The 207,354-nt window shown below is 40.8% G+C and overlaps 5 protein-coding genes and 2 long non-coding RNA genes across 24 annotated transcripts; 4 read left to right on the top strand and 3 right to left on the bottom strand.

Moving 5' to 3' along the window:
• The first annotated feature begins 3,516 nt into the window (after positions 1-3,516).
• NDUFAF1 (NADH:ubiquinone oxidoreductase complex assembly factor 1) lies at positions 3,517-15,627 on the top strand. Of its 2 annotated transcripts, none has more exons than XM_037502256.2 (5): positions 3,517-3,779; positions 6,828-7,478; positions 10,959-11,144; positions 13,306-13,380; positions 14,169-15,627. In XM_037502256.2, the coding sequence occupies exons 2-5, from the start codon at positions 6,903-6,905 to the stop codon at positions 14,316-14,318; spliced, it is 987 nt and encodes a 328-aa protein (XP_037358153.1). In that variant the 5' UTR covers positions 3,517-3,779; positions 6,828-6,902; the 3' UTR covers positions 14,319-15,627. The 2 variants fall into 2 exon arrangements, with proteins under 2 accessions (XP_037358153.1, XP_037358154.1); XM_037502257.2 differs by having other exon boundaries at positions 3,517-3,787.
• Positions 15,198-48,123, bottom strand: NUSAP1 (nucleolar and spindle associated protein 1). Of its 4 annotated transcripts, none has more exons than XM_037502252.2 (11): positions 47,730-48,123; positions 39,233-39,301; positions 34,774-34,917; positions 33,885-34,041; positions 31,043-31,144; positions 28,832-28,941; positions 24,475-24,662; positions 23,049-23,206; positions 21,022-21,138; positions 17,964-18,072; positions 15,198-17,103 (listed from the first exon to the last, which is right to left on the bottom strand). In XM_037502252.2, exons 1-11 carry the CDS (start codon positions 47,820-47,822, stop codon positions 17,010-17,012), a joined length of 1,341 nt encoding a protein of 446 aa, XP_037358149.1. In that variant the 5' UTR covers positions 47,823-48,123; the 3' UTR covers positions 15,198-17,009. The 4 variants fall into 4 exon arrangements, with proteins under 4 accessions (XP_037358149.1, XP_037358151.1, XP_037358147.1 ...); XM_037502254.2 differs by having other exon boundaries at positions 24,475-24,659; XM_037502250.2 differs by having other exon boundaries at positions 15,199-17,103; positions 33,885-34,044; positions 47,730-48,121.
• OIP5 (Opa interacting protein 5) lies at positions 48,098-61,290 on the top strand. The gene is made up of 5 exons (XM_037502255.2): positions 48,098-48,449; positions 49,242-49,308; positions 54,802-54,924; positions 55,513-55,594; positions 58,484-61,290. Exons 1-5 carry the CDS (start codon positions 48,128-48,130, stop codon positions 58,577-58,579), a joined length of 690 nt encoding a protein of 229 aa, XP_037358152.1. The 5' UTR covers positions 48,098-48,127; the 3' UTR covers positions 58,580-61,290.
• A 1,090-nt stretch (positions 61,291-62,380) lies between these two features.
• Positions 62,381-76,939, bottom strand: LOC119238509 (uncharacterized). The gene is made up of 3 exons (XR_005123593.2): positions 76,802-76,939; positions 74,354-74,435; positions 62,381-70,141 (listed from the first exon to the last, which is right to left on the bottom strand). It is a non-coding gene; the product is annotated as an uncharacterized LOC119238509 (long non-coding RNA).
• LOC129146755 (uncharacterized) lies at positions 76,920-88,778 on the top strand. The gene is made up of 3 exons (XR_008553923.1): positions 76,920-77,026; positions 85,390-85,534; positions 88,012-88,778. It is a non-coding gene; the product is annotated as an uncharacterized LOC129146755 (long non-coding RNA).
• On the bottom strand, positions 85,917-122,111 carry CHP1 (calcineurin like EF-hand protein 1). Its single transcript, XM_037502249.2, has 7 exons — positions 121,890-122,111; positions 112,478-112,550; positions 102,664-102,744; positions 96,662-96,789; positions 89,625-89,686; positions 88,052-88,174; positions 85,917-87,914 (listed from the first exon to the last, which is right to left on the bottom strand). Exons 1-7 carry the CDS (start codon positions 121,954-121,956, stop codon positions 87,861-87,863), a joined length of 588 nt encoding a protein of 195 aa, XP_037358146.1. The 5' UTR covers positions 121,957-122,111; the 3' UTR covers positions 85,917-87,860.
• A 156-nt stretch (positions 122,112-122,267) lies between these two features.
• EXD1 (exonuclease 3'-5' domain containing 1) lies at positions 122,268-166,517 on the top strand. Of its 14 annotated transcripts, none has more exons than XM_037502238.2 (14): positions 122,268-122,427; positions 123,249-123,308; positions 125,775-125,959; positions 129,503-129,571; positions 131,885-131,939; positions 132,254-132,381; positions 136,291-136,349; positions 140,615-140,701; positions 143,861-143,965; positions 144,048-144,128; positions 148,279-148,422; positions 149,042-149,257; positions 153,046-153,666; positions 165,693-165,772. In XM_037502238.2, the coding sequence occupies exons 3-14, from the start codon at positions 125,827-125,829 to the stop codon at positions 165,738-165,740; spliced, it is 1,746 nt and encodes a 581-aa protein (XP_037358135.2). In that variant the 5' UTR covers positions 122,268-122,427; positions 123,249-123,308; positions 125,775-125,826; the 3' UTR covers positions 165,741-165,772. The 14 variants fall into 14 exon arrangements, with proteins under 14 accessions (XP_037358135.2, XP_037358138.2, XP_054556671.1 ...); XM_037502240.2 differs by lacking the exon at positions 122,268-122,427 and adding an exon at positions 122,643-122,659; XM_037502245.2 differs by lacking the exon at positions 122,268-122,427 and having other exon boundaries at positions 122,666-123,308; positions 153,046-153,438; positions 153,568-153,666.
• The last annotated feature ends 40,837 nt before the right edge of the window (positions 166,518-207,354 follow it).

Raw genomic sequence — 207,354 nt, 5'->3', positions numbered from 1 at the left:
AGCCTCGCAGCCCAGCGCTCAACCGCTGCGCCGCCCGGGGTGGGGGTGCCCCAAGCTGGTCCTTCTTCAAGATAAGGAACGCAAGTGGAGAGAAGGTTTGGAAAGCTGGTGTATGAAGGAAATAAATTCGTCTTTATACCTGTTGCATATGAGGTCAGCTGATAAAAAGGGCAGCTCCAGATTTCTTTGTGAGGTTTGGAATTATAGGGTAAAGGGCATAAGCAATAATAGTTTGAAACTCTTCTCAAAATTCCTTTGGGGTCCACCACTAGTTCTTTTTTTTTTTTTTTACACCACTAGTTCTTAATACTGGTAGTGAACTTGGGAGTTAGACTCCAGTATTCACTGGGGATTACTGGGCCCAGGCAGGCTGGTGAGTTCTTCCTCCTATTCCCTTCTTCATTACTGTCTACATTTATTCTTCCAGCAAATTTACATACATGTCACAGATGTGCATGCCTTAGAATAGTAATAAAAGAAAATATCATACACAGAGAAATCCCTATAGGAACTAAGCACATTCCTACATGACCAGTTTGCCAGTTTGCTGCTAGCTTGAAAAGTTGTTGAGGATTAAGGTAGAGAAAACAACTAAATAAGGCCCAGTTATCTCTTTACTCCAAAAGAATTTTCCTAAGATATGATCCCTAGACATCGCTCTCTCATCATATTCTTGGGACTGAGACCATGGCAAAGAAGACCCAAAATGACCAGGCCATCTCCCCCATTTCTAGCCACAGTGAAGCCTTCTGTGAGGACCTTCTTTAAATGTGTTAATAAAAGAAAGCCATAATATAGTTACTCTTAACTGCAATCAAATGTATATTCTTTATTTGAGTAAAATCTTTCGATTTTGATCTTTATGCAAGGGGTCTTCTAATGATTCATAGACTGGAGTTAGTCCATATTGAGATTGTCTAAATTCAATGAATAAACTTCCTGTATTATAAAATTCCTCTTTTTAAAACAAACTTTATTGAAGAAACATAGGTTTATAACATTATGTAGGTTTCAGGTATATGAACTTATAAATCGACATCTGTGTAAATTACAGTATGTTTACCACCAGAGGTCTAGTTTCCATTCTTCACCCTTTTACCTCACTTCCCCCTTCTGGTAACCAGTATTTTGTTCTTATAGTCTAAGAGTTTGTTTTTATTTGTTTTTTAGTTTTCTTTCTTTATCTTCCACATAGGAAGTGTAATCATACAGTGCTTTTCATACTTTTTTTTACTTACCATAAAACCCTTTAGGTCCATCCTTCCATGGAAATGGCAGGCTGGATTTCATCTTTATTTTTTTTCTTTTTAATAACTGAGTAGTATTCCATTGTGTGTATATACATCATATTATCAATCATCAATTGATATGCCCTTAGGTTTCTACTCTTGGCTATTGTGAATAATGCTGTGATGAACAGGGGTACATATATCTCTTCAAATTGGTTAAAATTCTTCTTGAATTGGCTTCCCAGAGAGTCCAACCTGTGAATATTTCCTGTAAGTAAAATGAGGATAATGATAGTATCTGCCTGAGCTGTGAAAAGTTTTAAATGAATTAACACAGGTGAAAAAAAATACTTGGAATACTTTCTAACAAAGAGTAAATACTCTGTAAATGTCAACTATAATTGTTAAACCTTGTGGAGGAGGGTTACAGTAGAGTAGGAAGAGGATGGAGGGAGTATAGAAAAATAAAGAGAAAAGCTTGAAGAAAAATACCCATTCATTTTATCAAACAAACTTGTTGACATGTGCATGTATTTATTCCACACATTTATTAAGCACCTACTATGTGCTTGAGCTCAGCCACTGAGCTAGATGCTGAACAAAATGTAGTAACCAAAACAAAATTCCTGCTCTTAAGAGCTTACATTCATACAAATAAAAGGCACACTTTCAAAATGCTGTGAGGACCCTTTTTATGCAGCCCACAACAGAGAACTGAAGAGATATTTTTAACATCTATTGTTTGAGAAAATGCAAAATGACAAAAACTACTATGGCTTCACTAATGATTTTATTTTATTTTATTTTATTTTTTAAAGATTATTTATTTATTTATACAAGCACTGGGCACAGTCAGAAGCGTGGGAGGATGAGAGAATTCACCAGAGCCAGAGTGGGGAGCAGAGCAGGCAGAGGGACCGAAGTACACTGCTGAGGGGAGCAGCGGGCGGCAGAAGAGGTCTGCGCGCCATGTGGGACCCTCCCTCTGGTGGCCGGGGAGCAGCCGGGGATCGAACCGGCGCTGCAGAGGCTGCGGGCAGCTTCACAACCCAGCGCTCAACCGCTGCGCCACCGGAGAGGCCCCCACTAATGATTTTAAATGAATTTGTGTTCTGTTCCTTTCAACTATATCTAAAAATATACTTGAACATAGTAATGCATATATGTATGTGAACTTTGAGAAAAGGACTGGGGAAATTATTACTGTGTATATTTGCAGTGTTATTATAGGATTCTTTTGGTGTCCAGGTCATCTCAATTAAGAGTTTAAGGTCTGGGGACCTCCCCGGTGGCGCAGCGGTTGAGCGCTGGTTTGCGAAGCTGCCCGCAGCCTCTGCAGCGCCGGTTCAATCCCCGGCTGCTCCCCGGCCACTGGAGGAGGGTCCCGCATAGCGCGCAGACCTCTCCTGCCGCCCGCTGCTCCCCTCAGCAGTGTACTTCGTCACTCTGCCTGTTCTGCTCCCCGCTCTGGCTCTGGTGAATTCTCTCACCCTCCCGCGCTTCTGACTGTACCCAGTGCTTGTATAAATAATAAATAAATAAATCTTAAAAAAAAATAAAAAAATAGTTTAAGGTCTGGGCCTCCCCGGTGAAGCTGTCCGCAGCCTCTGCAGCGCGGGTTCCATCCCGGCCGGCCAGGGAAAAACCCACATGGTGCGGCAGACCTCTCCTGTCATGCCCAATGCTCCCCTCAGCAGTGTATTTCAGTCAATCCCCTTGTTCTATTCCCCACTCTGTCTCTGGTGAATCCTCTCACCCTCCCGCCCCTCTGTATCCCAGCTCTTGTATAAATAAAGAAAAAGAAAAGGAAATCTTAAAGAAAAAAAGTGCTTATTTATTTATTTATTTATTTATTTATTTTTATATTCCCCATACAATTGCAACCCCCCCATTCTGACCCCAATCCCTCCCCTCCCGCCCCCCTCCCCCCAAAAAGTGTCTCTGGTTCATAGTTTTTTGTTGATTTTGATTTTCACTTTCTTACAGTTATTCATTTCCCTGGTCCCTTATTTAAGTTTTCTAGATTAAGAAAAAAAGTGCTTTAACAGAGATGTGCACAAGATAAAACAGAAGCCCAGCAGGGCGACTGACCCCATTGGGCGGGATCGGGGCAGGTGGGCTGGTCCGTTTGCAGTTCGGGCGCAAGGTGGGTCGCCAAAGATTCGGCGGGGCAATTCTAACAGAATTAGCCCTCTAAGCTCATGGGTAGCCCCTCGAGGGGCTGCGGGTAGGCGGAAACTAGGGGACACAGGGCCTGGGGGCGCAGGGGCGTTACCGCTATCCGGAACCTGCTGGGGAAGCTAGTGGACCAAGAGCCGCAGGTGGCTGTTCCCCGCGATCTAGGCTGCTCTTCCCGAGGCCTCACTCCGGCCGGAACTACAGTGCCATACCTTGCCCGGAATCGGACGGGAAAAGCAGATGGACCTGCAAAGGGAAAGTGGAGCACTCGGTGGGGGAAACTGGGGGACCGAGGCGGAAGTCACTTTCGGGTACCCGCAGTGCTGCCGGCGTCGGTGGGTCTGGGACTTGGAGGGGTCACAGCCGGAGCAGGTGAGCAGGTGAGGGTTGAAGCGGGCGCCCCAAGGCAGTAGGGCCCGGGTTACTTCCTCGACTAGGATAAGGAGCCAGCGAAACACCCCGGGCTTTGGAATTAATTTTATCACTTACTAGTTCTATGACCTCGGGTAATTGAATCTTGCAACTCTGGTTTTTTCTTCTCTGTAATTGGAATGATAATAGTGCCTCTCTTAGTGAGGCGTCAAGGAAAATACACTCAGCGGTTGCTGGCATTTGGTAAATCCTAGATACACGGTCTTTGCGGAGCTCGCTTGTAGCGGCGTTTTTACGTTGCTGTCAGAACTCACCGTCAGCTTCCATCTGGTGTCATCCAGTTAGTGGGTTTGACTTTGATTATTGGGAAAACTATAAAACAAAATTTTTTCATCATTACTTCACCCTTTATTTTTTAATTTTTCTTACATTGTTGTACATTTTTGTACGGTATTTGATTTCTCCCCTTAGGTGTAGTCACCATAAATATCCCATCACTACACCACCTGTCAGCCATCACCGTGGTCACCTGTGCTCTTTCCACCCCTGTTTTGATCCCTTTTCCTTCCTCTCCCCTGCTTTAAGCCTCAGATCTATAGTTACCTATAGGTTTCGTGGGTGCTTTTTTTTTTTTTAACCCTTTGTTCGGTTTCCCTATATTGCTCCTATAAGTGATATCATCCTATATTTTTCTTTTTCCTTGTGACTTATTTCACTGAGTATAACCCCTCTACCTCTATCCATGTTGCTGTGAATGGCAGGAGTTTGTTGCGGTTTTTTTTGAGTTTATCTTTTTTTGATTGCGGAGTATTATTCCATTGTGTATATATACGTTTTCTTGATCTGGTCATCTGTTTTTGGGCATTTAGGTGTTTCCATAATCTAATACATAGTGCTGCAATAAATGGGATTACAAGTATCTTTTTGAGTTAATGTTTTTGTGTCTTTTGGCTGGATTCCTATGAATGGAATTGCTTGATCATATGGTTGATCCATTTTTAGTAATATCAGGGTCCTTTACACAGCTTTCCATAGTGGACCAGTTTGCATTCCCACCAGCAATGTAAGAAGGTTCCTTTTTCTCCACATCCTCACCAGCATTCATTGTTGTCAGCTTTTTCTCCCCCTTACATTATTTATTTATTTTATACATACATATTTTATATCATTCTTCCTTTTTATACAATGCATGCTCTCTCCTCTCAGGTGTAGTCCCTGTAAAATTTCCACCACCAATTTACCCATGCACCATCACCGTAGTCCCTAGTGTTCTTCCCTCTCCTGTTTTGCTCTCTCACTTCCCCTCCCCAGCAGTGTCTCTGATTAATAGTTGCCTATTAATTTTGTTTAATTTATTTTTTTCTTGATTTCTTATTTGGTTCCCTTACATTCCTCCTATAAGTGAAGCCATCTGATATTTTTCTTTTTCTTTCTGGCCTATTTCACTGAGCATAATCCCTTCCAGCTTCATCCATGTTGCTGCGAATAGCATTAGTTTATCTTTTTTTAAAGATTTATTTATTTATGCATACAAGAACTGGGGTATAGGCCAGAGGTGCAGGGTGGGGGTGGGTGAGAGGATTCACCAGAGACACAGTGGGGAGCAGAACAAGTGGATTCACTGAAATTCACTACTAAGGGGAGCAGCAGGAGAGGTTAGCTGAGCCATGTTTGGGTTAGCTCCCTGGCTGGGACTCAAACTCAGGTCGCTGTCACCATGATAGCACTGAGACCTAACCCCTAGGCCTAACCCCTAGGCCACCAGGGAGGCCCCTAAAAGAGGGAGTTTAGGTCAGGGTTCTGATTCTAACTTCCACATTGACTAGTGTTATGCACTCATGCAAGTCAGTTCACCTGTTGGTATATGTTTCCTAGAGAAAGAAATATCTGTCTTAAAGAATTCTTATGTGGATTAAATGAGATAATATATCTGGGTGATTTGAAAAACATAAGAATGGTGTTTAACTGTGATGGTATTAGTGCTATTATTTAGGTTTAGTCTTTAAAGATTTCCAATAGTGACTGATACGACTCACCTGGTTACTTAAAGTGTGGGCCTTGGGCTAGGCCATGAAGAATATTGGGCATCTTCTCAGACTTCCTGGATCACAGAACTCTGTGATAGCTGTGATTGCATTTGACCTTCAGAAGAATCTCTTAAGGTAGGTAGGGAGGTGTTCACCCAGCCATATCCCAAAGGAGATGGAGGCCTCAAAAGATTGTTGGTTTACCTGGAAGTAAGGGTTTAGCTATATGAAAAAAGTAGTATTCTCAAGGCTCCCAACCTAGTAAGTGGGCAGAGCCAGATATCAAGTCCAAGTTTTCTGACTCCACAGACAGTATTCAGTGGAGACCCTCTTTTTATAAGGTGCTAGAATGTTGTTGGTTGGTTTAGTCCCTAAAGTGAATTAAAATATTTTATTTAGGAGCCAGTTGTGTCTTGAAATACCCAATATAAAATTTGCTTTAAAATTGACACAACAGTCCCTGTTGTGGAGGGAGGGGTCTCCCTGGTGGCACAGGGGTTAAAGACACAGCACTGTCTCCAGCCACTGCAACACCATTTTCATCCTCAGCCAGAGAGCTACCCACATGGCACAGCAGACCTCTCCTATCTCACCCACTGCTCCCCTCAGGAGTGTTTTTCAGTAGATCTGCCTCTTCTGCTCCCCACTCTGTCTCTGGTGAATCTTCTCCCCTGCCCCCACCTCCTGCCTATACTCCAGTCCTTGTGTGCATAAATAAAATCTAAAAAAAAAATAAAATTGACACAACCTTTTGAGGTAGCTTTTAACACATACATGGTCATGAATTCCCCGAAGGGGGTCTGTGTTTCTGTTTTTCTTGGCGTTTTTTCACAAGGTAGTGGGATGCATTATGAACAGTGTGAACAGTGCTCTGATCCTAATAGGCCCTGTAATGTTTATGTTTTATGTGGTTAACATTTATGGGATTAGAAGTTAAGTTCATGAATTTTACAATATATGACCCATGTTGAATGGTGATTATTGCTACCTTGGTAACTCTTCAATGCCTCTTCCGTTATAGGTGGAGTTGGGCTATTTACTGGAGTTTCTGTCCATGGTTACCAGGGAGAAATTTACATTTTGACTTTTTCTTACCATGGCTTTGGTTCACAAATTGCTAACTGGCACATATAGTCTCGGAAAATGCCCGAAGCCAAGCATTGCCTTGTGCCCACTGTTGGGTAGTCGCTTTGCAAACTATTGTTCCAGTAGTCTTCCGAAAACAGTGGCTGTTCCTGATAAAGCCTCCTCTCAGAGGAAGACTGAAGGGGACTTGCAAGGCCATCACCAGAGAGAAGTTGGCTTGGATATATCTTCTCCTGAGGAGAAACCTGAAGTTAGTTTTGATAAAGCAATTAAAGATGAAATAAAGGACCATTTTAGGCGTTTGAAGGATGAGATTGTGAATCATTGGATAGGGCCCGAAGGCCGCCCCCTGCATGAGGTCTTGATGGAGCAAGCCCGAGTTGTCTGGCAGTTCCGTGGAAAAGAAGATTTGGATAAGTGGATAGTGACTTCTGATAAGACAATTGGAGGCAAAAGTGAGGTGTTCCTGAAAATGGGCAAGAATAACCACAGCGCAGTGCTGTATGGAACTCTGAGCTCCGATGCACCTCAGGATGGGGAGAGTGGACGCAGTGGATACTGTGCAATGATATCCCGGATTCCAAGGGTAGGTGAGGCACGGGAGCCTCAGTTTTCTAGTGAACTGGAGTAAACTTCCCTGGGGTCTGACCTATTGCAGACATCTTTTGTTTCTGTAGATGAAAACACCAGCATCTCATCTGTGTATGGGATTAAATTACTGGGCATAAATGCAAAGCAGGAACACAAGGGAAAGGTGGCTCCTGAGGAATGGTTATTTGTTTCTGGGCATTGCTTTCGCCAGGATAGGGCATTCTTATGTTCAAGGAGCCTTGAGAGGTTAGACATTTGAAAGATGATCTGGGGAGACTGGTATCTCCTTTAATACCAATTGTTAGACCCTGTATTGGCCAGGGTTATTTAGGGTCAGTTTGTGGCTTTTTTTTTTTTTTTTTTTTTAAGATTTACTTATTTATGCATTTAAAGGACTGGGGTGTAGGCCAGAGGTGTGGGGGTGAGAGGATTCACTAGAGACAGAGTGGGGAACAGAACAAGCAGACTGACTGAAATACACTGCTGAGGGGAGCAGCGGGCGAGACGAGAGGTCTGCTGCGCCATGTGGGTTGCTCCCTGGCCAGCTGGGGATCAAACTCGTGCTGCAGAGGCTGTGGACAGCTTCATGGTGTGGTGCTTAACCCCTTCCACTACCAGGGAGGCCCTGTTTTTTACATTTTAAAAGGATACATTTACTAGGAAAAAGAGAAAGAAAAATAGGCATTTGTATAGTCACAGGTGGTCAGGGGAGCTGCAGCTCCTCTGATGGTTACCATCCTAACGGCACTATGGTACATTTTCCATAACTAGAAAAGCCAACACTGCCACGTTACTCTTAAATACATCCCAGACTCTATTTGGATTTTGCTAGTTTTCCCACTGATAGCCTTTTTCTGTTTCAGGATCCTTTCCAGCACTCCACGATACAGGCGGTTGTGATGTCTCTAGTCTCTCCTCTTGTCTATGACAGCTCCTTATTCTCTCCTAATCTTCCTGAGGATTTGTGAAATACAGGGCAGGTATTTTTGTAGAATATCCCTCAATTTAGGATTTTCTGATGTTTTTCCTCCTGGGGAGACTGGGGCTCTGGGGTTTAGGAAGAATACCACAGAGTTGAAGTCCCTTCTCATCACATGGTGTCAGGGGCACATAGTACGACAGGACTTACCGCTGTCGGTGTTTTCCTTCATCTACTGGTCAAGGAACATTTGCCGGTTTAATCCACTGCTGAGTTACTTTTCTCCCTCCATTCCGTATTCTGTTCTTTGGAGCAAATCACTAAGTGCACCCTACATTCAATGCATGGTGTAGGGTGTGGGGTTAAATTCTATCTCCTGGAAGGGGTAATATTTACATGAATTATTTGGAGTTCTTCAGTAAACAAGATTTGTTTCTTCTCCCACATTTATTAATTAGTAATTTGGTATGGACGTGTGCTTTCGGTTTCAATCCAATACTATGTCATTTATTTTGTTGCTCAGATGTTTCAGCTTTTGCCCTTGGGAACTCCTTTAGCTTGGCTCCTGTCCCTTTGACGTGCCCCCTCTTGTTTTGGGAGTGCATTTGGCACACCACCTTGCTCTCAGCTCATCTCGTGTTTCTTCTGTTTCAATCCTAGAATCAGTCATTTCTTAAAGGAAGCTTGGTCGCTTTTGCTTGGAGAATGGTATTAGAAATCCAGATCTGGGTACTGAGTGTTTTGTTACTGGGTGGACACTACTTGTAGGCTCCCTCAGTGGAAACACGTGTGCATGCCAGCCCATGAGCACACATCTATAATTATTTCTATTATCTATATTAACCTAAATAGGACTTCATACTAATGTTCTCTCAGCACTGTGTTGTTCATCTAGCTTTTTCCTTGTGGATTGTCTGCAACTTCATTCAGTAATGTTGAGAAACCTGTGTTATGCCATTCACCATCCATTTACATAGTCAGTGTACATGTAAAGCAGCTTCATTATTTTTAACCCATGAGAAACAGCTTTACCAACTAGAGTATGGTGTTTATGAATAATTTCTTCTATCTTTAGCCTTTGAGCTGACTGTCAGAGTACTGTTTTCCAAAGTTCCTTATGTCAGCTCCTTTGTCTCACTATCAGCCTCTGACTTTTTGTGAATTTGCTTCAGGCTCCCATGCCTGGCCCTAGCCACAGCCCCTGGACCTTCGCTTAGATGTATTGTACTTTTAAAGAGAAAGGCAAATGTTAGGAGTAGTATCAGTAACCAGCTAGTAATTAAAAAGAAAGGTATGTGTTCTTTCTCAGGCAACAAACTACACACAAGAGTTTTTTTCAGGGGTCTCCCCAGTGGCGCAGTGGGTTGAGCACATTGCTGTGAAGCTGTCCACAGCCTCTGCATTGTGGGTTCAATTCCTAGCCGGCCTGGGAGATACCCAAATGGCACAGCAGACCTCTCCTGTCTCGCCCACTGCTCCTCTCAGCAGTGTTTTCAGTCTGTCCCCGCGCTGTCTCTGGTGAATCCTCTCACCCTCCCACGCCTCTGGCCTGTACCCCAACTATTATATAAATAAAAAAATATTTAAAAAAAAAGAGTTTTTTTTCAGACCCTGAAAATCCACAGAATAGATTTGGTCACTTGACAGCAGGAAATAATTCTATGGCTTGATATCTACTATGGAGAAATTGAAAATGCTTTGTAACATTTATTAAGTGTGCCCTACCAATCTTTGTGCAAATTACTTTTGTACACATTACTTAATGCACAAATTGTGCATTATCTGCATTATCTCTCTTATTCCTCACAGTAATCTTGTATGATTTTTCCAGTTTTACAAATAAGGAAACAGGCTTGGGGAGATCTAGTAACTTGTTCAAAATTACACAGCTAATACATAATAGTTTATACCTGAGCACTGGCATCCTTGAAATCAGATTACCTCTGAGATTATACATAAACACTTTTAGAAGTTAACAGTGAATTCCACTTCGAAAGAGATAGTAGAGATAGTTGTTAACAATTTTAAACAGCACAGGGTCTGCCACTTATTAGTTGAGGGCTCTGTTCCTTCATCTATAAAATGGAGTACAGTGATAGGACCTGTCTCATGAGGCTGTTGTGAAGATTAAATTATGCAAGCAGTCAATGGATGGTAGTTGTTATAAAATACCAGTTTTAAAACTTGAGCTCTCTTATAGTTTTCTGGCTATGGGAAGGCAACTGTCATAAAATGGCCTTCTCAGAAGCCACTGATTCACAGGACCAGGGCAGGAAAATACCTCCAGTAACTCACTTCCATTCAGTGACACAGGTGAGTACCCACGCCCTGTAAACACTGCACCGGATCAATCATATCTTGAACATTGTGATACTATGTCAGTATTTTGTACAAAAATAAGAATCGCCAGATTTATCTGCCTCCTTATGGTGGTAGAAAGCCAAAAGAGGCAGAAAAATGGCAAGTGGAACCTTTTGATGCCTCTGACTTGGTGATGACTCCAGTTTGCCAGGAGTGGAAAGTGAAATGAAATAAACTTTGCTTTTCCTACCTTAGGGCTCTTTTGAAAGGAAGAAGTATTATGACTGGTCCCAGTTCAACACTCTGTATCTCCGTGTCCGTGGTGATGGTCGACCTTGGATGGTGAATATCAGGGAGGACACGAATATAATGCAGAGGACAAATCAAATGTACAGTTACTTCATGTTCACCCGTGGGGGGCCCTATTGGCAGGAGGTCAAGGTAACAAAACAATTCTTTCCTGTTTACAAAAATGAGGTCTTATGAAATCATGGTTACATTGTAGTTTTCTTTTTTTTTTATTAATCTCCCTTGGAAAGTGCAGGAAGAGAAAGGAGAAAGAGGGCCTAGAAGCAAGATTTATACAACTGACTTTATTTCACTGATATGTTAACTTACCACAAAAAAATTTTTTTTTAAGGTTTACTTATGCATACAAGAGCTGGGGTACAGGCTAGAGGTATGTGGGTGTGGGGGGTGTGAGAGGATACACCAGAGACAGAATGGGGAACAGAACAGGCAGATTGACTGAAGTACACTGCTGAGGGGACCAGCAGGCGAGTCAGGAGAGGTCTGCTGCACCATGTGGGAAGCTCCATGGCTGGCTGGGGGATAGAATCCATGCTGCAGAGGCTGCGGACAGCTTCATAGGTTGCGTCTTAACTCCTTGCACCACCGGGAAGGCCCACCACAAAATATTTTTGAGAAAGCTATGGCCAGGTCCATGCTAAGGCATGGATACATCTCTGCTTTGTGTCCAAGTAGATGTTTCTCTTTAAGTTTGTGCCATATCACCACTTCAGGGGACTCTCTTAAGCTAGTGTTCCTAACTTAGTAGAAAGACTCCCTTAAGAATAATGCTTCATACCTTACAATCATCAAAAAAAATTTTTTTGAAAAACATTTGGTAATAGAAAGCCATCTTATTCTGTAAATAAGAAGCTTTGAGAAGGTAAAGAATGTCAACTTGGAGGAAAGTAGAAATTCAGGGGGTGAGGGCAAAACTCAAGTGCCATTTCCACTCTTCTGCCTGATGATTTTAATCCATAAACTCAAAAGAAAGTCCCCATGATGCTCGTACTTAAACCTAAAGGTCATCCTGGATTCCTTTCTCCCTCACCCCATGTCCAGTCAGTCAATTAGTGATTCCTACCACCCTACTTCCAAATACCCAGAATCCAACTATTTCTGGCCCTCCCTTCTCCACTCCACCCTTGTCCAGGCCTTTGGATTACTGCAACAGCTTTATTGATTGACCTTTTGCCCCCATTCCACACTCCACACAGTAGCCAGTGACGTTAAACATAGTTCACATTATATCAGCCACTTGCTTAACACCTTCCAGTCATTTCCTCTTAGAATAAATTCCAAACTCCTGAATGCAGTTTCCTCCTATATCAGAGCCCTGTTATCTTCAGTCTCCCTCCTTCCCTTTTTCCTCCACTCTGGCCCTTTGCTGTGTCAAATTCAACAAGTTTATTTCTATCTCACAACTTTTGTACTTAGCGTTATACCTGCTGGTATGCTCTTCGCACATGTCTTCATCTGTGTCCTCTAACACTAACCTCTCAGCACAGAGAGGCCTTTTTTGATCCCTCTACCTGAAGCCGCACCCTCTAGCCTATAACACGATTCAGTTAAATTTTTTCCATGGAACTTATTCAGTAAAGTTATTTTGTTCATGTTTATTGTCACTCTTTACCCTGCTCCCTGGAACATTTTGTTCATATATAGTTCATAGCTATTTGTCCTACACCTGGAAGTGTGCTTTAGTATCTGATAAGCACTCCATACACCAATATATAGAACCCCAAAGTTACTACATATGCAACTGATTTGGGACCTTACTTCTGCAGTCTCTTCATAGCATTACTGAGGTTAGTGCTTGAATTTGGGGAATGTATGTGGTCACTAAGAGGTGGAAATCTTTAGAGGTCATCTGAAATACTGCCTAGCACAATTGCCCTCTAAGAGAGCTGTACCAATTTGCATTCCTACTAACAAGTATTTATTTTACCCCATCTGTTTTTCTATGGCGTTGTTTAATCTTTTTGTTATTTGTAAAAGTTTTGTGTTTAAGATACTAGTTTTTTGCCCACACATTTCCCCCCCTAATTTATCCTGTCTTTTGCCATAAGAAAGTTGTAATTGTACTCTACTAGATCAATTTTCCTTTGAGATTTCTGGCTTATATTTTTTTAGTTTTTCCTCTAGTACTTATGTTTAAAACAATGTCTATATTTAATCCAAATGGCTAGCTTCTTGTCATAACTGCATATATTACTTGGAGAATTTAAACTATTACCCTTTTATTATTGTCATTCTACAGAGATGCCTCAGTTGTTTACATTTCAGGTATGAAGTAAATGCTTTCTTCTTTCAGATTCCTTTCTCCAAATTTTTCTTCTCTAATCAAGGAAGAATCCGGGATGCCCAGTACCAGCTTCTGCTTGACAAGGTGACATTTTCTTGTACTTTCACTCAGAACTGTATTATCTTTAGTGAAACAACGCCTGTGAGGATGAGTTCAGTCCATTCTTACAGGCTGGCAAGTAGAAAATGTAAATTCCTACTTAAGGCCACTCGTCTTATGCCCAGATATTGACTCTGTCCTGTTGTCTGAACCAAACCCCATCCTGGAGGAATCTCAGTGTAGTAATCTTTTCATCAGCAGGTTTATATTTTATTTTAGCTTTAAAATTAGAGCCAGTATTAGAATTAAGGAAAGCTTCAAGTAAACTCCACTAGACATTCTTACTAATCTTAAAAAGGGAGAGGACTGTGGAAAGAAAAGCAGCCCTGTACTTCTTAAAATTTTTTACACCATATGAGAACTATGGTACACTTACTTAGGGCTGATAATATAAAGACCCAGCTATAGAATCACCTCATAAAATTTTAAAACTTGGTCCTCCCTGGTGGCACAGCAGGTTGAGCGCTGTACTATGAAGCTGTCTGCAGCCTTTGCAGCGTGGGTTCAATTCCTGGCCAGCCAGAAATATACCACAAGGTGCAGCGGACCTCTCCTGCCTCACCCAAACTGCTCCCTTCAGCAGTGTCTTCAGTCCGACTGCCTGCTTTGCTCCCCACTCTGTCTTTGGTGAATTCTCTCACCCTCCCACACCTCTGGCCTGTATCCCAGTTCTTGTATAAATAAATAAATCTTTAAAAAAATTTTTTTAAACTCTAGGAAGAACAGTACATCAGAGTATGAGATTTTAATTAATTTCTCTGTTTTAAATGTAGATCTCATCAATTGGATTCACCCTGGCAGATAAAGTAGATGGTCCATTCTTCCTGGAAATAGATTTTATTGGTGTGTTTACTGATCCAGCCCACACAGAAGAATTTGCCTATGAAAATTCTCCAGAGCTTAACCCAAGACTTTTTAAGTAGAATCATGTAGTAGTTCTGTACTACACTAAGGGTAATAGCAGCTACGACAACACACACAAAATAAAGTTGCTTTTATGACATTTGATCAGTGCCTGGTATGTATTCCTAAGTGCTGCCGCTAAGAAAGGCCATTTAGAGGGAAATACAGGTTCCAAGCTATACCTTAACCTGCACAATGCAAGTACTGATAGAGCCGTCCTGTGTAAGTAAATGTTTTTGGTTAGGATGGTTCCTCTCAGGAACATTTCTTGCATGAGTAGGCTTCAAAAGCAAGGGTCTCAGGTGACCATTGATGACCTTCTACTACTGTATTCTTTCTAGTGTTCATTTTCTAAAACATATTTGAGGAAAGGAGACTGCTGAAGAATAGTAAGATGTTGTCAAAGTCATTGGAAAAAGATACTTACCGTCTTAGTCCGCTCAGGCTGCTACTACAAGTTACAGTAGATGAGGTGGGTTAAACATTTCTGGAGACTGGGAAATCAAAGATCAAGGTGCCTGTACAACTGGTGCTTGTGAGGCTCCACTTCTTGACTTGTAGACAGCTTACTTTTTGCTGTCTCCTTGTGTGGCCAAGAGAGAACAACTAGTCTGTCTTCTTAATTAACCCATTGTAAGTGTTTCATCCTTATGACCTACTTATCTTCCCAAGTCTCCACCTCTCAAAGTGATTGTACTTGGAATTATAAATTTAGGGGGGGACTCACCTGTTTTAAGAGCTGGTTCCTAAGATGCAAAATCCTTACTTTATAGTGACCTAATGGAACCACTGGAAATTAAATCAGATATTAGACCCCAAAACTTCCCCAGACATTGTAAGTATTAAAGTGATTGCATATACCAAAAATAAAACTAATTAACAGCTTAAATTAATTATTGTCCTTTTAAAAAGAGAGGAAGAGGCAGGAAACTTTATGATTGCCAGCATACCCTAAGAGAAAACCACGCTAATAAGAGAATGCACAAAGGCTCGTAACTTTTCCATCATCCATGGCATAAAACCTATCTTACATAGTTCCATGTTTATACCTTTAATAGCTTTATTAAGGTATCATTTACAAAAGAAAGTTCACTTGTTTTAAGTATACAGTATTTTTTAAAGTATATTTACAGGATTAGACAATTGTAAATTATAAGAAGGTAATTTTAGAAAATTTCCATCAGTCTGAAAAGAAACCTTAGTGCCCTTTTGAAATACTCTTCATCCCTACTCTCAATACCAGGTAACTAGTAATCTTTCTTTATATATTATCTTGTATGGATATTTCATATAAATAAAGTGATATTTTGTGTCTGGCTTCTTCTAATTAGCACCATGTCTTTGGGGTTCATCCAGGTTGCAGCATATTTAATAGTGCATCACTCCTTTGCATTACAGAATATTCAATTTTAAAAATCCATTTATCCATTTATCTATTGATGGGAAACTGGTTTTTCTCTACCTTTTGACTATTATGAATAATGTTGCTGTAAATAGCTGCACACAAGTTTTTGTTTGAACATCTGTTTTCATTCCTCTTTGTTATATGCCAAAGAGTAGAATTGCTGGGTCACCTGGTAGGTGTACATTTAACTTTTTAGAGACTACCAAATTATTTTCCAAAGCAATTACATCATTTTTCATTCCTCACACCAGTGTATTTGATGATTAGTCAAAGGTTTCTTGATTGATCTGACCCCTAACTCTTCACAGGAAAATTTGAATTTATTAAACCAGGGGACCAGGAGGAGCATGCCATATATGAATAACTAAGTAATATAATAAAACTTAACAGGTGCTGTGGAAATACAAAAAAAGGACACAGTCATTTCTTCTTGGGGTAGGAGTGGGTAATCAGAAAAGTCTGCACAAAGGATTATATGTAAACTCCTGTTAATCTTGGAAGCCATTATGCTTACAAAGAATGAATCTACCACCATGAGAAAATTTTTATTTATGAAAATCTTAAGCAGGACAAAACTCAGAGGCACCACGTAGATGCAAGAAACATGGATATGATGTGAATTTGACAAAGCACAATAATGCCTAAAGCAGCACACCTCAGATTCAATATGGCTCTGTATATTTCTTAAGTAAGCAAGACTAAAATGAGCTATAGGGTTTTTGTTTTAAAAAATATATCAAGCAACATATGGTGACTACATGGAGCGATCTGAACAAAGGTACTTATAAGCCTAAACAAAACACTTCACCACGGGTAAAAAATTGATGCCCTAACTAGCCAGATGGCCCAGTTTCACTAAGACTACTTTATTCTCTAGAGAATGAGGAGGCGGTTTTTCTACCCCTGCTTATCCTATTCTTGTTATCATTCATTTTCCGTAAGGCTGTGGCATAACTAGCTACTGTCAAGTAAATGCTTTTGCCTAGAAGAGAACTGCAGTTTTGCTAATGTTAGAGCCAGCAGAGGGAACCTGACATAAAAACCCTAGGTCAATAACCCTAGCGGGTGGGTCTCATTAGAAAACTAAGTTGTGTTATGTAAAAACCATTTTGAAGAAGAATTTGTGAACTTCAAGGTATTAGTTGTTTTTTTTTTTTAAAGGTATAGTATATAAAGAGCCTCTGACATGACATATATTTCAAACAAAGAACAGAAAAAGGTCTTTTCACTAAAGTGGGAGGACAGTATAAAAATATTTACAAAAGAAAGAATTCAGAAAAAGGAATATTTATAGGATGTCAAAAAATTAATCTTTAGCCATAATGATCCCCCTCCGAGCTCCCAAAATCTTTGCTTTCTTCTCCTTTCGTTCTTGCTCATGTTTCTTCCGTTGCTCCTCCCTAAGAGGAACAGGTACACATTAAGCTCCTGTGAAACTCCATAACAGATGACTTTAAAGCAACCAGTATTGGAATAATATCCAAACTTAAAATGACATGCAGCACATGTGAGTAAAACAGACGGTTACAGGGCCTGTCCCCAGTGGCCTGTGCCATGGCAGCCACACCTGTGAGTTGCTGTGTTAAAGGACTACAATGAGTACTTTCCTTTTAATGTTACTACAGCATTCTAAAATCAAGCAGGCAATGAAAACCAGAAGGCACCTTGGTGACCAAGTCCAACTCCTGTAATTTTGAATATTTTTTAAAAGAGAAAGCTGCATTTCTGGAAGTATAAGTCAAATGTTAAGTTCAAAATCACAGAGTGCTGTGAGCCCAAGGTGACCTCTGACTTCACTTTGTTTTCACACATAAGCATACCTCTAAGGTTCATCCTGGGGTCTTCCCCTGTGCAGAGCTCGACCCTAGTAAGCTGGATTTCCCTGGGAGTGAGTACTTTACAGGGACCTGCATAACGGTGTCCTGCCCACCTGGATTGGTGGGTGTCGGAGGGGCACCCATGTACATTGTTTGAGCAGAGCGGTCATGCAAGAGCATGCTGAGTCTAGGTCATCTCCTGAATCACTTGTAGAGCTTTAGAAACAATGCAGATGCCTGAGCCCTACCTCAAACCTTCTGAATTAGAATCCATCATGGTGGGACCTACTTACATGTACTTTTAGAAAGCTCTGTAAGCAATTTCACTTCCAGCCTCTTCTTAAAATACCACTCTTACTGAGATTCTATTGCTCAGAGGTCTGCTTTTTTGTGTACAGTCTTTCAAAATTAAAAACTATAGAATTGGATAATCATATACTCACCTGGTAGTGAGACGAGGTTGTTTGTAAGTTTTCTTATGGAAGCTAACTCTGTTTACATGTTCATTCAGAGAATTGTTTTCTTTAGATTGTCCCCATGGTTTCAGCTTTCCTAGTATAGGACAGAAAGACAGATTTAAGAAGACTTTTATATTTATATTCCTAATTTTACTTTATCTGTAGCTGTCACCAACATTTATAGTTTGTTTTTATAGACATTTGCCAGTTTTCTGCTTTTTATTTTCAATTTTATATTCCATAGACTTAAACTGCATTTTTGCTCTAAAAAAAGTGTGCTCTATTTTTTAATCCTTATAATGTCACAGAAAAACAACTTAGAACTAAAAAACCCTTAATATTAAAATCCATTTAAAAAGCATATTTTAAAAAGCCATTATCGGGGCCTCCCTGGTGGCACAAAGGATCAAGCACTATGAAGCTATCCATAGCCACTGCAGCACAAGTTTGATCCCTAGCCAGGGAGCTACTCACATGGTACAGCAGACCTCTCCTGTGTTGTCCGCTGCTCCCCTCAGCAATGTATTTCAGTCAATCTGCCTGTCCTACTCCCCACTCTGTCTCTGGTGAATCCTCACACCTCTGGCCTGCACCCCAGTTCTTGTATGCATAAATAAATAAATCTTTAAAAAAAGGCCATTATCCTACAGTTATATAGGTATTATGATTAATATTAAAGTAGTATTTCATTTGTGCAACTTATTACTGTTGCCTATTAAGTGTGTTTGGAATGGAATGAGTTGAAATATTTTCCAATGTTTATATACATATTTTTAAAAATTTTTTTAAAAAGTTTTTATGTAGAAGAACTAGAGTGTAGGCCAGAGGTGCAGGGCATGAAAAGATTCACCAGCGACAGAGTGGGGAGCAGAACAGGCGTATCTACTAAAATACACTGATAATGGGAGCAGAGGGTAAGACAGGAGAGATTTGCTGCATCATATGAGAGTTAGCTCCTTAGCTGGGAACTGAACTCAGGCCACAGCAGTGATAGTGCTGAGACTTAACACCTATGTCATCAGGGAGGCCCAGAATATTTATATAGTGCTGATACGTTCAATAACTGCTAAAGTGATATTTTCCCTTCCATAAATTAACTAAGGGATTGTTTAAGTTATAAAAATGAGAAGCACAAATGAAGCTCTAATCCAGGTTTCTAATGTCAAAGTTAGTAGTGGTCAGTCAATCCTATAACAAATACTCTGAGCACCTCATCTGTGCCAAGGAGTGCTTTAGGTGCCGGGACACAGCAGTGGACCAGTAAAAAATCCCTGCTCGGGCCTCCCTGGTGGTGCAAGGGGTTAAGATGCAACCTATGAATCTGTCCGCAGCCACTGCAGCACAAGTTTGATCCCCGGCCAGGGAGCAACCCACATGGCGCAGCAGACCTCTCCTGTCTCGCCTGCTGTTCCCCTCAGCAGTGTGTTTCAGTCAGTCTGCCTGTTCTGCTCCCCGCTCTGTCTCTGGTGGGTCCTCTCACCCCCCACACCTCTGACCTGCACCCCAGATCTTGTATGAATAAATAAATCTTAAAAAAAAAAATCCCTGCTTACTTGGGCTTACATTTCAGTTGCAAAGGTAGGTAATGATGCAATAACATCTGGTGGTGCTACATGCTATGAAGAAAGTAAAACAGGGTAAGGAATAAAGAGTGATTGTGGGAAGCAGGAAAGGGAGGGAAGGCCTCTGAAGTGGTGACAGTTGAATGAACATATCGTTAAAATGGGGATGCAAGCTGTGCAAAGGTCTGCGGGAACCAAGGGATAGCAAACTCAGAGACCTGGATGTGGGAATGAACTTAGAATGTTGGAGGGGCTGAAATAGTAGTGTGGTTGGCATAATCAGGGGAAGGAGGAGGTGATGAAATGATGTAACTCTGATTTGTTTTCAAGGCTATAGTGAAGCCAAGAAGCTATTCCAGAAGCCCATGTAAGAGATGATAACCTAGAAGAAAGCAGTCACTAAAGGGGTAAAAAAATTAAAGGTTATTTCAAAGGGAGACTTCAGAATAGCTGAGAAAGTAAGGCACCACAGACAACTCCTATGTTTCTGCCCTGCCAACTCAGCAAAGAGGGATACCATTGCCAAAGATGGGAAAACTTGGGGAGAAAAAATGAGAGACATGGAAGAGAAATTGTTTTTTAAGCTATAGTTTAGCAGACTCTTCGAAATAAGACATTTTTACTATGGCTATGTTTTATTAAGATTAATAATAAAGGTAAACATCATTAAGTAAGTGTGATTCTTGTAGGAGGATTTTTACTTTGAATTCCAGAAAGATACATTACATAACTGTTAATACTTTTAGTGGATGTAAGGATACTTTAACATATGCCCAAGAGTTACATTTGGCCAATAAATGAACCAGTGTTGGGGCCTCCCAGGTGGCACAGTGGTTGAGCGCCGGGCTGCAAAGCTGCCCGCAGCCTCTACAACACCGATTTGATCCCCATCCACTGGCGAGGGTCCCACATGGAGTGCAGACCTCTCCTGCTGCGCCTGCTGCTCCCCTCAGCAGTGCATTTCATCAGTCTGTCTGTTCTGCTCCCCGCTCTGCTTCTGGTGAATTCTCTCACCCTCCCACGCTTCTGACTGTACCCAGTGCTTGTATAAATAAATAAAAATAAAATCTTTAAAAATAAATAAATAAATAAAATGAACCAGTGTTTCCCAGCCTCGGCTCTGTTGAAAGCTCCAAAGAATATAATTCATTTACGCAAAAAAGGTTGCACATGGTAACTTTCAGGTTTCTTCATTTTGGCTGAAGTTTTAAAAATTCTTTGCGCTAACAGTGATTAGAAGTTAAGTCTTTGATTAATAAAAATATAAGTGAGTCAAGTATTTATTATTTGTTTAATGGACAGTCTTTGAAATCATGGGTTCTGGCCTTTTAAGTAATGTGGATATAGGGCTGGGCAGGAATTCTAGGTGTGGCTTCAAGGATGGCTTCCATTGAGTCACTGGAATATTTTGCAACCTCAAATGCAGAATTGTTTAATTTCAACTCTTTTGTATGCCTGGTATCTCAAAACATCCCATGTACCTTTATGTGGCTCATAGTTGAGAGGACGAGACAGACTTGCTTTAAGGTCAAACACTGGTTTCCTGTGGGACACTGGTGTCTGCACTGCCTCTGATGTCCATTTGAATGGGGTAGTAACTAAAAAGAAACAAAAAAAACAAAATCCAAGGCCTTAATTAGGAAGAAAAAGGACCTATTATAATTTTTTAAATGAAAATATCACTTTCAATTTTAAAAATATAATCTATATGAACAGTCTGAAATAGGTTTGAGGTTAAAAAGGAGAAAGGGGGAGTAAAAAAATAACTGAGGAAAGTTAACTGCTGAGGTTTGTTACCCCTATTAGCAGTTCCCCAAGTATTTAAAATATGACATTTCCTAGGATCAGCTGGGAGTTTAGAACCCTGTTGAAAGAATTAACTGGATAGTTTTTCAGGCTATTTCCCTGATCTTAGGTACCCCTTTAGAAATACAAGCAGATGTATTTAAATCCTATAAGGAACCTAATCACATATAGATGAAAAGACTCATGGTGCTGATGGTTATTAAGAAAGCCTATCATTTAGGAATGTGAATTCTGCACCACATACCAGGTAAGCCAAGTTTTGCTGCAGTTGGATCTCATGTATCTGGCACATTTTATAATCCTTCCCCTCACAGATTGCATCCAGGCCACCATCAAGTTTTAACACTTGCCTCTATATGTTGAGGCGCAACCAGGATCTAGAATCACCTCATTAAAACAGAAAACACAAAACCCTGTACATATACTAGTCCCACTGTGTTGATATCAAGTGTTGGCAGGGAGAAGACTGAGGCTGATATACACTGCTGATGAGTATAAATTGCTCTAATTCAACCAGTGTAGGAAATGTCTGCATACTCTTCTATGCAGCAGTCTTACCTGGAGGTCTAGAGAAACTCTTGCACATATATTGGAGTCAAGAATGGTCACAGCTACACTATATATAAACCAAAGTCATCGATACCTACAAGTCCATGAACAGGAAAATAGGCAAAATGCTAAAAGACAGTGGCCTTTCCTAAAATATATGATTGTATTTTTTCCATACCACTGGAAAATACAGTAAAGGATGAATTTGAAACATTAAGGTGAGTGAATGAAGAAGTCACAGGGGAAAAAAACATATGATTTCTCTTTTGTGAAATTCTATTTTATTTTGATGATGGGGGGGTGGGGTGGGGGGGGGACCTATTCCTTTCCAAAGAGATACCCCGCTAAATACCTTAAAGGAGACAGCTAAGAACATGATAAATATTTTGTATCCGTCTCATATATGTAACTGTAAGTATTTGTGGATCTTTTCTCATTATAAGGTAAATGGCTACTGCTCTGCAAAATGATATAGTCAAATCTTATGCCAGACCACTATCCATTTTTTTAGCACTGCCTCCTGTCTAAGCCCTTTGATTCCCATACACAGGATGACTTGGAATGATGCTTCTAGCCTCAGGAAATCTGGCAATCCTTTCTCTGTAATGTAGGCTTTTAAACGGACATATTTCACAGGACTCTCAGGAGAATCCTGACATACTTCTAATATAGGCCTCAACCTATCACATTCAAGCTTTCCCACTGCTGTTGCAGTACTCTTGAAAATCACTTGGTCATTGTAAGCAAGGATTAAGTTCACAGCATGTAGAAGAGTTTCTACGTGGCTTAATGGCCTTATGCAATCTATTAATCAAAGTGGTGGCATTTAGTCCATGAACTCTGGGGTCCTATTAGTTTGAGTCTTGCAAGGATGTGGGGAATAATTTTCTCCCTGACCCCTAAGAGAGGCTGAGTGCTCTTCGGGGAGGTCACATCTGAGGACTCCCCTCCAGGAAGGGATGGAACACTCAGGCAGATATCAGTGTTTTCCTTTTGTGTCTGGCATGTCCCTCACGTGTAGAAAATGAGAAACGTGCTATGGTGACACTTTCAGTTTTGCTTTTATGGCTATGGAGAGGCTTTAAGGAAAAAAATAATACACGTTATATGGGTTAAAGATGAATCCTTAAAGGATTTTTTGCTTTTCTTTTACCAGCAGCAGAATCCCCTCTTGTGGACTTTAACTTCTGTGTCCCGAGCACAGCCTGGCCTCTTGGAGTACTCCCAGATACGGTCACATGTGGAGACTTTCTGGCTGGAGTCTTGATCAGTGAACGCTTATGTTCATTATCTTTAGTCGTGGCTGAAAACCTAAGCAGGACAGTCAAGTGTAACATACCAAGCTTATAAACAAAACCACTTGCCCCATCACTAAGCAGTGAAAGGGCCTCAATAAATACTTGTTACGCAAAACTCTTCTGCCTAACTAACAGACATGTTCTTTAAAATGCTGATTGATACCAACGCAAATCATCTAACAACTTCCATTATTTGTAAACTATTGTTTTGTATCCTCTGCTCTTCCTGCCTTGGCCAATGACCAAGCCCCCCTTCTTTTTCTTCTTTTTGGTGATGACAAGTCAGAAGGAACAGGAAAGTGTTACACCAAATGAATGACGGGAACAGATCTTACAGGTTCCGAGAAGACTGGTACAAGTGGTACCAAAGCCCATTATCTACCCCTAGCAAACTGCCATAAATGTATTTTATTGACATGCTGATGCCCATTTTTAAAAATGATTAATATATATTTTACATCACTGTTCACTTTCGTACAGTGCATGCTTTCTCCTCTCAGGTGTCGTCCCCGTAAAATTCCCACCTCCAGTTCACCCGTCACCATCTCCCCAGTCCCTTGTGCTCTTCCCTCCCCTGTTTTTGATCCCTCTCCCTCCCCATCCCCTACAGAATGTCTCTGATTTATTATTTTTTAACATTTTAACATCTCTGAAACTGGAATGGTTTTATAATCAGCAACATGTCATAGTTAATTGGCAGTGATTTTTCTTAGTGGTTCATAAAATACTGGTGAGTCTTCAATTGATGGTATTTTAGATTCAATAAATATCTAGTAATGACAGATATACAGAAGGCTGTTGGTGGTGGGCAAATAGAAGGGAACTTCTGGACTTCTAACTAAAGATTTGATGGTGATCCCGAATCGGTATCCTAGAATTATTACCAAAGACTACAACAGTTAAGGAAATTAGATGTGTTAGGAGAGGGGCTGTGAAGTCCAGGTTGCTCTGGACACTACATTGAAGCAGGGACTAGCCCCTTAACTGTGGTGCTCTTCAACAGCATTAAATACAATCTGTTGCACTATTCATTGGGCTACAATACGGATACTCAGTAAGTGAACACTTTTCAGTTTACTGCAGTTTGAGATTTAGCTTCAACCTTCTATTTCAGTCAATGGAAAAATTTCTCTTTACACATCTTTGCAGGCATACACTGAACTAATAAAATGAAAATATTCACATTATTTTCTATCTTATTAATGAAAATATGAGCTTAGAGAAGTTAGATAAAACAAGAAAACCAAACAGAAATTTAAAGTAAAAAGAATACTTTGTTACCTGACGTTCAGTTTAGTTGCTGAGAGAGCAGAGCACTTGATGGAGCTCTTCACACACAAGGTGCTCCTACCCACAGAGCTGCTCGGCCCACCTTGTGAGCGCCGCTGGCTGATGGGAGTACAAGCCACAGAGAGTCTCCCTCTTAGAGAAACAGGAGTCACTGCCATTCCCTTAGGGACAGGCTGCTTCTTAAGAAAGAGAAACAACTGGTCCAACCACTATGGAGAGCTGTGTGGAGATTTCTGGACCTACTAAACATAGAGCTTCCATATGATCCAGCAATTCCACTCCTAGGTATTTACCCAAAGGACACAGAAACATCAATTCCAAAGAGCACCTGCACTCCTATGTTTATAGCAGCACTGTTTACAATAGCTAAGCTTTGGAAACAACCCAAATGCCCAAAAATAGATGACTGGATCAAGAAGATGTGGTACATATATACCATGGAATATTACTCAGCATTCAAAAAAGATAAACACATGCAATTTGCAGCAACATGGATGGCACTGGAAGGGATCATGCTCAGCGAAATAAGCCAAAAAGAAAAAGAAAAATACCGGATGGTCTCACTCATAGCAGGAGTCTAGAAAACTTAAATAAGGGACCAGGAAAATGAATATAAGAAAGTGAAAATCAAAATCAACAAAAAACTATGAACCAGAGACACTTTTTGGGGGGTGGGGGCGGGAGGGGAAGGATTGGGGTCAGAATGGGGCGTTTGCAATTGTATGGGGGAATATAAAAAAAAAATTTAATATTTAAAAAAAAAAAAAAAAAAAAAAAAAAAAAAAGAGAAACATGCTGTGTTCAAGCCTGGCCTCATTCAGCGCTATCTCCTTGACAAAGTGCTGAAGGGCATGCCCTTCTTTCCTGCCCACTGTTTTCCCCACCTGTGTTCCTTCTGTTCTCATGCTATCCCACCTGTTCTCATGCTATCCCACTACCTCATGCTATCCCACCTGCCTGGCTGGCTGGCTGGGCTGTTACTGCACTGTGTTGCATGGTGATTATGATTTAGGAATAACTTTTGATTGTGCTGAGTAATGAGTTATAAGTACTGCCGCTCACCCAAGTTTATCCTTTCTGTGGCCAGAGAGGAAGAGTAAATAGATTCTCCTGGAAAAACGTACATTTAAGAACATGGTATGCAGTTTAAGTACAAACACAAGGAATAAGATTCCATAATCAGCATGTGGAATCTATAGATAATTTTACTGCTACCCTCTCCCATTTAGAATGCCAAGAGTAGCAGTCTAAAGTTAAAACAAAGAAAACCAAAGAAAAGAAAGTGGGGAGGGAAATAAGGAAGGTCATATTCCAGAATTTGTGGGAAGAGTTCCACTGAGGTTTTTTCCAGTATATATTGTCAAGGCTCAAAGAGAAACTGAATGTTTTACTATCATTGCAAACAGAATAAATGTAACTTCATAATTGACAACAGAGAAGAGTACTGAAATTGAGACTATAAAGCCAAAAGAGATTAAAATTCTGACTATATCCTATAAAGTACAAACAGAGAATTATATCAATTTCTCATTTCAACATACAATCAGAAGAGACTCAACTGTTTGTTGTGAGACAAATTTAAAACCAAAATTTGAGGGCCTCCCTCGTGGCGCAGCGGTTCAGTGCTGGGTTGCGAAGCTGCCCACAGCCTCTGCAGTGCCATTTTGATCCCCAGCTGCTCCCAGGCCACTGGAGGAGGGTCCTACATGGCGCATGGACCTCTCCTGCTGCCCGCTGCTCCCCTCAGCAGTGTACTTCGGTCCTTCTGCCTGCTCTGCTCCCCGCTCTGGCTCTGGTGAATTCTCTCACCCTCCCTGCGCTTCTGACTATACCCAGTGCTTATATATAAAATAAATAAATAAATAAATAAATCTTAAAAAATAAATAAATAAAACCAAAATTTGAGTAAATACTCCTTTAACGTAAGTTGAATACACAGGTTTGATGTATTAAATATACTATTTAATCACACCTTTTATGCCTTCTTCCATCTTTCCCCTAAAATTCCCACTTTCTATACTGTCTCCTTAAAGTTTACTTGATGCCAGGACCATCAGCTCTATATTTCTGCATAACTTCTGATGCATAAATAATTCTATTTGTAATAAGTATCGATTTTTCTGACTTTTAAGAAAAGGTTTATTTATTTATGCATACAAGAACTGGGGTGTAGGCCAGAGGTGTGTGGGGGGGCGCAGTGAGAAGATTCACCAGAGACAGAGTGGGGAGCAGAACAGGCAGATTGAGTGAAATACACTGCTGAGGAGAGCTGTGGGCACGACAAGAGAGGTCTGCTGCACCATGTAGGTTGGCTCCCTGCCCGGGGAATCGAACTCATGTTGCACTGGCTGGGGTAGCTTGATAGCACTGTCTTTAACCCCTGTGCTACAGGGAGACCCCTTTCTGACTTTTTTAGGGTAAAATATTATAATGCCATTGGCTGCAGTAATGCTATTATTTTATTAGCAATGTATCTAAATCAACTTCTCCCTTTCTTTTAGCATTTAAAATTCCTTTCTAACAAAGCCAAGAACTCAATTATATAATACACAAAGATAAAAATGCGTGTTAAGGATTTAAAATAGGGAGAAAGAATAAAAGCAGTACAAATAAATATTAGCACATATTTTTATGATCTGGAGACAGACAAGGCCTTTCTAAGGACGACAAAAAACTCAAAAGCCTTAAAGGCTCTAAAGTTTGAATAGGTTTAACTAAAAACTTAACTAAAAATAAAACAAAAAAATCCTTCCAAAAAGTAAAAGATATCATTAATAGAACTTAAAGTATGGAAAAGTATTTGTAACATATATAATACCATTGATAAATGGCTCATAAATAAGAAAATGGATACAAGTTAAAACAAATTCACAGAAAAACAGCCAATTATAACATCTGAACAATAATGTAACATGTATGTATGTATGTTACATTATATGTTACATGCTTTATAATGCTAATTATAATTGGGATTTCATTTTTTGCCTATACTATCAAAGATTGAAAAATTAGTTAATTCCCATTGTTGGCAAAGTAAATAGGCAGATTTCTGATCTCTGTAGAGGTCCATTTGGCAACTAGATCAAACTGGTCTCCTGTGTCTTATCTTGAAAGTCAAGGAGACACTAATCGTGGCCAGAATGATTCTCTCTAGATCGCTGGTCATTTATTATCGTCAATCACTATTCAAATAAATAATACCAAAATATGTCACTGTCAAGAAAACTTCCCATCAGCTATGGTAATGTCACTGTAATTCTTTTTATTCTCCAGTCTCTAGATCATATCAAAAAACCATACTGACAAGCCAACTTCTTAAACAATAATGGGGGTGGTATGGGATTTTAGAAATAAACTCACTGAGATGGGTCTATAACTAAAATCAAGATTAAGCTACTCATGTATTCAATTTATCTTTAAGGTTATATAAAGTTGAGGCAGTTGTTTTGCTCTTAACTTTTACTTGGAAAATTAACGCATCCAAATTAAATTGTACAGAAAGCTTGAATTCCAGTAGAGAGTACCTAAGATGATGACATCAGCTTCCTAGTCTGCAGTTATCAATGCACTATTCCGCTAACCCAACTCAGGGCTGAGTTCATCATCATCTCTTGCTCCAAGGAGCTTGAAGTCAAGCAGGACATGAACTAAAGGCCCCCCAGGGAGTTCAGTTAACTCAGGAAGCCTTTAATTTATTCACCTCTAGACAGTCTTTTTCTCCTAAATTTAGGAGAGATAGGGAAAGGAGGTGGCTTTGATCATCATTAAAAGTCCATTAAAAGTCCATCCTTAAAAGTGATAGACAAGGGGCCTCCCTGGTGGCGCAAGGGTTAAAGACAGCGCTATCAAGCAATCGCCAGCCATTGCAACATAAGTTCAATTCCACAGCCATGGAGGTGACCCACATAGCGCAGCAGACCTCTCCTGTCTCACCTGCTTCTCCCCTTAGCAGTGCATTTTAGTAGCTGTCTCTTCTGCTCCCCACTCTGTCTCTGGTGAATCCTCCCCCACCCCGCCCTGCACCTCTGGCTTACACCCCAGTTGTTATATGCATAAATAAATCTTTTTTTAAAAAGGCAATAGGCAAGACATCTGAGTGTGGGAAACAGGAACATTTGCCTCTCTGGAAGTCAACCTTCATAATGAGGAAGATTTGTTTTTTTATCTGGAGGGTTTTGAAAATTCTCATGGTGGGGGAAAGCAATTGTAAGCAAATAAGCATACATTAAATCCAAAATCATTCTCCTGAAGAGTAACAGAAAGCTGGCTATATTAACCATGGTGCTTACATGATACCCACATTGAAACCAAAGTTTAATCCCATTCAAAACATAAATGTACAACATACCTTCAGTTCATTAAATGAATTGTGTTCTTCAAAATGTTTCTTTTTTCTTTCAATGTATTGATCAATGGATTCCATTTCCTTAAAACGAGCCTCATGAAGCTTCTTAAAGTCTAGAATGTTCCGCGAAATGTGAAAATGCCAAAATCCATTAATTTACACTTCCTTAATTTTTTTGTTAACCTTCTCACCTCTAAATTCCTAGTACTCAACTATAGCATCACCTTTGCTAAAATTTTAATTCAAAACACACAATTATTTTTATTTTTTTAAAAAGATTTATTTTTATTTATTTATGCACACAAGAGCTAGTATGTAGGTCAGAGGTGGGGAGGTTAGCGGTGTGTGAGAGGATTCCCCAGAGACAGAGTGGGGAGCAGATCTACTGAAATATACTGCTGATGGGAGCAGTAAGCAAGACAGGAGAGGTCTGCTGTACCATGTGGGTAGCTCCCTGGCTGGGGACTGAACTCAGCTGCAGTGGCTGCCTATAGCTTCATAGTGCTGACTTAACCCCTTGTGCCACCAGGGAGGCCCCTCAAAACACTAAATTTTTAGACATGTGGGGGCATAGCATATTCATCTTATTAACTACTAGACTTACATCATATCACCATTGCCCATTTCATTGCTACTGATACCTTGGTTCCATCCACAGGATAAGAGTAATAGATTAATCCTCCCCTTTATTAATTAAATGGCCTTAACTATTCTCAAATTCAGTACCTTATAATGATTAGAAAAGACTATACCAAGGATGGGCCAACTTTTTCTATAAAGGAATAGACAGAAAATATTTTAGGTTTCGCAGCCACATATAGGATGATCTCTGTCTCTATTTTTGTCTTTTTTTTTCTATTTTTGTCTTTTTTATATAACTTTCAAACTGTGGAAACCATTTTTAGTCTCTTCCTCCGTATTATTCCAATCAAGCATATAAATATTAATTGAATTTCTAATATATGGTGAACAGTAGTCTAAAGTACTATAAATATGCAACACTTGATCAGCAATCTATGTGTGGAGTGACATTCCAGCAATGCAAGATAGACAATTACATGAAAGGGCCTCCCTGGTTGCGCAGGGGGTTGAGCACAGAGCTGTGAGGCTGTCCGCTGCCTTTGCAGCCCGAGTTCAATCCCTGCCTGGCTATGGAGCAACCCACATGGCACAGCAGACCTCTCCTGTCTCACCCACTGCTCCCCTGAGCAGTGTACCTCGGTACATCTGCCTGTTCTGCTCCCCACTCTCTCTAGTGAATCTTCTCACCGCCCCCCCATGACTCTGGCCAGTACCCCACTTCTAACCAAAAAAAAAAAAAAAAAATGAAGTCCCTTAGACTTGTTAGAAAACAAATTACTAAAGAAATTAAATACCAGATTTACCCAAAGGACACAGAAACATCAATTTCAAAGAACACCTGCACCCCTATGTTTATAGCAGCACTATTTACAATAGCTAAGCTTTGGAAACAGCGCAAATGCCCAAAAATAGATGATTGGATCAAGAAGATGTGGTACATATATACCATGGAATACTACTCAGCATTCAAAAAAGATAAACACATGCAATTTGCAGCAACATGGATGGCGCTGGAAGGGATCATGCTCAGCGAAATAAGCCAGAAAGAAAAATACCGGATGGTCTCACTCATAGCAGGAATCTAGAAAACTTAAATAAGGGACCAGGAAAATGAGTAACTATAAGAAAGTGAAAATCAAAATCAAGAAAAAACTATGAACCAGAGACACTTTTTGGGGGGTGGGTGGCAGGAGGGGAGGGATTGGGGTCAGAATTGGGGGGTTGCAATTGTTTGGGGAATATAAAAATAAAATTTATTATTTAAAAAAAAAAAAAAAAAAGAAAGAAATTAAATACCAGGAGGACATGTGCCCGGTGCTTTACAGATTTTCATCTCAGATCTTTACTCAATACTTGCTACATGCTAGTTGCTATGCTAGGTAATGTAAAGTGGATAAATAGCTTTAACTAATGTAGATAGCAATCTGATGAAACAGGTGGTATAATTATTTCCACTTTATATTGAGGAAGTAGATTTATTGAGGATAAGTTGCCCAAGTCTCACAGCTGGATATGAGAGAGAACAGGATGCAAGCCAGTGCCAGCAATGAGCCTTCAGCTGCCACAGCACAGAGCCTCAAACATCAGCCTCAAGGCGCCAACCATTCTTTTATATATGTGTACAAAACTTACTTGGGGTAGTACTTGCAGTTCTTTTATTTTTTCCAGGTTTGGAAAACCCATTGGTGTGGAGAGACTTCTTTCCTTTTGAAGGTATCTTTGTGTCTTTTTTACCTGAATCCAAAGACACAGAACAAACGAGAGATTTCAAAAAAATTATTTCCATTTAAGAAATGTCTGTAAATTACCCCAGATTATTTTCATGTGATGGTCTCTGCCAGGATGCTGGGAAAAATGGTACATAAGGTGCACAGAGAATTAGTTCTAGCATCTCTACAATTTTAGCTCACAGTTTTCAAGTAGGCAGAAACATGCTTTCTGTATGGAAGTTATATAAATATGCCACGAAAAAACAAAACAAAACATCTTTTTCCAGAATTTTTACTATAAAAATGTTATTGTTATAAATAGAACAATGAATGCACACAATTTCACCAGCCTAACAAATACCATTAGTATTTTAGCACATTTCCTCAGGTCCTCTGCTTCTGTACTTGTTTTGATATGTTCTTAAATCCTATTGAAATCATGGTGGATGAAAGGTTTGCTATTTCCTCTCATTTATCACCAACATTTTCCACATTGAGATGTTTGTCATCTTGAGGAAATCTAATATGCAAGTGAGTTTACAAGAAATATTACTTGTAAAGTCACTTAAGTTCCCCTAGTGCATTCATAAACAGAGTAAAGAATCATTCAGTAGAGTAAGAGGACTTCAGGGGCTTCTGCTTGGACTTTGGCCCCAAACCAACAAAAAAAGTTCCATGAAAAACAGGTTATAAACACAATCATAGTAAGTCCTCACAAGATACTAATTAATCACAGATGGAAAAATAGTAACTTTATAGAGGAGCAATCTAGTGGGGACACCACCATAACCAGTCAAAGGAAGTCAACAATCCTGGCATTGAACAAATCAACACTTGTGCCTGTTGGGGTACTGAGTGAGGAGGTACAGCATCACTCTGGGGGAGTCCGGGCAATGTGCATGATACGAATCTAACTATCAGCACACATTAGACAAAGCAAGTCAAAACTGGTCTGTACTAAAAAATTATCTACATCTTGAAAGATAGGAATACTGAGAAAGTTGCAGATTAAAATTCTTGACTAAAGATGTGACAATGAAATGCAAATGATAAGCCAAGATTGTCCTTTGTTTTAAAGAACATAATTGGATCAGTTGATATACAAGGCCTATATTCCATACATACTATATTCTTAAAATACCCTAAAAAATCATTTAGAACACCAAAGAATTTTTGTTTACATGTTATATTAATATGTAACTTATCAGTTATTAAAACTAAGAAATTTAAAAAATTTTGATTCATTGCAAATAATATATCCATTATATAGTAACATAAATAATGTATGAAAAAGGCTAAAATTTCTGAAAGAAAAGTAGTAAGTTTGTTTTTTTCTTTATAAACAATTTCCTTAATGTCTGACTTAACAGAAAGCAGCTGAATTCTGGATTCTCTTATCTGTTCCTGCAAACAATATGCTACTTCGATTGAACTACATATGGAAAGCAATCTTGCACCACAACATATGTGGTTGAGAGGTAAGAGTACTTTAATAGGCTTTTCAAATAATTATGGATATTCCTCAACACTCTACCAAAAGCTGACAAGTGATAGTTTCTTCAAGGTCAGTTGCAACGTGGAACACGAAGTCTGTTACTGAACTTCTTGCACTCTTAGAGTTATAAGAGAAAATTCTTGTTTTTAAGAAACACACACTAAAGTATTTAGGGGTAAAGAGCACATATCTGCAACTTACTCTCAAACAGTTCAAGAAAAAGAAAGTCTACAACCTGTGTATGAAGGGGGAGAGAGGAAGGAAGGATAAAACAAAATGTGGTAAAATGTTAACATTTGGGAAATCTAAGTAAAAGGCACATAGGAACTTTTGGTATTCTTCTTGCAACTTTTCTGAGTCTGAAATCACAACAAAATGTTACAAAAATTCTTCTTGCCAGAAGCAACATGATCATATTTTTTTCCTTCAAACAGCCTGTGTTTCAATGCAAACCTGATTTATGGGGTCCACCCTCATTTTCTGTGCCACAGAAACCAGGTCCTTAGAGCTAAGTCTTCTTGGTGTAATGATTGGTGGGATAGCAGACACCTGAATTTTACTCCCACTTCAGACTCTGTCACATTTCTTTTTTTTTTTTTTTTAAACTTCCATTCACCTTAGCAAATTTATTTTTATTTATTCATTTATTTACTTATTTATTTATACAAGCACTGGGTACAGTCAGAAGCGCGGGAGGGTGAGAGAATTCACCAGAGCCAGAGCGGGGAGCAGAGCAGGCAGAAGGACCGAAGTACACTGCTGAGGGGAGCAGCGGGCGGCAGGAGAGGTCTGCGCGCCATGCGGGACCCTCCTCCGGTGGCCAGGGAGCAGCCGGGGATCGAACAGGCGCTGCAGAGGCTGCGGGCAGCTTCGCAACCCAGCGCTCAACCGCTGCGCCACCAGGGGAGGCCCATCTGTCACATTTCTTTACATCTTGCTCTAAATCATGATTTTAAAATATTATGAGGCATCTTCTTCTATCTTAGTCCTCTCAGGCCCCTGCTCTAGCCTCAAGATTTTCAGGGGTGAAAGTAACATTGAATCATTTATGAGGAATGTAGAAATTTTTTTGTCTTACTGACACAAACTTTTACTTGAGGTTTAGAGAAGTTTTTGGAGATTCGAGACTAAAAACAGCATACATTTGTCAAAATAAAAATGGCCAAACAGCTGGGAAGGCTGAATTTGCCACACACTTTTAACTGTGAAATGAACACATACCTGGCTACCCTTAGCAATTTTAGATTTTTTTTTAAGTTCCTCCACATACCAATTATTCCACTTTTTCCTGAGGAAACTGCATATTCATCTCCCTGGCTGTTGTCTGATGGAGAAGGAACTTTTGTTGCAGTTGTGAGATCCTGGTTTTCTTGCTTTTCTTGACTCTCGAAGTCACTGGGATCATTTATTTTTATCTCTGAATGAAGCTGCTATGAATTTTAAAAAAGAAATGATGTAAAAGATAAATAAGAAGCACTGCCTTCTGAAGACAGATACCAAACAGGCAAAGGGGCTAAATGAAGAACAGTAGGAGACTATGCTTTTTGAGTGGCAGATTGGTCTTTTGCCTCAGTAAGTGTCACAAGAACGTGAATTTGGGGATAAAAGACACTAGAAACCTGTTATCCTGAAAGGCATAAGTGAAAAAATTAGCTGTTAGGGGTGAGAAACTAACACAGAGGGACCTAGGTAGTTTAATGATTAAGGGACTATATGAAGCTAAAAAAAACAAAAATTAGGCCTGTATTTTCTAAAAGTTACATTTAAATGAAAGGCTAGGAGAACAAAGTGAGAGCCCTCTCAAAGTGAATGAGGGAAACCCTTGGCTAACCATAGACTCTACCCTATAAGATCGAGTACACAGTGATCACCAGGTCTAAGGCCAGTAAGGAAAGTGAAAAGACAATTCTATTTGATGTTGGTTTCCCACACTTAATGAACATTCGTATTTATTCAAATTTTAATTTGTGCTTAACACTGAATAAGTGCTCCCCAAGCACTAGCACCTGAGGTGTGACAACCAGGACAGACACAGGCCTGTGTGAGCTCTTTCGTGGAGCTTACAGCAGTGTTTACAACTGTTAGAAATCCCAAGGGAATTAGAGAGCCAGCTTTGGCATAGGCGGTGGCTTATTTTCAGTTGGTACACTTCATTTCACCTGGGAGGCAGGGTTCCCGGGGATGGTTCTCCGCCTTCTCCTTGTTTTGGTGACATGGCTAGCCAGTTCCCTCTCAGCTCGCTCCTGGCTGCTGATGTGTACGTCATTGTCATCAGAAGAGAATGCAGAGGTTTGGCTTTCATCCTGAAAAGAGACATGTTAATCTGCCACATCCTCTATAGAATTAGAATGTAATTGGGAAGAATGAGAATTTAAGTTGAATAAAAAACAGTACATGTAGAAATGATAATTGTAAACTCTCTAGCAATAATTATAGGCAAGGACAAGAACTATAGAGTATTTAAAAGGAAACAATCACATTTAACAACCCACGCTAAAAACAATAGGTGAGGAAAACATTCAAAATTATCCTAGCGTGAGTAAATAAGCAAATTATTAAAAGTGAATTAACTTACTGAATATACACTACGCACCAGGCAATATGGTATAACTAAAAATAATGACAGCTCAGCTTACAACTTTCCTGGGCTAAGTATTTACATGAATTGTCTCATTTATTCCTTGAAGTCTATGAGACAGTTACTAGCTATCCCCTGTTCATAAATGGGGACATTGGGGCTGAGAGACTCCACAGTAACTTGCCAAAGGCCAAAATAAAGGAGGAAGATAAGCACGGTGCTCACACTGTCATAATGAAAAGTGAAGCGCTACATCATTAAAACAGTGTGGCACAGGTCCCGGAACATCCTCAGCCCACCTGCTTACGCACGAAATCACTGGTGGATAAGGCTGCACCTCATTGGGGCGCCGGACTCTGCTGTCAACATGTGACACCAAGGAAACAAATGCACTGTTTTTTATATTTCAGGTGAGTGACCCCGACACTTGATCATTCTCTCACCAAAATGAATTGAATTAAAGATTAAAGTGCAAAAGATGAAACTATAAAAGCACTAGCCAAGACAACAGGTGAATGAATATATTATCATCAATGTGAGGAAAACCTCTTGTGCATATTATCTTACCTAGAGACTATAAAGGTCAAGCTTGATTTGTTTTGGGGTTTAAAGATTTTTATACCTAAATTCTAATTTTTGGAATGAATATGTACATATGGTTAAAAAAAAAAATCAAGCACTAAAAAGATTATAATGAAAATCAACTGGTTCTCTGCTCTCGCCTTTCTACTTCTTTTTTTTTTTTTCCCGCCTTCCTACTTCTAAGGAGCAATTTCAAATGGTTATTTATAAATCACTTGTGATTTGCTTATAGAATCTTCATTTATATTTTCAATAGCTGTTTTGAGTGCCTACCATGGGATAAAATTGAACTCATCTGCCCCACTCTTATCTCCTATCTTCTTCCTACTAGAATTATACCACTTTTGTCATTCTATTACTTATACCTATAAATTTTGTTCCATGACTATGGACTATATCCTATAAATTGCAGGTCTCAGTAACCTTATGCTTCCCTTCTCCTCTTGCCCTCCTTTTACCCCTCATCTTCTGTCATTTATGCTCTTTAAGTACTAAAGTTGAGAACCTTTAATGCCAGTTTTGTAATTTTAATTGAATCACCTGTGACTTGTCTGTGTAATTTGAGTCTAAGAATTGATAAACAGTCATTGTAATGTCCCCCCCACCCCCATTTTTAAAAGTGTATTTTCTGTATCACTCATCACCTCAAGGGTCATCTTTTTTTTTTCTTATCTTAAGGCTGAACTGAAATGTCTGGCAATTATTGACTGTCTATTCATATTTCAAAGCAAAGCAAGAAAGCTCATTAGGAGCTTGAATGTGTGGGAGGGCTTGTGTTCTGGTAGGATGAGATCTGCCAGGTCTTTAGGTGGGGAGGAAGCTATTACGCTGGGGAGCGCTTCAATATCAGAAGGCAGAGAGGCCTTTATTTGATAACCATTTAATTTCTTTATAGGGAATCCTTCCAATATTTTAGACAGTAGTAGATAGGTACTTTAAACATGGAAGTAAGGGTAGATGGCTTTGTATCCTGATTTTTCAATCATTTCACTAAGGTACTTGGATCCTACCCTCTGAGCATTGATTCAATTGGCCTGTGATTTAGTAAAACCTATATGTCAGTATTTAAAAAAATATATATATACCCTGAATGATTCTCTCATACTTCCTGGGCTGAGCACCACAATATAAAATAATCATACTGGGAGTAAAATAAGGAAACTGAGATAATAGAAGGCTTTAAACAGAGATGAAATATCACAGAAGCAGAGTAGGTCCTACTGCTGTAAGGTCCAAGATATGCCCAAGTTGGTAGAAAGCTGGCAAAGTGTGGAAATAAAAGACAATGGAGTTAAAGCACAGGGAAGTGAGGAGAGTAAATTAAAGAATTTTTGCATTCATCCAAAATAATGTTCAGACACAAAGTGATGAGCAGGACCATGAGAGAACACTGGAGAGCAACAAGTAGAGCAACAGGTGTGAGGCGAGCAAAGGTGAGCATTAATTCAAAAGAGAAAGAATATCCACATGAGAGTAGAAAGCGCTATCTGGGTTCCTCTTCTCAATCTCCTGGATAGTCACAGGGGAGAAAGTGAAAAGAGAAAAGCTATTTCCACTGTAGAAGCGGTACCCTTGGGTTATACATATTGCTGGAATATAAAGAGACATTTAAAGTAATTATTTACTCCTCCCATTGGCGCCATAATCGTACACAGCAGGAGAGGTCTATAAGTGGATGAGAAGCCTTTTAGCATGACATTCAGACAGGTTTTATTTTAACCTCACACACCTTAGCCATGGTATATTAGTTTGGGAAGCGAAGGGTGATCAGGGAGGATGTGTTCATTCCTGAGTGCACCACGATGGAACAATAATAGTCTAGTCTATATCTAAGCCTGAAGAGGCTAGCCTAGTTCCGATAAGGGAGACCCCAGCACATAGCCTGACTTACTTATAAAGCTGCTCTAGCTCATAATTAAAGCTGGCCTATAGTGGGAGAATAAGGCTTCTAGAAGGTACAATGTCACCTTCGCTCTTACTCAGCTATGATCCACATCTGTGCACTCCCAGGTGATGATTTTGGCATCTGGAAGCTTATACATCTGTCAATCCCTAGGAGCCAGAATCTTTGCCATGTTATTTGAACTGTGCAGACTCTTTCTGAAGCCTTTGATAAATAAACCGTTAGTCTGTCAGATCTTTCCATCAATCTAAGCTTATTATTTGCAGAGTCACCACTTAGGGGTTCTATATCTGAGTTTCAGCTCTCACGAAATTTTTCAAAATGGAATGGTCCCTGAGATATTGAATTTAAAGTCAGATAGATCATTTTTTAATTTAGTCTATCAATTACTACCCAAAATAAAATATTTTTTTAAAGATTTATTTATTTGTTTGTTTATTTATACAAGCACGGGGTACAGTCAGAAGTGCAGGAGGGTGAGCGAATTCACCAGAGCCAGAGCAGGGAGCAGAGCAGGCAGAAGGACCAAAGTACACTGCTGAGGGGAGCAGCGGGCGGCAGGAGAGGTCTATGCGCCATGTGGGACCCTCGCCCAGTGGCCGGCGATCGAACTGGCACTGCAGAGGCTGCCGGGCAGCTTCGCAACCCAGCGCTCAACCGCTGCGCCACTGGGGAGGCCCAAAATAAAATCTTGATTTCACGTAGCACTGCCATCAGGAATCCCTAACCATTTGGAAAAAAAAAATTCTTTTTTGTTGTCTATTATAAAGTTAAATAAAATGTAGAATCAAAAGGAATTCTAAATATGGGAAATTTTTTAATCTGTATAACCTAGAATAAAGGGAGTTACACAGACAATCAGAACAGAGAGAAGGAAGTTAGTTTTAGTTTGTGTTTATATTTACCTTCATTTCCAGATATATAATGGGTGTTTTCCAAGGTCCAGTTCCTTAGGGTTTTTCAACATTTTCTCTATTTCAAGGTAAGAATCTGGTCCCAATGAAGCATTCATTGAACTACTTAAGTGTCAGGCTATAGGGAAGGGGTCTAAAGCAACCATGACAAGCCCTCCCACCAGGAGCAGTTTACAGGCTAACTCAAATAGTTCCACAGTCCTTACTTCATTTGATTCTCAGGACATGCAGTTCAGCAGAGAAAATCATATATCCATTTTAAAGAAAAGGACAATAAGAATCAAGGAGTTTGAATTTTATAAGGTCACCCAAATACAAAATGACAGAGTTGCTAATATCCGCAGTTTTTCTGACTTCAAATCAGGTCCCCTTCCTACTCATACCATGCCATGTCATGTAATATTTGGCCACAACCAATTGACCTTTGCATATGCATAAGAACATCTTATTAATAGATTATTTGCTCTAAGGCAGTTTCACATTTAATACAAATAATTATGAAAGGATTTACCACTTCCAATAATGATCTCTTCTCTTTGCTAATAAATAACATGTCTTAAGTCATCACTAATCACATTTATTATAAGTGATGTAAATAAGGTTGTATTGCTATTTGGTAAGTGATGAAAAACATCATTTACCTGATTCTCATTTTCTTCTCTTGCTTCAGGTGTAAGGTGAGCTTTCAAGGTTTTTAACAACTTGTCGGCCTGTAGAGAAGTTAAAGACCTTATCAGTAGAAGCAAAAGCCAAATAAACAAGAGAGAAACACTGAACATCTTCTGTTACAATATTCACCAAGTGTCCTCTGAACAGGATCTGTGAATAGAACTAAGGCACGACAGAATTGGTTCCTGGCCCCACAGGTTTCATAGCAGAGAGGGGACGTCAGCTAAGGTAAGCAATGATCAACACACAATGGGTAAAGTGCCAACATGAGGCTGTGCAGGTTTTGTGAGAGAACACCAGTGGCTTGGCCAGCCAAGCCTGGGCTGCTAGCGTAGACTTCAGCAGGCACCTGGGCACACCAGTTCCAACATAAAGATGTGATATCTCTAGCTGCCGAGGTATGAAGGACAAATAGCAGAGAGTGGGACATAGGCAAAGGGGTACTGAAATAAAGGAAGGCAAAAATGACGGTAGAGTTTGAAGAACTCAACTTTAATGTGGCTGGAGTGTATTGGAGTGGATGGTGAGAGAGAATGTTGGAAAAATGAGCAGAGACCTGATCCTGTCAGGTCTTAAAAGCCTCTTAAGAGTATGAACTTTGCACTCAGAGCAAAAGGCAGTCTTTGAAGAGTTTGCAGCAGGACAGGGGGTGATCTGTTTTGCATTATTCAGAATGGTCACTCTGGGGCCTCCCGGTGGTGCAAGGGGTTAAGCACAGCACTGTGAAACTATCCGAAGCCTCTGTAGCATGAGTTCGATCCTGGGCCTGCCAAGTAGCTACCCACATGGCGCAGCAGACCTCTCCTGTCTCGCCTGCTGCTCCCTTCAGCAGTGTATTTTAGTCATTTTGCCTGTCTGTTCCCCACTCTGTCTCTGGTGAATCCTCTCACCCCCCTGCACCTCTGGCCTATACCCTAGTTCCTTGTATGCATAAATAAATAAATATCTTAAAAAAAAAAAAAAGAAGTCACTCTGGCTATACAGTATGCAGGATGCATTTGATGGGGCTAAGATGGAAGACAAGGAAACAGCTTGAAGGTGATCATAGGAAACAGATGGCTGTGGCCTGGGTTAGAGTAGTGCTCGGCAATATGAATGGAGTCAAAACCTTAATATCAGCATGAATGTGAGGGTTGAAGACTAGGGAAACTTGGTTAATCTCAAAGTTTTCTGGCTTGAGTAGCCTATGGAGTGTGTGTGTGGGGGGGCCCTTAAAAGGGGAACGGCAAAGGCAAGATGGTCTTAGAGAAGAGGGCAGTTACAGATCCTTGAGAGATGGGAATGCCTACTTTCGTTTTTGACCCCAGAAACCTTCTCTTCCAGTTGTTTTCTGAAAGAGGAATACTAATCTCATCAGCAGGGCTCTAAAAGCACATGAGTGGCGGTTTTCTCTTCTTCCTCTCCCACCCAGTCATGCCGCTGAGAACCACAGATTCCTTCTCAAGGCAGGGGGGTTGAAGGGGGGACAGCACCCTTAGCCACTGGGTGCAGCTCTTCTTGTCTCACACCATTTATTATTGTTCAGGGGTCTGGCACAGATTGGCAGAGATTGTTCTTTGGTTTAGGCTTTAGGAGACAAGAGAGGCTGTGGTTATTCAGGGGTGAAGCACATGCTCCAGTTGTTTATCAGCATATTGTGCATCAAGCTATCAGGCATCTAACCAGCTATTGTGGTAATAAAGTGGTACCTTACTGTTCACTTGCTACTGTTCATGGGAACCCCTCTGGGAGTCTTTTCTGTGGAGGGACTGATTGGAAGGGCAGAATTCAGGCATTCTTGGTAATTCTGACTCTGACATCTTTTACCCCCCAACTACTTTATTGAAATATGATCAACATAGGGCCTCCCCGGTGGCGCAGCGGTTGAACGCTGGGTTGCGAAGCTGCCCGCAGCTTCTGCAGCGCCTGTTTGATCCCCGGCTGCTCCCTGGCCACTGGAGGAGGGTCCCACATGGCGCGCAGACCTCTCCTGCTGCCCGCTGCTCCCCTCAGCAGTGTGCTTCGGTCCTTCTGCCTGCTCTGCTCCCCGCTCTGTCTCTGGTGAATCCTCACCTCCCCCGCTGCACCTCTGGCCTACACCCCAGTTCTTCTACACAAAAACAAAAATAAATGTAAATACCTGTGAATACATCATCAATGCCATAAACATACCCATCATCTCTACAGGGGGCTTCCTACTGCCCCCTGGTGGCAAGAGTACTTAAACTATTTTTCCAAGCAACATTTTAAGTACAAAACACAATATTGGTAATCACAGGTTACATGTTGTATAGATTTCTAACTCTTAAAAATACCATGAAAATTTCACTGAACAGGCCCAATCCCTGGTGGCTCAGGGGTTGAGCGCTGGGCTGCGAAGCTGCCCGCAGCCTCTGCAGCGCCGGTTCAATCCCCGCCGGCGAGGGTCCCACATGGCGCACAGACCTCTCCTGCCATGCCCGCTGCTCCCCTCAGCAGTGTATTTTGTTGTTCTGTCTGTTCTGTTCCCCGCTCTGGCTCTGGTGAATTCTCTCACCCTCTCCCGCTTCTGACTGTACCCAGTGCTCGTATAAATAAATAAATAAATCTTTAAAAAAATAAAAATAAAAACCATAAAAAAAAGAAAAAGAAAATTTCACTCAAACACACGGCAATGATGAAATGAGATACCTGTGGCAGAGCCAAATGAAGATGTCTAGTAGGTCGAGTGAGCCCGAGCAATGCCCAAGAGAGCTGACCCACAAGTACAGATGTTAGTCTCAGCACCTTCATGCATTTCTAACAAGCATGTAATGTGTTGGGCATTGTTCCAGGCACTGGAGAGAGAGTTGGGAACAAGAGACAGGTCTTTGCCCTCCGGAGACTAGGGATGGACTAGTGGGGAAATAGTCTATCACCGAATTAGCTAAAAGAAATGACCCGACATCAGGCACAATGAAGCAAAAACAAAACTGGGGGCTGGGGCTTGGGAAGGAGCGGGTGAAGAGGTGAGAGAAGAGCATTCCAGACAGGGGGAAAGCAAGTCCAGAGGCCCTGAGAGGACTTAGTGAATTGAAGGACAGTAACAAGTCAGTGTTGTTTGTTTCACCACTGAGCATGGTGAACACCTAGGGTGAGTGGAGGGCAGGGAGATCAGCGGTGACCAGAAGCTTGATCAAATAGGCCATGGAAGGAATATGGATATTTTCCTCCTAACTTTTTACGATAAAAAATGTCAAGTCTAGGGCCTCCCTGGTGGTGCAAGGGGTTAGGCACAGCACTATGAAGCAGTCTACAGCCTCTGTAGCACGAGTTCGATCCCCGGCTGGCCAGGGAGCTACCCACATGGTGCAGCAGACCTCTCCTGACTTGCCCACTGCTCCCCTCAGCAGTGTACTTTGGTCAGTCTGCCTGTCCTGTTCCCCACTTTGTCTCCGGTGAGTCCTCTCACCCCCGCACCTTTGGCCTGTACCCCAGTTCTTGTATGCATAAGTAAATAAATCCCCCCCAAAAAATGTATCTTTAGGGCCTCCTTTGTGCCCTAAATAGATAGAAATTGTGACTGGAACTGTGGAAAAATAAAATTTCTTCCCTTTAAAAAAAAAAAAAAAAGAAAAAAAGAAAAAAAAGCCAAGTCTATAGTAAAGGAGAAACAGTTTAATAAGCACTCTTATATTCTCTACTTAGATTGAATAATCATTAATACTGTCTCATATTTGCTCTATTAATATACATTTCTTGCATAACTACTTGAAAATAAGTTCCAGGCATCATGATGATACTTGACCACTAAATACAACAGCCACATCTCCAGAAATGCAAGGGGGGAATATTTTCCTACATAACCTCAAATGCATTATCATATGTAGGAAAGGTAGTTCCCCAATATCCTATATGGAGATCATACTCAAATTTCCTTGTTTCCAATTTTAGCTGTCGTTCTTTTTCTTCTAAAAAAAAAAAAAAAATCCTTCCAAACAAGGATCAAATCAAATTTTCTCATGTTATATCTAGAGGAGTTTGGATTATATTTAAGGTTTTTATTTTAGTCCTGGAGGGCCTAAGCAGAAAAGTGATATATTCTAAGTTTCAAATACCACTAACTACCAAGAAAAGACTATTGTGAGACCAAGAGCAAAGCAGGAAGACAGGTAGACACCCCGAGGCAATGGCTGAAAGCTGAGGGGCTGTGTCTAGGTTTACAGCATTGGCAAATGGTGTCAGGTCAGATTTCATCTGTATTTGGGAGGAAGAGGTGACAAGGATGGATGGGCATGGGCTATGAAAGCTGAGGGGCTGTGTCTAGGTTTACAGCATTGGCAAATGGTGTCAGGTCAGATTTCATCTGTATTTGGGAGGAAGAGGTGACAAGGATGGATGGGCATGGGCTATGAAAGCAGGAATCGAGGGTGGTCTAAAGTAGGTCTGAACCACTGAGAATGGGAAGAGATCTTAATTGTTTTGAACTGAATGTACTGTTGAAGATGCATTTAAATGCATGAGTCAGCAGCTCAGGGGGAAGGTCCCACTGCAGATATGCATTTAATGTGATGGGAGTAGATAAGATCAGCAAGGGAAAAAGCATTGTTAGAGAAAAGAAGGTGCAGGAGAATATTCTGAGACACTCACTTTGAGAGATTTGGCCAAAGAAAAACCAGCAAAGGAGACTAGAAGGAATTACTAACAAAGGGAAGAGAAAATGAAATACCAAAGAAGTCAAAGGAAGTGGTATATACAGAAGGGAGTGTTCAGTCATGCCAAATGCTGCTGTCAGGCAGGTGAGGATAGAGATGGGCCACAGTTTTGTTAAGATGCAGAACCGTATCCATGGGAAAGAATAGAGAAATCGGCATGAGATGAAGGGCATAGGTGAGAAGGTTGATTATTTTTTAAAAGATTTATTTATTTATGCATTCAACAACTGGGGTACAGGCCAGAGGCGTGAGGGATGAGAGGATTCACCAGAGACAGAGTGGGGAGCAGAACAGGTGGGTTGACTGAAATACACTGCTGAGGGGCGAGACAGCAGCGGGCGAGACAGGAGAGGTCTGCTACGCCATCTAGGTAGCTCCCTGGCTGGGGATTAAACTCGTGCTGCATTGGCTACGGAGAGCTTCATAGGTTGCATCTTAATCCCTTGCGCCACCAGGGAGGCCCAGGTTTGGTTTATTTTTTTAAAGATGGGTAATAATAACACTTGACTGCATGCATCAGGACCATAAGTCAACAGAGTAGGAGAAAGTGATTCGAGAGAAGCTAATTGCAGGAGTGAAAGCCCTAGAGGAGGGAACAGGATCCCTTGTACAAATGGTATGGTTGCCCTTAGGCACAGGTTTTACTATAACAGGCAGAGTACTCAGTGACAGGTGCAGCCTGGCTGGAGAGTTGTTGGTGGGAAGATGAGGTAATTCTCAGAAGGGAGATAATTTGAAGTGAGACGATATGAAATAATTGCCTTCAAAAATGGGAAAGTAAATGAGTACCAAGCAAGTGTAGAGGAACCAAATGCTCATTTTAAGATTTATGGTCAGAAATTTAAATTAAGTTAGGTTTGTTCGGCCAGGGTTAGCTGGTTAAGTTTAGGTATGAATTTAAGCACATAGCTAGAGTCAATCAGGTTTGGAGATTTGCCAGCTGAGAGAAGGATGTTGTAAAAAGTGGAAATAGTCTCAGTATGTGTGAATTAAGCCTGCAAAAAAAGTGTGAGGGCATAAGTGAGAAAGGACTTGTGTTCATAACATATTATTAATTGTCTCCTTCATTTTGTCATTTACTTTTAGGAGTAGTGTCTCAAAAGAATGAGCTAATCTTCTAATGATGTTTTGAATATTATCCTATTAAGGAATTTATTTAAACCTTACATGGTTACATTTTTATTTTATTTTTTTAAGATTTATTTATTTATTTATACAAGCACTGGGTACAGTCAGAAGTGCGGGAGGGTGAGAGGATTCACCAGAGCCAGAGCGGGGAGCAGAACAGGCAGAAGGACCGAAGTACACTGCTGAGGGGAGCAGCAGGTGTGGCAGGAGAGGTCTGCGCGCCATGTGGGACCCTTGCCCGGTGGCCGGGGATCGAACTGGTGCTACAGAGGCTGCGGGCAGCTTCACAGCCCAGCGCTTAACGGCTGCGCCACCAGAGGAGGCCCTTGGTTACATTTTTAAAAATAGATCAAATCTTGATCATTTCTCTCTTTTTTTTTTTTTAAGTTTTTTTTTTTTTTTTAAATACAAGAGCTGGGGTACAGGCCAGAGATACAGGGGGATGAGAGGATTCACCAGAGACAGAGTGGGAAACAGAACAGGCAGACTGACAAAATACACTGCTGAGGGGACCAGCAGGAGAGACATGAGAGGTCTGCCTAGCCATGTGGGCTTGGGCTGCTCCCTGGCCAGCCGGGGATCAAACTGGTGCTGCAGAGGCTGCGGACTGCCTCATAGTGAGGTGCTCTACCCCTTGCGCCACCAGGGAGGCCCAAATCTTGATAATTTCTTAGAGCAATTTACTTCATTTTTATTTTTTTGATATGTACTTGTAATTTCAAAAGACAATTATCACAATAAGCTATTGAGCTATATCAACTGTAAATAATTTAAGCCATATTAATTATGGAAAATTTGAAATGCATACAAAAGTAGAGAGAAAAATGTAATAAACTCCCATATATCTATCATCCAGTTTCAACAATGATTAACACTTCATCGTTCTTCCTTCATCCAGTTCTCCTCTTTTCCTGCCGTATTTTACAGCAAATAGCAGACATCGTAATATTTCACCTGTAGGTACTTAGCATGTATTAGTGAGAGACAGGGAGTTAAGGGGAAAAAGCATCATCACAGTACCATTATTATACCCAACAAAATCAATACCCACTATACCTACTCCACGTTTAATTTTCTCTATCATCTCAAAAATGTCTTTTTATGGTTGGTTATAATAGAGATTCAACAAACAGTACTTCTCAACAAATATTATCCACTATAAGCCCATTATCGTGTGCTAGAAGATAATGAGGTTTGCACTGACAAGAAATGCAATACTACTCCACCTCTATGAATGAAGGTGATTAATTGGTTATCCCAGCTCAGGTGCCTCAACAGATAATGATAAGTGGGACTTTCAGAAAAAGATATATTTGTAACTTGCAATAGCTCTTCAGAGATTCAGGTGGTTGTGGGGCTTTAATGTTAGCCAGAGCCCTAACTCTGGGGGAAGCCTCTGCAGTAATAAACCTCTTGCCAAACAAACTATGGAGACCTTCTGGTGCATTAATCTAGTACTTCCAGGGAATGTTTGTAAATAATAGTTTTGAATATTTAGTATCTCCTAAATGTACTGTCTTTAGTGCTTTAAGCACTTACAAAGTGGACGGAATTTTAAAAAAGGCTTTGCTTGTGAAGTATTAAGGCAGTAGTAAATATTACATTTCAGAAATATCTCTAAAGACAATCCTTTTCTTTTTTTAATCTAAAAACACTCCTTTATCATTCAGTTGATTCCCCAACAGGTACCTTGACATCAATTATTTTGTTTAAACCATTTAAAACCATTTGTGGGGGCCTCCCTGGTGGCCCAAGGGGTTAAGCACTGCACTATAAAGAAATCCTCGGCCTCTGCAGCACCAGTTCCATCCCCAGCTGGCCAGGGAGCAACCCACATGGTGAGGCAGACCTCTCCTGTCTCACCCACTGCTCCCCTCAGCGGGGTACTTCAGTAGATCCGCCTGTTCTGTTCCCTGCTCTGTCTCTGGTGAATCCTCCCACCCGCCCCCCCATCTCTGGCCTGTACCCCAGCTCTTGTATACATAAATAAATCTTTAAAAAAAAATATTTAAAAATAAAATAAAACCAATTGTGATGGCCGATTTAAGCATAAAACCGTGTCAGCACCACAGATTGCAGAACAAATCTCAAGATACACTTTAGTATTATGTGGCAAGCTTCCACTGGAATCTATCACAGAACCCCAAATTGAATCCCCACATTTCGCCCCATCTTTTTGCAGCCTCAGAATAAAGGCTACATTCTGAAACATAAACCTGCCACCCACCACAGTGGCAGTGCTCACCAATGAACGATCCTACTGAGAGCAGGGCTGAGTCATAAAAAAATCCTCTCTTGGCGTGGTGCCCTAGAAGCCATCCTTTTCTCCAGGTCCCCAATAAACCTTCAAGATTTCGACTCTATTACAGTGTACATAGGTTACTATTAGGAGTTTTCCAGAAGCCAAGGCAATTATTTCCTGGAATGTTAACACTGAACGGGCGCCAGACATTCCCTCAGCCGGCGGGGCCGGCGTTTCCTGACTTCCAAAAACACGAATCCAAAGAAACCTTTTTGGAGCTGAGACCTAGGAGTTCCCCCAGAAAAGCCAACCTCCACTTAAGGCAAAACAACACCCCCTTCCATGCTGCAGGAAGCGGGACCCTCGCGTCCCCGCGGGACCCCCGGCCCGGGGCTCCCCGCCGCGCTCACCCACGCGCCCGCCCGCGGCCTGCGCGACGCGCCTTACCCTGAGGTTAGCCCGGAGCCCGAGGCTTTTAGCCAGGTTCTGCAGGTCACTGTACTTGAAGGAGTCCAGTTCCTTCAGGGAGGGGACGGGCATGGCGTCCTGCTGTCCAGGCGGCCGCGCCGAGGACAAACCCCCAACCTCCGCAGCACCGTTCAAAACTGGCGCTACCAGAATCGTTGACCAAACCGAGTTTTATAGACAGTTTGAATCGCGACTGCTACTCCCCATTGGGTAAAAAATGGCTCGAAGGCGGGGTTTTGCCCTGTGTTGACCAATAAGAAGACGGATCCCCTCAAGCGTCAAAAGCACGTTCTTCCCAGCCCTGACCAATGAGGATCCAGGAGCCGTGTTTGGGGCGGGGCCTGGGGCATTTGGAAACAAGCGCGGGCTACGGCAAGATGGCGGCCAGGTCCCTGCGGCCTCGCACGCTCTCTGCAAAGCTGGCGCGGGGTGACCTTTGTGATGGCGCTCAGCCGGCGACTGACGAACCTTCTCTTACGACGTCTATGGAGTGGGACACTCAGGTGGTGAACGGGTCCTCGCCGCTCGGCCCTGCAGCGTTGGGGGCGGCGGAGCCAGCGTCCAGACCGCGCTTGCCTTCGTGGCTGCAGCCCGAGAGGTGCGCGGTGTTCCAGTGCTCCCGGTGCCGCGCCGTGGTGGCCGACTCGGTGCACCTTGCCTGGGACCTGTCGCGGGCCCTCGGGGCTGTGATCTTCTCCAGTGAGTGTGGTTTTCTCCGCGAGGGTAGCTGAGAGCCTGCTGGGGACGGAAACGGGGTGGAGGTTTGGAAGGGAACGAACCCCTGTGGTAGAGCTGTGGACTTTTCTTGAATTTTTTGTCTGTAAGTGTTATAGGACAGGGAGAGGGGCAGCCCAAACCCCACAAACCTGCCTATTCTACATGGGTTCTGCCATCCGCCGCATCAACACAAAACATAGGAGACTTTAATGGGAAGGAACTTTAATAAAACTAGGAAACAATACAGGTAAGGCAAAGAGTCTAGTTTCTAAATGAAGCATCCAGAGTTACCCGTCCCCTCGTGGGTAAAAGTCCATCCAAATGGGATTGGCCCAGAACAAGGCCCCAAAGCCTGCCACAAGTCTAAAGCATCTTCCAGTGGGGACCCACAGAAAAGGGTCACAAACAACCGGACAAGCCCGGAAGGAAAAGAGCAAAATCAACATCAAGATAAAAGCTGCCATTGTCACCTCCTCACGGGTCTCACCCACATCTGTGTCACCCAGTCCACGACCAAAAGACAAGCGCAGTTTCTTCACGTGTCTCTAGGCTCCACGCGCCTCCTCCAGGTCTCCTTCTGGCTTCATCCTCCTTCCTTCCTCAGTCTCCTGCAGTTTCTCCTCTTCCTGCTCAGCTCCACCCTCCCTTGGGTGGGGCAGGGAACCTCCCCCTTTCCTGGGGACCACCCTGTTGCATAAGGAGCCTCTGGAGAGGGTGGGTTTTCCCTTTCAAGGCCTCACAGGTACTTATTCTGACCCATGTTTGTCTTCCTAGGGGTCACAAGTAATGTGGTTTTGGAAGCTCCCTTTCTAGTTGGCATTGAAGGCTTGCTCAAAGGCAGGTACGTAATGAGAAGTCCCTGAGAATGTCCTGTTATCACTAGTTCCTGACTTGTGAGACTTAGGAGCGTGGAACCAACATGCAAGAGGAGAAATTGTTACAGGGCAGCCCCGATATAAAACGGGTTGCCTGGCTGTGGGTCTTCACCCGCGCGCTTAAAAGGGACTTATTAATACTCCTCTGCTGGCACCACAAAAGGTTAATAAAAGGTTTACTTACAAGGGAAGGGGAAATGAGGAAATGCACAACTCAGGGAGAAAATAGGGAGATAAAGTCTTAAATGCATCCTACCCTTTCCAGCGACCTGGAAACCCTGAGCACACTGAGCGCGAGCCAGGAGCCGTGAAGCCAAAAAGCTCCCTCCACCCCCCCCCAAATCCCCCAAGGCCCACATGTCTGGCTTTATACCAAACCTGGCTGCTTAACTCCACCCTCAGGTCCCAGCAACCTTCCCTTTGGTGGTGATGGGATTTGTCTCTCCCAGTGTCCTGATGGCTTTGGTCTGGAGTGGGGGTGGGGTCCACAAAGCCTGTATGGGATTAGCTCAGGACATCCTTTCCTCCTAACAAAATCAGTGTGTTCCTATCTCGTGTGAGAAAAAAGGGTGCATTCCATCCAGACGATGTGTTTGAAGGATGCTCCTTTAACCTTATGTTTAACTCAATGTGTTAATAAAATGGGAAATTGTTGTTTGTGTGTAGGTTTTAAGGTATTTCTGAGAGCCCTGTATCCCTAGTGGCTTGTGCAAGTGAGGCTAAGAAAAATATGTCTTTAGAAGAAGGAGAAAATTACCTTTTGGTTTATAGGGATATAAATCAATATATCCCTATAAACCAAAAGTTTATAAAAGTTATAGTAAGTAGGAATCACTTTGAGATAAGTAGGACTGTTCAATTTCTGTTTAACCTGGAATGTGTAATAAACTATGGCAGGACTAATTCAGCTGTGACTCAGGAAACTGGGGAAAACCACAAGTTGAGTGTTACATGCTTGAAAACTGTTTGATAACTTTGCATCTTGCCTGTACTCATTTACAGGTGACAACAAAGTACTAAATGAATTCAATGTTACAAGGCTCCTCAATTTGACTGTTGACATTAACAGCAAGACAATTCATTCTGACCCCAGTTTGGTTCAATTTTTAGGTTAAATAAAGTATAGGAATTTTTAGTTACTCGGTAATCAGGAACAGTTCTGCAGCTCCTCTTTCTCACCTGAAAGGCATTCATTCCCTACCCTTGCAGTACGTCCTCTTCCCAACCCAAGGGAGCACAGAAGAAAGGGTGGTGGCAGCTTGGAATTGCATTTGGGGCCAAAGGCAGAAGCTCTCTAAATAATCTTCTTAGAGGGGGGCCCGCACGGTGGCACATGGGTGAAAAACAGCCCTATCAAGTTATCGCCAGCCACTGCAGCACCAGTTCGATCCCCAGCTGGCCAGGGATCTACCCACCTGGCTCAGCAGACCTCTCTTGCCTCGGCCGTTGCCAGCTGCTCCTCTCAGCAGTGTGTTTCAGTGGATCTACCTGTTCTGCTCCCCACTCTCTGGTGAATCCTCTCACCCCCCCCCCCCCCCCCCCGTCTCCACACCTCTGGCTTACACCCCAGTTCTTATATGCATAAATGAATAAATCTTTTTTTTTTTTTTTTTTTAGGAGAACTCTATTTATTTATTTATTTATTTATTTACTTACTTACTTCTTACTTACTTACTTACACAAGCACTGGGTACAGTCAGAAGTGCGGGAGGGCGAGAGAATTCACCAGAGCCAGAGCAGGGAGCAGAGCAGGCAGAAGGACCGAAGTACACTGCTGAGGGGAGCAGCGGGCGGCAGGAGAGGCCCGCATGCCATGTGGGCCCCTCCTCCGGTGTCCGGGGAGCAGCCGGGGATTGAACCGGCGCTGCAGAGGCCGCGGGCAGCCTCGCAACCCAGCGCTCAACTGCTGGGCCACCAGGGAGGCCCAATGAATAAATCTTTTTTAAAAAAAATCTTAGAGAGGAGGACAATGCTTCTAGACCTGTGTTGTTGACAAGCCACTTGTAGCTCTTCAACTATGCATGTTGTGAGTGTAAAATGTACACATGATTTTAAAGACTTAGTACAAAAAAATTAATTTCAAAATATTGACTACATGTTAAAATGAAATTTTTGTTATATTGGATAGTTTAAAATATATTAAAACTAATTTTACTGTTTTTATATATTTTTAAACAAGACAAATAGAAAGTTTAAAAGTAAGTTGCTCATATGTTCCTATTGCTCAGTACAGATTTTGATGATTTATAAATGCTGGAGGGAAGTTCTATATGTTTGTGTATTTTTGGAATAAAGAGAGCCTTGGGACTTGTGCAGAGGATTATGAAATGGCACAGCTCAAGATACTCTGATATTCGGGTGTTTTTTTTTTTTTAAGACTTATTTATGCATACAAGAACTGGGGTACAGGCCAGAGGTGCAGGGGGTGAGAGGATTCACCAGAGAGTGGGGAACAGAACAGCAAACTGACTGACATACACTGCTGAGGGGAGCAGCAGGCGAGTCAGGAGAGGTGGTTGTGCCATGTGGGTAGCTCCCTGGATGGCCTGGGATCGAACTCGTGCTGCAGATAGCTTCATAGTGCTGTGCTTAACCCCTTGTGCCATCAGGGAGTCCCTGATAATCTTTTTTTAAGAGCAAGTATGTTCGGTACTTAGACAGGGTTAGAGAATGGATTAACAGGATAATTACTGATGTAGCTCATAAAGGGGTGCACATTTTTGAGTGAGGAGATTTTGGGTTTTACAATTAGAATTTTACCTCCTTTTATAAAACGTGAATAAAACTGATATCTACCTACCATATTCAATTCTAAGATTCACTTTTTCCCCCACATTTAAATATCCTAAAATTAGGATGAGTTAGAGTTCTGATATTTTAGATTAGAGTTAAGATATATTCAACTTCTTGCACCTACATTCTATTCTATTACTGGTGGAAATTGTTACAGTTGTAACAAAAAGCATTCAAAAAGCATTATTACCACTTATTGATAGAGATAGCTTTGTTACTTAGAACTTTTACTGTGCAGGAACAGAATATTTACTTGAATGGAATTTTGCTTATATGTAATATCATGTAAATTACATTCTCTTGAAATTGTTATGGCATATTTCAAGCGCAAGAGGAGAGAAGAATATCACAAGCCCCTGTACGTCTTTCACTCAACTAGGACAGTTGTTGACTTAGGGAAATCTTTTTTTTCATCTACAAATATACCCACTTTCCTCCTCCCCCCATATTATTTTGAAATAAATACTTGAAATCATATAATTTAATCTGTATTTAGTGAATCTTTATCAGATAGGAACTTTTAAAGACACAACTCAATTCCAAGGAAAGTATATTATTGGGAAACTATTGATACATTTTGGGATAAGCTAAGCTAGGTATTCAGTAGTATTCACAGATTGACTCTTTTAAATGTTTTATTATGGAAAAAGTTAAATATTCCCCAAAGTAGAACACTAATAACCTCCAATTACCCTTCACTCAGTTTCAACAATTACCAATATTGTGACAATTTAGTTTCGTCTAAGCTCTTCACCACTTTCTCCTATCTCTCACCTCTCCCCGCTCCCCCATGATTATAAGGTAAATTCAGGAAAATAAATGATCTAACCATTTATTGTTTTTGTATCCTGATGCCTTCTAGATTCATAGAATATTATCAGTGAAGGATCTTATCATCTACTTGATCTCATTTTACAGATAAAAAAACTAAGAAGAAGCTATATTTGTTGGTATTTTGGAAGTATTTTCCTTCCCCCAAATCCAGCAATGTCTATGGTTCGATGTGATAATGGAAGACCCAGCAACTTACATGATTCTAACCTCTACTGGTAGAGCAAGACAACCCATAACAGTTTAGCAAGGATAGTTAGGGAGTTTCTGTCTAATGCACTGTTTCTTAACAAAAATAAGGGGCCATATACCACACAAATGGTCAAAGTACAGGATTTTAATTTTTTTTTTAATTCATAACCTATGGTTTGAAAGCTACAGAGGCAATACTCTGCCTCTTGAATTTCACTATTAGAATTCTTTTTTTTTTTTTTTAATAGAGGCATGTTTTTATTTATTTAGTTTGTTTGTTTGTTTGTTTATACATGCACTGGGTACAGTCAGAAGCGCGGGAGGGTGAGAGAATTCACCAGAGCCAGAGCGGGGAGCAGAACAGGCAGAAGGACCGAAGTACACTGCTGAGGGGAGCAGCGGGCGGCAGGAGAGGTCTGCGCGCCATGTGGGACCCTCCTCCGGTGGTGGCCGGGGAGCAGCCGGGTATCGAACCGGCACTGCAGAGGCCGCGGGTAGCTTCGCAACCCAATGCTCAACCGCTGCGCCACCGGGGAGGCCCTCACTATTAGAATTCTTTAGAATTTTCCTTGTGTACTAATATTCAATGAAATACTTATATTGCATAAACATAATTTTGGAATTGCTTTTCATTTTGCTCTGTGTTGTATATTAGTTTCTATGAGACTTTTATCTATAGGTACTGTGCTTTGACTGATATAATTAATTCCTATGTAGGAATTAGTTCAAATCATTACAATTTTATTTCATGGCTTGCTTTATGTTTATCATATTTCAAAAGTACAGAACTACTGGTATGGTATAGGACTTCATTACCAATAAATTTAGTATATTTTTTTGCTTGATCTTTTGTACAATCCATAGACATGAGTGTTTTTCACTTGTGTGATTTTTTGACTCTACTAATAGAACTTTACTGCATAATGTTATTTTTACTAAACTACTTATCAAATTGCTTTAAAATGCTTTCAATACATACATGATGAAATAGAGTTGATTTTTCTTAAAATATTTTCTTGTAATATTTGGATATGCCTTACTATATACCAGCAGATATGGTCATTTACTCACATGGTATAATGAGAACTAAAATCAACATTTTTTGATTCCTAATCTTATAATCTTTCGGAGGATAAAGGGAAAGAAAATAGATGGCTTGCTAGGATACTAGGATTCCTCTTTTCTTCTTTGCATTTTTTATGGGTACTTTAAGTCAGTTGTGTTGATATATCTGCAAATCATACCCTGATTTGAGTTTCTAGTAATAAATTGTTTAGTAAACCCCTGTCAATTTGATTATACGTCTTCAGCTGGACATTGATTTATTTAATGGTAGCTAATTTATATGGTGTAATGTAGGTTTAAATGTTAATCTGATTAGCTAACTTTTTTCTGCTTTTCAGATGTTTAAATTGCTTTTCTCTATTGAATTGACAGTTGTACATCTGTGATTGTTTTTGTGGGTATATCCATTAGTATATCTAATCTAAGCTGTAATTATATTAACATCTGAGTCAACTTTTCTTTAAATGTGACATTTTTTCAGGGCGATTCTTAGTATTTTAGGAATATTTTCAGATACTGGTTATTTTATGTTTGTTATTTGATTTTCTTTCTTACCAGTGTTCTGTTTTCCCTCCCAGCACTTACAACCTTTTATTCTGTAGTTCCTGTGGGATTCCTATTGGTTTCCATCTGTATTCTACCCATGCTACTTTGGCTGCTTTGAGAGGTCACTTCTGCCTTTCCAGTGACAAAATGGTGTGGTGAGTAGACTTAGATATTCTTTACCAAATTAATTTTAAAATATTTTTCAGAAAAGGCAGAATGTACCAAAGATGTAAAGCCAGGCGCAGTCTCTTACAAAAAATATGGCAGGGAACCTAAATATACTCTCATAATCTGACCACTTTAGATGTTTTTATTTTTATTTTATTTTTTTAAAGATTTTTTTATTTATGCATACAAGAAGTGGGGTGTAGATCAGAGGTACAGGTGGTGAGAGGATTCACCAGAGAGAAGGGAGAGCAGAACAGGCGAATCTACTAAAATACACTGCTGAGGGGAGCAGCGAGCAAGACAGGAGAGGTCTGTTGCACCATGTGGGTTGCTCCCTGGCCATCTGGGGATTGAACTCATGCTGCAGTGGCTGGTGATAGATTCACAGTGCTGTGTCTTTAACCCCTCCGCCACCAGGGAGGCCCCACTATAGATGTTTTATAATCACACCATGAAACAATTGAGAATATATTGTTTTACTGTGGAAACTTCTAGAAGGTAAACTGTTGCAAAATATTGTTGTAGTAGACCCTTTTGGGTATTGTGTTAATATTTTCTCTGTATTTTCTATCTAGCTATCTCTTAAAAACAAAAGCCATAGTAAATGCATCTGAGATGGATATTTACAACGAATCTCTACCAGGAAAGATTGCAGAGGTAAAACTTCATGATGATTGTATGTTTCCTTTAACATAGACTACTCTAGATAATTTATGCCAGTGCACAAGGGGACAAAGAAATGATACCAATAATTCTGTATACTTATTAGGTATTCCATATTAAATTTGTAACAAAAATATTCAAACCATTTTAAAAATTTTTTTTTTTTTTTAATTCAAACCATTTTGTGAGGTCTAGTTCAGGAGGAGGCAGAAAGCTATTAGCACCTGTGTTCCTATCCTCTCCTCAGTGCTGGGAATGGACAACATCATCTTTCAGAGTGCTATTATATTTGCATATACCTTAAGCTTAGATGTCTCAGAAGAAAGAGTAATAAATAAGAATTTTATTTTATTTATATATACATACAAGAACTGGGATACAGGCCAGAGGTGTTGAGGGGTGATAGGATTCACCAGAGACAGAGTGGGGAACAGAACAGGCAGATCTACTGAAATACACTGCTGAGGGGAGCAGCGGGCGAGACAGGAGAGGTCTGCTGTACTATATGGGTAGCTCCTTGGTCGGGGTCAAACTTGTGCTGCAGTGGCTGTGGATAGCTTCATAGGTTGCATCTTAACTCCTTGCGCCATCAGGGAAGCCTCTAGAAGAATTCTTCTTTTTTACATGGGTTTTATTAGTGGTTGATTATTTGAACTGAAGAAGGCAATTTTCTTTTAGTAGTCTGCAGACTAACAAATTTGGAAATTTGGTTATAACTTTACCTTAACAAGAACAACCTTATAAGTTACTGTTGCTTTTCTTTTTATTAGTTTTTTTAAATTAGTTTTAATAGTTTATTCCTTGCTAACTAGACATTTAGTAAGCAATGACATTTATTTTTCAAAGTTTAAGTAGCTGTTAGGACAAATGAACATTGAGGTAGTTGTTGTGGGGTAACTAAGCTCAGGAAACCATGTCCTAACCAGAAGTTGGTCAATTTTTCAGGTAAAGGACTAGATGACAAATACTTTGTTTTGTGGCCTGTATATTTTTGACTGCTCAAGTGTGCTATTGCAAAGTCAGCCTTAAACAGCATGTAAACAAATGGTTGCAGCTATTTTGCAATAAAAATTGGCAGGGCCTCCCCTGGTGGTGCAGGCAGTTGAGTGCAGCGCTGTGAAGCTGTCCACAGTCTCTGCAGCACCGGTTCGATCCCTGCTGGCCTCGGAGCAACCCACATGGCGAGCAGACTCTCCTGTCTTGCTCGCTGCTCCCCTCAGCAGTGTATTTTGTCAGTCTGCCTGTTCTGTTCCCCGCTTTGTCTCTGGTGAATCCTCTCACCCTCCTGCGCATCTGGTCTGTACCCCAGTTCTTGTGTAAATGAATAAATAAATCTTTAAAAAAAAAATCGGCAGCAGGCTATTCTGTGGTCCTTAGTTTGTCAGCATTTACTTTAAGCAACTAAGTGGATGAGGGGGGTCAGTAAGTATTGTGACTAAAAATATTGGCATGGACAACTCTCCTGCCCACCTGTCTCAATGCAGATATCACTTTTTAAAGGCTACCTCTGTCAAAAATGTACCTCACTGCCTGCATGTATCTGTGCAGGTGTCTCTCTTTCCTATTTCCTTTTCCTCAATAAACAAACAAACAAACAAAAGAGACAGAGAGAGAAAGAATTGGCATGAGTGGAAACTTCTAGAATGATAGCCAGAGGAGTTCTGTGGCTTTTCCTGCCCATCAAAACAGCCATAGCTGAAGAAAATTCTAAGGAAAACTACTGTCTTATATCTGCGTAGATTTTCCTTAAGGTATAAAGCAAATTAAGATGTATTTGTTGGGCCTCCCCAGTGGCACAGTGGTTGAGCGCTGGGTTGCGAAGCTGCCCGGGGCTTCTGCAGCGCCGGTTCAATCCCCGGCTGCTCCCCGGCTGCTCCCCGGCCACCGGAGGAGGGTCCCAAATGGCGCGCAGACCTCTCCTGCTGCCCGCTGCTCCCCTCAGCAGTATACTTCGGTCCTTCTGCCTGCTCTGCTCCCTGGAAAAGTCCAGAACCTATATCTTTGCCCACCAACCCTGATTGTGAAGTAGTGGTGTCATTCTGAGAGACGTCATCCTTACACCCTGACTTGGGAACAGTGGTGTAAAACTTTTGGCCAGGTTAAGAGACAAGTTGTAAAACTAGAGCATGATGCTCTTCCACGGGGCCTTACTTTATATGAAACTGTGGGAATGGTTATGTCTAAGGCTACTGATCCAAACAATGGGGATTTTAGTGGTAAGCAATTAAGAAACAGGTAGTTCTGTGAGAACAATAACCTAAACTATAATCTAGTTAGAAACTTACCAGAAGAATCAGGAAAATAGCTTTAAAAAAAAAAAAGAAAGGAAAAGCCCTCCTAGAATCACAACAAAGAGTATGTACCTTACATCTCCCCAGCAGAAGGGTTGGAATTTGATTGGATTAGACTGTGAAACACTGTACTTTAAAAAAAAGGATTTATTTATGCATTCAAGAACTGGGGTACAGGCCAGAGTTGCAAGGGATGAGAGGATTCACCAGAGACAGAGTGGGGAGCAGAACAGTCAGAGCTATTGAAATACACTGCTGAGGGGAGCAGCGGGCAAGACAGGAGAGGTCTGCTGTGCCATGTGGGTCAGCATCCTGGCTGGGGATGGAACTTGTGCTGCAGTGACTGCCAATAGGCTCACAGTGCTGAGTCTTAATCCCTTGTGCTACCAGGGAGGCCCTAGATCTGAGGACGTTATTGTGCTCTAGGTTTGTTTAAATTTCCCTCAGAAATTGAACAAGTATATTTATGAAATGTTTTGAGACATTGCCAGCTCCCAATCACCCATTTAAATTTGAAGTGGTTTCTAGAACCAACAAATTGACAGTTAAGATTCTCAGTGGACTAAGAATATCTACAAATTTCTCTTCCTAGCTAAAAGAGAAGATAATGTTAACACACACTCGCCTAAATTCACTGATGAAGATTCTGAAGGAAGTGACTCCTGACCAGTCTAAGCCACAAAACTGATGCACAACCAAAGCTTGAGTATGAGGGCTAGGCCATGTTGCTCTCTTCAGCAACAGGTGCTGTTTGGTCAGACCTCAAGATCACCTTCAAAAATGGGAAAGACATTGTATTTTGTTTATCTTTAGGCTGATCTTTCAAACTATCTGTGAAGCTGTTTCTACGAGATAAGACACTAAGCACCCTTCTGTCTTGGTTTCATAGCTACTTACCTTAAGAACTTCAGCTAATTTAGCAATTTCATAATTCTGAAAGCATCATTGATTGCAAATTTAGGGATTAAGAGTCAAAGTCCCAGTGGTGCTCTGATCAAAAGATGCATTCGTCTGAAAATGAAGTATTTAATACTGACTACCATTACTCCTATATGGAGTATTTGTGAATACTGAGAAAATATGGGAAAATACATATTCTACAGATAATATTCAATAAGTTGACTGGATAATATACAATTTATCTTTCTCTTTTTAGTTGTAAACTGAATGTTAGGGGAATGATGAAAAGAATTATAAAACACCAAACATTCAGCAAAATGCTTTTCTCTTAGTTTTATGTAGCACTTTGGCTCAGTAACAACATATTATTAATAAATATAAGGTATTATACTAGATGCTAGGGATAGAAATTAAGCAATACAGCCACTCTGTCCTTACAGAGCTCATAGAGATGGACATTCAAGTAACCAAATAAAGACATGATTGTAGTAAGGGTTTTGAAGAAAAAGAATGTAGTTATAAGCACATGTAGCAGTTAATGGACTTGGCCTGGAGGTCAGGCAAGGTCTTTCTAAGAAAGTGAAATTTCAGCAGCGGTCTGAGAGATGAGTAGGAGGTAATGGGGGGAACATGTACAGAGATCCTTTGAGACCCTTAAAAGGTGGCCTGTCAGTTCCAAAGGGACCAGAAACCAGAGGGTTCAAATACCTAACTGGCCTCCTGAAAGGTGTTTTAATCCCAAGAATGGTGGGAAGATTTTGAAGAATTTTAAGGGGGCCTGACAGGATCAAATTTTTATTTTTAGACCTCATTATAGTTGTCCTTTAAATGGGTAGTAGAGGCTTTAGCACTATCCTTGATTGTAGCAATAAAAAGATGACTTAAGCCACACAAAAGTGTATAGAGAAGTTAATTTGGTTGAGGTGCAGCTAGCATGTATTTTTATCAGATTCTTTCCACTTAATACTGCTTATAGGATAATTTCCTTTAAGCACGTTTTAAACTGGAGAAAATTCTAATTTGTTTTACTTGTTCTGTAAGCAAGGGTGAAGTCTTCTGGCAACAGAGTGCCAGAAAAACTATCTTCTACTCCTAAAGAATGGGACGTAATGTTAATCTTGCCTTGAGTCATCCTTGGTTTTTTATTATGTGTAGGTATGCCTTCCTCAATATATTCCCTTTAAATTAAACCACTTTTCTAATGTAACTATTTTTCTCAGTCATTGGATTTGCCATTTTGGTTAAGACTTTCAATAGAAAATTAAACACAAAGTAATTTTTTTTTTTTTTTAATACAAGTTATATGCTCACTCTAGAAAAAAATAGAGGTGTGACAAAATAAAGGGTAAAAGCTCACTTCTCTTCCCATTTTTGAGAGGCATGACAGGGAGTGAGCAGGCTTTCTGGCCAAATGATGTGATTTCAAATTGTGGCCTGGATAATTCCTAGTCATGAACCTGGTTTACTTAAAACTTTACTGAAAATAGGGATTAAAAGCCAATAGGATTAAATGAGAGCTGTGCTTAGCACACAGTGTAAGTGCTTACTAAATAAAATTATTTGTGGATGTGGATATGTATAGACATGAAGTAATACCGCTATTTTTCACATTCTGCAACTTTTTTGTAAAATAAATGTACACAACTGCAAGCCAACCTTTAAATTATTTAACACCTGCATATAGCTCAATTATGTAAATAGATCATAGTTTAGCCATTCTTAAAAGAGAGCCTCCTCTGACGTATTTCCCTCAGTTATACTTTCAATGACCTTCTGTGCATCTGTAAAGGCAAAACGGAAACTCACAACCTAATACATAGCACTCTTTCTTCACTGCATGTCCTGTCGCCCCTTCCTCGGTCCTCAGCTGCCTGGCTCTCCTGCCGCCAGCCACCACTGCCTGCAGCCGGTTTGCAGAGCGGACGTGCTGACCACGGTCCTGACAGCCGCCGGGGCCTGTGCACTAAGTGGGGACACTGTCAGTGCAGAGGAGGTGTACCCCGGCTCGCAGCTCACACAGGGCAGGTGAAAACATTATAAATACTCCCTGACGATGGAACAAAAACATAGGAGAGCCTTTAGCAAAGAGGGCATGCTTGCTAGTGGCCAGTACGCTGGTGACTTTGTAAAAAAGTTAAAAGGAAAAAAAAAAAAGAAATGGAAATTGTATATTTAATGAATGAACATGAACAATTTACCGCTGGGAGGAGGTGACTTTCTGTTGGGTGAATCGGCAAGTGACTCACTGATGTTGCTCTTCATCGTGTGCAGTTTTCTTTCCGTCCAGCCTTGTCCCCTTTACTTTGGCGCTGACACCAGCTGTGTGTCCAGTTTGAGTAGTGTGAAATAGAATCAGCAGCTCACACTTAGTTTTCATCGTTCCCCGGATCTTGTGTTGTTGCTGTAGCTGCAGTGTACACCGACTCTTTCTGTATATTGCCTTTTTGCTGGAAAATGTTGTAAGTTGAATAAAATTTTCTATAAAAATTAAAAAAAAAGAGGTCCTTTGCATAGCTGCACTGGTTTTCTATAGAAATGATTCTTCAAATGGGACAGAGTCAAAGGGCATGTGCACTTAGTTTTATATTATGCTTTCTGTATATGTTTAACAAGTTTAGGTGGTATAAAATCTTCTTTGAAAGACTAACATCACTGATAGACTGGCTGAGATTAATAGATTCTAAGGACACTTTACAATAATTTGATACCATTTAGCACTGGATACAGGTTTTTTTCAAAACTCCATGTGGCTATAAAAACAATAGAATTGGGGCCTCCCTGGTGGCGCAGCGGTTGAGCGCTGAGTTGCCAAGCTGCCCGCAGCCTCTGCAGCGCCGGTTGGATCCCCGGCCACTGGAGGAGGGTCCCGCATGGCGCGCAGACCTCTCCTGACGCCCGCTGCTCCCCTCAGCAGTGTACCTCTCAGTCTGCCTGCTCTGCTCCCCGCTCAGGCTCTGGTGAATTCTCTCACCCTCCCACACTTCTGAATGTACCCAGTGCTTGTATAAAATAAATAAATCTTTAAAACTAACAATAGAATTGAATACTGAAGGTACACACATTATAAACTTTTGAGGTCCTCCATGAACAGCAGAAACCATGTTTTTGTGACCTCAGCATCTAGCCCAGTATCAGTAAACATTTGTTAAATGAAGTATTATAAACCAAAGGAACTATTACTACTCATGACAAAACCGGTTTTTGTTTCTATCCATCTGACAACAGCCAATTCGAAAGAATTTTGTTAACATCTACTTTCTCAAACTTGAAAAAGCTCCTTTTCTTTCCCCTGAATCAAGAAGGATGTCTTTAGTGTTAGAACCTCTTTGGTTAGGTCAACATTTAAATATTCCCTGCAATATTTGTATCATTGTTGTATTTTGCTCACTAGAGCTTTATCAGAAACTACACATTTGTTCCTAGGCCTAGCATAATGTTGACCCCAAAAAAAGAACTGAAGAATGGACTGTTTAAATGGGATGCCTCTCTCTCCAGTGGCTGCCTGTTTTCCAGGACAGTACATACCAGCAACTGCCACAACTGTTTCAAGAAACCTGGGGGCTGTTTTTTTTACCCCCAACCTCTGGGGTCAACGTAATTCAGGACATAGCCCTTTTCCCAGTTCCACAATTTACTACATTAGAAATTGCCCATTCTGCATAACAAACAACACACAGTGACATTTCAGTGCATCCTCAGCCCATGCTGCTTTATTGCCAAAATACACACACATACACACACACAGGTGCAGAGTTTCCATCTCATAAAGTTGTTCCCTTTTACAACAAAGAATAAAACTTCTAAAATTCCAAGATGCATAGATTAAAGAGCAAGCTGCCTTTTATACTTTAAACATTCAGTGAAAAATTTTTTAACATTATCAGTGGTGCAGTGGAGGATACCGAACAGCAAGAACAGTGAGGGACTCCTGTACTTACAGGAGAGTAAGTAAAACTAAGTGAACATTAATATTTTCTTCATTACAAGTGGTGGGTTGCTTTAGGGTGAGCACAAAAACCACTATTATTTTTAAAGGCTGATGAGAATATATTCCAGGGATACCCTTACTGTGGGAGAAAAATGGCCATCTTCAAGCCACGCATGACTTTTTGAAAGCTGTTAGTAACTTTTATCTAAGTGCGGATGCGTTCCTGAAGAAATGTTTGCTTTTCCAATATTAGTATTTTTCTATGCCTTAGTAGAATGATAGAGAAGAGCGTTTATGACTCTCCTTAAATCTTACTGGTGTCATTGGCTGACAGATAAAATACGTGGCAAAGAGAAAATCTGCAAATGGGATGCATCTCACTTTCTGTATTTGAGTGGGTGCCAAACTCTGCAGTGAAGTCTGTTTCACTTCCCAAACCCCCAGAAAGTTTCTATTCCACTTGACCATTTCCAAAGGTGTTGGGGGTAAAATCCCACAACAAAGAAAATGAGATTAATTGGGGGGAAAAAGACTTATCAGTCATAGAATAAAAACTCTGGAAACATTTACATGAAATCAGTTTAATCCTGAATTTTCTTCTATGTAGATGTCATTCAGACAATGAATTCCATTTGTACATTATTTGTCAGGACTATTTACTGGTGTTAATTCAATCAAGAATCTTCTAAAAAAAATTTTTTTTAAGCTACCCCAACAAACTGATATTTTAATCAAATAAAAAAACAAAAGGCAAGGTTTTTCTTTTTCCCCTAAAATGGGAAAACCTGTTACTGTTTAGGGGGTAGCAATAGCTTTTGGTAACAAGTTACACAGTCTAACCAAAATATCAATAATAAACTGTTGCTAAAAGAGACCACAAATATAACCTTTAATGTAATAGTATAATTAAAAATAAAACCAAATCACTGATGTGTCTATTTTCAAGACTATTTCCACAAAATGGACCAGTCTCCTTTGTTGCAGGGATCAATCATGACTGCTAGATAACAGGCCCATCCACAACAGTTGCCTAACTATCTGAAAATCCTGGTGAACATTTGAAATATGCGTATCACCTCAATTTACTTCCAAGATAACCGTTTTAAGAGATCTAAACTTAGGCCGCATGAAACATCACATAAACCCCTTATGATTTTACATACCCACAATGGTATTCCCTACTTTCCCACCATTTTTGAAACTCTGCACCTTTCTGATTTTTAGAGCCATAGCAGCTTATTTATTAATTCAACATGCTTAGTTTGTGCCTTTTGTTTTTATTTTATTTTATTTTATTTTTTTTTGTGGGACCCTCGCCAGTGGCTGGGGAATTGAACTGGCACTGCAGAGGCTGCAGGCAGCCTTGCAACCGCCACCAGGGGAGGCCCGCCTTTTGTTTTTAAACATGCTTGGGGACTAATGGAAACAGGCAAGAGATTAGAGGGTGAGCATTATAATGCTCTAATCCTGATAATTTGAATGTCTTTTGGTTGCCCCTGTTTATCTTTAAGCTCCCATTTTCAATGGAAGATCATCTTTAATTACAAAAAAATTCAAACAATAAATTCAAGCTATTGGTATAAGTCTCTATTGCTTCATTATTAATAAATGCATATGTATAATTACTAGTAACCACATTACACTGGACATTTTCAATCATGCATTAGGATATTAGTAAGATCAGAGTTATAGGCCTGCCGCTATTGCTTGTATTTTGAACCAGACCCAGTTTTAATAAACATGCAGATTAAATCTCTAGATTCAGAGGAGTTAAAGGAAATAATGATACATGCAAAATTTCAACCAAAAATGTGTGTTAAGCGATTGCAGGCAAGTGTTCCACATCTATCACAATGCTGCATCAGAATAGAGGTACAAAAATCACACGCAAAAAAGGTTAAGATTTAGGACCACTATTGAGTGACAAAAGGCTTAATTGCAAATCCCGGTCCTTTGGATAGAGGATGATGTAAAAACTCTGGGAAAAGAAAGAACTGAGAGATGTACAGTCTTTTGGAGCATTTAAGTTTTCCTGGCCATTTACTGACAGCTATAGCATAGAACAACATAGGTGGTTTAGGGGTGGTGAAGACACTCTTAGGCAGAATTTCTGATTCATATTAATGAGCATTAACTGCACAGCTCCCTTGGGAGGAGTTTATGAACAGCAGAACTAATACAATGTAAACTCAAAGTCAATGCCCTGAAATGTATCATAGCCCTCTGCTTTTGAAAACTGTTGGCCAAGGGATCCTTCCAAATATGGTATAATCTATAGCCAAGCAATGTTCTGAATAAACTAGAAGCAATTTGCTTGCATCAGCAGCACCATGAGAATGTAAACTCCTGGAGGCCAAGGGTCTCTTCATATTTTGCATATCACAGGTACACAAAGAGTAAACATGAGACCACAACACTGAGGAGTAATTAATCGCACACTTTGAGACAACAAACACTTGTAGCACATTTTAGCATTTAGAACTATGAACGTGGCTGTTAAAGTCAATCTTTCATTGTTCCAAGTAACCAAACTTTTGAATCACCGTAAGTGGCGGTGTCCTCCTGATTGTGCAGATGTTGAATATTGCTTGGTTATTCCAATGTCTCCAATACCAACCTCTGGCACAGGACATTTAGAAGAGCTATATAATCAATTATTACAGCCTTTCTATCATTTGGAGTTGCCATATCAGAAAAATTGAAGAAGCACCATCTCCTTAGATCCACTCATCTTCCAATCCCCCCACCTCTCCACCCCCGGCTGGGAAAGCAAGGGATCATAGACCTAATAATCTTTTTTTTAGAGATCTTCAAGGTGCTAAATGGCCAAGATTAGCATGAGGTAAAAGGGAATAAGAAGTCATCCTCATTCCACTATTATATCCTGATGTGAGCTGTGTGATTCTACAGATCAAATTTCTCATTAAAGTAAGCACTCACAGGCCACAGACCTTGGCGCATCTGTTAGACAAGATTAGAAAGAAATGAACAAAACCAACAGACTACATTTGGATATTATCTCTTTCAATCCTTTGCTTTACATCTTTAAATCATAATTCCCCTAACCGAACCAGTCACAGGCTTGAGAAAAAGCCAGCTATTTAAGTTCTGGGAAAAATCCTAATTATACACACACAACTAACTTCTCCCTTTGAAAAAAATGCACTCAGGAAATTAATGAAGATGAGACAACAAAACAAAAATTATATTGTTCTATAAATGCCTGTTGCTAAAAGAAACATAAGCAAAACCCCCATACCATGGCTTCAGTGGGCTTACATCAGTAGGAGTACATGTTGAAGCACTAGAAAAGTTTAGTTCAAAGGCTCTAACCCTCTGCTTTAGGAAACAAGGGCTTTATCCTTTTACTTACCAAAAGTTGGAATTTCTCACACAATGATATTCCCATATACATTCATAGCTTTAAAAGTATCTTTTATATGCTCTTTACCCAGAACATCTTTTTCCTTTTGTGAGACTGTGTTGATCACAGAGCCCCACAAACTCAAGTAGTAATACTCTACTGTACAACCTTGCTAATGCAGTTTATTACACATACAAAATTGTTATTGCTACTAAAATTCTACCTCTTGAAAAGTATTGGTTCATTTTATGGCTTTTTTTTTTTTTTTTTTGCAAAAGAAAATATCCTTTTCTATATACTGTGCTATTTTGTATTCATTACCTTTTCAGAGGTATTTTTAAAAATGTTCAAATGCTTTTCAGAAATGGATTCTTCCAGGCACTAAACTACTTGAGCTAAGAGTACAACTACTTTAAATAGACTGTGAGAACCTAAACCTGGGTCCCTGGAGATCTGCTGTCCAAGAGTCTGTTTGTTTAAACTTGCCTCTGCACATACATATTAAAATAGTTTTGCATTTCCTGTCATGCTAACTGTAGAATCGTCAATAAATCCTGAACTCTGGTACTGAGATCTAAAAATCACCTCAGAAAACTGCCATTTCCAGTTTCTCAAGGCAGCTTTTAGAGGTAGGAGTTTCTTTTCTATATAAAGCTATCTTATACTTTCAGAACAAAACAACTTTTATTTCTACAAGGAAAATAGAAAAAAGTGAAAGCTGTCTGAGGTGGCTTACTATACCCAAGCAAAAGAACTAGTTATTACATGGCAACCTAGGTAGATGCCATCAGCTGTGTTTCCAATCTCATTAACAAGGTCTGGAATCCCATCAATATACAATTCTGCATATTTGTAAGGAAGAGCCCATGACAAGCTAACCTAGGACACTAAACTACTGAGCAGTGTTCTTCCATGAACATGTAGCATGCTGCGGTAGGAAACCTAAATGATCTACAGATTAAGAAAGACTGACTTAAGCAATTAACATAGCATCTCAGTAAGACATGCAAAACATAATTTCTTGATGCAAAAGTGGAAAATAATAAGCCTAGAGGACATACAATGTGAGTAACGTAAGAACAATCTTACCTAAAACTAAGAGCAAAGCAGAATCATACGGGGTCTTGTTTTGAGATTTCACAAGACAAAGCCAACTGGTATTCAGCGACCTCATGGAAAGATTACATATCCTCAAAACAGTATTTTACATTGTGACCCCACATTTCTATTCATAAATGAGTCTTTTTGGCCTTAATCTTCCCCCAGGGAGAATATAATGGATTTAGATATTTATGAAAAAAAGGTCTAGATTTTCCACTCTTTTTACACCACTGATTATTATCAATAATTCATCCTGAAGTTTAAATTTTTACTAGGTTCATGCACTAATCCCTAACATGGCACTACAATATGCTACCAAGCACTAATGCTTACAAAACTATACACATCTCAAAATGGAAGACATTGGTGATTTTGTTGTTCTTAAACAACTTGTAACATTTGTCCACAAGTATTAAAATATACATATATATATATTTCTATTGCACATACCCCGTTTTTGTTTAACTTTTTAAAAGAAAAACTGCCAGCTGACATGGATGAGCAAAAATAATGGAAGCAGACACAGCTACAGATTGAGGCATAGTCCTGGCCAAAGTGATAGCTTTTGTAATCTAGGGGAACAAAATCGACCCCAGGAAAGTATGTAGATATAGTAAGCAAACATTGGGCAAATACAATTGGAATATACCCATGTTGTTTAATGTCCTCTGGTGATAGCCATGGAAAATGCAATAATAATTTGAAAGAGAGCAGTAAACAGCAGTTCTCCTAGAAGTGAAATGAAAAATTTAGAGCAACTAGAGAAATATAGAGAAAAATATAGAGCAGTCTCATACATATTCAGTTAAGAGGGTGAGACCTGGTTTCACTGGTGCTGACGGTATAGGTACCCTATTCCCCTGCCAAGTGATCCTACCCAAAGAGTTGCCAAAAGAACATGGGGAAACTAGGTAACTTGAGAAATACAAATTCAGGCATGATATATTTTCAACACACCAATGGGAACTCATGTATATAGGCTCCATTGTCTTGAACAACTCCAAAATACTGAAAACATCAGGAAGTGGATGGGAAGTCACTTAGAGAAAAGCTTAAATTATCTTTATCCAAAGTTCCTTTCACTGAGCTTTACCATTCAATAACTGCCCTCAAAGGAAACTATATTTTATCTACATTCAGTAATTATTTTACTAAAAAGCTTTCTTATGCCAATTCAAGTCAGCCAATTTGACTAATCATTTAAGAGTGATCAACTTTTCCTTTGGTTGTATACTTGTCAAATATTGGTAAATATGACCTAAATTTTCAGCATAAAAGCATGCATGGTCTTGGGCAAACATTCCCTAAATCACAGAGATGATCAAAGACTTTTCTAAATTTCAGCTAAGAAATTTAAATTCCTTTTCTACTCACAAAGACATAAAGATTTCATTCTTCCTATGTAAAGACCTGACGCTTTATACACTGGACCTCTGTTGATGTGGAAGCAAGGGTAGTTTTACACTAGCCTGTTCATATGGAGTAAGTTTTAAGGTAAGGCAGTTCATGTTCCTTACTTGAACTTCTTTTGTTTGTTTAAAGTTTTAAAGACTCTGAATTTCTTCTCAGTCTATAATGACCCAATCACAAGTTTGGGCAACACTGCAGCTGGGCAATGTTGGGCACAACATTGGGCAACATTGCAACATTGAATGAAAAAGCTCAGTTCCAACTGGGGAAAGTTACCTAATTCCACCCTTTCAACCTAACATTACACCTATTGCCTTAAAAATAAATCAAACATTCAAAAACCCATCTTGGGTCAAAGAAAAAAAGTTACTGATGATTTTACAAAAACTGGAGCTATAGAATATAAAATGCCATAAGTCAGATGGAAATTCAGTAGGCATTTTTGCTTTTTCTTAGAAGAAAGGCATTAACTCATTTTCCCACACTCCTCCAATGTCCCAAGTTGAAGACAGGCCACATCATAGGATTCATCACATCTTCTTAACAGGAAAACCAATATGCCACTTTTCTTCTAGTCTCAGCAAGTGGAAAACCAAGTCTCAAGTTCTATGTAGGACTCCACAAAAAAGAATGAAGTAATTTGAAATATAGTAGTCTCGCATCCTGCGGAGTTGAGTGGGGTTCCATCACTGGGTTCAAATCTGTTTTGTTTTCTTTTACCAACCTCTCACTAAATCCCCACATGTATTCATAGGGTTAGCATATGTACAATGTAGTCCTCTCTTAAAAGAAAGAAAAAAAAAAAATTTAAAAAGTAACAAATGTCCAAAGACTTCCGAGAAAGAAATCAAGAACAGCTTCCTTCTCCAAGAGAAATTCTCTCCTCATCCAAAAATGTGGATTTCTACCTGTAAAAACTTATATTTATAGTTACTGTGATTCACTCACATATGAAATTATCTTGTCTTTATGCTTCTTTATCACATCAAAGGTTTTATTGCAGAATTGGAAGTTGTTCTTATACATTAAATCTATGTCACAGGATGAACCGTGTTTACATATAAATGTAATTTTTAGTATCGCTTTCATTTTAAATTAGAACACATTAGGAATTTGCTGTGCTTATCATGATAGTGGCTGAAACTGGAAGACATTAAAGCAAAACAAAACCCTGATGTCATCCATACTTGCTGCTTATTTAGTCTTCTTGTTTGGAACAAAATGTAAAAAGTTCACAAATACCATCATCTCAGCACCTGCTTCAAATTTAACATCAGCCTGCAGCTTGCAAAACAATTTCTTTCCAGTTTAACAAGAAGCAGAAGACTTGTCAGTTGTTTCTTTTTTCCTGAAGAAGTTGGCAGAATCACTGTATCCTAGGGGGTTTCTGTGTTGCATCTGAGCATTGCAACAAAAAGAAAAGCAGCATTTTCCATTCCAAATCATGGAGGTAAAATGTAGAGAAGAGAGATCCACATTTTAAGAACAGAGAAAGTGGCCAGATAAAAGAAGCAGGACCACCACTCCTGAAGACAACATAGAAATACCTGGAAATACAAAATAAAAACAAGAAGATTAAGACAAGTATTTGTCTTCATAAGCTTACTTTAAAAGATAATAATTAAAAACACAGAGAAAATATTTTTGAAAATATTTTGTGTTTTATATATAGTCTAAAAGCAAATGTCCAAGGCCCTCCCTGGTGGCACAGGGCTTAAGTCTCAGTGTTCTCACTGCTACAGCCTGAGTTCAATCCCCAGCCATAGAGATAACCCACATATGACACAGCAGACCTCTCCTGTCTCATCCACTGCTTCCCTTAGCAATGTATTTCAGCAGATCCACCTGCTCTGCTCCTTACTCTGTCTCTGCTGAATCGTCTCACTTCCTGTACAGCTGGCCTACAAACCAGTTCTCCTATGCAAAAAAAAAAAAAAAAAAAAAGAATTAAAAAGAACAGAAAATGTCCAATTAGAACAACAAATTTAGTATTGTTGTCAGAAAAGCAGAAAGGGTAAAGGAAAAAAAAGCATGATACAAAAAAGTTAAATTTACACAAATTTCTTTTTTTAAAGATTTATTTGTTTATTTATTTATACAAAAAGAAAAACAGCATTTTCCATTCCAAATCATGGAGGTAAAATGTAGAGAAGAGAGATCCACATTTTAAGAACAGGGAAAGTGGGTACAGTCAGAAGCGCGGCAGAGTGAGAGAATTCACCAGAGCCAGAGCGGGGAGCAGAGCAGGCAGACTGAGAAGTACACTGCTGAGGGGTGCAGCGGGCGGCAGGAGAGATCTGCGCGCCATGTGGGACCCTCCTCCGGTGGCCGAGGAGCAGCCAGGGATTGAACCGGCGCAGCAGAGGATGCGGGCAGCTTCACAACCCAACACTCAACCGCTGCGCCACCGGGGAAGCCCAACACAAAATTTTTATTACATAGAGAATTACACATCAATTTCCTCTTATGTACACAAATTAATGTACTTCAAATATTTACAGCCATGAAATGATTCTATAAACCAAGTATTTAAAAATAGTATTGTGTACTCTAAATTCCATGTCTAAACACACAATACTGCAAATCATATATATCATCTTACTCTGAATTACCTTCAATTACTTATGACCAAAAGTAACCATAAAAAATTTAAAAAAAAATAACATGTACCCATGATCACCAAATACCAGCATGTAAAAATATGAGCAGTTCATTACTACTGAACAGAACACCTGTTAAAATGCAAATATTTGCAAGAGTATATCAGATGCAGGGCTTCCTCGGTGACGCAGCAGTTGAGAGCTGGGTTGCGAAGCTGCCTGTAGCCTCTGCAGCGCCGGTTCGATCCCTGGCTGCTGGGCGAGGGTCCCACATGGCGCACAGACCTCTCCTGCCGCCCTCTGCTCCCCTCAGCAGTGTACTTTCAGTCTCCCTGCTCTGCTCTCAACTCTGACTGGTGAATTCTCTCATCCTGCCACGCTTCTGACTGTACCCAGTGCTTGTATAAATAAACAAACAAATAAATAAATAAATAAATCTTTAAAAAAAAAAAAAGTCTATCAGATGCAAAAGGGCACATATCTAATTCCACTTACATGAGGTACCAAATTCATAAGACAGAAAGTAGAAGAAAGGTGATTAGGGGCCGAGAAAGAGTGGGTAAGAGTTACTGATAGTAGGTACCAAGTTTCTGTTCTGGTAATGGGTACACAGCAATGTAAATATACTTAATGCAACTATACTTTAAAATGATTAAAATCTTTTTTTTAAAGATTTATTTATTTATGCATAAAGAGCTGGGGTACAGGCCAGATATGTGGGAGGTGAGAGGACCCATCAGAGACAGATTGGGGAACAGAACAGACAGACTGACCAAAATACACTGCTGAGGGGAGCAGCGGGCGAGACAGAAGAGGTCTGCCTTGTCATGTGGGCTGCTTCCTGGCTGGCGACTGAACTTCTGCTGCAGTGGCTGTCGGACAGCTTCATAGGTTGCATCTTAACCCATTGTGCTACCAAGGAGGCCCCAAAATAATATTTCAACCTTAAACTGAATCTGAATAATCTTTTCTGGATTGAACATAAAGACAGTTCTGATTTAAAATATAGAGAAGGCAAATATAAATTAATTTAGAATCAAATCAGGAGGGAGAGAACTGAAGAATGAGCATTAGTTGTAAAAGCAGCAGTTGGAAATAAGAGGAAAAAATACATTAAGTCCACAGATGGCCTTTAGAACCCTGTGGGCCGTTTTATTATATAAACTCACTCCGGCTAATTGAAAGCTTGTACCAACCACTAAACTGTTCTGCAATTCAATTCTACTGGCAAGATAATTGGCAGTAATGTTGAGAGGGACAGATATAAGCTAGCTCTTTCCAGAAGTAAATATGCTGAAAGAATTCTACATAAACCAAACAAGCACCAAAGCAACTTTGAGAGGAGAACCTTTTCTTTCTTTCTTTTTTTAAAAGATTTTTTATTTTTTTTATTTATACAAGAACTGGGGTACAGGCCAGAGGTGCAGGGGGTGAGAAGATTTACCAGAGACAGAGTGGGGAGCAGAACAGACAGACTGAATGAAATACACTGCTGAGGGGAGCAGCAGGTGAGTCAGGAGAGGTCTGCTGCGCCATGTGGGTCACCTCCCTGGCCAGGGATCAAACTTGTGCCTCAGTGGCTAATGGGCAGCTTCATAGGTTGTGTCTTAACCCCTTGCGCCACCAGGGAGGCCCCGAGGAGCACCTTTTCTTAAAATAATCTATCCAGGTTCTTTAAAAAAAAAAAAAAAAAAAAAAAAGAGTTGATTGGTTGATTGATTGATTTATACATGTAAGAAATGGGGTGTAGGGGCCTCCCTGGTGGTGCAGGGGTTAAAGACACAGTGCTGTCAAGCTATCAGCAGCCACTGCAGCACCAGTTCAATCCCAGCGGGAGCTGACCCACATGGCAGACCTCTCCGCTCTCTCGCCCTGCTCCCCTCAGCAGTATATTTCAGCCAATCTGCCTGTTCTGTTCCCTACTTTGTCTCTGGTGAATCCTCTTACTCTCCGCACCTCTGGCCTACGCCCCAGTTCTTGTATGCATAAATAAATCTTCAAAAAAGAAAAAAAAAAAAAACCTGAAACTGTACCCATTAAACAATAATTTGACTTCCCCCCCAACAGGCCCTGGCAACCAACATTATACTTTCTGTCTCTCTGATTTTGACTACTACCTTATCTAAGCGGCAGGCAAGAGTTTAATCCTTAAAGCAGTTGCACACTGAATGATTTCCACATAATACAATCAAAATATACGATTAAATTGGTGTTAAGGGACTGAACTGTGTCCTCTCCTTGTCTTAACCCCTGGTACCTCAAAATGTAACCTTATCTGAAAATACGATCATTGCAAATGTAATTGGCTAAGATGAAACCATACTGGATTTGAGTGGCCCCTAATCTAATCTGACCGGTGTCCTCATAAAAGGGAGAAATTAGAACAGAGACACACAAGAAGAATGTCACGTGATGACCATAGGTATGATGCCATAAACCAAGGAACTACCAATATTTAGCAGAAAGGCTGATCCTTCCCATAGTGTCCTCAGAGGGAGCACGGCCCTGACAACACCTTGATTTGGGTTGTCTCATCTCCAAAACTATTAGACAATAAATTTCAGTTGTTCTAAGTCACCCAGTTTGGACACTTTCTGGCAGTTCTAGGAATCCCATACAGCAACCTACCTATTTTGAAAATTATTGTAAATTACTAAAGCAGGTATCACCGTCTTGTTCTTTAAGAACAGAACCCACTTTACATTTTTATTAAATTCAGAAGATACCAACACTTGACACTAACCAGACTCATACATAGGGATATTAAGGGTTTACTGAAAAATGTTAGAAATTAAGGATGAAAATATCAAAATATCAATATTTATCTATAAATGTAAATGCATATATTCTAAAACTCACTGGGTAAAATTTATATTTTAAAATTTATATTTTAAATTTATATTTTATCCAGTTGATCGTCAACCTCATTAAACTTGTGTCTTTTTTCTTTCTCCAATAAAAAGCACTGGTTTGGGCAAATATTTTTTTTTACTTAAATGTTGCTTTTGTTGAAAATAAAAATGATTAGCTTAAATATCAACAATTTAGTCACTTCTGATGTTCATATCTATTAAAGCTAATGGTTTATTATTCCACTTCTATGTAGCTATTTTCAAGCTGCTTAAACAGTATTTGGAAGGATTAGTCACTATTACTCACTTGTCAAATCCTGAGTTCAGAATTTTTGTTTTCTTTTTGAGATGAATATAAAAGCACCTAAACCTCAAGGAAAATATTCACCCTGTGAGAAGGAAAAATAAAAAAGCATGTTACAGTAAGGATACAGCCCTCACTAGTGCTCAAAGCATTCTTGTGCAAACTCATTCAAACACACCAAGCTATTTAAAAAAAAAAAAATCACTATCACAAACTATTCAGAAAAAATGATAGAAAGATGTTACACTCTCTCTACACTGGCACTGGTTTTATAAAGATGTCAGAATCCTTTAAGTCTTTATGGAACACTGTCCACTTTGAGAATCTTGAGGAAGCTATCTTCTCCCCACAAAAGATTTTTGCTTTAGTGTAGATAACCACTCCCCTCTGTAAAGTAGGGAGAAAGGAAAGTTCTCTTCCTTTTTTCTCCCCCATTATCTTCTTTCTTCTACATGAAATGAAAAAACTGACAAAAGCAACAGAAAGATCTGATTTAGAAGTTCTTTCCTGGTATTTTCAGCGCTGCTAAATCCAGGGCAGGCAAAGTGGGTATCACAACATTCACTTACAAGGTGTCACTGGAACTGGACCTAACTAATGTGACAGTGTAGAGTATATGGTTTTCAGGCTTTTCTGCCCTCCTGCCATTAGGATTGCCTTGTCTGATGGGGCACCTGCATTTGTTACACTGTTAAAAGTTGTGTTGTTTACTTGTGTGGCCACGGCTCAGTACTGAGATAGTCACCAGGAGAAGCAGAAGCGAGAGAGGCAGGAGGGAGAAGGGGAGAAAGAAGGCCAGAGAAGCCCCCGGTTTGGAGGCCTCCTGTGCCCTGTTGAGTACCTGGTTCATGCACTACATGTAAAAGCTCAACAAAAACCTGAGAAAGCCACCGTGGGCTCCAGGACTCCTTTACCCTGGTCTACTCAGACATAGAAAACCTGCTCTGTGGCCTTCCCGCCTCTACAGACAGTTTTAAACAAACTTCATCAATTCAGAAACCTAGTAAGAGGTACCTTTCCCACAGAATTAAAATGAATGCGTGAACGAGGGGTTACAACAATCCTAACTGCAAAGACAGTATCCAGGAAAGTTAGACAAGACCCCAATACAAACGCCTGACAATATTATACTCTGCAACCCCACCATGTTACACAATTACATTCTAATATTGTTTCTCAAAACTATTTCCCATTCGTTATAGAAATAAGCAACCAGGGCCTCCCCGGTGGCGCAGCAGTTGAGCGCTGGGTTGCGAAGCTGCTCGCAGCCTCTGCAGTGCCAGTTCGATCCCCGGCTGCTCCCGGGCCACCGGAGGAGGGTCCCACATGGCGCGCAGACCTCTCCTGCCGCCCGCTGCTCCCCTCAGCAGTGTGCTTCGTCAGTCTGCCTGTTCTGCTCCCCGCTCTGGCTCTGGTGAATTCTCTCACCCTCCCGCACTTCTGACTGTACCCAGTGCTTGTATAAATAAATAAATAAATCTTTAAAAAAAAAAAAAAAAAGAAATAAGCAACCAAAAGTTGTACACTGACTCTTAGTTCTGAAAAACAACGGTGGAATCTACTGAGACCTAGTCTCGGCCGAAATGAATGCGCCACTGGGGCAATTATCAGGACGCACAAGGACAAAGCTGCTAACTCAGATCTTTAACCCTTTGCACTCCGAACCATTTTACGATATTTTGATTTAATTTCTTGTACCATTTCAAGATAAAACTTCGGGGAAACATGCATGTCTCAAAAAGTTGCGTTGAAATAACCTCAATTCCCCGTAATCACTAATAAATTGCAATGTCCCCTGAGAGGGGACATCCGAGTGATATGCTAGAATTCCGATGTCCCCTGAGAGGGGACAGCGGAGTGCAAAGGGTTAAAGTTTGAAAGGTGGGAGTGAGAACGAAAGGTAAGTAAAGGCAACAAGAGAACGTGCACAATACACATACTTCAACTCAAATGCCTGCAGAGAACTGGGTACACCAAATCTCAAGGTCAACGGGCCAAGGACACAAAACACTCAAGCTGCAGCAGGCTTGAACTGATACCAGAAACTCAGGCAAAACCGTTGGCACGAAGCCGGGAGGAGAGGAATTTAAGTCCATAAACGAAGATATTGTGCCCAAAACAAGCCGAGGACTGACGCCACTGCTCCAGGTATGTGTGTGCACGCGCGCGCGCACACACCCCCCCCCACTCCACCCCACCCCCCGTCCGTTTGCTTGCAAACACCCGCAAGCAAGCAGAAAGCACAACGGCCGCCTGAGGCAGGGCACTGCCAAGGCTGTGGTGACCAAGCGGGTTCGACACACCCCGGAAGATGGTGTGGCCGCCCTGGGGCAGGGCAGGAAGCCGAGCCCAGCCGAGCTGCTGGGTAGGGTCCTTGCACTCCCGCCTGCGGCCCGGGTTGGACTGCACCACCTCCTGCTCACCCCCCAGGCACAGGCTTTCTCCCCTTACCTTGTTCCGACCTACAGAGGCAACCAACCGTCCAGGGGCCTATTTGCCCCCGGCCCAGAGGCCGGCCCAGCCCCGCGCGCCTCACTCCGCCATCTTGTGCTTTCCCCAGTCTGCCAACCCTGCGGCCGCTGCTCCCACAAGCCCCGCCCCGCCGCTCTTGCTGAGCACTGATTGGACAGCCGCTTGCGCAAGCGCACTCGCCTTCCGTTGTACGTTGGTGGAAATGTAGGTCAATCAAGGGGCTAAGCCCGCTTTTTGATCCCTATTTTGTCGCATTGGGTCCTAGGGTTGAGGTAATGGGGAAAACTGCTTGTGTCATTTATTTGTTAGGAGTGTATAATTATTTCTGGTGGAGGCTTAGGGTAGAGAGTTGGGGAAGGAGGCATCACAAGACCAGAAACTGGAATTGGGGTAGAAGTGATCAGTATCATTAACCAGCTATATGAGTGAAAAATCCCTAAGCCCCAAGGGGAGATATGAGAATTGGTTAATACAAAGGACTGCTATAGAAAATATCTGTAGGCACAGACCACAGGTGGGGATATGGAGATTGAGGGTCATTACGGAGAATCACCAGTCCTTACAAATTAACCCAATCACAAGCTAGAAGTGGTTCATTTAATAGATAACAATTTCATAAAGGAATGAACACCTCCTCCAAAAAGGATCACTATATCAGAAAAACTCCTTCTGCCCACTTGTGTCTGTGTGTCTTCTTTTTTTCTAATGAACCTGCCTTTTCAGATATAACTGTTATAGGACAGGGAGAGGGGCAGCCCAAGCCCCGCAAACCTGCCCATTCTAAATGGGTTCTGCCATCCGCCGCATCAACACAAAACATATGAGACTTTAATGGGAAGGATCTTTAATAAAACTAGGAAACAATACAGGTAAGGCAGAGTCTAGTTTCTAAATGAAGCACCCAAAGTTACCCGTCCCCTCGTGGGTAAAAGTCCATCCATATGGGATTGGCCCAGAGCAAGGCCCCAAAGCCTGCCACAAGTCTAAAGCATCTTCCAGTGGGGACCCACAGAAAAGGGTCACAAACAACCAGACAAGCCCGGAAGGAAAAGAGCAAAATCAACATCAAGATAAAAGCTGCCATGGTCACCTCCCCACGGGTCTCACCCACATCTGTGTCACCCAGTCCACGACCAAAAGACAAGCGCAGTTTCTTTACGTGTCTCTAGGCTCCATGCGCCTCCTCCAGGTCTCCTGGCTCCATCCTGCTTCTTCCTTCCTCAGTCTCTTCCTCAGCTTCTCCTCTTCCTGCTCAGCTCCACCCTCCCTTGGGTGGGGCAGGGAACCTCCCCCTTTCCTGGGGACCACCCTGTTACATAACCAAACGTCTTTGTCTCCTTGGCAAACTCGCCTGTCACTGAAAGGGAAACTCTGCTGAAACTTTTCTCAGAAGTAAAACCAAGGACCCCACTCACCAAACCCCAATTTCTCATCAGAACCCCATCAATTTCCACTAGAAACTGTCACATCCTAGCAAAATGATCCAGGTTAGGCTGCATGACTGCATGACTATTTAAAGTCAGCGTTAGATTGAACTATACTAATAATTTCATCTCAGATCCCAGGTCTTCTCATCTGGGTTTAAATCCTTGGCAATTTAATCACTTCAGTTTCTCTTTTTTTTTTTCCTTCCTGACCCATTTCAACTTAAAGGACCCAAATGTTGGATTGCTGTTTACAACTCTGGTCAATACATGAAAGCAGGATCGTCACTTTTCTTTATGGGCCCTTCTGACAGTTTTGTTGTTTCCTACATCCATCTGCAGGGCTCTGAGAGCCTCTATTCAGCATGGAGGGTAACTGGGGTTCCTCTTGTGGGGTGTGACAAAAGACCAGGAGTAGACTATTAGGGAAACTCAGTGTTTCCTAACACCATAAGGCTGTCATCTGGTCCACTCCCTAGGAGTACTGAATCTTATAGTTGCATGTCTCGGAGCTCCAGTTTCATTAGTCTTCGATGAGGTAGAGGAATTTTATTTTTACAGAAGCTCCTGATAAAGGAGCATCTACAGGAAAACCTATAGTTCATATCATACCTAACATTGAGACTTCATATTTGGCCTTTAAGATTGGAGAGGGACAATGACGCAGGCTCCCACCATTTGTATTCAACATCTGGAGGGTGTTGAGTATCTCTGGAGGGTGTTGAGTATCTGGAGGAAGTGATGGGTAATAATCTGGAGGTTGTTGGCAGTGCCAAAAGGCAGGCAAAAGGCATCTAGATTGGAAGAAATAAAACTGCCTTATTTGAAGATGACATAATCCTTTGTAGAAAATTGTAAGGATATGCACACACAAAAAGCAAAAATTGAACTACTAGAACTTAAATGTTTAGTAGGGCTTCAGATACAAAAATCAACTATTTCTGGGTACTAATATAAAAAATTAAGTCAATAATGCCATTCATTCAAGAATGAAATACTTAGGAAAAAATTTAATGAAAGAAGTATAAGATTTATATACTGAAAACTACAAAACATGTTTATTAAAATGAAGGAAGATCTAAATGAATGGAGACTTTACACACTGTCTTCAGAAACTGCGCCCATGAAATCAACTTTTTGCCAAAAATATATCAGGGGTGGCAGAATTTTGCTTCCCTACAGACCCACTTTGGAATTTCTCAGTAAGTTGTACAATTCAGAAGGTGAAGTGTGGGGTCAATATAATTCTTTTATTATGAGGGTTTCCAATTGCCTTAGTTGTGATACCTGGAGACTATTGTTGCCCTCACTGGATTATTTTGGCAACCTTGTCAAATATAATTGACCATAAATATGAGTTTATTTTTGGACTCACAATTCTAGTTCATTGCTTTATAGTCTATTATTATCAGTATCAGTGTCTTCACTACTGTAGCTTTTGAAATTGGGATGTGTAATTCCTCCACTTTTGTTCCTTTTTCAAGACTGCTGACATTGATCTTTTAGGCTTTTGGCATGTTTATTGAACTGCCATCTTCAAACACAACCCAATTTTCTCCATTTAAACAGTATGACTCCTATGGGAGGCTCAGTTAAATGCTTTTCTGAAATCAACAATGCTTTACCTTTCTCATTGATCTGACATATTTATTTATTTATTTTAAGATTTATTTATTTATTTATACAAGCACTGGGTACAGTCAAAAGCGCAGGAGGGTGAGAGAATTTACCAGAGCCAGAGCGGGGAGCAGAACAGGCAGAAGGACCAAAGTACACTGCTGAGGGGAGCAGCGGGCGGCAGGAGAGGTCTGCTCGCCATGTGGGACCCTTGCTGTTGACCGGGGATGGAACCGGCGCTGCAGAGGCTGCGGGCAGCTTTGCAGCCCAGCGCTCAACCGCTGCGCCACCAGGGGAGGCCCTGACATACTAATTTAATAAGCCTGTGTAATAAGTAAAAGGAGAGGAGAGGAGTCTGGAAGGCTTAATTCTCTGCCACATACAACAGTACCTTAGTGATCGTCAAATTCTTTTCTGACTCACAAATCATTTAGAGACCCATTTTAAAATTCTGCTTAGAAAAAAAGGTCAAACTGATGAGTGAACTGTGGGTCCCTATGAGCTGGCTACTTAGCTGGCCACTCATGGGCAACTGTGACCTATTCGCTATCTGCAAATCAGATCAGAACATTCCTTGACTACCTATGGAGTATAGCCCAGGTCATGAGGCTACCTATGGCGTAGAGGCCGTATCAGGGACACCGAGGCCGCTGTTGACCTGATTATGTGACTATCTCCATGGTGTTCTTGGGATAACTGCCTGTGATAACATACTTTGCTGACGCAAATGTCTCGATGTATGGTCACGATGTTCCCTTCGCCGTCCCTCGTAAAACTTTGTCCTCCATTCCTATCTCACCCTCCAGACCTTATTCCTTATGCCATTGTCGCACGATCAGCTTTTATTAGCCTGTATGATTTCAATAAATGGCACAAGAACTTCTGCTCTAGTAGCAGAGTCTTGCCTTGCAAACCTGCTCCATGACTGCTGTGTCCCTCATCACGTTCCCGTCGCAAAGCGGCAACAAAGTTCCTGTCATAACAATGGGCCATTTCTGTAATCTGCCCTTTTCCTTTTTGCAAATCTTGCTAGTTTGTCTCTTTTTGTTCTCTAACCATGTCCCAATATCTATGATATTTCTGTGATTACAGTTACTAAAATTGTTTAATTTCACAGCACAACTGAGGAGTTCACAGAATGCAGTTATCTGTTCAAATAGTTTGTATGCTATACCTGGTGTGTCATTCTGGCACTACATCTATCAGGAAGAGGCAGCACAAAATGCATTTATAGATTAGCACATGCACTCATTCTGCTAAAATTCAAAGTTTTCATTCAGAAATTGAGTTGGTTCTGAGAAAATATTTCATAAAATAAAGTTTTCATGGCCATTTTCCCCAACTGACATCCTGCAAAAGATATTTTAATAGGAGGCAGAAATTTTCTATTCCACTGTTGGTAGAGAAAAGACAATCCCTAAACTCAAGAAATTCGTTGTTGTGGAGAATACTTTTCTCCATAGCCCATAAAATTGTTTGCACATAAAATCCTCTAAAGTTATGTCACTACCATTTCTTTTTCCAAAGCAATAAGGAAAAAGATGTGACATCTGTATAAAACTACAAAGGAAATCACCGAGTTCAACCAGGACACAGGTATTGAGTCACACAGATCCAAGTGCAGGCTGCATTATGCAATAACATTGTTATTATTTTCTCTTATTAAAGTTGTTTTACCTATGTGTACTTCCATTGTACTGAAGCCTAAACTTTTTTTTAAAGATTTATTTATTTATTTATACAAGAGCTGGGGTACAGGCCAAAGGCGCAGGAGGGTAAGAGGATTCACTAGAGACAGAGCAGGGAGCAGAATAGAGAGACGGACCAAAAGCACCTCTGGGAGGAGTCAGAGAATAGTGAAGAGGATCATTCCTTTTAGAATGGAGTAAATAACTGACCTGATATGTTTATTTGAGTTATAAGCCAATCAAGGACTTGGTTTTGAGATGCCAAAACTCTGAGTTGAGTTGCCAAAACTCAGTCATTGCTGAGGGGAGCAGCTGGTGAGATAGGAGAGGTCTGCCGTGCCATGTCGGTATCTCCATGGCCAGCTGGGAATCGAACCCATGCTGCAGAGGCTACGGGACAGCTTCATAGCGCTGCAGTCAACCAGCTGCGCCACCAGGGATGGAGCCTAAACTTTTTAACAGCAGCAATTTTTCTTGATGGCTTTAGGTGTTTACTATAAACCCACATTGTGATGGCTTCAGAGGTAATGACCTGCTTAAGATTATTTAGTCTACTCTGGTTTGTCTAGTGGGTTATTTATTTTTCTTAAAATGGTCTCCTCATTTGTCATTGCCCTATGGGTTGTCAGCATAAGCTTTGCAGTGTCCCCATTAATAGAACTACTTCCAATTGGTTATGGGTTGAATGACCAAATCATCCAACTGGTTAGGATTGTTTCTAAAGAAATAATATGTGTATGGTGTTCTACAAATAAGAGATTTTCCTGTGAATAAAACATTGAAACTCTGGCTAATGATGCTTGATATCTATTGTAGGCCCACATTTCTTCTTTGATTAATTTTTCTTTTCTTCAGACACATTCAGGTATTGAATATAAAAATTCACCCATCTGGTTTAGTTCTCAATGGGACTACAAATGGTGGTAGGAAGTGTCAGGACCATGTCTCCAAATAAAGAGACTTGCTAATTTTAAGGAAAGATCAGAATCCAGTGTTTAGAAGGCTAAAGAATATATAGAAGGTAACTAAGAGTTTTGGCAACTCAACTCAGTTTTGGCATCTCAAAACCAAGTCCTTGATTGGCTTATAACTCAAATAAACATATCAGGTCAGTTATTTACTCCATTCTAAAAGGAATGAGGCTCTTCACTATTCTCTGAATCCTCCCAGAGCTGTTAAGGAATAGCCTCAGTACTTCACAAATTTACCAGGTAAATCTTCCATCACTGCTTGGTATAGAGAAAAAGAAAAAGAAAATCTCTAAATTGGAGTTTCCACTAAACTAGATGTTTAAAAGCTCTTGTTAGCAAATATCAGCCATTTTTAGTTAGAATGGCTTGACTCAAAGCTCAAAGTAATGTGAATTTGGAAAATTTCAGTTCACTGATGATGACTTCCTTCTAAGTAACTATTCTCTCAATATATGGGGAGCAGGGAAAATATCTGATTTGTAGCATAAGAAATCCAGTTTGTAAAGATAGTCCTCTCAGGGGTGTGTCTGCAGTAAATGCTTGCTCTACATTCCAATCAACTCAGGTATACAAGTCACCTTTAAATACAAAGACTGGGCCTCCCCTGCTGGCCCAGGCGGTTGAACGCCATGCTGTGAAGCTGTACGCAGACTCTGCAGTGAGGTTTGATCCCGGCCTGCAGGCAAGGGTCCCACATGGCATGGCAGACCTCTCCTGTCGCAGCGGCTGCTCCCCTCAGCAGTGTATTTTGTCAGTCTGCCCGTTCTGTTCCCCGCTCTGTCTCTGGTAAATCCTCTTGCCCTCCAGAACATCTAGCATGTACCCCAGTTCTTGCATAAATAAATAAATCTTTTAAAAAAATTTAAAATAAAAAAATAAATACAAAGCCTGACATGACTCTAAAATCAATTTGAAAAAAATCAATGGCCATTAAGAATACTCTAAAAAGAACACTCAGGGTAAAGAAGAATAATTTGATTGCAGATATAAGTATATGATCAAACTTGGACCTTGCAATCCCACTTCTGTAAACAAAGAGTTATATGTTGAAAGGTATTCATTGTGTCATTATTTTCAAATGGATAAAACAGGAAACAGTAAGGCAAAGCTTTTCTACTTGCTAGATGGGGTGCTGCCTGATTCATGATTTACTAAAGCCAATTAGATCTCTAAATTTATTTGGATGAATTTTTTTTTAACACCATTGAAAAGCAAAATAATGTAGAATGATTATTAATTAGATCCTAAGGAGGTAATAGTGGATGAGACCCAAAACATAACAGGGAGGGTGAGTCTTGAACAGGAGGAGCTCATTATCACACAGTGAGAACAAAGGGGAAAGGATGGATTAGAACGCTGGTAAGTTTTAGCACAGAGCAACAGAAAGTTACAAGAATGCCCAGTATATTGCTCTCATCCTCTTTCTCTCTTTTCTCAGTATGAAAATCAAACTTCTTTGCTGAGAATTGAGATTAACTCACAGCATAGTGGGTTCAAATAAAAAGTAATAAAAAAAAATAGGATGAGCAAGAAGAGAGAACTGATTAGGAAAACAGGAAAGAAAAAAATTGGAAATAAGCAAACAGGGTAATGCATAAATACTACATCAAGTTGGTAAACTATTATGTAACCATTATTGTAAACTAGGAATGACAAATACAAGGAAATAAAATTTTTGAAAGTTGACATAATCTCATGATTCATTTATGTTCAAATATATAATGCATGGATAGATGAAAAAAGAGCAAGGGTAGTAAAACTGGCAAACTGTATTTAAATGCAACATTTCTATAATTTTACAGTATTCTTATTTTCTTCAGAGACTGGTAAACCTATGAGCATGGCATAGATTCCACCAAAATAACTGCATGGCCACTACACTGATCTTATACTTTCTCCAAATCCTAACATTAGACTCCAGATAAAGCAAAGCTGAAACACCATGCAGGTTATTTTGAATGGACTTTTGAGACAAGAGAAATGTGAAGAGGGTAAATGTTAAAATTTTTAAGACTGATCCATAGAATATGAAACCATCAACAAAAGATCCCTCATGTTCCAAAACATTCACAGCAGCACTATTTACAATAGCTAGGGCATGGATGCAGCCTAAATGTCCATCGACAGACTTACTGAATCAGTAAGATGTGGTATGTACACCACATGGAGTAGAGAGCCATAAGAAAGGATGAAAGGCAGCTATTTTCAACAAAGTGGAGGGGATTTGAGAGAATAATGTGCAGCAAAGTCAGTCAGAATGATAAACCAAATACTGGACACATTTACATAGCAGACAATTTGATAATATAAAAGAATTTTCACAATCTAGTGGACATTAACAAATATCCTGAGGGCTCAGACATTAAGGAGCGGGGAGGGACAGGGACAAGGGGATACAAGAAATGGTGTAGGGGTAGGGGATAGATTTATAAGACTGATTTCATTGATTACTGCTTTGAGTCCTGTGTTGTGCCAATAAACCTTAAAATAAGAACTACTTGTACCCTATATAGACTTAACACTCACTAAAGGTAGAAGATATGAGCTGACCACAGATGTGTATCCACAGCATACAGCAAGCGAAAGGGAGTGAGGGGGTCAAACAGGGAGAGAAGAACACAAGGGACTATGGTGATGGGTCCACAGGTGATAGGGTTATGAGAGAACTGTGGGGCCTATACCTGAGGAGAGAAACCAATTACTATACAAAAATGAACAATGATGTAAGAATATTAAAAATGAGAAGATATGGAAAGGTATGTAATAATAGCTGGGTACAATGTGTCACTGAGGTTGTATATTCATGAGGATGTGGACAACTTAATAGGTGAGAGATTCCCCATTGGTAGGCCTTTTCTATATTACAGGAAATCAGGAATCATGGAGAGAAATGGAATCCTACCTGGAGTCAAGTGGCTAAGGCTGACAGTGCTGGCCCCGAGATGAATGCCTCCACCTCCTGTGTCCAGGCAGCAGCACAGAAGACCCATTTGATAGCACAGACATATATCTGTAAGGGAGACACTGTGATTTCAAACATGATGAAGGGGGTTGAGTTACTAAAACTTTTTTTTTTTAAATCTTTTTTTTTAAGACTATTTTTTTTTTAAGATTTATTTTTATTTATTTATATAAGCACTGGGTACAGTCAGAAGCGCGGGAGGGTGAGAGAATTCACCAGAGCCAGAGCAGGGAGCAGAGCAGGCAGACTGAGGTACACTGCTGAGGGGAGCAGCGGGCGGCAGGAGAGGTCTGCGCGCCATGTGGGACCCTCCTCTGGTGGCCATGGAGCAGCCGGGATTGAACCAGCGCTGCAGAGGCTGCGGGCAGCTTCGCAATCCAGTGCTCAACTGCTGCGCCACTGGGGAGGCCCTGAGTTACTAAAACTCTTATAAAACACATGGACAAAGTCAAGCAAGTTATTTATTTTAACCACAAGTATTTATTGATGGGTCAAAGAATACAATTTTAATGGAACAATAAGGCACAACTGTGGATTAAAACAGTTTGCTACACAGCCAAAAGGAGGAAAAAGCCATAATCTTAGGACCTTTAAATACGCAAGTCAAGGAGCCTCTGAAGTATCTTTCTAACAGATCAGTGTCAGACCATTCTTCTTTTTTATACAATTCTTATAATACATCACTTTATCACAAAGTCAGAACGATACTTCATCAAGAATTCCTCAGCCATGTGGACTTCCATCATCCAGCCTGGCTACTCCTCTATTTCCTACTCTTCCCAAGCTTGGAATTTTTCTTTCCCCCAGCAACTCCCTTCCTAAAGTATTATGTATACACATCTTGGACAGTCTTCCAAAGCAAGGAAACAAGCAAGCAAGCAATGAGTCAGAGAAAGCCATCCAGGGGCAGATATAAGGACGAACAGACTCATAAAAATAGACATTAGGATGGAAACAGCCTGATTCGAAGAGCCTGTATAAGCTGACTTAGGCAGAGAAGTTGCTATGGCTCATACTAAGGCCTATGATATCACCTCAGGTTGTGCCACCGGTGCCAGTTTCCCTGTTTCTAAGGGATCAGCAGTAGTCTAGGAGTGGAGTTGGTAAGTCAATGTAAGCAGGCTGCTAATGATATGATACATTCAATGCTTTGGACCTCTGTGAAGAGCTGACTATAGCTTCCAGCATTAACGTTTGCCGAGTGTGAAATCCATAGAGAATTTTGTGCAAACTTCAAGACACTGAGGACAATCTTTAAATCTCCTGGACTGGGATAAGTTAGGCACTTCCGTAACACTAATGTGTTTCCACTACTTGGAAATGTGAAGTGAAAAAACATTCCAGGGCACATAACACTGAGGCATAAATCATGCTGCAGAGGTGGGAACACACGAGGCTTTCACGGTGCCCAGCTACCTTGTTCAAAAAGCCATGAGCAAGTCCCCAAACATCCTGTCACAGCAGCCATTCTGGTGGTGACAGTGTCCCAGAACTAACCAAACCTGCAGGCATATGGCTATTTTCTGAAGAATCAACACTGCACTAAGAAGATCCATCATGTAGGTACATATGTTTAGAATCAGAGGCCAGAGGTAGAGTGACCTGGGCAAGCCACCTGAAGACTAGGCTCTACACCTCTCGTCAAGGTCACCACCTTTACCAAACATCTCTAACCAACAGTCCTTTGATTACCAAGCAGAGTGCAGGGGACCAAGAGATGGTCACATTCTTCTGAGAAAAGTCTTGGTTACCGAAAAGCTCCTAGAGATGCAATCTCTCACAGACCCATTCAAGAGGAAAGGTAGATGAAAACTGCCAGACCACCAAGCTATCCTGTCAAGTCAGGAATACACTTAACAAGCATAAGTGGGGTGCCAAGTAAACAGAAGGAATTGAAGCTTAATAAAAATCAGGGAGAATGAAAAACAATGTGATTGCAACATTGGATGACAGAGAAGTAGAAGCAGAAATCAAGGGACACATTAAAAAGGAGGAAGGAGCATGCTGAAGCCAAGCTGGAGGGAAGGCAGCCTGGCTACAGTCTACACCCAGTGAAAGCTTTGCTGGCTGATTCTTGGCATGATTCCCTCGCTCATTTTCTCAGCCTACACGGACATGTGGCATTCAGCAGCAGCACGGGGGAGATAACTGACGAGTGATAGCAGACAGAAGTAGACCGGATGTACCATTCTGTAATGCCCTGTTTATACACCAAAGGCAGGTTTGTGGTGACGAACATATTTGGGGTTGTCATGCAACAGCAATAGTACTTTGGGAGAAGGGGACTGATGGGATGGAGGTGGGGCTGGTGGATGGGAGGACTCTCAAGTTCCAGTTCTTAAATACTAGAAAGCAAGGAAGTTTGGTCTCAGTCCTTCAGTGAAGAAATCGGATGCTCATTTTCTGTTCTACGTCCACCTTCTCCAAAACCTGGGGAAAAAACCCAATTATAGTTATAAAGGTCACAATAGGAGATACTGTCCTAAATACTAATCTGAATGTTCATTTCTCCCTTCCTCCCATATAGCACAATTAAATTTTTTCAAACCAAGAGGTGACAGACTGACCTTAACAAATTCTGTGAAAGATATGGCGCTATCTCCATCCTGATCGGCCTCCTGGATGGTCCTATCTGCAATGCTGCCCAGCTGTTCATCAGAGATATTCACTCCAACCATCATGCGTAGCACCTGCAGGACCAAGAGCCAGGGCTTAGGGGTATTTCCCTTCAATGAAAGATAAAGCCACCCCACCCTCTTTCCCTTGGATATCCTCACACATAACAGGCAGCAAACTGAGACCCTTATCTTCTAATCTAAGTCATCCCACATGACGATGTGAACAGAACTCTCTGGCAAGCAAGAACTTTCTGGATAGGAAGGCACAGTATCACTTGGAAGAGTTCTTTCCTTTTTGCACTTCTCCATTCTTCCTGACCAGGAGGTAGCTTTGATGCCCAATGGCACAGCAGCCATCCTGAGACCAGGAAGTGAAAGTCTTATGTGCTATGGAATAAAGAAGCCTGGTTCCTAGACATCATGTGGGCACTGTACTAACCTCGACAATCTATCCCTAGATTTCTTGTTGCTCGAGAAAAACTAGTTCATTATTAGTTTAATGCAGTTTGGTAGGGGTTTTCTGAAATCCCAGTTGCCTAAGATGGAACATTAACCTAACTATTCCTAAAGTGTAATGAAGAAATAAAGGTTGTTGGAAGGTTAAATACTAAAGCTCCCTTTCCAGAGAAATAATAAACACATTGAAAGAAGGCTGTGAGAACTACAATAAAGAGAATTTAACCCCATTTCACCACGTGTCTCAAATATAACAAAGAAACCACTTGCTCTAATTCTACTAACATCTTTAGGGTGTGAATATACTTTGAGAATTGTTTCCTCAAGCAAAATAAGCAATTCTACACCATGAGACTAAGCCATTATGAAATGGGGGGGACAGGGTGCTTTTGTGATACCTCCTTTCACTTAAGTTTTTTTTTTAAAGATTTATTTATTTACGCATACAAGAACTGGGGTATAGGCCAGAGGTGTGGGGGGTGAAGGGATTCACCAGACACAGAGTGGGGAAGAGAACAGGCAGACTAACTGAAATACACTGCTGAGGGGAGCAGCGGGGGAGACAGGAGAGGTCTGCTGTGCTAGGTGGGTAGCTCCCTGGCTGGCTGGGGATTGAGCTGATGCTGCAGAGGCTACAGATAGCTTCACAGTGCTGTGCTTAACCCCTTGCGCCACCAGGGAGGCCCCCCATCACTATAGTCAGCTCCCTTTGTCTTCAAAGTTAAGAACTAAGCTTTTCCACAGGAGTAAAAGCTCTCTAGCTCAGCTGTTCACAGACTTCCTTTCCCTGATTCATTTACATGCTTCCCCAATTTTGTGAAATAAATTTGTAAAAACTAAATTACAGGATTTTATGAAAAGAAAAAAAGATGAAATGATTTGCATCTACACATCAACACTAGTAACATAAAAAAAAAACAAACCACAATTTCCCCAGGTGATTTGTTCTACCTTATATATACAAGAAGACTATAGACACAGCAGGTATTAAATAAATGCTTCCTGAAGAAAAAAACAACTCCTGTCCACAAAGGTTATCTACATACATGGGAACTCTCCAACGTACCTGTAACAGCTCATCACGGGAGATCTTGTCATCTTTATCCAAATCATATAGTCGAAAAGCAACTATTAAGGAAAAACAAGAAGTTAATGAAAATTCAATAGTGCAAAGTAAAATGTTTAGCCTCGGGCCTCCCCAATGGTGCAGCGGGTTGAGCACAGTGCTGTAAAGCTGTCCGCAGCCCCTGCAGCACCAATTCAATTCCCGGCCAGCCAGAGAGATTCCCATATGGTGCAGCAGACCTCTCCTGTCTCGCCCGCTGCTCCCATCAGCAGTGTCTTGCGGTCCTTCTGCCTGTTCTGCTCCCCACTCTGAATCTGGTGAATTCTCTCACCCTCCCATGCCTCTGGCCTGAACCCCAGTGCTTGTATAGATGAATAAATCTTTTTTTTTTTTTATAGAGGCATGTTTTTATTTATTTGTTTGTTTGTTTGTTTTGTTTATACATGCACTGGGTACAGTCAGAAGCGCAGGAGGGTGAGAGAATTCACCAGAGCCAGAGCAGGCAGAAGGACTGAAGTACACTGCTGAGGGGAGCAGCGGGCGGCAGGAGAGGTCTGCACACCATGTGGGACCCTCCTCTGATGGCAGGGGTGCAGCCAGGGATCAAACCGGCGCCGCAGAGGCCACAGGCAGCTTCGCAACCCAGCGCTCAACCACTGCGCCACCGGGGAGGCCTTGGATGAATAAATCTTTAAAAAAAAATTTAGCCTCTTCTCAAGGAATTAAATACATAAAGGACATTGGACAGAATAGTGTTTTTTTTTTTTTTTGAAAGAGTAATTGCCATTACTTACCATTATAAAACATTATAACATTTCAGAAATTGAAATGTATCTCAAAATTGATGACTTCTTAGCTTTAATGAAATGTGACACCTCTCTGGACAAATCAGAAAATTTTACTAAAAAAGAAAGCTAAATATCCTTATTCTTGCCCAAACCTTTTAAATGATTCTGTAAGTTAGGTCCTCTCAGCCCACCCATCAATCCTATCATGCACATTCACCAAACTACTGACTCTGCAAAGTATTGTTCTAGGAAAATGGCCACTTTGGCAAATTCAAGCTAAATTTCTAATAAAATTAACAAGAACTGGATGGTCTCCTGGCCTTAACAAGTCTTTTTCTCTCTTTGATAACATCTAAGTTTTTTACACACTAGGGTATATAAGAGAATTCAGAAGAGCAACGTCTGTGTCATGTTGCTGATGGGTTACTAAGTGGTTAGTGTGATAACACTGGATGATTTTATAGGCACTGAGGGAATAACTGCCTTGTAATTATATCTGAGTTTAGCGTGGTTTTGAAACTTTGAATCATTCAGCTATGCCACTAAGGTTTTGCATCTTCTGTTCCTTTGACTCCCATCCTGGCACCTCCAGTTCAATGGCCATAAATAAATCTAATGCTCATGACTCCCGATGTGCATCTCTGGTTGGTGTGATCTCTCCTAAGCCCCTCATGTTGATGTCAGAGCAATCGGGGACAGTGGAAAGGTGCAGGCTCTGCCGACTTCTAGCTCCATGAACATGAGCAAAGTCCTTACCCTCTCAGTGTCTCAGGTGCCCGAGAGTTGGAAAGTGAAAATAACAGAATATCCCTCACTCACAGTCACAGGGCAAAGAGGACTGACTAACTTATCCCAAGGAAGAAACTTCAAACAGTGCCTGGCACACAGTAGGAACTCAGTGTCAGCTACCTGCCATCACCTCGCTACCTACTCGTACCACTTACCACTCTTTCCTTTCCAGACAATACTTCTTTGTTTTCTGAAAACACCAAGTACTCAAATCTGCCCAAGGGCCTATGCACCAGTTATTCCCTCTGCCTAGAGTTCTCTTCTATTCTTTATCTGGTAGGTTTCCTCTCAGCTCAAATTTCAACTCCTCAGAGAGGCTTTCACTAACCACTCAAAAGTAGTGACATCCTCTATCACTTTCTCATCACAATTCGTTTTCTTCACAGAATTTGCCATGACCATAAGTTTATTTATTTGCCATGACCATAAATCTTATTTATCTTGCTCCAAATAGTTGGCGAACCTTAGTATGTCACTAACTTTGTGAGAACAAAGACCTTATCTGATTTATGCATCATTGTATCCTGGACCTGAAATAGTGTCTGGCATATAGTATTTTCTCAAACATTTCTTTATCTTTCAATCATTGCTTCTTCTTTTTTTAAAAATGGGGTAATATATACAAAACACAAAATTTAGCATTTTAACTCTTTTTTTAAAGACTTATTTATTTATGCATACAAGAGCTGGGGTACAGGCCAGAGGTGTGGGGGGAGGGTGAGAAGATTCACCAGAGACAGAGAAGGGAACAGAACAGGCAGATCGATGGGGAACAGTGGGTGAGTCAGGAAAGGTCCACTGAGCCACGTGGGTTGCTCCCTGGCCGGGAATCAAACTCATGCTGCAGATGCAGCGGACAGCTTCACAGGCTGCGTCCTAACCCGCTGCGCCACCAGGAAGGCCCCTTTAATTCTTCAAAGTGCACAGTTAAGAACTTTTACATTGCTATGGAACCTATACCTTTGACCACACTATCAATCCTGAAGCTTGCCTCACCTGACCTGCATTTTGAGAGAATACATTTCCTTACGTTTGAAGCCAGCCATGTGAGCTGAAGGTACCCTAACTGATATATCAAGTAACCACCAAAGCCACTAACAGTATTTAGAAAATTTTCCATTGGTTCCATTTGAATTGATGCAGAGAACATAGCACTTTGTAAAAGGAAATGAATTACAAAGAAAGGACTCTGCAGCTGTGTTACAAAATATCTGGATCAAGTGTAGCTCTCTTGCCCACCTGTGACTGACTATGCAGGTGCCTCTCTTTTTCTCCTTTACCTAATAAACCTGTCCTTTTAAAATGTAAAACAAAAAACAAAAAAATCTGGATCAAATCATAGGAATACAGAGTTTAAAGAGGTAAATATTTTTTCTTATTATTAACTACTTGCTGATTGAAAGATCTATAATATTGGGGGGTAATCCCCTAAGGGATTCGATTCACCTTACCAAAGACTTTTTCTTTTTTTTCTTTATTTCTGTGGCAAAATACACATAAAATTTAACGTCTTAATATTTTTAAGTGTTCAGTTCAGTAGTGTAAGTAAACCCATTGTTGTGAAACAGATCTCCAGAACCTTTTCATGTTGCAAATCTGAAACTCTTTACCCATTAAAAATCTCCCTATCCCCCCAGAAACAATAAATGGGCATAAAGTCAGGAAGAAAGATAGTCTATGGTTTAGAGATTTATCTCCAGATGTATGTAACTCTGTCATGTAGAAAAGAATTTATTCAATGAAGATCATGGAGATATTTCAGCTCAACAGAAGAATGAATTCTTAAAAAAAGATCCTCACATATGGATACAGCTGGCTTAGAAAAGTAATTGCCTATTCAAGGAAAAAATAAAAAGGGCATCTCATAGAACACTGATTCTTAACACAGGGTCCACAGTAGAAAGAAGAAAGAAAAAATAGTGTAGGGTCTCCCTGGTGACCTAGGGGTTAAGTCTCAGCACTATCGGCCCTATGGCCTGAATTCTATCCCCTGCCAGGGAGCTAACCCACATTGCGCAGCAGACCTCTCCTGATTGCCCGCTGCTCCCCTTAGCAGTATATTTTAGTCAATCAGCCTGTTCTGCTCCCTAATGTATCTCTGGTGAACCCCCCATACCTCTGGCCTATACCGCAGTTCTTGTATGTACACATACAAAAAAAAAACACACCAAAAATTTGAAGGAAAAAAAAAAAAAAGCTTATCTTTTCCTTCCAATCTCTATAGAAATTTGACATTTCTTTCATTTATGAATGTTGGCAACAAACCACAGCAGTGATACCTGTACTTACCTATGCTGTACTCAACAGAAATCAAACTTTTTTATTTCATATTATAGTTGCTGATAATATCTCAACTGATCATTTGTGATCATGATGAGTTCAAAATTATAAAAGTTCTTTGACTTGATATTATAGCCCATTATTTAACATATGATAAAGAAGTATTTATATTACTATTTTAGAGTTGTTCAAATATCTTTTGATTGTATTCAATATAATTGGTTTCTTTTATACTCCTATGTACTTTATTTTATGAATTCAAAGACATTTCGATGTGAATGGATAGATTCACCTGACAATTGCCAAGGGAGTCCATGATTTGAAAAAAATAGAATTCATGTAGAGGAAATTCAGGTAACAGATTTCTGTTAGTTCTGATGACTGAAGTCGCTTGTTATCCTGGACCAGAAAAGCAGCTTCATAAAGCATAGACTGTCTCTGTCATCTCTTTAACCAACTCACTGGATTTCTGGATGTCTCTCCCAGCTCTGCAAATCATTCCAATTGATATGCTGCCCACTGTATACTTGGAGCTAACGGGCTACTCCTAAGCATCCACTCGACCGGTTGAGTTAGACGCTTACCTAAGAGTTAGGTGTGTCAATTGTCCTAGCTATTCATCCTGTGCTATTTGTAATTTTAATAAAACTATGTAATTTAATAAAAAAATGAAACCTATATGTAAAGAAAATATTGTTGTTTCTATGAAAATCAGACTGACTGCTTTTGAAAGACTCAAAATTCAGTCATTGAAAAAAAAACCTCTTGCTAAAGTAAGCATGGCAGGATAATTCTAAAAGATAGAGGGGGGGGAATAAAATACCTAGAAAGATTCTATTCTCACAATGTGTTGAGTATCTTTTTAAAAGAAACTACAATAGAAACCTTAGACTGTCTATTATCGCTGTAAAAAAAGATAAAATTTTAGATAAAAAAAAAAAATTATGGATTAAAAAAAAGTCATACAGGGCCTCCCTGGTGGTGCAAGGGGTTAAGCACTGCACTATGAAGCTATCCGCAGCCTCTGCAGCACGAGTTTGATCCCCAGCAGGCCAGGGAGCAACCCACATGGTGTAGCAAACCTCTCCTGACTCAACCATTGTTCCCCTCAGCAGTGTACTTTGGTCAATCTTCCTGTTCTATTCCCCACTCTGTCTCTGGTGAATCATCTCACCCCCCGCATCTCTGGCCTGTACACCAGCTCTTGTATGAACAAATAAATAAATCTTTAAAAAAAAAAAATAAAAAGAGCAATATTCAGTACTTTAGTTCAAAAATCTTCCCTATCCTACATAATAATACATGTTTCAGTGCTTCCCAAACTTCTTACCTTAAACACCAAGAGAGGAGTAAATTCATACTCCTATAGCAGGGAGATCTCGGGAGGTGGCCCAAAGGCCACAAACAAAAAATTCATTTCAATTTCATGAAACATTCTTTGAAATATACGTAACTTTAGCATTATATTCTATATATTATCCGCATTTGTTTCAACATCAAAAAGACCTTTTTTCCCCAGTTTTGTTAACTTTATTTTTATTTTTTTTAAGATTTATTTATTTATGCATACAAGAACTGGGGTATAAGGGAGAGGTTTAGGGGGTGGTGGGAGGATTCACCAGAGAGTGGGGAGCAGAAAAGGCAGATCTACTGAAATACACTGCTGAGAGGAGCAGCAAGCGAGGCAGGAGAGGTCTGCTGCGGCATGTGGGTTGACCCCTGGCTGGCTGGGGCTCGAACTCATGCTGCAGTGGCTGGCGATAGCATGATAGTGCGGTCTTTAAACCCTGAGCCACGAAGGAGGCTCTGTTTTGTTTACGAGGCAGTAACAGTCTCAAAAATCTTTCTCATTTTTTAAATGTAATTTTTTTTTTTTTTTTTGGCGTAGATGAACTGGGATGCTTAGAGTGGGGGTGGGAGTAGGTGGGAGGGAATTCAACAGAGATAGAGTGGGGAGAGAACAGGTGTATTTACTGAAATACACTGCTAAGGGGAGCAGCAGGGGAGACAGGAGTGGTCTGCTGTGCCATATGTGGGTTAGCTCCCTGGCCAGGGATTGAACTCAGGCTATAGCAGTGATAGCACTGAGACTTAACCACTAGGCCCCTGGGGAGGCCCTTCATCAACTGTTTGATCCCTTTTGGATCCCTCAAACTTTGGTCTTTGAGCTTTGATGGAGATTTACTCCATCAATAACAGGATTTTCCTGCTGTAGTGCATAATGAAATTCTATAGAAAACTGAACGCGACCCATACCTCAATGAAAGTCTGTCTCTCTGTCAAAAGGAATACAGTACTTTCTTACAAGGCCAATTTATGCAAAGTGTTCTCTCTGCTCACTGAAATTCCAGAGACTTATTCTGACAAAATGTGTAGGGGGCCTCCCCAGTGGCGCAGCGGTTGATCACTGGGTTGCGAAGCTGCCCGCAGCCTCTGTGGCACAGGTTCGATCCCTGGCTGCTGGTGTGAGGGTGCTACATGGCGCGCAGGCCTCTCCTGCTGCCCGCTGTTCCCCTCAGCAGTGTATTTCGTCAGTCTGCCTCTTCTGTTCCCTGCCCTGGCTCTGGTGAATCCTCTCACCCTCCCGCTCTTCTGACTGTACCCAGTGAGTGTATAAATAAATAAATAAATAATAAATCTTTAAAAAAAAAAAAAAAGTCATGTGTAGGCCTACACTTGTTCCCAGTATCAGTGTCCCTCACTGGCAAAGCCACCCACAATTTCAATTTTCATTTCAACTTGTGTTGAACAAAGTGTTGTAAGAGATTTGCCAATATCATACATGAACCAACAAGGGCAGAGGGAAAGCTAACAAGTATGCAAGTAAAGGAGGCCAGAGGCATGGGGACAATAGTCTCTATAGCTCTGGATAACATCTTAGCAGCTAAAACAATGATAAACACCAGTAGAAGCACTTGACATATATGAACTTATATCTCAAACCCTGCTGTGGACCCCCTTAATATCCCACTTTACAGAAGAAGAAATTGAGGCCCAAAGATTTTTAGCTTACTTATCCAAAGTCACATGGCCAAAAATGGTGGCAGTGAACTCCAAACCCAGCCTGGTTTGTTCTAGAGTCTGAACTCTTAGCCATTATGTTCTTATAATTGTTTGTCCAATACATTGAGTAAATAAATGATTTGTAAAAAATGAAAAGTAAGTAGTTCGAGTCCTTACAGTGAAGTTTGTTGCTTCGGCTGTTGAGTGGTTCTGGTCCATTCACATCTTTGGTCTTTTCGTTATCCTCAATAGGTCGGAAATGAGCCAAAGTTCTCATGAATCCACGGAAATTTACCTGGTCCTCTCTGATTGGGAAATACAACAGAACACCATGTCAGCCAAGATGACGGTTTCTTGTGAAGTCAACATTACACTGGCAATAGCTTCAGCTACAGTGGCCTGAAAGTCCATTTAATGTCTCTTTCCATATGTGTGGTTCTCTATAGCTAATAAAATATCTTCATTTAAGCCTCACCCCACCCTCATGAGGTATTATTATTCCCACTTTATCAATGAATAACCAGACTTGGAGAAGTAACAGGATACTCAGTATTAAAATTATCTACCAATTTTACTTAAATCTCTTTTCCAAAGAGGATTTCCAGTAGAACCAGGGCTCCATAATTAGGTAAGTCAGAATTTGAACTCACTGCTTTAAGACTCTGCAGTGAGGAGCAAGCTAGTAATTTCAACCCAATGACCTCACCCAATGTGTACCTAGTGATATCTTCAAGTTAAGGCAAATTAGGTAAAAGCTGCCCCCCCCCTTTTTTAAAAGATTTATTTATTTATTTATACAAGCACTGGGTACAGTCAGAAGCGAGGGAGGGTGAGAGAAATCACCAGAGTCAGATCAGGGAACAGAACAGGCAGACTGATGAAATACACTGCTGAGGGGAGCAGCAGGAGCAGCAGGAGAGGTCTATTGCGCCATGTGGGACCCTCGCCGGCAGCCAGGGATTGAACTGGCGCTGCAGAGGCTGCGGGCAGCTTTGCATCCCAGTGCTCAACCACTGCGCCACCAGGGGAGGCCCTTTTTTTTTTTAAAGATTTATTTTTATTTATACAAGAACAAGGGTACTGGCCAGATGCGTGGGAGGGCAAGAGGATTCACCAGAGGCACAGCGGGGAACAGAACAGGCAGATTGACGAAACACGCAGCTGAGGGGAGCAGCAGGCGAGACAGGAGAGCTGCTTTTAAAATAAAGTTTACTTAGAGATAAATGCTATAAATACATTTTTTTCTTTGGATAGAAATATAAAGAAAAATACCACTCCTGGTTCTATCGATCAACTACAACCAAGGTTAATATATTTTCTATGTAATGTTTCTGTGCTTTGAAGATAACTTGAATACACTGCATATCTAATTTTTTATCTTGCCTTAAAAAAACCTTTTTTTTTTTGTGGGACCCTTGCCGGTGGCTGGGGATCAAACTGGCGCTGCAGAGGCTGTGGACAGCCTTGCAACCCAGCGCTCAACCGCTGCACCACCAGGGGAGGCCCCTAAAAAAAAAAAAAACTTTTTAAGTATGTCTCCAATCAACATAAACACTGAGATATTTTAAATATCTGAGTATTAATAGTGTGCCTATATTATGGCTACATCTTTTATCCTCTTATAACTGGATACTTTGTTTTAGCCTCACTTTTCATGATCATATTTTATTTTATTTTTTTTTAAGATTTATTTATTTATGCATACAAGAGCTGGGGTACAGGACAGAGAAGCAGGGGTGAAAGGACCCACCAGAGACAGAGTGGGAAATAGAACAGGCAGACCGACCAAAACACACTGCTGAAGGGAGCAGCGGGAGAGACAGGAGAGGTCTGCTGTGCCTTGTGGGTTGCTCCCTGGCCAGCCAGGGATCAAACTCGTGCTGCAGAGGCTGTGAACTGCTTCATAGTGCGGTGCTTTAACCCTTTGCGCCACCAGGGAGGCCCTATTTTATTTTTTTAAATTTATTTTTATTGGAGCCTCCCTGGTGGTGCAATGGGTTAAGTGTCAGCACTATGAAGCTATGGGCAGCCACTGCAACATGAGTTTGATCCCTGGCCAGGGAGCTAACCCTCAAGGTGCAGTAAACCTCTCCTGCCTCGCCTGCTGCTCCCCTCAGCAGTGTATTTCAGTAGGTCTGCCTGCTTTGCTCCCCACTCTGTCTCTAGTGAATCCTCTCATACCCCGCACCTCTGGCCTACATTCCAGATCTTATATGCATAAATAAATAAATAAATAAATAAAATATTTAAAAATACACTGTGGAGGGGAGCAGCAGGTGAGACAGGAGATGTCTGCTGTGCCTATGAGTTAGCTCCCTAGCTGGGGATCCAACTCATGCTGCAGTGGCTGCCAATAGCTTCATAGTATTGAGAATTTAACCCCTGTACCACCAGGGAGTCTCATTATAATGTTTTAAAGGAGCTCTTTATGTTTAAACTTAAATTAAAGAAAATCTGTTTATTATTTCACAGGCTAATCAGTAACCCTGTAAGAAAAAATTTTCAAAATTTAAATGAAGAATGTTCTTTAACATTAAAAAGGAATGTCCCACGTGACATGGAAACAAGAGGTTACCTGGTTCTTGTAGCTACGGAAAAATTAATCCCAGTCTGTGTGTGCCCCAGTAGATAGATATGGCATATTGGGTGCCAGGTAAATACACAGACTAGAGACTTTGTAAAGGCAGAGTTCAAAAGTTGCTCATAAGCCCACTGTACTCAAAAGAATAACCTTTAGTTCTTCAAGGAAGCTATACTCTGATAGATGAGTCTGGGCAAAAATGTGAGTAAGATCTAGAAGTCAAGTAATGTAGAATGAAATTTGAGTCACATGCCAGAACAAATAGTTTAATGAGTACATACATAAATGACTGAATAAAAGGGAACTAAATATCAATGTTCCACTTTCAAATCTCATTCCTTGAAAAATAATCCCACCTGAGAAGAAACAAAAACCTAGAAGTCAAATATCTCTATCTGATTAGAGCATGAAGCAGAGGTGCGTCTTGCAAAGAGCTAAGCTCCACAGCCCAAGTGAAGGTTTGGCTTCCTCAGGTATACCTGCCCATTGTCCTCAGCAACAAACCAGTGGGTAGGATGATACTGTAGTCACAACAAAGGTGATCTGGTCTTATAAGACAGCTTTCCAGGGCCTCCCTGGTGGCGCAGCGGTTGAGCGCTGGGTTGCGAAGCTGCCCGCAGCCTCTGCAGGGCCGGTTCGATCCCCGGCTGCTCCCTGGCCACTGGAGGAGGGTCCCACATGGCGCGCAGACCTCTCCTGCCGCCCGCTGCTCCCCTCAGCAGTGTACTTCCGTCCTTCTGCCTGCTCTGCTCCCCGCTCTGGCTCTGGTGAATTCTCTCACCCTCCCGCGCTTCTGACTGTACCCAGTGCTTGTATGTATGTATGTATAAATCAATCAATCAATCAATCAATCAATAAATAAATCTTTAAAAAAAAAAAAAAAAAGACAGCTTTCCACAGCTGCCCCTTCAAGTAATCAATGGTGAATATGGAATTCTGAAAAAAAGTTGGCAAAATGACTCTCCTTGGTTTACATTTCATTGCAAAAGGTTTGGATATGCCACATAGCTGTGAAAGTTTTCTCTGGATAGAGTTCAACGCTCTGCAGGGGCTAAAAGAGGAAGTGGGGAAAAAAAACACGGAAGAATTCAGCACAAAAACTACACTTGAAATAAATAGGGCAGTTGATGGGGATAAAAGGGTAAATGAGGAAAGGTAGATTACTCATGGTTAACATGAATCTGAAGAGAGCAGATTTCAATCTGATTCCTCCTATCTTCAGTTAAATTGCTTGTCTTGGGCCTCCCCCGTGGCGCAGCAGTTCAGCACTGGGTTGCAAAGCTGCCCGCAGCCTCTGCAGGGCCGGTTCGATCCCCGGCTGCTCCCTGGCCACTGGAGGAGGGTCCCACATGGCGCGCAGACCTCTCCTGCCGCCCGCTGCTCCCCTCAGCAGTGTACTTCGGTCCTTCTGCCTGCTCTGCTCCCCGCTCTGGCTCTGGTGAATTCTCTCACCCTCCCGCGCTTCTGACTGTACCCAGTGCTTGTATAAATAAATAAATAAATCTTTAAAAAAATGAAAAAAATAAACTGCTTGTCTTTCCCCTCTGCCACTCAAATTACTGAGGGCTCAATTTCTCACCTTTGTAAATTCCTTTACTCTCAATTCAGAATTCTAAAATTTCCTCTCCAGATATTTTATATGATAATGTCCTCACTGACACTTGATCTCATTTTTAAGATCTGGGAACCATACTTTTTATTTATTTATTTTAAAGATTCATTTATTTTTATACAAGAGCTGGGGTACAGGCCAGAGGTGCGGAGGGTGAGAGAATTTACCAGAGACAGAGCAGGGAGCAGGAGAGGCAGATGACAGAAATATACTGCCAAGGGGAGCAGTGGGCACGATAGCATAGGTCTGCCATGCTGGCAACCATACTTTTCAAAGCATACTTAGCTTCTTAAAAATTATTTGGATTGAGCCTCCCTGGTGGCACAAGGGGTTAAACACAGCACTGTGAAGCTATCCACAGCCTCTGTAAGCATGAGTTCGATCCTTGGCCAGGGAGCTAACCCACATGGGTTATCCACAGACCTCTCCTGTCCCGCCCACTGCTCCCCTCAGCAGTGTATTTTAGTCAGTCTGCCTGTTCTGTTCCACACTCTGTCTCTGGTGAATCCTCTCAGCCCCTGCACCTCTGGTCTGTACCCCAGTTCTTGTATGTATAAACAAATAAATCTTAAAAAAAAAAAATTCTTTGGGTTATAGAGCTAAGTCACAAGGAACCAGGAAGAGATGGTTAAAGAGATTATTTAAACAAGATTACTTTTATTCAGGAAAAGGTACCTTACCAAATCAACAAATATTTACTCAGTGCTGTGAAGGCAGTGTATTAGGTAGTGAAGCTTATTAAAAGTTCAGTTTTATATTAGACAAATTCAAATCTATTTGAAGAAATGTATGTTGTGGAGTGAACTGTATCTTTAGTCAATGGCATACTAGGAAAATATAGGCTATAAAAATGTTCCTGATTAAGGAGGCTAAAGAGGCAGGATAACCCACCTAGACTGGGTTCTGTTTTGGACCAGGTTGGGGGTGGGGGGGGGGGTGTGGGTCAGTGCCAGCAAGGAGATTATTGGATGAAATATTAAAATTGAATAATGAATAATTTATTACAATAAAGAAAATAATGCAGTAAGTTCTGGAGATGTAACTTCTGTGACAGCATGGTGACTATAGCTAGCAATACTGAACTGTATATTCAACCGAGAGTAGATTTTAACAGTTCTAACTACATGATTGACTCTGAGTGTCTTGGTGGTGGGTGTGATGTAATGACATGTATCTGAGGAGATGTGATCCTATGCCTCTGGATCACCCCACAGTCTTGTAAACCAATGTTATCTGAAGAAAAATGAAAGTTGTCACCACGCTCACACAAAATGTTATCTACGTGAAGTGATGGATTTGCTAATTAACCTTATCATGGTAATCACGATAAAATCATAAAAAAAATTTAAAAAATCACTATGCTGCACGCCTTAAACTTACACGATTTTGTCACCCATTTTTCAATAAACTGGAATATTTATATTATTACAGTTTTTGACATAGGCTGTAAGCGTAAATTACACACTGGATTTCAAAGACTTGTTATGAAAAACAGTATATACTGCCAAAGTTAATTTGACTTGTTTATTTTTACTTTTTAAATGTCTACCAGGAAATTTCTAATTGTGAATGTGTCTTAAATTATATTTCTATTGGGTAGGACAAAGAGGTGGCACAAGCAAATGAGGCAAAATACTAATAATATGATGACAAATCCATGTCAGTAAAAGATTTAAAAAGTGTCCTTTGTACAATTTTTAATTTTTGTAATTTCATTGTAAATTTGAAATTATTGTCAAAAGATTTTTAAAAGTTTAGATTTGCATTGAGGATAAACAAAATTAAAGATAGAATATTGAAGATGAGTTCATAATCCTATTTGAAACTTAAAATAGAGGGTGAGGGGGAGAACAGAAGAGATATTCTAGATGTAACTAAGTTAGAGATGCCCAATATAATTAGTGGGATTGTGGTTTGAGATGACCTAATCAATATCAAGATTCCACATCAGCCTCAGAAGGATGCCAAACAACTGTAACAACTCACCCCTCTGGAAAGAAGGCATTGATGATCCGGTCCCCCAACGGGTTGATAGCTAGTTCTGGAATCCGCTGGAAATCTTCCCGGCTGCCGAGAAGTAGAGACCATTGGCGATTAGCGTGAACTTCTTCAGTCATGCAAGGGTATAAGCCCGCAAGAATAATTCTTCCTGGAATTTACTACTATGGCAAATCATACCAAGCAACTACAAAGAATAGCATTTTAATAGCTGCCAAGTGTTTCTTGCACCAACTTGGGTTTGACTATGTCACATTCCAGTGAATTCAGCACACAGTTTACGTCAATAAACTAACTGACAAGCAAATACTAAGCTGTCCCTGTAAATGATTCCTTGAACATTACCATTTTGTATTTAGTTATTAAGTTTGGTAAGTGAACAGCAACTGCCAAATACCTAATTCCACAAAGCTTGAATATGAAAGCAAAATTTCAGAGGGGCCTTCATACCCTTGGCAGAAGGATATACAGCATCTATGAAATACAGGGAATTCTTAGGTAATACTTATGTCCAAAAAAGAATAAAATGTGACAACTAACTGATTTTCACATTTCCTTGCTCTAACTTTGACTTGTTTTCCATTGTCTTTTATAGACTAGAGCTAGAGTATTTAACCCTTAGTCATGTAAGAGCAGTCATTCTCTCATAACTTGGAGATTATGTTGAAGTGAATAATGTTCCATTCACTGTATATACACATCATGTGCCAATCTAACTGTTTATATACATTATCTCATTTCTTCATGCCAACATTTTATCTACACCCTTTCAGAGCTGAGGAAATTGAGTCAGTGAGATAAAGTAACATGCCCAGTGCTACAAAGTAAGTAAGTGCAGAACTACCATTGAAATCCAACTCTTATGGATTTTACATGTTCTTTTCTAAAAAACCCATTCTTTCCATATTAAACTTTTTGAAAGATGCTCTCCATAAATAGTACTCAGTAAGTAAACTTCTTTGGTTGATATTCTGTGCCAAGAACATATATATCTATAACATACATCTGTCTGTAATCTTCAAAATATCAATGTCATGAAGGACAAAGGAGGGCAAAGGGGTGTTACAGATCAAGCAAGAGGAACTAATGAGACATATAAGTGAACTCAATTAATGATCCTAGAACAGAAAAAAATTCCTATGATGGAAATTATTGAGCCAATAGATAAAAATGGAATATGAGTCATCTAGAACATGGAATATTATATATATATTACTGTATCAAAATGGTAGATTTCTTGATTTTGAAATGAGAATGTCCTTGTTATAGGAAATACACACTGAAGTATGTGGCAAAATGTTAACTAGTGAATCTGGATTATCAGGAATATGAAAGTTCTACATATTCTTGTAACTTTCCTGTAAGTGTGAAAAAATTTCCAGATAAAAAGTAAAAAAATATTTTTAAAGAAACATTAACTTGAAAAGATCTGATTCCAGCCTTTAAGAAGTTTTATTAACTGAAGAGAAAAAACTTATTTCTCTACCTCATCCCATCTATCATACTAAATTTTCTATTTTATTCAGAAGCCTTCAATACTCTGTGCCCTTAATTTAACACTTACATTAATTCAATAAATTCCCCTCAACCACATCCAGTGTTGACACAGATAGAAATTAATCTAGGAAAATGAGCACAAAGTTCTAGAATAATAATTCTGGATTCTAATCTTCCTTGATCTCTTAGTGTGATGATTTTTATATCAATGAATGAAACAGAGAGGTCATTCATAAATTAACTGACTTGGTTAATATATGATTATTAAACTTTTAAAGGAAATTACTGACATACTGATTATTTAATTCAACAAACATGTACTAAACCCTTATTATATATTTTGTTCTATGATACAAAGTCCACATTATCAACAAAACATAGCTTCCCTTGTTTGACAGAGCTTAAGAAACAATAGCTACTCCCTTTCAAATGAAGATTAAAACTGATTTGAATTGCATGGCCACATACCTCAGTTTAATGTCTAACAAGCTTAAGTAATTTTAGTTGAGAAAAGGCACAGTTTAAACACCAGTTGAGGGCATGACCTAACCTTAACTCCTTTAGTCTTTTTTTTTTTTTTTTTTTTTTAAAGATTTATTTATTTATTTATACTAGCACTGGGTACAGTCAGAAGAGTGGGAGGGTGAGAGAATTCACCAGAGCCAGAGCGGGGAACAGAACAGGCAGACTGACGAAATAAACTGCTGAGGGGAGCAGCAGGCGGCAGGAGAGGTCTGTGTGCCATGTGGGACCCTCGCCCGGTGGCTGGGGATCAAACCGGCGTTGCAGAGGCTGCCAGTGCTCAACCGCTGCGCCACCGAGGAGGCCCCAACTCCTTTAGTCTTGATCCTCCAATAAAGGATCAAGACTTAGATTTCCAATGTCAACAGGGGCCTACCTCCTGTCCTTTGTAAACTTGTAAACTATTCTTTTTTTTTTTTTTGAACTTTTTTTTTTTTTTTTATTTGTTTGTTTGTTCGTTCGTTTTGTTTATACATGCACTGGGTACAGTCAGAAGCGAGGGAGGGTGAGAGAATTCACCAGAGCCAGAGCGGGGAGCAGAGCAGGCAGAAAGACCGAAGTACACTGCTGAGGGGAGCAGCGGGCGGCAGGAGAGGTCTGCGCGCCATGTGGGACCCTCCTTCGGTGGCCGGGGAGCAGCCGGGGATTGAACCGGCGCCGCAGAGGTCGCCGGCAGCTTTGCAACCCAGCGCTCAACCGCTGCGCCACCGGGGAGGCCCAATGTAAACTCTATTCTTAAAGTATAAAATAGTTGATGAATTGTTAAAACAGTTAACAGTTTATTAATTGTTCCATCATAGAATGGAGATAATCTGAGCAATATGTCTTGAACTTAGCTGCTCAAATTTGTACTCCAACACAAAACTAACAGACAAAAATAAATATTTCAAGTGGCATGCATACCACGAGTGTAAGACTTGTTAGAAATGTAGACTTGTGGGTACTCATAAAAAAAAAAAAAAAAAAAAAAACACCAACATTATATTCTACCTACTAGTATACGTAGAGAAATATTACTCAAATTGGAAGCTGATTTTTATTTTTTGTTTTTTTTTAAGAAAAGACATTATTACTGGGAGAAGGCAAGTCTGAGAATGGAATCATGTATAATGGCATTCTTCGTGGCAAAGAAAATTCCAATGAAGACTGGTTTTCCAGTTATTCATGGGCAGAGGGATACTCTGAAGAAAATCCAGTTTGAAAGACTTAGTAACCAGAAGTTACTACCATTTTTAGGAGCAGAGCCTGTATTAACCAAGGGATTCTCATCTATCAAATGGATCCTCATTTGTAAATCTTTTAGTAATCTTTATTCTTCAGGAATTCTTTTTTAATTCCACAAAGTTGTAAAAACCTAAAATGTGTAGGTCTCTTTTCTTATGCAGAGATACAGCTTCACAGTTAACTGCTTGATTTTCAAGGATAGAGGGTCCATGATCAGATGACATACACAATGAGGACATCAAAATCTGTTACTAGAACACACCCATAGGAACACATATCCCATTATGAAAACAATTCTCCATATTTAAGATTCATAATAGAGAAATTATTTATACTTAAAATATAGTTATATTAACATGGAAATAACAATTTCCATTATCTAAGGCATGCAGTTAATATTTTTTTTCTATTTTAAAGATCTGTCCATTTACACAAGAACTGGGTACAGGCCAGAGGCACCGGAGGGCGAGAGAACCCACCAGAGAGAGAGGGGAGCAGAACAGGCAGACAGACCAAAGACACTGCTGAGGGGAGCAGCGGGTGAGGCAGGAGAGGTCCGCCATGCCATGTGGGCCTCTCCCTGGCCAGCCGGGAATTGAACTGGCGCTGCAGAGGCCATGGACAGCCCCACAGAGCAGCACCCAACCCGCCATGCCACCAGGGAAGCCCTGTAGTTAATATTTTTAATGTAATTGGTAAGACAATTTTGATATTGTTGTCTTTTTTTTTAAAAAAAGATTTATTTATTTATTTATACAAGCACTGGGTACAGTCAGAAGCGCAGGAGGGTGAGAGAATTCACCAGAGCCAGAGCAGGGAACAGAACATGCAGACTGACGAAATACACTGCTGAGGGGAGCAGCGGGCGCAGCAGGAGAGGTCTGTCGCACCATGTGGGACCCTCCCCAGCGGCCGGGGATCGAACTGGTGCTACAGAGGCTGCGGGCAGCTTCACAGCCCAGCGCTCAACCACTGTGCCACCAGGAAGGTCCGATATTGTTGTTTTGATGATAGGGTTTTTTTTCCATATAAAGTCTTTGTCAGCTGTTTTAGTGTTCCAGGACCAGACTGGGTTATTTGGTAGGTTGTACCTGACTTTTGATTGAGGATGGTGAACACATACACATTTACCTTCTCTCAGTCTCTAAGACCGCCTGAAATGTCAGCAAAAGTGCACCCATGGGACTTCATCTATGATATAAACAACCATGGTGGGAGTATACTAGTAGATAAGGGATTTGACAAATCCTGGAAATCTGAAGGTAGATGCACATGTGCTACAGTAGAGCTGAGAGCCAATTTGCCCTGCAAAATCTCAGCAAAGCAGCACATACACAGCTGCTTGGTAAGGGCAACAATAGTCAGTGAGATTGATTAAATAAGTCCCCCCCCCCCAAGATTTATTTATTTATTTATTTATACATTTATACAAGCACTGGGTACAGTCAGAAGCGCGGGAGGGCAAGAGAATTCAACAGAGCCAGAGGGGGGAACAGAACAGGAAGACTGACAAAGTACACTGCTGAGGGGAGCAGCGGGCGGCAGGAGAGGTCTGCACGCCATGTGGGACCCTCCTCCGGTGGCTGGGGAGCAGCCGGGGATGGAACCGGCACTACAGAGGCTGCGGTCAGCTTCACAACCCAGGACTCAACCACTGCACCACGGGGGAGGCCTGATTAAATAAGTTTTTTAAAGAACAGTCCAGCTGACTGCTGCTACTGTAATCCACCACAAAAATATGAAACCATGTGTCCACAGGATTAAAAAAGAGAATCGTTACAGAAAGAAACTGAAAGATCTTCATGGCCAGGTCTTAGTTAAAAGACCTAAAGTTAAGTGTGGGAGGCAGGTCCCCCTGGAACACAGTCCTTCTGTCTGGGGGAGGGGATTGTAAATTTGTCCTCTTGCCTCTCACTATATACACTTAAAGTAAGGTCTATCAACTTACTGCCTTGCTTACTCTATAGAGGGCTTGAAGTCAGGGTTTCCACAAAGGGAGAGAGAAAATATAACCACAAATCCATGCCAGCTTTCAATTGCATCCCAACTAGTCTTTTTCTAAATATAAAGGGATAACCAAGACTTAAAGTGTTACAATGCAGGGAGAAGGGCACACCACCAGTTAAAAAAGAACAGGATCAAGGGCCTCCCCGGTGGCTCAGCGGTTGAGCGCTGGGTTGCGAAGCTGCCCACAGCCTCTGCAGCGCTGGTTCAATCCCCAGCCACCGGGTGAGGGTCCCACATGGCATGCAGACCTCTCCTGCCACCCGCTGCTCCCCTCAGCAGTGTATTTTGTCAGTCTGCCTGCTCTGCTCTCCGCTCTGACTCTGGTGAATTCTCTCACCCTCCTACGCTTCTGACTGTATCCAGTGCTTGTATAAATAAATAAATAAATCTAAAAAAAAAAAAAAAAAGAGCAGGATCAAGATGAACAGAGATAATAATGCAGGGAACAAAAGAAATTTCTGAAAGATTCTAATAAGTAACTCAATGGACATTTGCTAATTACCAACAGCAAGCATTTGTAATTTCTGCATTAATAAGACAAAAATAACTTACAATGATACAACAGAGGTCAGAGAACAAGAAAGGTTCTTGGAAATTAAAAATGATTATGGACTAAAGAAACACATCAAAAGAACTGAAAAATAAATTCAAAGATACCTTTCAGAAAGCAAAGGAGACAATCAAATGACCAGGAAATATAAAATTAAATTTGAGTACAGTGCCCTAATAGCCAGGCAGCCAACAGAAATGTCATGAAGATCAGTAAAGAAAAGAGAAGGAGTAGGGCCTCCCTGGTGACGCAAGGCATTAAGACACAACCTATGAAGCTATCTGCAGCCACTGCAGCATGAGTTTGATCCCCAGCCAGGGAACAACCCACATGGTGCAGCGGACCTCTCCTGACTCACCCGCTGCTCCCCTCAGCAGTGTATTTCAGTCAATCTGCCTGTTCTGCTCCCCATTCTGTCTCTGGTGAATCCTCTCACTCCCCACAACTCTGACCTGTACCCCAGTTCTTATATGCATAAATAAATAAATCTTCAAAAAAGAGAGAAAGAAGAAGGAAATAACCAAAGAAATAACAGAAGAAAACTTCCCAGCTAAAGACTGAAATGGTTTACCCAATTCTGGGCAATGAATAAATAAAAATAGCCCACAAAGGGCCTCCCCAGTGGCGCAGTGGTTGAGTGCTGAGTTGCCAAGCTGCCCGCAGCCTCTGCAGCGCAGATTCAATCCCTGGCTGCTCCCCGGCCACTGGAGGAGGGTCCCACAAGGCGCACAGACCTCTCCTGCTGCTTGCTGCTCCCCTCAGCAGTGTACTTCCGTCCTTCTGCCTGCTCTGCTCCCCGCTCTGGCCCTGGTGAATTCTCTCACCCTCCCGCGCTTCTAACTGTACCCAGTGCTTGTATATATAAATAAATCTTAAAAAAAAAAAAAAAAGCCCACAAAAAGGTACATCTTTGTGAAATCTCAGATCAAGTAGATATCTGAAGTTTTCAAAGAAGTAAACAAAGAGTATCTATTAAGAAATGAGAACTAGATTGGCATCATGGTTCTCATCAGAGAAACTCCATTCTGAAAAGACTGATATTACTGTAAGCAAAGCAAGTCTTTGTCCAGGATATTGAAATCATCTGTTCCCTGGATAAAGTCAAACAAGAAAAAAAGCCACAAAAGTACTTAGTGTTTAATTAGATAAAATACAATTGTTGGGGGAAAGGATGCCCTAAATGAACTTCACAAATGCAGGTTTTATGGACTTCACCCCTACTCCAGACCAGAGATCTCCAAGACACCAAGAACTACAAATCCCATAATGTCATCATCAACAAAGGAGGACTGCTGGGAACTGAGGGTAGAGTTAAGCAGCCATGTTTAGTATATAACCAGACATATGGGCCTTGGGGGTGGGGGGGTCTCTTGGCTTTTCGCTGGCTCTCAGTGTGCTACTGGGATTCCAGCTCAGCAGAACTGGTAGGAAACATTCACCAATTTATCTCCCTCTCTTTCTCCCTGAGTTATTCATTTCTTCATTTCTCCTTCTTTTGTAAAGAAACCCTTTATTAACCCTTTTTGTGTGTGCCTACAGTTGAGTCTCATTATAAGTCCCTTTTAAGCACAAAGGTGAGGACCCACAGTCAGGCAACCCATATCATATTGGGGTTGCCCTGTAACAGTTTGGCGCACAATGTGGTTCCCTGTAACAAAACCATTCAAGACAAATCTAAAATGTACCATGGTCGAAGTAACATTTTTTTAAAAACACACCATTCAGAACGAATCTAAAATGTACCATGGTCGAAGTAACATTTTTTTAAAAACACGTCATCATTTTTAAAGTGATATGTAACAACACAGTCAACTAGTAATTCCCAGTAGTAACTGCAGAGTTTAACTGGTCTGCACTGTCCCCTGTAGCCAACTTAACTTGCATGACTTCAAATCCAGGAATAATTTTCATTCTGGCATTATTTGAGAAAAAGTATTATCTAGCAAAGACAATGCTCAAAATGAGGCTATTTTTAAGGTAAACTTTTAGAGAAACAACAAACATACAGAGAAGAGCAAAAATCACAAGTAATGTGCATGAATCATCACCACGATTTTAACCAGCACCCAGATAAAGAAAATGGTTATTCTTCAATAGCAAAATTCAGAGTCTCTTCAAGAGGTTCTGGGACAGCTGAATACCCACATGCAAAAAATTAAAGTTAGATTCTTACTTCAGACTATATATAAAAGGAAACTAAAAATGTATCAAAGCTTAAACATAAACTGTAAAACTCTTAGAAGAAAACACAGGCATAAATCTTCATGACCTTGAATTCTTAGATATGACTTAAAAGCTCAATACACTAAAAAAATAAGGTAAACTGGACTTCACCAAATTTAAAAATTTTGTGCTTCAAAGAACATTATAAAGAGAGTGAAAGGATAACCCACAGAAAAGGAAGGAGTATTTGCAAAATCATACATCTGGTAAGAGTCTAGTATCAAGGATACTCTCAAGAACAAAAAGACAAACATTCCAATTTAAAAATAGACAAACCTAAAGTGAATACAATGTTATATGTTAATTATCATCTCAATTTAAAAATAAAATTTTAAAAAATAGACAAAGATCTTAAATAGACATTTCTGAAAGAGATATATAAATATTCAACCTGCTCAAAAAAGATGCTCAACATAATTAGCAATAAGAGAAACACAAATCAAAACCACAACGAGATACCGCGCACACTAAGACAGCAAGGATCAAAAGACAGGTAAGTGTTGGTGAGGATGGAGAATAAAATGAACTATTGTATAGTGTTGGTGGGAATGTAAAAAGGTACAACTCCTGTAGAAGTTTGGTGGTTCCTCAATAAATTAAGATTACCATAGGACCCATAATTCTACTCCAAGAGAGAATTACAACATAAGTCCAAATGGTAATTGTGGCACAATGTTGTGAATATATTTAATGCCACTTAATTAAAATGGTAAACTCTGTATATGTATTTTGTCTCAACAAAAAGCACCGAGTTGCACCAGGGAGGTATTCCACAGTCATTGCCTATCTAATGTGCAGCGTGGTTTTGGTTAATCCCAGCCTCCAGGGGTGGCGGATTTTGTCCTGAACAAACACGGTTCCTTGGATTTAGCAGCATTCTCTAGCTCTTCCACTTGAGGATTATGTACATAGAGTAAGCAATTATATTTCTTCCCTCTGTATGCTACATCATACATATGGCTAGAAACCTCTCAAGGAAGTACTCGGTTGCTTTCTGCCAGTCACCAGAAAGGCTGCTTCATACTATGCCAATCAATCAAAGTTGAAGAACAAAAGTAACAAAAGGCTGCTACTTAAGACTTAGGTTGGGAGGTGGTGGTAAGGAGATAATTCATTTGACTATGATAAGACAATCACAAATATAATACAATAAAGCATTATAATATTCTGAAATCACGTACTTATTCTAGACCAGTTTCTCAACTTTGACACTATTAAGTTCTTGGAGAGAACAATTCTTTGTTGGTGGGAAGGGCTGTTTTGTGTGCTGTAGGCTGGTTAGCAGCCCACCTCCGGCCTTCACGTCAGTCGCATTCCCCAGTTGTGACAATCAAAAATGTCTTCAGACAGGACAAAATAACCCTTTGTAGAGAATCACTGTTTTATACTAAAATATTGAACATCTTACCTAACATTAACTTATGTAAATTGATGATGGACTGGGCTGGGAAATGAAAGATGACCCATCGGCTATGGGTCAACTTCATAAAAGCAATATGTTTAGAAAAGGGATGTAGGAAATTCTCAAAAGTATGTTCCCAGCACCAGAACAATGGCCTTTTACTCAAACTAAGGGAAGCTGGATTAAAAGAGCAAGCACCTCATGGCAAATGTAAGGCCATTCTTCTACTTATTTAGTTCCCTTGTGTATCAAGAGAGCTCAAAGACCAGCGGAAAAATTGGTCCCTGCTCTCCACACGCTGGATTACTATCATGTCTGCCCTCGGGATAAAGGCAGCTATTCAGACATTGCCAGGAAATAAAGAAAGGACTGCCTACCTGAGAGTCCCGTTCTCTCCTTTGTCCAGGCTGGTGAACCGGCTGTAGAGGCGGGTGATCTGACTGTGGGAAACTGAAGAACACAAAATGAGCCCCAGTTGGAGAAGTACTCCACTCAAACTGAACCCGAATGTAGCCCTTTAGAAGCCAGTTTAGCATCAGACTTCAAAGTGCATAAAATGGGGTGATGTCTCAACTTTGACTCATCTCTAGAGTGTGAAAACAGAAAGGTTAAAAGTTAAAGAATGAAAGGAGTCAGAAAATAAACTAAATGAGAGTTATAAAAATGGACTCTCAGGAGTGAAGTCTAGGTTTAATTAATTGTCTAGAGGTTAAGATTTAACAAAACAAAGCAGAATTTAGTTTAAGATGAAATTGTGAAACTTTCACCTTTCAGTGCTGACTCAGAGGTTATGAAAATGCATTCTTTGATTAAAATCACATACATATTATTCGGGTTAATGTTTTAGGCTGGCTCTAGTGGATAGGTACTAAATTAAAGGTGGGACACATCAAATATTCTATTTTCAAAAACTGGTTTGTCCTGTCCCAAGCAGTAGCAGCTTTGCCATTTCTCTCATGACTGACCACACAGTCAGACAAAAGATGACCACTGCCTCTGTGAATAAGGGCTACTGAGTTTTACTGAGGAACAGGCTGCAAGAAGGCAAACTGGACAGTTCGTAACACGGTCAAGTTATCACCAGATGACATCTACAAGAAAGCTGTTTTGCTTCTCATTTTGAATTAACCTAGGTACAAGTTGACAATTAAAATGAGGTAATAACTTTGAAAATACAAAAAGGAACTTGTGAGAAGTAGCCCAGTCTCCTCATCAAAAAGAGGCAGGAGGGGGAAAAATGAGTTATCAAAGGAGAAAAGACAACAGCTAAAAAGGGTGCAGCAAGTATGGACTTCGTCCTAGGCTGTACCTTGAAGGATTTAAAGGGGTGGCCCAAAGCGTTCTGATAGTTGCCCTCCCCCCAAAGTTTATGAAACAAAAATCTGCTTGTAATCTTAGGAACAGTGGGATAAAGTAAACAGGGGCACAGCGGAGAAGCTGGAAGCCAGTGGCCCTGAACTGGGGTGAGCACTGAGGTGCGAGGTGTGGCTGGGAGTCTTCAGCATCAGTGTGGAAAGCAGCTCTGCTCTGCACCTGTGCTTCAAGGTGGGCAGAAGCTCCAAGGCTCTCATTCTGAGGATGAAGACTCACTCTCAGCCAGGCCAGAGCCAGCAGTGGTCCAGACACTGAGGAAGAAGCTGTGGACCTTTCTGGCAGTCAGGAGGGTGAGAACAGCATGATGTAAAGAGTGCAGCCTTGTGAGGATCAGGCTGGCAGAGTCCAATCCCATTCACAGCACTGCGGCTTCCCAGAAAGGGTGAGTGAATCGGGATTGTAGAGTGAACTGAGAGGCCAAGGGAAAGTTTCTGCACACGGCAAGTCCTGCAGGTCAGCTACTATCATCATCACCCTTAAACTGTAAGCCTGAAGGTACAGTATTCCTGCTGCCCTAATTGGCTCTGTTAGCCACAATCAGCATTTCTTCAGGAACCTGACCTGTTTACCCTGGCTCAAAGGCTGGGCCTCAAAGGCTGCTGGAGAACTACAGTTATCTTTAGGTTAACAAAAATAAATCAGTTAAAGACTGACTAAGTTTCCCAAAAGATGTTTTGAAAAAACAAAATTTGTTCATAATCTCAATAGCATTTTCATTTCTTCATATACCATCTGTTATCAGTCATTTGTACACTTCATACAGTTGTAATATCTTCCTTTTGTTAATTCATAATTTCTCTGTATTTCTTTGGCATCCATTTAAAAACTGCATATTTAGTTTACTGGATCAGTTTTTAGTACTTAGATATTATATACTTCAGATTACTTTCCTCAACAAGAAATGTATTCAATTTTTATTTTCTAATACTTTTTTTTAATTTGAGAAAATAATCTATGTACAGGTTGAAAATGCAGCTAGACAAGAGTACCCAACGAAAACTCTACCAATTTCCAGTGTCTCCCTTGCCAAAGGCAAACTATTACAGTTTCTTGTAAATATTTGTAAAAATTCCCTGGGTCTATATATAAGTACATATATCAACTTAAACAATTTTTTAAAGATTTATTTATTTATTTATGCATACAAGAACTGGGGTATAGGCTAGAGGTACAGGGGGGTGAGAGGATTCACCAGAAACAGAGAGGGGAGCAGAACAGGTGGATCTACTGAAATTTACTGCTAAGGGGAGCAGCGGGCGAGACAGGAGAGGTCTGCTGCGACATATGTGGGTTAGCTCTCTGGCCGGGGATGGAACTTGGCTGTCGTGATAGCACTGAGACTTAATCCCTAGGCCACCAAGGAGGCCCCAACAATTTAAACAATTTTAGAATTGCTATCATCCAGTCTAACTCCTTTGAAAAATGAGCCATCAGATATCTTTGTAGTCTATATCATCATCTGAAAACACTGGGCACAGAAACCTCTTATAGCATGATTTTTGAAGTCCTGCAAAAAAGTACAGGTATGTCATTTCACCAATTACTTCAGGAAATAATGACCAGTTTATGGCTGCCTACATGCACGATTTGCCAACATATCAAAAAATAACAAACAAACATGTAAATAGTCAAACTGAAGCGAAAATACATTGTTGAGCCAAAGAATATAATAAAAATTCCAGCAGATCTTCCAGCCCAGATGCACTGCTCCAACGCAGGCATAATCAACAAGTTTGCTTACTTAATGCTCCTTCCCTTTCAAGATTCATGGCCAGGGCCTCAGCACTCTTATCTACAAGGTCAGCAGTCGGCCAAGCTGGTCTGTCTCTCCAAGGCCATCCCTGAATGCTTGCATCTGTCCCCCCTTGCCTTGCCCCCCTTGTCTGGGGACTTTGCCGCAAATGGTTGTGCCTGCTGAAAAATGAAGCTATCAATGTAACAGATATGGAGACAGCTATATATAAAAGGAACCCTTGGTCTTTAAACTGGTGCTCAGACCTTACGGGACTACCCAGGTCTGGGACCTCATGCATGAGTAATAAAGCTTCTCCTGACCTCACCATTCCTGAAGTACCGCTTGTTCTTCCCCTGCCTGGGTAAAAGGCTAGAAATCATTTCTACAACAAAACAACCATAAAACTACCATTTTCCAGGGCTAACTGGACTATATGGAAACCAGTGGAGAAATGCACAACCAAACACCAACTTTAAAAACACAACTCAATATGGTCATATCTCAATCCACCTTCTAAATTTCAAAACTAATATTGTAATGATACTGTTACCAAGTCTTTGTTTTTAAAAATCTTTAAAAAAAAAAAAAAAAACCCTTCAATTTAGATGCTAAACTTACAATCACAAATTCTAAAGCATACAGTTCAAAGCAAGTTCAAGGAGCAGAAAGTTACCAGAAGCTCTGTTCCAGCAAACAGTTTCCACCAGGTTCTAAACTAGCAGGACAGGTTCCCCAAACCTGCGCCATTCTTGGTAGCCCAAAGGAAGTCTCAGGAGTTAACAATTGCTCTCAGAAAAGGCCATGCACATGGACATGTCTTGAATGAATCTATATTTTCCTCCAATGACAGGCAAATAATTATTTTATATTACCGCAATATTACTTAAAAGGCCCTGTTAATCTTAACTACAAACATACCTATCATTACTACGTCATTCTCAGAGTTGGAAGGCATTTCAGAGCAGTGTCAAGCCCCAAGGAGGAATTACAGAGGGATGAATAAAAACCAAAAGGCAGTAAGAAAAAATTTATTTTGCCCTTGCCCTTAGCCTAAATCTTAATAGTAAATAATAGATTGATAATCTGGTAAAATATACAAGTGTAACCAAAGGTAACTCTAAATAAAAGATAAAGCCTGCACCTCCTGAAACACTCTACAACCCCAAAACTTCCCCTGCTTCTCCTAACCAAATGACTTCAAGAGTTTGCCTCTTTTAGTGAAACTATAGACTAAGAGACTTAAAAGACATTAAAAAAAAAATTACCTCCTTATAATTAGGGAAATTTTAATATGGACCAAATAGAAGATAATGTTATAGAATTATTGTTACCTTCTTAGCATGGTAACAGCGTTGTGGTTATGTAAGAGAAACCCCTGTTCACAGGATTCATGCACCGGTATTGAGGGGTGAAGAGTTTTGCCATCTGCAACTTTCAAATAGTTCATAAAAAAAAAATATGAACAGAGCAAATATAGCAAAAAATAGCTGTTGAATTTAAGGTGGAGGGTTATGGATGTTCATTACACTATTTTAACTTTTCTATATATTTGAAAATTTTCATCATAAAAAGTTAGGAGAGGGCCTCCCTGATGTCACAGGGGTTAAAGACAGCGCTATCAGGCTATTGCCAGTCACAGCAGTTTAAGTTCCATGAGTTCGAGCCCCCGCTGGCCAGGGAGTAACCCACATGGCACAGCAGACCTCTCCTGTCTTGCCCTCTGCTCCCCTCAGCAGTGTATTTAAGTAGATCTGCCTGTTTTGCTTCCCACTCTCTCTGGTGAATCCTTTCACCTACCCCCACCTTTGGCTTACACCCCAGTTCTTGTATGCATAAATAAATAAATCTTTAAAAGAAAAAGTTGGGAGGGAAAAGAGCTTTCTGAATCATTTAATACAAACCAGTTAAAAGTGCTCATTATCTGTGCATTTCCATTTCACTAGAAGCCAGAAGGCAAGTAGTTTCAGGACCTTCAGGCACTATGGCATGCCAGGTAGGTAAGGACCATGAAGGGGATCCAACATTTTGAGGCAGTAGCAGCCTGAAGTTGAATTTCCATTTACATGCTGTCCACAAAAAAAAAAAAAAAAAAAAAACCAAACACTAAAACCCCACACTAGTTCTAATATCACTACACTCTTTCAAACAAACAAAATCTTACCAGCCTGTAAGACTTACTTTGCAAACCTGTTCAACACCCTCTCCATACCACATGACACACACCAGAAGCTAAAGACTAAAAACAAATAAATCTGCATTCACTATTACTCAAATGGCATGAATCATTTCTCACAGATTAAGTGCTTCTTATTAAAAAAAAAAAAAAAAGTTTTAGGGCCTCCCTGGTGGTGCAAGGGGTTAAGTCTCAGCACTATCAAGCTATCACCAGCCACTGCAGTGTAAGTTCTATCCTGGGCTAGGGAGCTGACACACATGGCACAGCAGACCTCTCCTGTCTGGCCCGCTGCTCCCCTCAGCAGTACATTTCAGTAGATCCGCCTGTTCTGCTCCCCACTCTGTCTCTGGTGAATCTTCTCCCCTCCTACACCTCTGGCCTATACCCCGGGTTGTGTATGCATATATAAATAAAAATAAATCTTTAAAATAAAAACCATATATAAATAAAAGCAAACCTTTAAAATAAAATAAAAATAAAAGGTTTTAAAGAATTCAACTTAATGCTATGCTAAGTCAACTAAGAGCAGAGATTACAGAAACTTCCAAGACACATAGGACCTTTCCCCTACAGACATTTACTCAAATGAGCTTTAACTTATGGACATGCTTAAATGTGAAAAGCAGTAGTACAAAGACAATACAGCAAATGTTTTCTGCCCCTTCAAAGGGTTTTTAGACAATGTTCTTTAAACTATTAGAGGAAACATCAGTAGTTCTACTCTTTTAAAAGTTTTATCTCCTCAGTACTGGAAAAACAACGTCTGTACTCAATTTCTAATCCAATGCCACTGAAAATAGTAAGAGCATAAAATGCTGTCACCTGCCCAGTTATATATAGTGGGACAGTTTTATAACTTAACACATGCAAATGTATTTTCCCAATAAGATGACTGTTATCCATGGTTCACAATAATAATAGCTAACACACATCTGGCACTGATTATATACTACTCATTATTGTAAGTAGTTTACATAATTTTTCTCATTTAGTGCTTCATAAGAATCCTATAAAGTACTATTATTCCCATCTGCAGATGATAAAAATGGAGGCTTACAGATAATTTTTACCTAGAAATACTTTTTCCAAACCCTTAGAGATGACATTTCAAGTAACAGCTAAGTTAATCACATATGAACTCCAATAGATTTAGACTTACAAATGATATATAATCATTAAAGGGTCTGGGAGAGCTCTCCTAGAGCAGAGAACTAAGGGTGCCTGTCTGATGAGTATAGTAACAACACCCGAAAGGGTGTGATCCTATACTGCTGACTCACACAGTGTTGTAAACCAATGGTACCTCAATAAAAAATAAAATAGAAAAAAATTGTATACATTAGCATATAAAAAGACAATGAATATTAGAAAAATGAATGAGTTGCTGACTCTGGAGTCAATAAAACATCAACTGCAAAAAAAAAAAATAATAATACAATCACTAAGTCCAATGCAAAGCTTTCATATTGAATATAAAGTTAGTTTTCCTCAATTATGCTACATTTTTTCACGGGTGAAGGAAACAGTTAAAGTAATACTTTTTCTTAGTGTTTCTGTAGATAGCTCCCCAAACTTTTTTTTTAAGATTTATTTATTTATGTATACCAGAGCTGGGGTGCAGGCTGGAGGAGGGGGGGGGCAACGATGAGAGGATTCACCAGAGACAGAGTGGGGAGCAGAACAAGCAGATCTACTGAAATACACTGCTGAGGGGAGCAGTGTGCAAGACAGAAGAGGTCTGCTGTGCCATGTGGGTTACCTCCCTGGTCGGGATGGAATTCCTGATACAGTGGCTGCAGATAGATTCATAGTGAAGCGACTTAACCCCTTACTCCACCAGGAGCAAAAACTCTTAATAAATGAATACTTTAAAAAAAAACTCCTTTAAAAATAACATAACTCTGCTGAGGGGCACTAACTGTATAAACTGATGGCTCAACTCTCTGAGGATGGTAGAATGACTCTGTAGCAGGCTGTGGGGAAATAGCTCATAGAAGCCAATCAAAATGCCCTCCTTTTTCTCCATTCAAATTGGTCCATGCATGCACCAAAGCCCAATTCCTGGCCTCCACAAGGCTGGACCACAAGGATTCTGTCTTGAAGTCTTAGGGCAGATGCCACACAATTTTAGCTATCTTATATCATGCTGTTAATCCTAACTCTTGTAGGTTTATCTCCATGATCAGGCTGTGGGTGTACTGTCACCATCTGCTCTGAGTATCTAGCAAACTTCTGGATATAGACGCCGTAAAAATTCAATTAAGTTTTTGTTTCATTAGATTTTCTAGCTCAGTATATACACTTGCACTGGCTGGGGTTGAGGATCTCCCTTAGGCTTATAGTAACTTTTCAGCAACTAGGAAAACAGTTCCTCCAGGAGTACTTAGTTCTGCTTGCCACAAGTCACACAATAATATAACCCAGAATCCTATGGCAACCCAAGCCTTTTACATTGGTCAAAGGAAATACACCAGAATAGGATTACAGCTCCCTTTGTCATGAGGCAAAAATGAGCATTTCCCCATCTTCACTATGGTGTATACTTCCTCATTGAGATATTTTTATTTTAATCATGAATATATATGTGGCCATGGCATCAAAATGTAATTAAAACCTTGCTGAGGGCCTCCCTGGTGGTGGAAGGGGCTAAGTCTCAGCACTATAAAGCTACCTGCAGCGACTCAGCATGAGTTCCATCCCTGGCAAGGGAGTTGACCCACATGGCACAGCAGACCTCTCATCTTGCCCAACACTCCCCTCAGCAGTGTATTTCAGTAGATCTGCCTGTTCTGCTCCCCACTCTGTCTCTGGTGAATCCTCTCATACACACTCTCTTCATCTCCCCAGGGCTAGACTAAGCGCTCTTACACGCATAAATAAATACATAAATACATAAAATAAATCTAAAAAAAAGCTTGCTGAATCCAAACTGCCTATATTTCTACTCTCAGGAGTCAGGAAAAAAAATCACAAAACGACCAGAAGGTCAAGTTGCCAAACAAGTACTGCATACTATAAACAGCTAACTACTTTCTGTTATTCACGCAAAATCAGGAAAAGGACTATATTAATAGATAGTAAACTCATCATCATTAAAAGTCTTTATGAAGAGGTTTAATCACCGTAAGTTAGGGATGCTAAAAGCAGTAAACCAATCTGACAAGAGGTGGGACCAGATTAATGTCCCTTCTAACTTGAAGATTCTAAAAGTTGACATTGTCATAAGTGCAGGACAGTCATTTGATTTAACTCAGGCCACCACTGCCTGAATCACTCTTAGTTCCCCTAGCACCTTTCAATATTACCTGCATATGGGCCACTATTCTGATACCTGCTAGGTATCACAAAGAGACAGAGCTCAAATGCTGACATAACTCATTTAAAACACAAGAGGCACAATGGATTAATAAGGAGAGAAAATATCATATGCATTATCAAGGGTTAGACAGTGTATAATGGCATTTCGCAGAACCTCTACATTCCTAAAGCCATGTTGCCCATTTTGTTCAGGGGCATGAGGCTGAACCATAAAAAAAAAATTCGTTTCTAGGGTCTCCCTGGTGGCACAAGGGGTTAAGTCTCACCACTGTGAAGCTATCAGCAGCCACTGCAGCATGAGTTCCATCCCTGGCCAGGGAGCTAACCCACATGGTCCAGGGGACATCTCCTGCCTTGCTATCTGCTCCCCTCAGCAGTGTCCTTCAGTCAATCGCCAGTTCTGCTCCCCATTCAGTCTCTGGTGAACACTCTTAGCCCTCCTCCCCAACTCTGGCCTACACCCCAACTCTTGTATGCATAAATTTTAAAAAAATCTTAAAAAAAATTCTCTCCTAGCACAAATCCACACTGAGATTTTTGGAACTCATCTAATTTCTACAGAAGCTGCATAAAGTACACCAGAATAGCATAAATCAGTGTATCTGCTATTAGAGTAAGAATCCTCCATGTAAGCAAAAATCGTGGCCTGAGTCTCCGTGGTTTTTCTCCACAGGTTCCGGATGAAAAAGTCTCAGACCTCAAGGGTCCTGATTCTTGAAAGGCCTCCCATCACCAAGCCATGCCTTCCAAAGTCTACTACAAGACTTGTGGTAAAAGCCACAAGCTCTTGCTGCAGTTGTGGTCGTGATTTCCCACAGTTGTCAGTGGCTTTAAGTCCTTAAACGTCACAGGAACGGATGTTTTCTGTAGCAGCCATCCAGAGCCCCTGACTTTGTGGTTAGTGTGAGGAAGGGAAATAAAGGCACTCCCGAGAGGGGGGAAGACCAGAGAGCCGAGTCCCTGCCTGAGGGGTGGTCACGACTCCCCCCTTTGAGGGAAGGAAGCCCCACACGGAATAGCCCTCCAGTCCCTCACCTCTAAGCTCCAGCACAGGGACTGCCCAGGATGCGCACAGGACCCCCCAAAACCTCTGGGCGCCCCAGCTCCAGACCTCAGCGACAGCCTGGCTCGCTGCGGAGGCCACCGGCGGCGCCCGGCCGCGCTCCCACCCCCTACCCCAACTCACAGCCAGTCTCCTTCTTTATCTCCTCGAGCTCTTCGTCCCTCAACAACGTGGAGGCCCGAGACCCCATCGCCGAGCCGGGAGCGCCTCCGGGAGCAGCAGCGCCAAAATCGACCGCGGCGGCGGGAGGGAGGGAGGAAGGGAGGGGAGAGAGGACCAGGGGTCAAGAAGGGAGAGGGCACTGTTTCCACTGCGGACCGGAGAGCGAACCCGGGGGCGGAGCGCGGGGGTGGGCGGCCCCACGATTAGCCAATCAGGAGCTAGGAAACGCCCTACGTGGAACCTAACGTCGCCGCTGCTAACTCCAGCCCCCGAATGAATCAGCCCCGGGCTGGCACGGTCTTGCGAAAGACAGGCCCCGCCCCCGGAACCGTGATGCCACCGGACTTAAAGGGGCGATGTCCTCGACCCTCCGGGGCCAGCGAGCGCAATTAAAAGGGCAACGCCGTCGACACGCTGTTTACCACCAAAAAACGCGCGGCCGGCAACATGGCCGACCCTTTCCTCACAGACCTTTGACCCTGGGCCTCCCACCCACCAGGTGAACGGGTGGTAGAGAGAAACACAAATAAGTGGGGGAACCCTTGGGTGTGTCCCCTGGGAGCTGCCTGCCGGGAACGGCGCCGCCTCTTTGCTGGTCGAACTCGCTCCTCCGGGCCGCAGCGGGCGCTCGGGAGCCGGCGCGCCGCTCGGGAAGCCCCGGGGCTCGCGGCCTCGCCTCAGCCCGGCCGGCGGCGGCGCGGCGAGTCGGGGGCTCCGCGCGCTTTTCTCTGGTTTGCTTTGGGGATTTTGATAACCGCCACCGCGGGCTGGGGGCGCCCCAGAGTTCTTAGTTCAAAGAGCGAAGCCCGGAAAACGCACCTTTTTTCACCTTTTGGCTAAAATTGGAACAGGATTCCCCAAACTTCCTTTGGTGGAAAAAAAAAAAAAAACCCAGCCCCAACGGCCGAGGAGTGTGAATTCCTGGCGTAGGACCCGCGGTTTATTCAAAGTTTATTTTGTCTTAAAAATGAGGAATTTGCACTTTGTTTTGCGGCCTGCTTTTCACTCGTTGGAAATGTTTAACGCCACCTGTTAGATTGTTCCACCCCGGCAGCCAGGGCTCCTCCTGTGGCTTCACCTGCCCCGACATGCCCTCCCTGCCGGCCGAGGGTTACTTTGAACGGAACTGCTTTCCGAGGTGGAAGAACCAAAGTCTGGCCCCTATAACTAAGCGCGATGGAAGCCGCCCGAGTCCATTTAATTTTTAGCTTTTACCTAAGGTTCTGACCGCTAAGCCTGAGGCCCAGGCGCTAGTCTCCCTTAGTGGTGTTTGTGATTGACCTGCCCTTGTTTGACCTAGTGATGTGCTTTCCTATGCAGAGCGTGAAATTCTGGATATGCCGGTCTAGAAGCCTCAGGAGCTGCTTTTATCTTGTGAATGTGGGTATGATAGAAAAACCTTGAGGTCAGCGATATGAGTATCCCTTTTTGGGGAAGAAAAAAAAAGATTTTATTTTATTTATGCAAGAGCTGCAGTGTGGGCCAGAGGCAGGGAGTGAGAGGATTTAAGAGACAGAGTGGGGAGCAGAACAGGAGGATTTTCTGAAATACACTGCTGAGGGGAGTAGCAGGTGAGACCGGAGAGGTCTGATGTGCATGTGGGTTAGCTCCCAGGCTGGGAATCAAACTTGTGCTGCAGATAGCTTCATAATGCGGAGACTTAACCCCTTGCACCACCAGGGAGGCCCTGAGTGTCCCTTTTTTGAGTTTGCCTTGAAGCTCTTTTCTAGATCTGACTTTGCTCTTTCCTTCCTAATCTTGAATCTTACCTTTTGATCTGTCCTCAATCTAAGCTTTCTTTGCTTTGTGTTCAATTTTTTTTCTGATTCATTTTAACATTTCCAAAATGTCTTTATTGTACAACATTTCACAAACTTGTATTGCTTATGTATCTTATTGAACTATAATTTTTTGCCTCTGTAAAGGACTGGTTTTTCCAGTTTTGTCCTCTTTTGTTTTTGTAAAGTTTTTGCCTGTTGGATTAACTTGAACAAAAAATGATTTTCTCGGGCACTCTATTGACTTGCTTTATGTTCTCTCTGGATGCACAACACTTGGTCTGGCACTGGGCCACACACCTTTTTTTGCTAGGTGCCTGGTTTAAGTTAAGCTGGTTCCGTTATCTTCTAGCTGTGTGATTTTGAGCAGGTGTCTTAAATCTTTAAGCCTCATTTCCTACAATGTAAACTAGATAATGGTAGTTGTGAGCAAGAGATAATAACAGATCTTAAAATACCAAAATAAATGCATTTTTTTCCTGTGTAAAAATGCTATTTAACTGCTAACCTTTTTCCTTTTATATTAAGCCTGTTACTTCATCGATGTTTTATAGATAAATTACAAAATTCATTGGTTGACTATTCCTAATATGGCACAAGCAAGCAACTTTTAAATTTAAACCACTATAGAGGAACATTTATCTGGGGTTATAAATACAAGGATATTGAAATACAGGGTTGGGGCCTCCCCGGTGGCGCAGCGCTTGAGCGCTGGCTTGCGAAGCTGCCCGCAGCCTCTGCAGCGCTGGTTCGATCCCTGGCTGCTCCCCGGCCACCACCGGAGGAGGGTCCCACATGGCACGCAGTCCTCTCCTGCCGCCCGCTGCTCCCCTCAGCAGTGTACTTCGGTCCTTCTGCCTGCTCTGCTCCCTGCTCTGACTCTGGTGAGTTCTCTCACCCTCCCGAGCTTCTGACTGTGCCCAGTGCGTGTATAAATAAATAAATAAATCTTAAAAAAAAAAAAAAAAAACAGGGTTGTTCTAAAGAGTGCTTTTTAAAAAAGGAGTCCTCTTTTAAATTACATGACTACCCTAAAGAATATGAGCATCTACTATAAATGGTAGTTATCATTATTGGGTTGTTTTTTCCTTACTTTGTACATTTTTGCATTATCATTTTTTTAATAATGTGCATATGTCCTTGCAAAAAACAGTTGAATTTCCCAAAAATAGTATATAGCATGTTGCAGCTTGATTTGTCAGGCTGCGCCTCCCTGCTTGGCCCATTCCTTTAGGTGTGCTCAGGACAAGTTGGAATGTTCATTGCAATGACATGGCAGCTGCCCTGGTAATGCTATAACTCTAAGTCACTTAGACTTTGGTTGGTAGCAGTGTCAAATTCTGGAGATATTAACTCATCTAGAAGAGGCTAAATCCAAAAGAGGTTAGATCCCAGACATTTCTGAGTAAATCGTTTGTGGCAGCATGTGTTGGCAAGTATTTTGATGATATTAAAATTTTTAATTGGCTTATTTAGTTTTTATATTGATGTTAAAAAGTTCTAAAGATGTGCCATTAAAAAGTCTCTGCATGTTCTGCTTGTTCCATTTAACTAAGGAAAGTTTTTTTAAAAGATTTATTTCTATTTTTTTAATCTATGTATTTATGCATATAAGAACTGGAGCACAGGCCAGAGGAGCGGGGGTGAGAGTATTCACCAGAGACAGAGTGGGGATCGGAACAGGCATATCCACTGATACACACTGCTGAGGGGAGCAATGGCCATGAGCTGCCCCTTGTGGGTTAGCTCCCTGGCCAGGGATCGAACCCAGTCCATGGTTATGATAGTGCTGTGACTCAACCCCTAGGCCACCAGAGAAGCCTCTAGCTAGGGAAAGTTTATAGACAAATAAGCCAAGCCTACCTTGCCTGGAGTCAATTTTTAGTTTACCATGTATAAGAGTTGGTGTTTGCAGTAATCCTTTTCTCATTATCATTCTAAAAAGATGAATAAAATTTAACTACTCTCATACTTTATTTTTGTTGTTCCTACCAGGTATGGGGAAAGGGAAAATAACCTTATTCTCCAAAATGTATTTTTAAAATCATAGATCTCTTTTCTTTTCAAGTGTTTGGATACTTAAGAAGACTATTTGAAGACTGCTTTTGGAATCAAGTAGAATGGATCCCAGCAGTGACTACCATTTCCTCAACCAGATTTTGTGGAGAAGGGTGAAACTCACATTGGTTTGTGGCATCTTTGAGGGGGTGCTCCAGCATGTGGACCCTAACAAGATTGTTGTCCTAAAAAAAGGTCTTATTCTATTGATTCATTCATTCTTACTCCATTCATTTTGAGAAATGAATAACTGAGTAGGGTGATGGCTCTGGACTCCATTAGCAACAAGAGGGAGGCTTTTTTCCTATTTTAGGAAATGGGTGGGAGGAAGTTTTAGAATGCTGTTTTCCCAGGCAGAGCAACATAGCTGTATATGCTGGCTTGTCCCACTCTATACTTTTATTGACATGATCACAGAGATTTTCAGTATATAAAGTTTTTTTAATTGAGTACTCCTAATTTCTCTCTGTAACACCTTGAAATTAAAAGTAACCATTCCATTAGATAGAATTGCTTTTGGCTTTAACGGACAAATTCACATAGACAGTAAGGGGTTAATTTTTCATTTGCTTAGAGGTAGGCTCCTGTGGAACTGTGATGGCTAAATGATGGCAGGAGGGATGGGGCCCTGTACTTCTGCTCTTCTACCTCAGTGATCATGTTATCTTCAAGCCTCTACACATTTCAACTTCAATTCCTATTCATTCTGAAGGACACATTAGGAAGAGCCAAATGGAATTGCTGCGTAGGGCAAGGTATGGGAGGAAGCACAGAGTTTTCCATGCCCTTTCTGGGTATGCTACCTTCCTAGCTCCTTCATGTGTTTGCAAAGCTGCATGCTCCAATCTGTAGGTTTTTTTTCAGCTAGAATACTGACTCACTTGGATAGTTGTTTTCCTGGCATAATGACATTCAAGTTCACAATTGTGAACTTTGAGATTTGAAGTTAGTGTGATTGCATGCCATATTATAAGTTGAAATAGACTTTTTGGGCTAAAAGGGACTATACAGGCATTTGTGATACTATTCATTCAGTAATCATTTGCTAGTACTTTTATGTCCTAGACCTGGCACTATAGGTACTAGGGATAAAAGTAAGGATTACATTATGCCTGTCTTCAAAAAACTGAAACTAGTAAGAAGACAGATAAATAAGTAGAAAGATACTTCTCTGATTGAGGGAAGCACAAAATGGAAACACAGAGCTTCAACTAATTTAGATCTGGGAGTTTTAGGCCAGTGGGGATGGCCTCCCAGAGGAGAAACTGATGGTAGGACTACATCTGCATGAGTGGGAATGAACTGGATGGAAAAAGAGGGGAGGATTGTTTTAAGCCAGTGATTCTCAAGCTTTGTGCATGAGACTCACCTGGAAGACTTGTTATAATACAGATTGCCCGGCTCCACTCCTAGAATTTCTGATTGTTAAGATCTGGGATGGAACCCCAAGAATTTGCATTTATAAAAGTTTCCAGATGATGCTGATGCTGGGTCCTGGAACCACACCTTAAGAACCATTGTCTCACAGACAATGCAGAAGTAGTGGCATGTATAACAATAGAAAGTTGGTACTTTCAGAATGTGGAAGTAAATTTCAACGTGAAAATGTTGTAAGAGTTAAAGCTGGAGAAGCAGGCATGAGATAGACCAGAAGATGTCATATGTCAGCATTTGGACACAGCTGAAAACTGAGGAACAAAATTTGAAGTGAGAGGCAATGTGAGTTTTCAGGTTCATTCCCTGAAGCCAGTTAGAAACCATGCTCAGCAGCTAGAAACAGTTTCACCATCAGTAATTTAATAAATTAGGAGTTTGTTCTTTTATAAAAGAAGGCAGGCATTCCAGGACTACTGTTGACTCTAAAATAGCACGGAGCCAGGATTCTTCAACTTTTTGCTCAGCTTTAGATCCCAAGGTTATTTCATAGCTGGTGGAGTTACTGACATGAGGAAGAGGAAAGATTAAAGCCCTAGAAGTCCAATAGATTACCACTATCTGCAGGGGAGACTGGGCACATTGCTGGCCTCAAAAATGGTATTGAATAGACAACAGTCATTAAATGCCCCATACTGGTTGAACAGAGCATTCAGTCCAGAAAAAACATTTTGGTGTATTTTTCTCTAGTCTTTAATTACATAGATTTTTATATAGTTGGCATATTAAATTGGGTCTATCATAGTTACTTTTTTTAGTTAACACTGTAACAAACATTTCTCCTTATTTAAAAATTCAATTTAATGGCTAAACATCTTAAAGCAAAAAGCTTAAAAATATTTGTTTTATAATTATAAAATACAATTCTGTATTTTAAATATTTTATAATTATATTTTTAGGAATAGTTCCTGGAGGATAAATTACTGGATTAACTTAAGGATATTTTAACTGTTTTGATGCATATTTACAAATACCTTTTTGAAAGGGTCTTGCCTTTTTAATTTGATACTAGTAATATATGAGTGAATTACAGTAAATCTAATATTGATTTTTTTTAATGTTGATGTATATCTTCCCTTAATTTTTGATAGTTTTGTAGGCAAAAGGTGATTTCATTTTGGCATGTTTAAAAAATATTCCTGAAGAGGTTGAACATATTTCTTTATACTTGTTTTTTAATTTTATGTACTAGGTGAACAGGGCAGGGAATGACATCACTGTGACAGCAGTATGAAGAAGTGAATAACTTAGGGAGAGATTAGAGACATGGAAAAGAGATAGGGAACTTCAGACAATCAGGGGACACAACAAAGGGGAAAAGATAGGAGTCAGAGTTAAGGTTCAGCAAATAATGCAGAAGAGAAGACAGAAATGCTTAGGAGTTAGAATAAGTAATCTGGTAAACAATTAGATAAAATACAATGGGAGATGACTTCTACATTTATAACTCTGAGAAGATTAGGTGGTAGAAGCAACTAAGGAGACTGGAAGGAGCAGATCAAGGAGGCAATGATTGCAAGAATGTGATTTAAAATCACTGAGGCCTGAGTTTGAATCCTGACTCTCTTTTACCAGAGGTGTGATGCTGGGGAAGTTATTCAACCTTTCTGAAGTGTCAGATTCCTCCATAATGAAGATAATGAAATGCCAATCTATTATTTATTGGACAGTGGAAAGTAGGCAAATACTTAAGATGGTGACTAGCTTGAAGTGAGTGCTCAGTATGGTAGCTCTGGATAGTCAGAAAGGAAATAAATATGAAGAATGTCCTGTAAGCCAAAGAAGAAAGGAAAGTGGTATTGTCAAAATATGCATTGGAACTTGGTAAAATTACACTTTAAACCTTTTTTTTTTTTTAATTTGACAAACAGTTGGTGATCTTTGATTTCAGTGCAATAGTAAGGGTAGAATTCCATTATTTTGGATTGCTGAGAGATGTAGAAATACAAAACTGCTGTGAGCATTTCCATCTAGAAAAATGACAGCGTGTTGTAGACATGACATCTAAATTTCTCCTAATTCCCTTACCTACTCACAGAAGACCCTTATATTTGGGTCAGGGGTTAAAGTGTTATCCCAGATAATTTATAAATTCAAGCATGTAGTTGACAGGGTGTAGGCTCTAGAAGTAGTGAATTGCCTTAAATGTTTTTACTAGTTTCAAGGCTACATAGCTTTGTAATTTATTACTGACTCTCCATTCCTTAGGAAAAAATAATTTGGGGTACTTTTGACAGATAGTTTCTTATGCTTTTAGGGAATATTATTTTTTTGTTAACTGGATAAACTGTTTTCTGTAACAGTGAAGAACGTGGAGACTGGCCGAAGTATCCCTGGAGTGAAGATGTTTTTTGGGCATGAGATTGTGAATGGTAATAGCTTCATATTCCCCAAATGCTGCTGTTGGGATTTGTAGTAGCAGTCAAAGACTGTCTCATTCTGGTTTTTAAAATAAAACAAGATGTTGTCTTGCCTTCAAAGTTGCATTTATCAACCCTTAAAGTTGATACTTGAGAATTGATCCTTGTCTTACTGTTTCAAAGGGTATTCTAATATCAAAACAGTCTCAGATAATTTTAATCATTTTGGTTTTAATGATGTGAGCACTGCCAATGCTCATTACTACACATAGCCAGCAGGCAGGGTTAAGAATCTGAACAGAAAGGAGTTGTTTAGCTCAGCAAATGAGTTTGACATATTCATAGTACATTCACAGTTCCTTATCTGAAACCTTGGGACCAAATGTTTCAGAATCCAGAATTGTTCTGGACTTTTAGAAAACCTAACACAGGATAGATACTGTGCATGTTATTTAACTCCTTAAGCAGAACTGGGCAGCACTCTGTAATAAAATACATTCCTGCAGAAACAGGTGGAATATCATAGGACTATAAATAGTATATCATTCAGGTTTTGCTGCCAAAAGGATTACAAAATTGTTTTGGTTTGTTTTGGTTTTCAGAGCTTTTGGGCTTTGAAGTTCTTTTCTTTTCTTTTTTTGCCAGCAAAAGCCATTTAGCAAGAATAGGTCCAATTGTTTGCTTAAGTGTAGATAAAGAAGTTTATCTGGTCAGTGTGCTTCAAACAAGTCAAATGGGATAAGAAAAAGGGGTCAGGAGCAATAATGTGTTCTTTTAAGAACTCAAGAGAGAAAGCCTTTCAAGGAGGAGTTAGTGTGGTGAAAAGGACAAATGATGTAAGTAAATATAAAAAAGATGAGTGTGGTGTTGAGGGAGGTGGACAAATAGGAGACCTGAGACCTTATATAGAGCGGTACATATTTTACTGTTGGGGCAGATATGAGGAAAGGAAAGGACTCCTGTAAATGATAGATTAATGTTTAAAAAATTGCTTTGTGAGAGAATTTTAATTTAGGAAGAGATGAAGTCACCAAATTAATGACTGCAAATCCATAATTACTGAAAGGTAGACAAATCCTGCCAGCTGCCTAATTCCTTTCTCCCTGAGTATGCTCCTGTAAACACTTTGTGTCCCTTGGACACCTTTCTGTAATGGCAGAGGTGATGGTAGTAGTGGTGTTCTTAATTGTGTTTTAACTATTAACTATTGCAACCCAGCAGAGCTCTGGACTGGAATAAAACTAGGCTGTGCATAGGTTTGTAAAGAGAAGTGAAGAAATTACTACTGCCATTTCCCTAACTCAAAAAATGTCTGGCCACCGACTGATCAACTTTGTTATCTGCACACCTTGACTTACCTCCTCCTCAATTCTTTCCCAGGATTTGGCCTTTGTTCATCATTTTTAAAAACTCAAAAGCTGGCCTTTGCCATCTTCTTTGCCCTATGACCCAATCAGGTATGGTAGGGTCTCCCTAAAAAGCACCTTGAAGAAGAATTATCACAGTGAAGGATAATAATTGACCTCTAGTGTTCTTAGTGATTTTGTTTTCTCTACTCCAGACTCAGCAATTTAAATAATGCAGGAAAAAGAGACACTTGAAGCAAAGTGGCCCCTGAAATGCTTTTCCCCTGCAAAGTCCCTAAGTGTATTTCATTCAGTCTAAAGTGCTATATTCCTTTTCCACCCTAAGCAAGTGAAAGACATTATCAAAGTGTCATGTGTATTTGTAAATCATATCTAATTTTGAAGCTGTTTAAAATGTGCATCCTAAAATCAATGATATATAGTATTTTCCTATATTCCCTACACTGTTAGGTTAAAGATAAATGGCTTTAGAATCTCTGTACAATGTTTTCCTTTTATTTCTTTTGTCATTTCCAATCTAGCTTTTATTACCTTGCATGACATTGACCTATTAGTGCGCCAGCTTGTGAGTATGGAAGGGACCTATCTGTCAACAATTTAAGAGAAAACCTATAAACAGTATATTGAAGGAAAGTGAATTAGGATGAGAATGAATAAGAAAGAAATGTTATATCTAGAACCAATCTGAGTCACCACAAAAATTCCCTGGAATAAAAAGTGTAGAGGGATGATGCAGCGAGATTCCTAATCCTGCTGAATGACCAAGGAAGCTTTGCAGGAACTGATGCATCTTCAAGACTTTGAGTAGTCTTCTCTGTTCTGTTTACTGTTGATTGATTAAGCCCTCTGTGGACTGACATTTCATTTCTAATTACTGTTTGTGGTACATAGTCAGTGGAGGGAGGGGGATATGGGAGCAGTTGATCTTTCAGATGGAAGCCATCCTGTTATTTTGCAGTGGAACTACTGGATGAAGTGGAACAAGGTTCAGTGAGAGAAAAGACATCTGTTAGGTATGATGATCTGTTAGGTATATTACTTTTCTTAATTATGATGTTACTCAAATATATACATCAAGGTAGAAAACCTTAAAACTTACTCACTAGCTGCATAATTTCTTAAAAAGTCTGAGGTGATATTAATGTGAAAAAAACAGATGAATGTTTTCTTCCATCTTTAGGTGGCATCATCAGGTCAGTGTAACCAGTGGTTGTATGGGTCCTCTAATAGAGGTCCAGAATCCTTACCATTTGTGACAAAATTTGTTTATAGCATTAGCAACAAAGACCAAGTTCACCTGAGTTGTTTTTTCTTTTTGTAAGCATAGTCCAAATACAGAAAGAACCAGGGTGGATAAAATGAAAGATGCAGAACTAAATGTATGTGAACTTTCTTCATCTGCCCCTGAGGCACCTATCACCTCTCTACTGAATGACCTCAAGTACAGCCCATCAGGTAAGTACCAGGAACTCTAAATCTTCTAGACTTTCTTTCTTTCTCTCTTTCTCTCCTTCTCTCCTTCTCTCCTTCCTTCCTTCCTTCCTTCCTTTCTTCCTTCCTTCCTTCCTTCCTTCCTTCCTTCCTTCCTTCCTTCCTTCCTTCCTTCCTTCCTTCCTCCCTTCCTCCCTTCCTCCCTTCCTCCCTTCCTCCCTCCCTCCCTCTCTGGTGGCCGGGGATGGAACCGGCGCTGCAGAGGCTGTGGGCAGCCTCACAACCCAGCGCTCAACTGCTGCGCCACCAGGGGAGGCCCTGACATTCTTTATTGTGGTTCCAGACTCTTTACCATTGACATGACCCAGAGTCAAGGTTCTGTAGGCAGTGTACAGCAGTGCCATTGCTTCAAGGCTCTGAATTAAGATAAAATACCACAATTCATTTTTTAATTTCATTTATTTAATATTTAAGTGCATAATATTTGCCTGACATTTTGGACCCATCGTGTAGTATTCCTGAGCTCACTGCAGAGGAAACATCCTAAATGAGTTAAATGAGCATAATGTATAGTATACTAGTGCTGAATCCTAAGAGGGGGAAAAACAAGAAAGAGAGGTATGTAAAGAGGGTTGTATTACAATTCTAGAATGTCCAGGACAAGCCTCACTAACGTATGGTGATATTTGAGTAAAAGCCAGATGGAAGAGGGGCATCCTGCTGCATGGATATCTGGATGCAAAAGCCATGGTATAGGAACATGCAGAGTCTGGAATGAACAGTAAGGAGATGACTGTAACTGGAGCAAGGAAAGGTAGTAGTGGGGTGGGTAGACCTTGGAGGACTCTGTAGATCATTGAAGTGGTTTTGGCTTTACTCTGAAGTGAGAAGAAAAGCCACTGGAAGATTTTTTTGATTTTACCATTTCCCTGGTGACAGAGGGAAGATGTTGAAGATCTTTTCATGCACTAATCTACCATTTGATTGTTTTCGGTAAAATCTATGTTCATATCTTTTGCTCATTTTGTTATTGCTTTATTATTCAGTTTTTTTTAAAGATTTATTTATTGATGCATGTAAGAGCTGGGGTGCAGTCCAGAGGTACAGGAGGTGAGAGCATTCACCAGAGACAGAGTGGGGAGCAGAACAGGTGGTTCTACTGAAATACACTGCTGAGGGGAGCAGTGGGCGAGCCAGGAGAGGTCTGCTGCATCATGTGGGGTCATCTTACTGGCAGGGATTGAATTCCTGCTACAGTGGCCTGTGGAAAGCTTCATAGTACTGAGACTTAACCCCTTGAGCCACCAGGGAGGCCCCTATTATTTAGTTTTTGTTTTCTTTTCTTTTTTTTTTTTTTTTAGAGAGAGGCATGTTTTTATTTATTTATTTATTTGTTTGTTTGTTTTGTTTATATATGCACTGGGTACAGTCAGAAGCACGGGAGGGTGAGAGAATTCACCAGAGCCAGAGCGGGGAGCAGAGCAGGCAGAAGGACCGAAGTACTGCTGAGGGGAGCAGCGGGCGGCAGGAGAGGTCTGCGCGCCATGTGGGACCCTCCTCCGGTGGCCGGGGAGCAGCCAGGGATCAAACCCGCGCTGCAGAGGCTGCGGGCAGCTTCACAACCCAGCGCTCAACCGCTGCGCCACCGGGGAGGCCCACTATTATTTAGTTTTGAGAGTTTTTTATGTATTCTGGATACAAGTCTTTTCTCAGAGATAGGCTTTGCAGATATTTTTTCCAAATGGTCCATCTTTGCTATCTCCCATTGTTAATTTTGAGAATTATAGTTTTTTTTTAAAGATTTATTTATTTATGCATACAAGAGCTGGGGTATAGGCCAGAGATGTGGGGGGTGAGAGGATTCACCAGAGACAGAGTGGGGAACAGGGCAGGCAGACTGACTGAAAACACTGCTGAGGGGAGCAGCGGGCAAGAAGGAGAGGTCTGCCTCGCTATGTGGGTTGCTCCCTGGCCAGCCAGGGATCGAACTTGTGCTGCAGAGGTTGCAGATTGGTTCATAGAGTGGTGCTTAACCCCTTGTGCCACCAGGGAGGCCCCCAAGAATTATAGTTTTTATTTTTTTCTTAAGTGAATTGTGCTTTTGATATTATATCTAAGAATTTTCTTTCTTTTTGTTTTTTTAAAGATTTATTTATTTATTTATGTATACAAGAACTGGGGTACAGGCCAGAGAATTTTCTTTCTAACTCAAGTGCCAAAGAGTTCCTCTCATGTTTCTTCTAGACATTTTATGGTTTTAGGCTTTACATTTTCTTTAATGATCCATTTTTAGTTAATATTTGTATATAATATGAGATATGGACCAAGGATTTTATTTTTTAAATGTATGTGGATATCCAATTCTGCTAGGACCATTTGTTTAAAAGTGTTTTCTCAACCTTTGCATCTTTGTCAAAAATCATGTGTAGGTTTGTTTTTGCACACCCTAATTCTATTACATTTTTTATCTTTCCATCCATAATAATAGCCTTTTTTTGTTAATTGTTAATGATAAATCTTAAAATGGGGTAGTGTGTGTTCTTACGCTTTCTGAAACAAAACAGCTTTTTCAAATTTGTTTTGGCTATTTTGTATTCCTTACATTTCCCTGTGAATTTTAGAATCATTTGTTAATTTCTATCAAACAGACAAAACAAACCCTGCTGGAATTTTTATTGGAACTGTGTTAAATCAACAGATCAGTTTAGGGAATATTGGTACCTTAAAAATATTGAGTATCCCAATCCATTAACTCAGTATATCTCTCCATTTATTTAGATCTTCTCCACAGTGTTTTGTAGTTCTCTGTATATAAGTTATACATGTATTTTGCCATATTTATTTCTAAGTATTTCATATTTTTAAACTATAAGCATACCTCAGAAATAAGTTATTCAGAGAGCCCGCCAGAATAAAGCAATTATCACCATAAAGCAAGTAACACAGATGTTATGGTTTCCCAGTGCATATGAAAGTTATGTTTACACTATACTGTAGTCTGTTAACTGTAAAATAGCATGTTCAAAAAACAATGTACATACCTTAATTAAATGTAGCACAGATACAATTGGAAAAATAGCATCAACAGACTTGCCTGACACAGGATTGCCACACATCTTCAATTTGTGTAAAAAAAAAAAAAAAAGCACAATAAAAGCCCAATAAGTATACCTTGCCTTATAAATGGTGTTTTTTAAAACTTCTTTTTCCATTGAAGATAGTTTTGAGCAAAAGAGATTTTTTTTTTACTTCTGTTTTTAATAAGATCATTCTTACTAAAAGTAGGACAATCATAAAAGCATAAATATCAGTTAGGCAGCTATTGAAATAATTAATATTAGTCAATATGATGGCTTGGACCCTAGTGGTGGTAGTATCATTGGTAAGAAGTGGTGAAATTCTGGATGTAGGGAGAGACCAATATAACATACTGGCAAATTAGACATCAGTGTGAGAGAAAGAGGTGAATCAAGGTGACTTCAGGGGTTTGGGACTGAGTAGGCCAAGAATAGAGTTGCTATTAAATGGGAAAGACTGGGTGAGAAGGGTTTTGGGGAGGTGATTAAGAGTTTAGTTTTAGTCAACCTAAGTTTGAATATAAGCCTAGGGATGAGCAGAAAGATCTGATATGTAGATATAAATTCATGAGTTAGCCTGTAGTTTATATTTAAAGCCTTGAGAATAGATGAGATTAGTCCACTAAGAGAGTGAGTGTGGGCAGAAGAAAGAAAGAGGTATATGGACAGTGACCTGTGCCACTCCAACCATTCCAAAGTTGTAGGGCTGGAGATGCAAAGGACAATATGGTATGTTATATCTCTAATTTTTTTTAATTACATAATTGAAAAAATAATTGGACTCAGAGAATTCTGACATTGGCCTATATCTAGGAGTAATTTATATTAAATATATAATGCCATTATTCTCTTATAGAAGAAGAAGAGGTGACATACACAGTTATTGATCAGTTCCAGCAGAAGTTTGGTGCTGCAGTAAGTATTGTTCTCATTGGTGCCAAGTATTGTTTGTATACTAGTATCATATCTGCTTCATGAATTTCTTTAATTATAAGATCTTTTCCCTAATAATTCCTCTTCCTTAATAATTCAACAAAATGGGGCCTCTCCGGTGGCGCAGCGGTTGAGCGCTGGGCTGCGAGGCTGCCCGCAGCCTCTGCAGCACCGGTTCGATCCCCGGCTGCCAAACGAGGGTCCCACATGGCGCACAGACCTCTCCTGCCGCCCGCTGCTCCCCTCAGCAGTGTACTTCGTCACTCTGCCTGTTCTGCTCCCCACTCTGGCTCTGGTGAATTCTCTCACCCTCCCACGCTTCTGACTGTACCCAGTGCTTGTATAAATAAATAAATAAATAAATCTTTAAAAAAAAATTCAAAAAAAAAATTCAACAAAATGTGTGCATGTCTGATATATTACAGGCATTATTCTGGGACCTGATATAGATCAGGGTAAAACAATAATCAAACCAAAGTTCCAACTCTTCGGTAGCTTACATTTGAATGCAAGAAAATAGACAAAATTTGTATGTCAACTGGTGAAAAGTGCAATGAAGAAAAATAAAGTGTGATATGGGGAATAGAATGACAGGGAGTTCTTATTTTCTATAGACTGGATAGAGAAAACTTACCTGCTCCCCTTTCCAATGCCAAAGAGAAGGCATTGGAACAGCATCTGAATGAAGTAAGGGATCTAGCTGTGTGAATATCCAGGTGTAGAACTTAAAGAAGTTGTAATCAGTGAATGCAAACCCTTGAGGCTAAAAGACACTTGACTTGTGTGAGGAAGAACAGCAGGGGCATTTCTGTGGCAGGACCACAGGGAAGGAGAGTGGTGGGACATGAACAGGGGCAGTGGGTAGACTGTGTAGGGCCTTTTAGACAAGAATTTTTAGTTTGACTTGAGTGAGACGGAAAGCCAATGGCAGTTTTAAAGTAGAGTCATAAATTTTCTGACTTATATTTTATTTTTTTAAAGACTTATTTATTTATGCATACGAGAGCTGGGGTACAGGCCATAGACGTGGGGGAGGTGTGTGTGTGTGTGTGTGTGTGTGTGTGTGTGTGTGTGTGTGTGTGTGTGTGTGGATTCACCAGAGACAGAGTAGAGAACAGAAAAGGCAGATGTACTGAAACTCATTGCGGAAGGGAGCAATGGGAGAGACAGGAGAGGTCTGCTGCACCATATGAGTCACCTCCTTGGCCAGGGATCGAACTCGTGCCACAGTGGCTGTGGATTGCTTCACAGTGCTGCGTCTTAATGCCTTGTGCCACCAGAGAGGCGCCGTCTGACTTATATTTTAAAATGACCATTCTGAATGCTCTATTTAAGCACTTTCTCTGTAATTATTTTTAAATTTTATTTATTTTAATATTTTTTTTTAAGATTTATTTATTGTTTATACAAGCACTGGGTACAGTCAGAAGCGTGGGAGGGTGAGAGAATTCACCAGAGCCAGAGCGGGGAGCAGAGCAGGCAGAAGGACCGAGGTACACTGCTGAGGGGAGCAGCGGGTGGCAGGAGAGGTCTGCGCGCCATGTGGGACCCTCCTCCGTGGCCTGGGAGCAGCCGGGGATCGAACTGGCGCCGCAGAGGCTGCGGGCAGCTTTTACAACCCAGCGCTCAACCGCTGCGCCACCGGGGAGGCCCATATTTTAATATTTTTTTTAAGATTTATTTATTCATGCATACAAGAGCTGGGTAAAGGACAGACATGCGGGGGGTGAGAGGACCCACCAGAGACAGAGTGGGGAACAGAACAGGTGGACTGACCGAAATACATTGCTGAGGGGAGCATCGGGTGAGTCAGGAGAGGTCTGCTGCACCATATGGGTTTCTCCCTGGCCAGCTGGGGATCCAACTCATGCTTCAGAGGCTGAGGATTGCTTCATAGTGTGGTGCTTACCCCCTTGCACCACCAGGGAGGCCCTGTAATTATTCATTTGAGAAGTAACAATGTATTATTCAGTCTTTGGTCCAGCCTGCAAATGTACTGCAGGGGAATAGTTCACGTTATTATTGATGAATAATATTTCATTTGCCATTTCAACATTTAATGGATACTTCGGTTGCTTCTACTTTTTATCTATGATAAGTAATACTGTTATGAACATTCATACACAAATTTTTGTAGGTATATAAGTTTTCACGTCTAGGAGTGGAATTGATGGGTCATATAATAACTCTGGGTTTGACTTTTTGAGGATTGCCGTATGCAGCCACAACATTGTACATGTCTACCAGTAGTTTTGAGGGTCCCTATTTCTCTACATCCTTACCAACACTTATTATCTGGCAGTTTGATTATAGCCATCGTGGTGGTGTGAAGTGGTATCTCATTGTAGTTTTGATTTGCCTTTTTGTGATAGCTAATAATGTTGAGAATCTTTGATGTATTTATTGGCCATTTGTATATCTGGAGAAATGTCCATTCAGATCCTTTATTCATTTTTTTTTTTAAAGATTTGTTTATTTTTGGGCCTCCCCGGTGGCGCAGCGGTTGAGTGCTGGGTTGCAAAGCTGCCTGCAGCCTCTGCAGCACAGGTTCGATCTCTGGCTGCTCCCCGGCCACCGGAGGAGGGTCCCACATGGCGCGCAGACTTCTCCTGCCGCCCGCTGCTCCCCTCAGCAGTGTACTTCAGTCCTTCTACCTGCTCTGCTCCCCGCTATGGCTCTGGTGAATTCTCTCACCCTCCCGCGCTTCTGACTGTACCCAGTGCTTGTATAAATAAATAAATCTTTTTTTTTAAAGATTTATTTATTTTTATACAAGAACGGGGGTACAGGCCAGAGGTGCGGGAGGGTGAGAGCATTCACCAGAGACAGAGCAGGGCACAGAACAGGCAGATGGACCAAAATACACTGCTGAGGGGACCAGAGGAGAAGACAGGAGAGGTCTGCCATGCCATGTGGGTATCTCCCTGGTCAGCTGGGAATTGAACCCGCGCTGTAGAGGCTGCGGACAGCTTCATAGTGCTGTGCTCAACCCACTGCACCACCGGCCCCTCCTTTATTAATTTTTAAACTGAGTTGTAAGAATTCTTTACATATCAATAGATTCTTTATATGGTCATGACAGCTACAACAAAAAGGAGTTAAGAACTTTTGCTCTGAAAATTTGAATAGGTCGTTAGGAATTCTTACTAATAAGGAAACACAACTTTTGTTCCTAGTACTGTACTCTTCTATTTTTTTTTAAAGATTTATTTGTTTATGCATATAAGAACTGGGGTACAGGCCAGAGGTGGGGGTGGGGTGAGAGGCTTCACCAAAGACAGAGTGGGGAACAGAATAGGCAGACTGAAATACAAGGCTGAGGGGAGCAGTGGGCAAGACAGGAGAGGTCTACTGCACCATGTGGGTCAGCTCCCTGGTCATCCAGGGATCAAACTCGTGCTACAGAAGCTGCAGATAGCTTCATAGTGCTGTACTTAACCCCCTGCACCAACAGGGAGGCCCCTGTAGCCTTCTTGTTAATTGAGGATGGAACTGAAATTTAGTCCCCTTTTTTAATCATTGGTGGAAGATACTCAGAATATAGAAAACTTTGTGCTCTTTAAAGGATGATATTGTGCTGATAAAGTTGCCATAACCTTCTGTTTTTATGTAATTTACCTAGCTGTGAAATGGGGTAAGCCTTGTATCTAGTTGGTATTTTCATGGATTATGGATTCAGGATCTAAGAATCATATAATGCTTTGAGATAGGATACAATTATAAATAATCAAATGATCAACAGGTATCTCAAGGATACCACTATTTCAGTTTGGAGTGACTTAATGCATCAAAGGATTGAAGGGATTGTTGAGTCCTTGTCTCTGCCATCTTGAGGAGTAGATACTGTGAGACTCAACCACTGTGTGAATTCCTTTCAGGTACTATCAATTGTCCTGTGTTAGGGTGCTGTTCTTTGCATGAGAAATCTGGTCAGAAAGACCAGAAATCCTTCACTGCAGCATTAGTGATAAGTTTGCAGTGTTTATTAGCATTTGGGATATGAATGATTTATTTTCCAGGTGTGAGATAATTTTGTGAAAACTGAGAATTAGAAGTATTAAGTGTGATTCGTGTATGTGAAACAGATTCATGTGTTTCAGATTAGTCAAATTTGGTTTAAGAATTAGTCAAATTAAGTTTAAGAAAATATGATCCATTTTATTGCAAGCCTTTTTACTTGTGTCCTTCATGTCTTAGTTGCAGCATTCATTCCCTAGAGATTTTTACTTTCTTCTTTTTCTCACTAGATGCTTCATATCAAAAAGCAGAGTGTCCTGAGTGTGGCAGCAGAAGGAGTTAATGTGTGTCGTCATGGGAAACTATGTTGGCTCCAGGTAAAGGATTTTTTTTTAATAAACTCTTTATTTTGAAATAATTGGAGATTCACTGATATATTTATCTTCTTTATGTCACCCATTGTCATTGTCTTATAACTTGTTTGGAATGTCTTTCATTCTCCCTGTAGTGCTCAGTTTGTTCTCTTCAAAAAGGAAGTGTTTGTCTCTTTTTGTAGGTTCCTTTTTATGATATTGAAACAGGGGTGGACAGGGCAAAAGGACAACAAGGCAGGAGGCCGGATGGAAGGATGGAACGGCTACCCACTTGCCCAAGCTCTGAGACAAGAGAGCTGCCAAAAAGCCCTAAATAGCCAAAATCCAAAACCAAGGGCTGCCCTATAAGAGGACAGGTCTGTGGGTTCTCACCCACGCACACAATCGCAAGAGACCTCAGTCTCCAGGAATAACAACCATGTGGTTTATTTTACAAACAGGGGACACAAAGAACTTACAGTATCCACTAGGGTTGGTTATCTCACCCAGATAGCATCAGTGATGGTCGCCACTGGTCACCTGGAGTGCTGGATAGCACTGGCCAGTAGTGATGGTCACTACTGGTCCCTCAGAGGTGGTGTCAGAGACATCCAGTTTTAACAGCTCTTTGTAAGTTGTTGTATTATACCAACAACAAACAGTTCTTTGAGACGCCAGACCCAGGGCCTTTGGTGCTCCTTTCAAGCAATCTATATAATTATATAATTTCAGAGCTCTGCCTTTCAGGCAATATATATATATAATTACATAATTTCAAAAGCCTTCGATATCTCTTCCCTGCTTGGAGGGCAGCTGCTGGATGCTTGTTTTCCTCTTTGGAGGCCAGGAGCGGAATCCTTCCTTTCTTTCTAATTCCTTTGGAGACTGGAACTGTCTTCTTTTCTTCAGGGGCTGGCATTGTCTCTCCTGTTTGTCTCCTCAGGCTCTCTTCAGGGCTTGCAACGTCTCTCCTCAGCTCCTTCGAACCCTGGCTTATATCCCCTTTCAGGGTGCCCCACCTGATTGGACCGTTGTTCAGTCCTGTGGCTGATTGGACCATTTATCAGCTCATAGGACCTGATTGGTCCATTCCACGATCCAGGAAGTACACTGTTACATAAAAGGGCTCTGAGAAGCAACTGCCACAACTGACCTGTGGTGGTGGAGTAGGGTAAAAGAACACTACTGTTCCTGCAGGCTCCTACAGCTGAAGCAGCTGGGTTTTGGTAACAATATCTTTGTTGTCTTACAGGCTCCCTGCTTTCTCAGCTGTTTTATTGCCTTAGCTATATGAAGAGTTTGTTTCCTTTTTCTATTTTTTGTTTTTATGTTGTATACTTTCTTTCCCCCCTCATTTATTGAGGTAATGTATGTGATTATGAATGTGTGACTTTGGTTCCTTTTTGAGCCAAGTAATTGCTTAATTTGTTGTACAACTTCTTGTTTTCATAGAATTAGTTCTGGCCTCATCTTATTAGTGTTGTTTTCTTTGCACTGTGACTAAGCCTTCCTGTGTATTCCCCTCAGTGCAATTGCTTACTTCTCTCTTGCTGCCTGTGTTGCATTTTTGTCTTGAAGTCATCTTGCCTGGAACCCTTTCCTCTTGTTCCAACACAGGCCTGGTGTTCTAGGCCTAAATGCTTCAGTGGAAGTCTAGAGGCTCCAGGTCAACATTCAGACTTCACTTTTCAGTCCACTGCCAAAAACCCTTCCCTCCTCTGTCTTGTATTCACAACCCTAAAGGCTCTCTGGTTGGCTATGAGAAATATGTCTCTATCCTCTATGAGAATGGGAGAAGACTAGGTAAGGTTAACCTGGAGACAGACTTCTCCTTACAAATATACAGCCCATTCCTCTATTCCTAGCTTTTCACTTTTTTCAGTATGTGGCACCTTTAATTCCTAAACGTTTAGTTTGTTTTTTTGTTTTGTTTTCCTGGTCTTCCTTTCTGTCAGTATTTCCTACTGCTTTTCTTAACATTAAATTATTTAAATGTTTAACTTTCATCTATGTCAGGTGTTTTGACGTATAATAATGTATCTTAAGATAACAGTAACAAATATTTAAGAGTTACAGAGAATTTTATATCCTTAGGTCCACTTCTCGGGCCACTTCTAGTAATTTGTCCTAAATAATTCAAAATATGAAGAAAAAAATGTGAGAACCTATTCATCTTGTCATCAGTTAACTATTGGAGACATTCCAGTACGTTTGGTAGATCTTTGCAGCTGCCAAAGGTGTTTAAAAGTTAAGAGTGTGGAAAAACAGGATAGAGATTTGATGTATATGATTATAGCCATATATATTCTTTTGCATATGAAAAATGTGAGTGTTGTATGGCAGGCATTGAACCACTGAAGAAATGAGTAACAGCCAGCCATGTGTATGACTGTGCTGTAGTTGCTACCAATTTAGTGGTAAATCCAACGGTCCCTTCTCTCATATTATCTAGCAAAGAATACTTTTCCAAACTTTTGGTAATATGTCTCTTCAATTAGAGACTTAGGGAAAAAGAGAAGTGAATGACTGTTTTAGGTATCACATTCTAGCAAACACCATGAAACATCATAGAACACCAGGTAGGTCTGGCAATTGTAGCTGTAATAAGAGTTGACTCCGAAAGTGACAAGGATCGTAATGTGGCTGGCTCTCTAGATCGTCTTGGATCTTTTTTTGCCTTTGTTCTCTGACTCAGTAGATAATTCAGCTGTATGGCCTTTATGATTTTTGTGATCAGAAACAATCTAGAATTCTTATTATTTGTGTCATTGGGTTTGTTGCCTATTTTAAACTACTAGAGGGCAGGGAGCGTCTCTTACAAGTAATTTTATGTAATACCTAACGCAATCATGGATATTATGGAACACAGAAATAGCATTTCCTATTAGTGACAATGAAATGCTGTTCATTCCTCCTTAAACTTGTAATCCCTGGAATAGTAGAATGTCATTGTTGAGACTGATAAAATTGGAACTATAAAAAGGAAAAGGCTAAATCATCAACTTGACTTTATTTCCTTTTGAAAAGCACAGTACTGGTGTCTTTTTTAACTTCACATCAGTTTAAATCTGTTTTTCCTAAGAATCATTGAGTGCTTCTCATTCACTTTAGAAGTTGATCCTCAGATCCCCTTCCCTAGTTTGTTCTTGTCCTATATATGTATGTCTGGATGGTCTATCATAGGTGGCTACAAATAGCCGAGTTTACTTATTTGACATTTTCCTCCTGGGAAGTCGTGCTTTCAACAATGGACTTCAGATGGTATTAGAAGACAAGAGAATTTTGAAGGTGAGTGTGTAAGCTGATTCTTTTGCTATTAACATTAACAGCCAGATTTTAATTATTCTGTCTCCATCTTCTGATTCCTTAGGTTATCCATGATTGTCGTTGGCTTTCTGACTGCCTCTCTCATCAGTATGGAATTTTGCTGAATAATGTCTTTGACACACAGGTATATGTAGGAAAAGAAAAGACTGGATTCAAATCAGTGTGCATAGCTTTTAGGAGAAATAGGCCTTATCTGATTAGTGGTTGAAAATCTTTTTTTATGTGTTCCCCATTCCTGCTCACTCTCATGAAAGTCTGTGAAGACATTTTGTGAAGTGTAAAAGTTTTGCAGAAAAGTTTAATAAGTATTTAGGACTTTTCCCTCCCTGTTTTACTCCAGAATTTGTCAAATATGAAGCAATCTCCATATTCTACAGCATTCATTTTTTATTTTATTTATTTATTTTTAAAGATTTATTTATTTATCTATATAAGCACTGGGTACAGTCAGAAGCATGGGAGGGTGAGAGAACTCACCAGAGCCAGACCCGGGAATAGAGCAGGCAGACTGATGAAATACACTGCTGAGGGGAGCAGCAGACGCAGCAGGAGAGGTCTGCGCGCCATGTGGGACCCTCGCAGGCGGCAGGGGATAGAACCAGCGCTGTAGAGGCTACGGGCAGCTTCGCAGCCCAGTGCTCAACCGCTGCACCACCAGGGCAGCATACTCTATAGCATTCAGAAACTAAAACATTTTGGGAGTCTTTTTTTTTTTAAGATTTATTTATTTATACATACAAGAGCTGGGGTGTAGGCCAGAGGTGTGGGGTGCGGGGAGTAGCAGTGAGAGGATTCACCAGAGACAGAATTGGGAGCAGAACAGGCAGATCCACTGAAATACACTGCTGAGGGGAGCAGCGGGGGAGACAGGAGAGGTCTGCTGGGCCAGGTGGGTCACCTCCCTGGTGGGGGGCCAGTGTGGGAGGTTAGGAATCGAACTTGTGCTGCAGTGGTTAGCAACAGCTTGATAGTGCTGTCTATAACCTCTGCACCACCAGGGAGGCCCTTGAGAGTCTTTTGAAAACCTGTCATGGACATCTAGTGTAAGACAATCCTATCTTGGCTAGGGTTAGGGTTACACGTATTTTATATATATATATATATATATATATATATATATATATATATATATATATATGATTAAGGCTAGTGGCTAGTTGGCCTCTAGCCCAGGGATGCAGGTTCTACTATATATGCCCAAAAAGCATATTCTGGCCCCAGATAGCCTGAAGATATGTGATTAGTCACTCATGTAAAGTATCCTAGAGAAATGAGGATTTCCTTGAATACCCTAGCTCGTAGAACTGATCTGGGTTTCTGGTTCGGCTGTGAGAGGAGTAAAAACAGTAGTTTTCATAATTTTTTTTTAGGTTCTTCTATTCTTCTAGGCTTATGCCAGTGAATGCCTAGAGCTACACTCTTTAGAGAGGGGTTAAACTAAAGAGTTGACCAATTAATTTTAACTAAAAGTTCCAAAAAGTTCAACTTTATTATTATATGTGGTTTAAGTTTGTCCTTTATGCATCTGTTCAAAATTAACTTTATGCCATTTTTCCTCTTTACATGTTCCCTTGGGCCTTCTTTCAGAATCTTTTACTATATAGAGATTGCTTCAGTGCTTACTTCAAAATGTAAGAGAATTGATCATTGTTCCCTTGAGTCCATTAGGCTACTTGATTTGACTCCCTGTGTCTTGTGTAATGGAGACATTGGCATCTCTTTCCATATTTTTCTTTCTGGATTTCCATAGTGTAAAAGGCAACAATTTAGAATTTTATCAATTTGTTTTCCTTTAGCACATTGTCTTAGTTTCCTATTACTGTTGAAACAAATCTCCACAAATTTAATGACTTACAAATTTATACTCTTACAGTTCTAGAGGTCAGAGTCTGAAATTACTTTCATTTAGCCAAAATCAAGGTGTCAGCAGGGCTGGTTTCTTCTGAAGCCTCTGAAAGAAGGGTTCGTTTCCTTTCCTCTTCAACTTCACATAGTGGCCACCTGTGTTCCTTGGATTGTGGCTCCTTCTCTCTTCAGGGTACATCACTCCAACCTCTGTTTCCATCATCACATCACCTTTTCCTTTGACTATAGTAATAAAATCTCTATCTTCTACCCTCTTATACAAGAACACTTGTGGGGCCTCCCCTGTGGCGCATCGGTTGAGCGCTGGGTTGCGAAGGTGCCTGCAGCCTCTGCAGCACAGGTTCGATCTCCGGCTGCTCCCCGGCCACTGGAGGAGGGTCCCACATGGCGCGCAGACCTCTCCTGCCGCCCGCTGCTCCCCTCAGCAGTGTACTTCGGTCCTACTGCCTGCTCTGCTCCCCGCTCTGGTTCTGGTGAATTCTCTCACCCTCCGCGCTTCTGACTGTACCCAGTGCTTGTATAAATAAATAAAATAAATCTAAAAAAAAAAAAAACACTTATGATTTCATTTAGTGACCAGTCACAAAATTCAAAATAATCTTCTCATCTCAAGATTCTTTTTTTAAATAATTTTTAAATATATATATATATATAACACACATCATTGTTCTTCTTTAAAAAAGATTTATTTTTTAAATTTATTTGTGTGTGCCAAGAGCTGGGGGTGTAGGCCAGAGGTGCAGGAGATGAGAGGATTTACCAGGGACAGAGTGGGGAGCAGAACAGGTGGATCTACTGATATACTCTGCTGTGGGGAGCAGCGGGCAAGGTAGGAGAAGTCTGCTGCGCTATGTGGGTTAGCTCCCTGGCTGGGGATCAAAGTCCTGCCACAGTAGCTAGAGATGGCTTGATAGCACTGAGACTTTAATCCCTGTGCCAACAGGGAGGCCCCATTGTTCATTTTTGTGCAATGCATTCTTATATGCTTTCTCTTTTCAGATGTATTCCCCATAAAGTTCCCACAGCTATACAATCCATTTTGCATATATGGTAACATTCATAGATCCAGGGATTAGGGCATGGGTGTCTTTGGGGGGACATTATTTAGCCTACCACATACAAATAATTATTCCAATTCTTACTGTTATTAATTTTCCTTACCAAAACTTTAATCAGAGCTGCTAATAATAAATATAATTCTTGGGCCTCCCCTGGTGGCGCAGTGGTTGAACGCTGGGCTGCAAAGCTGCCCTCAGCTTCTGCAGCGCTGGTTCAATCCCTGGCCACCGGGGAGGGTCCCACATGGCGCCACAGCCCTTTCCTGCCACGCCTACTGCTCCCCTCAGCAGTGTATTTCGGTCCATCTGCCTGTTCTGTTCCCCGCTCTGGCTCTGGTGAATTCCCTCACCCTCCCAAGCTTCTGACTGTACCCAGTGCTTGTATAAATAAATAAATAAATCTTTTTAAAAAAAATTTCTTGAATTTCATCTTCCTTTCCCCGTTCCCAAAGATACTAGATAATAACAGATAACAGGGCCTCCCTTGGTAGTGCAGGCCGTTGAGCACAGCGCTATTAAGCTGTCTGCAGCATTTGCAGTGCGGGTTCGATCCCCACCTGCTGATGAGAATCCCACATGGCACAGCAGACCTCTCTTGTCTCGCCTGCTGCTTCCCTCAGCAGTGTATTTTATTCAGTCCTCCTGTTCTGTTCCCCACTCTGTCTCTGGTGAATCCTCTCCCGCTCCGGTGCATCTGGCCTGTACCCAGGTTCTTGTATGCATGAATAACTAAATCTTAAAAAAAAAACTCTTCTGGGCCTCCCCGGTGGCGCAGCGGTTGAGCGCTGGGTTGCAAAGCTGCCCGCGGCCTCTGCGGCGCCGGTTCGATCCCCGGCTGCTTCCCGGCCACCGGAGGAGGGTCCCACATGGCGTGCAGACTTCTCCTGCCGCCCGCTGCTCCCCTCAGCAGTGTACTTCGGTCCTTCTGCCTGCTCTGCTCCCCGCTCTGGCTCTGGTGAATTCTCTCACCCTCCCGCGCCTCTGACTGTACCCAGTGCATGTATAACCAAACAAACAAACCAGCAAAACAAATAAATAAAGCATGCCTCTATAAAAAAAAAAAAAAAAAACTCTTCTAAAAAAAATAGATAACAAAAAGGCAGACAAATGAAGCAGTATGAAAGATAATAGACATGGGCACATTAAAGTTGGTTAATCTTCCCTTTCTCTCCAGATCTTTCAGATTAAGTTCCCTGAACAATTTCAAGTTTCCTAATGGGTATTGTCTATCACATGGGCCCTTTGGGAAAATGATATTTAAAGACATTTCTCTAATTTTGTTATTTTTGCCATGAGACAGCGCTCTGTAAATATTCTGCAGACTGATAGGTTTATCTTTTAATGCCATAGGTAGCAGATGTCCTTCAATTTTCCATGGAAACAGGTGGCTTTCTTCCAAACTGCATTAGTACTTTGCAGGAGAGTTTAATCAGACACCTCAAAGTAGCCCCTAAATATCTCTCCTTTCTGGAAGAGAGACAAAAACTAATTCAGGTGAGTATTAAAGGATGTCTTATATGACAATAATTTTTCAAGTCTTTTTCTAAGCAGGATTATCAGCTTGAGAAATCACAACTGCCATCTAAGCATAATCATTGCCAAAATCTTAGTTGTTCCAAATGTGAACAGTTTGTGGAAGCAAGTGGATAAAAGCCAGGGTCCAGATTTGTTGGTTATCAATTAAAAAGTATTCTGAAATAAATTTTAAAATTGGGACAAGGTGGGATTTTATTGGGAAATTTGGATTGAAGGCAGCAGAACAAAAATCAAGCCAATTGTTTCTCCCAAAGTAAGGTTCATTTTCTTTAGTTCCTAATAGCCTTGCATACAAACTTTTGTCATGACCATACTTGCTATAATTTTGGCCATGTAGTCATATCTGCTGCCTACAATTTTGATGAATTCCTGATCTCTCTCTCTCTCTCTTTTCCTGACTTGGCCCCTCCCTACACATACTGTATACACATACAGAGTGTGTATATTCTTAGAAGGCTAGCCATAGTGTGACAGCAGAAGGTAGTAATTGAAGAAAATAACAGTAATAGCAGTGACATTGTTTAAGTTAAGCAACCTTAGATAAAATCACTTTCTTTAAAATTACTTTACTTTTCAGTGGAAAATGTTTTGGTATCTCCAGGAAAATCCAGAAGTGTGGTTCACAAGACCTCTTTCACCCTATTTGCTGAAAATTTTGGCTTTGGAAGCCACCTACCTGCTACCCCTTCGTTTAGTACTCCTGGATGAGATGATGTCTGACCTAACTACCCTGGTAGATGGGTACTTGAACACCTATCGAGAAGGGTCAGCAGACCGCCTAGGAGGCACAGAGGTAGGTGATTGTATCTTTACCTTCTTCCTTATTCCTTGTGGAGGGCACAGTGATACCTACTCTTCATAAATGCAGCAAATTTCATGAGGCAGACCTGGTGATAAATATTCTTAAAGGGATTATAACTTGGGCTTAATCCATCTCCTTGAATATTTTTTCATAATTTTAAAAAAGATTTATTTTCTTTATTTATGCATATAAGAGCTGGGTTATAGGCCAGTGGTGCAGAGGGTGAGAGGATTCACCAAAGACAGAGTGAGGAGCAGAACAGGAGGATTGAAATACACTGCTGAGGAGAGCAGTGGGAGAGACAGGAGAGGTCTGCTGCTCTGGTGGGGTTAGCTCCCTGGTGGAGGAATCAAATTCATGCTGCAGTGGCTTGGATAGCTTGATAGTGCTGTGTCTTTAACCCCTGTGCCACCAGGGAGTTTCCTCATTATTTATTTTTAAGAAGCCAGCACAATGTAAGAAAATTGTAGACCAGAAGTTAACAAACTATGGCCCTAAGCCCAAATCTGGCCCATAGCCTATTTTTGTACAGCTTGTGTGCTGAGAATGGTTTTCAGTAATTGTAAAACCAGAGAGAAAAAAAAAAAAGCAGTGGGGGTGGGGGGGGGGAAGAGGAATGTGTCACAGAGACCATTTGTGACTCACAAAGTCTAAAATATTGATAATATAGCTCCTTACATAAAAAGTTTTCAGGCTGTTGTTTTATAAACCACTATTACTTGGGAATATTGGTGCAATATCCTAAATAAACTACTAACATTATAGGTATGAACCCCACTTAAATGTAGTTTATTTTCTTTTACTTTGTGGCTGGATTCTTGGAAGCTTGGGTCAATGTTAGGAAATTCTCCATTTTAAAAGACCCAAGAAAGTCTTAGGATTATCTCATAAACACTGACCAAAAATTTGATGATACAGAGTATCAGTGCTTAAAGTTGGACTAGATAGGTAATTTAGCATGGTAAACCATATCTCAAGCACGAAGACTATGTATGTTAGGGAATGCTAGAAGCATTCCCATTAATATCAAGAATAATACAAAATGGTGACAATCATCACTACTTTAGCATTTTTTTAAAGCTATTAGTCAATAAAATTAGGAAAAAAGATTGACTATAAAAATTGAACAGGAATATGGGCCTCCCTGGTGGCGCAAGGGGTTAAGATGGAGTGCTATGAAGCAATCCGCAGCCAGTGGAGCACAAGTTCAATCCCTGGCCAGGTCGGTGACCCACAGGGCACAGCAGACCTCTCCTGACTTACCTGCTGCTCCCCTCAGCAGTGTATTTCAGTAGATCTGCCTATTCTGTTTCCCACTCTGTCTCTGGTGAATCCTCTCACCCCCTGTACCTCTGGCCTGTACCCCAGCTCTTGTATGCATAAATAAATCAATCTTTTTTTTTTAAATGATGTTTCTTTTTTTTTTTTAAAGATTTATTTATTTATTTATACAAGCGCTGGGTACAGTCAGAAGCATGGGAGGGTGAGGGAATTCACCAGAGCCAGAGCAGGGAACAGAAGAGGTAGATTGACGAAGTACACTGCTGAGGGGAGCAGCGGGCGCCGCAGGAGAGGTCTGCACATCATGTGGGACCCTCCAGGCAGCCGGGGATTGAACCTGCGCTGCAGAGGCTGCAGGCAGCTTTGCAGCCCAGCGCTCAACCGCTGCGCCACCAGGGGTGGCCCATAAATAAATAAATCTTTTAAAAAAAAATGAACAGGAAGAATCAGAATAATTCCTTGCCTATTATGCAACTGAAAATTGAAGCAAATCAGTTGAAAAACATAAAAAGACAATTTAGAAGTGAGTAGGTACAAAATATAACAAAAAGTTATAGCTTTGCTATATCGATATACACAGCTAGAAAATATAATAGAAGAAAACATTCACTTATAACAAAAAGATAGGTTAAAAAAGATTTATTTATTTATGCATACAAGAACTGGGGTACAGGCCAGAGGTACGGGGGGTGAGAGGATTCACCAGAGACAGAGTGGGGAGCAGAACAGGCAGACTGACTGAAACACACTGCTGAGGAGAGCAGTGGGCAAGAAAGGAGAGGGCTGCTGCACCATATGGTCCAGCTCCCTGGCCAGGGATCAAACTTTTGTCCCAGTGGCTGCAGATAGCTTCATAGTGCTAAGACTTAACCCCTTGCGTCACCAGGGAGGACATTTTAATATATTCTTTATTGTAGCATTCTTTTAGTGAGAAAACACTGAAAACAAACCAAATATCCATCTGTAAGGGTTTGAATAAATTAATTAGATGCATCCATATAGCCCTTAAAAATGCCAATATGGGGGCCTCCCCTGGTGGCACAGTGGTTGAGCGCTGGGTTGCGAAGCTGCCCGCAGCCTCTGCAGCACCAGTTCGATCCCAGGCCATGGGGTGAGGGTCCCATATGGCGCGCAGACATTTCTGCCGCCCGCTGCTCCCCTCAGCAGTGTACTTCGTCAGTCTGCCTGCTCTGCTCTCCCCTATGCTCCCGCGCTTCTGACTATAATCAGTGCTTGTATATATAAATAAATAAATCTTTAAAAAAAAAAATGCCAATATGGAAAATTCTCCAAGACAAAATTTTTAGTAAAAACAAATCAAGATGCAGAAGAGGGCCTCTCTGGTGGTGCATGGGGTTAAGTCTCAGCACTATGAAGCTGTTTGCAGCCACTGCAGCCTGAGTTCGATCCCCAGCCAGGGAGCCAAGCCACATGGCACAGCAGACTTCTTTTGTCCCTCCTGCTGCTCCCCTCAGCAGTGTATTTCAGTCAGTCTGCTGCCTGTTGTACTCCCCACTCTGTCTCTGGTGAATCCTCTCACCCTACACATCTCTGGCCTACACCCCAGCTCTTGTATGCATAAATAAATAGATCTTTTTTAAAAAGATGCAGAAGAATACATAATAGCAAGATGCTATTTGTGTAAAATGATTTTAGAGGGCCTCCCCGGTGGCGCAGCAGTTGAGCGCTGGGTTGCGAAGCTGCCCGCAGCCTCTGCGGCGCCGGTTCGATCCCCGGCTGCTCCCCGGCCACCGGAGGAGGGTCCCACATGGCGCACAGACCTCTCCTGCCGCCCGCTGCTCCCCTCAGCAGTGTGCTTCGGTCCTTCTGCCTGTTCTGCTCCCCGCTCTGGCTCTGGTGAATTCTCTCGCCCTCCCGCGCTTCTGACTGTGCCCAGTGCTTGTATAAACAAAAACGAACGAACAAATAAATAAATAAATAAATAAATAAATAAAGCATGCCTCTATTAAAAAAAAAAAATAAAAAAAAATGATTTTAGAAAGAGTTATCAAATAAAAAGTTGGGGTAAAATAAAAATTGACAAATATAACCCAATGAAAAGATAAATAGTAAGAGATATATGTAAATATATACGCGTGTATATACACACACACACACATTCCTATCCCATACATACAATGGAGATATACACACATTACTCACAAATATGCTCATATATACACAGACTACCTCTGGGAGGCTATGCAAGAAACTGCTTTTTAGAGAATGCACCTGCTAAGGCAACTGTGTCCAGGTTAAAAAGAAACTCACTTGCCATTGTATAATCTTTTTGCACATGTGCAACACACACACATTTGTGGATTCCAAATATTTAAATCACCAGAAAAAAGCCCTATAGTTGGAGACACCAGAGGGTGCTATAAGAACACGTTTGAATAGACCTACCATTGCCGAACATTTCATTACTGTAGAAGTAATTATAAGGACCATAGTCAGAAGTTTAGTTATAGTACACTGTGTTCATTTTCTTTTCTTAGCCTACGTGTATGGATCTTCCAGAGGAACTGCTTCAACTTACAAGCTTCCAGAAGCAGCGTAGAGAGCGAGCTGCCAAAGAATATAGGGTGAATGCACAGGGACTCCTAATAAGGACAGTGCTCTATCCAAAAAAAACAGTGACAGAGACAGCAGAGAAAGGGGAAAGAGTAAGAGGTTTCTTACGTTGTAAAAATTCTAGGCTTCACGAAGGTCCAAGTTTTACCTCTCATGAGGATATAAATTTGCTGAAAGAAGAACCTAAAACAACAGAACCTCAGCATCTACATCCCATGAAGGAGGGAGAAGCCAGTGAGGCATCCAGTAACAAACTCACTTGCCTGGAGTCAGAGGCGTTGGAGGAAGAGAGAACAACTCAAAAAGAACAACTTCAGGTACCCAAGCATGAGTTTCAGACAAATTTATCTTTAAAAGAGGAGATAGAACAGTTGCTGATGGTAGAAAACAAGGAACATTTAAAATGCGTAATACAAGATGATTCATTGTCTCCTTCCCTTCCTCAGGAAGCTGGAGTGTCTCCAAGTGACACCTTTCATACTTTTAGAAAAGCTGTGCTTTCCACACTTCCTCCTTGTCCAGCTTTGGAGAAGACTGATTCCTGGGTAAATCCTTTTCTAGATCAGCCTTAGAGATCTGCTGTTTGTTCCAGAGGCTGTAAAGATGGCTCATTTCCCCTGCCATGGGGGCCTTCCTCATTGTTTAAGTTTCTCATGTAAATTTTGTCACATCTCTGTCATAGGCTTGGCAGAAAAATAATATTCACTTACTCCTATATTCCTGGTATTTGATTAGAATGGGAATATGTTAATTAAAGGAGTAAATGTTCTGATCATATTACTGTGCATAAATGTTCTCAGTGGCCAGAGTGAATTATTTTCTTATAATTTGGATTTAGAGGATTTGAAGAAGGAAAAAATCTTGAGCTTAGTAAACAGAAAAATCCATATTTTTAAAATTTTGTGTTTTATGGTTTGAACGGAGTTGGTAAAACTCTTAGTTAAAAGTTTAAAAAAATTGGTACCTGATAACTTCAGAGTATGTTTTTCTTTATTAAAGAGATTGATTTGTCAATTATATATCAATGAGGCTGAAAAAAATATTAGCTTTATATTTGAATTTTGAATGTTTGGTCTGTTCATGTCATACAAAAATAATAGATGATGTTAATATAAGGATATCCCAGTTGTAATTTTTTTTTTCATTCCACTTACTTTGAATAGGTTTTGTCCAATTTCCTAAAAAGCAGAGACTTCTTTTGAGTATGTTTAGTATGTAAACTTAAAATTAGAATCCACTGTGTTTGAAGTTGATATACTTTTCTTAGGGTGAAAGAAGAACAGCTCATACTGAGCCTTTTTTATATTGAATACTTGTAAGTTGCATACATTTTTTGTGTGTGTATATAACCAATAAAACTGTTTTGGCTTTAGGTTATCTTTCTTTTCTTAATTGGGCCAGCATAGGAATAAATTGGAATATTCAGGATTTGTAGGTCTTAAGCAAGAAATTTGTAATTTAAGTGTTTTATAGGACTCTTACTTATTGCACTTAGGGGAAACTTAGGGACACGCTATGATTATGAATATCTTGTCTGAATTAACTGATTTTGTCATGAGTGCCAGTGAAAGAAGAGCTATGTCTTCCCAAATTCCAGAGCCCAGATCTAGCCTAGCTTATGATAAGGCAAGCCCAAGAACTCTCAGGTCAACCCAGCAGTTGGAGCATCTCACTTTGTCCTCAGTTTAAAAGGTTACTTGGGGCCAAGGTGATTTCTGTTCATCTTAGATAAATGCATCTTCAGACTGAACCAAGAATGTGGTTAATCTCTGTTTACTCTGGAAGGGCATGAATTCCTGTAAAATTTTTAGAGTTTATTTGCTTCTTATGGAAGTATTAAGTTACTACTTCCAACAGAAATACATACAAATTTCAAAGAAAAATGAATATTTTTCATATTTTACAAATAGATTTTTTATTATGTATGTTTTGTGACCATACAGAGACCAACAACAGGACCTTTCCTGGTCAGACCTTTCCTGTGTTGCTAAAAATAGTAGCCACTAGCCATATGTCACTATTTAAGTTAAAATTAAGTAAAATTTAAAAATTCAGTTCCTCAGTTGTACTTGCAATATTTCCAGTGCTTAGTAGTCCCATATAGCCATCCAGTGGCTACCATGTTGAACAAAGTAAATACAGGACATTTCAGAAAATTCCACTGGATAGTGCTATTTGAGAAGTACATTGACTCCCAAAACTAAATGTTCTTTTTGAGTTGCATTACAGTATTTTGTCAATGAAACATCCATGTTTCTGGAACTGCATTTTTCTATACTGTATTCTACCTGAAGTGCCTATCTAAATTCCATGTGTACAGTCAGATCCTGCCTTTGCTACATAGAGTAGAAAATATTGCTAGGTTGTTAAGCCCTATTGCTGGTGCTCTGTGCCATTACTCAGATTTCTTGTCTCAATTTTGCCCAGAATTTTGGGAAATCCTGGGTTCTTGTCCAACACATTGTCGAATTCTTACTCTGTATTTTTCCAGTCGAGAATTTATAAACCACACTGCCTGCTTTCTCAAACTCTTGGGGGGAGTCTTCACTTCAATCTATTGTGTCTGTCCTACTCAGGTCTGACTTTTCTGATGTTATATTTCCAGTGCATGATCTGCAATTAGAGAGTCTCCCTGGTTATCTAACCCTTTTAATTTGGAAGTTAGTAAATGAAGTTAAATGACTTTCCTGAACAAAAATGCAAATGTTTCTTGCATTTTGGTTCATGCAGTATTCTTTCAACTATAGTACACTTTTGTATTTCTGTACTATCTGTCGTAATTTCTCCTTTTTGATTTGTGATTCTTTATTTTCTCTCTTTTCCCTATTCTAGCTAGGAATTTCTCCTGTTTATCTCCTCAAAGAAATAGCTTTTGGTTTCACTGATTTCTTATAGTTTTTTAATCTCTATTTCATTTTCATTCTTTATTTTTTATTATTTTCTTCCCTCTGCTAACTTAGGACTTAGGTCTTATTTATTTCTCTCTTTTTTTTTAATGCTAAGGCAGTACATTTAAGATTTTTAAAAATTTATTTATTTTTGATAGAACAACTGGGATGTAGGCCAGGGGTGCAGGTAGGGGGGTGGGGTGATTCACCAGAAACAGAATAGGGAACAGAATGGGCAGATATTGAAACATACTGCCAAGGGGAGCAGTGGGTGAGACAGGAGAGGTCTGCTGTGCCATGTGGTTTAGTTGCATGACTGGGATGGAATTCAGGTTGTTATGGTGGGCCATAGTGGTGGTAATGCTGAGACTTAACCCCTAGGCAACCAGTGAGGCCCTTGTTCCTCTTTTTCAAGTTGCTTCAGATGTGATATTAGGTTGTTTGGAATTTTTGTTTTTTAGTATGGCAATTATCTTTCCCCTTAAGACTGCTTTTGCTGCACCTCCTAGATTCTGGTGACTTATCTCATCATTTTCATTAGCTTAATGATTTTTTAATTTCTGATTTGATATCCTCTTTTATCCAATTGCTATTAAGCAGAATATGTTATTTGACACCCACATATTAATAGTTTTCTGCTTTTTTGTTTTATTTATTTATTTATTTTATTTATTTATATAAGAACCAGGGTATAGGCCAGATGTGCAGGAGGGAGAGAGGATTCACCAGAGAGAGAGTGGGGAACAGAACAGGCAGACAGATGAAGTACACTGCTGAGGAGAGCAGCGGGCATGACAGGAGAGGCCTGCCGTGCCATGTGGGACCCTTGCAAGTCGGCTGGGATCTAACCAGCACTGCAGAGGCTGCAGACAGCTTCACAGCACTGGGCTTAACTGCCTGCACCACCAGGGGAAGCCCTTATTTAATTTTTTTAAGATTTATTTATTTATTTATGCATACAAGAACTGGGGTGCATGCCAGAGATGGCAAGGTGAGAGGATTCACCAGAGACAGAGTGGAGAGCAGAACAGGCTGATCTACTGATATGCACTGCTGAGGGGAACAGCTGGTGAAAAAGGAGAGTTCTACTGTGCCATGTGGGTTAGCTCCCTGGCAGGGGATCAAACTCATGCTGTAGTGGCAGGTGATAGCTTGATAGCACTGACAGCTGTGCTTTAATCACTGTGCCACCAGGGAGGCCCTCTGTTACTTTTTCTCTCCTCCATGTTAGGTATTGTCTTCCTTGATATTCATTGTTCTTTTGCTTTGTAAGGATTTCTTTCATATGTGGCTTAATGTTGATAAATTATTTTAGCTTACTTTTGAGTGTTAATTTTGCTGGTAGACAATTCTTCTGAAAGTCTTTTTCTTAAGTACTTGAATACCTCTTTCCTTTGTGCTTGTAATGTTTCTGTTGAAAAATATGCTGATAGTTTGATTGATGTTCCCTTATATATTACTACTTTTTCTCTCAACTTTTTAAGTATTTTATCCTTATCATTGATGCTTGACATCTTTACTGTTATGAATCTTAGTACAGGTCTATCAAGTATCTTGCTTGGTACTCTTTGGTCTATGCTTTTCTTTGCTTCTGTGATCCCCATGATATGGATGCTACATCATTTTAAGATGTTCAGAGAACTCATAAACGTTTTTATCTTTTTAAATTCTTTTTTCTCTACTTTGTGCTATTCTGTGTTCTATAATATTGTGTTTTCAAGTTTATTAATTCTCTCCATTGTACTGTTTCTCTGCTGTTAAGACAGTTGTATTTTTAAAATCAACTATAGTGCTTCTTAACTCCTTTATTTCTGAATGTAGCCAACTCATATTCATTATCTTTATTCTGTTGTTGATTTATATCCTCCATTGTTGTTGTTTTTTTTTTAAGTTCCATCAATGTTGCCAGTATTGTTGCCCCAAATTACCCTTCTATCATGCTTCATAACTCCACTGATTTGGTTTTCCTTTTAGGCATTTTTACTGTGTTCTTCTATCTCCTCATTTTCAATTTTGTATGTGATTTAGTGTAGTGCCAGCAAGCACAGGGTAGGTTCACTATGGATTCAGACAGGCAGATGAAGGAGAGTCCTGGAGCACTTGGTGAATTTTTCAGGTTTTAATGCTCTCTCAGATAGCCAGGTACAGAGGTACACCAGGCAGGGCTGGTATGCAAGGAGGCAGTCACAGGCCAAGGGATGGGGGGGGGGGCAGGGGGAGCTGGGAGGCAGGCAGGCAGGCAAGATAGCCTCCCAGCCCCCCACAAATCCTTACACTTTCTCTGGGCTCTCTCTGGCATTCTCTCATGGTCTTACCTCTTCTGTAGTCACTGGTCCTCTTGCAGCCATCCTCCCCTTGCTGTCCCCTCAGTGACACTGCCTTTATAACACTGGCCTCTAGGCTCAAATGTCCATAGTCAGGCATGCATACCCCATGCCCATGCTCCCAAGTGCCTCTTGCATCAACATGACTATGGCTGCTGGTGATAGTCACAGAGGCTAGTGTACAAAAAGCCTGATTAATTTACTTACCCAACATTTAGTAAGGATAAATTTTCAACTGCTGTTCTGTAGTTTTTGGAGTAGTCAGGTGATGGTTACCAGCAAGGTGTAGTAGATTTAGAAGAGGTCTTGGAGCAATAAGCATCAAAGTATCATCTCTAGTAGACTCAGGAGTTTGAAATTCCTGTTGTAAAGTGCTTCTTAGTCAGACTGCAGGTGTTTCAGATATCTCAAACTGCGATAGGTGGTGGCAGATGTTTTGGATGTTTCAACCTGGAGGGGGCCAGGGTGTGGCAAGAGTTTTGGATATGTCAGTTTTGGTCTTTAGTAGTAGTCTCTTCTATAAGGAAATCAGGTGCTCTGAACTGTTTCAGACTACAACTGTTCTGTATTATGAACCTCAGTTTCAAACCAGTGATCCTCGCTCTCTCCTGCAATGCACCCTCCACCTAGCTACCTCCTCGTGCATGGCCTTAGATAGGGCAGTGCTGGGTAGTCCTGATGTTGGCATATGCCCAAGTCATTAGATGTAGGAGGCTTTGCACTGCTGCAGCTCCTCCCTCTTGTAGCTTGTACTGCCTCATTTTTACATTAAACAAAGTTACTTGGAGTTTTACACACCCCTTTCCCTTAGGCTGATGCTCCTATTATGTATGCTGATAACCAGTTTTTCCGTAGCGGGGTTTAGCTTTGTTTTGTGTCCATTTTATTGGGTGAGCCTGATGTCTTCACTCTGTTGACATCTTACCAGATTCCCCTGAGGCATAACATTTTAATTTTTAAAATTCTTCTTCATTCTTTTTTTTTAAATTTTTAAAAAAAGATTTATTTTTATACAAGAACTGGGGTATAGGCCAGAGGCACGGGAGGGCGAGAGGATTCATCAGAGACAGAGTGGGGAGCAGAACAGGTAGACTGACTGAAACACACTGCTGAGGGGAGCAGTGGGCAAGACAGGAGAGGTCTGCTGTGCCCTGTGTGTATCTCCCTTGCCAGCTGGGAATCGAACCCGTGCTGCAGAGGCTGCAGACAGCTTCACAGTGCTGCGCTCAACCCACTGCGCCACCGGGGAGGCCCTCTAACTTCTTTATTCATAAACCTGAAGTTTTCCTGTCATTTTCTTGTAACTTATCAGATATTATAAAATTTAATGAGAACATGAACATTTGAATCTTGATAAATCTCCCTAATCTCTGTGCAAGAATAATACTATGGGCAAAATATTTTTATGCTAGAAACCAGAAAACAAGGCCAAAATCCTTATACTCATGATAAAAGATATCTTAGAAAATTATGTTTTTATTACATGAAACAAACATTGTGTCAGCTAAATTGCTTGGTTCAGGGGCCTCCCTGGTGGCATATGGGGTTAAGCGTCAGCACTGTGAAGCTATCTGCAGCCACTGCAGCAAGAGTTTGATCCCCAGCCAGGAAGGTGACCCACATAGCGCAGCAGACCTCTCCTGACTGCCCATTACTCCACTCCCCTCAACAGCGTATTTCAGCCAGTCAGCCTGTCTTGCTCCTCACTCTCTCTCTGGTGAATCTCTGGTGAATCTCACCCTCTGCACCTCTGGCCTGTACCCCAGTTCTTGTATGCATAGATAGCTAAATATTAAAAAAAATAATAATAAATGGGGCCTCCCCGGTGGCACAGTGGTTGAGCGCTGGGTTACGTAGCTGCCTGCAGCCTCTGCAGCACGGGTTGGATCCCCGGCTGCTCCCTGGCCACCAGAGGAGGGTCCCACATGGCGCACAGACCTCTCCTGCTGCCCGCTGCTCCCCTCAGCAGTGTACTTCGGTCCCTCTGCCTGTTCTGCTCCCTGCTCTGGCTCTGGTGAATTCTCTCACCCTCTTGCGCTTCTGACTGTACCCAGTGATTGTATAAATAAATAAATAAATCTTTAAAATAATAATAATATTGGGCCTCCCCGGTGGCGCAGCGGTTGAGCGCTGGGTTGCGAAGCTGCCTGCAGCCTCTGTAGCGCTGGTTCGATTCCCAGCTGCTCCCTGGCCACCGGAGGAGGGTCCCACATGGCGCGCAGACCTCTCCTGCCGCCCACTGCTCCCCTCAGCAGTGTACTTCGGTCCTTCTGCCTGCTCTGCTCCCTGCTCTGGCTCTGGTGAATTCTCTCACCCTCCCGCGCTTCTGACTGTACCCAGTGCTTGTATAAATAAATAAATAAATAAATCTTTAAAAAAAAAAAATAAATAAAAAAAAATAAAATAATAATAATATTAAATTGATTTCACCCTAAAAAAAAGGTGAACATACTTTTTTTAACACACTCAGAGGTTCTGAGTTTGTGACTACAATTTAATGAATCTCCCCGGACAGGAAGTGCTGTCACATTGTAATCAGGACATTATTAGCAATTCAGCCTTAGAATAGTATGTCATTGCAAAAAAAAAAAAAATGCATAAGGTCTACTTATGCTTAGGCATGAAACAGCATTTCTTTCTTTCTTTTTTTTTTTTTTTCTTTTTTCTTTCTTTTTTTTTTTTTGGGACCCTCGCTGGTGGCCGGGGAAGGAACCGGCGCTGCAGCGGCTGGCGGGCAGCCTCACAACCCAGCGCACAACCACTGCGCCACCTGGGGAGGCCTGAAACAGCATTTCTTAAATAATTAAATAGAATAGAAAATATCATAGTGTGTTGCACATACTAAGAGAAAGTATTGTTTTGTGAAACATTCCTTGGGAATCTTTCCTTTTACTGTTGGTTGCTGTAAAAAATAAAGATAAAAATAGAGGTAAATTTATAGCTTTAAGTACTATAATATAAAACAATGCTAAAGGGCCTCCCCGGTTGGCGCAGCGGTTGAGCACTGGGTTGTTAAGCTACCCGCAGCCTCTGCAGCGCCGGTTCGATCCCCGGCCGCCTGGCACGGGTCCCACATGTCACACAGACCTCTCCTGCTGCCCTCTGCTCCCCTCAGCAGTGTACTTCGTCATTCTGCCTGTTCTGTTCCCCTCTCTGGCTCTCTGGTGAATTCTCTCACCCTCCCGCACTTCTGACTGTACCCAGTGCTTGCATAAATAAATAAATAAATCTTTAAAAAATAAAAAATAACATAAAATAAAACAATGATAAAAATACAGTGATCTCTGGGCCTCCCCTGGTGGCGCAGCGGTTGAGCGCTGGGCTGCGAGGCTGCCCGCAGCCTCTGCAGCGCCGGTTTGCTCCCCAGCCCTCGGCGAGGGTCCCACAAAAAAAAAAAAAAAAAAATACAGTGATCTCAGATTCTACCTTAAGCTAAAAAATGAAAAGTAAGTTAAGCATATGTTAACTGGAAGGATGAAATGAATAGTGATAACAATAGAATTCAATAAAATTAAAAGTGGACCAAAAACCCAATAAATTTCATACCTACTTCTTTGAAAAGAGCAATGAAATTGGGGCCTCCCCGGTGGCGCAGCGGTTGAGTGCTGGATTGCAAAGCTGCCTGCAGCCTCTGCTGTGCCGGTTCGATCCCCGGCTGCTCCCCGGCCACTGGAGGAGGGTCCCACGTGGCGTGCAGACCTCTCCTGCCGCCCGCTGCTCCCCTCAGCAGTGTACTTCGGTCCTTCTGCCTGCTCTGCTCCCCGCTCTGGCTCTGGTGAATTCTCTCACCCTCCCGCGCTTCTGACTGTACCCAGTGCTTGTATGTATGTCTGTATCAATCAATAAATCTTTAAAAAAAAAAGAAAAGAGCAATAAAATTGCTAAACCTTTACCTATAACTGACCAACAAAGAAAAAGATAAATTACCAGCATCAAGAATGAAAAATTATCATTAAAAGGATAATAAGGGACAAATGAACCATTCTACATATGTCCACCAATTTTACAACTTAATTGAAATGGACAAATTCATTGAAAAACACAAATTACCATAACTGATTCAAGAAGAAATAGAAAATCTGAACAGCCTTAAATCAATTAAAGAAATTGAATTCATAATTTTAAACCTCCCCACAAAGCAGTTTTTCTACCCAGATTACATTACTGGTGAATTTTTTTCATCTAAAGTAGCATAATACCATTCTTTTTTTTTTTTTTTTTAATTTATTTATTTATACAGGCACTGGGTATAGTCAGAAGCGCAGGAGGGTGAGGGAATTCACCAGAGCCAGAGCGGGGAGCAGAACAGGCAGAAGGACCGAAGTACACTGCTGAGGGGAGCAGCGGGCGGCAGGAGAGGTCTGTGTGCCATGTGGGACCCTCCTCCGGTGGCCGGGGAGCAGCCGGGGATCGAACCGGCGCCGCAGAGGCTGTGGGCAGCTTCGCAACCCAGCGCTCAACCGCTGCGCCACCCGGGAGGCCCAAATGTTAAAATTTTTAAGACTGATCCATAGAATATGAAACCATCAACAAAAGATCCTTCATGTTCCAAAACATTCACAGCAGCACTATTTACAATAGCTAGGGCATGGATGCAGCCTAAATGTCCATCGACAGACTTACTGAATTCAGCAGAGCCAGAGTGGGAAGCAGAACAGGCAGAAGGACGGAAGTACACTGCTGAGGGGAGCAGCGGGCAGCAGGAGAGGTCTGCGCTCTATGTGGGACCCTCGCCCAGCAGCTGGGGATCGAACAGGCACTGCAGAGGCTGCAGGCAGCTTCGCAGCCCAGCGCTCAACCGCTGCGCCACCGGGGAGGCCCTAAAGTAGCATAATACCATTCTTTCAATAAAAAGAATGGTCACGACCCAACTCATTTTATGAAGCCAGCATTATCCTGAAGTCAAAACTAGATATTACAAGAAAACTATAGACCAATAACCCTCATAACATAGATGTAAAATCCTTAACAAGATAGAAGCAAATAAAATTCAGAAATATTTAAAAAGAATACATCATGAGGAAGTAGAGTTTATCCTGGGAATGCAAATTTGATTTAACATGAAAATGTAATGCATCATATTAAAAGAATGAAGGAGAAAGACCATATTATTATTTCCGTAGCTACCAAATATATTTTTGACAAAATTGTACATCAATTCATGGTTTAATAAACAAAACAAAACTAGGATTAGCAGGGCACTTCTACCTGGTAAAGGTCTTTCAAAAAACCCATTACTGAGGGCCTCCCTGGTAACCTAGGAGTTAAGTCACAGTGCTGTTAGCTATCATATCACTGCTACAGCCTGAGGTCAGCTAAACCACTTATGGTGAGCATACCTCTCCCTTAGCAGTGAATTTCAGTAAATTCACCTGTTGTGTACCTCACTTTGTCTATGGTGAATCCTCTCACACACACCCCCACCACATATCTCTGGCCTACACCCTAGTTCTTTTTTTTATTTTTTTATTTTTTATTTATTTATTTTATTTATTTATTTGTACAAGCACTGGGTACAGTCAGAAGCTCGGGAGGGTGAGAGAATTCACCAGAGCCAGAGCAGGGAGCAGAACAGGCAGAAGGACCAAGTACACTGCTGAGGGGAGCAGCGGGCGGCAGGAGAGGTCTGCGCGCCATGTGGGACCCTCCTCCGGTGGCCGGGGAGCAGCCGGGGATCGAACCGGCGCTGCAGAGGCTGCGGTCAGCTTCGCAACCCAGCGCTCAACCGCTGCGCCACCGGGGAGGCCCCCTACACCCTAGTTCTATGCAAACAAACAAACAAAAAAATTACACCAAAGGCATAAGGCAACAAAAGAAAAAAAAATAGATAAATTGAACTTAGTGAAATGCTTAAAATTTATGCATCAGAAGAGACTATTAAAAGAGTAAAAGGGCAAGGCTTCCCTGGTGGTGCAGCAGGTTGAGCGCAGCGCTGTGAAGCTGTCCATAGCCTCTGCAGTGCAGGTTCGATTCCCGGCCAGCCAGGGAGAAACCCACATGGCGTGGCAGACCTCTCCTGTCATGCTCGCTGCTCCACTCAGTAGCATTTTCGGTCCATCTGCCTGTTCTGCTCCCCGCTCTATCTCTGGTTTATTTTTCTCACCCTCCTGCGCCCATCACCTTACCCCAGTTCTTGTATAAATAAACAAATCTTTTTAAAAAATAGAAAAAAAAAGAGTAAAAGGGCAACTGGCAGCATTAGAGAAAATATTTGCAAATGACATATCTGTTAAATAATTAAAATCAAGAATATAAGGTAAATCCTAAAATTTGGCGATATAAAGCAAACAATCTGATTAAAAAATAGACAGACATTTCTCCAAAAAGACATACACGTGGTTAATAAGCTAACAGGCCTACAAAAATAGGCATAGGAGCCTCCATGGGGGCTTCGAGGGTTAAGTCTCAGTGCTATCACTGCCATGGTCTGAGTTCCATCCCCAGTCCCTGGCCAGGGAGCTACCCACATGTGGTGCAGCAAACATCTGTCTCGCCCACTGCTCCCCTCAGCAGTGTATTTCAGTAGATCTGCCTGTCCTGCTCCCCTCTCTGTCTCTGGTGAATCCTCTCCCCACCTCCCAGCACCTCTGGCCTACACCCCAGCCCTTCTATGCGAAAAGAGATATATAAGTCAAAACTAAAGAGATACTACCTTGATCTAATAAGGGTGGCTACTACCAGAAAAAAACAAACCAAAAACAAAAAACTGAAAAGGATGTGGAGAAATTGGAACACTTGCACACAGTTGGTGGATGTGTAAAATGGTACAGCTGCTGTGGAAAGCAGTATGGCAGTTACTCAAAAAGTTAAAAATAGAATTGCCACAGCATCCAGCAATTCTACTTCTGGGCATATACTCAAAAGAATTGAAAATGGCTCTTGGAGAGAGATTTGTACACCATGTTTATAGCAGCATTTGTCAAAATAGCTAAAGCATGGTATCAACCCAGTGTCCATCCACAGATAATGGATAAGCAAAATGGGGTATATACTTAAAATGGGATATTATTCATCCTTAAAAAGGAAGGAAATTCTGACATATGCTACAGCATGGATGAACCATGAGAACATGATTCTAAAGGAAATAATCTAGTCACAAAAAGACAAGTAGCAGGTACCTAGACTGGTCGCCATCACAGAGACAGGAAGAATGGTAGTTGCTGGGAACTACAGGGAGGGAAGAGAGGGAGTTACTGTTAGTGGATATAGAGTTTGTTTTGCCAGATAAAAATAATTCTGGAGATTAATTGTTATAATGGTTATACAATAATGTAAATGGTGTAATATTAATACCAGTAAAAATGAAGTAGATGGCAAATTTTATGTTATATGTATTTTATCATATTTTTTTAATTCCAGAAAATCCCTATTAATAACATCACACTTATAACAACAGTGAAAGCCTGAATGTTTTCCCCTTGATTGACAACAAAGAAAAGGTGGGCCTCCCTGGTAGCACAGGGGTTAAAGACAGCGCTATCAAGCTGTCACCAGCCACTGTAGCAGGAGTTTGATTTCTCTGTCTGCCTTGGAGGTGACCCACATGGCACAGCAGACCTCTCCTGTCTCGCCCGCTACTCCCTTCAGCAGTGTATTTCAGCAGACACACCTGTTCTGCTCCCTACCCTGTCTCTAGTGAAACCTCTCACTCCCCACCCCCAGCACCTCTGGCCTACACCCCAACTCTTGTATGCATAAATAAATAAATCTTTAAAAAAGAAAACAATGAAACAGTATCTGCTCTTACTACTTTAGATAATCATTGTATGGCAAGTACTAACTAATAGAATAAGAAGGAAAAATAAAAAGCATATGGATTAGAAATTTTAAAAATAAAATTGTGTTTTTTAGATGACATGATGATGTGCATACAAATATCCTAAAGAATCTACCAAAAAGGGGCCTTCCTGGTGACATAGGGATTGTCTCAGCGCCATCACCAAGATCACCTGAGTTTGATCCTCGACCAAGAAGGTAACCCATGAGGCGCTGCAGATCTTTCCTGTTTTGCCCACTGTTCCCCTTAGCAATGTATCTCAGTAGATCTGCCTGTTCTGCTCTCCACTCTGTCTCTGGTGAATCCTCTCACCTCCTTGGCACCTCTGGCCTGTACCCCAGTTCTTCTATGCTAAAATAAAATCTTTATTAAAAGGAAAATCTACCAAAGGATCCTAGAAACCATATGTAGCAGTATTATCACACAAACATGGGAATGCAGGCATGTCATGCATGAGTTAATATTTCAGTCAATCATGGACTGCATATATGGCATAGTCCCAGCAGTCTACACCACATAGCATATGTGTGTAGTAGGCTATACCATCTAAGTTTGTGTAATTACACTCTATGACATTTGCACAGTGAAATCGCCTAATTACACATTTCTCTCAATCTATCCCTGTCATTAAGCATGACTATATTCCAAAAAAATCTAGCCCAAAACAATTACAAATTGAAATATTAAATGTACCATTTGCAATAATGTCCAAAAAATGATACCCTTAAGGATGCATTAAGATGTATATAAGACCTTGGGCCTCCCTGGTGGCGCAGCGGTTGAGCGCTGGGTTGCGAAGCTGCCCGCAGCCTCTGCAGCGCCGGTTCGATCCCCGGCTGCTCCCCGGCCACCGGAGGAGGGTCCCGCATGGCGCGCAGCCCTCTCCTGCCGCCCGCTGCTCCCCTCAGCAGTGTACTTCGGTCCTTCTGCCTGCTCTGCTCCCCGCTCTGGCTCTGGTGAATTCTCTCACCCTCCCGCGCTTCTGACTGTACCCAGTGCATGTATAAACAAAAAACAAACAAACAAACAAATAAATAAATAATAAAACATGCCTCTATAAAAAAAAAAAAAAAAAAAAAAAGATGTATATAAGACCTATGTATTGAAGTTATTGCTGAGAATTTAACAAATATATGCATGTATGTGTGTGAGTGTGTGTGTGTATATATATATATATATATATATATATATATAAACTATATCATGGGACACTGTATTGTTGTCAGTTACCCCCAAATTGGTCTATAAATTTATTATAATTACAGACAAAATCCAAAGCAGTCTTTCATGTGAAGCTTGGATGCAAGTTTCCAGGGTGATTCCAAAATGTATAGGAAATGTTTTAGATTAGCTAAAATAAGTTGAAAAAGGGAGAAGAAAGTTAAAGGATTTTACTACCTGATTTAAAGGCTTTAAAGCAGCAGTAATCAAAACAGGTGTTTGGTGTAAGGTAGTCATGAGACCAATGGAATAGGATTTTGAGCCCAGTAAAAGAGCCACGTATTTAAGGTCAATTTTCATTTTGACAAAGATATCAAGATAAATTCAAGGAGTGAAAGAAATTTTGTTTTTAACAAGTGGTTGCAGAACAGCTAGGTGTTTGTGTGGAAAAAAAATAAACATCCTTACACCATAAAAAATTAAATGAATTGTAGACCTAGAATGTAAAGAGATATAACTATACACAATTTTAAAGAAAACGTAGAAAATACTTATGACACTGAATTTTCTTAGTATATAAATGCATAAGATATAAATTTAAAAAACTATAAATTTTGTATCATCAAAATTTAAAAGTTCTCTTAGACACTTCAACAAAAATTAAACAGCGGATTTAATAAATACACTGTTACAGGGAGCAGCAGGAGAGATAGGAGAGGTCTGCTGCACCATATGTATGTTAGCTCCCTGGCCGGGAATCGAACTCAGGCCATAGCAGTGATAACTGCTGAGATCTAACCCCTAGGCCACCAGGGAGGCCCAGCTTTATCTTTTTTTTTTTTTTTTTGTGGTAACATTAGTTTACAAGGTAACATTAGGTTCCAAGATTAAATTTTCTTACCACACCCATAAGGAAATAACATGTCCCATCTACCGCCAGCCACTCATCCCCTTCTTACCATTTCCCTTCCCTTCCCTTCCCTTCCCTATCTTTTGGTAACCACAATTTTATAGTCAAAGTCTAAGGTTTTGCTTTTGGTTTTCTATTCCAAAAATGAGTAAAATCATGTGGTATTTGCCTTTCTCCTTCTAACTTATTTTATGTAGCATAATCCTCTCAAAATTTCTTTCACTCCTTGAATTTATCTTGATATCTTTGTCAAAATGAAAATTGACCTTAAATACGTGGCTCTTTTACTGGGCTCAAAATCCTATTCCATTGGTCTCATGACTACCTTACACCAAACACCTGTTTTGATTACTGCTGCTTTAAAGCCTTTAAATCAGGTAGTAAAATCCTTTAACTTTCTTCTCCCTTTTTCAACTTATTTTAGCTAATCTAAAACATTTCCCTATTTTAGCTAATCTAAAACAAAGCCCATCCATGTTGTTGCAAATGGCAAGATTTCATCATCTTTAAAATATTTCAGTAGTATTTGTATGTGTGTATGCATGTGCCTGTGGTATGTGTATGAAGATATCTAAGGGGGCCCTCCCTGGTGGTGCAAGGGGTTAAGACGCAACCTACAAAGCTATCAACAGCCGCTGCAGCACGAGTTTGATCCCCAGCCAGGGAGCTACCCTCATGGTGCAGCAGATCTCTCCTGACTCACCCGCTGCTCCCCTCAGCAGTGTATTTCATTCAATTTGCCTGTTCTGTTTCCCGCTCTGGCTCTGGTGAATCCTTTCACCCCCCACACCTCTAGCCTGTACTGCAGTTCTTGTATGCATAAATAAATTTAATATTTTTTTTAAAAAGTAAGCAAATATTCCTCTTTCCCATCTTTTTTCAGACTCAACACTTTTCAACAAGCCATCCACTTTCAATATTTTAATTTTCCCCTCTCTGTCCTCAGTGAAGTAGAGTGTAAACTGGTAGATGTGAAACAGTTGATGAAAGGCATTAATAATATCAGTTAACCAGAAAACCCAGTAACTTAAGTCTAATGCTGCTGATCTCTCCACATTGCAACAGTCTTTTTGATTTGTATGAGATACTTCCACATTCTGGAATTCTCCAGTTCCCCAAAGTGCATTATTGTTTATAACTTGAAAGTCACCTGATGGCTAAACCCTCAATGTTTTAATTAAAAGCTTTATAATGGAAATTCTAATGAAAACATTCCTTAGGAAAAGCCAAGGCCCAACAAGTTCCAGGAATGAGGGAAATAAGGGTAAAAAGTTCTCTTCATTATTGTGTAACTTGTTGGGATGCCATTCATAGTTTGCTTTTAAGAAGCCAGTGAAATAGTAAAATCGAAATAGAGAAAAGAAAACTCTTCTTAAGCCCTTATTTCTGAGAAGACAAAAGAAGTAAAATCTAAATGGAATCATGACATGTATGAGCAGCATGTCCTCATGCTTGCCTTTAAAATAGAGAACACTGCTGTGACTGAAACCTGCCTTCCAGTCATCGCTCTCATAATAGGTTTCATTTGTTCATTCATTAGCAAACATTTTGGAGTGCCCTTCCGGAGCCAAATGCTGCTGGGCTGGCCTGAGGAATCAGACATAAAAAGACACAGACCTATCTGAAATAACCTAGAGTCTAGTGAGAAATATGTGCAAAAATTTATAATTCAAATAATACTTAATGTTCAAAGTGTACCTGCGTACTTGCCGTTACTGAGATGTGTCTCGATGGACTTCTTGAGAGTGAGGGTAAATGAACTACAAGGAGTTCACTGTTGCAAAAGAGAAAAACAGGGTGGTGCTGAGGAGAGGTAAGACTGGGAAATAGATCCATATGTCTGTTGCAGTTTTGGGGTCATATAAGTAGAAGAGCTGACTTGGCTAAAGTAAACAAACAAAATTTATTGGAAGGATGAGTGGCTCACAGAATTGACGGGAAAGCTGGACCTCTAGATTTGGAAATAAGCTCAAGAGCAGCTGCAGAGCACTGCGCAGCAGGAAAAGCTCAAATGTCTGTCAGTGAGTGAGTGTCAATACGTTTTTTCCCCCCAACCCTACATGATTTGACTGAAGATTCAAAATCCTGAAGGTATGTAAATGACCCTATGTCACACACCCGTCCATCTAGGGACCCTTGATTTATTTTCCAATCCATACTGTCCACAATGGAGAAAAGGAATTCCTAAAAAGAAATCTGTGCACTACCAAAGGGAGGGAGAATTAGGGATATGCCTTGTTGAGTTTAGACTTTATTCTATAGACTGTAATTAACAATTGAAGAATTAGGAACAAGAAACTAAAATCATCAGAAATATGGATTTTATATCATGGTTTAAATTAGCAAACAGTTTGAAAAAAGGGCAAGAGTAGATTTATGGACGATTGCATTGATGCAGGTGAGAAATAGTAACTGTTTAAATTTAATAGGGATACAAAAGCTGATAGGATAGAGAGGAATATAGCTAGGAAAGATATTTAAGAAGTAGAATAAACCAAACAACCAATTCAGTATGGGTGGCAATGGAGAGACAGGGGTCTTAGTTGATTCCCAGTTTGAAAGTTGGTGCCATTTACAGACAATGCATTGAGAAGAAAGTTCAAGGAATGGCAGCTCAATAGTAAGTTGAATTTTATACATTTCCCATTTAAGATACCTTTGGAATTTTGAAATGGATAGGTCTAATAGTAGTTGGATATGTGGGGATATAGAGCAAGAAAAAGATCTTAGCTAGAAATATTTGGAAGGTTTTATATAAATGAACATGAACAATATTTTCCATGGTTTGAGTATAAAGTATAAGAGAAAAGGAATAAGAATCACACTCTAAAAGAAAGTGTAAGCAGACAAATAGGAAGAAAATTAATATGTAAACTAGAAAATGTGAGAATAACTCACTTGTGTTTTGATAAACACTTACTGTGATTATAGTAACAATAAACATATTTTTAACAACTTTACTAAGATATAATTGACCATCATTTAATTCACCCATTTATAGTAGACAATTCAGTTTTTTTTAAAGATTTATTTATGCATACAAGAGCTGCGGTGCAGGCCAGACATGTGGAGTGAGAGGATTCACCAGAGACAGAGTGGGGAGCAGAACAGGCAGATCCACTGAAATATGCTGCTGAGGGGACCAGCAGGTGAGGCTGGAGAGGTCTGCCATGCCAGATGGGTCAGCTCCCTGGCCAGGGATCGAACTCATGCTGCAGTGGCTGCTGATAGCTTCATAGTGCTATGTTTAAACCCTTGTGCCATCAGGGAGGCCCCACAATTCACTTTTTTTTTAGTACATTCACAAGGTTGTACAATTACCACAGACTAATATTAGAACATTTTGTGTGCATAATCACACACTACTATTACCACAGACTAATATTAGAACATTTTTTTTTAAAGATTTATTTTTTATTTATTTATACAAGCAGTGGGTACAGTCAGAAGCCCGGGAGGGTGAGAGAATTCACCAGAGCCAGAGCAGGCAGAAGGACCAAAGCACACTGCTGAGGGGAGCAGCGGGCGGCAGGGGAGGTCTGCGCGCCATGCGGGACCCTCCTCCAGTGGCCGGGGAGCAGCTGGGGATCGAACCGGTGCTGCAGAGGCTGCGGGCAGCTTCGCAACCCAGGGCTCAACCACTGCGCCACCGGGGAGGCCCCAATATTAGAACATTTTTATCTCCCTAAAAGAAAACCACATCTATTAGTTATCACTCCTATCTTGCACCCTCCCCAGAATTAAGCAACTACCAGTCTGAATATTTCACATAAGTAGAATAATATACTATGTGGTAATACACTATGTGGTATTCTGTGACTATCTTCGTTCACTTAGCATATTTTGAGGGTAATCCATGTTGTAGTATATCAGTACTTCATTCCTTTTATTACTCAATGATAGATATGCTGACTACGGTTATACACATTATCTTCTCATCAGTTGATGAACATTTGGTTTATTTATACTTTTTTGCTATGTTGAATAATGTGTCTATGAATATTTGTGTACAAGTGTTTGTAGGGACATGCTTTCATTTCTCTTGGGTATATATACCCAAGGGTAGAATTTCTGGGTCATATGGTAACTCTGTTTTTGACTTTTTGAGAAATTGCCAAACTGCTTTTGTTTAATTTTTTTTTACTTACATCATTGATAGTCACCTTATTTCTCACACCACCATAATCACCTGTGAGCCATCACCATATTCCCTTTGTTCTTCCCTCCACTGTTCGATCCCCATCCTTCCCCCTCCTTTGCTGTATGCCTCAGATTCAAGGTCACCTTGCTAATTTTGACTTTTTTTGGCTTTCCAAACTGCTTTTCAAGGTAACTGTATCATTGACCATAAATTAACATTATTATTTTTTAAGGATTTATTTATTTATACAAGAACTGGGGTACAGGACAGAGGCATGGGAGGGTGAGAGAATTCGCCAGAGACAGAGTGGGGAGCAGAAAAGGCAGAAGGACTGAAAACGCTGCTGAGGGGAGCAGTGGGTGAGACAGGAGAGGTCTGCTGGGTCATGTGGGTAGCTCCCTGGCCAGCTGGGAATCAAACCCACGCTGCAGAGGCTGGGAAAGCTTCACACACTGTGCTCAACCCGCTGCGCCACTGGGGAGGCCCCACAAATTATTTTTTTGTTTGTTTTCTAAAGATGTATTTATTTATTTATTTATTTATAAGTGTATTGATTTTTTTCTTGATTTTTTTTAGATTTATTTATTTATTTATTTATACAAGCACTGGGTACAGTCAGAAGCATGGGAGGGTGAGAGATTTCACCAGAGCCAGAGGGGAGAGAGGAGAAGGCAGACTGATGAAGTACACTGCTGAGGGGAGCAGCCGGCGGCAGGAGAGGTCTGTGCGCCTGTGGGACCCTCACCCAGTGGCCGGGGATCAAACCGGTGCTGCAGAGGCTGCAGGCAGCTTCGCAACCCAGTGCTCAACCGCTGCGCCACGGGGGAGGCCCTCTAAAGATTTATTTATTTATGCATACAAGAACTGGGGTACAGGCCAGAGGTATGGGGGGTGAGAGGATTTACCAGAGACGGAGTGGGGAACAGAACAGGCAGATTAATGGAAATACACTGCTGAGGGGAGCAGCAGGAGAGTCAGGAGAGGTCTGCTGCGCCATGTGGGTAGCTCCCTGGCAGTATTGAACTCATGTTTCAGTGGCTGCCGATAGCTTGCTAACATTATCTTTAACCCCTGTGCCACCAAGGAGACCCAGACCACAAATTATTTTAAACATTTGAGATGAATAATTACTTTCAGGAGATATACATTTTTACATAGAATGGTAAAATAACTTGAACACTTTTGTAGCAACCACCCCAGTCATGCAATACAATATTGCCAGCCATTTCAGGAATATCTTGCTTTTGCCCCAAAATGTCATCAACAGGCACATTTTTGGAGAGAAGCATCAAAAATTAAGCATCATCTATTCCATATAAAGAATTCTGGATCTTAAAGACACAGAGGATATTAGAATTAGGGAAAAAATAACTTTTTTTTTTCTACCTTACATATGCAGAAGTGTCATATTATTGATACCATTATCAGGCCTCCCTGGTGGCTCAAGGGGTTAAGCACAGCACTTTGAAGCTATCTGCAGCTTCTGCAGCATGAGTTCGATCCTGGGTCTGTCGGGGAGCTACCCACATGGCACAGCAGACCTCTCCTGTCTCCCTCGCTCCTCCCCTCAGCAGTGTATTTCAGTCAGTCTGCCTGTTCTGCTCCCCACTCTGTCTCTGGTGAGTTCTCTCACCTCCCCTCCCCCCTCACACTTCTGGCCTACACCCCAGTTCTTGTATGTATAAAAAACTAAATATTTTTTTTAAATACTGATACCATTACCACAACACTCACCAAATTATGATTTTATTGAAAAGATTTTTTACATACATAGTCCTCATTCTCTTTCAAATACTTGTATTAAATATTGTCAAATATTTCAAATATTTGTATTTGAAATAATTGTATTATTTCAAATAATTGCATTAAATATTTGTTATCAGATCATGTGCTATACTAGCTATATAGTATCTATAAATATTACATACTATAATCTTTTACCTTCACTTAGTGTTACAATGAACTGTAGTCTTCTCCCCCTTTTTTATTGTATCATTTTTAATTGAGATAATATTGGTTTATAACATTATCTGATTTAGAGGTATAGGTTTACATTTCTTCAAGTGTATTTTACCATACCACACCCACCACCAAAGTACCCATAATCTTCCATCAGAGTCCATTGCAATCCCCCAGACCTATCTACAGGCAGACTTCTACAGTAAATGCAAATAAAAACCACAATGAGATAGCACAGCATGCCCATGAGAATGGCCCATATCAAAAAGGGTATGAAAAAAAAGGAAATGTAGATTGTCCCAACACAAAAGGAAAACAGTATGGAGGTTTTCCAAACTTTAGAAATAGATCTAACATATGATTCTGCAATTCCACTCCTAGGTATCTACCCAAATAATGCAAAACACTAACTTGAAAGAATATATGCTCTCCTATGAATAAGTAGCAGACATTAATAAGAACCCTGAGTGCTCTGGGTTTAAGAGGGAGAGGGGAGGAGAAGGAATGTGGACAGAAGGTAAAAGCTTGGTGGGCATAAAAGTTGTGGTGTATATACACAATGGATACTACCCAACTATAAAAAAAATAGGAAAATCTTGCTATTTGATACAGCATGGATGAAACTGCAAGGGACTGTGTTAAGCAAAATAAGTCAAAATAAGTGGATTTGAGTGGCACACTTTTCTATTGCCCATATTTATGTTTGTTAATTATCATAATAATTAATAAGGAGAAAGATAAAGACCACCAATTCTTTTTTTAAACTTTTTTTTATTTTAGATATTTTTTACATCTTTTTTCATTTTTGTACAATGTATGCATTTCCATGTTGGTTATAGTCCCGGTAAAATTCCCACCACCCTTGTTTTGATCCTACTCCTTTCTCACCCCCCTGTAGTGCGTCTCTGGTTTATAGTTGCTGCTGATTTTGATTTTTACTTTATTATAATTAGTCTTTTCCTGATGCCTTATTTAGGTTTTCTAAATTCCTCCTAGGACTGAGACCATCTAGTATTTTTCTTTTTTTTTCTGGTTTATTTCTATGAACATGATCCCCTCCAGCTCCATCTAAGTTGCTGCAAATGGCATGAGTTTATCTTTTTTTGTTTGCTAAGTAATATTCCATTGCATATATATACCACATCTTTTTTTATTTAAATATTTTATTTTATATAATTCTTACATCTTTTTTCATCTTTGCACAAGGTATGCATTTTCATTTTGGTTATATTCCCCATACAATTGCACCTCCTTATTTTGACACTAGTCCTTCTTTTCCCTGCCTCTCCCTCTCCCCTCCCCATAGTTTGTCTCTGGTTTATAGTTGCTTGTTGATTTTGATTTTTACTTTGTATTGATTAGTCTTTTTCCTGGTCTCTTATTTAGGTTTTCTAAATTCCTGCTATGAGTGAGACCATCCGGTATTTTTCTTTTTCTTTCTGACTTATTTCGCTGAGCATGATCCCTTCTAGCTCCATCCATGTTGCTGCAAACTGCATGTGTTTATTTTTCTTGATTGCTGAGTAATATTCCATTGTGTATATGTACCACATCTTCTTGATCCAGTCATCTATTTTTGGGCATTTGGGTTGCTTCCATAGCTTAGCTATTGTAAATAGTATATCACATCTTCTTGATCCAGTCATCTGTTTTTAAGACCACCAATTCTTTAATCAGTCATTTTGATTGCCTGAATCTCTTCCTCTATTAGATTTATAGCAGGGGGTCAAGGGAACATTATTTCCTAAATTTTTTCATGATATAAATTTTTTTATATTTATATTTAAGGTCATTCTTTGGAATATAAAATTCTTGATTCCTGTTTTCTTTCCTTGAGTGTATTAAATATAGTTAATCCATCTTCTGGAACAAAAAATTGCTACTGAAGTGTCATTATAATAATATAATTTTTGTGGCCTCCCTGGTGGCACAAGATGCAACCTATGAAGCATCCTGCAGCCACTGCAGCATGAATTTGATCCCCAGCCAGGGAGCTGACCCACATGGCACAGCAGACCTCTCCTGATTCACCTGCTGCTCCCCTCAGCAGTGTATTTCTGTCAATCTGCCTGTTCTGTTCCCCACTCTATCTCTGATGAATCCTCTTACCCCTCATACCTCCGGCCTGTACCCCGGTTCTTGTATGCATAAATAAATCTTTAAAATATATATATAATATAATTTTACTTCTATTTTTATGTCATGTGGTTTTCTTGCCTAAATGTCCAAAGGTTTTTCTGTATCATTAAGGTCAAATAATTTTACTATGTTATATCTTGGTGTTGGTCATTCTCAGTCACCTGTTTTCAAATACACATCATGCTTTTCAATATGTTGTTTTAAATTTGCTTGTGATTAAATGCTAAGCAAGCTTTCTTGAATTATATTTTTATCATTCTCTTTCTTTGCTTTGTTTTTATTCTTTAATGAGTTCTATTGCCCATGTGTTGGATTATCTTTGCTTATCTTCATTATTTATCACTTTCTTTCAAAACCTTTTAATTTCTTCAATTCTTTTTTATTTAAAGGATGTTATAAAAGGTCTCCCTGGTGGCGCAGTGTTAAGATGCACCCTGTGAAGCTATCTGTAGCCACTGCAGAACGAGTTCAATCCCTGGCCAAGTTACTGACCCACATGGCGCAGCAGACCTCTCCTGTCTCACCTGCTGCTCCCCTCAGCAGTGTATTTCAGTCGATCTGCCTGTTTTGTTCTCCACTCTGTCTCTGGTGAATCCTATCACCCCTCCACACCTCTGGCCTGTACTCCAGTTTTTGTATGCATAAATAAATAAATCTTTAAAAAAATAAAAATAAAGGATGTTACAAACATCTTTTCTTAAGTAATCATCACTTGTTTACTTGCTCTTGTGATCTTTCTAGTTTAATTTTTATTTTTAAAATGTTTTTATTGTATTTCTAATCTTTGGTGGCTGTCTTCTCATTTCTGACTATTTCTGATTCCAACTTATATACTGTCGTAACTTGTATAATATTCTTAATGCTGTTTAGCTTGTTATGCAACAGCACATTAGAGTGCTGAGATGTTTGTTTTTGAGTATTTCTGGCATGGTTTCATAGGGATGTTATTCTGTTCCTTAGTCTCTTTCTTTTTTATAAGAATTTTTGGGATTTGAGTGGCACACTTTTCTATTGCCCATATTTATGTTTATTAATTATCATAAACATTTGGAAGGAAACTTGTTTCAATTGGTCTTTTTAACTTGACAGACCTCATCATCCTCCTTTGTTGTTTTTGTGTAGTGTTAAAACTATGGTGGTTCATTTTCTGTGCTTTCCTGGCTCTGTTTTTCTGTTCCACTTTTATTTGGAACTCCTATTTCTTTCTTTTTTGTTGGTGTCCAAGCCCTGCTCAGTTTTGAATCCATTTCCAGAAGTTTCTCCCCAGTGTGGGACCCTGTCCTGGAATGGGGCCAGGGTTGTTTATTTTCCGAAGTGTTGGGTCTAGACTTCTCCAGCCTAATCTCCAGCCTTCATCCTGTGGGATTCTTATATGCATATGCAGCCAGAGTAGACAAAACCCCTAGTAGATTCAGCTATTTTTCTCAAATTGACCTTAACAGTCCCTTTTTTAAATATTTATTTATATATATAAGAACCTGGGGTACAGGCCACAGGTGTGGGGGGTGAGAGCGTTCACCAGAACAGGGGGATTGACTGAAATACACTGCTGAGGGGAGCAGCAGGTGAGACAAGAGAGGTCTGCTGCACCATGTGGATCAGCTCCCTGGCTAGGGATTGAACTTGTGCTGCAGTGACTCTTGATAGCTTCATTGTGCTGAGACTTAGCCCCTTGCACCACCAGGGAGGGCCTGGTCCTTAAAACTTTCTAGTGAATTTTGTTGACCATTTTGGGTTTTCCTCTTACATGGCTCAGAGGCCCCAGTCTTTCCTTCTTGGTTTTGTTTTTTGTTTTTCTTACATGAATGACATTAGCTCTTGGTGGTTTATTCCCACCTACTCATAATTTCAGGTTTATTGGATACTTTGCCATCTAAATTCGTTATATATATTGTTCAGGGGGGTTGTTTTTTTTTTTTAATCTAATTACTATGCTTTTGTGGAGGATTTTGGGAAGATCTGAAAACTATGCCACCTTAATTATGCTGTCATTCTAGAATCTGGGTGTATATTTTTATTTTTACTGAAGGATCTAATACTATGGTTTCCATCTTGGATGTACTCTCACACTGGTAGCACTTGATCTTCGGGTGCTTCATCATCCCTGAACTGCTTTACCAACCACTGTTGACTTCTCTCCCCTTCCATTAGCTATGTAATTTCCAATATTAAATTCCCATTGTTTTTCTGGTTAGATCCAGATTGACATAGGTGTATACCACATAATTTTTGAGATATGTCATAAAAGGGTACCTGTAGTGCTTACCACAATTACCTGTGGTTTTCTAAGTCAGGAAATCATATCACATGGGTTTATGTTGTCTTATTTTTACCTGTATCTTCCATGCCACCCATGTATAATTCCTGGAGATATAAAAGAAAACTTCTTTTCAGAGATGAAGTTGGAATTAGATGGGGAAAACTTACAATGAGAGTATATTTGGAAAATGATATATTGATGATTTGTTACTGTAAAAAAGGAAGTGGTCTTTGGCCTATAAATGGGATTTGAAGAATTTGGATAACCAAGGAGGAATTAGGGGATTAAAATCAGACAGATGACTAAAAAGCTGTGTATTGAAAAATCTCCCTTCCGGAAAAAAAAAATAAAACCCAGTCATGATGAAATGCAAACACCAGAAATATTATGTGAGCCTTTTCCAAAAACACGAGGGTAGTCAAAGCATCACCTTTTAGTAGTGCTTCTCGTTATATAACATTGGCTAAATGTTCTATTTATTGTAATTTTTCTAAAATCTCAACAGTATTTCATTGCTATTTTCACTGATGCCCATCTACACCTTAGATACTGAATAAATAATAGGAGTTAGGGAAGAATGAGGAATGAACACGTAAATTTAAGAAACTGTTTCTGGAAATCACCATCATGCAACTATAATCTCAACATTAAGTAAAATAGTAGAATAAATATTTAAAACAAAAAAATGTGTAAGCCACTAAAGGATGAAGGAATTCTGACTAATCAACAGCAGTGATGAATTGTAAATAGTGGACCTTGCCAGACTGGTATGAGTGGTTTTCTGGGGGGTTTTCGGATTATGAATTCCAGGAACGAGAAAAGAAATGTTAGATATTCTAGATTGGCTATTAGTAAAGCAATTTGATCTATCATCTTGTGAAATCTCAATTACGAAATTAATTTATAGTGATTTCCAGGTGAGAGCGGTAACTGGAAATTTTCAAGAAAGACTTAGAGGAACAAATGAGCAATGATAGGAAATTTTTAAAAAATTTTTTATTGTGAAATATACATAGAAGTTTATATAATGGAAATGCATTGTTTTTTAAAAATGTAAAGTGAATACCCAGTTCAACAACTAGAACATTACCAGTACAACAGACTACCTTGCATCTGTGTTCTGTAATAACTCCCTTCCACCTCCCTACCCCCACCAATAACCCCACATTTATAGCAATTATATCCTTGCTTTTTTTTTTTTTTAGCAGTGTTACCATCCACCTCTGAATTCTCCAACAGGAAAGTTAGCTTTGCCTGTTTTGAACTTTATATATATGGGATCACACTGTATATATTCTTTGTATGTTGTGTGTCTGTCTCATTTGGTATTCCAATTTTGGCCTATAGTGATGTTCACTTAATGACAGGGTGAGGCGATTTTGTCATTGTATGAATGTCATAGAGTGTAATTACACAAATCTAGAAGTTAGAGTTTGTTACACAGCTAGGCTCTAAGGTATAGCCTACTACTGGCTGTCATACCTGTGATCTGTCATTGATCAAAAAAATTGTTTTTTTTTATTTAAAGGTTTTTATTTATTTACACAAGAACTAGGGTACAGGTTAGAGGCTCTAGAGGGTGAGAGGATTCACCAGAGACAGAGCGTGGAGCAGAACAGGCAGAAGGACCGCAATACACTGCTGAGGGAGCAGCGGGCGAGACAGGAGAGGTCTGCTGGGTCATGTGGGTATCTCCCTGGCCGGCCAGAAATTGAACCCGCACTGCAGAGGCTGTAGACAGCTTCACAGTGCAGTGCTCAACCCTCTGTGCCACCAGGGAGGCCCAAAACATTGTTTCTTTTTAAGATTTATTTTTTTATGCATATAAGAACTTGGGTACAGGCCAGAGGTGTGGGGGTGTCTCACCAGAGGTGTGTCTCACCAGAGACAGAGTGGGGAACAGAATAGGAGGATTGACTGAAATACACTGCTGAGGGGAGCAGTGGTTGAGACAGGAGAGGTCTGCTGCGCCATGTGGGTACCTCCCTGGCTGGCCAGGGATTGAACTCGTGCTGCAAAGGCTGCAGATAGCTTCAAAGTGCTGTGCTTAACCCCTTGTGCCACCAGGGAGCCCCCTCAAAACACATTGTTAACCTACACATGACTGTATACTGCAATTTGTGATTCATTATTCTGTATTAGCGTTGCTACAGCAAACAACCTCCAAGTTTCACTGGCTAATAATAACAAACATTTTTTTCTTGTTCTTGATATTTGTAAACTGTATCAACTTGGGTTCTTTTGCATGTCTTTTCTTATTCTAGGACATAGACTAAAGAAGCAAACACTGTCTGGGATACCGCATTTTGTAGCAGAATTAGAAGCAACAGGGCCTCCCTGGTGTTTCAAGGGGTTAAAACGCAAACTATGAAGCTATCAGCAGCCACAGCAGCACGCATTCAATCCCTGGCCAGGGAGATGACCCATATGGGCGCACTAGACCTCCTGACTCACCCGCTGCTCCCCTCAGCAGTGTATTTTAGTCGATCTGCCTCTTCTCTTCCCCACTCTGGTAAATCCTCTCACCACCCACACCTCTGGCCTGAACCCCAGTTCTTATATGCATAAATAAATAAATCTTAAAAAAAAAAAAAAGAATTAGAAGCAGAGCTCTGCAGAAACTCATTAAGACTCTTAGAGATATAATATATTATGTGCGCTCTACTCACATTCTATCGACCAAAGCAGGTCTCCTGGCCAAGTCAAAAGTCAATTAGAAAAAAAAAAAAAAGGTCAATTAGGGGCCTCATCTGGTGGTGCAGGCGGTTGAGCGCAGCACTGTAAAGCTATCAGCAGCCTCTGCAGTGACGGTTCTATCCCGGCCAGCGATGAGGGTCCCACATGGCGCCGCAGACCTCTCCTGTCTCACCCGCTGCTCCCCTCAGCAGTGTATTTCATCAGTTTGCCTGTTCTGTTCCCCGCTCTGTCTCTAGTGAATCCTCTCACCCTCCCGCACCTCTGGCCTGTACCCCGGTTCTTGTATAAAATAAATTAAAAAATAAATTTAAAAAAATTTCTTAAAAAAAAAAAAAGGCAATTAATATTAAGTGTACCCATCATACGGAAGCATGGCAAATCACAAGGCGTGGAGAAATATCTAGTCTCTTTAAAAGTAAAGTTGGTACAATTTGCCACCACTACCAGTGTTCCCTGTGCTTAGTTATCACAAGCAATATTACTATGAGCTTTCTTGTATATGTTTCCTGTTACAGACTTGCATGCATTTCTCTAGGAGCAGAGTGCTAGTGAATTACTAGATTATGCCAAACTGTTTTCCACAATGATTTTACTGATTTACATACCAACAGTGCTTGGGAGTTCCAAATGTGCCACATCTTCATTTCACTAAAAAGATTAAATAGTGTTTTATTACTTAACTATGAAATTTTTGAAGTTGTTGTTCAAATCTTTTTTCCATTTTTCTATGATCTGTTTTTTAATGATTTTTAGGGATCTTTATTCTAGATAGGAGTTCTTTGTCAGGTAAAGGTATTGTAAATATCTTCTCCAAATCTATTGCCTCCCTTTTCACTTAGAATGGTATCAATTGATTTTTACATTTATTTATTTTACATTTTAAAATGACAGGTTTAGGGACCTCCCTGGTGGGGTAAGGGGTTAAGCACAGCATTGTGAAGCCTCTGCAGCATGAGTTCAATCCCTGGCCAGGGAGATACCCACGGCGCAGCAGACCTCTCCTGTCTCACCTGCTGCTCTCTTCAGTAGTGAATTTCAGTCAGTCTGCCTGTTCTGTTCCCCGCTCTGTCTCTGGTGAATTCTCTCACCCTCCGCACCTCTGGCCTGTACCCCAGCTCTTGTATGCATAAATAAATAAATCTTAAAAAAAAAAAGAAAAGGGATAGGACAGTAAAAGACACTTGTTCTTTTATCTCCATTATCTTCACCTTCAACTCTTTGCTTCTGTCACTCCCCAGAGCAGTCTGATTCCTGCCTGGCTTTTGTGCCTTGTGATCTAGGTGTTGGTGCCTAAGGATCTTATTTTCTATAGCTGGGTTTACTGGCTATATTCCTGATATTGTGTCTCCTTTCCAGTTTTTCTATTCTTACCCTCTATCAAGAGGATTCACCAGAGACAGGGTGGGGAGCAGAACAGGTGAATTTACTGAAATACACTGCTGAGGGGAGCAGCGGGTAAGACAGGAGAGGTCTGCTGTGCCATGTGGGTAGCTCCCTGGCTGGGGATCAAACTCATCATGATGCAGTGGCTGGAAATAGCTTTATAGTGCTGACTTAACCGCTGAGCCACCAGGGAGGCTCTTGACTATTAAATATATAGTATGAGGTATAGATCTGATTTTACTGTTTTCTGTGTATAGATGCCTGTTAGGAACTATTTGCACATACAGTAGATGCCTGTAGGAACTATTTGCAGATACAGTACTTCCCAATTAGATATCTAGCATTGATACGTCCTGTGCATTCAGCACCAGTATCTGCTGCTGGTCTCTCTCTTCTGATTATTGGACATTTGTCTCTCATGTCAATAACACTCTGTCCTAATTATTATAGCTTTTACTAGATCTTGATATCCAAGAAACTACTTGTTCCTGTTGCTCTTCAGAAGTATCTTGGCTCTTCTTGGCCTTTTATATATCCATAAAAATGCTACACTTGGGCCTCCCCAGTGGCGCAGCAGTTGAGCGCTGGGTTGCAACTCTGCCCGCGGCCTCTGCAGCGCCAGTTCGATCCCCGGTTGCTCCCTGGCCACCAGAGGAGGGTCCCACATGGCGCGCAGACCTCTCCTGCCGCCCGCTGCTCCCCTCAGCAGTGTACTTCGGTCCTTCTGCCTGCTCTGCTCCCCGCTCTGGCTCTGGTGAATTCTCTCACCCTCCCGTGCTTCTGCTGTACCCAGTGCATGTAATAAACAAACAAATCAACAACAAACAAACAAATAAATAAAAATACATGCCTCTTTAAAAAAAAAAAATGCTACACTTGTAGTTCCACAAATCTTTTTAGAGTATTAATTGGAATTGCATTGAATTTACAAATTATTTTAGAGAGAGTTGGCATTGTTACTAAATCATGAAGTCTAAAACATTAAATTGTATACCTCCCTATTTATCCATATTTTAACATCTCTATAAAGTTTTATGCTCTTTTCATGAAAATCTTGAACATATTTTGTTTTTAGAAAATTGTGGAACACAGAGGTGGTTGAGAAGTATGTCTCATGTTTGTTGAATAAATAACTAGGGAGGCCTCCTTGGTGGCACAGATGGTAAAGTCTTAGCACTATCAAGCTATCAACAGCCACTGCAGCAGGAGTTTGATCCCTGGCCAGGGAGCTGACCCACATGGCACAGCAGACCTCTCCTGACTCACCTGCTGCTCCTCTCAGCAGTGTATTTCAGTCAATCTGCCTGTTCTGCTCCCCATTATGTCTCTGGTGAATCCTCTCACCCCCACACCTCTGGCCTATACACCAGTTCTTGTATTCATAAATAAATAATATAAATATGTAAAATAAAATAAAATAAATAAATGACTAGGGAAATACATGGAGACCAAACTTAGATTTGTGGTTGCCAGGGACTGGAGGAAGAATGAGGAGTGACTGCAAATGGACACAGAGTTTCTTGATGGTGAAAATGTTCTGGATTTAGATACTGGTGATGGTTGTGATTCCTTTGGTGATTTTTGTGATTTTTTTTAAATTTATTTATTTATGCATACAAGAGCTGGGGTACAGGCCAGAGGTGAGGTGGGTGAGAGATGCACCAGAGACAGAGTGGGGAACAGAACAGGCAGATTGAACGAAACACACTGCTGAGGGGAGCAGTGGGCAAGTCAGGAGAGGTCTGCTGCGCCATATGGGTTGCTCCCTGGCCAGCCGGGGATGGGGATCGAACTAGTGCTGCAGAGGCTGCGGATTGCTTCATAGTGCTGTACTTAACCCCTTGCGCCACCAGGGAGGCCCGATTGTTGTGATATTGATTCACTTTGTGAATACACTAAAAACCACTGAATTGTACATTGTAAAAGGATGATTTTTTTGAAGATTTATTTATTTATTTATACAAGCACTGGGCACAGTCAGAAGCGTGGGAGGGTGAGAGAATTCACCAGAGCCAGAGCAGGGAACTAAACAGGCAGATTTACCGAAATACACTGGTGAGGGGAGCAGTGGGTGCGGCAGGAGAAGTCTGCGCGCCATGTGGGACCCTCGCGGGCGGCCGGGGATTGAACCGGCACTGCAGAGGCTGCGGGCAGCTTCACAGTGCTGCACTCAACCCACTGTGCCACCGGGGAGGCCTCATTTTGTTTTAGAAAGCAATAATCAAAATTATAAATCAATTACCCAGTGCATGTATAAACAAACAAAACAAACAAACAAATAAATAAATAAAAACATGCCTCTATTTAAAAAAAAATTTAAAAAAATTTTAAAAATTAAAAAAAAAACCTCTTTATGAAAATAAAATGGGAAGAAAGTGAATTCAAACACTATCATTGGTCATCTCTGAATTGTGGGATTATGGTTGATTTTTTAAAAACTTTTTCTAATTTTTTTGTAATGAACATATGGTAATACTTTTAACATTAAAACAAGTATTATGAAAAAAATTCATGTCCCTTGAATGTAGATAATGTTAAAACCTGGAAGGAAAGGGTGTAAGGTCAAGTATGTATTCTTTGTTTCCCATCTCACTACATTCCAAGAAGGAATTCTTAAGTTATTATGGAATATGTTCCAGGAAGACCTCAGCATTAGACTCACTGCTGTTGGTGTCTTCTACAATTAGGATAATGTTTGTCTATAATGGTTCATTTGCTAATGTTTTTTGGCTGATAAACCTCATTTCTCTGGATTGATAGAACTGATGTAGTTTTTTTGAGAGTGATATTATCTTACAGGTTTTCTAAAGTGATTTCTCTGAAGAACAGGGTTGACAACTTCTCACTCTTCAACTCTAGCTCATGTATTGTGTCCTTTAGGAAACTTTTGTTGCTCCCACTCCCACCCCCGCCCCCCAGGAGGTGTTAGGTGTGCCACTTAGTTGCCCATACAAGTCGCTATCTTTGCACTCACTACTTTAAGCCATAATGATTGGGTTTTGTGTCTGTCTTCCTCATCAAACCGCACTCTTTAAGGGCAGAACCAGGTTTTGTTTAACTTTGTAGTCCAGGTATCTATTCTGTAGTCCAGTACATTGTTAGTATTCAGCATGTTTAATTAAATAATGAACAAACAAATGAATAAATGATGAGCAGATTGTACAAGATGGCAGCCTGGGTTAGAGTGAATTTGATGGGATAGCAAACAGGGGATTTGGCAGGTGATCACACTGGGGAGCCACGGAATCATGTGCAGATTTTAGAGATCCAGTTCTCAAATGGACCAAATGATACACGGGGGAGGTTTTCCCTGTGAGGATGCCAGCTGGGAGGGAAAGGCAGAAATTTCTACTGGTCAAAAGATTATTTTTCAAGTCAGTGTTTTTTCAGAATCTGTCCCAGGACTGCTAGCATTACAACCATTGTGATGATTTAGGATGCAGATTTCTGGACCTCCTCCAAATACTTCTAAACCAAAGTTTCTGGAGCAGGTCTCAAGGTATTTGCCTTTGAAAAGCTCTCTGGGTGCCACCTTAAAGTGGGAAAACCTCTGGAGCAGGTGATTTAGCCCTGGAATCTGAGCCCTGTGTAATAATTTTCTCTGCAAAATTGGCTGTATGTGATGCTTTCAGCCTACTACAACAGACTTGTGGGTCCACTCTCAGAAATTACTATTCTGGAAGTTTAGGGTGAATCCTGGAATTACGTAGTAAAAAGCAGGTGCAAGTTCATCAAGCGCAGAATTTATTTGAATATACCTAGTTGTCCAGTTTGACTGGGAATGAGAATTTTTATCTCCAGCATTGTATGAACCTTTTAATTTATTCTATATTTTGACCGGTCTATTATTTATTTACTCTAGGCAAATAGTGTGCTAAATACAGTGTGAAATGGGGAGATAAATTAGACCTAACTTATGTGTTCAAGGCTATTACAATTGGAAAAATAAGAAGTGTGAAAGTAGGACGTTCCTGGTGGCGCAAGGGGTTAAGTGTCAGCACTATGAAACTATCAGCAGCCACTGCAGCATGAGTTCGATCCCTGGCCAGAGAGCTGACCCATCTGGCATGGCAGACCTCTCCAGTCTCACCTGCTGGTCCCCTCAGCAATGTATTTCACTGGATCTGCCTGTTCTGCTCCCCACTCTGTCTGTGGTGAATCCTCTCACCCCCCACACCTCTGGCCTACACCCCAGTCTTGTATGCATGAATAAATAAATAAATCTTTAAAAATAAAAGGAGTGTGAAAGTAATCATTTTAACAACATGGCTGTAGATTCACATGCTGGGTTTTTTAAGTAAAGATCTTAGAATGAGGGAGCCTGGAATGAAGCAGAGGGACTGGGAGGGAGCCCCATCACTGAGACCAGACAACATAATTTTGGAGTCAGTCTCAGAAGGTCCCAGGAGAGAAGTCAGGACATGGTTGCAGAATGTCTCATCAGCACAAATTCTGGCAACAAGTAGGAGAGAGGGTCATACAAGTCAGCGTAAGTAATACTGCAGAAAGGGATGGATAAAAACTGTGTAAGGAGTCAAAGCTTTGAAAGAAAAACAGGCACCAGGGCAGCTGCACCCCTGGAAGGAAACTGGAATGAAAACAGGGACACAGGCTGGAGGTCTTTGTCTAGACTGACCGTGTGCACTGGAGGATAAACAGGAAGACTCAATTCTGTGTTCCTGCTGACATCCAAGACTGTTCACACCAGGCCCAGAGTGGAAGAGTGCATCATCACCAGCAGAAAGGGAACAGGAACTGTGCCAGGAGAGGCCCTCCTTAGTTTGGGGCTGGTGGGGTTGGAACAAACAGGAAGCAGTTGATGAAGGTTCATGTAACAATGTGATTTTTGCATCAGCAGAGTATACATCTAATTTAACCAGAGTCAACAAGAGAGATGGGAGCCAGGAATCAGAAAAAGTTTCGTGGAATAAGAATTGGAAAAGAACTTGAGAAATCAATACTAAATAGGGAAAATGAAACCTACTGGACTGAGTTAACAAGGTCATTTCTGGAGCCCTTCTCATGATTAGGAATTCTGCAGCAATTCATCAGAATTTTGGCCCAGTCACAGAATTAAATATTTTCATTATTTGTATGCAATTGTATCTTAGAATTAAAAAAATATTCCTGATTATATGCCATTCCATTCCAGTGACTTCCCCCCCATAGTATCTTACTATGAAAATGTCAAACATATGCAAATTATTTATTTTTTTAATGATATGCTATTGCTTTACATTCTTGTTAGTTTTATCACAGTATAGGATTTCTCCCCACAGGTGTGGTTACCATCTATCTCGTACCAACAAAGCACCCAAGTCTTTCACCATAGTCTATTGTGCTATCCTCCCCACTTTTGTACCCCTCCTCAGATCCCTCTGGTCAGCTTTCAAGGGTTGATTTTATTTTATTTTATTTTTTAAAGATTTATTTTATTTATTTATGCATACAAGAGCTGGGGTATAGGCCAAAGGAATGGGGGTTGGGGAGTGGTGAGAGGATTCACCAGAGACAGAGTGGGGAGCAGAACAGGCAGATTTATTGAAATACACTGCTGAGGGGAGCAGTGGGCAAGACAGGAGAGGTCTGCTGCGCCATGTGCATTAAGCCTTTGGCCAGGGATCGAACTCATGCTGCGGTGGCTGGTGATAGCTTGATAGTGCCGTGTCTTTAACCCTTGTGCCACCAGGGAGGCCCCCCATTTATATATCTTCTTCACTGAAATGTGCCTTTCTGTCTTTTGTCCATAGATTGTTTGCTATTGAGAATGTTTCCTCTTTACAGTTGAGTCTGTTGTTGCTTAATGTATAAAGAACTAGCATTGATCCTTTTGTCTGGTGGATGTCTTAGATGATCTGTTCCAGGAAAATCACTTACTTCAACTTGAATCAGCCTATATCCTTTGTGTGTTGATGCAAACACTGGTGGTACTTATTGAAGCTTTATTTCCAGATCAGATTGTGACAGTTTGAGCAGAAGCAGCAAGAGTGGAAACAGTGGCACAGTTTTCCCAAGCCGGTACCCATCTTGCTTTCATGGATGTGACAAGTCAAAAGGCTACTACTGAGTTTTGAGAATTTACGGTACTTGCCTTTTACTACAATGTGGTTTGCAGATGTTTATGTTGAGTCTGTAGTTTGTTTTTTCATCTTCTTAACTGAGTCTTTGATAGAGTAGAAGATTTAAATTTTGATGCAGTAAAATATATCAATGTTTATTTTTATGAATATACTTGAAACTTTAAGTCTAAATACTCTTTGCCTGGTCTTGTATACCAAAGATTTTCTGCTATGTTCTTTTCATAAATTTTGAGAGTTTACATTTAGGTCCATGATATATTGTGGGTTTTTTGTTTGTTTGTATGTTTCTTTTTAAGGTAACATTAGTTTATCACACTAGATGATTCAGAAGTAAAGGACCACACCTCTTAAATGTATGTCACCACAGTGTACCCACCACCAAGGCACCCTTCAGGATGGTTCAACATGAATCTTCCACACTTTGCTCTTCATCAGCCCCCTCTACCTCTGGTAAATTAATTCTACACAATTAAGTTTGTTATCGGTTTGGTTTTGACTAACCCTTTGCTTTGTTTCTCTAAAAAAATGTAAAACTATATGTAAATTGGACTTTGTAAAATTTTGAATCTTTTGTATTCTATATGACACAGTGCTTGATTTACACCTAAGTATTTCTTCTTTTTTATTTTTTTGGTGACTGAAATGGTATTATGTTTTAATTTTGGTATCCTTATGCCCATTGCTAGTTTAAAAAACTGCAATTGATTTTTGTATGATTATCCTGCATTCGCAGATCTTGATGACCTCACCATTAGTTTTTAGATTTTGGTGGACAGATTTCTTGTTGTTGTTTCTTTTAAGATTTATTTATTTACGCATGCAAGAACTGTGGTACAGGTCAGAGGTACGGGGGGTGAGAGGATTCACCAGAGACAGAGTGGGGAGCAGACAGGCAGATTGACTGAAATACGCTGCTGAAGGGAGCAGCGGCAAGACAGGAGAGGTCTGCTGCGCCATGTGGGTAGCTCCCTGGCTGGGGATTGAATTCATGCTGCAGTCGCTGTGAATAGCATCATAGTGCTGAGACTTAACCCCTTGAGCCACCAGGGAGGCCCAATTACTTGGTTTTTCTATGTGGACAATCAAGTCATCTGAAAATTGGACAGTTTTATTTATTTCCAATCCAGACATCTTTTCTATTTCCTTTAGTTGCCGAATTGCACATCGTATATTTCCTGTACTCTATTGTCTTAAATATTGCCTCTAAATACATCTCCGAATGGGAGGATACTCCTTACTGCTGCTTGGAGTTAAAGTTGACGTTCCAGATCCCCACATGTTCTCCACTGATGCCATGGGACAACGGCCCTTGTTCTCCTTAAATGGTACAGAAGTCTTAGCTCTACTTAACTTTTTCTGATGCCACACTAGCAGAGGTGTTAGGGCACTTGTTACAGGTTGTGAGGGTGTATGTCTAGGCCCCCCTTTATAGATATGAGCTGATGTATCTTTTTTTTTGTGGTATTTGACTGTAATAAACAGATTGTTGTATAAAGTTTTCTGTCTTGGTAGGCTGCCCCCTTCCTAGTATTTTGGCTGAAGAATAGGCTTTTGTTGGGGCTTTTATTCTATACCCTTTGGGTTGAGGAATACCATATTCTTCAGATCCAAGTCTGATACACGGGACATAAAGAAAACCTAGGGAGGGGCCCCTCTGGTGGCTCAAGGGTTAAGACGCGAACTGTGAAGCTCGCCGCAGCCACTGCAGCATGAGTTCAATCCCCAGCCAGAGAGCTACCCACATGGCACAGCAGACCTCTCCTGACTCGCCCACTGCTCCTCTTAGCAATGTATTTCAGTCAGTCTGCCTGTTCTGTTCCCCACTCTGTCTCTGGTGAATCCTCTCACCCCCACACCTCTGGCCTGTACCCCAGCTCTTGTGTGCATAAATAAATACATCTTTAAAAAGAAAGAAAACCTAGGGAACTCACTACCACACTGTTCCTAGGGTCCTGAGACTTTGTGCTGGTGAGTCCTCTTCTCTTTACCCTTCAGAGTCTTATGTTTATTTATTTATTTATTTTTAAAGCTGCGGATGGCTTCACAGTGCTGTGTGTAACCCCTTGAGCCACCAGGGAGGCCCTTATGTTTATTTTATACATAGTATTTTAATTGTAATATGTAGGAGGACTAGGGGAAAGTTTGTGTAATCTACCTTCCTGGAAACCTCGTTACTTTGAGTTAATGTTTTGCCATTAGAATTTTTCTATATCCCTTCCTTAATTATATTTGGTTCATGTAGGGGTATCATTACTAAGGTTAAAAACTAACTCTCCATTCCTTGGCTAGCAGGCAAGTTTGGGAGGCTTGAATAGATAAAAGAAATCCATAAGGTTGTTATGGGAACCAGGCCAAAAGACTTTCACCTTGACCATGAATGCAGAAGCAGGACCAGGACACGTTCCATGTCAAAGGCCAGTGCCCTAGATCAGGCATTTTAGCAGATAACAGGTTATAAAAGAAAGCCTTAAACCCTTCTTGATAGATAGAACTCTCCCTTTTCCTCCTGCTCTCTTGCAGGGTATTTCAATAAATCTGCCTCTTCTGTTCTCCACTCAGTCTCTGGTGAATTCTTTCACCCCCAGTACCACCGACCTCACCCCCATATTATACCACAGGTCAAACTTGACTTAGCTGTAGTTCTGCATAAGAAATGCTGGGTTCTTTTCAGTACATTATAGCAGAAGACATATGTTGTCAATTAATGTCATCACCAGAAATGTGGTAACATCAAACTAGAAAAGTAACTTCGTTAGCATTAATCATTTGGTTCAGGTGATGTTTGCCAGGCTTCTCCACTGTGAAGTTACTATTTTACCTTTTGTGGTTAATAAGTATTTTGTGGGGAGATACTTCGATTCTGTAAATATCCTCTTAAAACTTTCACCTACTAATTTTACTGTCATACAGTAATGACTTGCTTGAATCAATTATTATGACTTTTAAAATGATGATTTTCCAATTCTGTCATTCTTTCCTCATTTAATTGACATTAAACTGAAAGAAGAGCTTTCCCTTCCCCATCACTCATACACTCATTTGCACATTTATTTCAGCTTATGGATTCTTTTAAATAATTATCCTTTAGTGCCTCCCTGGTGGCACAGGAGATTAAGTCTCAGCGCTATCAAGCTATTGCCAGCCACTGCAGCATGAGTTCAATCCTGGGCCAGAGAGCTAACCCACTTGGCACAACAGACCTCTCCCATCTTGCCCGCTGTTCCACTCAGCAGTATACTTCAGTAGATCTGCCTATTCTGCTCCTCACTCTGTCTGTGATGAATCCTCTCACCACTCACGCCCTGCTGTACCTCTGGCTTACACCCCAGCTCTTGTATGCATAAATAAATAAAATAAATCTTTAAAATAAGATTATCTTTTACTACCATTGTTTACCGTGATGCTCAGACTATAGCTCACCCATTAGTTACCTCCTTGTCTGTGACATGTCTTTATTCAAAGACAACATGATCATCTATGTAGAAAAATCCCAAAGAATATATGTAGGGTAAGGTAAAAAGTATCAGGCTTTTCTACCCTCCCACCATTAGGACAGATGAGGGAACCCTGTGGTCCCGAATGCATGCCTGATGGCGGGCACCTGGAGTAGGGTGTGGGCATATGTAGATGGGACCCACCTAGGCTGAGACTGGGCTTTTAAGGGCGGCATCACAGACGCCAACAGAAGCCAAGAAAGACGCAGGAGAAGCAGAGAAGCTGAGAGAGAAGCAGAGCCATGAGAAGAACGGAGAGGAACGTGAGAGCAGGCCGGGGTGCCCAGATAGAGTGAAGACTTGCTGGGGGCTGGGAGGCCTGCCAGCCTCCTGGCCCCCCAGCACCCCTATCTGCCATGTACCCGGTAAATCCTAATAAAAGCCTGCAAAAGCCACCGAGGGCTCCAGGACTCCTCCTTTACCCCGTCTCCTGGATCAGAAAACCTGCCCTGTGTCCTTCCTGTCCCTTACAATATACAAAAGAAAAAGCTACTAAAACCATAAGAAAATATTAAAGTGTTGCCAGACACAAGATTAATGTATAAAAATCAATCATATTTATAAAATAGCAACAAGCAATTGGAAATTAAAATCTTAAATTGGAAGTAACCAATAGCAAAAAAGTATAATTAGGAATAAATTTAACTATGTGTAAGATTTGTACATTGAGGCAATGGCTCTCCTGCCCGCCTGTACCTAGCGAGGTTTCTCTTCACCAGCCTTCTCCCTTTGCAAAGCAGCGAGGCGGCTCTCCTCTCAAGGCTGCCGCCTGTGACTATGCAGGCCTCTCTTTTAGCAAACCTGGCCCTTCCGGGGCAGCTCTCTCCTCCTGCTTCTGTCTATACCAGTTCTTAACTCTTCTTTCCCTTTTCATAATAAACCTGTCCTTTTAGATATGATAAAAAAGATTTTGTAGGGCCTCCCCTGGTGGCGCAGCAGTTGAGCGCTGGGCTGCGAAGCTGCCCACAGCCTCTGCAGCGCCGGTTCGATCCCCGGCCGCCCCACATGGAGTGCAGATCTCTCCTGCCGCCCGCTGCTCCCCTCAGCAGTGCGTTTCAGTCAATCTGCCTGTTCTGTTCCCTGCCCTTCTGACTGTACCCAGTGCTTGTATAAATAAATAAATAAATCTTTAAAAAAAAAAAAAGATTTTGTATGTTGAAACTACAGTTGATGAGAGAAATTAAAGAAGACTTAAATAAATGGAGAGACCTTGTTTATGTATTGAGAGTCAATATTGTTAAGCTGGTAATTCTTTCCAAGATTACTATGGATTAAACTCAACCCCAATAAAATTCCTAAGAGCCTTTTTGGGTAGAATTGGTAAGCTGAAAAATTTATATGGGAAAACAATGGATCTAGACTAGCTAAAACAATTTTGAAAAGGAATATAGTTGAAGGATTCATGCTATCTAAATAATGACATGCTTAATCTAGAATAATCAAGATAATGTGGTATTTGTATAAAGATAGACATATATCCCTTGAAAAAATAGAACCCAGACTTAGATTCACAGATATATGGTCAATTCATTGTCAGTAAATATTTCATGGTGATTCAATGGAGAAAGGATAACCTTTTCCAAAAATTGTTAAGGGAACAATTAGGCATTCATATGTAAAGCATGAACATTTACCCTGGTCTTGGGAGAGATTTAAAACAAAAAGTAACTTAAAATGGGTTATAGACCTAAATCCCTAAAACTTAAAATACACTTCTAGAAGAAAATACCAGAGAAAAAGTGATTTTGAATTAGAAAAAGATATCATAAAGAGGACACGAAAAATATAACTCGGTAGCTAAACAATCCATTTTAAAATGAGCAGAATTGAACATACATCTTTCCACAGAAGGCATCTGTGATATTGGGATTTTTAGGAAGTATTTGGTCATTCAGGTAACCAAATAAATATTTCTTGTACCGTGGTCTTTATCCACAGTTCCTGGCCTACAGCTTCCAGAGGCCTTGGAATTTATTAAGTATTGGGAGTATTAAGACTCTTTTTTGCTAAGCAACTTTTGGAAAACCTGAAGGTGGTGGGCACTGGTTGCCAGGGAAACCAAGATGAATATAGGGTGAAACTTTCAGGCCCACTACCTGATTTCTTGGAAGCAGAGAGGCTGAAGGTGGTGTTCTGTTACTAAAGGCCAATGATTAAATCAGTTGTAAAAGTAATGATGCCTTCATAAAAGTCCAAGAGGAAGGGGCTTCCTGGAGTTTCTTAGTTGGTGAACACAAATGATTTGGAAAGGATAGCAAACCGCCATTGTTACCTCCCCACGGGTGTCTCACCCACATCTATTTCACCAGTCCACGACCAAAAGGCAAGCGCAGTTTCTTCACGTGTCTCTGCCACACACGCCTCCTCCAGGTCTCCTTCTGGCTCTCTGTCCTGCTTCCTTCCTTCCTCAGTCTCCTCTGCAGCTTCTTCTCCTCCCTGCTCAGCGCCACCCTCCTTTTGGGTGGGGCAGGAAAACTGGAATCTCCCTCTTTCCTGGGGACCACCGTGTTACAGAGGGAACATAGGACCTCTGATTTATATAGTTGCTTGGTCAGAACTGTGGACTTGCCTGGCAATTGTGGCTAGTGTCTGAAGTAGAGGGCAGTCAGAGGGATCAGTCCTGACTCTAGGTAGATAGTGTCACAATTGAGTTGAGTTTTTGGACACCTTGCTACTGTCTGAGAATTTCATGCTGATGAAGAGGAAGCCTCAGCACCCACACTGCCATTGGAAATAGGGTTCCAGGACACATGACCCACCCAACAAAACATCCAAGTAAATAACAGGTACATGAAAAATGTTCAAAATTACTATTCATCAAGGAAATGCAAATCATAGCTACAGTGAGATACCATCTCACACCTATTAGGATGGCTATTATCCAGAAGATAAGCTAAGAGGTGTTGGTGAGGATGTGGAGAAAAAGGAACCCTTTTCACTGTTGGTGGTGTTGTAAATTGGTATTGCCACTGTGGAAAACAGGATGCAGGACCTTCAGAAATTTTCAAACAGAAAATACCATGTGATCTAGCAATCCCACTTTTGTGTAAATATACAAAGGATGTGACAACAGGACCTCAGAGATACCTGCATTCCCATGTACATTGCAGCATAATTCACAATAACTAAGGTGTGTGTGACCTTCTCAATTAGCTGAGTAGTCACTTTATGATTAAGCAGAAAACAAATGCTGGGCCTCCCTGGTGGCGCAAGGGGTTAAATTGCAGCACTATGAAGCTATCTGCAGCCGCTGCAGCACAAGTTCGATCCCTGGCCAGGGAGGTGACCCACATGGCGCGGCAGACCTCTCCTGTCTCGCCCGCTGCTCCCCTCAGCAGTGTACTTCAGTACATGTGCCTGTTCTGCTCCCCAATCTGTCTCTGGTGAATCTCCTCACTGTCCCCTCCCCCTGCACCTCTGGCCTGCATTCCAGCTCTTGAATGCATAAGTAAATAAATCTTTAAGGAAAAAAAAACAAAACAAAACAAAACAAAACCCATGCCATTCAGTAAATACTTATTGATAAAATGAATAAATTGCATTTTCTTGTTTTCCCCAAAGATTTATTTATTTGTGCATACAAGAACTGGGGTACAGGCCAGAGGTGTGGGGGTGGTGGCGAGAGGATTCACCAGAGACAGAGTGGGGAACAGAACTGGCAGATGGACTGAAATACACTGCTGAGGGGAGCAGTGGGCGAGTCAGGAGAGGTCTGCTGCGCCATGTGGGCAGCTCCCTGGCGGGGGATCGAACTCATGCTGTGGTGGCTGCAGATAGCTTCTTAGGTTGTGTCTTAACCCCTTGCGCCACCAGGGAGGCCCTAAATTGCATTTTCTCTGCCCCTTTTCGTACTGGGCTGTGTGTGTATATATATATATATATATATATATATATATATATATATATATATATTATTTTTAAAGATTTATTTATTTATACAAGAACTGGGGTACAGTCATAGGCAAGGGAGGGTGAGAGAATTCACCAGAGACAGCATGGGGGGCAGAACAGGCAGACGGACTGAAGACACTGCTGAGGGGAGCAGTGGGCGTGACAGGAGAGGTCTGCCGCACCATATGGGTTCCTCCCTTGCCGGCCGGGAATCAAACCCATGCTGCAGAGACTGTGGACAGCTTCACAGCGCTGTGCTCAACCCGCTGCACCACTGGGGAGGCCCTGTTGATATATTTTTAACTTGGTGTCTAAGTACTCTTTGTATGGTAGTGAAATTGGCTTTTTATGTGACCTATGCTGATTTTAAGGCTAGAATTAATGTTAATTGTGTTATATTTTATTAGCCTTTAGCTTTCTGACTTCTGGATTTTATGCAGGCTTAAAAAGGTTCCTTCACTTCAAGGTTTAAAAAAAGTAATCAATCATTGCAACTAGCGGCTTTTACTTTTATTTGGCACTTTTTCTTTTTTGATTCCCTGGAGAAGCAGCCCACCTTTTTTGAAACTATTTCTCCTTCTCCAAGCCCATGCTTCTGGTAATGGCTGTCTGTTCGAACCCACTGTTCCAGTTCAACCTCTTGGGGACCAAAAGCTTGGCGTACACACAAAGGAAACCTACCCTAACATAATCAAGGATACACATTAGTTTCCAGTAATTAGTTTCTGGATTTCTCCCTGAATGCATTTATGTGTAATTTAGCTACTCTCTAACCAGATAGATTTGTTCTTGACCCCCTGACCCATTACCAGCATGAATTCAGTGTCTCCCTGGGCCTCACAGTCCAAGCTTGTCTCTTACTTGCTAACTCCTTCCTACTAACTTTCCCTCAAACTTAAAAGTTGAGTCCGGGGGGCAAAAAACAACAGAGAATCACAGACCTTTAGGGAAAAAGGTAGAATACACAGACACTCCCTCCTCTCCCAGTTCTCTGGGAACTCTGATCCAATATATTTTTATGATCCCAGAAATGGAGCTTGCTAGGGCAAAGTGTACTGTGGAAAGTGTGTTGTTGACCGAAAGGGAACAAAGTGTCTCCCTGAGGAGAGGTGGGGCCTGGCACTAAGGTTTCATTGGGTGAGGGAAAAGCTTGAACACCGGAGAGAAATTTAAGACTAGACTGTGGGAGAGAGAATGCTGGAAAAGTATTTCATATTTTTTTCATAGAATGAGTGAACCAGTTAAGAGCTAGCTGCATTTGGTTTTCTTGGAGTATTGCATCTGCTTTCCCTGGGACATGCCCTGAGCATACATCATGGAAACTCTTCTAGACCCTCCCCAATACTCTGCTGACAGAGGGAAAGGAAATGGGGCTGCTGATAGAAACCACCTAGAACCCATGACAGGGTTTGTTTCTTGATTTAAAACTAGACAGATGGGCCTCCCTGGTGGCGCAAGGGGTTAAGCACAGTACTGTGAAGCTATCCGCAGCCTCTGCAGCATGAGTTCTGTCCCTGGCCGGCCAGGAAGCTACCCACATGGCGCAGCAGACCGCTCCTGTCTTGCCCACTGCTCCCCTCAGCAGTGTATTTCAGTCAGTCTGCCTGTTCTATTCCCCACTCTGTTTCTGGTGAGTCCTCTCATCCCCGCACCTCTGGCCTGCACCCCAGTTCTTGTATGCATAAATAAATAAATCTTTTAAAAAAATAGACAGGTAAGTGCTCACCTATTTCAGAATCTGCAACAAAGGCATCTCCATAGAACGGGGAGGTTCCAGGGCCTCCCTGGTCGTGTAAGGGGTTAAGACTCAACCTATGAAGCTGTCCGCAGCCTCTGCAGCACAAGTTCGAATCCCGGCCGGACAGGGAGCAACCCACATGGCGCAACAGACCTCTCCTGACTCGCCTGCTGCTCCCCTCAGCAGTGTACTTTGGTCAATCTGCCTGTTCTGTTCCCCACTCTGTCTCTGGTGAATCCTCTCATCCCCCCACACCTCTGGCCTGTACCCAAGCTTATGCATAAATAAATAAATCTTTAAAAATAAAAAAAGGGAAGGTTCCAGGCCCTTGCCCAACCTCATGAGGGGTAGTACTAAGTGGCCAGGTAAAGCTATAGATGACTTGAAGAGACAGAAATGGACACATGAAGCAGAGAGACATATGAAGAATGACATGTTGCTTCTCTGCTTCGGACTTGTACCAGGGACTTGGGGCACATGGAAGGAGACATATGGAGCTGAGATATGTAGAGACACTTGGAAGAGATGCGGGTAAGAGACCTGTAGGAGCATGACAGTGGTAGATATGACCTTGATTTGTACTTTGATTTTGTTCCTTTCATCCCAAACTTGCCTGGCCCCTTCTGTCCCTTTCCTATGGGTCTCTCCCAGAAGGTACCTTACACTTGTTATAAGCTTTTGTGCTCCAGTGGCCCTGCTTTGGGCCAACTTTGTTTGGCTGCACATTTACCCACAAGGTGTTGGATAATTTTGGGTGTTTCCTGCCTCTTCTTTCCTTTCTATGCACAATAATTCTATTAAAGATCTTTCACACTAAGAGTATGCTTTGTCTTTATGAAACTGATGGCAGAATCCCTTTAGAGTGTGCGAGTTTGGTGTTCCTAGGGTACCCCTCAACCTGCCTGATAAAAAATCTACTGTGCATGATTCTGCTCTAGACTTCTAGTTACACCACTCTAGCACTGGCATGAAGACAAACTGGTTTCTCCCCTTTGTTTTATCTGATACACAACATTCCCCAAATCTCTAGCACTGGCAAGAAGTAGAGATGGATTAGTTATTTATCCTGTCCCCAACATATCTGCTGATATGGTCCAGAATTATGGGATATGAATTCTGATTAGGAGAGGCCTGGGACATGTACAGGTATTCAGGGGTACTAGGGACCAACTGAAGAACACTCCCAACCTGACAGAACATTTATGCATGGACTAGAACCAGATTGGTTTCTGAACTATTCTCTTTTTGCTTTCTTTTCAATTTCAATGATAACTACCCTAGAGTTATCCTGAACAAATAAAGTGTGGACATGTCTATTATCAGGTTAATTTAAGAAAGCTTCCAGTTTTTTTTTTCTTTTTCTTTTTTAGCATTGTTTCGAAAAGAAGAGTGGGAAAGGATATGTTGCTGAGAGAGCTAGTCTCCAAGATCTTCATGCTGTTCGTTTTTATAACTTTGTTGAGATGTAATTCACATACCATACAATTAATTCATTGAATGTGTACAATTCAATGGGTTTTAGTGTATTCACAGATATATGCAATTATCACCACCATCAATCTTAGAACATTTTCATCACCTCAAAAAAGAAACTCAATTCCCTTTAGCTATTACCCTTTCTTTTCCCATCTTCCCCAACCCTATGCAACCAATGTCATCTACTTCTGTGCTTTGTATATTCTAGACATTTCATTTGTATGGAATCATGTAATCTGTAGTCTTTTGTGAGTAACTTCTTTTGCTTGTTTTTGAGGTCCATCCATATTGCAGCATGAATCACTATTTCATTCTTTTTTATGGCCAAATAATATTCCATTGTATGGTTATACCACATTTTATTTACCCATGCATTGGTTGGTGGACAAATATTTAGGTACACCTTTAACTATTACTATAAACAGTGCTGTTGTGAATATTTGTGTATAAGTTTTTTTTTTTAAGATTTAATTATTTAGGGCCTCCCCTGGTGGCGCAGCAGTTGAGCTCTGGGCTGCGAGGCTGCCCGCAGCCTCTGCAGCGCCTGTTAGACCGCTGTTCCCCTCGGCAGTGTGTTTCATCAGTCTGCCTGTTCTGTTCTCCACTCTGGTTTTGGTGAATTCCCTCACCCTCCTGTGCTTCTGACTGTACCCAGTGCTTGTATAAATAAATAAATAAATCTTTTTAAAAAAAAATGATTTAATTATTTATGCAAGAACTGGGGTACAGGCCAGAGGCGTGGGAGAGTGAGAGAATTCACCAGAGACAGAGCGGGGAGCAGAACAGGCTGACAGAGGAAGATACTGCTGAGGGGAGCAGTGGGCAAGACAGAAGAGGTCTGCTGCGCCATGTGGTATTTCCCTGGCCGGCCAGGAATTGAACCCTCACTGCAGAGGCTGCGGACAACTTCACAGCACTGCGCTCAACCCGCTGCGCCACCAGGGAGGCCCTGTGTGTAGGTTTTTGAGTAGACATAGGTTTTCTTTTCTCTTGTGTATATATTTAGGAGTAGAATGATGCATCAGATGGTAGCTCTGTACTTATTTTTTTCCCCTTAGCTTTTTAAAAAATATATAATTATACTTTTTAAAAATATATAATTTCCATTTAATTTTTTTCCAAGGACAGTTTTTCTTAGTTCTTATCGACTCTGCTCCTTTCATTGAGTTTGGTGGAGGTTGTGAGGCAGCATCTACAAATCTAAAAGGGGGTATGTGTGTTTGGTCCTTCTGGGCTTCATGAAAATTATTCCTGACTACATTGCTGTAGTAGCTCATGCAATAATGTGACTTCACATACAGGTTGGGAAGCACGTAGATATTGGAAGGACTTCAGAATCCTTACACTGTGCTTCAGAACTATTCCCCAGAAAGCTCTGATTTCCCTTCAAGTATTGTGATAAAGTGAAAAGAACATGGAATTTGCATCCACGTATCTTGTGTCAAGTCTTATATTTAGTAATGACTGGATTTTGATTTGAACTTAATTTCCTTGAAGTTCTATTTTTCAAAAGTTAGATATGTAAACATACTATTATCCATTTTTTAAATACTGTCATCTTTATAGTATCATATGAGATGATGAATATTAGCATAAATATATTTAATACTAATATCAGATATTTGCAAAGTGTTTTCTTTTCCAGCTATCAGTTTATCTCTGTATATCTTACCTATAGATATTAATGTTGAGAAACCTAATGTAGAAGATAATATCTAGGGTTAGTAGTTAGTATTTCCCTCAACTTGCCAAATTGATTTTCTAGAAAGGAAATAGATTTTTTTAAATATTTATTTATTTAGGCATACAAGAACTGCAGTACAGGCCAGAGGTATGGGGGATGAGAGACAGAGTGGGGAACAGAACAGGCAGACTGACTGAAATACACTGCTGAAGGGAGCAGCGGGCGAGTCAGGAGAGGGCTGCTGAGCCATTTAGGTCACCTCCCTGGCGGGGATCGAACTCATGCTGCAGTGGCTGTGGATAGCTTCATAGTGCTGCATCTTAACCACTTGTGCCACAGGGAGGCCCGGAAGTAGATATTTTTAGTAACTAACTTCTTAGTTCTTTTTTTTTTGAAAGATTTATTTATTTATGCATACAAGAACTGGGGTATGGGCCAGAGGTTGGGGGGGCGGGAAGTGAGAAGATTCACCAGAGTTAGAGTGGTGATAGAACTCGTGCTGCAGTAGCTGCAGATTGCATCATAGTGCTCACACTTAACCCCTTGCCCCACCAGAGAGGCCCCTCTTAGTTCTTTATACTTCTCAGAGAGAATCTCATAGCTGACTCCTTTTCCTTCTTAGAAGCCTTGAGTCTCATGTGGACCCTCATTCTATAGTCAGGACATCCTATTCTTGCTATGAACATAGCACTCTTCCAGGATAACTGTGGCTGCATCCTAACTACCATGTGATAAAATTCATTCAGCTTTTCAGTTGGTATTACTCATCAATATTTCTTAAGTTCTCACTAATAACTTACATATGTGTGAGGTTTTTTGTTATTATTTACAGAGCACTTTCAGATGAAGATGTACATATCCTATCACTATAACTTGTGTCATTAGTGTATGCCCTAAAGAGACTCCTTTAGGTGCACAGGAAAGATGAATAGCATAAAATTTATAGCAGTGGGCCTCCCTGGTGGCCTAGGCATTAAGTATCAGTGCTGTCACTGTGAAGGCCTGAGTTCTGTCCCCGGCCAGGGAGCTACCCACATATGGCGTGGCAGACCTGTCCTCTCTCGCCCACGGCTCCCCTCCACAGTGCGTTTCAGTAGATCTGCCTGTTCTGTTCCCCCTCTGTTTCTGGTGAATCCATTCACCACCCCCGTACTTTTTCTATGCATAAATAAATTAAAAAAACCTTTTTTAAAAATTTTTAAAAAAGATTTATTTATTTAGGCATACAAGAGCTGGGGTACAGGCCAGAGATGCGGAGGATGAGAGGATTCACCAGAGATGACAGAGTGGGGAACAGAACAGGCAGACTGACTGAAATACACTGCTGAGGGGAGAGGTGGGCGAGACGGGAGAGGTCTGCCTCGCCATGTGGGTTTCTCCCTGGCTGGCCGGGGATAGAACTCATGCTTTAGAGGTTGTGGATTGCTTCATAGTGCTATGCTTAATCCCTTGCACCACCAGGGAGGCCTTTATTAAAGTCTTTTAAATTATTATTATTATTTTAAAGATTTATTTATTTATGCATACAAGAGCTGGGGTACAGGCCAGAGGTGCAGGGGGTGAGAGGATTCACCAGAGACAGAGTGGGGAACAGAACAGGCAGACTCAATGAAATACACTGCGAAGGGGAGCAGCGGGCATGATGGGAGAGGTTTGCCATGCTGTGTGGGTTGCCCCCTGGATGGCTGGGGATCGAACTAGTGCTGCAGAGGCTGTGGATTGCTTTATAGTGCTGTGTTTAATCCCTTGCACCACCAGGGAGGCCCCCTAAAACAAATCTTTTTTAAAAATAGTAAAATTGACAGCATTAAATTTATTTAATATCTAAGATAAAAATAATGTCTGAGAATATCAAGTAATTAGGAATAAATTTAACAAAAGTAGTCAAAGTCTTCTACATGAAAAAGTATAAAATGTTATTAAGATACAGTCAAAATGTTCTAAGTAAAACTAATAGGATGTAGAGATAGCATGTTTATAGATGGAAATATTTAATATCAATAGTGTTAATTCTCTCCAGCTAATCTATGAGTTCAATGAGATACAATCAAAACATCAGCCATGATTTTATTAAAGATTGATAATACTAAAATTTAAGTAGAAGAGTAAAAGATCAAAATATAGGTCTTGCCTCTTTATTTTGACATTATTTTAAACATAGAAAAGTTGCAAGAATAACACAACATACTTTCTTTTACTTGGATTTCCCAAATGTTAATTTTAAGCAAAACATTTTCTTTATTATTCCTTATATATAATATTTTATTTAATTTTTGTGTATATATATTCATTTTTCCTGAAATTTTTCCATTAAAGATTTTTTATTTATGCATTCAAGAGCTGGGATGTAGACAGAGGTGCAGGGATGGTGAGAGGAGCAGGACCGTGTGAGCAGCCAAATGGCGTGGGATTGTGCTGCAGTGGCTGTGGACAGCTTCATAGGTTGCGTCTTAACCCCCTGCGCCACCAGGGAGGCCCTGTAAGTGTTATAATTTATATGGAACAGTGTGTAAAAGATGGGAATAATTTTTTTTAAAAAGATTCATTTATGCATGCAAAAACTGGGGTACAGGCCAGAGTGCGGGGGGTGGTACCGGTGAGAAGATTCACCAGAGACAGAGTGCCAGGCAGATTGACTGAAACACATTGCTGAGGGGAGCAGGGGGCGAGACAGGAGAGGTCTGCTGTGCCTTGTGGGTCACCTCCCTGGCTGGGGATTTAACTGGCGCTGCAGTGGCTGTGGATAGCTTCATAGTGCTGCGACTTAACCCAGTGCACCACTGGGGAGCCCCCAGGTTTAATTATTAATAACGAATTCAGGTTAGGGAGAGTAGGGAGTAGGGAGAGAAGGGAGAGAAGGGAAATGAGATCCAAAAGAAATACATAGATGGTTTCAACTATATCATGTTTTATTAATAAAAGCAACTATGCGGGCCTCCCTAGTGACCGGCCAGGGATTGAACTCGTGCTGTAGAGGCACAGCAGACCTCTCCTATCTCACCCTCTCCCCTGAGCAGTGTATTTCAGTCAGTCTGCCTGTTCTGTTCCCTGCTCTGTCTCTGGTGAATCTCCTCACTCTCCCACGCATCTGGCCTGTACCCCGGTTCTTGTATAAATAAAAATAAATCTTTAAAAAAAAATCCCTACAGTTAAAAAAAAAAACACAAAAACCCACAGAGCTTGGCATCTGAAGATCTGGGTTTGAGTTCCTGCTCTGTCACTATCTGTGTGACCTCAGAGAAGGTAATTATTGCATAATCAAGTCTCAGTTCCCTCTTCATAGAATGGAAATAAGGGGCTTTTGTGAGTGTTAAATGTGTATTGCTCTTAGAGCACTTCCCAGCAAATTGTAACCCAAAATGTGAATATGTTTATATACTTTTTTAAAAAGATTTTATTTTATACAAGAGTTGGGATACAGGCCAGACGTGTGGGAGGGTGAGAGGATTCACCAGAGACAAGCGGGGAACCTAACAGGTGGACTGACTGAAATACACTGCTGAGGGGAGAAGGGTGAGACAGGAAAGGTCTGCTGTGCCTCTATAGCATGAGTTCTATCCCTGGCCAGGCAGGGAGCTACTCACATGGCGCAGCAGGCCTCTCCTGACACGCCCGCTGCTCCCCTCAGCCGTGTGTTTCAACCAGTCTGCCCGTTCTGTTCCCTGCTCTGTCTCTGGTGGGTCTTCTTACCCACCACGTCTCTGGTCTGTACCCCAGCTCTTGTATGCATAAATAAATAAATCTTTAAAAAGAAAAAAGGCACAACACATACCTGAAGGTCATTAATGGCCAAAGATGACATTTCTGATCCTTTAATGCTTAAAATGTGTATGTTGCAGATTCCAGGCAAACTATACTTAGTCATCACCTCTGTTTTCTCTGGAATCCCAGATAGCAGCCAGGCTGATGGCAAAATGTCCCCTGTCTGGTTGGAGTAGGTGGTTGGTGGCTGCAGCTGCATGGTTATTATTGTTCATATTGAGCCATCACTGCTGTATCTGAAAAAAGCTTGAATTTCTACTTTCAACTTCTCATAAGTATAGTTCCCATGTTTCCTCTGATTTCAAGTTAGGTAAGGACTTTGAGGACAGTGCGTCTTGAAAATATTTTTCTACTCTTATATAGTTCCTGCCTATCCCTAATTTTTTTAAGATCAGAATGTATGAATCAGTGGGTTGATTGCTGGGTTAGGAAAAATAGCGTCCAAAGAGAATACCAGGAAAACATCAGGAGTTTAAAGTCAAGGGAAGACAGTTTCAAGAATGGTGTTGGGGCCTCCCGGGTGGCAGAGCGGGTTGAGTGCCACACTGTGAAGCTGTCAGCAGCCTCTGGTGAAGCTGTCCACAACCTCTGTGGCATCGGTTCGATTCCCGGCCAGCCAGGGAGAAACCCATATGGCACAGCAGACCTCTCCCGCCTCGCCTGCTGCTCCCCTCCTGTCTTCAGTCCTCTGTTCTGCTCCCTGCTCTGTCTCTGGTGAATTCTCTTACTCTCTCACACCTCTGGCCTATACCCCAGTTCTTGTATAAATAAATAAATCTAAAAAAAAAAAAAGAATGGTGTTAAATATAGTTGAAAAGTAAAATGGCAAGGGCCTCCCTGGTGGCGCAAGGGGTTAAGCATCAGCACTATGAAGCAATCTGCAGCTACTGCAGCAGTTCCATCCCCAGCTAGGGAGGTGACCCACATGGCACAGAAGACCTCTCCTGTCTCACCTGCTACTCCCCTCAGCAGTGTGTTTCACTCAATCTGCCTGTTCTGCTCCCCACTCTGTCTCTGGTGAATCCTCTCACTCTCCCCCACCTCTGGCCTGTACCCCAGTTCTTGTATGCATAAATAAAATAAAAAAAAAAAGTAAAATGGCATACAAACATTTTTACCTTTTATTTTGAAAACTAATTTTAGATTTAGAAAATGGTGTGTAAAAGATTTTTTATATATTTACCCAGCTTCCTCAATGTCAATGTGTTACTTAACCTTACAATAATCATCAAAATAACGAAATTAACATGGGCACAATATTATGAACTAAATTAAAGACCTTTACAAATTTGCCTGTTTTCTACTTATGTTCCTTTTCTGTTCCAGGGTAATTTCCAGTACGCTGCATTGCATATACTTATTATTTCGTCTCAGACTCTAGCAGTCTGTAAGATTTCCTGGGTCTTTCCTCGTCTTTCATGACCTTGACAGTTTAGAAGGGTATTAATTATTTTTGGAAAGTCCCACAATTAGACAATTAAACTAACTAGACAATTGCCTAGTTAGACAATTAGTCGTCTTTTTTTTCATGATTTGCAAAAATGCAAAATTATGCATTTTTGGCCAGAATTCCACAAAAATTATGTTGTGTTTTTCTTAATGCAAAATATCAAGAGGTTCATAACTATGTCTTGTTACTGATGTTTTCCCTGATCTCTTGTTCAAGGGAGTTTCTGCCCAGTTTGGCCATTATGAAGTTGCTATCCTTCCCTTTGTGCTAAAAAAAACTACTTGCGTGAGACACTTTGAATCTAAGTTAATCCTGTTTCTTCTCAAAATATCACCCACTAATTTAGCATCCATCAGTGGATCTTGTTGTCGTTATTACTGCAGTGTTTACCTAACCCTGATTTTTTGTTTTAGCGTTTTCCTGCTACATTTGCAAATTGAAATTCTATTCTAAGAACGAACTACCTCAACTCCTCCTCTATTCATTTAAATAACCAGCTATTCCGCATGGACACAGGAATATTAAAAATAAGTACCTATGGGTCAGAATGAGACACTAGTGTTTTTTGTGAATTTGGCCACTGAGGAGTTCTTTCAGGTTGGTTCCTGTATTCTTGTGACCTTTTTTTTAATATTTACTTATTTATTTTGTAGAAGATTTGGGGTATAGGCCAGAGGTGGGGGTGGTGAGAGGATTCACCATAGACAGAGTAGGGAGCAGAACAGGTCGATTTGTTGAAATATACTGCTAAGGGGATCCAGGAGAGTTCTGTTGCACCACATGTGGATTAGCTCTCTGGCTGGGGATCAAACTCTGGCCATAGCAGTAATAGTGCTAAGACTTAACCCCTAAGCCACCAGGGAGGCCCCACTTTGTGACATCTTTTGAGCATTGCTTTCTGGCATCACAAGATATTCCAAGTGCATCTTGTATTGATATTTTCCTTACCTTAGTCCAGGAATCAATTATTTCTCCAAGAGTCTCCTTGTTCTTTTTATCAGAGAATGGTGTTTAGAAAT

Source organism: Talpa occidentalis, unplaced genomic scaffold (assembly GCF_014898055.3).
Source record: "Talpa occidentalis isolate TD23 unplaced genomic scaffold, MPIMG_talOcc4v2.1 talOcc4.11, whole genome shotgun sequence".
In the NCBI taxonomy this organism is placed as follows: domain Eukaryota; kingdom Metazoa; phylum Chordata; class Mammalia; order Eulipotyphla; family Talpidae; genus Talpa; species Talpa occidentalis.
The sequence above is the reverse complement of the archived record's forward strand: the minus strand, read 5'-3'. Positions and strand labels throughout refer to the sequence as shown.

What these genes read in the sequence shown, in the direction of transcription:
- NDUFAF1 (XM_037502256.2), top strand. Translation starts at nt 6,903, where the DNA reads ATGGCTTTGGTTCACAAATTGCTAACTGGCACATATAGTCTCGGAAAA. An exon ending in TGATATCCCGGATTCCAAGG is followed by an intron (nt 7,479 to 10,958) that starts GTAGGTGAGGCA and finishes TTCCTACCTTAG; the next exon opens with GGCTCTTTTGAAAGGAAGAA. An exon ending in CCTATTGGCAGGAGGTCAAG is followed by an intron (nt 11,145 to 13,305) that starts GTAACAAAACAA and finishes TTCTTCTTTCAG; the next exon opens with ATTCCTTTCTCCAAATTTTT.
- NUSAP1 (XM_037502250.2), bottom strand. Translation starts at nt 47,822, where the DNA reads ATGCCCGTCCCCTCCCTGAAGGAACTGGACTCCTTCAAGTACAGTGAC. An exon ending in AGGAAAAAGTGGAATAATTG is followed by an intron (nt 31,145 to 33,884) that starts GTATGTGGAGGA and finishes CTTTGGATTCAG; the next exon opens with GTAAAAAAGACACAAAGATA. An exon ending in CAACTATGAGCCACATAAAG is followed by an intron (nt 18,073 to 21,021) that starts GTACATGGGATG and finishes GTCCTATACTAG; the next exon opens with GAAAGCTGAAACCATGGGGA.
- OIP5 (XM_037502255.2), top strand. Translation starts at nt 48,128, where the DNA reads ATGGCGGCCAGGTCCCTGCGGCCTCGCACGCTCTCTGCAAAGCTGGCG. An exon ending in GAAGGCTTGCTCAAAGGCAG is followed by an intron (nt 49,309 to 54,801) that starts GTACGTAATGAG and finishes TTTCCCTCCCAG; the next exon opens with CACTTACAACCTTTTATTCT. An exon ending in TACCAGGAAAGATTGCAGAG is followed by an intron (nt 55,595 to 58,483) that starts GTAAAACTTCAT and finishes TTCTCTTCCTAG; the next exon opens with CTAAAAGAGAAGATAATGTT.
- CHP1 (XM_037502249.2), bottom strand. Translation starts at nt 121,956, where the DNA reads ATGGGGTCTCGGGCCTCCACGTTGTTGAGGGACGAAGAGCTCGAGGAG. An exon ending in GATAAAGAAGGAGACTGGCT is followed by an intron (nt 112,551 to 121,889) that starts GTGAGTTGGGGT and finishes TGTGTTCTTCAG; the next exon opens with TTTCCCACAGTCAGATCACC. An exon ending in CCCGTGATGAGCTGTTACAG is followed by an intron (nt 88,175 to 89,624) that starts GTACGTTGGAGA and finishes TTGGTCCTGCAG; the next exon opens with GTGCTACGCATGATGGTTGG.
- EXD1 (XM_037502241.2), top strand. Translation starts at nt 125,827, where the DNA reads ATGGATCCCAGCAGTGACTACCATTTCCTCAACCAGATTTTGTGGAGA. An exon ending in GATTGTTGTCCTAAAAAAAG is followed by an intron (nt 125,960 to 129,502) that starts GTCTTATTCTAT and finishes TTTCTGTAACAG; the next exon opens with TGAAGAACGTGGAGACTGGC. An exon ending in AAGACAAGAGAATTTTGAAG is followed by an intron (nt 143,966 to 144,047) that starts GTGAGTGTGTAA and finishes CTGATTCCTTAG; the next exon opens with GTTATCCATGATTGTCGTTG.